The 288,358-nt window shown below is 38.9% G+C and overlaps 6 protein-coding genes and 1 pseudogene across 16 annotated transcripts in view; 2 read left to right on the forward strand and 5 right to left on the reverse strand.

Moving 5' to 3' along the window:
• Positions 1-858: 858 nt before the first annotated feature.
• Positions 859-5,020, reverse strand: plk2a (polo-like kinase 2a (Drosophila)). The gene is made up of 14 exons (XM_058411942.1): positions 4,781-5,020; positions 4,441-4,548; positions 4,243-4,359; positions 4,028-4,157; positions 3,753-3,936; positions 3,464-3,662; positions 3,204-3,351; positions 2,994-3,088; positions 2,752-2,887; positions 2,525-2,605; positions 2,233-2,392; positions 2,003-2,132; positions 1,800-1,910; positions 859-1,690 (listed from the first exon to the last, which is right to left on the reverse strand). The coding sequence occupies exons 1-14, from the start codon at positions 4,970-4,972 to the stop codon at positions 1,499-1,501; spliced, it is 1,983 nt and encodes a 660-aa protein (XP_058267925.1). The 5' UTR covers positions 4,973-5,020; the 3' UTR covers positions 859-1,498.
• Positions 5,021-5,354: 334 nt separating this feature from the next.
• LOC131366921 (ATP synthase subunit C lysine N-methyltransferase-like) lies at positions 5,355-12,053 on the reverse strand (annotated as a pseudogene).
• On the forward strand, positions 11,952-37,669 carry LOC131366920 (ras-related protein Rab-3C-like). Its single transcript, XM_058411943.1, has 5 exons — positions 11,952-12,111; positions 13,145-13,354; positions 31,763-31,881; positions 33,697-33,821; positions 35,025-37,669. The coding sequence occupies exons 1-5, from the start codon at positions 12,088-12,090 to the stop codon at positions 35,216-35,218; spliced, it is 672 nt and encodes a 223-aa protein (XP_058267926.1). The 5' UTR covers positions 11,952-12,087; the 3' UTR covers positions 35,219-37,669.
• An 11,292-nt stretch (positions 37,670-48,961) lies between these two features.
• Positions 48,962-201,220, reverse strand: LOC131366804 (cAMP-specific 3',5'-cyclic phosphodiesterase 4D-like). Of its 11 annotated transcripts, XM_058411612.1 has the most exons (18): positions 201,073-201,218; positions 195,290-195,375; positions 172,074-172,294; positions 77,776-77,967; positions 76,414-76,476; positions 70,422-70,458; positions 69,806-69,882; positions 69,554-69,603; positions 65,636-65,748; positions 57,193-57,286; positions 56,854-57,029; positions 56,564-56,662; positions 56,311-56,475; positions 56,052-56,151; positions 54,936-55,090; positions 54,730-54,852; positions 53,288-53,470; positions 48,962-52,334 (listed from the first exon to the last, which is right to left on the reverse strand). In XM_058411612.1, exons 2-18 carry the CDS (start codon positions 195,332-195,334, stop codon positions 51,858-51,860), a joined length of 2,370 nt encoding a protein of 789 aa, XP_058267595.1. In that variant the 5' UTR covers positions 195,335-195,375; positions 201,073-201,218; the 3' UTR covers positions 48,962-51,857. The 11 variants fall into 11 exon arrangements, with proteins under 11 accessions (XP_058267595.1, XP_058267597.1, XP_058267600.1 ...); XM_058411614.1 differs by lacking the exon at positions 76,414-76,476 and having other exon boundaries at positions 201,073-201,220; XM_058411617.1 differs by lacking the exons at positions 172,074-172,294; positions 195,290-195,375; positions 201,073-201,218 and adding an exon at positions 166,434-166,678.
• Positions 201,221-243,237: 42,017 nt separating this feature from the next.
• Positions 243,238-244,745, reverse strand: LOC131367276 (choline transporter-like protein 4). The gene is made up of 4 exons (XM_058412602.1): positions 244,691-244,745; positions 244,490-244,584; positions 244,285-244,369; positions 243,238-244,110 (listed from the first exon to the last, which is right to left on the reverse strand). Exons 1-4 carry the CDS (start codon positions 244,692-244,694, stop codon positions 244,001-244,003), a joined length of 294 nt encoding a protein of 97 aa, XP_058268585.1. The 5' UTR covers positions 244,695-244,745; the 3' UTR covers positions 243,238-244,000.
• A 24,059-nt stretch (positions 244,746-268,804) lies between these two features.
• On the forward strand, positions 268,805-275,371 carry LOC131367133 (choline transporter-like protein 4). The gene is made up of 24 exons (XM_058412390.1): positions 268,805-268,844; positions 269,559-269,607; positions 269,787-269,860; positions 269,987-270,065; positions 270,301-270,400; positions 270,683-270,766; positions 270,867-270,927; positions 271,013-271,124; positions 271,226-271,309; positions 271,392-271,504; positions 271,631-271,753; positions 271,966-272,068; positions 272,203-272,295; positions 272,440-272,530; positions 272,678-272,849; positions 272,906-272,924; positions 273,002-273,096; positions 273,373-273,395; positions 273,533-273,606; positions 273,705-273,775; positions 273,882-273,976; positions 274,097-274,128; positions 275,067-275,119; positions 275,274-275,371. Exons 1-24 carry the CDS (start codon positions 268,805-268,807, stop codon positions 275,369-275,371), a joined length of 1,938 nt encoding a protein of 645 aa, XP_058268373.1.
• A 2,674-nt stretch (positions 275,372-278,045) lies between these two features.
• depdc1b (DEP domain containing 1B) overlaps positions 278,046-288,358 on the reverse strand; it is a 10,680-nt gene continuing 367 nt past the window's right edge. Inside the window, exons 2-11 of the mRNA XM_058412559.1 lie at positions 285,456-285,721; positions 285,232-285,373; positions 285,028-285,155; positions 284,581-284,711; positions 284,445-284,492; positions 284,211-284,351; positions 283,403-283,569; positions 282,409-282,585; positions 281,348-281,539; positions 278,046-279,359 (exon numbers count right to left, since the gene is read on the reverse strand). Coding sequence (XP_058268542.1) covers positions 279,192-279,359; positions 281,348-281,539; positions 282,409-282,585; positions 283,403-283,569; positions 284,211-284,351; positions 284,445-284,492; positions 284,581-284,711; positions 285,028-285,155; positions 285,232-285,373; positions 285,456-285,721 — 1,560 coding nt within the window. The 3' untranslated portion in view covers positions 278,046-279,191. The remainder of the gene's footprint in view (positions 279,360-281,347; positions 281,540-282,408; positions 282,586-283,402; positions 283,570-284,210; positions 284,352-284,444; positions 284,493-284,580; positions 284,712-285,027; positions 285,156-285,231; positions 285,374-285,455; positions 285,722-288,358) is intronic.

A 288,358-nucleotide genomic window follows, 5' to 3' on the forward strand; every position in this document is an offset into this window, starting at 1 on the left:
CTTTTCTTCTCAAAGCCAAAAGAAGTGATATTACTATGGTCACTTAAAGGAAGCATTTTTTTCAAATGGAGAAAAAAAAGCTTGAATGAATGGCATACAAGTGAATCAAATATTTTACCATACTGCCATAGTTCTTTAATTTACTCTGGTTGCTTGTAACTAAACAGTGACTGGTTTCCAAATTGTTCATTTGTTTGAACATCATTGGGCATTTATGGTTCTAATGCTGCTGTAGTTATGCATGTGGAATGAACAGAAACAAAAGCCCATAAATTATTGATAGACTGCTGATAAAACAAGCAAATATAAAGCTTGTGCATCCACTTCCGCATGTTTTAATCACTGTCTTAGCAAGTTCTCATGATTGTTATCTGCAGGATATAGAAAACAATTTTCAGTTTCCATTGCAGCAAATGAGGACCACACTTTAGATACTTTCACTTATGACCTGAATCTCAAACTATTACCAGAGAAGACTGTGCATGTTTAAAGTGGATAACTTTCTTTTTTCTACTGTACCTGAAAGCATTAACATAACCACAGCCTGGGTCATGTTTGCTTGCCAGAATTAGATTGCTGGGGCTCTTTTCTAATTCCTGTTGGAAATCTATCAGTTTGTTTTGTCACTTACTGGACCACAGAGGTTTTATAATAGGTGGTGTCATTTGTAGCAGCTGCCATTTAGATATGAAAATAGGAGACACAGCAGTGCAACATCACTGCTACAACAGCAACTGTTCTTGTTTTCTTTGGTGTGGTTGAATGCACTTTAATGCATCTGCTTCCTGTCATTCTGACGATTTATATTACACAACTACCACAACTCCAGAGAAGATCCCAAAACTTAAACACCACAAGTCATTTTAAGGTTGTCTTTATTAAATAAATAAATACCGTGTTGTGACAAATAAGTTATATCCATGGCGCACTAGTGTATATCTTTCCAGTCAACATTAGAGACATGCCCTGGATCCTTATCCTTTCCCCAAACTGTGATTATGATGTGGGAGGTTGGAGCCACCCACAAACAACTATAGCATTGGTTAAAAGACATTTCACCATGCAGTCCCATTCTGTTGTGGAATGTATTCACAGTTTTGCACAGGTCTGCTCTATACAGAGCTACACAACATCACCCTGCCCCGCTGAAGCCACTTCAATGTCCATAACAAATGGCAGCATCGCTGTTAAGCTTCAGCGCAACAAGATTGCTGCATATTTTTATAATAAACTCAAATACGTTATTTAAAACGCAAGTCCATCACATGTTATCTTTTTCTGGTTCCAGCCCAGCTCTCTGTCATTTTTCCAAGTCCGAATTCAGCAGTTCCTGTGGACAGGATCAGTGCTTGTACCTCAAATCCATTGCCACAATCATGTAGCTTGGGCACTTGGCTCATGGCCAGCAGAACAAAAGTTCCAGTCAATGTAGGTCCATGAAATCAATCAAAAAAAAGGGCCAAGCCATGAAAAACTTCAGCCTGCAGTTTCATGATGTTCAGTTGCACCTCTGGAGCAGCATGTTGAGCGCGTACTCCATGCGGCTCCGCAGGTCCGAGGAGCATCCACAGCAAAGTAGGGTGCTGAGACGTAGCGTGGTGGACACACGCTCCTCGTTGATGTACGTCAGCAGGTACTCCTCATTCTGGCTGCACAAGATGATCTTGGTGTGATCGTGGTAGAAGTTCACCTGTCAGGTTGAAAATATACAGTAAGTCACCAAAATTCTTTCAGAGAAGAAGGTATAAAAAGGGGAATGTAGCAGATCCACAGCAAGATCAAGCATATAGAAACTGTACCTGAAAAGTGCCATCATTGAAGAGCATCATGAGTGCACGATCTGACTTGAGCCACTGTAGGAGATACAGCCTTGGTTTGCTGACATCAAGCACGTTGGGCAAATCACCACCCTGTACAGACAGAAGAACATTGGCATTGTGAGATAAAGTAAGAAAGATACGCATCTAGAGTGTTCGGTTTTGCACCAAGTGTAGATACTCACATCCATAAGATTTTCTTCCATGTAATGTGCAAAGTACTTGAGGACAGTGACCTGGCTGACAAACTGCTCTGGGGCCTCACTGGTAGAGAAGACTGTACACTGACCCAGCTCTGCATAGTAATGAACAGTCCTGCAAGCATAATGGTGACGTTAGCTGCAAGTCATCAGGGTTTACAAACTCCATCATTTCCAGAATTCATTGTGCGTTGACTTTTTTTTTGGCTACTTACTTCTTATCGGACAGCAGGCTCATATGGGTGCCGTTGTTGAAAAGGACACCGACTGTGTGGTCAGACAGCTGATAACCAAAGCCATACTTATTGGAGTAGTCTACCCATTTAGTCACCCACTGGAAGCTGCAGTTTAGGCTCTCTTTTGAAATGTCATTAGCTGTAAGAGTAAAACAAACACACAAAACAATCAGGATGTTTGACAATCAGGATCACAAAAAAACCAGCTTGTCTGTGGGACAATGCTAAAACATGAGCAGCTGAAATAGATGTTAAAAGTATAAATACATACCTTCTGGCATGTTCTCCAGACAGCCTCGGAGTACTCTGGCAACAGTGTCTGCTACAGTACCCATCGTGCTGTCCTCCAAGCCTGCCATTAAAACAAAGCAGAGAAAGCCATTAGCCTTCACGTTACAACATCCATTAACATCTAGCTCACAAAGAAAACAGCCTCTCAGAGAATCACGATGCAGCAAATGGAGGGCATGACATAAAAAGCACAAGCAAAACACATACATTCACTGCTACTGCTGCAGCTGCCCAGCGTGCCTCGGACAATCATTCGGATGGTGTCACGGATCTGCTGCTTGTTGCCTCCTTCCTTGGCAGTGACGACTGGCTTCCCAGTAGATGGTAATGGTGGCTTACTGTCCTAAGAGGAACATGAGGAAAAGGGGTCAGTCACAGACAACAGGGATGGAGTGTCCTTGTGTTATGGCAGGAAGCTTGAGTAATTTTGGATTGTGATAGCAGCTCACCTCAGCAGCTTGCCTGCAAGGCTGATTGCTGATTGAGGCCTTCCTGAGGTCATTCCGCAGTCTGTGGATGTCCTCTTCCTCTTTTGTCAGTTTATCTGAACATAAGAGACACCAATTAGAGATCACACAATCACCATAATCACACAAAAGAATGCAATAGCATTTGCATAAATGACACTCAAAACTAAGTAAGATTTATTTAAAACTTACTTAGTGTTTCAAAGTACTTGGCTTTGTCCTTCTTGCCACCAAACAGAGCGGCTGCAGCCTTCTTGAAGAAGCTTCTGGCAGGGCTGGTGTGCTGGAGGTCTGGAGCTGTGTGACAGCAGCTGACAGACAATCTTTCTGGGGTGAAACCCTAGAAGAAGACAGAACAACAACAATTCTTAAAAGGAGGCTGCAAAACATCATGGAATCACCAAAGCCCAATAAAATCTTTTTTTTTTCCTCCAGGAGCCAATGACACGCACCTGGCTGAAGAAGTCGTGGTGTAGGATATCATCCAGCCTTGGCCTGTCCTCAGGGCTCTTGGCAAGCATGATGCTAATGAGATGTTTGGCTTGTGGAGACAGCGTAGAAGGCATGGTGTATCTCGCTTCCCTTATGCATCGGTATGTCTCTTTCAGATTGGTGGTTTCAAATGGCGGTCTGCCCAACAGCATTGTGTACCTGTAGGGACATGGCATATGTAGTTGAAGACAGTTCCAGTCAAAACGGCATGTGGTGTATTTCTGTTTAAATCCAGGAGTCAAAACTTACATGACACAGCCAAGAGCCCAAACATCTGATTCACAGCCGTGGCCTTGCTTGTTAAGGACTTCAGGAGACAGGTAGTTTGGGGTTCCGCATATTGTTCTTCTCCGGTTTTCAACTGGTTCTAGCTTAGCTGCCAGACCAAAGTCCCCTATCTTCAACTCCATTGCCTCATTAATGAAGAAGTTACCTGTAGAGGTCAGTAAAAACATTTATATTGCTTGTACTTGAAGTTATATTGGCTATATTTTGGTGAAACAGTCATTGCTTTAATGGCCCACCTAATTTAAGGTCTCTGTGGAGGATATCCTGTTCATGGAGGTACTTCAATCCTGAGATGATCTGTCTTAGGTAGTACCTAACCTCTGGCTCTGTGAGCACCTTGCGGGCTTTCAGAATATGTGCCAATGACTAAAGAGAAGAGTACAGCGTCATTATAGAGACAGAATCACCTAGACCATTGGTGTCTGTGTAGGAATGTCGTGTTGAGACTCACTCGTCTGCTGCAGTGCTCGAGAAGGATGTAGATATTGTCCTTGTCTTCGAAGTGGTAGTAAAACTGGACAATGTGTTTGTGGTGAAGGGCTCTGTGCAGTTCAATTTCTCTGTCAATCTGTAAAACAGGATACAAGTAACTTAGTACTCTTAAAGGTGTGAGTCAGCAAGTGAGTGAGTGAGTGCGACAGAAACACACCTTTTCTCTTTGGTGAGGTTTGGAGACGCGCGTGTGTGGAATAATTTTCACAGCATACACTTTGCCTGTACTCAGATCTGTAAATTCATAACATTTGGCAAAGCCACCCTGTGGACACAAACATATCACACAGTCAACACATAGGCTTGAAGGTGAACTTCCAACATCAGAATGTCAAAATTTGTGACAGATGTCATATCATAAGATCTCTCTCACTCTCTTTTTCAAACACAGTGCTTTGACACACAAGCAAGTTGGTTTAAGCAGCTCCACAAATGCAAAACAGTATATGCCCTCCCCCCGCGGATTTCGGCATATCTGTGTTTTAAGGCATGCATACCTTGCCGAGAACTTTTCCTCTACAATAGCATTTTCCTGTCGTGCAGTCAGAGATGATCCGCGACATCTCCTGCGTCGCGTGCGCACTGTCCTCCACTTTCCCACGCCTCGTCTCAGTCGGTTTGTTATGTGTGTGCTCGCACATTTTGTTGTTGCTTACAGGTTGATGAGCTATAGTCCTGAGAATGTCCATGCTCAGCCTTAAAAAAATCTCCCAACTGAGAGGGACGCTGTGCGCGTTGCCGTTTTATAAACTAACAGACCGGCCCCTTTACTTCCACCGCCTACGTCACGCCTCTCGCGCAGTCAATGGCTGCATTTAAACCAGCACGGTGGCGTCCACTAACCAGCCCACTGTGTGAAAAATGGACCAAACACAAGCTGCCATATTTGTTTGAAGTAGCATTTAGTAACAAATGAATGCAGGTTAAAACATAACCAAAGATATAAAGCAAGAAAAAAAATATTTAATACATTTCATTCATGAGGGGAACTTGTTGAAACCCCACCCTTTCTGTATCAAACAGAGCATTCTTTGCGCTTTGGATAGTATTAAAAGTCATTATATATATATATATATATATATATATATATATACACACACACACACACACACACATATATATATATATATATACTGTATCAGACAGCAGCATTTCCTGCTATTGCGAGCATGTCTCACATTTCAATTATGTTATACAGTATAAACGAACCAAGCCGGAGTTTCAGAGGACCTCTCAAGTTGCCGTGGTGGGTTGAAAGCCCTTTAGCGCCACCATGTGGTATATTGACGACTCTACAGCTAAACCCCATGGCTGAATTTTTTTTAACTCGTTCCCATTAAACCCTCTACCCCATCCCCCCAATACATCTGATCCAATTAATCAGCTCATTAACAACACTTCCTGAGTTGAATTGGGTGTGTTAGACCGTGGAAAACACTAAAATATGCAGGAAAGGATGTATTCCAGGACCAAATGGGAACCTGTGGTGTAAACCTTGGGTAACACGAAGTAAGACACACAAGAACAGAACTGCTGAATGATTTGATGGCCAGAGACAGTGCCATGTCTTACAGAAGAAATGGCTGTGATGCCAATGTAAGATAACATATTTTACATTTACAGCACTGACGCTCTTATCTAGAGCGACTTACGAAACGAAATTATATTTCATTTATACAAGTGACCTGTTGAGGATTAAGGGTTGTTCAAAAGTCCAGCAGTGGAAGCTTAGCAGTGCTGCCATTTGAACTCACAACAACCCCATGATGGCAAGCCTATAGCAGTGGCTCTCAAACTCTGTAACTCTTGTTTAACTGTTAAACAAATACCAGAACCCCGAGAGCACAGATTTATTTTATAACCTTGATTGAACTATTAAAATATTAGCCTGTTATTTTTATATTCTGCACTTTTTATTCACAGAATAGTTTTATACTATTATATACTTAAATTATTTATACTAGTTTATTAAGATTAGGATTAAATGGTTTTAATTCAACTGATTAGTCAGACATGCCATTATTTATGATGATGATACTACTACTACTACTACTACTACTACTACTACTACTAATAATAATGATAGAAGAGGGGCATTTTGACTACACTTCATGGACCCCTGGGGGTGCCTAATTAAGAACCCATTTTAGAACCAGTGGCCTATAAAATAAAATTTCAAAAAACATTTTGTATAAAAAATAAAAAAAAACATTTTTTTTTACATAATGCAATGTACAGCACTATATACTGCTCTAATGTATGTAGCCCTAAATTATATCAAAAATCAATGTAATATTATCAGATGAGATTGATACAGAACACACTAGCAATGCAGACATTGTAGAAATCATAGTCCTGTTTTGTCAGATCATAATAAATGATGTTCTATAATAAAATAAGAAACTACCCTATTATTGAAAAAACTTTCAGTCCAAGTCAAGTACTGCACTACAAATGTTCAGCTACTGTCTGCTACACTGACAAATATTTTGCTGTAGATGATTCACATTATACATTGCAGACTATTTCCTATGGCATAGTTTTTCATGTGAGCGAAATGCTTAGCTTTGAGCTAAACTGTCACTACAATCACAACAGCAACATTTTGAAGAATTAAAAACAGCACACCACCAAGTGCTGCTTTATGTTCAATCTCTATTTTTGTCTGCTGTTGAAATCACTGAGGCATCAGCAGCCAGGATAAACACTGCTGAGGCTTCTTCAGCTGACTGTAAATGGGTAAACTATGGGATTGAGGAATCACATTTATAACATATGACTGTAACATGAGTCTGTGTTAGTCACCAGAAAGGTTAAAATTCCAGGATTGTTAAAACCTCTGCTGAGCTCAAACCAAAACCTCAAAAAATATACATAAGCAGGAGGAAAACTGTATGCCTGTGAGTGTGTTTTTTTATGAGCCAATCTTTATATATCATGTAATATGTCCTGAGTCATTAGATAAGTGTGTTTATGTCAATTAATGACTCTTGCAGTCATAGCAAGTCACTGAGATGATCTCAGCTGAGCTTTTGTCTAAACCCTGGCTCAAAAGGATGTAAGCTCTTCTGATCTAATTTTCAATAAAAAAAAAAATCACATTCAATGCAAGAAGCACTCTGTTTGTTCATTATGAACGTCATTATGAAGACAATATTACTAAACAAACAACTTTAAATCAGTCTGCTGGCTCAGGGATGTGTTTTCAAAGAGGAGTCTGTGTCTCTTGTCTTTGAGACATTATAAGCCCAGACTTGGTCCAGTCCAGAGCCACCAGTGCAACTCTGGGGCCAGTGTGGAAATGGGAAGCGACACACCACCACCCGGGCATCGACAGGAAGCTCCTTCAGCAGTTTCACCTCCAGATCAGCCATCTGACAAGATATTAGAATAAAATTGGTTTGGACAGCTTAATGGATCCCTGCACAGTACACAGTGCAACAGTACACTGATTGCATACTAGAGAACAGAACAAGTGGATTATCGATAGATAGATTCTTTAACGAAATTAAGTGTCTCTCCTCATGATGTAAAAAAAGAGAATAATAATAATAGAAATTATAAAATATATATATATTAAAATATATTAAAAATAGATGAAAAATAAATAAAAAGGAGTACAAATATTGAACTATCTGAATAGATGGGATTGTTCACTTGAGATATAAAGAAACATTTAGTAGAGTATAAATATAAAGAACACTAGTCCAGTGCCTGGATTAAGTAGATTATGTGTCTTGGTCATTAGCAGGTGGATCAACTATACATGTTGCAGTGGCCTATGACTCAGGTGGGCCCAGACATGTATGCCTTTGCGTGTCTAATTGCTTACTCTGAACTGTTGCAGCGCGGATAATGGCCACTATCCAATGACTCCATTTACAATACTCACTCCAGCTTTCTACCTTTTCAAACAGGACGACAAAAGCCAAATAAATCTACCTTGTGTTTTGAAATTTACTAGTAACTAATAAATGACAAATAACATACAGCTAAGACTATTTCCTTCTGAAATATGACATTTATTACATTTTTATGTGAATGGTCTGGAATTTGAAAGATAATCAAAAGTGATTTTGAAGAATGTGAAATGTTCAGTAGGTCATTAATCATCTAAATCAGGTGATTTAGAGGACTCTAATTGTCAGGCTACAAATCAGAATGATTATGAGCAAAAAGTGAAGCTTAAAAGCAAAAAGAGAAAATTAAAACAAAACAAACCAACAAACAAAAAAAAACTTAACTGGACAAAACAAGGACCTTTACATCTACCCCTTCTAGTACGTCCTTCCTCAAGTGGTAAACTATTGCAAAGATTTTGGTATTTTAATGCACCTAATGGAACCAATTTCCAGAATCTGGTCATCTACTGCAAATTTAATCAACACAAAAGCACCACTGCATACTGGACAAATAGACTTTTTGTGTTTTCTTGTTTGAATGTCAATTACTTATCAATTACATATCAATTTAAAATCAATTTTATTCATTTGTAATTTTTGCAATGGACATTGTCTCAAAGCAGCTTTACAAAAGTAGAGAAACAGAGAAAGGAGAAAAAAATTATTAAATTAAATTATTAAACTATTTTATCCCTATTTTATTTTCAATCGTTCCAATCGTTGTAATGCAATAATGAGGAAATGATGAAATCGTATATGACACTGCACTGCCCCCATGTGGACCAAACAGTGCAATGCATAAGTCCTCTGTAATACACTCCTGACACAGACATGTTTAGAAACAGCTTTAAAAGTGCTATTTAGCATGGACTTACCACAGCAGGGGTCAGGAAGGCAACCACGTTTGTATATTTAGACAGGTCAGTCTGCATCAAAACAGAACGAAGAGTAATTATTGCACTGCAAAAAAAAATTTAATCAAACAAATCCACAAAAATCACCAACACCTTCCAAAAATCCTGCTTAACAAATGTGGCATGTGTGTGTGGTATCCCCCTCCACCATGCTTGGCCTCGAAAATAGGCTAACAGCATGGAGTTGATCTCGAAGCCTGTGCACTGAAATCCTGCAGAGCATGCTGCAAACACCTGCAACCAGAACAGTGTGGATGTAAACAATCGAGTAAACTGTGCAGGGAATCTTAACAAATGTCTGGAAATAATATTATGCGGTGTCTTATACACCAGTGTAGAAGAGCTTTAATGATGAAAAAATTTCTGTGAAATGTTGCTCTGACTCACCAGTTGTCCATCTCCTGAGCCCAGATCAGCCAGCCGACCTTGTCTCCCTTCAAGCAATTTCATCACATTCTCAGTCTGTTCTTTTGTGGAGGGCAAGAATGGTACCTTAAGCCGAAATGGCACTTTCATCCCAGGCAGGCAGAACATGGCCCAGAGGCCGTAGATCCCAGAGAAGATGGCTCCTGCAGCGAATGCAAGGACTCGGTTGTCCCGATAACGAGAGAGTAATTTAGAGTTCTGCTCCTGGAGCATGACCTCGATTGAGTCCTCCATACTGGCTCAAGTTTCTAAAGCACTGCCTGAAAGTACAGACTGGACATATACCAGATATTAGAAAGATTATTTTATACGAACACACATTTATGCAGACATTTCTAACAATTCTCATCATTTACTCAATTCAATAATAAAGGCTATGTATTATTATTATTGCTTGATCATAAATACACTTTACAACCTGTTAATCTTTCTATGATCTTTAAATATGAAATATTTGAATATTTAATTTTCTTCATCATCGTCATCGTCATCATCAAAAATAAAACAGAAAGAAAAGTGAACACACTGAAAAGAAAAAAAAAAGTACAGCTCAATTAAACAGCTATGGAAAAATTTAGGAGTAATGTGTTGGGCACAGCTCCATCTTCAAAACACTAATTGAGGGAATATGTTCTGAAATAACAGCGATCATCCGTATAGCTCAGTTCCAGAGTCTTGTAGAAAGATTGTTGTGGTGAACCAGCAGCTTGTGGTTTCAATATATTTGATCACTGTTGGTTACCATGTTGTTTAACACATCTAGATGTAAGTACCAGTAAATGAAGCTGAAATTTTAATCTGTCGCCTCATATTTATTGTCTGATTGCAAACCCAAAGGTCTTCAGTGTATAGCAAAACAATAGAATTGGCTTTGCTGTTCCAGTACTTGCAGAGGGGACTGTAGTAATGCATTTAAAAAACTTATTATAAATTAAAATACGCTTGTTTACTATTTACTCACTTTCAGTAACCACTTTATGTTGGTCAGAGTCAGAGTAAACCCCAAGCTTGTTCTAGAAACACTGGACGCTGGTCAATATGTGCATTAATAATAATAATAATGATAATAATAATAATAATAAATCTAAAATGTATTTATTATTAATAAACAAATTCATTATGCATTTATTCTTATTTAGTTTTTAAGAACCAAAATCAAATAAAATTATTTCCAAATCTGCAAAGTACCATAAATGTAAATATTTAACACTAAAAAAGGTTTTTTTCTATATCTGTTAAAAAAAGACATTTTACAATTTAAAAAAAATTAACATTAACAATTTACAATTTTAAAAATTAAAGACAAAATTTGAACACCACACCAGCTGCTTCAAAGTGTCTGTAAGTATTTCTGAGAGGTATTTTCTCGCAATGTTCATGATATTTCAGAGAAGTGACATTGATATTATATACCGTCATAACGCCACCAGGGACAATGGAGGATCTGCAGGGATTGTTTATTGGTTGTTTTAAATGCGATGGTGCCAATAATTGACACGTTTTTTTAAATACAATATATTTTTGATAAGGGATATAATCTCTCTTTTTAACACGCGGTGCCAGTAATTCCGGTGCTGACGGTACGCGCGGGCGCGGGCGCGCCAAAGGACGCACAGTGTCAGGTGTTCAAAAGCTCCGTCAAAATGTGCCGTTACAGTAGAACAGAAAGGAGTTTAGTAGCGAACTTCGGGACTGAACACAAATAAACTCTTCTTTTGCTGACATGAAGGCCATAGGCCTATTTGTAGATATTATACTGACATACGGTATACAAACTCTCCTGCAGCTCACCTGCTGTTACTGGCTTCTTCTTAAATATGCGACCTGTAAGATGGGCAGGATTAAAACGAAGTCAAATAGTCTGCAAACATTGCTTTTTAGCGTTTTATGGATGAGGCTCTTTATCACAGCCTGCTCTCCATAGCCTCCTGATTGAATTTAGCCTACCTTAACAGCAGACTGCTTTAGAATAAGAGAGGTGCTGGCTGCGTCACGCGCCTGTTATCCAGTATTATTATATATTTGTTTACCTTCTTTTGCAGGTTGCACGAGATTGACAGCTCGCACAAACCAATTAAAAACAGAAGAACTGACACGTCCGCTTCCTCGATCTACTGTTATATCAAAGTTTCTGTGTCACAGCCAAATATTTATTCGACTCTAGTATGACTGTACTGCTTCATTAAGAGTTACATAACAGAAAAGCAGGGTCACGCGAGCCGGTGTCATGAAAGCTGAGCCGATGAACCCACCATTCGCCCCCGAAGCTGTTTACAGATTTATGAATAAACCATGCTGATTCAGTAACATAATGGCGTTTGGTTTGCGCAGCCTGAAGAAAAAGACTGCACCTCCCAGCGTGCTGCGTGCGCAGGAAGTGACGCAGGCGATAATCGCAAAGCCGCTCGGTCGCGTGCCACGCGCGTGCTCGCCTGTGCGCGTTCTCTCGAGCCTGTAGGAGGTGGAGGAGAGCGCGAGCGCGGCCGCTCCTCACAGGGCTCACATCTCCGGCAGGCATCCCTCCTCATCCGTTCAACCCCTGTACCAAAATACACTGTAGCAATGCGGCAGGACGGATCCATGCAGGTTTGAGCGTTTTCATTTTTTAACTTAGTTTTCCCTCGTTTTGGGTTTAAGCTGCAGTTTTGTCAGACGTTTCCGTTCTGAATAGAGATTAAAAGAAGACGGGGAGAGGACGCGTTAACGTTCCCGTTTTACACGATGCAAAAAAAACAACAACAACAGCCTCTGAGTAAGGAAAGGAAAATAAAATGATAACACAGTTAGTTTTAATTATAATACACAAGTGTTAACAGAAACCACCCATCTGTAGGGTAAGGTGGGGGTTGGGGAATGTTCATGTCACCTTCGCTTCTTATGTGCATGTGAACGTTTTCCTCACAGCAGTATGTAGCATTTAACTATTTATAAATAGCTATCTATTAATACAATGTTACAGTAAAAATGTGACATTCCGGTTACAGATAGAGCATGTACATAGGTTCAGCTTGTCTACAATGTGTGTGTGTGTGTGTGTGTGTCTGTCTATATACATGGTTTTAAACCATGTTATAATACAAGGAGTAGTTCTGCAAGCTCTGTCTTGTGCATTGTGGACAGTACTTTTTATATGATGATAAAAGTGCAAATATATATAGTAATTGTTGAGAGAGGGGGGTATGAAAAGTATGATTTTTTTAAACTACTAATTTCCATGCTTGGAAAAATATTCTATTGTCACATTTATACCCAAGACAGCAAGAATATCAATTTACTGCTGAATTTTTTCATGATTTACATACATATTCAGGTTTTTTCTTTTTAAATATAAACATGGAAAAGAATTGGTCAAGATCTCTGATATATGTTTAGTATATTAGGTTTATCTGAAAAAAGTTGACAAGGTCAATAAAGATAGCTTTAACATTTAATATTGTGATTGTCCATGAAGCAAAAGTTTATCTCTAATTAATGTCAATCTGGTCTTGGCAGCAGTCTGCACGGTGTTCACTAACTGCTGTAAATGGAAGTTCAGTACAATTAGATGCAGATGAAATGGCGCAGATAAAATGTTCATTTGAAAGTGAATGAAGCACTGAAGTCTGTCTTCCTGGCACAGATGGCTGCGCCACAGAAAGAGAACGCCGATCAGAACTTTGACTACATGTTCAAACTGCTGATCATTGGAAACAGCAGCGTGGGCAAAACATCGTTCCTCTTCCGCTACGCTGACGACTCGTTTACGTCGGCATTCGTCAGCACGGTTGGCATCGATTTCAAAGTCAAGACCGTGTATAAGAATGACAAGAGAATCAAGCTGCAGATCTGGGTAAGCGGTGACCTTGTTTGAATCCCTTATGAGTAATAGTACATGGCTTTCACAATGTCTCTTCTGTTCATTTTATATGTGTATCAAAATAATGAAAGCTGATCACGCCTTGAGTCACATGGTGGAAGAAGCTGATCACACTTTCATGGTACACAGAGGAAGAGGCAGAGCATGCATTTTGGTCATGTGGAGGAAGAAAGAGATCAAACCTTTAGGTCACATGGAGGAAGAGGCAGGTCACACTTTTAGGTCAACTGCCTAGATAAGACAGGATACGAGGAATCCTGCGTATTCATAATCTGACGTTTCACACTATACATTCCTAAACCCTGTGTTTACATTCTTATTTGCATATTTGCCATGTTAGCAGGCATGATTGGATAAATGCAGCACAACTTTCTCATCAGTGAGAAAAAAGCGTCAGGTGTGCTGTTTTGCGCCTGAGCAGGTATTGTCGTCTTTCACAGCTTTTTTGCCAATTTTAGTATTGTTGCATCCCTGACCAAGGATTCACTGATTTGCTCCCTGATGCTGCTGAGCCATTTTGTGAAATGATTCCATGTCCTGGTTTTCACATGATATGAGGCATGTGCTGTTTGGTTTCTGAATGGGGGTCTGATGCTAAGCATCTAGCCCTGACACAGCATTGTTTCACATTGTTCATGTTTGGAACAGATTTAACACCACAGAAGAGTAAGGGCAAGGTTTCATACCCCTGGGTAAAAAGCGACACTAGTCCTGCTTTTAAATTGCAGGTGTGAAACATTCCTCTACCAGGTGTTAAACGTAGGTTTAAAATGACAATAAACTGGGGTTACGTGCAGTGTAAAAAGCCCTAAAAATAGCACGACTGAGCTAAGTATTATCTTAGCTTTATAGCTGTTTTCACACATACTGCCGTTTTCATATGAAACATGCTGATCAAAGCATTGGTCATAACTGCTGCTCTAAAATGCACTTGAGAGCATCCCAAAAGAATCTCAGAATTTCAAAAGCACAGTTTCACTGTATATTTTGTAGGATTACTATTAAAAAGAGAAGCTGAGCACTTCAAGAAAAGACGTTACATGTGAGCACATCTTTATGCAGCTTTATATGAAATGTGTATGTGTTTGAACATGTTTATTCTTTGTCTAAAGGTAAATATATTTTTAATTAAACCTCAAATATGTTACTTGGTCAAAAGAATAGACGGTTGACTAGAAGTGTTGCCAGGAACCCAGACAGCACTTAAGTCCTCTAAAGCTCTAGGGAGAATCCTGTAATAGACAACAAACCATGAGGATGTGCTCAAGTTAAAGGTTTAATGATGAAGTACTTGGTGATGAGGATGAGATACCGAATTACTTTTTCAGTACAGACTGTCACTTCAAAAATCATTGTTTTGCTTAGCAGTATGGCTTAGCAGTGTGTTCATAATATCAAACATACTGTTTGATGTGGATGTGCTCTCTTGGGTGATGGCGTCCTCTGTCTGCTCTGTCAATCACAGTGACACTAGCCTATCACGGGTGTCTGTAAGGTCATGTATGCACAAGAAGGGAGATAACGGCTTTCCTCTGTGTATGCTATGCTGACCTGTGACGCAGCATGCTTAGCAGCTACAAAAGATGCAGTCAGCTGGTTTTGGAGAAAGCCTTTATTTTCCCTGATTATTAGCTGCTGTATGACAGCAGAGAGCTCACTGGTGGGTGGGAATTGGCAAAGATGATGATACTGTATTAGGGTTGAAATTGGGGAAAAGCAATTGTACCGTGTGTGTCGTCAACGCTTTTATAACAGTGATGTGAGATTACTGATCTGATGTAGCCTTCATAGAAAACAGTTTATAAACTGTATGTAACCAGCTTGAAAAATGAGAAGAACTGGTTGTTACACTGGGGAAAAATGCTCATTGGATTTAAATGTGTACAACAGTTCTATGTGATTCACATTAATGTCAATATTTTTCATATTTTCTAAGCCCTGATTAAAATCAACAAAAAAAACAAAGATTTTTGCACCTAAGCCGCATGTTTTAGTTGCCTAAATTTTATACTGTAGTTATATAGTCAGTGCTGACTTCCTCATGGGATTTTTGCAGTGTAACTGGTTTAAGTTAATACTACGTGAATTAATCAGGCTCACTCTACATCATTCAATCTAGTCATTAGAAACTGTTTAAATTAGCATAAGCAATGAAATCTTGTCCCTGGTGGTCCAGCATCCACCGAGACCTGGTTCGGTTCCCGGGCAGGGGGAGCTCTCGGTGCCTGTCCTAAACCTGGGTAAAAATGAGAGTGCAGCATCATTTAGGGCCTACAGCATAAAACCTGTGCCAAATCAAAGTATGTGGAACGGATGTTCTGCTGTGGTGACCCCAAACAGGGAGCAGCCAAAACACAACAATAATATAAGCAATAAATTCACACTCTGTTAAGAAACATATTTATTTAACATTTATATAATACGTAAAATTTGTCTGACCACATATTCAGTGCATGCAATTTATTACTTAGTTAGTATTCATATTAGAATTTTGTTTTATTACAGCTGTTCATTTGCTGACTATAAAATGACAGGGCTGCTAATTGTGCAACAAGTCGAATAGACTTGAATTAATTAATGAATTAAAATCAGCTGTATGACAGAAAATCTTGTCAACAAGTGTTATTTGCATTCAAGCAGTCGCGTCGTTGGAAATTCATTCCTTTCGTAACGTCATTCTCCTGTAGACGTCATAGAGCAGGCCTTGATTTACAACATGCCTCGCTGCACACAAGCACGAGCTGATATTGCAGAACCAATTCTGTGTCTTTTCCCACCAGCCTCACTAATCCATATGGAAAGGGTTGTGGCCTGAGCTCAGCGCGAATCACTAAATGGATTCTGGGAAATGACTTGCTGTAACATCATTTGTCGAGACATAAAACTGATTGGATGTCCAGAACACTTTTAATCAAGAGCGTGTCCTGCTTTGAGGCTTATTATCAGAGATTATCCATGCACTTCATTTTCACCCGTCTTCAGTTTTATGGTTGTTAATGAAAACCTGATTGGAAACACCAATAAGAAATTGTTCAATAAATGTCACCGGTTAAAAAAAAGTTAACTTAATTTAGTTACATTAAGTTTGATTTCTATTCGAAACTGTAAAAAAAAATTCTATCACTAGACAAAAGACAAAATCCTCTTCAACAGTGCATGATTAGTAGCAGCTCTGTGCCACATAAGTGCCTTTTGGGCAGGTTTTCTCAGCCAGTTACAGTCAGACTGACCTCAGCACATGGAGATATGTCTATTTCTTTACAAAGAAAGATATTTAGCTGTGATTGATTTTTGGGGGCAAGACCATAACGATAACTACATTTTTTTTTTTTACATGCAGCTTAGATACGGCTGCATTATTTTTTGGGTAAATGTTATTAGCTGGTCTGATGACAAAAATCTGAAAAGCAACATACCAGCTAGAGACTTTTCTTTTTTCTATTTTGTTGTTTTTATGTCTGAATGATGATCCAGCTGTAGAAAATAGAATTTGCATTAGTTTTAAGTTGGGCTAATAATGAGTGGTAAATGAAACATTACTGCCACATCTGCTACAACCAGCTGTTCTTTTCCCCAATATTATTTTCTCCCTAATTTGGTAACCTGCCAATTTCAGCTACCAACCCAAAAGAAGGTGAGCGCTAACATGTTCTTTTCCTAGAACGACGTGAAGCGAACCAAGTGCGTCTTTTCCAACCGCTGCTTATCAAAGCGCTATCAGCCCTCTTCCACATATCTGAGCTCATAATCACCCGTGATTGGCTACCACTGTGATTTACTGTCTTTTTTGCTAGTGGCTAAGCACTTTGTTTTACTTTCTTAGACACCTGTCCACCAGTTGCTGGGCATTAGCGAGATTGCAGATGCTAGGCCAAATTTTTCAATAATGCACCACAAATCATGTTGGTATTTTTCTTTAACACCCTCCATCATTTAATCAGTTAACAGTTAATGACTACTAGTGGTCAGTTAACTCGTAAAAGAGCTTATAAAATTTTTAATCCATTGTTGAATCAATCTAGGGAATACAGATTTCAAGTTAAAAGTATGATTGTGTTATGCAGTGTTTTACAATATACTGATACCGCACAGGCTCAAGGTTCATTATTTTTGCAGTGATCCTTCACACAGCAGCAGATATTAATGATTCATTTTAACACATACTGCCCTTGAATTGGGTATGGGTGTGTGAGAAATGTCATGCTGTGTCCCTTTCAATACGTGGTCATAGCAGACAGCTTTATGAACTGTGTATTTGAGCCTGTCTCATATATCATTGTTTCAGCCAGATGTGCGTATCACCGCCTTGCATCTGAGAGGAACAGCTGCTCCACGTCTTTCGTTCCAACATATCAAGCACGCATTCGGCTTGATTTGTGCTAAAATAATGTTTGGAGATGTTCGCTTGTTTAGTGACGTGCGGCTTCATTTCTCTCTGATTCAAAAACATTCTCTTAATGAGGCACCATTTGCAGGCCATCTGTCTAGATCTGACATTTAACAACATGCCTTCTTCTGCAACATGAATCAAGAATGCTGAGTTATTGCTCTGGGCTACCAGAACTTCAGCCTGTGCACTAGTCACTGTTTGGGGGTTAGGGATATTGTTTTGTAGACATGTTAAGAAAGAACTTTCATTAATAGCATAGATCTTCATGTTCGTCACCGCACGTTATTGCTGACATGATGGACAATTCCTACTTATTAATAAAATACTGTAAGTGTGAGGAAAAGGTCAACACTCTTTAATAGTACTCAGCATCTTTATTGATTGAATCACGATATGCTGTTTAAAATCATTCTGCTTTTTAACAATATGCACCTTGCTTGAGTATGCTCTCCATCTGAATCACACTGAGCTGTCGGGCACTGTTCGTTTCTCTGAATCAAATTAGAATTTTCAGAGAAGTGGAATAAATATCCACATTTGAATGTTTAAGCCAGTTTCCAAAAGCCACTATTTTTAAATGGACAGATCTGGAAAATATGTTTAAATGTTATACCAGTACTTACTTAGAGAAAGTTCTTTGTATTCAGAGTTGACTTACACAGATTTTTAAGTTGATTTAGGTTTACATTATAAAAATTGGTTCTCAATTCTGAGTTAGAATTTTTACAGGAGTAAAAGTATCCGTGCATTTGCCTCTCTGATGGCCCAGGACAGTTTTGCCCTTTCCTTTTTTCTTTAAGGCCAACTTGTCACCTGATCTAAAGGTGGAGTCTCTGGTCTTCAGCTGCACATGCACCTTTGGAGCATGTGGTGACGGTCTTGGAGATAGTAATCAATGCACTTGCTGATTTAGCCTGTCACTGATGGTGTGTATTTGTACAAGGTGAAGTCGCCATTGGTTGCAGCCTCCCTGCACATGTTGCCAACTAGTGTCTTCAAAACAGTCCAGAGCTGGCTCTGTGACTGCATAGCTTCTGCAGCAGATCATCATGCAGGTTAGCTGTTGCATAAGTTTTGTTTTGTATTAGTGTCTGCCAATCGCAGACATGAACACTGGTTCCTCAATGTGCCTGTGAAAAGTCATGCTGAAGACAAAAATAGCACCATTTTGGATCCGAAGTGGCTGCTGCTTGCTACTGCTGCACCATCATCCTGACCTTGATTTTATATCAAGATGCAAGAGGAAAATATAAACTAGTCAGAGGAGAGATTATAAAGACACTGATGTCACAAAAAAAGCTACTTATCAGGTTGTGTTTCTATTGGAACAGAGATCTGCATTTACATGTTTAAAGAAAGAAGTGGGCAGTTAATGTTTTGAAGCTTGTACTTTTGTGTGATATGTAAGTAAAACTGAAGAGCTATATAGATAAAGCAACGGTCTGCAGAGATAAAAAAAAAACAAAAAAAAACTGATGCGGACAGATGAGTCATCCTTCAGCATATTCTCGACAAATAGGCGAATGCATGTTTGGTGTGCACCAAGAGATGACGCATTTTAATCATACACACATGAATAGGGCATAAGGAGTCACTGAACAGTGTGATGAGTATGGAGATGGTGTACATCATATGCTAGCATGACTAAATCATACGTCCCAAGATCTCCAACCCCAACTGCCCCTCTCTCCCACTAGAAAAAAATTCACTCACCCAACCGTGTGCTTTGTGGCTTGAAGCAGTGCCACGACTGATGACCTGACTATTCATCTTGAGCTATTTTTACTCTGTCTCCTTCAACCAGCAGGCCTGCTGGGAGAAATGGAAGAGGTAAGAGAGGGGAGCAGAGGGGAAAGAGCTGAGCTTGGCAATTTGTTCTCTGTCAATTCTTCCTCTTTTTATTTTGTGAGATTTTAGTCTGGTTTTCCCACCATAGTTCTGTAATTTTCTCTGTAAAAATATGGTTTTGAAACTGGTATCCAACGAGCTTGGATGCTGTCTGGTTTAAAGTACAGGCAGTGAATACAAGTGCAGCCATTTATTTACAAAGTGCGGCAGGAACAATCAGGCCGTGGAACATAAACCGAAATAGCAAAACATACAGGCTAGAGATGAGGCAGAGCAACAAACAGCACGTGACATGACGCTAAATAAAGAAACATGCGACTTACTTCAGCTTACTCCTGTTTACTAAACTCAACTCCTCCTGGGCAAGTCATAATTACAATTTGATAAGTTGCAATTACAGTGTCCAGTGCGTTCATTTCTTCACTTTAGTTTAAGCAAGTTGAATGTGTAATGCAACTAAATACAGCAATTTTTTAAACTTTTCCCCACTTCTGGAAAATGAAGAACTAAGAATGTGCATCATTTTGCAGTATGTTTTAAGAAGGCTCTGTAAACTTTGTTACACATTATACACTATATTGCCAGAAGTATTCGCTCACCTGCCTTGACTCGCATATGAACTTAAGTGACATCCCATTCCTAATCCATAGGGTTCAATATGACGTCGGTCCACCCTTTGCAGCTATAACAGCTTCAACTCTTCTGGGAAGGCTGTCCACAAGGTTTAGGAGTGTGTTTATGGGAATTTTTGACCATTCTTCCAGAAGCGCATTTGTGAGGTCACACACTGATGTTGGACGAGAAGGCCTGGCTCTCAGTCTCCGCTCTAATTCATCCCAAAGGTGTTCTATCAGGTTGAGGTCAGGACTCTGTGCAGGCCAGTCAAGTTCATCCACACCAGACTCTGTCATCCATGTCTTTATGGACCTTGCTTTGTGCACTGGTGCACAGTCATGTTGGAAGAGGAAGGGGCCAGCTCCAAACTGTTCCCACAAAGTTGGGAGCATGGAATTGTCCAAAATGTCTTGGTATGCTGAAGCATTCAGAGTTCCTTTCACTGGAACTAAGGGGCCAAGCCCAGCTCCTGAAAAACAACCCCACACCATAATCCCCCCTCCACCAAACTTTACACTTGGCACAATGCAGTCAGACAAGTACCGTTCTCCTGGCAACCGCCAAACCCAGACTCGTCCATCAGATTGCCAGATGGAGAAGCGCGATTCGTCACTCCAGAGAACGCGTCTCCACTGCTCTAGAGTCCAGTGGCGGCGTGCTTTACACCACTGCATCCGACGCTTTGCATTGCACTTGGTGATGTATGGCTTGGATGCAGCTGCTCGGCCATGGAAACCCATTCCATGAAGCTCTCTGCGCACTGTTCTTGAGCTAATCTGAAGGCCACACGAAGTTTGGAGGTCTGTAGCGATTGACTCTGCAGAAAGTTGGCGACCTCTTCACACTATGCGCCTCAGCATCCGCTGACCCCGCTCCGTCAGTTTACGTGGCCTACCACTTCGTGGCTGAGTTGCTGTTGTTCCCAAACACTTCCACGTTCTTATAATACAGCTGACAGTTGACTGTGGAATATTTAGGAGCGAGGAAATTTCACGACTGGATTTGTTGCACAGGTGGCATCCTATCACAGTTCCACGCTGGAATTCACTGAGCTCCTGAGAGCGACCCATTCTTTCACAAATGTTTGTAAAAACAGTCTGCATGCCTAGGTGCTTGATTTTATACACCTGTGGCCATGGAAGTGATTGGAACACCTGATTCTGATTATTTGGATGGGTGAGCGAATACTTTTGGCAATATAGTGTATATCGGAATTGTACAATGCTGTCGTATTTTTGTGCAGGCAATGATCTTGTTTTATTGTGAATAAATATCATTAATTTCAGAAACTCTACCAGCACCTACGGGCAGTGCATCTATTGATTCCACCATGTTTTCTTACTGATAACTTACTCATAATTACAATCATCAGGGTGAAATGGGGCACAGGTGAAGGTGTGTAGGGCATGTGTTGCATGTGTTGTGATCATGTGACTTGTGGGGCCTGATGGATAAAGTAGTCCAGTGCTGACTAGCCCTGAGGGACAAATGGCATTTTAAACACTCTTCTTGTAAAAAACTGTGTAGTAAAAAAGTGTAGTTTTTGTACAAAGTATTTACATTCATGCTTCACTATTTGGCAAATCATGATTCAGCTGATTGTGATTAAAGTCTTTTTATTTTTATTTCTCTCTCTCTCTCTCACTCGCTCACACACACACACACACACTTCTTTAAGAGACTTTAAGGTTTTGATACACTGTTCTGTAGTTATTACAGTAACTGAAGCAATGTAATGAAAGTAAATGGGCCAAACTAAGACAGCTATCTTTTATCATTTTAAGGAAGGAAGGGTTCTTATTGTATGCAGCTCCATGTACTGCAGTCACAACATGACATTTTGTCTGTATTGTGCAGTTTCTTCTAGATTTGTTTTCTTCAGCACTGAGGAATTATTGACTCTGATTATTCAGAAAGTTCTGATGAATCTTTGTGTAATTAAAAACCAAGATTTATTTTAATGTGATCATTTAGTGTTGTGTTTTTACCAGGACCCATATTTCTGACGAAGGTGTTAATATGATTAAGGAGACATTTATGAGTTAAGGATGGAGTCACTAGTACTAGCACATCATGGGCAATTCTTCAGAACGGAGGACTTTAAGTGCTCTCTCAAAGAGAGAGAGAGAGAGACAGAAAAAATGGGTTAGTAAGAGAGCTACTAACTACTAGGGTAACTACTGTATGAATGCACGCTGTGATATCACGTGACACGTCTTGGTCAAAACCTGTGTAAAATCTGCTGTAATTTTTAAAAATTGAAGGCTTGATTGTGTGTTAATTTCTGCGATTATGAAATAAGATATTTATAAGGGCCAAGATTCCCACTTTACCATTTGAGCCAGTTTACATGATGTTGTTAGAGCTCTTAAACTACTCCCAATGTAGACGTCTATGAGGGTTTAGTCAATTCTGTAACAGACAGACTGGGAAGTGTGCAGACTTCTGCTCTCTGGATTACTCTGTAGCTGCATTGGATTTGCTAGAAGATTTGATATGATCCAGTTTGTTTTTTTTTTTTGGTCACAGTTGTTGCTAGTACAAATCCATAAGCTCAAACACAGGTAAACAAGATGTCATGGATTTAGAGGTGTTTTCTCTAAAGAACATCTGTCCTAGCCGTGGTTGCTTTGTTCCTACTCCATTAAAGTAGACATAAGAAGAAGAGCACTGTAGTAAAATTTTAAACATTTTGTTTTGGAAAGTGTTCAGTTTGCTTATAGAATGGTTCTGTTTGAATTGGGATGGAATTGTGCTCTATTTGTGTCTTGTGTTTTAACAACAGTGCAGCCCCAGAAAAATTCACACCACGTTTTCTGTTACTACTGATACTTGTAGTAGATTGAGCAACGCATATTTATTTGTATAATTAAATTTTTACACTTTATTTGCACCTGTTTATTTATCTATATGGGCAAAATATTGGCATTAGAAATTAAAGAAATCATAATTCTTGATGTGATGCAAGATTAGGCCAGTGATACAGTGGATATAAAACTACTATAAACAGTGCATTGATCTAAGTGATTCAATTCAATTTTATTTGTATAGCACTTTTAACAATGAACATCGTCTCAAAGCAGCTTTACAGAACATAGAAAATAAAAACATAGTGTAAAAAGTGAGCAAGCCTGTGGAGACTATGGCAAGGAAAAACTCCCTTAGATGGTATGAGGTAGAAACCTTGAGAGGAACCAGACTCAAAAGGAAGCCCATCATCATTTGGGTGAGAGTGGGATTATAAATTATTCTAAACACCAAAGAGTGTGATATGAACAATGTCCTTTCTGCAGTTATGTACAGTCTACAGTGTGATGTAGAATGTTAGTGTGTGTATTAATTAGGAGTTGTTGTTGTCATCCTCGAAGTCCACATAGGGCTGGTAGCATTGCTTTGATATACCCAAATCATCACGAAGCAGAATCCAGCTGAAGCTGGCCCATCTCTGGATGCTTCAGGATCCTCGCAGGGTTGACCTCTGTCTACTGGATCACCAGATGCCTCGGGATGGGTAGAAAAAGGTGGAAAGGAATTAGCGTAGCTGCTGTTCATAATATTAGCAGGACTAGATGATAATGTGCATTTGATCAGATTTACTGGAGTACAAGGTTATAGGATGAATTATGTGTATGCCAGGCTAAAGAGATATGTCTTTAATCTACTTTTAAACTGGGAGACTGTGTCTTGGAATAGTCTTCTTTGGAAGGCTGTTCCCAAATTTAGGAGTGAAATATGAAAACACTTTACCCCTTTTTGTAGACTTTAATATTCTAGGAACTACCAGAAGTCCAGAGTTTTGTGATTTTAAAGAGCATGGTGGATTGTAGCGTGTCAGAAGACTGGTTGGTGGATACGTGGGAGCTAAACCATTTAGAGCCTTGTATGTAAGTAGTGCTAGTTTGTAATCAGTTTTAAACATAACAGGTAGCCAGTGCAGGGATGCTAATATTGGGGTTATATGATCATATTTTCTTGATCTGTTAAGAACTCTGGCGGCTGCATTCTGGACTAACTGTAGCTTGTTTATTGAAGATGCAGGACAACCACCTAGTAATGCATTACAATAGTCCAATCTATAGGTCATGAATGCATGAACTAGCTTTTCTGCATCAGCTACAGATAAAATGTTCCCAAGCTTGGCAATATTTCTAAGGTGGAAGAAGGCTGTTTTTGTAATATTGGAAATATGACAAATTCAAAGGACAAGTTGCTGTCTAATATTACGCACTGGTCTTTCACTGTCCAGCTAGTAGTAATAGTACATCCTCCTAAATGCAAGCTGAATTGTGAGAGCTTTTGTATACTGGTTTTTGGACCAATAAGTAATATCTCTGTCTTACATGGATTTAGTAAAATTACCGGTCATCCAAACTTTTATATCTTTGACACACTCACACTCTGGACAATATATATATAATATATTTAGGTATCATTGGCATAAGAATGGAAACTAATCCCATGTCTTCTAATGATGTTACCCAAGGGAAGCATGTATATTGAGAACAGCAGAGGTCCTAAAACTGACCCTTGTGGAACCCCGTATTTCACTGGCATTACACTGGACAGTTCTCCATTTAAATCTACAAATTGGTATTGATCAAACAGGTAGGATCTAAACCATTTTAATGCCTGACCCTGAGCACCTGTGTGATTTTGTAAGCGATCTACAAGAATATTATGATCTATAGTGTCGAATGCAGCAATAAAATTAAGTAAGACTAAAAATGCAGCCTTGGTCTGAAGCTAAAAACAAGTCATTGGTAATTTTTACTAGTGCAGTTTCTGTACTATGATGGGACCTGAAACCTGACTGAAATTCTTCGAAGATGTTGTTATCCTGTAAGAAGGAGCATATTTGAGCTGACACCACCTTTTTTAATATTTTGGATATAATTGATGTAATTGATATAATTGATGCCGTAGCATTGTGCTTTATGTATCGCTGTTCTTACAAGCTATTCTTGTGCTATTCTTAATGCTGAGTATCAGTATATCAGTTATGTCACACATGTGCTTGTATGACTCAGTGAACACGTTAGAAATGATCGCAATTAGCAGGTTTGGCAAAAGTGGTTAAACAAAATCTTTTTTCAGAGGCATGAAGACATTTGAAATTTTATAATGTTGTAATGGTGCAATGCATGTCTACATTGTTTAGATACAATTTTACTGCTCTTTCTGTGTCTGTTGCAAATATGTTTTCTATATTGCTACCAAAGCATCAGCTGCTACTTTTCCTTTCCTCTTGTCTTCATTTTTTTTTAGCAGTGACCTATAATTCTGCCCTTTTGTTTCTTTTTTTTCATAGCTGTGCTGTGCTCAGATGCTTTAATGCTTCTGTGTTGTTCCATATCCATGATCCTTAAAGAGCTGTCCATGGTGCTGCTCCATTTTTCTCGTCACTACAGCAGCTCTCAAACAATCAATTTGTTGTGCTAGATTTAATCATCACAGATTATTTACACATGTGATGTTTATTGAATCATGAAGAATATTATGAATATTATAAATAGAACTGAGCTGCCATTATGCCGCTTTATTTTCTGAGGCATCCTGAATGCAGCCATGTTTAAACTGGGAAGTCGAAAGACCCTCATTTGCTCATTAAAAAATATTTCCTTGTTTCATCATTACTGTGAACTATTCAGAGTTGCTTGGGAAGATTCAGCCTGTCACAATGATGTGCATTTGCATCGTCCAACTGTAATTTATTGGCCCAATGAAAGGAGAAAGGGTGAGGGATCAATAAAACCACGTGGGGGTTGGGATTGTGGGGGTTGGATGAAGGCTGAGGTTGGTACCAGGCACATGAATCTCACAGGATGGACTGCAAGCTGACTGGGTCTCTTAGGCTAGGGCCACATGTTAATTAATTCAGTTTTCATTACCTTAATTACTGCACTGCATTACTGCCAAACAGGAAATGAATATCACATACATCTTCCTGTTTTCTCCTACGCAGCTGAGACAGAGAGAATCCACCATCTGTCACATGAACGCTGTTAAAAAAAAGGAAAATAATGGTTCATTAGGTATAAACAATTTAATCAACAGTTTAATGAATAAATGATTGGACGGCACCATGTAATCACCATAAATGTAATCACACAGACAAAAGAAATGGTTATATGGATGCATAGAGGAAGATTTTTAATGATAGGGAAGCAAAAATTTTATTACAGAAACCACTCCAAGAAACGGATAAATCCATACATTTAAACTTTTACATCCTGAATTTATATATTTCTGTAAAGCCTCTGTGACATCGTCCATTGATAAAAGTGCTGTATTAATAAAATTGAATTGAATTGATTACCATTCAGACAGGGCTTTCATGTGCTTTTCATTAGCTTCTCACTTGGGGAAACAGCATTGCTCTTTCCTGTTTAAAGATTTCAGTGGGGTTCCACTGTATTCTGGTTGGACTGTTTTTTTTTTTTTTCTAGGTGTGACATCAGCTCAGTGAAAGAACCAATCAGAATTAGCCAGTTCTCTACTCCTTCCACAGAAACTACAATGACCTCTTTTAGTGTTTTTACCTCAGTCTCTGAGAAACAAAAACTCCCATCAATTTAGGTACAAAAACATTTTTATACTGTATACTCACCATGCTTCTTTATAACACACAAAATCACATCCTGAGGTTTACATTTATCAACAACTTATTTGACCTCCCCGTGTCTTCATAATACATAGAGCATTCAGATTGCTATCACTGATCACCAAATGCATATGAATTTTCACACATCACTTTTTCCCCTGAACATTTCATTATATATTAATGTAACAGCAATTATATTGTTACAGGAAATGATGAACAGGTCAATACAAAACGTTTTTAATAACCCTCACAATGAATATAAGTCTTTTTAATTCCTATCCCAAACCAAACAGCTTCCACATAACAATAAATTCCAAAAGTTTGCTTAAAGTTATCTATATTTAAAACTATTTAAAGGTTTAGTTTTTATTTTAAATATAAAATCTATTTATATTCTACTTAAAAGTGATTTTTTAGTGTGCTTAAATTCACTACAAATGTAATTGTGTTATAAAATGCAACACAATCTGAAAGTAAATTTTTAATGAAAGTACAGTATTTGGCCAGAAGTGTTTGAACACCTGACCATCACATCTATATGTGTTTGTTGATTATCCCTTTCCAGATTTATTCCCTTTGCTCTTATAATAACCTCCTCTCTTCTGGGAAGACTTTCCACTATGTTTTGGAGTGTGGCTGTGGAGATTTAGACCCATGCAACAATAACAGATTCAGAGAGGTCAGACTGTGTGTGTGTGTGTGTGTGTGTGTTTCTATCTGTCTGTTTGTCTGCCTGTGTGTCGGTAGACACATGTTTGCTGTGTGTGGTGGTTGGTGGTTACATTGTGGTGTGTGTGCTTGTGTGTGTGCCCTTGCTGACAGTTTGAGATAAGGAGCACTCCTCTGTGGCTTGACTGAAAAAATTGTTACTTTGGCATGGTCTGCTGCATCTTACAGGACACTGTTAGTAGTCCGACAGCAAGCTGCTTTAGAAGCATTTTTTTCATCATTTGACCTGTTACTGAGGGTTTTTTTTGTTTGATTGTTTTACCAGAATTCCTATCCATTGTTATTAAAGTCTATTTTTATTGTAATTTTTTTCTATATACATTATATGGCCAAAAGTATGTGGACAACTGGCTATAACCCCTATATGAGGCTCTTCCTGAAACTGCTGCCACAAAGTTCTATAGGATCTGATTGTATGCAAGACACTGACACTAGGGCCTAAGCCTGTTCCAGCATAACATTGCCCTGGTGCACAAAGTGAAGTCCAGTGGCATGTCAACACTTCTTTATCCTCAGACTGATCTGCTCTTTAACTAATAGTGAAGAGAGGCTTGGGGGTGGATGTGGCTGGCTCTGCTGTTTATCAGAAGATCTAGAACAAGATCTATTTATTTACTGATAAATTTGCAATCATGATTTCTTTTGGCAATAGGTTTATATTTGGAACCTCACCTAGATAATATCATATTTAAACTGAGAGAGAGCGAGAGAGAGAGAATGGGAGAGAGAAAGAGTATATTTGAACTGACACAGATGATAAGACACTAATTTTAAGCAAAAAGTACAGCTGCCTACTCTTATTGGGTATCAGTGCTATCAGATCATAACATCTGATACAACATAACACATTGTGAAGTAAATTTAATATACAGGTATGTTGCTGCACAAATAAATAGGCAGCATGAAATGAGAGCCATCTAGAAGTATTTCACTATCATTAATCAAAGCAAACTGTGCTCTGTGGAAGTATCATGAAGAAGTTCAGCATGCATCGTCTTACAAGAAACCAGACGAAACATCTCTCTGTGTTTAAACAGTAACTTTAATGGAGAGTGTTGTGGGCAGGCAACATGAGCATGCAGAGCAGTAATGGTGAGTCTGCTCATTAAAAAGGAGCACAAGACGGTGGAATATGTGATACACAGCTAGATCGGCTATTCTGTAAGACATTAGAGTGGCTGTGTGGGATAATAAGCTCAATTCAGCATGACTGGTAAAGACAAAAAAAATTTACAAAAAAATTACCAAGGCAGTCTTTTAAAATTAATTTACAGGGTTTTTTTTCTGTTGTTGTCTTTAAAGTTGAGTCAGATAGTAAGAACTAACATGAGCAGGTGACCATTTAAATGTAGCCTCAGAAAGCAGTGACCATATGGCATTATTTTACTGCTAGAAGTCAAGAGTACAATGGTTTGGTCCATGAGTCCAACTGTGCTGCTCTCATGCAAATATGTTTTTGTGTATCTGCCCAAGTTTCTTCTGCTTGCTTGCTGACTTTTCTTGCTTATTTCTTCAAATTTTGTATCCAGACAACCTCGATTTTCAATGCAACAACACATCAACCAATCAGAACAAGGTACAGACTTTTACCAATTAAAAATCTAAATAAAAATGAATGATATAACTGAAATGAATGTAGCTTTCATAGCTAATGATACCATTAAAGAGGGAGACTTTATTCAGTGTTTTGAAATCGTATACAAAAACACAATTTAATTAAACAGCTGTTCATATAAAAACCTTTAGGTCAAACAACCACCATGAGACAGAGGGCAATTGTTTCCAAATTCCTCTGCTTTTTTCCGGCATATCAGATGTTCACATTTGTGTTGATGTCACAGGAAACATTTCCTGGTGACTCTTCCATACTTGTGAACAGATGAACTGTTTTGTAGTGTTTTTTTTAAACTGGGTACAGCACATGTGTTACGTAGCAGCATGTTGAGCATTTATTTTAAAGTTTGTTAATCCAGGGAGACATTTTTTCATTTTCAGGTGGCAAGCAACAGATACAATCCAAGCAAAAAAGATGCTTCAAATATCATGCGCTTACCTTTTTGCAGTAATATAATGTTATAGAATTTAATAGAATTTCTTTCATAAGAAACATATTGCATATTGCTTTTTTATAGCCAGTTCTATTTGATTCTCTGTTTCTGAGAACTCTGAGAGTAAGAGGGTGTATTAATGCGTGTGAGTGTGTATTGGTAACATACCAAGGTCAATAATTCTGACTCCCACATCCGCGTCACCTTTTTCTGTCCAGCTCTTTTGCTACTTCCTGTTGCTATGTCCAGTATTTCCATGGTAACACAGAGTGTATTTCTACGTCTTATGCTTCTGTCTGAGTGCAATCAGTGGGAGGAGTACTCCGTCACTCTGGCTCATATGTCCCTTTTGTTTATTCACTCACTCACTCATTCATTTGTGTCTTTTTTTTTTTTTTTTAAACACTTTACACTGTTTATTGTCTATAGTGAGTTTTCATGCGGTTTCCTCAAGGCATGAGTAAACTGCAGAGTTTATTAGTGCACAAAACAGCTGTGTGTCATTGTAATTTTACATTTAATAGGTTTACTTGGACATTTTTTGGTATTTTTTTTATTACCGTCACAGACAAATGTTTGTAGTATGGTTTTGCAAATACTGAGATTGTCACTGTATACACATTTGATAAGTTGTCTGTCTATAATATCTCTTTATCTTTGTAATACTGCTGTGCTATATATATATATATATATATATATATATATATATATATATATATATATATATATATATATATATATATATATATATATATATATATTTGTGGGGACTTTATATTAAACAGATTTCCGGGAGCCAGAAAATGGGCTTGTTCCATCCACTCTATTCATCGACCTGGTATTGCAATACTTCCAGGAATGGGGAACTGGTGGCTAAGGGAAGTGGTTAAGGCTCTGGGTTGTTGATCGTAGGTTGGGGTTCAAGACCCAGCACTGCCAAGCTGCCGCTGTTGGGCCTCTTAACCCTCACTGCTCAAAGGGTGCTGTATCATGGCTGACCCTCTGCTCTGACCCCAACCTCCAAAGCTGAGATGTATGAGAAAAGGATTTCACTGTGCTGTAATGTTTCTTCTTCTTTTTCTTCACTCTGAGTAGTGGCAGATACCTCATTCTAATCTGACGCTGACATCGTCATAGTAACTAAACCTCTTTTACAGCAGGTTGGGTCTATTTACGTGTAAGAACTGCCATGTCGGCCAACGTCACGGACATTCATAATCTATAATACATGAATTGCATTGGAAAATATATTCAACAAATTCAATCCAATATTGCTTCTATTATTTCTGGCAGTTCTATATCATCATACCCTCATTAGGAACAACATCCTAATACTGGGTAGGTTGAACCGTTCTGGCCATTCTCCTGTGACCTTTTTTATCAGCAAGGTATTTCCACATGCAAAATTACTTCTCACTGGACTTTTTTTTTTGTATTCTGCACTACTTTCTCTCTGTAAACTGTAGAGACTGTGTGAAAATCCCAGGAAATTTCTGAAAAACTCAAAACTCATACTGTTGTTGGTCAGAGTCACAGCAATCACTTTTGTTTTTTTTTTTACCTATTCTGATGTTTGATGTGAATTAATCTGAAGCTGTTGACCTGTATCTGCATGAGTTTATGCATTTTGCTGCCTCTGTGTTGATAATTGAGCAGTAATTGTATATTATCTCAAGCTTATATATATATATATATATATATATATATATATATTATTTATATATATATATATATATATATATATATATATATATATATATATATATATATATATATATATATATTATTTATATATATATATTATTTATATATATATATATATATATATATATTATTTATTTATTTATATATATATATATATATATATATATATATATATATATATATATTATTTATTTATATATATATATATATATATATATATATATATATATATATATATATATATATTATTTATTTATATATATATAATTTATATATATATATATATTATTTATATATATATATATATATTATTTATATATATATATTATTTATATATATATATATATATATATATATATATATATATATATATATATATATATTATTTATATATATATATATGTTTTTTTGTTTGTTTGTTTTTTTTATGTGTGTGTGTATTGTAGGATACAGCAGGACAGGAGCGCTATAGGACCATCACAACAGCCTACTACCGTGGAGCCATGGGCTTCATCCTCATGTATGACATTACCAATGAGGAGTCATTCGGAGCAGTGCAGGACTGGTGAGTCTCAGGTCCCGTTCCTTCTCTAACAGACTCTGTGTGTGTGTCAGGAAGAAAAGTGCTGTGTATTTTGTGGAGGTAAGTGAGTCATCGTCTGCTGAGAACAAACCTTTTTCCTAATATCAATGCCAGTGACAGCACTGAGAAAGATGAATAAAAACCTTCCTCTTATTCTCAGCAGTGGGGAAAAAACATAATTAGTACAAGTGATAAGAAGTGTAAATATTAGCTGGTAATGTATGTAGAAAAAGGACTGATAGTATCAGCTTCATAAAACCCTGAGATCAGCAGTTAAAGAAGATTTGAAATGACTTCCTGAACAGGAAGCTAAATGAAGGTATGTGAATGCAGAAGTCCTTCTTTCATGATCTTTTATCACTGACACATGTGACATTTACCTGAAGGGAATAAAGGTAGGTACACTGTTTTGAAGAGCAGGTAGGGTGTTAATATTTGATGGACTTCATTTACATTTCTTTAAGGAGAAAGTACTTGGGACCCAGACAGACCCATCCGGTCGGTACATTCTGAAGGAGTCATGCAAAGCTTTATTGATCTGCCATGATGGGTAATTTGGCTGAGGTTAGGGACGAGATCGTGATTTAATTGGATAGCAGAGAGGCTAAAGAGGGGCATGATAATATGCTGAGGAAGTAGAAGTGACAGATTGCAACAGAATTGCAATGAGCACTGTTTGCTCTACAAACAGATATTGATATAGATCAAGGTTGGACAAATCATGAATCCTTTAGTCAGCTCATTTCTGTCCCATGTTTTATTTTGCCAAAGAAACCATATTGACAAAGCTAAAAAGTGGTATCTAACATAATGAAATGAGGTATGGTAAGCGGCACCATATATGGCCAAAAGTTTTTAACTCCAATCCAGATTTAGTCTCCCTTATAATAACCTCCACACTTCAGGGAAGGCCACTTGTGTTCTTCCATATCATGTTTTATGAACCTTGCTTTGTGCACATGGGCATTGTCATGAAGCAACAGTTTCCAGTGAAGGCAATTCTTAATGCTCCATTATACAAAGGCATTCTAGACAATTGTGTGTCTTAGACGAAAATGTGTGGATGGTCCACATGTGGGTGTGATGAGGATGTGGGTCAACAGGTGGGATTCAGAAAAAAAATACAGCGTTAATGTACGTCACAACACAGTGAAGTGCATTTATTTTGTGAAATGTCAATATAATGTTAATAAAAATCAAAAGCCTGGACATGAAATATTTTATTGTGATTTGTAGAACATAAAGATAATATTACTGAAGAACTTATTGCTTTTCAGTGTGTGTGTATGTGTTTTCAGCCAGCTTGTGTGTGTGTTGTGTGTGTATTGTGTGTGTGTGTGTGTGTTTTCCTTATGCAGGCAATGCTGAAACAACATTGTATGGTGCAAAAAGTCTTTTCAATATTGCCTGCATAAGGAAAACACACACACACACACACTAGCTGGCTCCAGACTGTTGCTATGGCACCAGTTACTGAAGCGAGCAGCCTTTTAAAGCTAGACATGAGGAAGGTGTGTACAAAATGTTCTTTAGAGCATGTTTATCTGAAAAGGATTCTCCAGAGAGGATTGTTGTTGTAAAGAGTTTTCATTTCCATTGCTGTTTATATAATCTAATATTTCTTTCAAATGAATACATTTCATGTCCTCATATGAGGTCACCTGGTGACTGCCTTCATACAGCATGATTTCATTGGCTCTCGTGAGGATCTCCTGATGTTCAGCTCTCAGTGTCTGTGTCTGTAACATCAGTTTATGACGAATGGAATAAAACACACACTGTTATATTTGTTTCCAGGTCAACCCAGATAAAGACTTACTCCTGGGACAATGCACAAGTCATCCTGGCTGGTAATAAGTGTGATATGGAGGAGGAGAGAGTTGTGTCTGTGGAGAGTGGCAGACTGCTGGCCGAACAGCTCGGTAAGTCCATTCCTCCGGTCATCTGTGTTCGTCTCACCCAGGAAACAAATTAGATGATTTATTTTTCCTTTGGGATCATTCAACTAAAAGGTGCTAGGAGACATAAAGTAGCAGTAATTAAATAAATAACACAGTCATTCAATTAGGATTATGAAGCACATTAGTCTTTGTGTATGTGAAGTAAAACACCCAAATTGTGTGGTAGAGGACAGTAACTGAACATAATATACTGAAGTGCAGCTCATAAACATTTTACTTAGGCAGAAAAATGCTTTAGGAGAACGTTGCATACCTTCGCTGTGAATAAATTAAAGCAGATGAAGCATTTGCTTTCAGCTCACAGCTCAGGCGATAATTAAACACATCTGATTAGATGACACCAAGCACTCATTAACAGCTCCTCACATAGCCTTTGCCATCAGTGTGGAGAAAAACGATATTAAATTCATTGTCTAAAGGCAAGAAACATCTAATGGTGTCGGTTTCATCCTTTTGTAGTTATGTATAATTTTATCAAATGTCAATGTTGCTCAAGTTACAATTATTTTGCTGTAAATGTTACATAGCAAAATGTATTCAGGAACGAGGTACTATATTTAATCTACTCTGTAGAATGTTGTGAGGCTGAGAGAGTGAGAGACTAAGAGAAAGAGGCTGAGAGAGAGACTGAGAAAGAGACTGAGAGAGTTACTGGGAGAGACTGGAAGAAAGAATGAACAGGCTTTTATTAGTGATGAAGTTGCACCTGATATGATCTGGTTATAGAAACAGAGAAAGAACAGAGTTCATGTAAACACTGCTTTTGTGTGGATTTCAGTGGCATTGTCGTATACTGTAATGGTGATGTGGTGGCTTTTATAGTCTTCAAGGTGAACACTCCAGACATAGAGAATTAAGTAGAACAAAAACACACAGTTGGTTTGTTTTTGTTTGAGCTGATGTTTGCTAATAAAAGAAGTAGACATTGTGTTCTGCAGCATTGTATCACTGTCAGCTTGTCTAACAGCTCTGTGCGGCTCTTGAACTGGATAAGCAGCTTCGGATTAAAACATCTTTCAGATGAATAAATGTGAGAGACTGAAAGACATGGCCTCACTTTACTTCATTATTCTTGAATTAGCTTGTGTACTTGTGTGTTTACACTCATCCGCTGCCTCTCTGTGAATTAACACCTCTAATGTTTATGGTTTTTGTGTCTCCAAGGCTTCGAGTTCTTCGAGACAAGCGCAAAGGATAACATCAACGTGAAGCAAACATTCGAGCGCCTTGTTGATATTATCTGTGACAAAATGTCCGAGAGCCTAGAGACTGATCCTGCGGTTACCACGGGAACGCAGGGCAACGCCAGGCTAACAGACAACCCGCCACCATTACAACAACCCAACTGTGCATGTTAGTGCATAAGAGTCCTGTGTGTACCTCTGTGTGTGTGCGCGCGTGTGTGTGTGTGTGTGTGTGTGTGTGTGCGTGCGTGTGTGTGTGTTTCCAATACATGGGCTTCTATAGGTCGAGGCATAAAACCTTTAACATTGCAGCTCCTGGATAGAGCAAGCTGAATCTCATTGTTCAGAGACAGCATGTTGAGGGTCATGTGACACTCAGCTCAACGCTCCTCCCAACATCCCAGATTGCAATAGAATGAAACTCATTTATGAAAAAAGGTGAGGAAAAGGGGGTTGAAATGCCTCAACACTTTAGTGACAGAAAGCTCTGTATATATTAGCATTAGCAATCCAGTTAGCATTAAAGCTCATTGTGCATCAGTCCTGAGCCTCTACTAGACCTGGATCTGACTGTCGACCTACACTGTTCATAACGAGTTCAGTGTGAAGCCTGCTGCAGCGTAGTGCTAAAGCTGCTCAGATCACCACATCTGAAACACTACCATGTATATTACCATGGTGTATATATATTAGCTTTACTAATAAAGTGTCGGGTAAAAAGTAGTGATGCTTAGGAAAAAATCTCTAATAAAATAATTTAAAAACAGCGGATTAAATTCTATTTTTTATTAGTTAGCTGCAAAATTAAATGATTAAACTTAATAGAAGATGAGGGAAAAGCAAGCCTGTAGTACAGATTTAGATTTTAGTGTCCAATCAGGACTCGTGTTATAAAAGAACTGTTGATTAATGAAATATCTGAAGAAAAAAATGTATGGTGTTGTAATTTAATTAAAATATATCAGAATTCTTCTGCCAGAAAAGCTGCATCTTTGTTGTGGTAGCTCCTCACAACTATTGTACACACTTCTAGTTGTTTAGAATTGCATTGCAGCTTTAGGAGCACATAACCTGAGTCATATAAAATCAGGTGTGGAGCAGAGCTCTAAAAAAACAACACAACCTTAGTGCTTTAGCGATGTACCTTCCTCCTGTAACCTGTTTATTCAGTGCTTTTCCCCAGACATTCTGCTATAAGACTTTTGAGTGTTCATCTATTGACGCAGACACTTGGAGCAGGAAGTGGTGCCTTGTATCATTTCCCAGCTCTCCTCCCATCTTATTTCATCCTTCTATCATGAGTGGCTTGTTTTTTTTAGTTTTTTTTTTAACATATAAAATAATTGGATTCTGCAAAAGCAAGTCTCATTGAAAACTGAGCTGTGTGAAAGAGCAGGAAGCTATTTCCACACAGTCACTCATACAATCAATATTTCATGCAGCAAATTTTCAGAATTATAAATAACAGTATGACATTTCTTCCGCTTGTAATTCTCCAAATATTTCAGTTCCCATTGATTGCGTGTGGTCCAGCATCGTCCTGCACTTCCTCTCTTTATAGAACCATCTGATGAATAGAAACGTAGCCCTGGTGTTAGATTTGTGTTGAATATGCTTTGAGTCTCCTGTCATTTGTGAGTGTGTGATGTGAACTAATAGAAAAATGCAGCAAATCAGTTCTATTTATTGTATCTGAAGCGAGTAGGCCAGTGTGTGTAATGTTAAACAGTCCTTATGCACCACTGATGTGGAATCAGTGCAGCTGTTTTTCTGCAGCGTTTAGCATTACACTTGCATGAAATTGTGACATCTATATTTAGAGATTGGTATCTTATAGTCGTTTAAATTCTGCATCCTGCACACATGTGGGCTGCAATGGGCCAGTAAGTGCAATATTTTAAATCCTGTTTCCTGTACATACTGTAGATGTGTAATCTGAGGAATGTGTATATCTGTGTGTGTGTGTTAGAAAGAGAGAGAAATAATTCATGCATATAAAATCTATTTGAATGAGAAATCAGTGTGAATCATACTGTGTGTGTGTGTGTGTTAGGATAAAGCTTGAATGTTGAAATGGGAAATGCTGTTTTTAGACACTCCACTCCCACTCATTCACCATCTTTTTCATACTGATGTGTTCACTGAAAATAGGAGAGTAATAAGTGTGTGTGTGCGCGCATTTGAAATGAAACACTAGTTTCTTGCCTAAGCAAGTGGTAATATGTGTATGTGTACATCCCTGTGAGAGCCGGAGCATGTTTGATGTCATTGTACTGACAGTAGAAGATTCTTCATTTGCAAATGAGCCAGTTTAACCAAGATTAGACTCTAGTAGGATGAATGTTAATGGATTTTTTTATTACTCAAGCCCTATAAGAGACAAATGAATTATGGACTGATGATGATAATGATGATGATTGTTATTTGATTGAAAAACAATTCATTGTCTACAGAAATCAAACCCATCATGACATGACATTTGATTTTGCCGTGCTGTGTGTAGGAATTCCTGTTAAACTGGTTGTTTTGTTTATATGTGATGAGTGTATGACCAAATGTTACTGTTGAAAATACAGATAAACCTACAGACTGTATTCATACTTAAATAAAGTTATTAATGAAGCATTTATTTAGTTTTGGAAATTATTAATTACTGTGATATTGTTCTTGAACAGTTTAGTGTTTAAGTGTTGTTTATTGTGTGGGGGTGTGAGAGAGAGAGAGAGAGAGAGAGCGAGAGAGAGAGAGAGAGACAGACAGACAGAGAGAGAGAGAGACAGACAGACAGACAGAGAGAGAGAGAGAGAGAGAGAGAGAGATATGATGCTGCCCTCTGCTGGCTGGTTGATAATATCACAAGGATGACAAAGGATGAGGTGGGTTTGAATGTCGCTAAATCTAGCTAGCTCTACTGATGCTATGTTCATTAGAAGCTGCACCAGGTGATTAACGAACTAGCTAGCCAAGTGTGTATAACTATTTCTTATCTCACCCTCTGTCACTCAAACATTTCATCACCTAAACAATGCTCAAAGCGGCCACCTCCACGTTATTCATGACCGGAAAGGACATCAAAGTCAGCAACTACCAGAACGGTCCCACATGGTGTTAAGAGCTTCACGCTGTGTGAGATGATTAATGTGGCCACTAGATGGCAGCATTACACTGCTGTAAATTCCATCACCGTCTACACAAAGATGAACAGCTTTTTTTCTACGTCTGCACATTTCTAACAGACATGCCGATGTTCGTGTGTGTATATATATATATAATGATGTAAATCGTATATATAAATTTGTTATGCATATTTGTATTTTTTATATTTATATATCACTAGCAGTATAAGATATGACATTTTGGAATTGAATACACCATATTTAATGTGAAAGTAAAGGCAGAGTACCAAACAGTCATCAGTCCATCAGCCATGAGCTGAATCAATCCTAATATTCCGAGCTGTTTTAACAGCATAGTGTACCTTATTCATATTTATTTATGAATGGTGTTGACTCGTGGAGTTCGTGCAGTCACCACTAGGAGGTTGTGTGTGCGCGACTGTGTGTGTGTGACAGAGAGAGAGTGAGTGAGTGATTGAGTTAATGAGTTAGAGAGTGTACTGTAGAGTGAGTTAATGAGTGAGAGAGTGTACTGTAGAGTGAGTTAATGAGAGTGAGAGAGTGTACTGTAGAGTGAGTTAATGAGAGTGAGAGAGTGTACTGTAGAGTGAGAATGAGAGTGAGAGAGTGTACTGTAGAGTGAGTTAATGAGTGAGACAGTGTACTGTAGAGTGAGTTAATGAGAGTGAGAGAGTGTACTGTAGAGTGAGTTAGAGTGAGAGAGTGTACTGTAGAGTGAGTTAATGAGTGAGACAGTGTACTGTAGAGTGAGTTAATGAGAGTGAGAGAGTGTACTGTAGAGTGAGTTAATGAGTCAGACAGTGTACTGTAGAGTGAGTTAGAGTGAGAGAGTGTACTGTAGAGTGAGTTAATGAGAGTGAGAGAGTGTACTGTAGAGTGAGTTAATGAGAGTGAGAGAGTGTACTGTAGAGTGAGTTAATGAGTGAGACAGTGTACTGTAGAGTGAGTTAATGAGAGTGAGAGAGTGTACTGTAGAGTGAGTTAATGAGTGAGAGAGTGTACTGTAGAGTGAGTTAATGAGTGAGACAGTGTACTGTAGAGTGAGTTAATGAGTGAGACAGTGTACTGTAGAGTGAGTTAATGAGTGAGAGAGTGTACTGTAGAGTGAGTTAATGAGTGAGAGAGTGTACTGTAGAGTGAGTTAATGAGAGTGAGAGAGTGTACTGTAGAGTGAGTTAATGAGTGAGACAGTGTACTGTAGAGTGAGTTAATGAGAGTGAGAGAGTGTACTGTAGAGTGAGTTAATGAGTGAGAGAGTGTACTGTAGAGTGAGTTAATGAGTGAGACAGTGTACTGTAGAGTGAGTTAATGAGTGAGAGAGTGTACTGTAGAGTGAGTTAATGAGTGAGAGAGTGTACTGTAGAGTGAGTTAATGAGAGTGAGAGAGTGTACTGTAGAGTGAGTCAATGAGTGAGAGAGTGTACTGTAGAGTGAGTTAATGAGTGAGAGAGTGTACTGTAGTGAGTTAATGAGTGAGAGAGTGTACTGTAGAGTGAGTTAATGAGTGAGAGAGTGTACTGTAGAGTGAGTTAATGAGAGTGAGAGAGTGTACTGTAGAGTGAGTTAATGAGTGAGAGAGTGTGTTAATGAGTGAGAGAGTGTACTGTAGAGTGAGTGAGTTAATGAGAGTTAGAGAGTGTACTGTAGAGTGAGTTAATGAGAGTGAGAGAGTGTACTGTAGAGTGAGTTAATGAGAGTTAGAGAGTGTACTGTAGAGTGAGTTAATGAGAGTGAGAGAGTGTACTGTAGAGTGAGTTAATGAGAGAGAGAGTGTACTGTTGAGTGAGTGAGTTAATGAGAGTTAGAGAGTGTACTGTTGAGTGAGTTAATGAGTTAGAGTGTACTGTAGAGTGAGTTAATGAGAGTTAGAGAGTGTACTGTAGTGAGTGAGTTAATGAGAGTTAGAGAGTGTACTGTAGAGTGAGTTAATGAGAGTTAGAGAGTGTACTGTAGAGTGAGTTAATGAGTTAGAGAGTGTACTGTAGAGTGAGTTAATGAGTTAGAGAGTGTACTGTAGAGTGAGTTAATGAGTTAGAGAGTGTACTGTTGAGTGAGTTAATGAGAGTGAGAGAGTGTACTGTAGAGTGAGTTAATGAGAGTGAGAGAGTGTACTGTAAAGTGAGTTAATGAGTGAGAGAGTGTACTGTAGAGTGAGTTAATGAGAGTGAGAGAGTGTACTGTAGTGAGTTAATGAGAGTGAGACAGTGTACTGTAGAGTGAGTTAATGAGAGTGAGACAGTGTACTGTAGAGTGAGTTAATGAGAGTGAGAGAGTGTACTGTAGAGTGAGTTAATGAGAGTGAGTGTACTGTAGAGTGAGTTAATGAGAGTGAGTGTACTGTAGAGTGAGTGAGTTAATGAGTGAGAGAGTGTACTGTAGAGTGAGTTAATGAGAGTGAGAGTGTACTGTAGAGTGAGTTAATGAGAGTTAGAGAGTGTACTGTAGAGTGAGTGAGTTAATGAGAGTGAGAGAGTGTACTGTAGAGTGAGTTAATGAGAGAGTGTACTGTAGAGTGAGTTAATGAGAGTTAGAGAGTGTACTGTAGAGTGAGTTAATGAGAGTGAGAGAGTGTACTGTAGAGTGAGTTAATGAGAGTTAGAGAGTGTACTGTAGAGTGAGTGAGTTAATGAGAGTGAGAGAGTGTACTGTTGAGTGAGTTAATGAGAGTGAGAGAGTGTACTGTAGAGTGAGTTAATGAGAGTGAGAGAGTGTACTGTAAAGTGAGTTAATGAGTGAGAGAGTGTACTGTAGAGTGAGTTAATGAGTGTGAGAGAGTGTACTGTAGAGTGAGTTAATGAGAGAGTGTACTGTAGAGTGAGTTAATGAGAGTGAGTGTACTGTAGAGTGAGTGAGTTAATGAGTGAGAGAGTGTACTGTAGAGTGAGTTAATGAGAGTGAGAGTGTACTGTAGAGTGAGTTAATGAGAGTTAGAGAGTGTACTGTAGAGTGAGTGAGTTAATGAGAGTGAGAGAGTGTACTGTAGAGTGAGTTAATGAGAGAGTGTACTGTAGAGTGAGTTAATGAGAGTTAGAGAGTGTACTGTAGAGTGAGTTAATGAGAGTGAGAGAGTGTACTGTAGAGTGAGTTAATGAGAGTTAGAGAGTGTACTGTAGAGTGAGTGAGTTAATGAGAGTGAGAGAGTGTACTGTAGAGTGAGTTAATGAGAGTGAGAGAGTGTACTGTAGAGTGAGTTAATGAGAGTGAGAGAGTGTACTGTAGAGTGAGTTAATGAGAGTGAGAGAGTGTACTGTAGAGTGAGTTAATGAGAGAGTGTACTGTAGAGTGAGTTAATGAGAGTTAGAGAGTGTACTGTAGAGTGAGTTAATGAGTGAGAGAGTGTACTGTAGAGTGGGTTAATGAGAGTTAGAGAGTGTACTGTAGAGTGAGTGAGTTAATGAGAGTTAGAGAGTGTACTGTAGAGTGAGTTAATGAGAGAGAGAGTGTACTGTAGAGTGAGTTAATGAGAGTTAGAGAGTGTACTGTAGAGTGAGTTAATGAGAGTGAGAGAGTGTACTGTAGAGTGAGTTAATGAGAGTTAGAGAGTGTACTGTAGAGTGAGTTAATGAGAGTTAGAGAGTGTACTGTAGAGTGAGTTAATGAGAGTGAGAGAGTGTACTGTAGAGTGAGTTAATGAGAGTGAGAGAGTGTACTGTAGAGTGAGTTAATGAGAGTGAGAGAGTGTACTGTAGAGTGAGTTAATGAGAGTGAGAGAGTGTACTGTAGAGTGAGTTAATGAGAGTGAGAGAGTGTACTGTAGAGTGAGTTAATGAGTGAGACAGTGTACTGTAGAGTGAGTTAATGAGAGTGAGAGAGTGTACTGTAGAGTGAGTTAATGAGTGAGAGAGTGTACTGTAGAGTGAGTTAATGAGAGTGAGACAGTGTTCTGTAGAGTGAGTTAATGAGAGTGAGTGTACTGTAGAGTGAGTGAGTTAATGAGTGAGAGAGTGTACTGTAGAGTGAGTTAATGAGAGTGAGAGTGTACTGTAGAGTGAGTTAATGAGAGTTAGAGTGTACTGTAGAGTGAGTGAGTTAATGAGAGTGAGAGAGTGTACTGTAGAGTGAGTTAATGAGAGTGAGAGAGTGTACTGTAGAGTGAGTTAATGAGAGTGAGAGAGTGTACTGTAGAGTGAGTTAATGAGAGTGAGAGAGTGTACTGTAGAGTGAGTTAATGAGAGTTAGAGAGTGTACTGTAGAGTGAGTTAATGAGAGTTAGAGAGTGTACTGTAGAGTGAGTTAATGAGAGAGAGAGTGTACTGTTGAGTGAGTGAGTTAATGAGAGTGAGAGAGTGTACTGTAGAGTGAGTTAATGAGAGTTAGAGAGTGTACTGTAGAGTGAGTTAATGAGAGTGAGAGAGTGCACTGTAGAGTGAGTTAATGAGAGTGAGAGAGTGTACTGTAGAGTGAGTTAATGAGTGAGACAGTGTACTGTGGAGTGAGTTAATGAGAGTGAGAGAGTGTACTGTAGAGTGAGTTAATGAGTGAGAGAGTGTACTGTAGAGTGAGTTAATGAGTGAGAGAGTGTACTGTAGAGTGAGTTAATGAGTGAGAGAGTGTACTGTAGAGTGAGTTAATGAGTGAGAGAGTGTACTGTAGAGTGAGTTAATGAGAGTGAGAGAGTGTACTGTAGAGTGAGTTAATGAGAGTGAGAGAGTGTACTGTAGAGTGAGTTAATGAGAGTGAGAGAGTGTACTGTAGAGTGAGTTAATGAGAGTGAGAGAGTGTACTGTAGAGTGAGTTAATGGGAGTGAGACAGTGTACTGTGGAGTGAGTTAATGAGAGTGAGAGAGTGTACTGTAGAGTGAGTTAATGAGAGTGAGAGAGTGTACTGTAGAGTGAGTTAATGAGAGTGAGTACTGTAGAGTGAGTTAATGAGAGTGAGACAGTGTTCTGTAGAGTGAGTTAATGAGAGTGAGACAGTGTTCTGTAGAGTGAGTTAATGAGAGTGAGTGTACTGTAGAGTGAGTGAGTTAATGAGTGAGAGTGTACTGTAGAGTGAGTTAATGAGAGTGAGAGTGTACTGTAGAGTGAGTTAATGAGAGTTAGAGAGTGTACTGTAGAGTGAGTTAATGAGAGTTAGAGAGTGTACTGTAGAGTGAGTGAGTTAATGAGAGTGAGAGAGTGTACTGTAGAGTGAGTTAATGAGAGAGTGTACTGTAGAGTGAGTTAATGAGAGTGGGAGAGTGTACTGTAGAGTGGGTTAATGAGAGTTAGAGAGTGTACTGTAGAGTGAGTGAGTTAATGAGAGTTAGAAAGTGTACTGTAGAGTGAGTTAATGAGAGAGAGAGTATACTGTTGAGTGAGTGAGTTAATGAGAGTTAGAGAGTGTACTGTAGAGTGAGTTAATGAGAGTTAGAGAGTGTACTGTAGAGTGAGTTAATGAGAGTTAGAGAGTGTACTGTAGTGAGTGAGTTAATGAGAGTTAGAGAGTGTACTGTAGAGTGAGTTAATGAGAGTTAGAGAGTGTACTGTAGTGAGTGAGTTAATGAGAGTGAGAGAGTGTACTGTAGAGTGAGTTAATGAGAGTTAGAGAGTGTACTGTAGAGTGAGTGAGTTAATGAGAGTGAGAGAGTGTACTGTAGAGTGAGTTAATGAGAGTGAGAGAGTGTACTGTAGAGTGAGTTAATGAGAGAGAGAGTGTACTGTAGAGTGAGTTAATGAGAGAGAGTGTACTGTAGTGAGTGAGTTAATGAGAGTGAGAGAGTGTACTGTAGAGTGAGTTAATGAGAGTGAGAGAGTGTACTGTTGAGTGAGTTAATGAGAGTGAGAGAGTGTACTGTAGAGTGAGTTAATGAGAGAGAGAGTGTACTGTTGAGTGAGTGAGTTAGAGTTAGAGAGTGTACTGTTGAGTGAGTGAGTTAATGAGAGTTAGAGAGTGTACTGTAGAGTGCGTTAATGAGAGTGAGAGAGTGTACTGTAGAGTGAGTGAGTTAATGAGAGTGAGGGAGTGTACTGTAGAGTGAGTGAGTTAATGAGAGTGAGAGAGTGTACTGTAGAGTGAGTGAGTTAATGAGTGAGAAAGTGTACTGTAGAGTGAGTGAGTTAATGAGAGTGAGAGAGTGTACTGTAGAGTGAGTGAGTTAATGAGAGTGAGAGGGTGTACTGTAGAGTGAGTTAATGAGAGTGAGAGGGTGTACTGTAGAGTGAGTGAGTTAATGAGAGTGAGGGAGTGTACTGTAGAGTGAGTGAGTTAATGAGAGTGAGAGAGTGTACTGTAGAGTGAGTGAGTTAATGAGTGAGAAAGTGTACTGTAGAGTGCGTTAATGAGAGTGAGAGGGTGTACTGTAGAGTGAGTGAGTTAATGAGAGTGAGGGAGTGTACTGTAGAGTGCGTTAATGAGAGTGAGAGGGTGTACTGTAGAGTGAGTGAGTTAATGAGAGTGAGAGAGTGTACTGTAGAGTGAGTGAGTTAATGAGTGAGAAAGTGTACTGTAGAGTGAGTGAGTTAATGAGAGTGAGAGAGTGTACTGTAGAGTGAGTTAGAGCGTGAGAGAGTGTACTGTAGAGTGAGTTAATGAGAGTTAGAGAGTGTACTGTAGAGTGAGTGAGTTAATGAGAGTGAGAGAGTGTACTGTGAGTGAGTGAGTTAATGAGAGTGAGAGAGTGTACTGTAGAGTGAGTTAATGAGAGTTAGAGAGTGTACTGTAGAGTGAGTTAATGAGAGTGAGAGAGTTAATGATTGAGAGCGTGTACTGTGAAGTGAGTTAATGAGAGTGAGAGAGTGTACTGTAGAGTAAGCGAGTGAGTTAATGAGAGTGAGAGAGTGTACTGTAGAGTGAGTGAGTTAATGAGAGTGAGAGAGTGTACTGTAGAGTGAGTGAGTTAATGAGAGTGAGAGAGTGTACTGTAGAGTGAGTGAGTTAATGAGAGTGAGAGAGTGTACTGTAGAGTGCGTGAGTGAGTTAGAGTGAGAGAGTGTACTGTAGAGTGAGTGAGTGAGTTAATGGGAGTGAGAGAGTGTACTGTAGAGTGAGTGATTGAGTTAATGAGAGTGAGAGAGTGTACTGTAGAGTGCGTGAGTGAGTTAATGAGAGTGAGAGAGTGTACTGTAGAGTGAGTTAATGAGAGTGAGAGAGTGTACTGTAGAGTGAGTGAGTTAATGAGAGTGAGAGAGTGTACTGTAGAGTGAGTTAATGAGAGTGAGAGAGTGTACTGTAGAGTGAGTGAGTGATTTAATGAGTGAGAGAGTGTACTGTAGAGTGAGTGAGTGAGTTAGAGAGTGAGAGATTGTACTGTAGAGTGAGTGAGTGAGTTAATGAGAGTGAGAGAGTGTACTGTAGAGTGCGTGAGTGAGTTAATGAGAGTGAGAGAGTGTACTGTAGAGTGAGTGAGTGAGTTAATGAGAGTGAGAGAGTGTACTGTAGAGTGAGTGATTGAGTTAATGAGAGTGAGAGAGTGTACTGTAGAGTGCGTGAGTGAGTTAATGAGAGTGAGAGAGTGTACTGTAGAGTGAGTTAATGAGTGAGACAGTGTACTGTAGAGTGAGTTAATGAGTGAGAGAGTGTACTGTAGAGTGAGTTAATGAGAGTGAGAGAGTGTACTGTAGAGTGAGTTAATGAGAGTGAGAGAGTGTACTGTAGAGTGAGTTAATGAGAGTGAGAGAGTGTACTGTAGAGTGAGTTAATGAGAGTGAGACAGTGTACTGTGGAGTGAGTTAATGAGAGTGAGAGAGTGTACTGTAGAGTGAGTTAATGAGAGTGAGAGAGTGTACTGTAGAGTGAGTTAATGAGTGAGTACTGTAGAGTGAGTTAATGAGAGTGAGACAGTGTTCTGTAGAGTGAGTTAATGAGAGTGAGACAGTGTTCTGTAGAGTGAGTTAATGAGAGTGAGTGTACTGTAGAGTGAGTGAGATAATGAGTGAGAGAGTGTACTGTAGAGTGAGTTAATGAGAGTGAGTGTACTGTAGAGTGAGTTAATGAGAGTTAGAGAGTGTACTGTAGAGTGAGTTAATGAGAGTTAGAGAGTGTACTGTAGAGTGAGTTAATGAGAGTTAGAGAGTGTACTGTAGAGTGAGTGAGTTAATGAGAGTGAGAGAGTGTACTGTAGAGTGAGTTAATGAGAGAGTGTACTGTAGAGTGAGTTAATGAGAGTGGGAGAGTGTACTGTAGAGTGGGTTAATGAGAGTTAGAGAGTGTACTGTAGAGTGAGTGAGTTAATGAGAGTTAGAAAGTGTACTGTAGAGTGAGTTAATGAGAGAGAGAGTATACTGTTGAGTGAGTGAGTTAATGAGAGTGAGAGAGTGTACTGTAGAGTGAGTTAATGAGAGTTAGAGAGTGTACTGTAGAGTGAGTGAGTTAATGAGAGTGAGAGAGTGTACTGTAGAGTGAGTTAATGAGAGTGAGAGAGTGTACTGTAGAGTGAGTTAATGAGAGAGAGAGTGTACTGTAGAGTGAGTTAATGAGAGTTAGAGAGTGTACTGTAGTGAGTGAGTTAATGAGAGTGAGAGAGTGTACTGTAGAGTGAGTTAATGAGAGTGAGAGAGTGTACTGTTGAGTGAGTTAATGAGAGTGAGAGAGTGTACTGTAGAGTGAGTTAATGAGAGAGAGAGTGTACTGTTGAGTGAGTGAGTTAATGAGTTAGAGAGTGTACTGTTGAGTGAGTGAGTTAATGAGAGTTAGAGAGTGTACTGTAGAGTGCGTTAATGAGAGTGAGAGAGTGTACTGTAGAGTGAGTGAGTTAATGAGAGTGAGGGAGTGTACTGTAGAGTGAGTGAGTTAATGAGAGTGAGAGAGTGTACTGTAGAGTGAGTGAGTTAATGAGTGAGAAAGTGTACTGTAGAGTGAGTGAGTTAATGAGAGTGAGAGAGTGTACTGTAGAGTGAGTGAGTTAATGAGAGTGAGAGGGTGTACTGTAGAGTGAGTTAATGAGAGTGAGAGGGTGTACTGTAGAGTGAGTGAGTTAATGAGAGTGAGGGAGTGTACTGTAGAGTGAGTGAGTTAATGAGAGTGAGAGAGTGTACTGTAGAGTGAGTGAGTTAATGAGTGAGAAAGTGTACTGTAGAGTGCGTTAATGAGAGTGAGAGGGTGTACTGTAGAGTGAGTGAGTTAATGAGAGTGAGGGAGTGTACTGTAGAGTGCGTTAATGAGAGTGAGAGGGTGTACTGTAGAGTGAGTGAGTTAATGAGAGTGAGGGAGTGTACTGTAGAGTGAGTGAGTTAATGAGAGTGAGAGAGTGTACTGTAGAGTGAGTTAGAGCGTGAGAGAGTGTACTGTAGAGTGATTTAATGAGAGTTAGAGAGTGTACTGTAGAGTGAGTGAGTTAATGAGAGTGAGAGAGTGTACTGTGAGTGAGTTAATGAGAGTTAGAGAGTGTACTGTAGAGTGAGTTAATGAGAGTGAGAGAGTTAATGATTGAGAGCGTGTACTGTGAAGTGAGTTAATGAGAGTGAGAGAGTGTACTGTAGAGTAAGCGAGTGAGTTAATGAGAGTGAGAGAGTGTACTGTAGAGTGAGTGAGTTAATGAGTTAATGAGAGTGAGAGAGTGTACTGTAGAGTGAGTGAGTTAATGAGAGTGAGAGAGTGCACTGTAGAGTGAGTTAATGAGAGTGAGAGAGTGTACTGTAGTGTGAGTGATTGAGTTAATGAGAGTGAGAGAGTGTACTGTAGAGTGAGTTAATGAGAGTGAGAGAGTGTACTGTAGAGTGAGTTAATGAGAGTGAGAGAGTGTACTGTAGAGTGAGTGAGTGAGTTAATGAGAGTGAGAGAGTGTACTGTAGAGTGAGTGAGTGAGTTAATGAGAGTGAGAGAGTGTACTGTAGAGTGAGTGAGTGAGTTAATGAGAGTGAGAGAGTGTACTGTAGAGTGAGTGAGTGAGTTAATGAGAGTGAGAGAGTGTACTGTAGAGTGAGTGAGTGAGTTAATGAGAGTGAGAGAGTGTACTGTAGAGTGAGTGAGTGAGTTAATGAGAGTGAGAGAGTGTACTGTAGAGTGAGTTAATGAGAGTGAGAGAGTGTACTGTAGAGTGAGTGAGTTAATGAGAGTGAGAGAGTGTACTGTAGAGTGAGTTAATGAGAGTGAGAGAGTGTACTGTAGAGTGAGTGAGTGAGTTAATGAGAGTGAGAGAGTGTACTGTAGAGTGAGTGAGTGAGTTAGAGAGTGAGAGATTGTACTGTAGAGTGAGTGAGTGAGTTAATGAGAGTGAGAGAGTGTACTGTAGAGTGCGTGAGTGAGTTAATGAGAGTGAGAGAGTACTGTAGAGTGAGTGAGTGAGTTAATGAGAGTGAGAGAGTGTACTGTAGAGTGCGTGAGTGAGTTAATGAGAGTGAGAGAGTGTACTGTAGAGTGAGTGAGTGAGTTAATGAGAGTGAGTGTACTGTAGAGTGAGTGAGTGAGTTAATGAGAGTGAGAGAGTGTACTGTAGAGTGCGTGAGTGAGTTAATGAGAGTGAGAGAGTGTACTGTAGAGTGAGTTAATGAGAGTGAGAGAGTGTACTGTAGAGTGAGTGAGTGAGTTAATGAGAGTGAGAGAGTGTACTGTAGAGTGAGTGAGTTAATGAGAGTGAGAGAGTGTACTGTAGAGTGAGTGAGTGAGTTAATGAGAGTGAGAGAGTGTACTGTAGAGTGAGTGAGTTAATGAGAGTGAGAGAGTGTACTGTAGAGTGAGTGAGTGAGTTAATGAGAGTGAGAGAGTGTACTGTAGAGTGAGTTAATGAGAGTGAGAGAGTGACGCTGCAGACAGTGTGACTCAGATTCCCTGGATGAAGGAGGAGGTCGATTTACCACCATGAAGGAGATCTGAAAGGCAGCAGGTCAGCGTTCTTGCTTTAAATACACGTGACACAAACACTTAATGAACTCATGCTTTTATTTTTTTTTAATGTTGCATATAAAAATGTTTCCTCTCGTTTTAAATGTTCTTCAAACTGAGTGAAGCAGAATCTACAGTTCTGTCAAACAACAATGTATCCAGTGAAAGAAGTGTAAAAAGTTTAAGGTCATTGAAAGATGTAACCTAATGAAGTAAATTTTGAAGTACCAGTTTATGTACCTTTTAATGACACTGAAAAATACAAGTAATAATAATAATAATAATAATAATAATAATAATAATAATAATAATAGCCACGACTGGCTTTGGTCCAGGGCTGCTAAAATCTACAGTATGTGTGTCAGAAAAAAGGCTCTCAACATACAAACTCTAAAGTTTTGCTTAGTGCATGAGCACGTCTACAAGGCTGGATGAGACGACGGTAGCACACGGCACCTGAACACATTTCAGAACAGCATGAATACGCAACATAAGAGTGGATATATGCAGCCAGCAAGCCTCTGTTCTCCTCCTTGTGTGTCTATTGCATTGGGGTGCATTGCGTGTGGCATTCAAAGCCAGGCAATTTTTTTGAAGAATCTTCGCTTTTGTGCCAGTCTCAATGCAAAAAACAAACAAAATTAAAGTCTGCCGCAGCATACGGAACCAAAGCTTTACAATGTAGCACTTGCTCTGATAATCAGGTCGCAAAATGGGTGGAACTTCCCCATGTGCACTACTGCTCTCTCAGTCTCCCTAAAGAGAAATCTAGAGACGCTGAAGTTAAGGCACAGCCCTGGGGCCAAACACCAGTGGCGTCATATTGTTTGGCTTTCCCCTGGTTCTCCATTAAACAAGCTCGAAGGTGACTGCTTCCTTTTTTTTTTTTCTTTTTTTTTTCTTCCAAACAGAATCTTTACATTGTATAATAGCTATAATAAACATTCTCTCAACAAGAGTTTACTAAATACAGCAACACCATCGCCATTAGGGATGATAGAGTAAGAATCATTTACAATAAACATTACAATATATACAATGCAATAAATACATGTCTGTAAACAGAGACAAAAACAAAACCCATAACAGGTAAGGTCATTTTGGTGAGGCGAGAAAAAAAACAAACAAACAAACAAAAAAAAACATGGCACAAAAAAAAGTCTAACAAAAAGTCATTACTACTTAAAAGCCAGGATTCAAGTTTTGGTGAAGAATCTTCTCCTTAAAAAACGTTTGTTCTATGTACACACTCACCATGTGGAAAGAAAGAAAGAAAGTAACTTGCAAGTAACACGCCATTTATGCTACAATTCATGTTCTACAGTACTGCTTCGTATATACAGCAACTAAAACCAATAAATAAAACCACAAACACGTATAAATAGAGAGAAATGAAGAGCCACTTGGCTAAGTGCTGAGAGTCCTATAGTGCAAGAACAGTGCGCGAGTGTGGGTTTGGCATGAAGAGGGAGAGTCGAGTTGTATTCTAGCCCTAAGAAAGCTCTCGGTCTGATTTCAGCACAAAAACGCCGGTGCACAGCGTTGCGTCTATGATCAATGAGAATTACGTCAATGGTTTTAGCTTGTCCTTTAATCTAGGCAGTTCTATTCAAATGGAAAAACTTTCTGGCATGCACACAACATGTGGCATGTTTTTCTATGAGATCCAGTGGAGTTCAAATGTAGAAGGCATATCATAAGGAGCACGATTCAGGTGGGTTAGAAAAGCCCCGGCTTCTAACACACTGAAATGTACAGTTCACGTGTCTCAGAAATTGCTTGTCTTGTAGAAAAGTAAATGCTAAATGACATCTGACGCAAGAAAAACCCAACACAGGATGTTGGCAAGAAAAAAAAAACAGTCTAAATGTTTGCGTAAGAGGAAACAGAAAAAAAAAGTGTTTGATCTAATGGCCTCGTCTACGTTCCTGGCAACATATGGGTAATGTAACTGTGATATAATGAAGTTCATTTAAAATATGTGTCCAAAAGAAACAACGTACGTTCCGCTCTGTGGGAAAAAAATCATTTCTGGCTGAGGCTCACTAGAGGTAAGTGTTTAACTGTATTATATGAATGAAAGGAAAAGAACAGAAATAGGAATGAAACTTCACTGAAGAGATTGTGTGCAATTAATGAAACAGACCCAGCAGTGTTGAATGAAGTTATAAAGTAGCGTGCTAAACCTGCCGGCCAACATAAACACATACTTGCAAGTTACTCGTCACTAGAAGTTTTTCTTTGCTGTTGCTGATTTTGTAAGAAAACGAGCATTCGTGTTAAAAGAATATCAATTGTATGAACCATACAAACTAAAAAACTGCAAAGAGGCAATGACAGCACTGAGCTGTGTATGTGTGTGTGTCTGTGGGTTTAGTCAGGTTTTCAGGAAGACTTAAATGTAGAAAAAGCCAGAGAACACATTCCAATAAATTTCCCGTTTCCCCCGTGGCCGTAGCTGCTGCAGTCCATCTCTCTTCACTGCTCTGTGTGCGTGTGTGTGTGTGTGTGTGTCTTTACTTTCAGATCTTTCTTACTGCTGCCCACATGAAGGGGATGAAAGCACAGTGGTTTACATTCCAATGTGCCAGGGGGAGTGAACACAAACACACACAGACACACACACACACACACACACACAGAGAGCACCCTCGAATGAGGCCCAAGAAGCACAGACTTGGGAGGAAGCAGGGGGGTTAAGGGTAAACAAATAAGACAGCAAAGAAAAATCAAATGTTATTCCTGAGTGCAAAAAAGGACAATGTACCAGAGTGTGTGTGTGTGTGTCCTCGTGTGTCCAGGAGAGAGCAGCGGCCGAGGTTGTGGAGTGCAAGGTGCGCTTTGGAACTTCCCCCTCCCGCCGTTTATTAATCATCCCTCTGCCTGTGCGTTTCACTGAGACATGATTAGCAGTGAGTGAATGTGTCCTGCACTGCTACGTTCCTTCCTCTTCCTCTTCCTCCTCTTCCTCTACCATACTTGGTTCTACAGAAGCATCCTCACACACATGCCCTTCTTCCTCTCCCTCCTCTCCCTCTGCCTGCTCATCTAGCGGAAGCTCAGTACACTCAGAGTTCTGTGTGCAGAGTGTTTTGGAGTCCTCATCCTCCTCATCCTCCTCCTCTTCCTCCTCCTCCTCCTCCTCAGCCTGACTGCCGCTGTCCTTCTCCGTGTCGGTTTCTCCGTCCTCCTCCAGCGTCAGCTCGAACTGGAACTTGTCTGTGGTGTTCTGCGCAGCGGGCCGCCCGCTCTCGTCGTTCTGCTCCGGTGCAGGAGAAGGGCTCTGAGGGATGGTGCTCTGGTACCACTCTCGGTTGTCCTCCAGCGTGTCCAGGATGTCCTGAGCGTCCGGGTGCACCAGGTCAGCCCAGGTCTCCCACAGAGGGTGGACGATGTAATCAATAAAGCCCACCTACAGCAACAGCCAAGAAAAGATTCTCAGGATTGAGATTAACTTTCTAGCTCTTACAAAGAAACATACAACACAGAGCACTTCACAAATCCCAGTAATGAGACAGTACTAAGTATTTAATTATTAAAAAATTGCTTGCATCCAAGAGTGGCTTATTATAAAATATCAAAAAGCTGTTCACATGGACAAGTGTTCACATGGACAAATTAGCATTAAACTGTTTTGGTAGACTGTAAATGTTTATGTTTCATGTACAAGCAGAACACAGCACTGACATTCATACATTCCAGGAAACCACCATCGAGCACAGAGGGCCAAATCTGTGTGAGTCATGTTTGGCAGACATAAAGGAGCACTGTAAAATGACCAAGCCTCAATCCCAACCAAGAATAAGACACGAAATAAGATTTGCAACAATTTCTTTTCCTGCTGGTTCAAAATTCACTTCCTGTTTATCAGTTCACTTTTCACTTACTGAGCCAGATCCTTCTATAATTTGCAGACCGTTAAATCATCCGAGTGTTACAACATGCTTGTTAAACAAATCACACAAACACACACACATTTACACACTACAGTTGTGAAATATAGGATTGTCAGTGTCAGTGTTGTGTTCTGCCTGGACAAAAGGCAACCTTCACTTTCTGACATTCGTTGAGAAAGGTGTGATTCATTTTGTCCGGGAAGCTTGTCTGTGAATTTACTGGCTTACTGACAAGAGTCCAGGTTGAGATCTACTATATCTATCTGTCTTCCTACCCCTGCAGTTATAAACAACAAACAGATATACCACTGGCAAAACTGGCATTTCTTACAATTGGTGTAAATGGCTGCTTTGTGACAAAAAGTGTATTGGACATGTTGATGTGTTGGTCACCTGACAGGATGCTGACAGGAAGCACAGCCAGTTTATAGAGTCTGAAAGGAATGTTTGATGCATTTAAATGCAGTACCTGGGATTTCTCCACTGAGGCATTGTGTTTGTCACACATGGGACTGATCTCCATGCCTCGCTCCCTCTCACGGTCACCCTGGCTGAAGAACTCCTCCATGATGCGGTCTGTCCACTGGCGGTAGAGCTGCAGTGGTTTGGTGGGGTTACTCAGGTCTGCACAGTGCACCATGTTCTGCAGCACCTGTTACACATCAAATATATACAATGCACAGTTAAAGAATTGCTACTGTTACCCTTTATCATCATCATCATCATTATCAGGATGACTCTGGGTTACTGATCAGATGGTGATAAATTTAAGCTCTGGTTCAGTGAAGGTGCCACTGATGTTCTCTTCAGGATGCATTTAATCCTGCTTTCAACTCCAAAGGCAGTGTATTACGGAACTCCGACTTCCAACTTAATAACAAACCAATATGCAAAAAGAAAAGAATTTCACTGTAATATACTGAATATTTAAGAAATCACCATATCAGTGTATGCTGTTACAGGAAAATAATTAATGGCAGAGTAGTGTGATATGGCCAGATGCAAACATTATTAATATTTAAGTTTTAATCCTCGTAGACATTTGACAACAATGCATCCATTCTCTACCCCGCTTGTCCTGCTGGGTTACGAGGAACCAGGAACCTATCCCAGGAATCACAAGGCAGGGTACACTATGGATGGGATGCCAGGATGCCAGGGCACAATCGCACACACACTCACACTGTTTGCCAAAAATTTAAATCTTTATGTATTAAAGAGACAAATTGTATAATATATTGGTCTATACGTTAAAATACAAAAAAAAATCTATGCAACTTCTGCAAAAAAGTTAGTTCCTCTTATCACTTATGTTATAACAGCTTTAAACAGCTCATCTTTCTCTCACCAGCCTCTCATCAGCAAATACACACATTTTAATATATTTATGTGGAATATCTGACATATGTGTCCTAATACTGCAGAAAAAATAGCTTATTAGAATAAGAGCATTAATATAAACCTTGTACTCTATCTATACACCTCATAATCTATCAGAACTAAGAATTCAACAGTAAGAGTTGTAAGAGTGACAATAATCGCTTTGGAAGTTTCAAAGAAAATACTGATGACATCTTCCATATAAAGTGTATCTTATTTTATTCATTACTAATTACTACTCAATTTCTTTTACACAATTTGTCCATTTGTCTATCGAGAAAATCTCAATCACCACATCCGAACAAAGCCTTTGCTCATGTCTGACCTTGTTTTGGACACAATATATATAGCCAAAAGTATAGACACACTTGACCATTGCCCTATAATGTAGGCCTTTCCTCAAACTTCAAACATGGAAGCACGTAATTGTCTAAAAAGATGTTGTTGACAGTGTTTTACATAAACTGCTAAGACCATAATCTAATCATGCACAACAGCAACAGCATTCAGAGTAATGTGCAGTGATCTTACTTGTATCCTGTCTGAATAATTATCCAACAGCAGGACTCCAGAACTGGTCACCTTCTTTGTCTCGACCATCGTTTTCAAGTCAGCTAGTAGGTTCATGTGTTTAGACATATCAGTGGCTAATACCTACAGTTAAAAAAAAGCACAAAGGAATTAAGACTTTTTTCATTGTTTTTATTTCATGTTCATCTGCATACAGATGCACTTACAATGTCGATCACCATCTTCCGGAGCGATTGTCTCTGTTTTTTGGTAAGGTTCTGGAAGATGTCACAGTTCTCTTCCTGGAGCAGCTTAAAACCTACAGCCAGATGATGGTTCTCCAGCACTGATGAGTCATTGTACATGAGGGCCAACTCAGAGTCTAAAAACACACACACACGTTCATGGCCCTGACTCAGGTTGTGATATAATTTTGATGTTCAGTTACTCATGGGAATTTATGTACAACATTATGAAACTTAATTTAGATAATCGTGTGAAACCCAAAAGTTTCTCGAGAATAAATGTCTTTAAGGTTATACGATAAGTCCGCCCACCTTGACCTTCTGCTTCTAGACATTTCAGGGAATTGTCCTAGTCAGCTGGTCCATATATTACTATTTATGCAGGCTGGAATAGATAGATGACTGTGTGTATGTGTGTGTGTGTGTGTGTGTGTGTGGTAAATAGCTGTTTCAGTGGCAGCAGTTACTAGAGCTCTGCTCCAGCCTCCAATTATAAATAAACATGCAGCACTATGTGACAATAAAGACTCAATCTTGCTTATCTGCCATCTCAGCTCACATTACCACTTATGTCACACTTTTATGTAAGCAGGGGTAAATTCTCACATCAGGTCACATTATTTAGTGATTGGATTTATCTGCGGGGTCAGTGAACCTTTTCCCACACTACAGGGATGCATTTGTTATTGTTTAAAGGAGAAATACAGTGCATGTTTTTGCTATTGTCTGCTCCCACACCCACTGTATGACTAATGATCATGATAATAGTCATTAATGATACAGCATAAATGCCCCAGTTATAAGCATGCTTTGGGAATGTGCAACTGAGTTCGCTTTGTTAGAAAATCAGAAGCCAGATGGAACCTGCCTTTAACACAAGGTTTTCTTTTCACTGAAAGTCACTTCCTGTCTTGCATCTAGCCGTGTGTCTAAATGTGAAGTACAGCTTGTAGGTGGGAACATCTGAGGTGCGATGGACTTCAGATGCAAAAAAAAAACAACAAAAAAACACGGATGCCACAAAGCCTTGTCTCACGAAATAATGGAAGGCGTGGGAAGGGAACTATTTGTGTCCGTGATATGCAGAAAAATACTCACTGGTGTTAATGAGGAACTGGTTCGAGACACCCGGGTGGTCAACGTCATGAATAGCACTGGCAAAAATGGCAGCAAGAATTTCGAGGTCTGTGAAAACAGCCTGCGAGAAGATGAAAAGTGTAGATCCAAAATTAGAAAGACTGTTTCACCCAAGTCTTCAACAAGTTCTCACATGCATTGTATCTAATTCTGTTTTCATGGAACAGCAAAAACTACCCTATAATAATTTCTTGAAAAAGGCTGCTGCTGGCCACGTTACCTCTAAAGCAGGCGTGGAGAGCAGCACGTGTGTGGACTGCGTTACGTCAGCAGCATGAATATTGTTATGATATGCCACGTCTGCATGGTAATGGTCTTCTAAGGTCATCAGGTAGGTTATAAAAGTGTCTAATGGAATTTTAAATGTCTTCAGCAAGTCTCTCTCCTGGTGGTAGACAGATATCAGTAACATTAGCTTGTAGAGTTTGACAGGTAGTGTAAAGATATGGAGTGGATTTTCAAAAAAGTCTTACCTGAAAGATTGTGTACATCATCACCGTTAATGGCCTGTTTCCAGAAAACTCTGTGACTCGGAAAACATTAAGGCCCCATTTGTTTACGTCTTCCAGTTCCTGCAATGAAATGAAAATGTTTGTCATTTTATGTCTTATATGATGGAACAGCAACCTTCCTACAAGGCTCTTAGTTGTATATCCACATCCAATTAGGATTCAGTTAAAGAGATTTAAGGTTTGTCTCAGATTGGGAGACTATGAGTGTATTGATGAAGCACTCAAAAACTAACAAACTCCCTATATTTCACCTTGGCTAAGGAGTCTTCCGTATCTGTTTTGACCCCAAAGCGAGGGATGTTAGAGTTGGTGAGGCTGGTACTGTGCATTAGTTTCTTTACACCACTTATTTGCGACATTGGCTTTTTTTTCTTCTCCTTCTCCTTCTGAGAGTGAGGCGAGGGCATCTCCACGTCATGTTGCTTGTCTGTGAGTGAGAGCAGAGAGAGCAGTGCAATCAGTGTACCATTTCATACTGCTTCCGCTTTGTGAAAGTTTGCACAAAGGAAAGCTGTTTTCACAGACATTATTCTATTGTTAGTAAAGGTGTAGTGCTTTGGGACCTGATGCAATTAGATGGCACAAATTACCTAGGAAGGTGCTGGAGATGAACTCGGAGACCTGGTTTCCGGATCGGCTCATCTCGGACAGATGGGTGAGCTCCCTGTTCAGCATCCTCTTGAACTGGAGCAAAGAAATATAGACGGATATGTTAATCAGGGACGACTGGAAGATACAACATTAGATATCATTAGGATCTACAACATTAGATATCATTAGGATCTAAAACATATCTATCTATCTATCTATCTATCTATCTATCTATCTATCTATCTATCTATCTATCTATCTATCTATCTATCTATCTATCTATGTCTGTCTGTCTGTCTGTCTGTTCAGTTCTGTGTGAGTCTATGTAGAGTTTCACATGTTCTTCCCCTTCTTTGTGGGAGTCATCCGCTTTACTATCACCTCCCCCGAAAGGGCATGTATGTGTGTGTGTGTACGTGTACATCCAGGGTATACTCTCGCCTCACGCCTAGTGAGTCCACCTTTAAGTCCCCTTTCCCAGCAGAACATTGCCCAAAGCATGACACTGCCGGCTTGCCTTCTGCCCATCATGCATCCTAGTGCCATGTGTTCCCCAGGTAAGTGACGCACATACACTCGGCCATCCACGTGATGTAAAAGAAAATGTGATTCATCAGACCAGGCCACCTTCCTCCATTGCTCCGTGGTCCAGTTCTGATGCTCACGTGCCCATTTTTGGCACTTTCGGTGGTGCACAGGGGTCAGCAAGGGCACCCTGACTGGTCTGACTGGTGACTATGCAGCCCCAAACACAACAAACTGTGATGCACTGTGTATTCTGACACCTTTCTATCAGAACCAGCATTAACTTCTTCAGCAATTTGAGCAATGGTATCTCCTCTGTTTGATCGGATCACACGGGCCAGCATTCGCATGTGCATCAATGAGCCTTGGCCACCCATAACATTGTTGCCAGTTCACCACTGTTCCTTCCTTGGACCACTTTTGATAGATACTGACCACTGCAGATGGGGAACACCCCACAATACCTGCAGTTTTGGAGATGCTCTTATCCAGCTGTCTAGCCATCACAATTTGGCCCTTGTCAAACTCACTCAAATCCTTACACTTGTCCATTTTTCCTGCTTCAAACACAACAAATTTGAGGACAAAATGTTCACTTGCTGTCTAATATATCCCACCCACTAACTAGCTAACTAGGTGCCATAATGAGGATATCATCAGTGTTATTCACTTTGCCTCGTAATGTTATGGCTGATCGGTATATATATGTATATATATATATATATATATATATATACACACACACAACATAACTGTTTCAACAGAACTTAATGAACAATTATGAATAAAAATGCAATGCAGTATAATCTCCTTTCCCTTTTATCTGTATATCTTTTTAAAAATATTTTTCTTTATTAGGTTTTCTATATGCTCTATTCACATGAAGAGGAATATCTAAGAAAAATGTCAGGAAATGCTTCAGGCCACATATCAGGCAGATATCAGGCCACACAAAATTCAGTCCTTTTTAAATGACCGGTAATATTCTTTCACCTGATAGTTAACAAATTAAATTCTTCTCTTTTAAGACCACTGAGAAAAGAAAGTAAAAGAAATCATTCTGACTGAAACACTATAAATAAATTGAAGTATAAGAATTTCCTTTTCAATATATTATAGATTTAAACTGGATAATTTACAGATTTGTTATTCACAGGTTGTCAAACCTGTGTAGAGCACCATCGCAAAGGACAACACCACATACTGGCTTTTTTTTTAGATTATTTTTTAGAGACAAAATGTGATTTTCATGCAAGATAAACCCAAAACCAGGAAGACAGGTGGTAATACAGATCTCTAGCAAGAATCAATATGCCATACCTTTATATATCCCAATGAGACAGAGAGCAAATAATTTGCTTCAGGCATTTTCGCAACCAGCCAGCTCACATATAAAGAATAAAAAAAATCTGTAGATCAGCTTATGTTCATTATCTAACCCGAGTCCAAAAAATAGTCACCAAAAAGGCATCAGCTGACTTTCGATAAGACAGAAACATCAAAAAAAACTGCTAGCTGTGAGCAGGTCGATCATATTTTCTTGCTTGTGCTGTGAAAAAATGGCAGGAGAGGGAGGATGGTGTGCTTGTGGGGAAAAAAGCATCAGTCCTGTCGACACCTTCCAAATAAGGGATTGTGCTCGTATTGGATGCAGACCGAGCCCACCGACCAGCCAATCACCACTGATTACAGCAAGAGGAGAGGGGATGGAGTGGTTAAGGCATGCTAATGGGGGGGTACAAGCCTTATGTATTAAATACAGGCATTGCCATTATCTCCTATCCTGTCTCTTAACTCATAACACATATACCAGCATTTATTCGTAACCACAATATGAACTGATTCACAAATATTCTGCAGACTATAAAATCTAAAACTTCTTTTTGTTTGCCTTGGCTTGTATGTATGTGCTACTTAATCACTTGATGATAATCTCAATTGCAGATGAAATTCTACTCATGACATATCAAAGCTGAATTAACAGAATACAACGTCCTCTCATTCACTATTAGAGCCCAACGTAATGAAAGCAAACCAACAACAACGACAACAACAGTGGTACATTCATATGGAGATTGGAAAGACCCCACCTAGTATTCGTTTAACCTGGCCACGAATCTTTCATGTGCACATCACCAATGAGTTCATTTGGAAAACAAATGAAGCTATCACAAGGCCCTTTATTAAGTCGCTGGCCAACAGCTAGCTTTATTGTATCATCTTTAGCCAATTTGAATATGTGGTTGAACACTGGATGGTATAGCATGGCCACTACTTGACTGAAGAACACACCTGTACACACCTTAACACTAAGCTTTACAGTCAGTTGTTGTTTTCTTATGCAAAAAAGAATGCATGTTGTTTTACTGTAGCACTCTAGTGCCACACTGTTATCAGACACACATGTAGATATACAATTATTATCTGCATGCCATCTGTTGCAATGCACAAAGGACCACTACAGGATTCTGCACAGGGATTTTGGATCATTTGATCATCATGAGGCATGGTAATGATTGGAACCTGAAAAATGTGTGCACGAAAAAAATCTTCTCTACCTGAATACCTACCAAATGTAGCAAGTCTAATAAAGTGGCTAGTAAACGTAGATTCTAGAAATAAATAACGGATAAACTCACTTTATGATAAAACCCTGAAATGTGCAGCACATGCCGCTTTTATCTTGAAAGTTTCACTACACACGGTAAGACACACACCCATACACATCTGGCTCTTTTTATGTGAATATTGTAAACAGACTAGTAGTTGTGTATTATAATGACATGTTTTACTTCCACAGAACTGAGTGGAATCAGATCAGTCAGCGTTTTGCTGACTCCAGAGTGAGTAGTGATCATTAATTAAACGCAAATCAGATGCCAATATCAGTCCAGCATGATCAGCATGAAGGAATTTTCTGAAATAAAAGCTAAATGCCTCCTGTCATGGTTACATTTGATCTGTTTTCCTACATTTTCCTAATCGCCTGCACCCAGTACATTTCAGTGAAGCTACCAGCAATACAATCCAAGTGCTGCACATTGGTCCTGCTGTAGCTGTTTTTGAGTGGGCACCAGGCTTCTGTGGTGTTTTCTGGAGCAGGCTGAGGCTCTGGACTCATCTGGAACTCGGGTGGCTTTGATTAAAGCCATCGGCGGCGTCTTTGAGAACTCCATGGCTTGGCTTTTCCTTCCTTGTGGTTAAGGCTCTGAAGTGAAGCAGCATAGTGGCAGTGGCTCCTGCACCACAGCGTGTGTGTGCAGAACCCGAATGCCTCTCAACACTCAGCCACAGTCCTGGAAGGAGGAGTGGTCTGCGGTCATCTCTCTCTCTCTCTCTGCTTTACCCTATACTTCTCCTTGCTCAACTTTGCTTTTCTTTAGCTTTGGGTTTGTATCCAGGCACAAAGAACCCACCAGCTTCATAATCTGTAGGGTGTGGCATGTGGTGAAATAGAGGTAGAGGGGAACGCTAACAGCAAAACAGCACTGCTGACAAATAATGAACTCAAGTTTTCATACTTTTTTTTAAAACTAGAATTGTATTAATAATGCCTTTTCAATATGACAATACAATTTCTCTGATGATTCATGTGCATGATTCTTATGTCTGAAAGATTCTTTCGATGTCATTTTGACTTGAGAGAAACAATGATAAGTAAAAGTGTGAAAAAAAGTAAAAATATGAATGAAAAAAATAGATTTCGTTTCTTCTTTTAAAAAAAAAAAATCCTGATACATTTATATATAGTGTAAATATAGAATAGCCCTTATGTGTTACTTCCACTGATAGCTATAAGTAGTTAGACCAAGGTAGCTTGGGAAGTTTTTGTTTTCTGTTATGTGATATCTGCAGTTGTGAAAATCAATATGAAAACAAGTTTGTGATAATGCAGTGGCTGAATATAGTCCACTACTTGGTGATAACAGCTTTTCACCTGACCTCAGAGCAGAGGAGAAGGACATTTTAGGTTTGCTCATAGACTTAATCACCCGTTATGTTTATCTCTCATGAGACACTTCCCTTCCAGACTTCTTTGTAAAGGTGGATGCAACACACAAACACTAGCCTAACATCAGATATAATATACAAGTAAACCAAAATATGCAAGGATATATATAAATATATATATATATATATATATATATATATATATATATATATATATATATATATATATAAGAGAAGTGTGTGTAAATAGCATGTAAATCTTTTACAACTTTACACTTGGCTTAAAACTCCCACTTATAGGAAATAACACTCCTTTAACTTATCAGGCAAGTAACAAACAAAAAGGACAGTGCTTATATAAAGCTGTTCCTACAATAAATAATGACTGAGTCTGAAAAAAGCTTTTGGATTATACTCCTCTGGAAGAGTCAGACTTGTTTACGGTTTGCTCTAAAATAGTGAAATGGTGAACAACTAAGATGTTATCAAATATCTTTCCTGGCAAAGGTGGTCTACTGGAGCCCCAGCATCACTGAAAAGGGATATCCGCATATGTGTCTTACTTCTGAGTCATACATTCCCTGAATCATCACACCAAAAACCGCCCCCTGCTCTCTCCTGAATCTTATTATAACCCTTTTATTGTAAATCATACTCATTTATTGCTAATGTATGTGAATATATGTGTAGGAAGGAGAGACAGAAGACCTAGACCTCACTCTCTCTCTAGCACTATCTTCGTTTTCTCTCTGTCTGGCCCACTACTCTACCGGTGGCTCGGTTTGTTGTGTTTCCATAGCAACTGTGAGCATGTAGGATCATGCTTAGGCCTCCTCTGTAACAGAACGGGTGTGTTTGTTGCAGTTTATGTGGGTGTTTTTGTGTGTGTGTGTGTGTGTGTGTATGTGTGTGTAGGTATTCAGTTAATCAGCATGCAGTGCGCTTGGCTGATTCCAGCATTTCAGAAGCATGCTTGATGTGCTTAAGGACAGATATGAAACAGGCTGGAGAGGGAGAGGGGCCAAGGAGCAGCCATGCTTTTGATTGGTGCAGAGCTGCTGTGCTACAGTAAGAATGAAAATGTTTTACGCAACAGTGCTTAGATCACTGTTAATTGAAATAGACTAAATCATCAGGTATCAAAACTGGAATAACAAACACAAGTACTGATTCATAAGCACCTTAATTCTTTGCAAATAAGTGTGTGTGTTTTTTGTGATAAAATCATGGATGACGCAATACCCTATATTTCTGTTACATACAAACTGATTTTCTATAATACACACTTATGTTAATACATTTGCAGGTCCTTTGCTTAGAGCTTGTTCTGGCAGGGGACTAAAATCAACTTTTCCCTCTTGTTTATTAAGATCATTTCAACAGAACATTATCAGTGTGATATAACACCTGGTTCATAATCCCAGAAATGTAAACATGACACCTGATCATAATCTTTATGTTAATTAGAGCCATTGTATGGTCTAACATATCTAAAGTAAGGGCAAAAATGTTATATTCCAAGCACCGTAAAAAGTTTTAAAACGTGTTTGTTTAATACAAAACAGGAAATGATGCTTACAGTCATTGCCAACCATCTCCTAGGCTACACCATGTAAACACCATTTAAAGTGCATAACTTTTCCATAATGTAAACAACGTGATGCCTACGGAACATTCTAATACTACAGAATGTTAATAAATGTAAGTCAAACAACATTCAACACAATGTGGATAGACCATGAAAATGGGATAAAAGTGTTTGCTATATATCAAAACTAAAAAACAATCATATGGGACAGCATATATTTAATAAGAAACATACATTTGTTAGAAACCAATGAGTGTAAATTATGGGAACTAGGAAGCACAAATTAATTGAGTTAGGAAATGTAAACTAAGGTAACTAGGAAGTGTAAGTTATGGGAACTAAGAAGCATAGATTTGGGGATTCTAGGTACCATAAACTAGGGGAAGTAAAATATTAAGTATAAAATCTGGAAAGTAAAAAATAAAAACTTGGCAGTAAAATGTAGAGGAAGTAGGAAGTGTAAATTATGGAAATTAGGGAGTATGATCTAGGGACGCTAGAAAGTATTAATTTGGGGCTCTAGGAAGTGTAACTTAAATTCCTGGAGCCCTAACGTTTAAGTGTAAACTAGAGGAACTAGGGAGTATAAAACTAAGGGAACCACAAAGTGTAAATAAGTGGAACTATTTAGTGGAAAATAGGTGAACTAGGAAGTGGAAAATAGAGGAATTAATGTACATTTTGGCCACTTGGAAGTGAGAATTCGGGGAGCAAGGATGTGAAATGTAGGGGAAATAGGAAGTATAACTTAAGTGGGTGTGTGTGTGTGTGTGTGTGTGTGTGTGTGTAAGAGCAAGAGCTAGAGAGAGAGAGAGAGAGAGAGAGAGAGAGGGAGAGAAAGAGAGAGAGAGAGATTGGACAATGTAAAATGATTGGACATTTCTGTGTGCATTTTAGCAGCAGAGGCTCTAAGAAGCCCTAGGTTCCTGGGAATTAGTGTATTGTGTATGTCCCAATGATGCCTTAATCACATGCTATAGTTCCTAGAATGAAACTGGCTTAGGGAGTATAAACCAGCTTATCGGTTCCTAGAAAGATTTTGCTCTCCTTCTGTTCAGAAATACAAGGCAATTGTGTTAAAAGAAGACTTAGATAACCAGGCATGAGTAAGATTACCAGGCATGGCTGCTCTGCTCCATCATTCTGTTATTGGTGATGAGGTCACCAATAACGCTGAGCTATAGGAGAGATATGTCATATGAAAGTGGCTTGCACTTATGGGATATCACATACAGCATTGTTTTTTTCTACACTAATAATATTTTAGGCTAATTTCTGCCAAAGCCACTCTAATTAAGCATCTAAAACTGAACCCAATTCACACTGTGGTCAGAAAGCAGATTATGATTGCATGACCTTCAGCATAATAGATGGGAATTCTTCTTTCTTTTACACATCTAACACCCCCCAATCCCCCCACAACCCCAGCTCCACTTTTCAAGGCATTAACAACAGTAAACAAATCACATTTGTATTACATATATATCCATCTATCCAGGTATCCATCTACTATCACAACACTGAGCACAATGCAACACTCAAGTCCAGTGTAACCACAGTCAAAGCAGAAAGCTGCATCACAGCCAATGCACAGTAAACATCCACACACTCCACTGCAATCTGACTTCCACAGAAGCCACTATCAGAGATATGATGCAAATGACAAATGAGAATGCAAGAATCTTCCGTGTGTACACCAGCACACACACACAGAGGTCCACATGATGAACAGCCAGTCAGCTATACTCACATAGCATCACAATCATCCTGTCCCGTTTTGATCTGAGACACCGGTGCATTTAACAGAGCAGAGAGAGAGACAGTTCTCAAATGAGAGTGTCATGTCAGCTGATGAGGACGATGACCCCTGGAGCACTGTGATGGAGAATTTTAACCATGCCTGACACATGTCTTCGTCTTGCATGTAACATGTGGTTTGTGTACATTTCCCAGACAGACAGCGCATCCCTTGGGTGGCCATCTTGGCTCTGGCTCTCATAAGCCTCAGCCACTGCTAAACCTACATTACCTGCTTGTTTGGACCAGTGAAAACAGTAACTCATAAAAATAAGTCATATGTGCCCTTAATTCATATATTTATAAATTGCTGTATCTTAAAAGTTTTTTTTTTTATATCTCACTGCAATTAAAAATGAGCTCTTAATAAGAAAGTCATGATACTCTCAGATTGTATATGGATGGTCTGTCATCATACAGCATGGCACTGGAGTCTCTATATTTGTGTTGCATATGTAAGGGATGACAATATGAACTGATGTGACTTGACCCTTCAGGGGTACATGAGCAATTTTTGGGAAAACCTTAAAATAAGTGAATGATGTGCAGCATCAACAGTGGAAGCTGGAAGGCTGACTCACCTTGTTTGAGGCCATCTCGCTGACAGAGTGGCGGGTCTGCAGCGTCTCCAGCTGGTCCAGGCACCAGTCAAGCTCCTCCAGTGTCTCGGTGGCCAGCTTCTGGTAGGCCTCCTCTGGGGGAAGACAGGAGGGGAGGGGGTGGTCAGTTTTGAGGCGTTTCACGGGGCTAGCCGAGGTCTCGTACCCGGCCATGCCGCGCTGTCCAGATTTCACACGCGGGTGACTCTTCATGCTGCAATGAATAAAGATGTCTCCTACAAGTAAGAGGAGGGCTGAAGGATCAAATCTAAACTCCTGGGCCTGGGAAACCCTTCCATTTAGTCCAGAGGAGTGCAGAAAAGTCCAGATGAATGAGAGAAAAAGGATTTACGCTGGTGAGAGTCCAGCAGTGCACAGATCTAGGCCTACAGAGCAATGGAACACCATGCTCTAACTATGCAAAATCACACAGCTCGCATGCACAAAATTCTGAGCCAGATGCGTCACTGACTAAGACAACAAATCTGCATCCCAACACATGACTAGCGCCAGGCTCCAGTAGTGGTCCATCAGGTGAGGGGGGTGATCTGGAGGAGAGGGAGAAATTCAGCAGGACAGCTCTTGCCTTTCAGTCTTGCACTTATTTCTAAAAAATAAATAAATAAATAAAAGGAGCAGATTGGAAAGCAGAGCCCACTCCTCTTGCACCTCCTCTACAGCTCCCTCTGGCCATAGACCAGACCTCCATATGAAGCTGTAGGAGCACAGTGATGAGCGTCCCTCCTCTGTTAGGGAGTTAGCTCAACAAGCTGATATCCAAGCTGATTAAAAAAACAAAAACAAAAAGAGGAAATAGTAATCTAGTAAGAGCTGAGCAGCACCTCAACGTGGCGGCATGACTTAAGAGGCTTTGCTTTACACAAAACACAATCGGTTTCCTGTGAAAGCCCAAGCCTAAAGAGCCGGAGAGCACGACACAGGAAGAAAAAGAAAAGCTGGGCTGGATTTTTGGATTGGAGTCGTGTAATACTGTAATCTGAGCAGCTGTCAGCAGGAAAGGAGACTTCTCTCTGCTAGTTAGTAGAAAGCTGTAATACAAATGTAAACATATAAACACCAAAGCACTAAATATATTACTCCCTAAACAAGAAGACTCCAAAAGGGATTTACATATGCATGTGCTTTACATATACACTGGTTGTACAAACAAAAAAAGCAACAAAAACAGCAAAAACAACCCTGCTCTGAGTGTGTACACTCTGTCATGTGAGTATCAAATTGTGCTAAAATAAAAATCATTCAGTAGGTGCATGACCGATATCTAATATAAGACCTGACACAATTACCTCTGTGTAAAAAAAAAAAGAAATAATTGGCACTGAGGGGCTGGACTAACCAAGAATGAAAGACAAAGGTACAATGAGAGCCATGTTAAGGGTCTATCTGTGCTATGTGTCACTTTCACCCCTATTCTCAGTCTGTCCCCCCTTTCAAAGGCTGTGCAATCGCTCAGGAGAGTTTGCAAGCACAGGGGACCACTGTCCTTGCTGACGGCGTCTCCTCTGACGTCAATGGCATTCTTCTCATGTTTAGTGCAACACTCTGAGGCTGCTCCGACTAAGCTCTAAACTCTGGACTGGATTCTCCGGGATTGGATGAGAGAAGAGAAAAACCTCTGAAACATGGTTTTCTTGTAATAAAAGGTTAATGCAACAACCCACGTCACGGCTGTTGGGTCAGATTTGGCACAAGTGTGTCATCATGCCACAACTTTCGGCAGGAAAATATCGTCCTGCGAATGTACTGCTGCTTTAAAAAAATAATAATAAAAAAATAAAAAAATTAGAGCGCACTGCGACTGGAAATATTTTATTGAGGCATTATAATCCATGGGTGGCACAGTGGTGCAGCAGGTAGTGTCAGTGCCTCAACGCTCCAGATTTCCCAGTTTGATTCGGAGCTCAGGTTGCTGTGTCTGGTTTCTGGTGTGTGAGAATGTGCAATGGACTTGTGTCCCCATTTGCCACCACTAAAATGTTTATTAAAAAACAACACACTGTACATTTGATCTATTTATCATTATGTTTATTGATGTGGCGCATCTGCAAAACAAGTCAGCGGCTGTTATTTCTTTTGTTAAAACAGTCGTTCCATAACCAGGCTCTCTTTTGTTCTCTTGAAGTTAATCAGACTAAACCATGCGGCTTCGAGCGAAGCACAAACCCCTCCCTCCCGAAGACTCTCCTGTGACGCTAAGACTCCTTCCAAAAATCCTAATCCCATCGTCACAGAAAACCTTACCAATTCAATACCAATAAACAATTCTTTGAAAAAGGATTTTATAAATGTTTATGTGAGTATTAACCATTCAAGTGAATCCGTGTGAATTCATTAACGCCTCCTGACCAATCAGATTTGAGAAGTTTAAATGGAAACACCTTGCAGGTTTTTCCAACTTCCTGTATAATCCTGTGATCTCATCCTGCTTTCTCTCACAGCGAGACACTTAAAAGCCGGTAGCAATGCCAGATACATCTTTAACTAAGAGCTGTAGTGCTGTGTTCATGAAATCATGCCCCACAGTAGGTCTTAAAGTCATAAGGTAGGATGGCAATATTTCACGGTGTGAAATTCCATGACTCAGGAAACACATGGAATCTGTGCCCATTGTGCCAGCCGGATGGCACGTCCTCACACCATCCCACAGCACGTCACCTCAATCCGTGGCACACATACACACACATAAACCACTTCCAAGAAAGCAGTGGGGAAGAAACGGCATCGTGGAAACTGGCTTCTCTGAGTCCCTGGAGGATGCTGATGAGTGACGTCAGAGTTCAGATGACATCATTCTCCACAGTCTAATCCGCCTCTCTCTCTCGCTCTCTCTCTCTCTCTCGCTATGTCTCAACCATTGCCTCATCTCCTCTAGTTCTTATTCCATTCACCTTCCCAGTGCAGCGTTGCCAAGCAGGGGGCAGAACCTTGCTATTTTTAGCACTTGCTATTTAAAGCACAGCTCATAATATAACAGATCAATCAGTATCGGCAGGGGCCACCAAGTACAGCCGAGTGCTGATTGAGCAAGGGTGTGTGAACAGTGCCATTATACCTTTCTAAAATCCAATCTAGTATAAAAGCCTCTAAACAGCCTTAGGCTTAACAAATGCATGCTATCACATGCTGAATTCTGCAATTCCTAGTTCAGTGATAAATAAAATACCACTGATCATTTGAAAAGGAAGCAGAAAGCAAAGATTGCTTTGATTGACAGGTTCATCATGTGAGTCGTGGCATGGTGCTAACATGCTTTCATCCAATAAAAATCTATCTCTTGCTGAGGTGGCATGCAAGAAAACAAAGTGTGCACATCAGGGCTTATTTTCTTCTATTACAGAACAACCAGCAGCCTTACACCAAGTACTTAATCTTAACCACCAGTTTGATGCTGTAAAATGCAGTAGATTTAAGCCAATTAGATTTACCTACCTAAGCAAATTTTGAATCACTCCAATACTACATTCTTCACATACACTACAGGAAACTATGAAATCACTGAATTTATTAATGGCACTTTCCATGACCCAGTGATGGAACCTCCGCTGCTCAAGGAATTAGCAATGTGAGCCACAATGCGGTAGTTTGTCTCCCTCTACAGGTGAAACTGCATAGTTTCCTCACAATGGAATCTCATAAGCTCAAACAACATGGTTCCAGAGCAAGTTTGGCACTCTCAAATAGTATTAGAACATTTAGTGGTTTAATTTATTTAGGTTTTTTTGTTTGTTTGTTTGTTTTTTTGTTGAGATGAACACATTTCGAGATGTCTAATATTTATGCTACAATCAAATGACAATCTGTCCTACCACATTTGATACACCATTAACTGAGTAAGTCATTCATAATTCATAACACAATACAAAATGAATATAATCTTACCTGTGAAGGAGGCTTTTGGGAGAGAAGGCGGGTTACACATGGGAGCCCTTCTGCAAAATGACCATATAAGGAGAAAGCATTTTATGCATAATATTGTTGAATTTATTACATACATAAGACCATATATCTCTAAACATATCTCCAAACCAGTACAATGGATCCTATAAATAGTTTGACCCGTAATCAGTACACACAACATACTTACCCATCATGTTGTAATAAATATTGAAACACTGTTAGAATTGCACTCACTTATTTGTGGATCTTTCTTGCTGCAAGTTGGTTAATGCTGCAAAATTGTTCCGTACAGTTCTCAAACTGGCCAGTACCTACCGAAAGAGAAAACCAGACCGATGTAAACAGGTTTGTGTTTGATAAGTATGACATGATCAGCTTTTAATGAAAAAGCAATAGGGGATAAATGTCACCAAAGCACAAACAAACTAATAAAAACATACTTTAAAAAAAAGTCTTAATTTCATCAAACACAACTAGTTTTACTTCAATTATACTCCACACAATTATAAGACCAAGATCACTAAGTGATTTGAAATTAGATTTTTTAAATTTACTATATTAGGTATATATTTACCCATAAATCTGAATGCATAGTGTATTTTATTCCACAATTCTAGATTCTGATTGGTTGATTGATTTTCTCTAACAGCAGCTAGACATAATTATAAATGTGTCCTTCATGAATAAATGAATACATTGTGATTGTTGCAAACTGCTGTGGGACATGCTGTTATAGAAAAATAATCAATTTCAGGGTGATATCAGAGACATTGCCTTACTTGGGCACTTTGTTATTAATGTTATTTTCCTATAACACCATATCTCATCTTTTTTATCCTGCTGCACTAACCTGGGCAAACGGTGTTACAATCAGGTCATCCCCATGACTGCAAGAGAGTGGATACAGGAAGTCAGTTAGCAGTCTGGTACACAGACATCGTCTCAGCTCTTTTACAGTGACCTTGAGGAGGAGGTATTCATGTTCCTCTTGTATGGTGTTTACATGTCTGAAATGTTGCATGCATTTTTTGCCACCACAAAAGAACCATATCATTAAAAGCAAAAGTTTGTTTTTTTCGGAACAGGGAAAAGAAAGCACTGGATAAGAGTGTGAAGGCAAGCGTGATGTAGTATTTCATCTTGCTTTGATGATATGGTTTATCTGTGGGACAAGTCCAAGGGAGGAGGAATGGGGTGCTTGTCAGGCATTTCTGGATATGAATGTGTTTATTGCTGGTGAATGTTAATTAGTTGGATGTAGAGAGGAGGGAAATCATGGATTCATTTCATGGATGGTCCCACTGAGGGACTCAAATATTCATTTTCCTGCCACATCATCATTTTGTGCATCATTTATCTCTTTACATGTATTCTGTTTTTATTTGAATCGGATTCACAAGTTAATACAGTGATTTATTGGAATCCTTCTTAAAATGAGCAATGAGAATACATCACATGCAATACATGATCATTTAAGCTCAAACACAAACAGCAAACACTGGTTTCAGAATTATTGGCACCTTTACACTGAGTATTTTGGAGCACTTGCCCCAGAGAGAACACCATCACTGATTTTCTAGCTGTAATGTCTAACAGGGTTGAGAGTTATCTTCAACCTCTTCACCATGTACATATCAAGCATTATTATATTCTTAGGCTGTCCTCTTCAATTTGGACCACAAAAAATCATTAAATCAGCATACTGAGATGGTCATTATAAAGCATCATATTTGGTTTGTTATCTTTTAAAAAAAAATTATTACACTATTATTACTATTCTATTACATATGACATCTGAACCTCATGGCAGAGGAAACCAGGTTTTAGGCTAAAATCTACAGATACTTGAAGAATTCATGAAGCCATCATCATTCATAAGAGCTCCTCTAAAGCCACGAAACAGCCCCAAAGCATGCATACACCACCTCCAGACTTTACAGTGCAGCATCAGGTGCTTTTTCGTGCAAAAAAATAAGAGACGAATGACCAAGTGATTTTGCATTTGAGCAACATTATTGATACCCTTATATTTATAAGAAAACGGGCATGGAGACTGTAGTACTTTAACAGTACTTTGGTTGACAGAAAGTACTATTGTTAAAAAAAAGAGCAAACGAAGGAATTTTTAATTATTGTGTGCAACGTTTCTTTGCTCATTTACATGAAGAGAACCAATAATTGTGGAGGCCTCTGTATGTATATTTAATCTTTGTAAACCTGACAATTTGATTGTCAGATTCCCTCCATCTCAGTGAAGTGGTTGTGTGTGTTTCCTTAGAATGTTAATGACTGAAATGAAGATACGTTGCGTGTTTTAAAGCAAACTTTTAAAGAGATTATCTGGCTTGAATGCTGTGGATTTCCAAAGACGGACTGACATCTTGACTGCAGGGTGTATAGAAAATGAATCATAGTGTAGAACACCATGTGTATACCATGTGCTTGTAACTGTGCACGCTGCTTCAGTGTCCCTCTGCCCTGGCATGGCTCAGACTGTTCCTAATGCAGTCATGCCTGAGACGTTTACACTTAGAAAGGTCAGGGCTAAATCCATCCACTAACAAGTCAAAAAAAAAAAAGAACAGTGTTTTCCCTGCTGCTTTCTGCACCTCTCATTCTCATACCATATAACCCTTCTTTTTACACAATGCCTCTCACCACTTCTCTCCTTTGAACCGAGCCAATAGAAAACATATTTATAGTCTAGTAGTCTACAGCTATCCACAGGAATACATAAATTTACCAACTGCCACACACAGCACTCACAAAGTGTGTGATTAGTGATTGTTAAATACATAGTAGTGTCTAAAAGGCTAAGTCCACTACCAATTAACAAAAAGTAATACAGCACTTTAATCCAGTGATATTTATTGTTTTAGAATGTGTAAAGGAAATCCAATGTTGAGAGAAATCAATGATTTTGAGTCATTTAGGAAATATGACATTAAACTATATATCTAAATATCTACATATGCCAGAGTCTTTATTTATTTATTTATTTTTGTGTTTTGCCACATATAGTTATCATCATAGGTTTGGGCATTCTTGACCAAATTACATTTTGTTGAACGCCTAAAAACTAGAACTCTTCTGCAAGGAAGAATGAAAATTTCCTAGCTGCCTGTAAAAGCATTTGCAAGCTGCAGTATCTGCTGATAGGTACTTACTTAGTAGGGTGTTCAAACTTCATTTTGTACACTAGTTTTTACAGAAAAAATTGGGAATTTTTAAAAAAATAATTTGCCTTGTTTATTTCTTTCATGTGGGTTCTCAAACTTTTGCATACAATTCAATTCCATTATAATGTGTGTTCAATCCAGAGTGTGATAAAAGGCTGTCAGTGTCTAATACATAACATTAGACTAAATCAGTGTAGTGTTCTATTTATTTATTTTTTTCTAGTTACTTTTAATAAAGAAAATAAGAAAATTTCTACTTTGTATGTTATTGTGAATGCACTTTTGGACCTGACACTAGTATAAGATCTGTTTAATTCTGTAAATGAATATGCAAAATGTATTTTTTTTATATTACAAACAAACAACATGTTATTTATTGACAATGTGTGGCATGCTCAGATCAAAGGCAGGGCACTGAAGTATTCATGAAGCCGATCGCACCTTCGTAATAGATCAGCCAGCATGCATTGAGGTCCAAACTGAGCCTGAGACTTAGTAGCATGCAGGAGAGAGGGGAGGAGTGCAGGAAAAAAGGAGGGGGATAAACAGCTCTGCTGTGTTTGCGAACAAAGCGAGAGACAACTGGAACAACAGCAAAACATACCGGCGTCTGTCATTGGGCTCGCTGAAAAAACGGCATATGACCCGCATGGCTGGAGTTCCTTGTTTGGAGGTTACTACAAGTAGTCCTTTGATTCGACCTACTGCCGTGGTCATGTGTATGTGTGTGGACTTGATAAGCTTGCTCAACTCTATATCGTCATGCACTGGCAAAGTGAAAGGTCACTGGAAGGAGTGTGGAGAGTGTCACATACTTTCAGACGACTCTGAACATGATGAGGTGAATAAAATATCTTCTTCTCATCTTGTTACAGTGGTTCCTGTCTGGGGGTGGGATATATTAGGCAGCAAGTGTACACTCAGCTCTTAAAGTTCATTGGCAGGAAAATAGGCAAGTGCAAGGTTCTGAGTGACTCTGTGATAGCTAGACGACTAGGTCAGAGCATCTCTAATGGCAGGTCTTGTGGTATTCTTAGTGTGCAGTGGTTAGTACCTAAGAAAATTGGTCCGAGGAAGAACCGGTGAACCGGAGACAGTGTCATGAGAACCCAAGGATCACTGATGTGTGTGGGGAGCGAAGGCTACTGTAGTGTTAACTGTTGAAAGGTGATAGAAAGATGTTAGAATACACTGTGAATCTCTGGATGGCTGCATACAGGGTTGTGTAGCCTCAGACTGGTCAGAGATCCCATGCTGATTCCTGTCCACCACCAACAGTGCCTACAATAGGCAAGTGAGCATCAGAACTGGACCATGATGGAAGTGATGGAGTGATGGAAGAAGGCAGCCCTTTTTAACGAATTACTTTTCTTTTTCTAAGGCAAACCAGTAGAGGCAGTGTGATACTCTGGGCAAAGTTCAGCTGGGAAATCTCAAGCCCTGGCATTCATGTGGATGTGACTTTGACACACACCATACCTACCAAAACATTACTGCATTACCCCTTCATAGTAACAGCATTCGCTAATGACAGTGGCCTCTTTCAGGAGGACTGTGCATCCTGTCACACTGCAAAAACTGTTCAGGAATGATTTGAGGAACATGACAATGAGTTCAAGATGTTGACATGGCCTTTAAATTCCTCAGATCTCCATCTGATCAAGCATCTGTAGGATGTGCTGGACAAACAAGTTCGATCCATGGAGGCTTAGAGGTCTTGTGGAGTCAGAGAGCAGTTTCCATGGTACAAGGGGGACCTACACAATAGGACCTACACAATAGTGGTTTTAATGCTATGGATAATCAATATATATATATAGACTGTAAGCATGCACTGTACATAGCAACACCAGGTCAGATTTTTAATTGGATTCAGGTCTGGGATCTGGCTTGGACATTCAAAAACCATTTCTTTGTTGATTTGGATGATTCTCTCCATCATGATAAAAATTTGCCCTAATTATGGCTGAAAAAAAAGCAGCTATAAAGCATGGTGCTACCATCACTGTGCTGAAACGCTTTTTTTGTTCCCTAAAATGTTTCTGAATTTTACTTAATTGTTCATGTAATTTTACAATGAGGGTAAAAAAGCTCTGATATGATGTATCTTGGTGGCTATCTTGGCCATTTTGAAAAGGGTGTGCAGACATTTTATGTACATATACATAATCAGTACCAGGAAATAACATAAACAGGAATTAGCACAGGAATTAGCACAGGAAATGCAGTATTATTTTGTGTAATTCCTCATGGGCTGTCTGTCAAATGTGATTAAATAAAAAACGTTTGTCTACTTTGATGTATATATATATATCTGCATTATGCATATAGCGGGACAGAGTTACATGCAGAACTTGCAAAGGCTGGCGAAACAGGAAGGAGGGACAGCGGAGGGATGAATGCAATCCATCAGAACATGTCTGTTTTATATCGGTGCACTCATCAGGGCTTAAACAACACCAGATTTAATGCAACTTGCCATCACTGTCATGCAAGTAACACATAAGTAATGTGGCAATGATGACAGTTTGCTTTAAAAAGATGTTTCTCCATCTGGTTTTTAAGGTCTTGATATGGAGACTCCATCTACTGTTGAACAAAATGTAGTGCACTGAAATGGAAATCCTGGTCCCAATAATAAAATAGCACAAATTTACACAGTGTCTGTATTTAGTACCTTTGCAGTACATTATATTACATTATATGACTCCCTTCTGGTTGGTTATTGTGCAACTTCGTGTATAACATATTATCTGTTGTGTTAATACCATTATCTGTGGCCATCCTAATTACCTTATGATTAATATTGTAATTTCTTTCATCTTCTCTTCTATTGATTTCCTTCCATCTTTCATTATTATGGTCTATTAGATGTGATCCCTACTCCAGCTCTTCCCTAATTTGAAGCCACTGTTGTAAAACATGTAAACATAAAAAGAAGAGGAAAGTAGGCGTCCACATCAGAAGTTTCCTTTGTCCTAAATTTTACACAGAATCCAACATTCTTGTCATTCCAACTTTTTTCTTTGAAATAGCATTAAGTGTTCAGCACATAATATAAAAACATATGTTGTTATTAATTTGTTTATATCACTTTGTATTTTTTTTATGTGAAATGCTCAGCAGTGCACTCCGTGCTCATTTCTACACACATTTTGTCAAAAAAGACGTTTTGTCTCTTCAAAAGATGTATAGCAAGAGGAAGAACATTCATATTACTTGGAGGAATTTGTACATCTGTGATGTTACATGCAGAGCAGGGACAATGCAAAAAAGAAAGAAAAAAGAGAGAGGATAGAAAGAAATAAGAATGGATACTGTCGCATAAACATGTACAGATAATCATCCATCCAGACACGCACACACTTTCATGCCATGAGTGAGAATCCCAGGCTTGAGCTCAAACCAAACTCGTCTCCTCCATGCAATTTCCCTCTCAACCTGTGCATCCAATGCGTTTTAATGCCCAGAATCTCAGTGTGATATCGACAGTTTGAGTGTTTGCACTGATTCGGTAGCCATTCTGTGCATTAAAGGTGAGGGAGGGAGAGTGGGAGGTGGGGGTTCTCGGTGCATGTGAGACCATGATGCTCGTGTCTAAGAGTGAAAGCAAGCCGATGCAGTTCGTAGGAGAGCATTCGTTCTGGGAGCACCAGCACTTACGTTCCACTAATAACCGGCTCAGAGCGCCGAGACACCAGGCCTGGCCTCTGCAGATGGTTATTCCTATCGATAAGGACACAGGTCGTGAATCATACACACATTCATACGCACTCAACACACATTAACCCACAGATACACACACACAGAATCACAACAGACAGACTTTGTATAGCTTTGTGACTTTTGTTGGCTTGTGGTATGTCAAGTTGACTGTGAGAAGGGCAGAGTCACGCTGATAAAGTGACATGATGAGCAGACAGAAAGGTCATTTACAACGGCATATAACATTATTACATTCTGAGATGAGATGCCACAAATTATAATTGCTCTGATGCTGTACTTACATTTGGTTCCTCTTTCACCTAATACTTTTGAAAAATCTTTACTTGTTTATTTTCATTTATGTTCAAACACTACATCACTTACATAGATATCTCTAGAATCATTATATTCTAAGTCCTAAGCTGACTTTTTTTTAGACAGCTTTAAAGAACTGGACAAAATTCCTAACGAATTTTATCAGAAGTGAGAGATGCTTTCCCACATTGCTTGGTTAAAGAAGGACTAGAATACCGTCAGGCGTCTTTTTTTCTTTTGTGAAGTTAAAATATGAGTTTGTACTCATATATGAGTTTGTACCCATATCAACTGGACTAAGACTACACCATGACCGTTAAACAGCCTGATGTCGTTAAAATCGTTTCACATAATCAAAATACTCCTTGAAGTTGTTTAGTTGTTCTAAGACTCCTTTCTTAGATCAACTAATCACATCTGATTTATATCCACAGCTGTATAATAATGGTTGGTGTGTGCCAACCTTCCTGTGTATATGCGTGGTTGTGTTGCACGTGTATGCGAGTGCAGCATAGAAAGACCGACAGAGAGAGAGTCATGTGATATGTCATGCATCACACTTTGGGTTAGGTGGCGAACAGCTTACACATGTCCTCACAATTGAACACATATGTGTATGTACACACACACACACACACACACACAGGATGGTTTGAATCATTGGTCTGTTTGAGCTATTGTCATATTTCAATCTTTCAATACTAGTTATTTAAATTAGTCCGAATTGCAAGGCAATAAATGCTGGCTTTTATATTTGCCGTTCACATGTGCCATGAGTGAGACATGTGAATGAATCCAAATTCCTCTTTCATGCTTTTATCTTGCCTGTGCATGAATGCTGCAAAGGTTAAGCATTAAAGACATACTAATCTTCTTGAGGAAGCATTTAACTTCAGGAAATAGCTCGTTTTCATGAAGGGAACAAAGGAATTGCTTTAGGCGACATGGTCAGCTGACTGGAAGAGGAAAATGAGTGTTTTAGCTTCCCTGTGCCTGAGTACTCACATGTCACTGGCGATGGACGAGTTGCGAGACATGGACTTGGGCGACAGGTCATAGTCGCTGTCCGATCGGTAGAGGAAGGACTCCCTCCTCTGGCTGTGTGGAAAGTTGGCCTGGAGGATGAGGCCAGAGCCTGGACTGGTCATGGGATCCAGGGGATTCCTTCCTGAAGACGTGCCATTGTCCACGTCAAAACTGCAGATAGAGAGAAAGCGAAAAAAAAACAGTGAACATTACAAAAAGAATATTTAATTCAAACATATCCAGTGGATTTTCAGCATTGTGGATGCTGAACAAACGTTACATGAGGCTCAAAACTATGCATGACATTAAAATTTGATTGGATTTAACTGAAATGCCATGATGAGCTGTAATATTAAAACAGTTCTAAAAAACTTTAATATTAAAAACAGTTCTAGTCTCCTTTCCTATGCTGCCATTGGTTTGTTATTCAGTTGTGTTCACCTGTTTTGTGTTAGTTTTGATTAGTAACACTTGTTTCATTTGCTTTTTTCTTAAGCCTTGCTTTTGAAATCATGCTTTTGTTTTGTTATGCCTGAGCCTTGATTTCTTTCTTTCCATATTCAATTGCATATTCTCCAGGTTAAAGCTGTTTTCCAGTGGTATGATTATGGATTACTGATGTTTTACTGTTTCACTGGACCATGATTCCTAAGGGAGGTAAAAATTAAATGAATGAACGAATGATTGGAAAGATCTGAATTGATTTAAAATCTAAACTCTGGAAAACTGGAGGCAAAGATATTAATCTATGTGTGACTTAGATACTCCGAAAAGCCTCCCTTGTTGAAGACATCCAGTCCTCCTGAGACCACAAACACAAAGATACACACTTCCCCTTCTGTCTGGGGATATTTTCCAGAAGAACATGTAGAGCCAAAGAAGATGTGTGTGGTGCTCTAGACAAAGAATTCCGACTCTGATAAATTATAATCTCTGCAGAAAACATGCTTGCATTCCTCACCTAAAAAGGATAAAGCAAGACACCTTAGCACAATTTTGTAATCCAGCCAGACATTTTGAACCACTGTTATTTCAGGTATTATAAGGTATACAAGTTGTACAACAAATGTTTATATTCTACAAAACGTTTCCTCTAGAATATTAACTCCATTATTTCAAACCTAGCACTGCTGAATTCTTCATTCTGATTTGTCAGAAGGTTGTACCGACTTAGACAGGGACTTGATGTGGTGAAGTGGCTTCTCCAGTCTCAGTGCTTTCAGGGAGGAAAAGCTCTTCTTTTTTGTTTTTCATTTGAAATATAAGGAAAGGAAATTTGAAATATAAATGTGTGACAAATGACATGTGACCAAGTGCTGACAGAAAGTCTTGCCTACATTCCTTCGTTCTGTAGCTAAATGCCAGTGGCTTTTGAAGCTAGAGACAAAGTTGAACTCTTGTCCTTCTCTTCTCCCTGTTGGCTATAAAGCCCTCATCCCTTTCAAGTGCAGGCCTGAGATATGTCGAATAGCTCCCTAATGACATCCTCTCTAGTGAGGACTTACACACAAATGCTGGGCTCTAGAGTTACAAACCCATAGGTCAGCCCAAAACAAAGCCAATGGTCTCCAGTTCAGTTCAGATTCCTGTTCAATGCAGCGACCAAACATCTGAGAGGGTCTATTGTGTGTATATTATTTGTATAGAATGTGTTACTGACAATTGAGAGGAAGGTACTGTGTCTGATCGTTTTCTATACATTTAATAAACAAGGCCCAGGTCTAATGAGGAGAACAACAAGCTTAAGATACATTTGATTGGAACCTGTGCATATATTCATCATCACAAATCACACTTCCAGTTTAATTTCTTTAGAGCATGCGGCATTCTCCATAAGAGTGTGAACTTCTGACTGTGTATGTGTCGACATATGAGCCCTGCACAGTTCTGTTTGGCGAGGTGTATTATGATACCTCCTGCAGGGCAGTTACACAGAGAAGAAGGAAGCAGCGCAAATGTATCGTTTCACAGCTAGTCCTTTCTAACAGCAAGAGGCTGAATCTGTTTCACATGTGTTACACTTGAATAATTACAATAGGGGAAAAAAGTTGAAGCTGAATATTGTAGCTTTGACCCTTCTACGTGCAAGAAGTGCTGCTGTAATGATACACACTGTCAAGGACTCTTATTTACAATATGCTCATACTGAACATCCTTTTCAACATGCTGCAGTATAAAGTATTATAGTAGAGTAATGAATTGTATGAATTGTATTTCCAGTATCACACAGTTCTGTTTTGTGCCTGGTTCCACTCAAGGCTTCTTCCTTGTGTTGTCTCAGGGGAGTTTGTAGCTGCCTCTGGCTTGCTCATTAGGGAACTAAATTTATATTTACAGCCAGATCGCTTTAAAAGCTGCTACGTTTATTAACATTAATACTTCTAATAGAAATAAAAATAAAATGAAATTCAGCGAGAGGTTTCTAAGGTTTAATACATTTCATTCACAATCCTTGTGTCAGCTCACTGCTCTCACTAAGACACCTTCATCCAGCAGTCAAAACCCTAGACATTTAATCTACCTCATAAGACGTCATCCCCAGACCTTAACGTCACACGTGACCCACATTGCAACACAGGCGTGCTTTTTCCTCTCATGCGTGCTAAGTTTGGAAGCTTAACATAGTAGAAAGGGGCCCAGGTGAGTGACTGACGCACTACAGGGGCCTCTAGCTCCTACTGGGGCTTGTCTAATTGGGCTGCGAGTGGCCCTGGCTCTCAGACGGATAAAAAGGCACCAGAGATGTGTAGAGATGAGAAGAGTTAGAGAGGAAAAAACAGAAGAGAAAGAAGGGCGCCCTTGGCCTATTTTGGCAGAGGTCGTCCCCAGATAGATTGCTGGCAAGAGGGGAGGTTGAGCTTCCAGAAACCCAAAAGAGAAACTCAGGGAAAAAGAGAGAGAGAGAGAGAGAGGTTGTTTCGGTGATGACGTGTTCGAGTGTGACGCCACACACTTACATGTTTCCAGGTCAAAGCTGTGAGCTGATTGCACACCAACAGTGCAGAGAGAGAGGGCACTGAAGCGTGAAGCAGCATCTGCTTTAGAATCTGCTCTCCATAAGCATGCGTTCATGGTGAGGCAAAGCCGGCTGATAAAGGACTTCACTTCCTTTCCTCATTATCAGCCTTCCCTTCTGATCTTCCCTGATCACACATACAGACATATCTAGGGTTTAACAATTCCAGCAATGTTATGCTACCAAAGTAATAGGAGTTGTAATAGGATAGGGAACTTAATCAATTCTGAGGTTGTGTTTTAGACGTTAAAATGGATGAGCATCCTGGTGTGTTGTAATCCTCTTACACCGCAGCAGTTTGCCATTTTTATTGATTAAAGAGTTTATTAATATGTTATTACTATGTTTCTCTCTAAAAGCTTATAAGACGACAAACGCAGCTTGTTACTGTGATACGACAAAACGCAAAGCCCTCTGAACTTAGATTAACACTAAATAAACATCTCCTGAAAACTTCACCTTATTAATTATGTTTAATATATGTGAAGTATGTGAAGGTTTTAAAGTATATGGAGTATCCACCATGCAAGTCCATCTGAATTAGGTACAGTGTAGAAAAGATAATTAGTGCATTAATATCACCCTGAAGTACTGCTGAAGTACTGCCTGAGCCGTGTGCTGTTACAGACCAACTAGATTCAAGAATTCACCTGTACGTTTGTCAGAATACGAAATCAACAAACAATCTGAATCTGAGTTCAGTGGTCAGGCCAGATATTAAGAGATTGAGATCAGTGATATATTTAGCCTGATTTATCCTGTACAATGCTGTGTTCCCGCCATGTATATGTATACACACACACACACACAATGAGATATTATAAACAGACTGTGTACTGCCTCATGGCACACAGCAAGAAACTTGACTCCAGGCTTTGTGCAGGATTATACAGAGTGAGAGACGTGCCAAGGCCAACTCTGGAAAGGAGGCTGACATCTCGCAGTGATGAAAGATACAAATATGATGACAAATATACATCAGTGCAGCTAGAGAAGGAGACACAGGCAATATCCATGTTTTCACATAAAGAGCTGCCGTGATAACTAGCATTAAAACAGACCAGTTTTTACAACCGCAAGCCTTTTAGCCACACATCACGATCAGAGAAAATGACTGACATTCATGAAAAAGAAAAAAGGAACGGAGGAACTTTACCATATGCCCTCTGAATGTCTGAGAGAGCTGGTGGAGCGGGAGCGTGGTTTCATCACAATGCTCATTGTTGAAACTCACTTTTTCCTCTTCGCCAATTCTTTTCCGTTTCACACCTCCTTGAGTGTGTTCTACTCTCTCGGCATGCTCCCAGGAGCTCACACTTTACTCCGCCTTTTTGTGTACAAACCCACACGGAACGTTGTGCGCTGTTGCACTCTTTCTTTCTGCTTGACTTCTTCCTCTCTGTGTCTCTTTCTCTGACTCTCTTGATCACAGACTGCAGGTTGTGTAAGCACTGGCTCGTGTTTCCAATCTCTCCTCTCTTCTTCTCTTCTCTTGTCTTCTCAGGGTAAAGTGGCCTAGGAGAGAGGAGGGACAGGCAGGGGAGGTGCTGTCCTAGGGGCAACGTGTATGTGCGTGTGTGTGTGCGTGCGTGTGTGTATGTGTGTTTGGGCTGTATCTCAGAGAGGGAGTCAGAGTGGCTTTAGGGAATGGAGAATGTGTAGCATTAGTGTATGTGTGTGTTGGGGGGATGGGGATGTCAACTGGCGACAACAATCAAAAGTCACTTTCTTAGAGATATATGCAACGGACACTAATGCAATGACACAGGAGCAAAGAGCGCCAGAACAGAAGTAAAAAGGGGAAGTAAAAGTTGCATAGAAGAGCGAGAACCTCAGCTCAACAGGGTCCTGGGTCACTTGCTTATAAATGTCTAATAGTGGGGAAAAAAAGACAAAAAAATCCAACTCAATTCCTTTACAGTCTGATATTCAGGTCAGTGTGTGTGCTTGGGTGAGTGTATGTGTGTGTGTGTGTGTGTGTGTGTGTATAACGCTGTCCAGCAGACCGTATCTGATCTAATAAAAAGGGAGCGTGACATGAATAAAGTAGCCAGTAACGTCAGACGCTCTCTGCGCTTACATCTGATTTTAAACTTTTCAAGCCTTATCTGAGTGCTGACTGGCCTCAGGCTGTGCTATACTGAGCTATCGACTACACCCCCCTCTACACACACACACACACACACACGCACACTGCATTTGGACTTGTCCTTCAATTTTTATCACAAATTTCCATACCGGCCAGACTCATCTGAAGTAATTAGAGAAAAAGAGATATGATGCCTTGGCTTCATCTTAATATATTCAATGTCATTTATTATAGAAATAAACAGATGCATATTACACACAGTATGTTTAAAACATTTTAAAAAAAAACAAGAAATGTATATGCACTGTTATGGAAGAGCATTAGCTCAGTTAAACATGGACATTAAGTCATAAAGGCTCAACTTGATAGCCCTGGACAAAAACCTTTTATTACTAGCTGTAACTGTTGTGGAGAAACTGAGTCAACAGAAGAAGCATGAATTATGAAATAAAATGCAAAAAAAAAAAAAAATCAACAAATGCTGTAATGTAATGAGGTCTACAGTGCAGCTCTGAATGATCCAAAGTGCTGACATGGAGACTCCTTTTTTTATTTTTATAAACACAAAACAAACTCGCAACCCATAGATAAGATGGAAGAAGGATGTTGAGATACAAATCCATCATGGCTGCCATGTTTGCACTCGCTCTGGCTATTGATAGCAGGGAGCTTCCAAAACACTTCTGAAAGTCACGGCAGCTGTTCCGCTCGTACGTATGCGGCATAGTTCGGATTCCACTTCACATTTCCATGATTAAGTTAGCGTGCTGAGTTTCAGGAGGCTTTTAAATTAAATGCTTGAGACCAGTTCTAAACAACTGCCTCATCATCTGGACAAACATCATGTCCATCAATGTCAGAGTGCTAATCAGACTGAGAGGTACACGCTATAGCAGATGTGGTCTGAAGCATAAACCAAATCTTTTCTTGTCGATTTCTTGTGGGGGAGGGATTTAAACAGTGTGCAGTAAAAATGTTTACTGACTAATACACGTACTGCATGTGCCATCGCTTTAGGACATGTGAGCACTGACACTCACTGTGGTCTCAGCTGGGTCGCAAAATATGAAGCATGAATGTTGGAGGTTTCTAAATATATTTCAGTGTATGTTCCACCGAGTAGTGCATGTTAAATATCAGAAAGCACAATGCTACTCTACACATACAGAGAAACATAATCTTGCTGAATGAAAATGGGGGCCTCTGGTGGTGAGAACCAACACCTTCCAGCTGTATGATCTTATTTTCACCTGAATGTGAATTCCAGCAAAAAACACATGGATGTTGCATTACAGTAAGGAATAAAACACAACCTGGAACAGGAAAAGTAGAGTTACTGCTAACACCGCGAATTAGATTTATTCTTCCATGGTACATCTTGAAGCTACTTTATACAACACCAGTTTGCATAACGCTGTGGAACATCCCATGTAACAAGTGACTTCCTGTTATCACTTAATAAAAGCTGCACACAGTTGTTCTCTCACTAATTCATTCAATTGTTCTCTAATTAATTCATTAATAAGGCTTGTTATAAAATCAAGAAAGCAGACTGTTACAAAGCCCTGACACTGGAGTCTTCTTCACTAAAGATTACATAAACATCTCTAGACAAAAACCTTTACCATATCAAGGATTATATGTTCTATTTTTTTTTTAATGGTTTATTCACACGGTTTATTGTCAGTGTTAGATGACATGGAAGCACATACAAGACACACAAGTGCTCTAATGAAACATGAATAAAAAACAAAGCTGGCTCCCAGAGACTTAAACAAATTGCACAATTAAAACAACAGACTTGTGAAACGTCGAATTCACTCCATGCAGCATGCTAAATATTAATGCATACAACAGCATACTGATGAGTTTTATCACTTACACATCAAATGTGTGGTGATTGAGGTTTATTTAACAGATATGCCAAGCTGTACTCATTGTAACTCCGATGCAACATCCTCTTTTCAAAATAATCATTATGTTGCAAAATTTCAGAAACGGCTCTGCAGTCGAGACTTTGCGTTTCTTTTTTATTTTGTATTCATCTGGATGAGTAGTGCTCTGTGTCTTTCAAACCATCATCAAGCTCTCTTCCTGCTCAGATAACAGATTGCAGTGTGGATAATAATATAAGGAGCTCTAGTAACAGATATGTGTGCACAGCCATATAAGTGCCTTTAAAGAGGCTCTATTATAATTAGGATAGAAAAATACAGAAAAGAGTGAGAGATTTATTTACTTCTTAGCGCACCTCTTTAAGCTACTGAGAGCTTAGAGACATGGAACTGGAGGTTCAATCTGTTAACATTACTTCCCTGTCACTTTGCGCTTAAGACACTTAAGACATGACAATTTAAACAAAGAGTAACAGTGTTAGGTTACAGTGTGTACAGTACCTATAGGATCGAAGCAGATGCTTCCTCTTCATGCCTTTATACACACTGAAGCTGCAGGCAATAAATTTGCCAGTGGGTTCCCTGTGCCAGTCCATTCTCACCACGGCTCGTTATTTCCTGTGAGAGGAGCTTGAGATTGAGCCTCGTTCCCAGCCGCTTCCTTGACTTCTTCTACTCTCTAGCCTCCCGTCTTTTTGAACAGCCAACCCCGCTCCCTTTCGGCCTCCGTTCAACCCGCTGTCTCTTTTCTCACCCTAATCTCATTAAGCCTTGGACACACAGAGTGCAGCCTTGGGCTGCTCCTCAGCTCAGGGCCTCCCCCTCCCTCCCCTTTCTTTTCAGCCACAAACTTAGTCACAGTTACACACTTCCTCAGATCAGAATCAACTTTCAGTTTTACTACGCTTCACTGAGAATGCTCCTTCACTGGTTTTAATGCCGACTAGCTCATAGACAGCTGAGGTGAGGGCTGTGTGTGTGTATGTGTGTCTGTGTGTGTGTGTGTAAACAGCTTTATGTCTGAAACACTGATGTTTGTTATCATTTCAACCCAGAGCTGCTGAGGTGACACATAGTGGTTATTTTTTAAAGAAGTGGGGCAGTGAATTAATAAAAGGAAGCTGAGAGATAATATACTGAGGCCACAAACTGAACAAATTAATATATGTTAAGTCAAGGACATGAGCTTGTGTAGTTTGCGCTGTTGTAGAAATGTTTGCTGTTGGAGGGAACAGATGAAAATAGTCTCATAAATATAACTTCTGGCTCATTTGTGGCCATGAGAAACATTCAGTTTACATATATATTTTAATTCTTGGCCAGAGTTTATAAAAAAAAATAAAAATAAATACAATTCCTATCATGTCACCTGTACAGTGATGGTAAAAGGTATATGTTTGCCAAATGCATGCAGAAATTTAAAAATGTAAAAAAAAAAAACTAATACTAAAACTAGTTTAATTATATAAAAACTATACTTAAACAGTTTATGTATTGCATCCTTATCTCCTTTTCTCTTTTATGTAGCTCTACAGATCAGTCTTTTGGCTCAATCTGGCAGCTCTGATTTATAAAAATCCACAGTTGGTTTGCTTCTATTTTTTATCAGTTGCATAGACTGTAAATACAAAAGATACACACTAGTGTAAAAATCATTATATGATATCAGCATGTAACATCACAATTGTATAATAATATAGAGCTCTTGCATAATTGTATAATAATATAGTGTTTTTCTGAAGATTTTACAGTGAGGCACAACAAACACTAGTGCAGTGTGCACGGAGGAAAAAAAGGTTAAGCCCTCAAACAGCTCAACCGGCTTAACAGGGGTTTTTACCTACATCCATGGCCAGCGCACTGCTAAACAGCCACCACAGCGTCAGGACTATAATGAGTATCCAGCACCTGAATATAAATAGACCCATCCGAGCAATAATCCCCGAACGAAATGCTACGTGAGTCTCATTTGGATGTGGAAGTTTTGCCTGAATGTTTGCATATGCAGTTCTGAGGAGGAAGCTGACATGGCAAACTCTCTGGTTTTAAGCTGCTTTGCACAGTGAGATTCCACATGGTGTTTACAAGCATCTTAATGTTTGCTGACAGATGCTTCCCGTTTATTTCGATTTCTGAGGGAAAGTCTCCTCGTGTCTGAGGTATGCAAGACACAGCATAGGGATAAAAATATGGAGAGACAGAATAAAAATTATACTAAATAATACACGTCATGGAGGAGAAACCAGAGAAGCTGCACATCTGCTGATCTGCACATCATATAGAGGCATCATATAATGCTTTAAACGTGTAAGTGAACTTCCTTATTAAGGTTTAGCTTGCATTCAGTAGGAGGACTGATGGAAGATTATTAAACAGATTTGTAGAAACCTGACCCTCACACCCGTATATGCTTTTTGAGCATACCATTCCAGATTTATTCCCCCTTTTGTTGTTCTAATAACCTTAGATCCTGTTCTGGGAAGGATTTTCACTAGATTTTGGAGAGTGGCTGTGGAGATTTGTGCTCATTCAGACAAAAGAGCATTAGTGCATTAGTGAGGGCGAGGAGGCACACGAATATGCAGTCTGAAGCCCACTTTGAACTGGACTGGAATGAATTTATTACTTTAGTACTATCTCTGTTGTGATTTTTACCCACGTCTGGACATTTTATATATTACTATACACTGAGCTGTAGTAATAAATAAACCCAGTAAATATATATTCTGTCCAAATAGGCATGGAGAAAATGGGTATGATAATGCCTTTCTGTTTTTAGAACAGTTCTGACTATTCTTGTGATCTTCACTAGTTTATCATTATTGTAACTTGCATGAAAACATTATATTCAGCTTCATTACTATGCATATTTTCCTAATATACATATACTGACATATCAGGATAATTTGCTGATAGAATCTATTAATAATCTCATATAGATTGTTACTGCTCTATAATCTACACAACTAAACCCCTTCAAATACCCTTTCCTTCCACAAGAGGGCAGTAATCTCTCATTTCTTCTCTTGTTTTGAAGGACAACTAGGGCAATTCCTTTTGAATCAATATGCAAGGACAAAACACAGGTGCCTAATGCATACCCCATTTTTAGCTGTGTTAATAGAGAATTTGGTTTAAATAGTATCCTGATAATCATTCAGTTTCTATAAACATGTTGCAGAAGTAGTGTTTAAGAAGGCAGAGCAAACACAGAGACAGAGATACAGGGCGCATGCTGCATTTTGGAAATGATGAATATTAGTGTGGTGCAAAAAAAAAGCCTTATGACGCACTTGGCAAGACAAATGGACATGTGACATGGCACAGCTATTTTGTTTGCATTAGCATGAAAAATGATTTGCTAGGTGTAAAATGTTATCTCCTCGGCCTGTCAGAAGGTTTCGCAAACTTTCCAGCTTGATTCATTTCATGTCAACACATTAGCTTCTTTTTATATGGGGGTCATTGCGTTGTATATTTGCAGAACTTTGAAATATTTTTCAGGGCAAAGCGACTTGAAACACAATAACTTCTAACACTCTGCTATTTTAAATGTCTAATGATTGTCTTGCTTGAACTGCATGTAAAGAGCTCAAAATTACTAAAATTGGTTTGTGACAAAGGATACTACAAAATTAATCATTTAAATATAAGCAACTTGAAGATATTTTAGGAGACAACTTTAAAGCCCCCAGGCACAGAGAATGGCCTTTCCCAGGACATGGCTCTCTGACTTTTTTCCATATCATAAATCATATAATCTAGTGCTGAGTGATTTAATTATATAATTCCATATTGTTACAATATGTTTTTCTCATCTTTTTTTTTTTGACTGTCAGCAATCAATATGGTATCTATCCAGCTACTTCCTACATAATCAAACGTATTAACACAGTGTCAAGGTTAAATTAGGTGAAACAGAGCAAGTGGAAATAAAGTAACAGCAGAGATGTGAGTGCTACAATGCCTGCTGCTCTTCCATAATTCTTCTTTCTCTTTACATAGCACTTTCTCACACTTCAAGTCAAAAAAAGAGTGAATGTTAGGGAGGTAGGTAGGGAGTGTCACCCGGTCTATTGATTACTTTAATTTGATGGCCGAGGGCCAATTGCCTCTCCTGCCACCTTTTATTTAGCCCAATGTGCCCTGCCACCTGTGCCCCATCATGTTGCCATGGTGCTCGCATTCTTCTGCCTGTGTTACTTGATAGCTCATCCCAGACATTGGGAAAGAAAATAGATTTCCATGGATGGTGATGGAAAAGTGAAAAAAAAAAAAAAAGTGAGCTGGTAGGTCCCGTCTTTAAAGGAGACAGTTGAGAGGATGTTTGAATGCAATTAGCTCCAGTGAGAGGATACGGTGAAAATGTGTAATTTCCTGGAATACTACTGGACAAATAATTTTGTGAGTCATCCAGTGGCATCAGTAAGTTTAATGGAATAGCTTCATAGAAGTAAAGATGGATTTTTGGTTTTAATTACCATCAGCAAAGAATACACCAGTCAATAAAACACACATATATATTTGGGTACATGGCTGTCCTGTCAGGGTGGGAGGAAAGGAACTATGGTCTCTTCCCTGTCAATCACACTGACAATCCTAGGCATCTGGGAGCTCATGTACAATAGATACACACCCATTTGCCATTGTATATGGAAGAGGGCTGGCCCTGCTTTACTTTTAGTGTGTTATGTGTATAGTATTGTAGTGAGAAAATGAAAAAAAAAAGGATATATTTCAAGTCTTACCAAAAATGCAAGATAAAAACAGGCCACTTCATCCTCAGAGGGATGATACTGTTTTACTCACACTCAGGTCTCTGAGAGTAAAAACTTAACTGTGAGCCTGATTTTCAGAAGAGCGAAAAAACCCAAACGGCAAAAAAACAAGCAGCTCTCATAAAATATGTATCCAGGATCTTTAACCACTTAGAGAGTTTAAAATCATGTTCTGATAGCCCTCAATACCTATTTCCACTGAGACAAAAACACAATCCAGCCTTGCTGAGAGTCTCAGGCTCTATTATCGAGAACTAAACCATTGCATGAGAATGAAGGAAACAGGAAGTGCAAACGTGTGAAGAGAACCACAGCCACAGGCTACTATAATATACATACTAAAAAAAAATAAATAAAAATGTCACAAATGTGCCTTTTCTCAAGTAGATAAAAGAAAGAAGACATAAATATGGAAAAGAAACATTTTGTCTGGATCTGAAATTCAGCTATTAACAGGTGGTTTTCCATTTTTAATGCACTTGTATTAGCCTTCTGGTCATTATATTCACTTATCTGTAGAAGCAGCTTCTCAGTCTAGCTGGTTCATTAATATTCTAGTTAATCTCACTATCCAGATTTCTAAAACCATCTAAGTCTGGGTTCTGAACGTCTTCATTTTTAATTTTATTTTACTCGATGCACACTATGTCTTTGATGTTTTGTAGATTTCTAGAAGTGCCTCGTGATTGTCTCCACTTAAGCGCTTTCCAGGATATATGATCAAATTATATATATATATCTGAATTGGATAAGTCAGATAAGCATATAATCTGTGATTCAAACACAGAGGTATGTGTGTATGGATAACTAGATAATCGTTTTATTTTCTTTAAGCTAAGTATCTAGAGGAAATTATTACAGATGAGCTTTCAGTTCCATTTCAAGCCCACGTGCCTTTAAACACATACAAACAAACACAGAAACTTTCTATAATACAACGTTAGTGCTCATAATGTTATACCTGATCAGTGTATGTAGTGGCAATCATGATAGAAGTCATCCACATTATTTGGGCTGCCTGGCTATAAAACACCATATGATTCCAAAGCAGTAAAAAAACTGCTTTGATGGACGAGGAGGAAAAAATCACGTCAGACAAGAAAAGCATCATAGAATGTCTCAAAGCGTAACGATTCTCAATTCTCCGTGCCACTGGACCCTGACTTCTCTGGGTAAAAGAATAGGAATGTCTCTGTGCAGAGTCTTCTCACTTCACGCACAGGTTACCTTTTGCACGTCATCAGTCTAATGTACGTGAGCTTATGCACGGAAACCAAAACCAAAACAAAAGAGATTTAAAGACAAAAAAAGCCCTAACTGCAGATTCCTGAGGAAATTCTGGCTCATCCTGACCAGACAAGCAACTGCCAAACCTGACAAGATCACCAACCACACCTCTCAACCACACATGCTCCTGCCTTGGCGTTCTTCATCCTCACCAGCGGCCTCCGCAGCCACGCACATGTTCATGGATGAGCACACAGTGCATCGTCATTCTTAGATTGAGAGACAACCAAGAATAAAGAAGTAGGCCAAATGTAAAGAGGTATTTTTTTCTCTAAGAAATAAACCAGATCTCTGTATTTGTACATTCCTGTTGTTTACTGAAGCTTGTAAATCTTAGGGAAGGATAAAATATGTCCAATTAAACGTCTTTCACCCATTTACAAATAGGATATGAAATGAAAGTGCAGTCTGACGTTGACCTTGCTGAAAACCGGTACAGTAGTAAACACAAAAACATGCCCAAATAGCAAGATGGAGCTTCGTGAGTGGCTGCCTGTTACAGCAGCTCTGGTTCACTTTTGAGTTTCGTTTCTACTTGACATAACTTTGCATTATGAAGACCAATACAGTGATGTTTATATATCTTGTCTTATCTTATCTTAAAAAAGGAGTTGGCTTGCTTAGAGTGTGTACAATTTCTGATATGATTCTAATTTGTTAATTAATCAAACTGAATGAAGCTTTAACAGAATTTCCACTCATTATACTTGAAGTACAAAGATTAAAAAAATAACACATTTACAGTACATATTTTTTTAGTTTTTGTAGTCTGAACATGCCCTAAATACCAGCAAAAAAAAAAAAATTCCAAATGCCTAAGGCCTGGTGACCTAAGCAGCTTTGGAGGGAACTGTGGAATGTTTTTGTTAAGATCATGTTTAATGCTGGAATGCGTCCTCTCGTCTCAAGCTAACTTCTCTGCAGTCTAAAACACCATATAAGGAAAGCTGTTCTTCAATTATGTGGAGCCTTTAATGAGGGCACGTGATCCCAAAAAAAAAAGAAAAAAAAAAGTGTGCTCTCAGGTGGGTATAGCCGCAAGACAGGCTTCTTGTGAGTGCTGCACCACCGACGTCACCCGGCAAATGATGTTTGCTTTAATCTGAATAAGCTAATTAACCTTTCATTTCTTCCATCTGGTACAGTGCTTTGAAGCAAAGCTGTTCTGCAACTATTCCTCCCAAAGATGAAAGCAGACGATAATGGCGATTGCACGGGCACTGGATGAGTTCAGGATGAGGTTTCCTTAAATTCATTCGAAAAAGACACGTTGTGTTGGTGTGCTCTCTTAAACAATGACTTGTACTACAAGTACGTGTATAATGTAAGTATTCCTGAATCTGTTCTTGTCAACCCAGATGCATCCGTCTCCAACAGTTCGCTCCAGAGCTTACTTTTTTGTATCATATGGAGTGCAACTGGCAAACACTGGCCAATTAAAGGCCAATTAAATTACTTTCTCCTCACGCAACTTCTGGCTTTCCTCAGATTCTGGTCGGTGTTTTTGCTTGAGGTAGTGGAACAAATTAGATGTGTTTTGACACACTTTACAAATCACAGACATTTGATTCACATCTGATCTTCAGTATACGAACCACTTCCATATTACCAAGGAAGCTCCTTTTCAGGGGATTAATTTATCTTCCTCATCTTGGGTTTGAACTCTGCCTTCCACCATACACACCAAACACACTTCATCAAAAATATCGTCAATAACGTGGGAAACTGCAGCGGAATATCATGGGTTGCATATGAAACAGCCCTAATGTAAAAGGCATTGAAATTAATATAAAATGCACCAGCAATGGAGGATTTATTTATTTATGTGTCTCCATAACCAGAGCTACGGTAGGAATAAACAGTTTGCACACTGTTTTGCCCCCATTCTGGGAAGAACACTGTTAAAATTGCAGTTTTAATCACCAACAAAATTCTAGTGAGAACAAAATGTTTTATGAAAAGGAGAAAAAAGTATAAACTGTGCACACCCTTAACAATCTTGTGACACTCACAATATAGTGTATGTATATGTGGTTAATTTTTCAGTTAAAAACATCTGTTATCTACAGGCACCTTAAATAAGAGGTGTTGAAGTAGTGAATGAACGATGGGAACTATGGGGGCTTGTTCAGGTTTCTAAGTGTCATGAAAATTCTTCTCTGACTTCTTTTTTCTTTAGACATAACATGAGGCTGGTAGTACAAAGTATTTGAAAAGAAGAAGGTTAAAATCTTAGTCCATTTTTAAAGGAAAATGACAAATTTAAGGTAAATCGAACAAATATTTTACTAAGGTGTTGGGTCATCACAAACCGACCAGAGCAACAGGGAGAGATGAACACCATTCATTTGGAGTTTTGATGATGATAATGATGATGATGGACTTGCTCCCAAATCTCCAGTTCAACTGGGCTAAGATCGGTTGACTTGATTGTGAAGGTCACAGCGATTGATTTAATCATTTTTATATCCTTGGACATGAGCAAAGAAACAGATCACTTTATGGATTCTTCCACGTAACGACAAGTGGACCCAAATGCAACCACAATATCCCCAGTGCATCACAGTGCTACTTTAATATCCCCCCCCCAGTGTATTTCCACACATTTAAAAAGATGCTTATTGGTAAACAAAAGCTTTCTTTATGGTAGACTGTTATAGCCAAAGCAGAAAGCTGCCACCAGTGTCAACACACACATGCGGGAAGTTTTCCCATCCAGTTGCAGATTTAATTAGTCCATGCCATGTGGATGATCCCCTGGGAGTGTATTGATGTGGTAGGGGTAGTTGGTGGCACCGACAGCTTCTGTGCCAGCGACTTCAGTAATAATCACCACCACAGGCAACTGTTAGATCTTCCAAGTCTGCCTACTGAGTGCACATACACTATATTGCCAAAAGTATTCGCTCACCTGCCTTGACTCGCATATGAACTTAAGTGACATCCCATTCCTAATCCATAGGGTTCAATATGACGTCGGTCCACCCTTTGCAGCTAAAACAGCTTCAACTCTTCTGGGAAGGCTGTCCACAAGGTTTAGGAGTGTGTTTATGGGAATTTTTGACCATTCTTCCAGAAGCGCATTTGTGAGGTCACACACTGATGTTGGACGAGAAGGCCTGGCTCTCAGTCTCCGCTCTAATTCATCCCAAAGGTGTTCTATCGGGTTGAGGTCAGGACTCTGTGCAGGCCAGTCAAGTTCATCCACACCAGACTCTGTCATCCATGTCTTTATGGACCTTGCTTTGTGCACTGGTGCACAGTCATGTTGGAAGAGGAAGGGGCCAGCTCCAAACTGTTCCCACAAAGTTGGGAGCATGGAATTGTCCAAAATGTCTTGGTATGCTGAAGCATTCAGAGTTCCTTTCACTGGAACTAAGGGGCCAAGCCCAGCTCCTGAAAAACAACCCCACATCATAATCCCCCCTCCACCAAACTTTACACTTGGCACAATGCAGTCAGACAAGTACCGTTCTCCTGGCAACCGCCAAACCCAGACTCGTCCATCAGATTGCCAGATGGAGAAGCGTGATTCGTCACTCCAGAGAACACGTCTCCACTGCTCTAGAGTCCAGTGGCGGCGTGCTTTACACCACTGCATCCGACGCTTTGCATTGCACTTGGTGATGTATGGCTTGGATGCAGCTGCTCAGCCATGGAAACCCATTCCATGAAGCTCTCTGCGCACTGTTCTTGAGCTAATCTGAAGGCCACATGAAGTTTGGAGGTCTGTAGTGATTGACTCTGCAGAAAGTTGGCGACCTCTTCGCACTATGTGCCTCAGCATCCACTGACCCCGCTCCGTCAGTTTACGTGGCCTACCACTTCGTGGCTGAGTTGCTGTCATTCCCAAACACTTCCACGTTCTTATAATACAGCTGACAGTTGACTGTGGAATATTTAGGAGCGAGGAAATTTCACGACTGGATTTGTTGCACAGGTGGCATCCTATCACAGTTCCACACTGGAATTCACTGAGCTCCTGAGAGCGACCCATTCTTTCACAAATGTTTGTAAAAACAGTCTGCATGCCTAGGTGCTTGATTTTATACACCTGTGGCCATGGAAGTGATTGGAACACCTGATTCTGATTATTTGGATGGGTGAGCGAATACTTTTGGCAATATAGTGTAGCTCAAAGCTTAAAGCTTCCGCTGTATTTACCACAGATGAAGAAGGTTTCTTTGTCAGAAAGAAAGATCAGTGAAAATTTGGAGAGAAAAAGCAAAGAAATTCAAGGCGAATGTTCTCAGAGGTGAGTATGTGTAAAGAGGATTTTTTTTTTTTTTTTTACATCTGGTCGATATACAGATAAACAGAATAAAATCAGATTCTACAGTACTTCAGACTGTCAATCTAAAATTCGTTCAGCTCTGCATGTGTACCAGCTCTAGTGCAGTGTAGTGCAGTGCAATCTACCACCATCACTTCCTGTCACCCGAGCTGCATCTGGGAACATGTATTCTTTAAACAACTTTCCCAGATGGAAACATTTGTGCAGTTCCCCAAGGGCTTTATCTTCTCCAACAAATAGAGACACAATGGCCCCCATTCTGGGAAGAAAAAGAGGTAACAATGGGCCAAAAGAGTATTTAGATCTCAAATATAAACAGACTCAGTGTCTCATCAAGAGACACAGACAACAATTTTCCCCCTGTAATGGGAGTGAATTAGAGAGCTGTAGTGGGAATGTGGGTTCTTCACTTACATTGACAAAAAAAAAAATTATAAAGTAGATACAAGGAATTGAATCCATATCCATGAGAAAATTAATGTGTTTTCCGTGACAGTGTTTTTTTTTCCAGAAGAAAAGCTGTTTATTAAGGTTTTTTTTGACAACAGAAAGTGTTCAGGACAGACAAACTTGTGCTACAGGAAAGAAAATGAAAACAGGAACAGCATTAAATGTAGAAATGGATACAAAATGACTTGATGTGGTGTAAAAAGAATAAAACACTTTGGAACAGACTGGAAAACAAACAGAAATTCTACATCCTAATGTTTATTTCTTTGGGCTATTGGTCTCTTGCATTGTGCATTTCAGCATGGCTCTGACGCAAAAGCTCACAAGGGTGTTTCCATCAGCACTGTAGTGACTAACCGGGAGTGGCCGATTAAAAAAGCCCCTGCACGTGGCTGAGGTAATGGGTTTAGACTTATTTTTTTTATAAAGGGAAAGGAAAGTGCATCACAGTGATGCTAAATCTAATCTGTGACATCACTGATCCAGGACTGGTGGATTACTGGGACAGCCTTGTCTTAGCACACAAGGATCCCACTAGTGATGTCATAGGAAGTTCCCTGACTTAGCGCTCCTCAAGTCCTCAGGCATGGCGGATACATGTCACAGAGCCTTGTGGTTTCCTTTATACTCAACAGAAAGAGTATCATGGAATATCAGCTGTAAAAAAGGAAGAAAAAAAACCCAACCCTGCTGTACAGCATACCTCAGCAGTGTGTGTGCATTCTTTCCGTAATGTAAGATGTGCTCTCAAAAACACTGCATCAAAGGGAAAAAAAACAGATATTAACGTCAATGATTCGTTCAGGACTTTGATGTGCCATTCATAGCTTTCTCCATTCTCCAAAACAAACAAGAGCCTTGCCTTCCACATATTCCTCAAGTTCAGACAGTCTTATTCCAGACATGTAAGCCTGGGAATTTCAGGGAATTTTTTTCTTCAAGGTTCTTCAGGACTAAACAGCATTGTTAACACATTGCAAGGAATAAGAAACAGAATTTCTGCCTGCAATGTATTAGCAAGGAAAGGTCTAACAGACATAAAAGCACTGCTAAACTCATTAAGGCTACAATGTTTTGGAGAGGTCTTTGAGAATTTAACACAGTAATGATTTATTCCATTACCTGGGACTGGAAACAATGCTGACGTCATACGGAAATCAAGCCTGCGAAATTCTCCACAATATAGTTGTGAAAAAAAAAAAAAATCCACAAAACACGTATCTGAACCCGGCTGACAAAAACTGTCCTTCAAGAGAAGGACATGTGCAATTTAAGTCTTCTGTGAAATGAACTGAGTGCATTCCTCAAAAAAAAAAAGGCTTGCTATTGCAAAAAAAGAACAGGATCCTCCTCATTGGGCTGTAATGCAGGCACACGGAGGACATTTCAGCCTGGCTGAACAGTCAATGTCAGGGTGTCGGGTGCAAACAGTCAGTCAGTCCTAGAGGGCCACAGCATGACCGTTTCCATTCTCTCTGCTCGGATTTAACGCCTAAGGCCTTAACAGTTACACAGTTGGCAAGTCAGAATCAGGCTTTTTACATTAGGAACTATTATAGAATTTCAAGTCTATTATGTAGTAAACTAATAAGGCTAGTGCTAAATATTCACATATACTCTACACCAGTGGTTCCCAAAGTGGGGGCCGTGGCAACCTGGGGTGCCTTGACAACTGGCTAAGGGTGCCACAGAATCTCAGCTTTTTCCAATAACTATCATTCCATATAATAACCTTTTACAGCATATATTTAAAAAAATATATCAAAACACCAACATATGAGCATGTGCAAATGAAAAAAAAAAGCAAAAAAACACTAATATATTTCATACGTATTTAAAGTTTAAATATTTATTTAATGCCAATTAGCCCTTTCAAGAATAGCTCCACCCGCTCTGCTCAGCTCCTCCCTTTGTACTGGTGTGTGCCAAATTTTATATTTCACTCAGTGATTGACACGATAGGGCAAAGATGGATAAATTTATATGTTTAAACAAAAGGAAAGTAGAAATGTCACAGCCAAGAAGACCGACGGACATCAACTCGGAACCACTACCACCGAAAGAAAAGGCTTACGGTTTTACATGGTTTGGAGATTCTAGCTGTCCCACACCTGAATGCCTCATCTGCAGGGGAAAGCTATCAAATGCAGCTGAAAAGACATTTAGACATCATGGTTTATCCAGCAAAGAAATATCTCTTTATTTATACAGCAGTATATAGAGTGTATAATACACAAATCTGCACATAAATGTGTTCCAGATTCATACACATTATTACTATTTATTGTTAAGTCTTACTATTTATATGTTTACTGTTCTCATTCCAGATATGTATGTATGTATGAACCAAGAGCATCTTAAAAAAACACAACAAATTCCTTGTGTCTGCGCACACTTGGTGAATAAAGCGGATTCTGGTTCTGACTCTGATGTACATTTAGTTTAATTGGGTTGGGGTGCTGTGGAAAAAAACACCAGAGGGGGGTGCCATGCTTTCGAAAAGTTTGGGAACCACTGCTCTACACATAAGTGTAAAACTTTATTATATTCAGTCCAATTTAAAATGGTGTACATGGTAAGTTAGAAGGCAACAAGTAAACTAAAAACCTTTTATTAAAGAAATAAATAGGTTAATAGAAATGCATTTACTTTTAGCTGTTATTTAGGGCACACCCATGCAACTCTGTGGCCAAGAGTACCGGAGAGAGTAAGAGGGAATTCTCTCATCATTAGGTAAGTTGCATTGAAATGCACTTTCATGCTGCATACACAAACCCAGAATTGAACATTTGCTGATTCAGGTTGTGTGTGCACTTTAAAGTAAAAGAATAGCTTTTTTTTTCGATGGACTTCAGCCTAGTTCCAAAGTACTCAAGCTCAGCACGTGAGATAGTCAGCGTTCAGGAGGGCAATGAGCCACCACAGTGATGTGGCACTACTAACCAACCACAACACCCTCCTCTCTCCCCTCCACTTCCACCCAAAAGTCAAGCTATAAAACTACCCAAAGGCCAACACTGACGCACACACAAGCCGCAGGACAACGTGCTTCAAGACCGCCAACCAACCTTGGATGGGATCAAGCTGGAGACTGTTTTTTTTGTTTTAATAACAGTTTTGTGTGTTTCAGTGGCTTTGCAGATTGGAGGGTGTACATGTTTGGAAAGGGCAGCTTTGCAACTGAATTCGAAACATTTACAGATCCACGTACAAATACAGAACTGGCTGAATTCTGGAATCTGATTTGTTTGGTGGTGCTAAAATCATTTTGTTTAACAGCAACTCTAAGACAAATCAGATGTGACTTTTACAGCAGACGCTCAACACAATCAGAGTCAAGTATTAAATTATTTCACTTTATGCAAGGCGTTTCCAGTGTCAGCACTTCGTAACAACCAGTCAGTATTTCAACGTGGAAATAAGTCTAAAGACATTTATATGTATTTATCTGTAATACCGTAAAAAATATAAATATACATTGTTAACTTGATCTGATGAAAATGTTTCAATTTGATCCTCAGACAATAATAGTATAAGGTCCAGTTCAGTCCAGTACAGTCCTGTCAGCAAACATCAGATGAAACACAGTCACCATGACTCTGCAGAGCTGAAGAGAGCCAAGCAAATCTGAGAAATGATGAGATCGACTGACTAAAATTTTATACTGTAGCCGTTTTAGCTTTGACTGACCAAGAGACAGCCCAACAGTTCATTACAGGAATATTTTAAACAACATTATCGGCATGAGATTATGATTAGTATTAAAGTACCATTAATTACGTCTTTCCGGTCTGATGTCATACTGGTCACATTCTGGCAGCTATTTTGGGTAAAACTGGGGAAATATTGAGTTAGGAATTTAACAAGATCAGATCATGGTGTTGGATTTTGTCTTTCATACTTACAAGCAAAGGCGAGGTTACTTTACAGAAATGCCTGTAAACTGGTTTTATGTATAAGCTTTAAAGCTGTCTATACTTGCCAGCTTCCTGTAAAGAATGAAGTGTGAAGTATGCCTTACTACACATGAGGAATAATATATAGACAGGTGACAAATTAGAGGAAAGAAAAAAAAGCATGTCTGTCTTGCTTTGTGGCCTTGATTCTATTTCTTTAGGGCCTTAGAAAAAAGATTCTTCTAATTGATCACTTTATCCTATGATGAAACCTTTTAATCATGATGGGAGTGGTCTCTTCCAGACCCTGACTCTGCCCCCGACTACTGGACATGGAGAGATGGCTTTCTCCACCATCTAAGCAGCAACTGAAAACTGTGATATCGTTTTGAAATTTGATTCATCACATACATAACCTTACACAGTATGAGACAATACTTTTTGACTTGTTTTTGACATAAAATAAAAAAAGCAAAAAACAAAAACAGAATTGGAATTATTATATATATACCAGTGTATATATATATATATATATATATATATATATATATATATATATATATATATATGAATCAGTGGCAGAAGAGTATTACTATTGTGAATAAAGTGCAGATGTGTGCAATTAGTTAGCAAACAGAATGCTGTTTATTCTTCAGTTCGGTTTCAGAGACTCAGCCCTAAAGCTGTTCTGGTGGCTCTTTATGGCCTAACACCTGCTTACTAAAACTCCTTGGGGCTTTTATTTTTCCACCCATCTGTAAATCTTGCACATATTTACTGTGTGCAAGTGTCAACACTGAAACTGTTTCATTTAAAAACAGAGCTGGTGTCATCGTGTTAATGGCAGAATCGCAATAAATATGTTTGTCTATTTCCTTAATCCTTAAGGTTTTGTGTTTTTTATTTTTTGCTTTACAGTTAAAGCTCAATAAAAAAATATGGATTTGTGAAAATTAGTGCTCATAATCGCGTAATGAGCGTAACCCACAATTCTCCCATGCTGCACTGGTGTGATATGAAGGAGTGCATGTTGAAGGTTGCTGCATAAAAATGCCTGCCTCTCACTCTCGCTGCTGTGCATGATTTGAGGCCCGGACTAGCACACATGCTCATGATGGGAGGGGAAATAAAAACCCAAGCATACAGACCTCCAGCTATAGAATGACTCATTTTCCTACACTGTAGCAAGACTATGAGCAAATAAAAATGAGCCTAGGTAAGGATGTGTCATGTTCAGTTAGCTGTGTCACGATATATCTCTTGAAGGATGAGAAAATATGAAAGCTATCTTTGTTTTTACAATAAAAAAAGGTTTATTGTTCCTAAGCCGAGTATATTCTGGCTGGCTTACCAGCAAAACCTCATACTGTAACTGTCATACATAAACACATACCCACACCCATCAGCAACACACACACACACACACACACACACACCTGTTTTGGCTGCCTCCAGGCCAATTTTCAATACTAGTTCTTGCATGCTGTGTTTTGTGTCACAGCCCTTTAACAGTGTGTACAGAATGACGTTGTAATGAAGAACAGAGTCCGTTCCTGCACTGTGTGTTCCTTAATCCGTCATTATTTCCCCACAAACCTTACAGTTGCACTATTTGATGAGGCCTATTAATGTAGTCGGACGGCATTCAGAGAATACGAATATAGCTAAAACGAGGTACGCTGACATATTAATGTATTAAGGGACACGGTAAAACAGGCGGCATAAAATCAAAACATTAGGGGATGAGCTGAAAAACGCTTGTCCTCTTGATCGGGTTCTATTGATTTCTCATTATAGCATCTCACCTGCCGCACAAATCATATTAATAACATTTATTTCTCCTGCGCTTTACTGCAATTCACTTGAAAGCTTTTCTGAGCACTCGTGTACATTCTTCAGCACTAAAAACCTGCATGTTGTTGTAGAAAAGCCTTAAAGAAGAAGGGGCCTTTATTACAGCACATCTTCGCATATCCCAGCTGAGGAAGAGAGCAGGGGCAGCTATGATACAGCACCACTGGTGCAGCGAGGGTTAAGGGCCTTGCTCAATTGCCCAACAGTGGAGCCTGATGGTGCTGAGGCTTGAACCTCGATCCTCAGATCAACAACCCAGAGCCTTAACCACTTGAGCCACCATTGCCCCTCCACCACTGCTTCTACACAGAACCATTTCAATTCAATTAATTATTATCAATAAAGATCAAATCGTATAAATGAAGGGCAGAATTTCCACTTAAAGTAAAGCATATTGTGTTCACATATTGATATAATATTCACTTTTCTATGCAACTATTTCTTTTTAATCATTTTAACATAAACATCAATTATTTACTTTTTGTAAACATAGTTTACCCAAGTAGAAATTCCATCTATATATACTTGTAAATACATTGATCCATGATTTCTAAAGCAGCTTTACAGAAATCCAAATATTTTTTTTCATAGTTACTCCATGATTTTAATATTTTGCAATCACAGAAATGAACACAAAGTCAAGCAAACTCACTGATATTTAGAGGAAATTTCTCAACACCACAGATTTTACACAGAGACGTGCCATGTGACGTCACAGCAACACACAATCAGCCAAAACTCTCTTTGATCCAAGTGTGAACATGAGTAGAGGTAAGAGTTTAACAGAAGAATTATGTGCTTGTAATTTCACCAATTCACTTAACACAATCAAGCAACAATCACAAAAAACTCCATGAAATGCTGGTGGGATGGAATAATAAGCGAGTCTGAGGTGACTGTGGTGAGGAAAAACTCCCTGAGACAACATGAGGAAGAAACCTCGAGAGGAAACACGGTGGCACTGGATAGTGTGATTATGAGCTATTACTCATCCTCAGCTCTTTACTACACCATTAGAAATTTAACTCTAAGTCTATAGTGTCAGTTATCCACTGTTCACTGATCTGAACAACAAGACTGAGGTTTGTTCCTGCTTCCGAAGGCTAGTACCTCTAGAAGAACTATCCAGAAGAACACATTCTCTCTACTTCAAATTTAAATCAGCAGGACTTTGCTAAACAACCAATACAAATGACTACTTTAGGATTTATTCATGACGGATGAACAAAGAACAAATATTTCATAGTGTACATGAGCTGGGATTATTCTACCATCTTCGCCAGTGCATTGCTATAAATCCTAGCGCTCAGCCTTGTGTGCAGGCATGTGCTCTCAATTATTCAACAAAAGCATGCTATTAAAATTCTTTTCTGACCACTATTTGACTAATATAACTGATTACAAGCACTAAACCATGTTACAGTCCTCTAAAACACTTATGGGCTTGTTTGAAACTTTAAACTCTTGTAACCATTATGCTAATACATACAACTGCATTCCCATAATACTTTTCAGGATCAAAATGAAAGAACGGATTGAGGTCACCTGAAAACTAGAAATGAAATGAACTGTTGTAATTAAAGACGTTAGTTCGGTACGATTTACTAACAGCAAGAAAACGTGCTTAAAGTGAAACTGTAGACGATGAGAAAATAAGTGATAAATTCATAGACAGATTAACAAGGGGGGAAAAAACTACTTCTTATAGACTTTCACACAAAAATTTAATATGTACATTGCTGTTTGAACTCAGAGTGGTGCTTTAACCTTGACGACGCGACCTATAACCGGTCGCATCCTATATTTCCGGAAGTTTTGCTACAGCCGTGCTGATATTCAGTATATCCACAAAATTATGAAGACAAAATATGAAAATAACATTCCAAAGAAGCCAAATTCACTTCATTTCACCTCTGCCAGCTCACTAGCTAGCTCACACTGATCTGAACAAGGTGCTTCTGGCAAAACTGGTGTCCTTTCTTTATTTTCATCTTCGCCTGATGCTGATGTCACTAACTCTACTGTAGTAACCATTTCGAACTAGGAAGTGGAAATGCACTGTATGTGGTGGACGTAGATGAGCAGAGTGATACACATGGTGTGGTTGTAGGAAATATCAGCACTCTTGGAACTTGACCAGTCAAATGTTGTGTGTTAATACACTAACTATTTCACTAGTAAAGTATTACATTATGCAGAACATGAAGCCGAAATGTTAATTACATGTACTTAATCATTTAGCAAACTGATCTTTCCAGGGAAAAACACACACACAAAGGCTAAAACTTGATACCTATTGTACATCTTTTTTTTTCAAACCACCAATAATCCACCTGCTTTCGTATGAAACCTCAGACTGAGTCTGACGCAACGAAGATATTTGATCCGACCCTCCTGGCCTCGAAGAACCGGGTGAAGACAAGGGCTGTAACTGCAAGCTATAGCTCGTTATATTAAAGCAGCAGGATGTGGATGCACCAGTCCTGAGAGAGAGGTTGGTTAACTCCACCCTGCAGTGTGTAAATAGTGTCTACCCTAACAGCAGCTTCACACAAGCTGTGAATTATTGACGAAGCACGGTTAATCTTATGTTTAGATCTGATTATAACGGATTACTGGATGACAGTTATATTACTGCAAATGACCTAAAGTGACTTGTCTTGCTAGAGATTGTTTGGAAAGTGCTTGAGGTGATGGGTGGAAATGTGTAATTATAACACATGAAGTGCATTTTGTTTTAGGCTGTGTTTCATTTGGCTTGACTCTGGTGTTGCCTCCCTTAGTCTGTTTGTCTAGTCTTAAAGAAAGCAAACATGACAGATCCTTCAACATGTGTATAAGGTTTTGTCATACTGAATGCACACCTGGGCAGCCCCGACACCGTACATCACACCCATATGTCCATCTCACAACCTTAGCAGGCACTCCCGTCATCTGTGATTCAGTGTACATTTTCTGTAATGATGTCAAAATGATGACAAGAGTGCTTTGCTGCTCGTATAAGGTCACCGTGTAAGTTAGAATCTCATTTAACACAAGTCCTGGAGCATAGTGTGTATGACTAGTGTCTGTGTGGTGTATTTCTGTAACTCCAGCGTCATTTCAAAGCAGACAATACGTTTCAGACTACCAAGTAATGTTCATTCTTCTAAATATTTAATGCAAATCTTCTTTTTCTGGAACAGGCCTTTCAGCAATAGTATTAGTGAAGCTTTGTGAATCAACACCGCCTGTGCTGGAGGTTGGATGTGATGAGAACAGACACGTAACCTCATTTCATGTCAACTAATATAGGCAGCTAGGGTCTTCCCCTGACTCTGATTCCCAATTCCAGATGAGTGGGATGTCTAGACAGGGTATTGTGGTGTTTTGATGTGAATCGCATCGCTTAATTTTCATTTTTGACCCTTTTTTCTTAGTCAGTTTTTTTTTCACAAGTAAAAAGTTGCACTTACCATATCCACGAGTGCCTCCTGAGTGGGAAATTATTGACTTGCATCATTTTCTGTTCCCGTCCTGTGTAGGAACAGCCAGTCTTCATTTATGCCAAGGAAAAATCTTAATGCCTCTTTTTTATTTAAAAAAAAAAACCTCAAACGGTTTAAAGAATGTCATCATTCCCACTCCTTACATACTTTCTCTTAAAATCCTTTTCAAAGACATGGTGTTTGTTCTAAGCATTTGTTCTAATCCATAGCAGAGTCCTGAAAAAAGTCCATAAGAAAGTTATAAGGCAATAAAATAAGCATGTCCACAGAAGGAAAAGGGATGCTCAAAGAAAACCAGCCAGGATACCCACATAAGAGTGAGTCCAAACAGAAACCAAAGCGTGCTGAAGGAGTCATCACTTTTCCGCTTTTTTGCACGGAATTCTCCCAGAAATGACGTCCGACTCATCCTGTGGTGAAGTCCCAGCACTGCCCTTCATTATTCCGGTACGCTACCATATTTCTGCCGTTGTCTAGAAAGGAAGGTGTCATTTTAGACAGGAGGCTGCATACTTGTGCATCCGGGAAGCCTCGGGAGGCACAAAGTTCCTTGGTCTCTGCTGTCCTGCAATGCGCTCAGATGCCATAGAGCAAAACAACAGGGCAGGTCCCACTCATACACACACACTCGCGATCCTTAAACCATCCTGTAGAAACGCATCAAGAGTAAACTGGGGTCTGCCTTCTGCTCCTCTCGTGTACAGCACAGCGTAAGCTATTGATCCTCTTAGCGCAGACAGCTCTGATTAATTCAGCCCTGTTTGCTAAAGGATGGGAGCCTTAGGGAAGACAGAGGAAACAGTGCAGCAGCAGGACCAGAAGAACAGAATAATAAAAAAAATAAAATAAATGTGTCATCTCCCAGCGTTGCCCTGTCCTCTTGGAAGCCCATGTGTTCCAGCTGTCATTCCCAGTGCGACTGAAGAGCCTGTCGGAGCAGGCACAACAAAGCGCTTTTTTTTCCTCTCTTACCTCCTAGCACGTGCTAATCCAGCATACTCGAACTCATCCTGTGAGGAACCTCCAAGCACTCTTCCAGTGCCCTTCTTTTATTCTTTACTAAACCGGGCAATCCTGACTCCACTCACTCTGCTCGAGCTGTGCTGCAGAGCCGGCTCTAGGCTGCAGTGTGTTTGGGTTTGTGTGTGTGTGTGTCAGTGTGTGTGTCTGGGAAAGACCGTGTGACTGGATGTCTGAGTGTAAACGTCAAGGGGCCCCACGAGGGAGGTTCTGGCAGGCCAACGTTACAAAGCAACTAACGGCTTAAACGGATCAAAAAAAGCCTGTTTTTGCCAGGAAATCTGGTTAAGACCCAAGACAAAGGACATGGGTCATAGAAGGCAGACATAACAAAAACGACTAATCCTCAGTTAAAGAATTCCCCTTACAAAACAAGGTGGAAAAAACACACTGCTGACTAAGCAGAAATGGAATATTCATAGCAGGGATACACAATTCCAGTGAGCAGATACACACTAATTCTATTAATACACAAATTTGTACTTGAATTTGTCTAAACCAGCAGACCCATGTGGAGCTTTGACATGCTTTTCTCATGCCAAAAGAGGACAAACAGACTTTACAGCAAAGCCCACATTTAATATTTTCGAGGGTGAAGAATATTTCAGTTGAACCTTGATGTTGTGACCGTGTTCACGCAGGCACGAACGCCCAACAACAATTAGATCCCGAGAGGTCGGGATCTAATAACGCATTAAGAAAAATCTGCATTGACTACAAGAAGGGAATCTTGTTCTAAGAGCATCATTTCTCAGATTACAAAACGATTTTTTTTTCTGATGAAAGAACCAAAGCGTCTTTCACCAACAAGTACGCTTTCATGGCTGTCCGTTCCCTACGTGCCCTTTGCCTAATCATTTTTGTTGTTGTCGTTTTCGTGCCCTGTGAAACCAAACTAATATTTGGAAACACCCGGTGTCCATGCTAAGTCAGTACAATGGATTTGAATGAGATTTTTAGGATTAAAAAAAAAAAGCCGTCAAAGCTTGCTTCGTGAAGGTGTGCCCTCTGACACGAGGCGTGTTGAGGCAATGGAAAGCAGCTTAAAATCGGGTTACAGTCAAATCCTTTGGCTTGGTTTGACGAACAACAGTTTGGCTCGACTGCTGAATACACATCACTTGATGACAGCGTGGAATTGTGGATATTGTGTTGGCAAGCCATAGTGATACAAATAGACAATTCACCCTAGATGAGGCATCAGCTGCTTTATATAGCGTGTTATATGAGTATCGGCACAGTCATGGCACTCGCATCAGGCACTTGAAGTATCTGCAAAAACTGTGATGTCGCCACAACAGAACAACAGGGGATGTCATCCCAACTGTTCTTCACACCTTGTTCACACTTTTCGACTGAAGAATGAAGCCATGGCACGTTCAAAACTGCACGGCTACATCCCTCATCTCTCATCTTGAAAATTCGAAATAATGTTAAGTCTGGGAGCTATGTAACAGTCATTAAGAGTGATGAGATTACAGAGAGGTAAAAAAAAAAAAAAAAAAAAAAGCAAGCAAATTTTTTGTAGAGATGATTATAGATCACATGATATCAGAGCTGGAGTGGAGATTATTACTAGATGAGTGAATTCAAATTCTACTCACCTAAGCAATAAAACACTTCAAGAAAATAATCAATGTGATACTTCATAATACTATATATACCATATAGCCCAAAGTTGATATATAATAATAAAGATAATATTAAACCAAGATGATTATCATTTTTGATAGTCAAACAACACATCATACTCATATTAATCACACATCATATTAATCTTAATGTTGTGGGACATCCCGAAGAAGAAGTGCACTTAAAGTACCCGGATGATGCACTTAATCAGAAGAGGGTTGGGGCTACCAGCCTCTGATATAGGATAAGAAAAAATTGATCAAGATGGCAGACATCTTAGAGATATCTTTGTTAGCTCAATTAGTGTGATTTAGTTTTCAGCATTTAAAAAAATATATTGTATTGTGCTAAAGCTTGCGGTCGTATCATGTGCATTTAATGTCATTTGCTATCGATTGAGGAACAGCCAATACTTCAGCTTCTAAAATTCACAGTGCACAGAGTGTAGTACGTCATTTGGGACACGGCTACAGCTTGTTATGTTACTAGTGGATGACTTTTCTGTATCAGAAATGATAAAGGTACTGCTTGACCATCTGTCTGCTAAAAAGTGCTGTAAAAAATAATCACCTCTCAAAAAATAAATAAATAAATAAATAAACCCTCATCATATAAACCATAGCACATTCACATAAAAACATCATATAAACATAGCACATACAATTAGTCCCTGTCAGTAAGCAGTTGCTACATCAGTCAGAGCTGATGTTAAAAAAAAAATTCTGACCAATCAGCTTCAAGAATGTATTAAAATGTACTAAAATTCTAAAGGGAAATTTGATAGTTGATGTTTACTTGATGTAAGCTAGTGGAGTGCTACAGGAAATGAACATTTGAATGCATCAACAAACTTTTACTTTAATTTTACTATAATTTTCTTTGGACACACTGGAAATCACACCCTTGATACATCTACATGAATAAAACAAATTAATGTTTTCCATCACTTTTAACTCACCAGTCTTTCAACATATTTTTTTTCATCATTACTTTTCCTCTAATATTCACACCTGTGTTAAAATATCTCGATTTAAACAGAATGAAACAAACTGTGCATGTGTGAATTTAACCCTAGGATAATGTCCTTGTGGAAGTCCCGCTGTTGGAGGTCCTTATCTAACATGTACCCGTGGGATCATGTTTACTTATGAACACCTCTGCACCGCTCAGCCACTGGGTGTACATGTTACAGTGGGGCTGGCTGCACATCAAGTGAGCATCTGATGCTGGGAGTCACGTCGTTTCAGCATGAACATAGTAACCGAACACTGAACATACTGCAGAGCAACAATCATTTACTCTACAGAATCTTACATGTATAAACATTTTGAAAGAAAAGAAAGAGATTTGCACGCAAGATTGCGAAAATGCCTGTAGGATAACCATTCCAAGAAATTGCTACAAACAGGTTTGGCACAAATGCACGGATGTTTGAGCAGGAAGTGAGCTTTCTTTATGTAAAGTACTTTTATGTCACATCAATCATCACTCATCCTTAACTTAAAAGTCTTGGCTTGATGTCTACTAGGGTTAGTCCCAGGCAATATCCCAAACTATAATATAATTTGGACTATAATGGCTTCTCAAGAAGCCTAATCACATTGACGTTATTCCTGTATATCTGTAAAACTGAATTGAGTTCTTTTGGTTGATTTTCCACAAATGCGGCATGAGAAGAACAACAAAAAAACTTTCAACACAAAAGCTTCTCAGGCTTTGAAAGTTTGACACCATCCTCCCGTGATCTTGTTCTAACACACTTGCTCAGGTTTCTCACACAGAAGTTAAGTCATGTAACATTAACATGACGTGTCAGGGTTACTGTATACGATCCCAAGCAGAAATTCAGTTAGGGAAGACGCTATCAGCAGCTCCTTCGTGTGCAGTCACTCTGGGGTGTAACGGAATAAGATAACAAGGACAGCACTTCCTCCCAAAGGCCCACAGGGCTCTATCTCCTCCTGTCCTGACCCTGGATGACTTCGACAAGGCTTCCCTATAACAGCATTCTTGGCAGCAAGTAACCGTGTTGATAACAAAGCCTAAACAAAGGCAGCAAATAAATGCTGAAATGTCTAATGCCTGTATTTGTTTCATTTCTTTTTTCCATCTATCCAAAAGCTTGCTAACAATCATTACAATAAACGAGAGCAACCCATACTTCCATTCAGCAGTGTTTAGAGTAAGTTCATAAAAACAAAGCACAAAGGATTCATTATTTTCTTTACATTTTTTTTATATGACACACACTCCATTTGGGTTACATTACATAAACTGAGTTAAAGACTTTTAATGAGCCTGTTTGTTCTACACATTGCAGGTCTTCATGGACTTATTTGCGTACATATTGTATGCTGTTGACACTTCAGGCTGTGTCCCAAATGGTGCCCTAAGCTCTGTGGACCTCCTTTAGCACTGTGGTGACCTCAACAAAGTGAGAAACAATGACGAGCTCTTGGGTTTTGGAGAATGGAGAATGGAATATTTGACTAGATTCATATCAAAAAAAAGGAAAAAAAAGAAAATATTCAGCATATGTTTTGGTGTCATCATGGGGAAAAAAAGATCACTGATGTAGTGGGGAGAGATATAGCTAATTGTGGAAATTACACAGAATTAATACAGTTTAGTCAGTGAGAGCTGCTGAATGTAAGAGAATTTCACCCTCTCTGCTATAGTAGCTATAGTAGGCTAATTACAAAATAAACTTTTAGAGATGTGGATTGTCCACTACACAGATAAATCTCACAGCTGTGAGTCAGAAAACTAAACACACACTGTTTCCTCAAGATGTTTTATAAGAATAAAAAATCCATTGAGCACATTATTATGACTCACACCAGCTGCAACACTGGAGATGGTTCAGAGAGCGCTAGAGCTGTCCCACTAACTCCAGCATAAAGTACAAAACTATCACCTCTGGTCCTTGCTCTTAGTCTTTTTTATGTGTTCGACATCTATTTTTTAATCTAATCTGTCCATTTTTGTTCTTTGTCAAATTAGCCTCAAGCCTGAGATGTGAGCAGACGAGCAGATGCACGCGACTTTAGGAACTTTAGAACTGGGTAAAGATACAAACTCATTCACTTGTTTCTCTTAACTTTGTTTAAACCCTCGCTGTTACTCCGTCATCTGGGTGGCTGCAGCTCCTGCCAATCAGCATGAACCCGGCCTTCTTTCATGACTAAAGTCTAAGCATGATGAGCTGAAAAAATCTGACCTGGTATATAATTTATGCGTATACATTTTAAACTTATTCTGACCCGACAGCCACAACATACTTCAGACTCCTTACTATTACATGACTGAGAGACTCACATCCACTATCCAGATTAAAAAAAGTATTTTCTTTTCTCCGATCACTTAAACAATGATTTACTACACAGTTAATGCGTACTATTTTACACTGTATATGTATGAAGTATGCAAGTGTGTAACATAGCTAGACAGCCAGAAACTCTATTAATCCTGTCTGTGTCATTAACTACAGTAGTAACTAGTAAGCATGCACTTGGTCTGATTTCATCAGCAAGAGATGCCATGCTGCTATCAAGCCACTAGGTGTTAGTATGGAGCTCCACACCACACCATCATATCAGTTGTTTCATAACCACAAGGAACACAACACTACACTTTTATTCCCAAAATTCATCTGTAAAGCTACACTCTAACATGGAAAGTATTTACTTTTAATACTTAATTAATTACTATTTAGGCATACTACTTATACACGCAAACACTAGTGTGTTTTATGCAGTTTGGGACACAGCCTTGATGAGTGATGTTTGAGTAAAATACAGCTTTATAATTTAAAGGTTTTAACTGCACAATGATCACCTTAGAAAGAGATAAATATCGATGAAGCACATGGGGTTGAATTTATTACAGATTAACAAGAACAATGGCAGCAGTCTGTAGTTATATAATAGAGCACAGAGGGTGGAAAGGCCAACGGAGTAGTGTGTGCCTGTGTGTATGTGTGGCCTTGTGTTAATATCTTGGTGGCGACAGTCTGATGAGAATAACTCTCAGTTTTCACTTTGTGGAGACATTTTGCTTATTCCCATGAGAAAAACTGATCTCTCTCTCTGACACTCTCTCTCTCCTCTCTCTTTTAGGGTTTCCTTTTGTTTAATGCAATGGAAAGTCCTCACAATAACAGTAAGACAAAATAATGTGTGTGTGTATGTGTGTGTGTGTGTGTGTGTCTGGGTAGGAGCTGTCACCCGCCATTCTGGCTCGCTGAAATGGGGAAATGTCAAGTGCTCCCAGCGCAGGAACGCAGGTAAACAGCGGAGCAGGAATAGAGGTCACGTCTCAGCTCATACTGAGTGCTCGAATCCTGACACACCAGACTCTTGCTGAGCTCACAAGTGATCACAATGCACTGCGACACGCAAGAGAATACACCACAGCAGCCTCGAAACCCACGTTAACAGCAACGGATTGTTAAAGTAAAGGCATGTTATGTTCTGGTTCGCTACTAAGCAGTGGCTTAATCTAAAGTTCTCTCAATTTTACAGCAATTTTTTTTTTTTTAAATATACCCAAGCAGACACACAAACATTTATGCTTTATGCCACAAGAAAATAAAAAGGCTGAAGATTTTAAATTTTGTAGTTTTGTCAGTGCAAGAGTAAAGCTACAGTAAGTGCTAAAAGGAATTAACCTGGGATTTTTTGGGAATTAAAAACTTGTTATATAACAATTAATGGTAAAAAAAAAAAAAAAGGCATGTGGTGTTTTTCAATAAATAAACATAGTAATGGTTACCAAAAAGAGATGATATAAGAGAAATAAAACACCTTGTGACATGTTAAACTATTTTTCACTAACTGTATGCCCTGTCATATCTTACACTGTACTTGACAAACTACAGTTCAATCAAATTTCTCATCAAAATTCTTCAGAACCAAAATCTCTTCTAAAATGCAATCATTTATCCCTCAGTATTCTGTTTCCTAATGCAGTGTATTCTGGTCTATATTTCTCGATATTCTCCTACTTCAGTCTGCTTGGCTTTAAATAACTATGCTGTGTAGGTTAGAAGCCTTTTCCATGCTAACAGTTTCACCCAAGACTCATTGGAATGACTCATTGGAATGTGAAGCGATATAGCAGTAGGATTTGGGTCATGAAGCAACCACAGATCACTCTTGTCATTAAGACCATTCAGAAATCCTCCTGTATGAAAATGACTATAATCTTTTTACATGGAATAATTCAATCTTACTATGATCACATGGTTATTAATACCTACTGACCCTCACAAAAGCAGCACAGTATAAACAATCCCTAATGTAAGACTAATAAACAAGACCAGCTCAACTTAACTTGAACAACTGAAGTTAAAATCAGATTAAAATATGTACTGCTTCAGTTCTGAAATCTGATCTGAATGTGAGTATTAAAATCCTTGATATAGGTACACCTGTGCATCAAAACAATTAAATAACTGAAATCTGGCTTACTTTAGGCAAATAATACCGTAATCCTACAGTTATTAGACTACAAGGATTACCAAGGATTAGAAATATCACTAGTAATTAACTAGGAGAGCTTCTTGAGCGATGCAATTGACAAGGTAACAGGTTATGCGACAGATATGGTGATAAGCCATGTCGCCAAGGAAACATAAACAAGTTTCATGACACCACGCAAGCAGATATACAGATAAATATGTAGATAAGCTTTAATGTAATATTATGTTTATAGTGTGAACTGTGCTACAAACTAATCCATATTTCTAACAGTCACAATCCAGGGAGGAATCGTCCAGACACTTGTTTCGAAACCATAATGCCCTTAGTTGAGAGACCCATCAGTGCTTCATTCACACTCCAGCTTAACTGGTCTCAGGCATTCGGGCCATGTTCAGACATGAGCTTTTGAAGCAGTTGTTTGGTTTCACCAAATACTGATCTGCATGAGAAGATTTCTGTGACATCAATGTTGTCAACAATGTAGACATTCTGGATAAAAAAGAACAACTGACTTCAGGAAGCAGCTTTGTGCAGCACATCATTTCTGCACCTGCTTGGACAACCAGCTAAATACCTGTATATTACTGGCATACCAAAAAAATTCTCCTATAAAAAAAATTCTCTTAAGTCACGGGTGGCAGATTGCAATTCCAGTACACAAACAAGACATGCACACTTTTGAAAGGATAAGCTGACCAAACACTCATTTGTTTTGCTTACAACTCACTTTAAGTAAGCGTTGCTCATAATTCACACAGGAGTCTCTAACGCTCACACAAAAAAGCATCCAATTTTGCAGGCAAAAGAGCCTTGTCAATCATAGGGGTCAAAGGACAAGGACAGGATAACCACTCTCTACCATTGTGGGGATCAGAAAAGCAGCTCAGATACAAGAACAGGCTAGATAATAAACTCTAAGGCTAGAATTGGAAGCTTGGAAACACTGCCTGGCTTGTGTCTTGCTTTCTGTTGTGACACGTAGGTATCAGGATCAGCATTTAACATCAACGGCATGAATCCATGTACAGTGAATCCAGTAGAGTAACTGTGTGTCATGGTGGACCCTCAAAGAATCATGGAGCAAGACATCTGAATTTGAATATTTGAGGAGGAAAAAATTTCATTATAGGAATTAAAAGAAAACTGACTGCAATGTTTTTGCATTTCATTATGTCCAAAGATGAATATGTGGGGAAAAGTCCTCCTCTACATGTTTACTTAGGAGCCTTTTTTTGCTGTGGTTTTGTCTGCTCCATGGGAATGAGTTTTAAACTGCATTACAGTAATCTTCAGAGAAAGTCCCTACACTGGGTCACTGTGCTGAGAAAGCCAACATCAAATCCAAAAGAACCATTAGGACTTTGACTTCTTGCCCTTGTGCAAGTCAACTTAGCATTACATAAAGCTGGATTCTAACACTCATAGCACTTTTAAATAATGTGATATCTACTATCAAAAGTAATCAGGTTATGCTTGTTGGACAAGGATATGTAAATAAGGAAAATGAATGGCCATTTCAGGAATGATGTTGTTGAGAATGCTAATGATGTGGTTCAGTAACTCTTAAACTGGCAGTGAACAGAAGAGTGTTCGCTGGATTTACAGCCTCAAGACAAATATTAACAAATCAAGAGCAAGCAGTCTCCCTGATGCATTGGCTTGCATTTACAACTTGGTTTACAAATCGCTTTGGGCTAAAACACACCACAGAGCATTCGGCTTCACACAAGGAACACCAGTTATAAACTGACCTAAGACACAACTCATTCACGCACTAGCCTTTACATTACATACACAGCCCAAGTAATAAGTGAGATAAATATACCTTTATGAATGTTTTGTTGTGAAAATTTAAGTTCTCTCGGCTATATGTGTACACATCATGTCGGCTCACTGTATTTACAGTTTTACCTTCAAGAGGAAAGCAGCAGAACAGAAGGCTATGTAGCCTAAAGCCTAATTCACACTGGCTGCCTTTCTGAAGGTGTGTTTCTTTAGTGTTTATTTAGGCATGTTGCATTTTTTCGCTTGCATACATAACTGATATGTAAACTTCATCGAAACCACACAATCATACTTTCTTTGTATAATGTGATATACTACAACTAGAAATGTATGATGACTGTGCAGCCTGTAACCTCTGCTCCCTCTGTGTAAGTATTTGTACAGTAGGACACTCATGATACCCGTATACACTGTTTGTTTAATTCCCCCGACTTTAGTTGTGTGTGTGTGTGTGTTTATTCATTGCAATTACATTGTAATCTGCCCAACTTCAATTGTCCATATCACCAGTGTCTTGCTGGGACAGTAAAATAAAGCTCACACACACACACACACACATATATATATAACATATGTATATATATATATATATATATATATATATATATATATATATATATATATATATATATATATATATATATATACATATGTATGTTAATTTAATATATTTAATTTTAATTTAATAAAATGATTTTAAAGTGATAAAATGAATGCCATTCACATTAACAAGCAAGAATTTATTGTTTTATATTTTATATTGTCAGTCATTATTACAAAATATTGAGGTCAGGGCTCTGTGCAGGACACTCAAATTCTTAGAAAGCCCTGTGCTCATGGGGTTTACTTTGTGCACAGAGGCATTGCCATTCTGGAACAGGTTTGGGCCTTTTAGATCCACTGAAGAGAAATTGTAATGCTACAACATAGAAGGATATTCTATATAATTGTGTATATATCCAAATTTGTGGCAACAGTTTGGAGAAGAAGCACATATGAGTGTGTGCTGGTCAGGTGTCCACAATCTTTCACTTCATATTCTGTAGTGATCCAGCTTTAAAACCACCACAACAAACAAGAAAATACTGTTTCCCCAATACAGCCCTTTAAAAGGGCAAAAGCTCTTTAGATATCTAGAATTTTAATCATCATATAATGTATGTATCATTACACTATAAACTGCCATATACATTATAAAGAAGGCAGAAGCTAAGTAATCAATTCAAAAATGATGCTATACTTTACCAAGTCTAACTGACACAACAGCATATCGATTCCTCCACATCAGTAACTTACCTAAAAGAGAAAAAACACAAAGAGGTTACGAATAATGTGAACTTTAAACTTTGTCATTGTATTTTTTTTTTTTTTTACAATGCAATAACAATCACACAGGTCGAAGTGGAGCTTTTAGCTCAATAGGAATGGCTCTGATTAACCCGCCTGCTTAAAGTGAGGTGCGCTAAAACTCTACACCTGCTCAGACTCTCCATGGAAAAAAGTGCTGAGTCACTGCGGACAGCTGGACTGTAGCCCCCCCACCAAAAAATACACACAATAATCATCACTCAGCAGTAATGTCTACTGATACATCTGCCCCCCCACAGTAAGCTCTATTTATAATGTGTTACTAGCAGCACTGGGTTCTACATCCAAATCTCTCTCTCTCTCTCTCGCTCTCTCTCTCTCACATACACACACACACACACAATGTGTAAAAGCAGTGGGAGGGTTTCTTTCATAAATAAATAGTTAGCTTTAGTGCTCTGGGTTTTATCAGTGTATATAAGAAGGTCACAAAAATGATGGTTATGAGCAAAAATAGCAACATTTCATAACCAGTAGATGGCACTGTTCTGAAACTCCGTGTGTACCCTAAGGTCATGGTTGTTATAAGACACACCATCTTGGTATAAATGCACAAAATTGTTGTGGAGATATTTTGGAGTGTCATATATGTTGAGGAATTATGGGGCAGTCAAGCTACAGTTTTTATTCCAATGATTTCCATTCATACCCATGTGAACACTGCACAGTGGAAACCATGTAAAAACAGAAAATTGACATGTCACAGCGTGATGTCTTCAGAGAAACCAAGATGGAAGAGGAAGAGGAAGTACAGTACTGATAGTAACCATGTCACACTGACCCTTTTTATATACCATATCTTTATACAATGGCATTGCAACAATACAAGCTTGTAAGAATCCATGATGTGTGGATTAAAAAAAACATTTGAATTTGAATAATTTTTAGACATCCTTGTCTGAAGATCACCTACGCAAAAATTTGGTGAAGTTTGGACAAATGTATAGAATGAGTTTGTCCAAAGCAAAAGTAGGCTTTTTTAAGAAAAAAATCATTAGCATTATAAGAATATTTTCTAACCACAAGGGGGTGCTGCCCTAGTGTGAATACAATCCTCATGGATTCATTCATCCATCCAATTATTTATTCATCCTCACTAAGCACTAAGGTCAGGGTCAGGGTCATGATTGAACCAGAACCCCGGTATCCTAGAGCCACTAGGCATGATGCGGGGTTACATCTTCAATGCTGACAATTTCAAACCATTAAACAACCTACTAGGTTATTTCTGAGAATTGTGAAAAAAGCATAGAATTCCAAGTGGACTTGAACCACAGACCCTTGAGCTGTGAGATGACACAGCAACCTGTTGCTCTGATCTTTGCTAATCTTAAATGAAACCCACCTCCACACATGAAACATATTTAACTGCTTGCATATTCACACTAAAGCGTTATGTTTCGGTAAAAGCACATCCTAAATAATTCAAGGCAGGAGACATGGCACATTAAGGATGAATGCACAGGCAGCACTCTAAGCTTTCATAACCTTGTCATTGAGGCACACTAGAATTGGTGACATCTTTTCAGAACCATTTTAATCGAAATATCAAAGGTTAGGACCGGTTTCTTGAATTGGTTACAGCTGTATAACTGACTTATAAATTATTTGGATACAAGGAAATATTTCAGATGAGTGGAAAACACCTTTATCACAAGGGCTTTGTGTAATGATTGTACTGCTCGATAAACAAAATAAAGCCAGCTTTCACAAACACACAAAGAATGTTTTCCCCACATTTGGAGTTTTAAACAATTTTTTTCTTGCAGCAGCATGGAAGCTCCTCGAATGTGGCTTTTCTAGCAAACAGTGATTGTGGTGTTACAGAGAGACAGACACAGGCTTAAAGCATAAGATGATCTGGCTTGGGTTTTACCTAAAATTAAGAGAAGATTTTATATTATGCAAAGAACCGTTGTGTTTCCTTTCTCATGATGAAAATCTGTTGGAGACCAGAAATCACTAAAATCAGAGAAGCTTATACCTTAGATGCCTTCTCATTACTTTGATGCTTATACAGTACAATATATATATATATATATATATATATATATATATATATATATATATATATATATATATATATATGTATGTATCAGGAATATATTTAGATATGACGTTACACTGTTAGTAGAGATTCTCAATTTGAAACTGAATATTTAGAATATAAATATATTACTTCTATAATTTCAATAAGTATTATGATTGTTTGATTCTTTGATCTGGTCTTTTTGCTTTCACATACTAAAAAACAAACCAAATATGCATAGTTTCATTTATTGTATATTATTAGGTATACAGACAGACAGACAAACAGAACTGAGTAAAAGTTTCACCCTATTACTTTTAATATAAATTTGGATAAATGTTTTATGACTTCTGAATTACAGCAAGATTAATAATGTCTGGAAAGATTAATTTCCAGACATTATTTTTCCAAAAATATTACATGTTAAAGAAAATGATGCTGCTGCTGCTGATTATTATTATTATTATTATTATTATTATTATTATTATTATTATTAGTGTTGTTGTTGTTGATAATAATAATGGTTTCTTCACATTTGAATAATAATACTCAAATATTTGTTTACATATTTACTTATATTACACTTGTATTTTACAAGCACAAGAGATTTACTTTAATTTAAAATTAATATTAATATTTAATATTACAGCTGTTCCTATTAAAGTGGACAAGAGGGTATTGTGTTGTAATAGGGGCCTAAGCAATAAATGTTAATTTAATTGATTATACTGTTTGCCATCATTATTATTCTTTTTATAATTATTATTATTAATAAAACTATTACTTGTCCATTCACACAATGCTTAATTTGCATATAGCCCCCTTGTGCATTCCTGACAAAATGTATACACATTCAACCGAATTTCAGTGAACACTTATCAGATTTCAGCACACACATACTTGCGCTCACACACACACACACACACACACACACACACACACACACACACCTGTGCAATGCCACCTGGATCTCTTAGTCACGCACTGAAGCTTCTGTCATGTTTGCTACTGATGGCTCCTCATGGAATTCCTCTATGAACCTTTGTCACCTTTTCTTATCAGCATTTAAAAAAAGAAAAATATTCAGAGCAATTTCTGCTGCCCTTGAGTTACAAAGAATCGAGCTGATCCTTAATTAATTTTTTGTAGTAAATCTTTGAAGCTCTATCTGTCTATCATAGTGTTAAGAGTAAAATAAATCTGCAGTAATTCTCTGTGAAATGATTCTTTAACACATCAAGTAAAGGCTGAACAGCACATGATGTACATAAAATTATTTGGCTTCTCTGCCCACATCATCATTCCGCTCCATCACAGCACCTCTGTATTTTTCCCTTGTTCAGACTGCAGTGTTTGACCTCGCTCTCTTCTCACTACCCTCCATGATAAGGCAAACAATAAGCTTTGGGATTCATTAATGGGCCTTTCATGCTCTGCTAGGAGTAATTAAGAAATCACATGCAATAAAATGGGCACAGAGAGCTGTGAATACTGCGACGGACCGAAACGATGAGCTATAAAGAAAGTGCCAAGCGCAGCAGAATATTTCTTTTCACAGCAACCTAATCGTCCGAGCCATGCTGATATAGCAGACTGTAAAAACAGTCATCAGATAGCTGCAGAGTTTCCAGAAATTAACACTGGGTTTGTTGTAAAACTGAAGCTTATTTTGAGCATAATATATAACGTATAAACATATGTCTTATGTTGTCCAAATTTTTTAAATTATCAATAATTTTAGTGAAGAATGGAAAATGAAGCAAATTTAACAGGGTGATAATGTTAGTGATCATAGCTACGTACTCAACAAGCTAACTAGTTGGCCTTTTATTTAAATGTTTAAACAATATAGAATGGTATTTAAATAATAATAGCATATTTTAAAAATAGTTTTCTTTGTAAAAATGAATATAGTGTGCTTCTTCCTTTCTTTCTTTCTTTTCTTTTTTTTAAATATATATTATTCACCTGTGGTTCACTGATTCTACAATTTGCTCTCATTCATTTGGGCAATTTCTTATATCTATTCTTTTTCAGTTTTGCACTCAGTTTAAAAATGCAGTATGATGTGCAATTAGTGTGAAGAAACATCACCGTAAATATGTAACAAATGTCAAACTCTGTTCATGTACAATTATAAAACAAAATTCTTCAGGTACAATAATTTCAGTTGTTTCATATTCCATACAAAATTACACGTTTATTTATACTGCCATATTATTTAAAAAATATGTTAGAGGGGCTGTATTGTGTATTTTTGGTGGTAGCTTGTCACAGAGCGGTGTGAATGTAAAAAGGGATTGGATGTGATTGGATATAGTATTTGTGGTTAGGTCTGCTGCTGAGAGATTTCATCAAATCATCTCCTCTGGTTACTTTTAGGAAAGAGAGAGCACATATAATGACATTTTCAGATTTCAGACACATGATTGGATTTCACTGACAGATTACATGTCGAATTTAAGTGGTGGAATTTAGAGCAGATGGGGATTCGTTCTTCTGTCTCACTAGGTATCAGGCTTATGCACATCAAAAGGCATGGAAGTAAATGTAGAGTACAACAGGATGACAGAGAGTAAACCTTAGACACACAAAGAAAGTTAGCAGCAAACCGACTAGACTTGGAGTAGTGGTGTTTCATTTGTGAACAAATCATTTAGGTGAACAAATCTTTTAGATGAACAACTCTTTTAGGTGCATGAATGGTTCAGGTGAACAAATCTTTTAAGTGAATGAATCTTTTAAGTGAACAAATCTTTTAAGTGAACAAATCTTTTAAGTGAATGAATCTTTTAAGTGAATGAATCTTTTAAGTGAACAAATCTTTTAAGTGAACAAATCTTTTAAGTGAATTCTAGGTTAAAAAATCTTTCAAGTGAAATCATTTAAGTGAACAAATCATTTAAGAAACAAATCTTTTAAGAAAGGAATGTTTTATGTGAACAAATTTTAAGTTAAAAAATCTTTTACATGAATGAATCTTTTAAGAAACAACTCTTTTAAGTGTATCCATGTATCGTTCCCACCCATATAAAACACATGACTCCTTTGGCAGCTTTTCTCTGCTTTTTAAAAACTGCATTAGAGTGGGATAATGTCATTGGTTGGATCTACTGAAGGAATACGCCCATTTCTTTGCATCTAAATGAGAGTATTTGACCTACTGATTCAGCTTCCAGTAGTTCTGCTAGGTACTGATTCAAATGCAGTAGGAACTGATTGGAAAGCAGGAGATACTGATTCGAATGCAGCAGGTACGGTCACAGTACATCATTTCAGAGACATGCAAATCATTATATCTTAAAAGACATTCCCTGGAGAAGAGCAATGATGTGCTGTACGGAAGGGAATACAGTGAACAAAATCAAAAGATTTGAGTGCCTGGGATGAATATGTAACAGCTGGTGTGGTTTTACTCTGCTAATAAAAAAATGAAATGAAATGAAATTAAAAAAGTCAGAACCCCTTCCCACCAGCAGAGGTCACAATCAGGAGGCTCACCAAAGAGGTTTTAAAATGCCATTCAGGCATTTCAAGGTCATTCAGGTTTCCATCATCATCCAGTCTGTGTTATTATTGTGTGATTATTATTTAAGTGCCTGTCCAATTAGTATGCAGTTAGTCCTTTCAAACTGTTCAGTGTAGAAGAATCAGTTACTGACTAACTGTTCTGTACATTTCTCATACTACAAAATACCACCTGCAACTAACACAATCTTCTAGGCTGATTACATCAGAGTTTAAAAGGTCTGCTCATGTCATCTATTAAAGCTTTATATATGAGATTTTATTGAGATTTTTTATTGAGGCTCTTTAGCCAGAGAATGAGCCCACGCATGACTTCATCTCTGCTGATGCATAGAAATTCTGTTTCATGTCCCAATAACTTTGTTCTCAGAAGGTACAGCGTAGACAGAAAAAGCACATTAATACAACACGATAATGAAGATGAACTGGAAAGAGACTTTTAGAAAAGAAATTATGTTCAGGATAAAAAGGACAGTGACAAAGCTTTTTAATCTTAAGACCAGACAGCTTCTCTAAGCACAGCTAAAACTTAAGGTTAATCATTTTAGATTACCCTGTTACTTTAACGACAAGGTAATCGTGTGTGATCATGGGAATAATTTGACCTGGGATTAAATGGAAGTAACTCAGTGTAAAATTAACCACCATGAGAATGTGAATAAAAGTCAAGCTTGTTACTGAGTGAACTGCAGGTAGCTCTCTGAGCCGGTATAATGGATTGAGTCCCTCTAGTGGTCACAAGACAGCAAGTATCACTTGTTTAAAATATAAATAAATAAAATTTGAAAGCAGAAATTAAAGAGAGAGCATGAAAAAAGCAATCTAAACTAAACATGCCCTATCTATATCTATATATTGCTTATTGCAATTTAGTGCAAAGTGATTACTTTAAAGCCGAAACCCTTTCTCACTTTTCCTTCCATGTTCCTGTTTACACAACACACCTACACAATTATACTGTTTGCTTTTCAGGACTAAGTGGAACAAGCCCTGTCTCTATACAGTGTTCTCTGAAAACTTTACCGAAAATTGTTGCAGTTCACATAAATACGAATGAGTCTTTTAAGCTAGTAATGAATAACCTGCAGTTAGTTACAGATCAGCGCCTGACTTTATCAACCACATCATCGTGTCACATTCACCACTGATTTGGAAGCTAATCCTGTCTCTAGGCAAATTGCCCCTCTCAGATTTTAATGATTATATGTTGTAGTACAGAGCTTGGATAAAAAGTACAATAAAAAAAATTGCTGTGGTTTTAGATCAAAATTGATTTTGTGTTTACTGCATGAATTTATAGAAATAAAAAAGGATTTCTATCTCAGGAGAGCAAACTAGCTTATATTTTAAGACTCCACTTCATATTTTGAATCATGTCCTCCTCCTCCCACGTCTGATCAATTTTACAATTTACATTTTCACAAGCTGGTGGTTTGTGCCATAAAACTGGACCACCTTGAGCAAAATACCACGGCCTAAAAGGATTTCCTGGAAAACTAGGTTACCTGGGATGTAAATGTCACTACAAAGCAGGGGGCAGTAGCATGTTTTTAGTAAGAGAATACAAGCGTTTGCAGTTTATTGGCCCAGCCTCAGCTTGCCGGAGGGCCGGCTGTAAATGCAAACTGTAAAATCGATTGGCCCTGAGAGGCGGAGATGTTTGTGAAAACACAGAAACGAAGAACTGGTGCTTGAATAAGCTTTTATAACTCTCATGAGATAAATCTTTGTTCCTTGCTTGTGGATCCCTGCTTTACGCCAGGATTGGCCTAAGATCCTTCATGAGCCTGACTGGGAATTAAAGACAACAGCAAGAGAACTCTGAATGTTTCATGATCTCTATGTGCTAAACATTTACATTTTCATCACGTATACTGCTGTCACCCACCCCATACCCCACCCTTCTTTTTTTAATGTTAATCCTATTACTATGCCTCTGGAAAACCCTAAACACATGACTGCAGCAAAAATCATTTATCATTCACAAATTATAATAACTGGCAATTAGCACAACTTCATTTTTCACTCTATTTCACTCTAACGTCCTGCATAACTTTATTCAACTCCTCAATCAAAAACACCCTTTCTTAAACTTTCTGGGTATGTCAAATACAAGGTCAAATATAACAACTGCAAAACTAATGACCATAAGAAAAATACACAGAACAATGAATAAGTGATGCTGGGGCTGATTTCTTTTTATCCTAGGGTATCCCATTAGTAGCCTAGTCCAGAATATTCCACATCCTCCATGTTCACATGAGCTACAAAGTTGTAAAACAGTCACAGCATATTTGTCTGGTCATATATGCAGGCTAGATTACTAGATTGTTTAGCATCACTGAGCCACTGACAGACTATAAGACATAAGAACCTTCTAGAGTCATGAGGAAAAGAAAGTACACCCGCCCTCTATCAGTTCAATGGGTTTATTAACAGTGCCTAAATAACAAATGTGTGAGCCACACCAGAGGAAAAAAAATTGCCTTGTCTTTTAATGGTGAACCATATTAATATGTGAATGGCATTTTGACTAAAACAAATTTGATTCTTAAAAAAGATCCTTGATTCTAGAATCTTCCATTGGATTATAGAACTAGAGTCAGGTGGCAGCTACTTGGTCTATTTGCCAGGAGGTTGAACACGCATATCTTTTTGGTTAAAATCACAGTGGTCAATAATTTGCCCTACAACAGTCTTATTATTCCACTGAGATCCGAGATAATAGTTTCATCTACTAAACAGCTACTAATAGAGATTACGTTTTAACCCATGCATCTAATACCACCAACGTACAAAAGATTGACTTAAACCTAGCTGTTGATGTTCACTCATCTATATATTGGTCTACATGCATATTCATGTTGTGGCCAATAAATAAATAAATAAATAACAAAAACACATGCTTAACCCTGTGTCCTGCACCCTTAGCAACCCCATCCTCATGCCCTTGCTAAACAAAAAATGGCCAGCAAGGGCCAGGGTGCTAACAAATAAACCCCAGCGAGATTGAGAATGCAGAATGTTAATGAGGCGCACTGCTGAGAGAGAGCACCTGAGACGTGGATGAATGAGGCAATGCCTTGTGAAGGGAATGACACCATTCAGCCTGGCTGTGAGATGGGAGATGGAATATTTCTCCGGCTGCAGCTGGCCACTTTCATATTGAAATGAGCTTGTCTGGAGTGTGATTTGACAAAAAAAGACAGCCTTTCACACTCTCTCATGGAGATTTAAAACTAATACGAGCCCCCCAGTCTTGGCATGCTGTGTTCCCTCTTATAGCCTCCACAATCTACAGCAGCTCAAGTTTTATTATCATGCTGCGTTTTATTATTACTATATTTTTTAAGGTCCACGCGTGACATCTTGCACAAATCATTGATAATTACGCAATAGGACATTAGGATATCAAGCTCTCTGCTCACAGCATGATCATTTCAGAGAGAAGGATATTACATTATATGGCATATAGGCTAACCTTGCAGTGGTAGTTATATATTAAATCTTTATAAATATTAAACCTGTTGTGATTAGTGTTGGGGATTTTTTTGGAACATCTATTGTGAACGCACAATTTCAAATGCTGTATTATTTCTGATAATAATTCTTAACCACCAGCAATTCCACGTAAACCAAACTTCTTCTCTGGAGTTGCAACCCTGTAACAATGGAGAGAAACAGTCTGTCCAAGTCTATCACGAGGATCACGTGGATTATCGTGTCTGCAAATAGCTCAGCAAATATTCTAGAGCACAAAGAGCCCTGGCCAATTCAGAAAGACCTGTCGGCATGATTTATTGCCAATTTCAGGCAGCCAATGAATATAGGCACTCAAACAGGCTGTTATTAAAAATCCAAGATCAACAGCGATGGCTCTTCCCACACAAACAAACATCACAGCCGGCTCTGGAAGAACCTCAAAACTCATGCTAGCCTCAAACACCCATCCAGGACCCTGTTTGTTGGAAATATCTTGAAAGTGAAGTTTGTGGGATGAAATGTGATATACGAATCAGCAGAATTGGTTCATTAATGCGTGTTTTGGAGAGGATTTTCAGAGAAAGCTGCAAGCACCAGATGCCTCGTGCGATGACTACAAGCCATGTGTCGGGGCTGTCTCAATCCAGGATTGAGTCATGCACACTAAGTCAACCAAATGTCTTACACAAATACATACAAACCTTTTTTTTCCTCTCTCTCTCTATCTATCTGTGTGTGTGCAAAATGTGTTCTAACTGCAGTGCAATGTTCCCTAGTCAGGGGTGTTACCTGTGCAGGATGGGAGGAGAGTAATATAGAAGTGGATTTTATGACAGAACAGGACAGATGAAACGAGGGGGTGGTTGTCAAACAGTAGCGGTGAACCCTCTCCCTCCAGCTGGCAGCACTGTTTGCTTCTCATTACTGCTCTGTTTACTCACACTGACTAAAGCAGTCACCTTCATCCTCTGACCATCCACAGTGCAGTGCATTAGTAGCAGCAAAATAGCAGAAAATGCCTGTATTATTACCTTTACTGTATTGTGGTGTACCAAATCACATATACCCAGCTCTCACTTCATTTCAAAGACGTGCTCTGTGAATCTGACAAGCAGTAAGATCGCTAATTTGTGTTTGTTCTGTGACGTTAGTGTTTCTCTGAGCATGAGGTCAGTAAATAGTACTTCAGTCAAACATATGTGCTTTTCCTTCAAGGACTCTTCTGCCCCATGCAGCCTTTAGAGGTTAAGATCTTGCAAGGTTGTAAAAAATATATATATATTTCATGCAAATAAAAGATCTTCCACACTGCACAAATGGCAAACAATTCTATCGTCCATCAGAAAAAAAAAAAAAAAAACAGGATTCCAAAAATTCTGTCGATATCATCTGCATATCAAACAATTTCCTAAGTGCAAACAAAAGACTGATTTCCAGTCACGCGCTCTACCCTTGAGAGCAAATTCAAGTTAGGAGCCACTCTAGGGCATCATATTAACATTTCGCCTGCTCATTAGGAGACGACAATCAGTTTCTCATTAAACAGTACCAATAAAAAAAGCATTCTGTAAAATGTCAAGTGTGTTTGTCTAATGGGTTGGTCATATGTTTATAATTTAGCTTTAGCTTCATTCACATCTCATATCCTACTAAATGTTCAGATAACAGATGGATTTGTGCACAAAAGTATTGCAAAATATCCTGACAAACCAGAATCGTTAAATTCTAAATCTATAGTAACAGTATGTAGCTGGAAGTACTGAAACAGAATATGTGTAGATTTTGATCTAAGTATGAGCATCATCCAAGAGTCTCAATATCCACTACAATACCTCATGCTCTGTGACAGCTCATAAGCGATAATCCTGGTGATGATGGGTCAAACAAATAATACTTATTTAAATAACACAAAGACTAAGAAGGCAAGCAGAGATGTTTAAATACAGGACAAGTGGGTGAACTTGTGATTTAAAAAGAATTAAAGTTTCCAATACTTTACCATGTGTGGGCTACTGTGAAACGCCGCTGTTTGTGGATGTTATTGTTTATTAACATGCGCCTCAACAGTCGAGGAGAGTTGCGTGGTGACAGAGTAGTAGGGGACAGACGTGGAGACATCGAAGATGGGGACTTCCTTTCCCGGGGCCGTCGAGGGCGCTCCTGTTGTAGCAGGTTTTCCCTTAGTATCCGCACTAGGTCTTCGTTAAGTCCTGCCTGGTCACCTTGGTGGAGCTGCTTAACAGGCACAGCCAGTGTGTCCTGACTGCCTCCTGGTTGAGCCATCCCAGAGTTGGACAGTGATAAGCAAATCACCCCACCAAGTCTTGAAGAAATAAAAACAGTCCAGTCCCGTAATAGAACAAGGAATCTGGAGTCCGACACTGACTTTATCTAGTCAGCAGTTGCATGCTTTCCTCCTTCTATCAGCATACTGGCAAAATGTTCTGCTCAAGGATTACACAGTCAAAGCTCCAGCACCAAACATATGAACTGAAGGGCTAGTGAGAGTATCCACAATGTGCAAGCGGAGAAAGCAAAGGAGGAGGCTTTTCGATCGGAGAGGAGAAGAGAGGAGGGGGCTGGAGGAAATCACTTGTCAGCTGTACCGACAATAAATAAAGCCAAAGGCATATTATGCTGGTTATTCAATAAACCAGCCTCACCCATGCAGCAGTGGAAGGCTTCCACTTGTAAATATGTTGGAGGCGATGTGCCAACAGCAGAGAAGGTAACTTTCATCACTGGTCTTTATTTATCCGTCCAGTTGAGCTACAGCAAATAAGCAGGGCAAACAGAAACCTGAGCTGCTGAAAAAAGGAATGAACAGCCAACTAATTTTGGTGAGAGCTGCTGTCCACAAATGCGTGTCGCGCTAAATGAAAACCATAATAGATAAGGTTATTTGCACAGCGAATAGCATTGATCAAACAAAGGTAACTGACACTGCAGGACAGCTGTGTTACACAAACAGAGCAGTCCTCAACTACAAATGAAAACATCTTGTTTTCAAATTTCATCACCTTAATCACACATCACGGCAAAGAGTACTGTAATAGATAGAAGTCCCACTATGGTAAATTTACTTACCTCTGTTTACTCATGTCATCATCCATGACTTATTGTTTTTAATAGCAGATGTAGTAACATTAGCCTCTTTACTTATTAAGATAGCATTTGCCTGATTAGGACCAATGAAACATTACCTAAACTGAATCAGGCAAGACACGCTGAAGAGCAGATGGTGCTACAACGCAGGGTATGTTGTTACATAAGAGAGGTTTGCTTTGGTGAAAATGTTGCTTCCAGCATATCTTATGTTTTGGTTAGACGTGTTTGATTAACTAGTTTCCATGTTCAACTACTTTCATTGTGCTTCTGTTTTTTTTTCTGAAATAACGGTTTAAACCCTAAATATTAGTAACTACTAACTAGTAACTTTAAGCACAGTACTTAGAAAGCCAGTACACAACTGTTGTACATTATGTATACCTCAGGCGGATCTTCAAATTGGTTGAAACAATGGTGTATTTTTATGCTGAAGATATCTGTTTCAATTATTTTTTGAGTAATTTTGTTTAAAAAACATACAATTTGAACAACAGATTTGCTATTCAAGGACACATTCAGGAACAATGCTGAAATTAAAACCAGTCACCTCAGCAGAGACTACGAGAGCTACTAACACCACAGCTGAAACAATTCCAGACTCTTAAGCAAATCTCCATAATCTCACAGCAAGCAGCAACCAAGTAGTGCGAGACAAGTGTGCAACATTGCCTGTGTTCACTAGATGGAAAGGATGTCTGTCTCTCTCTCTCTTTCTCTCTCTCACCATCATGGCTGCCATCATGGTGAGCTCATGTATGCGGAGGAGGGCAGACAGCACTATTTTCAGTGTGAGTACCTCAGGTTCTCAAGCTAGGGCTCATGGCCCCACATGGAATTGCTTGATTTGGAATAAATGGGGTTGTCTCTGTCTTTCATTCATTTTAGCAGACGTAACTGGATGTCTTCACACGTCTCAGAGAAAGCACACTGAAGCACACAGAACTGGCAGGTGGGTGAGATTACAACATTACAGCTAGCTAGCTAATAATAACATTATTCAGCACTTGGAATAATGTTATTGGGTTATACAGGCAGAGGTGCACTGTATGTGTAGTGAGGATTGAATACCAAAATTGTTCATATCAGTATCAAGATTTAACTTCACTTAACTAAACTTAAGCAGGATTTAGCATTTGAGTGGGAATTGAGTACATGGGGAAGAGGTTGTCTAAAACAGGGGTTTGTCTGAGCTGAACATGAACGTTTTTCTTGTTGGACTTTGACTCAAGTAAGGAGCAGTATTAAGTCTAGCTGAAATGACTGTTTTAGCAACATGGAATGCTATTTAAGCAGATAAAGATGAAGGATCACTAATGAATATTATCACCCAAACAAAATGTGCAGGGGACAATTTGACCCTTAAAACTAATATTGTACATGGAACAATATAGTGACTATATACTAGACACCTTTAGATGTTTGTTTCAATGCATAATGCACTAATGCTACATATAATCATGAAATTGATTTTTTTTTTAAATCTGTCACAGCTAATCCCTTCTTCAGTGTCATGTGACCGAGTCGGAGGTGAATGCCGATGCCGTTGAAAGATTTTACTAAAACACTAACACAAAACAAAAACAATCTAAAGCAAGAATCACACACTGAGACAGGCCAGAATTCAGGCAATCAGTAGACAACACCATGAGAGCAAATAAAAAAATCTAAAAGCATAGCAAGATCACAAGCGGAATCACAACATATAAGGCTTGACAAATTCAGCTGTAAGCACACAGAGTGTTACTTCACACAGAACAAAGAAACACGAGGACTCACACTGCCTTCATGTGATATTGGAATGATCTTCCTTCTCACTTCTGAAGTGGTTATTAGGAGAATGTATGTGTTCACGTGCTTTGTTGTTGCAAAGAACACGAAACATGGGCGAGCTTCGTTCATACACATTTCTTTTTCTAATTTTAATTTTACTTTTATGTTGACACAATAACACACATTACACAGTTATCTAGTTTATTGATGACAATGGAATTTCAGTAAAATAGCTATTTCCACCGTGTACACACTCAATTTTAGTAACTACTAACTAGAAACTACTTTAAGCACAGTGCTTAGAAAGCCGGTACACAACTGTTGTACATTATGTACACCTCAGGAGGATCTTCAAATTGGTTGAAACAATGGTTTATTTTGATGCTGAAGATATCTGTTTCAATTATTTTTTGCGTAATTTTTTTTAGAAAACATACAATTTGAGCAGAGACTACCAGAGCTACTAACACCACAGCTGAAACAGTTCCAGACTCTTAAGCAACTCTCCAGAATCTCACAGCAGGCAGCAACCAAGTAGTTCATTCATACACATTTCTTTTTCTAATTTTATTTTTTATTTTTATGTTGACACTATAACACACATTACATAGTTATCTAGTTTACTGAAGACAATGGAATTTCAGTAAAATAGCTATTTTCACAGTGTAAAAATGTTCAACATGCACAAAATGGTTGCTGATATACAAAAAAGAAGATGGACAAAATGGCAAGCACTAACAATTAACTGAAATTAGAAAAAATAAACAAAACTTTTTGTACAGAAACTCCACCATGTTGAAAGTTTGAAAGGACTCTCTGTGTTTTCCAGTCATAATTACGACTTGATCAGCAACTTCCTAGTTTACAAAAATTCCGACAGCAGGTAAAGGCAGCAATAAACACAGATTAATCAAGGAGCAAACTGAGCACAGGTGAACGTAATGCTAACACACTTGGGAGGCAATGACAAAACATTGTAGGGGGCGAGACAAGAACCCAAACAAAATGTGCATTCCAAAGTAAACAATCATGACAACAACAAATTTTCTTGTTCATACAGGTACGTGTTTATGTTCAATAAAGATGGTGGTCTAGTTGTTATTTAAAAACACTGTCTGAGATCTGGGAGGTGTGATCTACACACAGGTGATTTACAACCTGAAAATCAACTCATAACTGTCCACACAAATATCACTGTAACTTTTGGACTTTGACTCTGAATACAGCTGTGTGTGTGTGTGTGTGTTTCCATTGAATAGACCTATCCAATAACCATTAGCTTCTGCAATATTACTCTCAATAACATGTCTCTTTAAAACATCACTAACATGAAGCAGTTATACTGATATGCCTGAAAGACCACACACACACACACACATTCAGCCCCTATGCTGATCTATTAAAAACCATTATGTCACACTTTTATACTTGGCCACCCCCACCCCCTACTTAAAACATCCCGCATGCTTGGAATCTCTTTTCATCTAAAAATCACACACACGTTAATATTCATCTGGAGAATTTCCTGACAAACATCTGCTGGTGCCTCAGGAATAAGTATCCAGGCATTGAGGTAGAAATGCAGCACTGTTCATAAGCTCATTAGTGTGGTATGTGTGGTCTTTAACAAACCTGAGATAGACAGCATTGTTTGCAATCACTGGGTTCGTTCATGGCAACCAGTCACTAAACACAATTCTGCTCAAAGTTTAAACAACAGAGAGAGAGAGAGAGAGATAGAGATATAGATATATAAGCTTGTAATAAGTAGCTGAGATACACAGGGTGTGCTTCTGTAACCATTACCTACAGGAAAGAAATACCGGAGATCCAGAGATACCAGTGATTCTGACCCCTTCTGCTCCCCGGACTTGCCTAATGCACCCATGATGCTACTTCTGGTTGGTGTCTCCTCACTTGGAGGCTGCTACTGAGGATGAGCCCACAAGTACAGCCTGGAGATACATGAGATTACTGTGGATGGATCCACTTAGATACAATGAAGCTGGTTGCAATTGATATAAACAGATTTGCACTCAAGTCTCCAAGATAGAATGAATCTCCTGGTTGCACAGCTGATTACACCATACAGTACACCAATACTAAAGGGAAATATTTTATACCCACACTATCTAGTGTCAGCCAGCTGAGGATGTGTTCTCTTTTTGAGTTTTTCTCACCACCTTTTGCCTCTGGCTTGCTCATTAGGGACAAATTGAAAATCTCATTTATATCCTGAATTTATATATTTCTATAAAGCTTTGTGATAAAGACATTTTTGAAAGCACTATCCAGATAGAAGTGAATTTAATTGAATTGAGTTGAAATAGGTTCCATCAAAAAAAAAAAAAATCTCAAAAACAGTACAAAGGTCCTGAAAGCAGCCCAAGATTGAGCACATTGAGCATATTAATCATATGGGGCCATTGGAAATAGAGGCATTGTTAAACAAACCCAACCTACCCCAGACTATCCCAGAGCAAAAGGCTGAGCGAGTGTGTGGTGAGATTAAAACATTTACATCTGTGATGTAATTTTAAAAGCTTGTTGCCATTAAATTGTTCACAATATCTTGACTGCGAAGTGTTCTTTTGCATTTGGCCTTGAATTGTACTGCCAATGACAATTAATTTTAAGAGCTTTTGCTACATGGCCCCTGGAGTACCATCATCATGCACTGACACCATTACAAGATTGACGAGTTGTAATAATTTGTTTGTGATTTCATAAATGAATTATTACAACATTCATTTCACTGTCATATTTAATAGTTTCTTTTAATTTGGCAATATGAAATGGCCATGTTATTGTCATCACACATTTTAAAAACATGCTGTTTGATGAACTGGCTACTCTAAATTGTCCCTAGGTGTGAACTACCTACTAACTAACATCCTATCCATCAGCACCCTGACCAGGATAACATGGCTACTGAAGATCCATCCTCTTAAAAGAATAATTATCACATTCCATTTTATTTACAGTTTAATTAACAGATTTAAAGAAAGAACTCAATAGTATTCACTCCACTTGGTAAGATCTTACTTTAATATGAATTCATTCATAAAGAAAAAATGGTTTTCTCTAATCTGGATCCCGCTCAAAAGAAGAAAGCATTAGGCCTGAAGACAAGCGTATCATATTAACATAGACAAGTCATCACACAATACAATACTTCCAGAGAGCCAACGTCAGCGTGTTTTGTTTCAGCTAAATCAAATATGTTAATTAGAGTCTTGTAGATGATGATTAGTGGGATTATAAGTGATACACTCTGACCGCAGCACTGGTGTTAAAAATAGAACAGAAAGATGATGAAATGCAAACGTACCAATCCTAGCAAGAACCTGTCCACAATTCAGCATTGCAGCTACCAGACAAAATAAAGGACTGGTTTAGCAAATAAAGGGAAATATTTACATTTAAAGAAGCTGTGTATTCATATCAGATTAGAATTCCAAAGCTAAACTACATTAATCATGAATTGCACAGAAAGGGACACTAATAAGAAAGACATGTAGTTTGTATTAAATAACATATAGATTCTAATTCTGAAAAAAATAATTAAATTAAAAAACAGAAATTCAACAATTCTGAAAATTCTCCAGAAAGATCCCCTGGATCTTTGTGAGCAATATCTACTAATTATCTAAAAAAATGGTAATTACTTCCCACTGTGATGAGAAGACGAGTGGCCTGACATTGGAAACAATATCAAAATATCAAACAATAATATCTGTGAAACATTTTCAACATTACAGAAAGCAGAAGGGTAAAATTTGCTTCTGTGTTTATTTCTTTGTATTTCTGACAACACGCCTCATCTCCTAACTCTGAAAATGCTGATGTTACAAATAACAAAGTTATCTAGAAAGCAGTGCAAATGAAGCAGACTTGCTTATGCAAGCAATCGAGGGAACATTTATGCATGTCATTTCAATTCATAAGCATATTGCAGATACAGATGAATCATGAATCATGTCATGACAAGCCTGCGAAGGATCCTGGAAGAGAAAGACCAGTAAAAAGAGGGACATCACAACTGACATAATGCTTTGAAGATGCAAAGCCGGGTGATCACAAACAGGAAAGAGGTTGCTTTATATAGATATATATATCAAGGAAAATAAAAGGGAAGTTTATAATGTAAGATAATATAATGTGGATTTACTCTGCTTGCAAAGCTGCAAATAGAAAAAAAAATCACTTCATTAAAGTAGGTCTGTGTCTCCACCTAGTGACTGAAACATACAATTAACTTCACCCCAGAACAGAAACATGGTAATGTTTTGTATTCTAAAATAATTCAAATTATTTCTCTATGTAATCAAATGCCATGCTTCTTTTTTGGTGCAAACATAAGGCTCATTGATACACACAAAAAAAACAGGCTGCAGTTCCCTGCATGACCAATAGGGAACAGGAAAAGATCAGGAATGTCCACATGCACTTCATGTAGTAATTTACTGGTAGAACACACATTACCTGCTGCTATCCCTGGTTGAAAGGGCTCAGTCAGTGCTACTTGTACAGTAACTTTTCCTCCACTGGTAGGTGGTGTGGGTGATGATGTGGGTGGTGTTTCTTCTCTGAGTGTGGGAATGTAAGTGCGATGGTTCAGCTACTGATTGACTCAGCATACTCAAACACCTTGTTGTGCTCGGTTCATTATAGTTTCCATTAGATAAAGCAGATAGACAGATAGACAGACAGACAGACAGACAGACAGACAGATAGATAGATAGATAGATAGATAGATAGATAGATAGATAGATAGATAGATACTGTACAAATCAGTCAGCACTACCAATTCTCTTCTCAGGAAAGAGCGAATGATGTGGATGACTCACATCCAAGATTCCAGAAATTGCTGTGCACTTCAAAGCAGGGCGTCGTTTTATTTGAAAAGAGACTGATTGAATCACAGAAGACATAAAAGCCTTGGCAGTTTGTTCATAATTATTAAGTGCTATTCTGCAAGTAGGCTTTGTGGCTGGGTTATACACCAAGTGTGCAATTAGACTGACAAAGCACATTTCTTTTGGTAGATTCGCAAAACAACGTTACAGTAAATGTTGAGTAGAACAATTTGTTAAAAAAAATCATTTTAATAAGCGTGCTTCAAGTCATTGTCATATACTATAAATGCTGGTCATTGTAAGATGAGGTTTCTCAGTACTAGCTTCCAAAATAGCTAAGCTTCAGATTTTTTTGAATTTTTTTTGAAGTTTTAGTGTCTTTAAATTGAACCTAAATGGATCTGATTTCAAGTGGTCATGTTTTTTGCAACAAGAGCAAAATCTGCATGCACAGAATATGAAAGGAGAGTTGACTAAAAACTCCAGAAAGCATTATCTGGTGCCTTTATTATTATTTAGGTATAGAACAGAACTGTGTTCAACACCAGCACATGAATATGTGATATGTGACAAGTGCAATGATCTAGTGTTGATTTGTCACTATATCTATCAATCTTGTTTTGCATTAATGACATAGTCTAATGTACAGATAAGGCAAGAACGGTTTCCATGAAACATGGTCACTTGTTTGTTGCGCAGGCACGTCCTTGGGGATGGAAATAAATATGAAGCATTGGGAGCTTGGTGAAATTTTGTCTCAAGAGAGATGTAATAGAAAAGTAGGCTTAGCTATCTAGGGTGTTACAGATCAGATTTGTCAGCAGGAAGCTTAATGTAGTGAAATAAACCTATGGGATAAAAGGGAATTGAACAGAATAGACCAATTACAAAGATTAGGCTTTGTGCTAAGCTGTTTACATCCATTTTCAGATATTCAGTCATTTTAGACTGTGAACAATGCTTTAGTAACCACATAAAAATAGCATGTGATGGAAAACCACGCAAAAAATGTGAAGCCATCCATCCATCTGCCCAACCATCTATTTTTTGTACTGTTTATCCTAAACAGGGTTTTAGGGAACCTGGAGCCTATCCCAGGGGACTCGGAGCACAAGGTGAGGAAATCCTGGATGAGGTGCCAGTTAATCACAGGGCACAATCATGCACACTCACACACCCATTCATACACTGCAGACAATTTACAGATGACAATTAGCCCAGCTTTTGGACACGGGGAAGAGAGGAAACCCAGAGGAAACCCCCAAAGCACAATGTAGAACATGCAAACTTTCAGATCTCCTTGTTTATTTCTTTATATTGTTTTTTTTTTTACATGGTTTACTTCTTCTGTTTCTTCCTACAAGCCTGTTGTAAATTAGTAAATTAGTAGGAAGTATAGCCAGATGCATACTTTACCCAATAAATCAGGTTTGCTTTATCCATGTAAATAGATTTTTTTAATTTTGCGGCATGATGCATAGTAATGAGTCCAACCTAAGAACTATTTAGGGAAACTATGTTTTTTAATAATGCTTGTGACTCAGAGTGCTTTTGTCACACAGACCTTTGTCTACACAGATCCATACATCAGTGCTGTGTCGAAGGGAGGCCCACCCACGATAGCCATTTGTAGAGTCATTCTAAAGTGAAGTGACAAAAAGCTTTTAGTTTTTTCGAAAGGAACATTAATGGACATGTCGAGCTTGAGTTTCTTTGCACTGTTTTGAAGTGGAATTAAATAATGTCCAACTGCTTAAATGTATATTCTAAATATACAATGAACGTTGTATTTATTAATATTAAATTGATGAAATGAATAAAACAGCTGAAAGCATATATGCTCTTTGGTGTTTTCTCTTGCTTTATCAGCTAAAAGCTAAGAGCTCTGGTATTTTATTTGTTTCTCTATGCATATGTACAAAATCAGTCAACAGCAGCTCCAAAGCAAACTGGGTGGCACCTTAGGATAGTTCAATTTTCTTTTGTTATAAATTGGAGTATTCCAGTTTGCTCTTTTCCTTGCCTTGTCGTGAACCCTTGAGGCACGGGTTCTATTCCCAGGCAGGAAACCAACCCACCCACTGATTGCTGGTTAACTCTCAGTGCAGATCCCAAGCCTGGATAAAATGGGAGGGTTGTGTCATGAAGGGCATCCAGTGTAAAACCCATGCCAAATCAAAATATGATGATCCAATGTCGTGACCCATAACTTTGGTTTGCAGCCGAAGGACAACAACTCTTTTCCTTGCCTAGTAGTGATAGCAAAGTTGTTACTTCATGATTATTACCCTAAATGGGAAATGTAAGTCTAAATGTCTAAATGTCCCCATTATGTCACACTAGTCATCTTTCCCATTCCGCCTTTTGTTCAGGAGCTGATGAAGAGAATTCAAAGACAGTGTGGATAGCGCTCTAATCCTTTGTTCTAATCCTTTGCTAATGATAATAAGCCGTCTGTTTTCGCCAAGGTTGATACTATTACAGGCTTAGTGTTTGAAATGTGAACACACAGTGACGTTTTTTATTGTCTTCATAAATTCTTATCTTCAAAATTCGCATCTTATCTTTTAAGGGGAGGGGGGCAAAAAGTTTGTTCTGCCTAGTCATGACAGAAAATAGACGATGAACATGATCGATGGCCAAATTGTTTGAGACAGAAGCATTTTGGACAAGCACTCACATAGCCATGGCCTACAGTAAATGACAACAGTGAAGCATGCTTCACAGGCTATGTGAATACTACTGACTATTCATTACATTCCTCAGTGAGTGCCTTTACTGCATTGGAATACAGAGCAGAGTTGCTGGCAGCAGGCATGGGCCAAATGCAAGAGAGCTTTCAGTAGCACTCCAATAGCCAATAAAAGTGCACAGCTCAGGGGAGCTTGATAAAGCTACAGCTGCCTCACAGATAGAGACAGAGAATGACTGCATCTCATTATTTAAACTTGAGACCCACTTTAGTGCAGAGTCCTGATGATCAGAGTGCAATAAAGGAATGTGGCTCAGCAGCAAATGCACTACAGGCTGGTATAAACACTGTGCAACTTGATGTGGCTCTTTCACCTGACACACATAACCATCACATACTATATAATTTGGAAGATGCTTTTGCCCACAGAGATTTATAACTGAGCTGATCAGATGAGGATTAAGGGCTTGGTTCAAACAGTCCACATCCCAAACCACTGAGCTATGACTTCTATGTGCATTCCAAAGCGCACTGAAGCTGTGACCTGAAAACATGGTACCGCATACTGACTGCAATGGCAGATGCAGAAGGTTAAGATTAATGCCTGCGGTATAGACATTGATAGTCTCGCTTGTGGTCCAGGCCGATGAAGCCCTACAGTCGAATGTAAAGATGCAATAGATCACTAGAACTGTTATACAGATGAGAGGGCAGGCTGGCTCGAACGTCATTGCCGAAGACTTGTAAAAACACACAGTGCTTTCATATCTTCTCTAGTATCTGTCAGGTCTCTGACACACAGGAATGGGGGTGAGGGGTGGGGGGTGCGGGGTGGGGGGGGGGGGTGTTACAATGTCACTTCTTTCTATCTGAAAACACAGAACGGACATTTTTAGATGCCTTTAATGCCATGAAGTTCATTTCACTGAATTAAATCGAGTTAATCAATTTAATTCAGTGAAATAATTCAGTATAAATAGTGCAGCCTAACTATACAGGCTGAAACATTGGAAATCTTCAGCACAGACCAAATGAACCCGAACAAATGACGACTCATTGGACTAGTGCAAGGCAATGGCAAATACTGATTGATTCACCTTAGTGACTCGCCCAGAAAAACTAAGTCATTTATGAATACAGCACATCGAGCCAACACACTGTTCCCCTGAGGTTGTGTTTAGGTGAGAAACTGCAGCAATGAAGGAGGCTAGCATTATGCCAGAGATGGCTAATAAAGAAATTCAGCACGTCAAACAGGACCTTTGTGAGATTACTAGTTTTCCAAATGTTCACGAAGCCTCAGTTTACAGCATAATTGCACACTTTCATAATAAGTAACCTAGTACACAGCAGCCTTTTCATTAAATCCAACAACAAATTTGAGCAAACACATGGCTGTATTATCACCATACTTAATCAGACACAAAGATCATTGTTTAATATGAACTTCCATTTATTAACACTGCACATTAGTTTCTTTACTAAACTTGTATTTTCTAAGCTTTCTATCACTTGGCCATGTGCACCACTGCACAGCATCTTTTCAACTGTAATTTACACCTCACACACTTAGTAGGCGGTGCCAGGTGCGGTTTGCATGAAGGGCTACAGCCTTGAATGTTAATTTTAGATACATTGCAAGCTTGTTTTGTGCCCATGGCTGCACATCATGACGTAGGTTCATCTGTCCTATAATGTTCAATAAAAGAAACCCTCAATGTGATCTTTTTAAATTGCTCTCAATTAAAGGATTCTTTCTATTTTAAAAAAGGTTGTCTTTTACTGTATTAACTTTTTGTGGTGTATTAATGTGATGGCCACATGCATCAGCACTTCTGTAGTCAAAGAAATGCCATTCATGGATGTGTTATATATGTCAAACATTTCCAATGTTGTAACCTTTACAGGTCAGACTATTTCTAGTCTACATCTAGCAAAGTGATGATAAGCATCTGCCTATCTGCATAACTCCGTCTTTCCCTAGCTCTCTCATTCTGCCTTCTTTCTCTCTCTCCTTCTCTGTCTCTGTCTCTCTCCCTCTCCAGTGAATGTGGTGGCTGACCTTCAGCACTGAGAAAAGAGCACCCCAGGCCTTTATTAGGCAATGCAGATAAAGGAGATCCAGCTGGAGACATTGACTTCTTCCCAGCATGCCCTCTGCTTACACTGCCCTCCCCTGGGAGTAATACCTAACAAACAGCCTAAATAATACAACCTACCCAGCCACTGTCCATATATATATATATATATATATATATATATATATATAGGGTTTCAGTCATAATCAGATATATCATATATACACATATAGGGTTTCAGTCATAATCAGAATCAGAATCAGAATAATAATCAGTGAGATGAAAAACATAAGTATTCCTGCACAAATTAATTCAATACAGCAGATTAAAATTAGGTATCAATACAGTCCCCTAGAGTAAATTTATTTATTATTATAAGAACTTAGATAAACCTACATATTTCCAGACATCTTTGACCATTTTTAAGCTTTACATTTTCTTGTTCTTTCAGAAAAGCAAATTTAAATCTTAAAAATAGTCAATTAGACAAAATTTTCTTAGATTTGGTTTATTGTATAATAAGAAATAGCAGATATATTCAACTAGATGCAAGATATTGCTAAGATTCATTTATTGCACTGTACAAAATTAGCAGTGAACAAAAATATGTCCATAAATAATTACAAGACCATTATATACAGCTTCTACATCTTACATCTTGTGACCAAAGGGAATAGCTGGAATATGTATACATATTATGTCGTACATAATGGTACATATAGTACTTAAAACAAAATGCTATAAGTAAATGGTCAATTTCACACAGTTATAGTCACAAACTTAGATATGATTTGGAGTAAATTTGCATAAAGTTACTGGAACAAGAATGGCAGAAAGCATGACTGCCGTGGCTTCAGTGTGCACACAACTAAATCACGTTTCTCATTAAGGATGCCATTTATTTCTAGTACTACTCCGTGTTTGTGCAACTCGTCAAAGCCAACACTGTCACAGAACCTTTCATTGACCTCTGTCCATCTTGGTCATGAGCCAACAATTGTGAGCAGAGTGCACAGAGCAGTATCAGGAAGGATGCAGAAGGAACCGACCCTTGTGTGAATGTGGCACATTCAATGGCACCTTGTGCTTATTTTTAATGACCATGCTCTGCGTTACTCCTAATTTAAAATAACTGCTTAAACATCATTGAATGTTTTATTAGGTGACATTTATTGTAGGAAGACCCAGTATTGCTACTCGCTGCCATTTAGTGTCATCTGTCTTATAACACTGTTTGGTCTTGGAGTAATGTTGATCTCATGACCTAGCCAAGAGATCTAGCCAACCTTTGCAGAACATCAGAAGAGACGGGACCTGCCTTTGGCACATATCACACCTACCACACGTTATATTCACCTGGACAGTTGGCTCCTAATGTTGGTCCCCACTGTATGTTTGATGAACGCTGTTTGTGTCACACTGACAATTTATAGCATTAGGCAGAATCCATGTGGCTCTATAGAGACAGATTTCCCTGCTGGGCGGTGTGGTGACTACATTTGACTACATGGGATCAGCAGTGAGATAATAATAATTAATTTCTTTACTAATTAAGCATTAAAATCAGATCCTGTTCAATTTGTCTGCCATTTTAACGTTCACATCCGCTGGCCAGATATATCTATTCTGGAAGCTCTACTGACAAACAGTATGTGATCCACCTTTCTTTCATATCCTCTTCCAGTTCTAAGCTCTTATTATGTTCACAGCTTATGTATTGTTTGTACAGCAGCTGACTGTATACTTCAGATGTTTGTTTGTTTGGTAAGGAGACCACTTAGGTAAGGAGGCCTCTAGAATTTGTTTAGCAGACCTCAGTGCCTTGACTATTTTTTTTAAGCTGTCAGTTCTCTGATCCTTGATCCTTCTGAACATCGATAGACACTGCAGACTACAAGTTTATGTAGGGGGTTTGACCCAACAAAGATAACAATTTCAATCACAATTCATCAGGATAACATTTGGACAACATGTCCCATCCAGGGTTTTCCAGTGTGTGTTTTTATATATTGTAAGGTATAACACAACAGCAACATAGAGCAATAAATATACCCACAGACATGAGTGACTTGCATCTCTAAATTGTAGTGTAGGAATAAGTGTGTGTGATTTTGCCCTGTGATGAGTTGGCATGAGTCCCCTGCCTCCCCTGGACAGGCCCCAGGCCCTGTAACTGATAAGCTGTACAGAAAATGGATGCTAAAATGATCCACATCAAATTATCAATTTGTCATTTCATTTAAAAAATATTGCCAGCTGAAATGGCATATCAAATTAGACTACTATAACAATGCCATTGTTGTTCTGGGTGCCAGTGTATTAATAAGACCATCAACAAAAATGTTCTTTAAGCATGGTAATTCCTTTGTAAACCTACACTAGATACAGTCCATAGCCTGAAACTGTGAGATGAATTAGAAGGCTGTCTGTGTCACAGGCCTCCTCGCCTAACATCAGAGTCTGATCTCACTAATGCACTTGAGGATAAATGAGCACAAATCCCCACAGCCATGCTTTAAAATGTAGTGGAAAGCATTCCCATAAGAATGGAAGTTATTATAACTGCAATGGGAGACTGGAATGGGATTTTTAACATGCACATTTGAATGTTATAGTCAGGTGTCCACAAACATTTAGTCTATGCTGGATTATAGCCAACACTATGGCATGAACATTAGTGCTATCAAAAATAAATGAATAAATAAATAAATAAAATTAAAAGAACATGAGAATGCTCTAATTAATGGACACAGGTATTATTTAACTAGATATATATTGCAGAATAAATCATTAAAGACTTTAAGATTTTTTTTTACTTCTGGTCTACTTCATCATGTCATAATGTACTTTCCCATATCCAATTTAACTCTGTATTTAAAGAAGTTAAACCGTTCCAGAACTTTTAAACAAGTATACAACTATGAAAAGTAGGTCAAGTTCATTAAAAGTTCCCTTAGGTTATATCCTGAAGTTCTGATCATCTCCTGGAATTAAAAAAAATGGACAGTTAAACAGCCTGAATGTCAGAGTGATTAGTACTGGCAAGACATTTAACTCAGGGTCCTAATAAGCCCCAATACAGTCAGGAATGTAAAATAAGGGAATAATTCAGCTATTTTTGGAAAGCTGCATTTATAGAAGGGTCTAGTCATATTCATCAGGACTCAGTAAGTTGTGGAGGAACACAGACCCTATCCAAGGAACATCAGGCATGAGGCAGGAATGCTACACACCCTGGATCGTATGGCAGTCTGTTGCAAAGCACTATGCACACACACACACACACACCTAGGGGCAATCTAGAACAGTCAGTCCTCCTACCAGCATGTTTTTGGGAAGTGGGAGGAAACTGGAGAGGAGGAAAACCCACACAAACACAGGGAGAACTCTGCACAGATCTCAACCTGAGCTCAGGATCAAACCAGGAGCTGTGAGGAAGCAACACTATCATGAAGATTCATGAAGATTCTATCATGAAGCTACTTTTGATACAGCATACAGAAAGTGCAAAATAGGTGTTATAACCAGCAGGAGTGGTTTTGTGAGACATTAAATAAACTGTAAGCAAACACCAAGTTGGAAAGAAGCACCCCAAGTACTAACAGTCCTTTATCTAATGCTAACCTTATGCTTTTTTATGTGAATCTGTGAATCCTTATAAGCTCATGCGCTGTCTGGGATTACATGTGTGACTAAAGCCTTTAATTGGTGTATTTTCTGCCTCTCCATTCCCCACATGCTTTTGCTCAAAACTAATGTACTGTGGCTGGACGCAACTGTGTGTGTCTCAGTGGAGACTGCGCTAAAGCAAACTCCTGTGAGGTAATGGTGACCATTAGAGCCATTCAAGCTGTTAGATGAATGTCTGTGTGCAGAACATGCAGAGAGAATCAAAATTATCGAGAAGCTCTCTGTGTAGTGGCACATTTACATAAAGCCTATGGTGTTTTTCTGCTGAACAAGCTGAGTTTTAATGAACTATTGGAATGTTCCATAGAACTGCTGAAATATTTATTCAGTTGGAAAGATACCTGACTCCATGTACATGTGAAAGTATTCAGTAAAAACATTAACAAAACTGTTATTCTTCATAAGTATCAACTGAGCAAGTTTGGTATTAAACTAAAGAGTGATTCTTCATCAAGTGTAAATAAGCGATTTATGGTGATAAGACTGCCACGACATTTGGATGAGGTAACACCGCATGCTGGCAACTGCACTTACTCAGAGATGAAGAAATGATATAGCCTACCCACACAATCTGTGCTGAGGGAGGAATATTGCTGGGGGATGTGGTGATTTCTGGATTGCACAGTGAAACATTGCATTCATAAGACAGCATTGGGCTTAATCAATCTTCATTCCATAAAAAAATTTCTTTGCTTTTGGTATTTATTCTAACTAGAATATACAGGCACAGGACTGTTCAACAGTCATAAAAAAACCTTTAAAAAAGCATAAGAACCAATAAGGTCAGCACTTTTTTTCACATTTTTTCCATAGCACCCTTTCACATTTCCAAATTATCTTGGCATCAATGGTAGTTTGGGTGTAGCATGGGGGGTTAGGGGTGGGGGGTGTCACAGTGGATTAATGGTTAGCATATTTGCCTCACACCTCCAGGGGTGGGGGTTTGACTCCTGCCTTCACCCTGTGTGCACAGAGTTTGCATGTTCTCCCTGTGCTTCAGGGGTTTACTATGGGTTTTCCAGTTTCCTCCCTCAGTTTAAGACATGTTGTAGGATTGTAATAACTAAATCATCCATATAGTGTTTGGTGTGTGTGTGTGGTTGCGCCCTGTGATTGGTTGTCAATATATATTTGAAGCTCTTTGTGTAGAGAGCCTGTGCATAAATGGTACAAAAAATGGATGGATGGATGGATGGATGGATGGATGGATGGATCAATGTTGGTGACTCTGATCTCCTTGCAAATTTGAAGTCTACTGTGTAATGTGTGCATTACATGAGACAAGCAACAGATTTTTTTCCCATAGGGTCATTTTTCAGAAGCACAAAAACGGAGCCTGAAATCCACTGAAGAAAAGAGATACTGAGAAAATCTCCAAAAGTGCTCAGGAAGGTCTATTCATCATAGTTATTAACAAACTGTAGCGGCAGCTTCTCCCAGGAGCTCAAATATCAATGCTTTTCTTGTTCTTTGTTCACTTGTTTACTAGGAAATAGCTGACCAGAAGGCATTGGAACAAATACCCAATACATAGCTGATCACAATTTTAGGGGAAAAAACAATCCAAAAGGCCACAAAGAAACAGGATGCACAGCACATTTCCCATTAAGGAGATTTCCTTAAGCAATTGAATATCAAATAGCTCCCACACCACTGACCAATTACTTCTTGACTGCAAGAACCAGTCTCAAAGTGGCCTGGATCTGTGGAAAATTCACACATGTGGAGAATTTTTGCCAATTTAAACCAAATGGTGCAGAATGCACACTGGAAATTCATGAGTATGCTTTAACCATGTTAGATAAGTCAATAATTACTAAAAACTTTTTATTCTCTATAACAGATTCTTCTTTGTCTAGAGCAGTGGTTCTAAAAGTGAAGTCCAGGCGCCTGTGAAGGATAACAACTAGGTTGATCCAGAACAACTTACAGAAGTGAAAATATAAAAAATAAAAATGTTAATATATCCTAGCGGTAATGCAACCTGGTAAGGATTAATATTAAGGTTAGCTTCAAGTGTACCATAACCAGATGTACTTCCATGTGCTGGTTTCAAGCAAGAAGACAAACATTTAAATGGTCCAATGAGCCTTTCAGTTGAAGAGATTGTCATGGGATTTAAAAGGTTTACAGACTATTTTCATTGGAATAATCAGTAATGTAGTTATTTATAATAACATTTAGTGAAAGATTGTTACTGGCAGGTCAGCATGTAGTTGCGTTGTAGAAAAAGATCAGTGGAAGCCAATCAGTGTACTATAACCCTACCCTGATTCTGAAGCCTGTGGGCAGAAAAGTGTATAAAAAACAAGCCTCTACTGTCTATAGCCAATTACTAAAAAAGATATCAAGCCTGTTAGCCAAAGGGGTTTGGGAATCATCCCTGATACAAGTAAAAAAAAAACTAAAAAATTAACTAAAACTAAATTAACCTGCTCATATGTACAGAATAAGCTGTCATACCTGACAAGCATGCTGCACTTGCCCAAAAACTAAAAGTTAATTAGTTAACTTTTATAGTCCTTCAGAGATTCAGGGAGGTCCAAACTGAAATAAGAACAGTAAGGTCAAATGCACTGATCTGAAATAGTATACTGAACCTGACCTTCGTATCAAAATCCTCAATGGCATCTCTGGGGCTGTGCTGGCATTCTGGGAATCCCTCAGGACAGGTATAGAGTGCAAAGCAAAGAGTCTGTGACCCCAAGAAAGTTCAAGAGGATGTACAGATGGCTGGTGAGAAAGACGCATTTTATAACGTCACATATCTGCAATTCCAACGTCTGTCATTTTGCCCTATTCTGTTCTCTTTTCTGAATACTTATGCAATCGCAATTTCTTTTTGCAAACAAAATTGATTTCCACTTTAATATTATATGGTGCTCTATCATCCGAAGGCTCGAATACTGATGATCCCACAACCATCCAACACAGCATCATTTGGTGGGAAATATGGCATTGCTGTCTCCGCCCGTCAGTTTGAGTGTCACTGGCATCTATGAGCTCATGAATATATAGGAGGCCAGTTCATGCTTTCATTTCAGCGTGTTCAGCTGCCCTTTGACGTCGCATTAGCAGCAGGAAAAGGATAGAAAATCCATCAGTGGATCAAATCGGAAAATATGTCAAATCCGATATGATGCTAAATCAGCGTTTCTGGTCAGTATCAACCCTCTTACCTGTGCTACCACAATGATGACCTGCCAGAAACAAGCAATCTCGCACTTAATGCTATTATGAATAATTGTATTCTTGGTTCTTGCACTGGATACTTGCATAATATTACAAATATTGTTATTATTATTGTTATTATTATTATTATTACTAGTATAGTAGTAGGGGGCAAGCACTGAATGTGCTTAGTCACCCTAATGTTTTATTACATTTTCTTCTTCTTGTTCTTCTTCTGGCAAGGTTGTCTGTGGCTGTCCATAGACCCGTCTAGTAAAAAATTTGGCACAATGGCTGGGAAGGGTCTAATGAACTTTCTGACAAAATTTTGGCAAAGTGTTGGCAACACTCTAGCGCCACCAATGGGTCAAATGTGGGCCTAATTCAGAAGTGTTTTTTAGGGAAGTCTAAAATATAAAAGGCAGGCATCCAACTGTGGCTTAAAACAAATTTCCTGCCAGCGCCACCTACTGTTTAAAAGTTATAAGAACATGCTAAAAATGCTTACATTTTTTTATTTATTATCGGGTATTTTATTTAACCAGCTAAATATTATTATTTTAAATAAACAACTACTATTTATTAAATATATGATATATTAATATTGTCATTACTGTCAATACAGTATATATATATTTTTTATTATTTGCTTGTTTGTTATTATTTATATCACATCTGAATATAAAGAAATAAATCTGCATTCAAAAGTAACAGTAATGTGCTGTCACGGTATTAACTGACTATTTATGAACAAAACAATTTATTAATTACAAAATCACTGATCAGAAGCACATTCTTATATATGTTTTGTGCATTCTAAAATGCTTTCCTGTCCAACATGGTTGCAATGTGAGTCACTATTTGAGCAACCTTCCGTTGAGATTTGACCAGTCTAACCATTCTCATCTGACCTCTCTCTTTTTTGTTTGTGGAATACTCAACTCACCACTGGGAAACTCTTCATTTCTGTTGTGCTGGAGTTCACTGCTAACCAACAAACTACAGAGAGCACTGCTCTTCACCTGCAAAATCAAATGCATTTTTTTTTTTAAATAATTGCTTTTCCATTTAAATGAGACAAAATGAATCATCTCCAACATGCTGCCAAGAAGAACAAAGCTCTTTGTCAAATTAGAGCCATGATTCATCAAATGTGGTGACCTTAGAGGACATTTATCAGACACCAGAGTGAATTCGAAAGGTCGCACAGTAGCTTCTGAGAACTGTAAGACTTCACAGCGGTTAATTTTATTTCATAATATGCTTAGGAGCTGTCAGGGCATACGTTAATCTAAGCGGTTCAGCAGCGAGATCTTAGTAGCACTATGCCATACTAACACCACTCTTTTCCCCTTAACACATTCTGGACACATTCCGGGGCTGGTATTATTATTATTTTTTTAAATCCATAAACAATTCTTGTTTTCTCCTATGGAGGAGAATGCATTTTCATCAAATGTTGAATCTGTGTGACTCATTAACAGTCAGACCAGAGATGTGGCTCTGGACAGGAATAGCTCTAGTCAAAGCGGGTATTTTGTCTGCTGAGCCCCAGTCAGGCAGTGCAGCTCAGTGAACAAGAACATACAATCTAATCTAACTTGTCAGCAGGGAGGAATGAGGTTCCCTGAAAGACGGGATCATGATACTAACATACAATCTTGTAGTCTTATGCAACAGTACTACTCATTGACATGGATAAAAAAAATGTAAATAAAATCATATAAAAACTACCTCATAAGTCATATTAAAAAGGAATCAATATTTCAAAATAACAACAATTATTTCTGTTTTTATTGTTGATGTTTACACTTTAGTGATGGCAGAAATGTGAAATTACATATTAGCTAATTTTAAATGTAGGAGCCTCAGTGGTTCCAGATGCAGATGTAGGGAATATCATGTTATAATTAGTCACTCAATCTCAGAGCGCATCATACTCTAGCCGCAAGACTATATATGGAAACAATGACGTCAAACCAGGGCTTTGCAAATTAAAAAAATAGGAGAAAGAGAGAGAGAGAGAGAGAGAGAGAGAGAGAGAGAGCAAAAAGAGTAACCAGGTTTTCATGAAGAGCAAGTTAATTTACCGTGATCTGTTACATCAACCCTAGTTATTATCTTTTTGGCTTCCCACAACATACACTTTACTCTTTTCCTTTACTTGTTACCTAAAGTATGCAGACTGTAATTAGCTTTAGCTTTCTAATTCCATCTACTTGTTTGTCTGAGTGTGCATACAGATGTGTATGTTTTATAACTTCTCATATTTCTACCTAGCACACAGATATACTATAAAACATTTTTGTACTTTAGGACAAAAAGTTTGCTTGCTGTATAGTTCTGTACATTCTATTATTTAATCTGCGTTGTATTTCTCCATTGACCACTATAGTTGACTATGTCTATTATATTTTATTCTATTCTATTTTTTTTTAATTACGTGTGAGTATGTCCTTAGTTCATTGCTGGTTCTGTTCGTTGTTGTGCTGTGGGATGAGTAAGTAAGGAAAAATATTTCACTACATCATATGTTTGTGACAAATAAAGATTATTGAAGCTTTAACTGTGATCCTTTGTTTGCCTTTTCTGTGATCCCAGCCTCAAATTTAGACATTGCTTCTGGAAAAAAAGAGCTTCATAAGTTTTTCCTGGGAGCTTTCCTTATAATTAAGAACCAACAAAAACTCCATGGCATTGCTTGGCATGTTACTCACAATATTTCTTTCCTAAAAGTGATAAATGAAAATTCATAATCATGTAAGACGTGTAAACAAGTAACACTTTTTCAATCTCTGAAATTCACTGTTTGGAAAATGTGTTACCGTCACATTGTCAGATTTCTCTGTATGAGAATCTAGCAGAATCTAGTGTTTTCTCAGTTCTCCCAAAAGAACTCCCATGTTGTACTCCATATCTCCGGTACTGAAACCTCTCTTTAAAGCCAGTGTGTAAAAACTGTGAATGAGAAATAAAAGTAGCTTGAAATTCTATGCCTAAATAACATCAGTGATTGAGGCTGTGAAAAGGGAAACATGGTTTGGCACTCCTTACTGAGAAACGTATACACCAGGTCAGGTTTGAGTGGTAAGTTGGTACAGAAAATTTCAAAGGAATCCGTAGTGCTACATTTGTAGTTTAAAAAAAAGCAAGCACAAGCGAGGTTCTGCAAAAGACTCTGCAAAAATCATGCGTAAACCTCTGTAGCACTATCAACACCTACAGCTCTCGAGAGCAATGATTTGAGCCTAATGGATAATCCTGCTTCCCACACAGAGAGCTCTACCAGCAGAGAGGAGTCTTTATCAGGACCAGACTTAATGGACTTCTCTTCTAATGTGATTAATATCAGCTCGAAAAACCAAGCAGCAATCGCTCAACGTCAGCTGAGGCTAATTCCTCATTGAGATGCAAAGTGTAAACAGTAAACGTATGCCCTGATCCTCAGATTAGTTCAATTTCTTTCTTTAGTGCTTCATTTCAAACAAAGTGCAAGGGAACTAAAACTGTACGATTTTCTAGGTGCTTGGCTTCTCTCAAACAAACAAGCCAGAAAAGCAAGATGTCATATTTGCAGTGACAAAAGCCTGGCACTGTACAACATAAAAAAGGAAAAAAAGCTAATCCTTTCGGATTCCCTTAATCACACTCGCTTATGAGATTAATCATCACACAAGTGTTACATGCCATATTGTGTTTTATGCAATATCACAGTACAGGTGCTGCTTACAGTACATCTGATCAAAGTTAGGTGCAGCAAAGCCTGGAGTGTTATATAAGTGTTACTGTGAGTGTTGCATTTTGCAGCAAAGACTACGCAACAACATTTTGGCTGCAAGCATGACAATTCCCAGGCCTAGTGAACTAGTGGTAAGTGCTGGGACTGTGAAAGTAGACTGTCATAACCTTACTCAGGGCTAGCAGGTCTAAGCCTTACCTCTCTTTCAAGAAAAAAAAACACCTAACAATATGACTCAGTCTATATGGTATCCACATCAACTTATCTGTTGTTGGCTGAAAGTGGATTATTTTAAACCAAGAACAACAGCGGCACTATGAAATAGAGGCTGGAGCTGATTTTCCCTCTAGCTCTGACTGTAGATTCAAGCAGATAGTAGAGACAGTCAAGTCGAGTTGATAGACACACCCCTTGATTTTGTGTTTGCATTTAAGCCTGTGTTGTTGAGACATCATCAGCCGTAACATGTCACCAGCAGTGTTTGAAGAAGCGCACACGAAATACAGTAGCAGACAGTAGTCTACAAATAGAAATAGTGAATAGTTTTTGGACTACATGGTCCAAAAAGCCAGTAAAACGAGGCAATGAAATGTTTCCCGGTGTGAAACTAAAAGCACAGGATTCTTCTTTTCTCTATAACAGGTAAATGAGAGCTGAACTCATGTTCAATGCACATGAAGGAAAGAGGCTTTTGGCTAAATGCGTGTTTTGATGACGTTTCATGGCGTGTCTTGGCCCAAATCTATAGAAAATTGGTCATTTTGAAAAACTGAAAGCTCCTCAGAATATCGTGAAGTTTGCTTGATTTGCAATTTCAAAAACACAATTCTGAAGACACTGTCTCTGAAGCAGAAAACTCATAACTAACTGTCAATCACTGAAACATCGATCTCGACAGTGTGCTCGGAACTGCAGTAGTGGTCACTGACCTTAACAGTTCCATAATCCATAACAGTTTAACTTGCTGCAGCTAGTACAGCTTGCTATTACACTATATCTTTGTAACTTGTAAATACTTTATTTGTGTTATTTATTGTTGTTGTTTATTTATACGTCTAGCTATACTTATGCATATGAGCTATAAACTATAAAGATTTTTTTAAGCCCTCACATTCAATATCCTTCACTGGACTTAAGTCAGTGGAGTATAATCACAAATTCCTCACTTTACACATATTTAGATAAATATCAAAAATACAACTTTTGTATAACGTATATGGTCTCGTTCATTTATATAAACACATCCAAAGGCAGTTCAGAAGTCTTGAAAAAATAAATAAATAAATAAATAAATGAATGAATGAATGAATGAATAAAAATAAAACCAAGTGAAATATAATAACAGCTTTGTTGTGCACAGGAGGAAGGACAGAAATCCTGCCTCCCTGAATCTTCACCACAGTATTCAATATGGTTCATTACATGAGGACCTGTCCTTCTTCATAAATAGAAGCTGGTCTGGTTTCAGCAGCCATCCTGGAATGCTGACTTTAGTTCACAAAAGAAGCTGTCGATTTAGCATGTTAAGAGTGATGCAGCCTGCTTTACCTCGGTAATGGGAAGCTTCAAAAGACAAAAAAGATGAGCTGTACAAATATTGCATTTTTTACAACATACATTAACTTCAATTATGCAGCACTACCCTGGCAGTAAGTTATAATATTTGGTGAATTATGCCTAAGGTTTAGGACGTACATTGGATCTAATATTCCCTTACGTTTTACGTTTCCAGATAAAGCGTAGATTTTTCTCCACAGCCTCGACACAGCTAAGGTGAACGAATGCTGAGGAGGGTCCCTAGAGATCATGAAGCTATGGCATAAGCAGTTCATATTTCCCTACTCTCACAGATCCAACAAAAAAAAATCATGTGTGAGTGAAGCTGTGAATCGAGCCAAGCTTTGAGGTGGAAAGACTGGGCTGAAGACTTAAATAAATAAAAAAAAATAAAAAGTACCAGATTTTATTATTACCACCGAAGTCCCTGCAGATGTGTTTCTATAGTTATGATAATATATTCGATGAGCACATTATTCTAAAACCACAACCAGCATGTTAATCAACACCTTCTGACTAATCAGGTTTCGAAAATTTAACAGGACTGTAATCTAAACCTTTCATGATGTCTCCTGCACTGTTCGGCTCAGGATTATGAGCTAGAATTTGTGCATCAACTTTATCCAGCACCCAGTGTTCAGCATGTTCACAAATACAGCATCTCTCGATAATTGTATTACAATTACTCTTATTCCTGAAATAATTTGAATGATTCAAATGCCATCTCGAGTGTCATTGTAATTTGATTAAACAAGGGAGAAAGGGAGGGGAAGTCAACATGTGCTGTACCTCTCCAAGCATAAGTGGCAAAGCCATTAGGAAGATAATGATGTGAGATTAAATTATAACTGTAATGTCTGGAAGGGCAAACAGTGGGGCAGTGGAGGAAGAATAAAAGATGTGACCAAATCCGGGCCTTATTTTACAGGTCACGCTTGTTTGAGCATCCTAAATCGTATTACATGCATTTATAAGTGAGGATAAGGAGCGTAACACTTATTGTGATTGGTGATGATGCGCACAAAAATAGCTTAATGGTTCCTAAAAACAAGAAAGAAGATACTAGGGAAATAATGCTGAAGGGGAAGTGAAGTCAAATCCTTTTCTGTATAAAAAAAAAATAAAAAATTTAAACTAACAGGAAAGCCTCTTGACCAACTAGGAAATAGTGTATGAGCTGAGCTTCGAAGCTTTTACAAAAATAAAGAAAAAATAATACATTTATTATTATTAGTAGTAGTAGTAGTAGTAGTAGTAGTAGTAGTATTTTGTTATTATAATTTTTTTATTTTTATTATTACTATTATTATTAATAATAATAATAAGAAGAAGAATCATAAAAAAGCTTAGACTGTCTGAACAAAAGAAGATGTATAGACAAAATATTACAAAAGAAATGTTTGGTGATGTTAATTAGAATGGACTTTTACAGTTATGTCCACTATTAGAATTTTTTCAATTTACATTAATTGTCTCCTGAATGACTATTACGGTGTGCAAATATTTAAAAGCGAGAAAGCCAGGGCCAAATTACACAAATCAGTCCAGTGCTTTTTCTCAGATACACAGACCTAGATGAAATCTCCATAAGCCTTATATGAATGAAAAAGGTTTTTCATTTTGATAGCACATATTTAAACATACGTCATGAAATGTGAAAGCCTGCCAAAGGTAAAGATGTGAGAAGACTCACAGAAGTCTGTGAGCACTAGGAAAGAGCATTCTTTTAATATACACTCACTGAGCACTTTATAAGGAACACCAGTACACATACATGTTTATGCAATCAGCATAATTAAGCATCATCAGCCAATCGTGTGTGAAATTTGTAAATTAAGCAGGTATGAACCAGGAGCTTTAGGTAATGCTCACACTGACCATCAGAACAGGAGATGTGGAGATGTGATCTCAGTGATTTTGACCTTAGCATTATTGTTGGTGCCAGACTGGTTGGTGTGAGTATTTCTATAATTGCTGAGCTCTTGGGATTTTCACACAAAACAATAACTAGCATATAGTCAGACTGGTGCAATAAAGAAAAAACATCCAGTGAGCTACAGTTCTGAGCATAAAAACATCCTCAGAGGATAAAATCAGTGATTTTAGCTCACTCAAAGGCTACACTAACTCAGATAACTACTCTGTAATGTGGCAAGCAGAAAAGTATCTCAGAATGCACAACGTGTCAGGGAGATGGAATATAAATTGAGAATACAACAGTAGGGTTTTATTTCTGTCAGCCAAGAACAGAAAGGTCTGCCTTGGTTACAGGTTCACCAAAACTGGACAGTTGGAGACTGAAAATATGTAGCCTGGTCTAATGAATCTAGATTTCAGGTAGGGTCAGAATTTGGGGCAACAGCACAACCCTTCCTACCTTTTCATGATCATGACAAAGTGTTCTTCCCAGTCACTGGATCTAAATCCAATAGATATATACCAAATCCAATAGAACACCTTGGGGATGTTGTAGAAAGATAGATTCACTATATACAAGTTCACCTTTTACTGTCATGTCACCACCAACATGGACCAGAATGTCAAAGGAATGTTTACAACATCTTGTGGAAGAACTGAGGATGTTTAAGAGCCTTTCCCAGTATTAGTATTAGGGTTTCTATTAAGTGTTCAGTGTGCGTACACTGGCTCTATTCAGATGCTGTAAATGCTATAAACAGCCATTAACAGTAATAAATAAATGCATAAGGATACTGAACTCTGAAGTCTGATTTAACAAGCTTCTCCAAAACAGCTCACATTAATTCTAATTACAGCAGACTAAGCAACAGACTTCACTCCTGCTTAATAAGCTGAAAAACTCAAGACTGCATGAAGTAATCTGTGCTTGTACAAAAATTTAAATCAAATATTTTCCTAAACTCTCCAGTAATGTAATGTTGGGTGGACAAATCAGTAGACCACATCCATAGATTGTCCAGAACAAGCAGATTTAATTTCTAAGATATTAGTTTTTTAGTTACCTCTGCTATGGCTTCATTTGATTTGTAGCAATGTTTAAACTTCATGCAACACTTCAAGGTTTTGCGATGACTTTGATGCTGTAAGTGTCTGTATGAGAGAGAGTCCAAATGACAGACAATATTTTATGAAGCAGGTATGTGGAAACACTGATGAAACCAAAAGAGGTGGGAAAAGTTTGATCAAAGCTGTCACATTGGTTAACTCACCTGCAACAAGTAACACTGACCTCACAGTCAAACATCAATCCATCTGTACATTTTCAGTATCTCTTATCCTACACAGGGTTGTAGGGTAACCAGCAAAAACAAATCATCGCAGCTTACAGCCGAATTGTTAAGTGGATAAGAAACCTAACCTTGCTCTTTCTCACACCTCTGTATATTATATGTATATCTGAAGGATTAAATGCGACTCACTTGAACGAATGTCGGAGACAAATTTGTCCCTGTCAGTCTGGATTCCAAGTCAAACCATTAAACATGCTGACAAGCTCTCAGAAAACTTTCTGCTGTCCTTGTGACTGCTGTCATGAGCTGGGTCTCAAATCTTGAGTCTCACAAACTCTGACCTTACAGTCAAAAGTGTTTACTAATATCAAATAAAAAAAATACAGGTTCTCAAGTCAGACCTTTCAGTCTCCTTTTAAAGGTGACATGGGAGGATTTTTTAATTCAAACAGTAACCCATAATAGGAAAATTGGCTTTGCCTTTGCAAGTCTACAAATAGTATGCGATAATATGATATCTGAGACACAGCACTTTAGAATTTTTTTAGTTCAGTCACCTTAGGATTTTGTTTTTTTCGATCGCAGAAATTAACACAAACTCAAGCAAACTCCACTATATTATATTAGGAGCTAGAATTTTTTTTTTTTTTTTTAAATAATGCAGATTTTTAGCAGATTTGGGTCAAGACATGCCAGGTGATGTCATCACAACACAAATTCAGCCTTCTTCCATTCATCAGCATGAGTAAAGCCCTCATGTAAAGTACTGAGGGGAGTTTAAAAGAAGAATCCTGTGCTTACAAGTTTGTCAATTCAAGTAGTTTTCTGCAAAAGTTGCATCACATCAAAGTTGCAGCAATATCCAGGATTTTGGGCTGTAACAATCACAGACAAATCTCACAAACACTTACTGGACTATAAATTTAATATTTTTTAATTAAGCTTAGTCTACACTGAATTAGTTCAGCTCAAAATAAGTGAAAAAATAAATTCAAACAAAAGAGCAGATTGTGAGTTTCTCTCAATCCCACTTGTAAATCTAACTGTGACCCTTGTTAAGGACCCAGTGCTTTAATCTGTATAAATTCACTTTACCCAGATAACACTGTTGGAGCATTTTGCATGCCTGGGCTAGCTAATGAATTTACCATTTGTCCACTGCTGTCCTATAATCTTATTGCGCGCATGTTAGAGTATTCCCCTGAGCCTTTTAGTGCAAACTTTGTGCTTTTGAGAGAAACCTGTCCTAATTTAGGATAAAGACAAGGAAGGAAGATTCCTACAATAGAAGTCTGTTAGAAAAACAAATTTCATGAATGACTAAAAAACATGAAACAGATCACTTGGACCACTATCCCGATGACTGTACTCCCTAAAGTGTGTAGTTCAGACAGAGCTATAAGAAATCAAGCTAGTACAGAGAAGTGACTGAGTGTGATTTACTGCCATGTTCAGCTCAGTAATGTGACAAGCATTTCAACTCAAGCTCAATTCAATTCATTCCACAGTGAAATCTACAGAAAAATCCAGATGTCATGGTGTAATTCATAAGGACACATACTGTACTACTGAGTAGCTGAGTGGTCAGAATTGCCTTCTATGCATCCCACGCTACAGAAGCTGACAGACTGTCCTTTTAATCTTTGATGAGCTCTGCGCCTCAAGGAATGGCAAAGCATTCAATCTAACGTGACAGCTATCTAAAACATGCTACCCCAGAGCTCTGAGTGGAATCAGCAGCTTGAGCAGAGAGACAGAGTAGCTCAGGAGGTCACAAATCTGCTAAACCGTTGCCTTTAGTCAGTGTCAGTCAATGCTTCCCAGAGCCATTTCGGCATGATGACTAAGCTCATGTCCTAAGGGGAAGAGCGGAGATAATGAATATTAAGAGAGCATGTGCTGCTTAATGAATCTTATCACTGACAATAACAACACAATCCATAAGTACCAGACGCTCCCCAACTTTTAGCTAATAGGTCTTTGAGGACTACGGCCAATTCTGACTAATGAGACACGCGCTAGAAATAAACAACAGCATCCCAAAGCATCCGTATCCGTGTAGTAAATTACACTAATATGTGATGTGACAGTTTTGTTAGAAATCATTCTGCTGGGAAAATTACAGATAATAAATAATGCGGCAAAAACAGTTCTGCTGTATGCTTCAGGCTACCCATGAGACATTCTTAAAAACCATGGTAACAATAATACAGCAGTTTCAAAATGAGAAGTAAACTTTCTTAAAAGCAATTTTTAAATCTCATCTTTTTAAACCTACCTGAGTCGAAGAATAGTTGTGATTTTCTTTTTGTGCTGCTTTTCATGTGTTCGGCTGTTTTATGAGGTTATTTGTTACAAGTCCTTGTTTGAAAGTTCTATTTCTTGTTCCATTTTATTCCAAACCTAACACTTTAGTCTGCATGAGTGGTCTCAATGTGTTTTTAATTGCTTAATATATTTTATAGAGGTTAAGAAGTGTATGGTGTTTATTGATACATAAGCGTCACATACATTATCCCTTATATACTGAAAAAAAACCCAGTAAAGATCCTTCTCCACAAAACCCATAATTTCCATTCCGAGTGTCATCATTTCCATTCTGAGGAAAGAGTATGAAGATGAACTGTCATAGCACAAAAGATTATTTTCTCATAATGGCGATGGATCAGAATCAATTCTTCTTACATGGCATGCTGTACATGCTAGGGGAAAAAAAGGATGTGCAGACGGTTGTGTCAGAAGCAGTCATATTACAAGCATACAAGAGGCACGATACACAGAACAATTACGGAAAACCAAATGGGAAATAGAATCTGTTCCGAAACACTCAAAAAATGTAATTCTAAACTAATAGGCAAAAGCACTTGACCCCTAGGGAATAGCATATGAGCTTCGGTTCCACCAAAATAAAAGGGGGTGGAGAGCTTGTCATCAACACAACAAAAGAAAATGAACAGAAGAAGACATTTTAGACAGAATCCAAGTACACTTATGATTGAAAATCATTTAAAGGGAATAACCACTGAGGGAATATTCTGTAACAACAGAAATGATACAACTAAATAAAAAGCAAACTGGTGCTATAACATGCTCAAGAAATACCTGCATTTGAAATAATCCATAAATAAATAAATGAACAAACAAACAAACAGATAAATAAAAGCCCAAATGATTCCCTAAGGTACTATCATGAGCTAATTTAATTCTAGTTACCCTAATGTAGCCTGTACACTCCTTTATTCCACATGGGAGACTGTGATATGAATGCAGAAATATTAGTATATAGTTTTGAGGGTTCGCTTTAAACCCAGATTCAATTAGAAATTAATAGGTTTCTCGTTCAAACCAAATTAGGATAATTAGCCACAGGCGGGCAAAAAACTGGGGCGTCCCATAACTGAAACGCATTAACATGTGAAATGCCAGATCTGGAGGGGGAAAAGATGCCATTCTATTGGGAAAAGCACAAATGTCAAGGAAGTGATGCAGCTCTCAGGCTGTATTTATATCAGGGTTTCGATAAATCATTCGTTTCTGGAATGATTTTTATAGGAAGTATCCTGAAGGATTGTCTTTTCTGTCAATTATTGATGACAGACCATCAATAAATCAATCCCAGTGATTAGAATGATGCTTTAGTTCTATTCAAGCTATTTCATAATATTTCATAATATGATAATATATACAGCATGGTACTTTTTTTGCTGTTTCATATTTGCCATAGCTCTCCAGGAGCGTGGCTTTCCTGCAATGTGTCACAGCGCAAATGGGATTATCACAAAGGCATGAAAATGACACGCATTTCTGCTTATCTTATAGGGTTGCACAGTGCTGGACTTCAATCTCTACAGATCTCAAACATCCTGACAAGCGCACATGAATCTGCTCTGCGTGTCTGTAGATGCAGGTTCATTCTAGAAAAGTCAGCATGCGAATTTCAGTGAACTTAATTATCTCATGAGCCTCATGCTGGTAGACCGCATCACAGTTTAAAAGTCGATCATTTTGAATCTAATATCCTGATCTTTTTTTCCTACCCGGCTGTACTGGATAGTTGAGTTTTGTCCAAAACTCTTCAATAATAATATTATTCTTGTTCATATTTTAATTAACTACAAGATTGAATTTGAAAATGTACTTATAATATTAATTTGCCTTGTTCTACTGCTACAGAGGGAAGAGTTATTAGGAGAACACTAAGCACTTGTATCATATAAACCATTGAAGGTGAAAATTGTGTTGATTTTATAAACAGGAAAAAAAAAAGATGAGAACTTTTTCGGATTCTTTAGCCGTTTGCTGTTCTCTTGTCTTCTATATTTAACTAAATGCCAGTGATATTCTGTATTTAACTTTTACCTGCTTCTATTGCTCCATTGTGCATTTCGGTAGTGGGGCAGTCAACCAAACAAAATGTGTGTTCTGACACCTTCCTCAGCGATCCTCGGGTACACATAACCCTGTCTGCGGTTCACTGGTTGTCCTTTCTACTGGACTACTGTTAGTATGTACTAACCACTGCATACCAGGAACTGATATTTTATATGGCTCTGAGCCCGTCCTCTAGTCATCACAATTTATTCCTTGTCAAAGTCGCTCAAATCCTTACACTTGCTTATTTTTACTTCTTCCTACAAATCAACGTCACGTACTAACTGTTCAATTGCTAACTTATACATCCCACCCCTTGACTGGTGCCATTACCACTGCGAGTTGTTCATGTCACTTGTCTATGCTTTTAATGTTATATCTGATCAGTGTTAGTTTACTAACCAGCAGACCAAAATGCACTAATCCCTCAAAAAAGGGCCTCCAATACAATGATTACAGCTATTGCAGTCCCATATGTTCTGATATGTTCTGTAATCTGGTGGAAATCTAGTTAAGGACAGTCAGCCAAATGTTATGAAATTTGTATTGGTACACAGTTCTGGAGTTGTTTAGCTAGACAACTAGCGAGTAACAGAAGGTATTTGTGTGCTTTTCTGTATTTTTATGTTTTAACCTCAAGTGAGAAATCAAGTGAGAGTGAGTCATTTAGGACTTCTGTTTGCCTCTGTGAGTCTAAAAAATGTTTTCTTATAATCTAGCATGCTAACACTATCTGGTTCATTGTTGACAGGTCAGAGAACAAAACAAAGAGTTCAGAATTTAAACTACTAGCAAAATCAGAATAAAATACACCCACCGGAAGTAACTAGAGGTGATAGATTTGTTCTGTATTTTAAATAGTATCATCAGTACTCCAGAGAACCTGATTTTCATGTTCACCTTGTAGTCAAGCATTGTGCTAAAAAATTAGTTGTATATTCCAAATACATAATACTGAGAAAAACGTAAGCAAATTATTATATCCTGAGGGTCACAAATCATTTAACATCCCGAACTACATTCTAACGTATTCCACCACTGATGTGATATATTCGTGTGTTTTGTGTTTACTTGGCCAACTCACCAGTGAAACGGACATGAGTAACAGGGAGCATGTAACAGCATAAGTTCAAGTGAGGATAAAAAAAAACTTTTATGTGCTTTCAACAGTGATATATGACAATCCTAACAGACACCAATTTAATCGTGGTTTCAACAATTACTAACCCCTTGAAAGCATTCGCATCAAATGCACGTTCTAAATAACTTAGAAGTCAAATAAGTCCTATAATGTGTAAAAAATAAATGTAAAAAATAGACACACAATAATAATAGTAAGCTTCCTCATCAGATAACATTCACACACAAAAAAATAATAATAATCATCAGAGAGATAATAATAATCAGAGAGAGAGGGGGGGTGAATTTGCATTGCAAGATGAAGGCTATGATTGTAACAGATAATAATCTCAAGATCTCAAATTTATATGGGTATGGATTAGAGAACCTGTCAATGCCTGAGGCTAAAGCCATTTTTCTTGGCTTCAAAGGCACCAACTAACACATATCTGCAATGAAGAAAACAAAAAAAATAAGCAATAATAATACATTCATGGAGAAAAATAAGAACAGGGCCTAAACACGCTGCTAAATTATTCAATAGCCTCAACTCCTTACCCAATCATTCCACATTCACTGCTCTCCATTCTGATTTATTATTTACTTTATAGGCCAAAGGTCTCTAAGCAGCACTTACTTTGTGAGACAGCTTAAATAAGATTTAAACATATTAACTAGACTAGGTAGCTATTGCAGTATATTATAGGAAATTTGTCTTCCCAGTTTATTCCGGGTTTACTAACTTGATTGGAAAAGCGATGATCCAAGAGTGTGTATAGTTCCTATAACCTCACCAGATGTTTCACTGTGTATATCACTCCACTCCCCTGTGTAGTAACTGTTACTACAGTAACATTAGTGACATCATCACTGGACACGGCTTGGATATCAGATAAAGATGAAAAGGAGGAAAAGACATCACTTTTACCGGAAGGACCTTTAACATGAGTGTACAAATCACTGTGAGTATGGCTTTTTCGGGACCAAAAATGAAAAAGATTTGGCTGTATTGCGTCAAAATGTCACTTATGCAATATTGGTTTCTTGGTTATGGATATTGTTGCATAAAAGCACAAGCAAGAGTGGAGTTATACTGGAATACAGCATGGCTGTGATTACCTGTCACTCGCCCTGCGTCGATCATGCTGATAATCTGTATATCTGTTATTCTGAAACATTCTAAACTAAGGTTACTTCATTAGAGAGAATACTACATGGCATTTAGAACTCACATGTAATGTGAGAGCGTCAAGTATTTAGTATTACTATCATTTAGTCATACTTATTTCGAGTGTCTTAAGGCAAACTGCAATTATGTGCTTTTGGAATGAGTACAGTTGGGGCTGATCATCGAAATTTCCCAAAATATTTAATTCGGTTGAAATACAGTACAATGCATTCTTTCCAGATGCCTGTCTAAAAGGAAGACACAAAGTCATATTTTCAAATTAAATAAAGAGTACTGAAGCAGCGAGGTCTCAATTAAGTTCACTGAAGAATAAAAGCACTCTCCTGAAGATCTGCATTCTGAGTGGGTCTCATTCAAGCATGCTCAGGATTACAATTAACACTTCAGAGGGGAGTAGCACTCAAAGTGAAGAAGAAGCCTGACTACTGTGAAGCATCAAGCAACTCCCACTTTGACAAAAGCTTCTGGGTGTTATTAGGAGCATGTCACAGACACTTGCCACGCACTGAGATTAAACAAATAAAATAGAAATGTGGCTTTATTCTTTGAGGATCACTTGGATTTTTCACAAATATTGTCAATCTGACCTAGAAAAACTGACCTATGTGACCAAGCTATCCTGTAATCCAACTGCTGCTCTTTCTCTTTCTCTTGAGGCATCATTCCCAGGCTTGTGCAGTGCGCCTGTGGCTAAATCTCTGCAGTGATTTTAACACAATCTTATACACCCTTAAGGGAACATGATGTAAGGAATAAGACACCAGTGTTACAGGAAATAATCAATGACATATAAATCGCCTTGTCTGCACTATACTCTCAGAGCCATGCTGTTTCAGAAAATAATTCAACACCTTCTGAATACTCAGATTTGAGAATGCTTCAGTGCTGTAATATAAGCATTAATAATTCAGAATTCTGTATCAATGACACAAAACAATTTCCAGAAATGTTTTTAGTCTACAAAATATATGTGAAATACAAGCATGACAAAATGTTGAGTGCGAAAACATTTTAAGATCTGCATGGACAAGAAGCCTCACTTCTATGAAATAATCACAGAAATATTTATTGCCTTATTGCCTTCTTACTCTATAGGGAAATTATACCAATATAATATGATAGAAATTCAACTAAGTGTAAATCATTATAAAATCTCATTAAAAGTAATGAACTAGATGAAAACTAACACTAGCATAACATTAGTTATTTGTTCCCCTGTTAGTTGCAACATGAATTAAGAGTTTTGCATGTATTAAGATTTTCAACAAGACAGCACAATGACAAACAATACTGTATGATTTTCCCCTAAACTAAATACAAATAAAGAAAGCTATGGATTTTTTTTTTTCATTTATATGTAATTAGACATTCACACTGTACTTGTACCCAGGTTTTTTATTTAATTCACCATTATCTCCACCACAGGAGAAGCCACAAACACCAGCTTGATCATTTACTTGTTTTGTGTCTATCCTGGCACTGCCTCATTAATATCCACATCTGTTCCTTACTCATGGTCTCATTAAGATTTACTGTACTATACTGTAATCTCAGCGGTTTGCATTTACTGGCAGAAAAGCTCAATCAGAATGTTGCCTTCGCAGTCTGTTCACCACATTGCTCCACCAAAGATGCATCAGGAAAGCCTGGGCTGTAGATTTGCAACTTTGCATACAACTGTGAGTTTGCCCGGTACAGTGTAACAATAAATTAGGTGAGTATACATCATCTGCACCACTCTAGGTCGTATAGAATACCAGTGACCCGCTCTGGCCTCCAGCAATAAATGATCCTGTTAGTCCCCTTTACAACCTTTGTCAAGGTTGACCTGCCTCCATTTCTCGGTGAACACAGTGGACAGAACTCCTGGTGAATGGAGTGAACCTCTTAGCTTACTCACTTCCTGAAGAAAATAAAGTAACTAGCAGCATGTGAGCAGTATAGCAAGTAGAGCTGGTGAAAGAGATATCATTCTATTTAAAAAAAAGGAGTATCAGGATAGGAGGATGATTTACAGGTATTTATTTCTGCCTAGTTCTGTCAAATAGCAAATTGGTTGTCACATAGGACATCTGTGAGCCAATTTAGAGTGACGTTTTGATGTGCTAGTTGGGAAAACAAAAGGTGGCACCAGTAGCACTGTAGATGTTTACCTATTGATCCATGATATGCTTCTGTCTTGTTTGTTCCAGTTCCTCCACTGCCTCTGGGCCTGATTGAGTCTTGTCCATGCCACAGTCCAAATGAAGCTGTATGACACTGGATGCCAAATGTTTGAGGACACCTGATCATCATATCTATAGTTGGGTCTTTACCAAAATGCTGCCAATTGTCTAGAATGTCTTTGTATGCTGTAACATTACTATTTCCCTTCATTAGAACTAAGGTCCCCAAACATGTTCCTGCATGTGCACTAAGTGTACCTGCAAAAAAAAAGGGACACCGGGTGCTTTTTTGAGAAAGCAAATTCTCTTCTTTTGCTTTGCTTTCTTGAGAAATCTATCTGTGCTCATGCTGTTCCAGTGAGAACTACTAGTAGAGCTGAGAATTCCACTTATTTCCCTTAGGGTTCTGTTTCACCACCACTGACCCATTAGCCAGTATCACCAGTGCCATAAGGAAATACTCAGATTAAGATGGATCAGTTAATTTAGTCTACACGTTATTTTTTTACTTTTTATTAAGTTGTTACAGCTCAGAGGAATTTGCAGTCTGTTACTTACTGTAGCAATGGAAAATGCTTTGCTAAAAACTGCTAATTTCAGCTAAATTGCTAATAATTACAACCAATTGACAACAATTTACAAATGTTGTAAAGGTGGTGAACAATAATTGCAACTACTCTGAAATACTTATAGTCAACTAACCATAAGCCTCACTGTGCAATGATAATTGCTTGACCGAGTGCATACTTTCTGCAATTGAATTCTCTATACCTAGGAAAGCACAGGTGGCTTCTAGTGGAACATAATGCTGCAAAATGGATCATATTCATTATACTATCAGGACAGATGAAGTAAGATCATTAAACCTCTTGAATAAGAACAGCAAGATGGCTGAAATGACCACAGACTATTTTCCGAAAATGAGAAGTGATGGGACTAGTTTCAGAAAAGGATGAAGATCCTCTCTGCCACCACATCGAAAAAATTCTTTAGCACAAAGTTTTCAACGCTTCTGAGGATTATTCTCAAAAGTCGACATGGAACATTGCTAAACTAAGTAAATTCAAGAACATCCTAATCAACATATTTTGGCTCTTAGGCATGTTGTGTCATCAAATAAACATGTGACTCAAAAGCAAGCTCGAGTGTAATTGGGAATTGATCTACGTAGGAGTCGTTACTGAGGATAAATAAGAGATTCTTGAGAGAATCATTTTGTGGGAATATCGTCTATGCATGGAAATGAATGAAGGCAGAGCATCAGGCAAAAAAGACACCTTGGTGCATTAATTATGTGTCCAAGTGGCAAGCCTAGTCTCAGTGAGGACGATTCAAGGTGGAAAAACAGCCCTGATTTATAATCAGCAAACAGAGAATTAAGGTCAACTTCAAAAAAAAAAAATTACAAAATGACTAAGAGATCATCAGATTAATTAAATACAGCACTTTAATTAAAAATATGAACATATTATGTTTTCCAAAAATGGCAACTCCTGTGAGTACAATTAGCTAAAAAGGGGGGATATCTGTTAAAGGGGGTTGAAATTACTTTATCATATCAATTATTATAGGATAAATTTGTTGATAATAAGCTACTAAAATCTCCTGTTCATGTATTCACATCCATATATTCTCTTCAGAGCAATTTGTCTCCAAAAAATAAAAAAATTAAAAAAAAAGGCTCATAAAATATTTAGTTATTACCTGAGGCACAATTGTTTTTTCCATTTCTTAATAAATATATAATCCAATGGCACTTTGTGTAGTAGATTTTAAGAAAAAATATCTTTATCAAGGGAGGTGAGGACACATTACATCTGATTAGCAGCCGTGAAATGCGCCAAACAAACCATGCTATACACATTGTGTTTGTTTGTTTGTTTTTTTTTGCACCTTTAAAGCAGGTGTACATCTACTTGTCCCTACACTGCTCACTGTGTGCGCTCAGAGCCCTGCTGTGAAATCCCTTGTAACTGCGGCAAGTCTGACAGTCCTGCCTTATTATAATACAAAACCGTGTGGGCTTCATGATACTGACACACCACTAACCAAATGTGCACTGAAGTCATGAAAGCGTTAAAGAATGATCCTAAACACTACTCAATGCAGAAAGTAACTCAAAAGGAGATGGAACTCAATTTGTGCTGCTAATCTTACAGATAAAAAAACAGATAAAAAATTAAACTTTCCAAACTACAAAAAATAGACAGCGTTATTGTGTCCGAGGGATAAATATTCATTCGTGTAAAGAATGGAGTCGTCCACTTTACAGCCCTAACATCCCAGCAGATTTTTTTTTCCCAGGCTTTAGTCGATATGATGAGAAAGATAAAGTAGCATTATCTAGCACCCTTCTAAAACTATTAATACGACTTTCTAATTTATGTGTGTGTGTTTTTTAAAGACACAACACACATCTTTCTTTATTTTTCCCCGCAATCCTCCGAGCAAACAAAGTGCGCTTGACAAAGCCCGCTCGAAGCCACTACACACCCATCCATCCCTCTCCTCTTTTACACGCACACAAACAATAACGGCTCCTTACCGTCGAAATCCCTGAAACGAGGACGGCCACGACATCCGCGATTTTTTGAGCCCCGGTCGGTGGCCCGTGTCCACCGCGAAGCTTCGGTCCATTTCCGCGTCGGTCCGGTTTCACTTTGCCCTCGGTATCGGATCGGCCTCGTGTTCACCTCTTTGCGCTGTGGCTCTTGCTCTGCGCGCATTGAAGTGGCTGCTGATGCTGCTATTGCTGCTGCTATTGCTGCTGCTGCTGCTGCTGCAACTGCCTCCACTAACGCTGAACACGGCTCGCATTTCCACTCGCCTCTCATCGAGCTTCCTTGTGACAAGTTTAACAACGAGTCCGCGTCGACACGCGCCGCTCAACCCACATATTCCTGGCATCGTTTATAGCACATTTAATTCCCTGTCTAACGTGTGTGTGCGTGTGTGTTTGTCTGTGTATGTGTGTGTGTGTGTGTATGTGTGTGTGTGTGTGTCCGTACAGGGTAACAGCACGCAACTTCTGAAACTTTGGTATGTGTGACAATGATCTTCAGTTAGGTGTGTGTGTGTGTGTGTGTGTGTGTGTGTGTATTATATATACATAAATAAATACAAATTTAAATCATTGATCAAATGCGTTATGGAATAAGAGGAAAAACAATACATTAAAAACTGTACATTAAAATTAATATACTATTATATATTTAAAGTGTCCCTAAAACTGCCACACACAAACTGCCAACTGTACATAAATGCCATAAGGCTAAAACTGGACTCTTTTAATTCCAAAAAATGTCCAAAAGTTTGTGGATACCTGGCTATCCACCACACACGTGGTTCTTTCCCATACTCTTGCCACAAACTCTGACGAGCACAGTTCTCTATATCATCTCTGCACAGCAGCATTACAATTCACTGGGACTACAACGCCCAAACTTGTTCCATCATGACAATGCCCCTGTGCACAAAGTGAGGACCATAAAGTCTTGGTTTGTCAGTTTTGGAATGAATTCTATTGACCTACACAAAGCCCTCAGGGTTTCAACCTCTGGGATGAACGGGAACTCTTACTACATGCCCGGCTTTCTCGCCTGACATCAGAATCTGACCTCAGAGCCTGACCTCAATAATATTCTTGTGACTGAATGAGCACAAATCCCCACAGCCCTGCTCTAAAATCTACTGGAAAGTCTTCCCAGAATAGTGGACGTTATTATAACAGAAACAGGCACTAATCTGAAATGGTATGTTTAAAAAGTACATTATGAATGTGACAGTCGGGTGTTTAATAATATTTAGCCATGCAGTGTATGTGAAGCCTTCAACTTTGAAAGAACCGCATGATTATACAGAAACCACTTCTTTACAGCTCAATTTAGAAGGATGCATGCTCATGCAGAAAATAAATTATGCTTGGCAGTAAATTCCTTGACTGTAACACAGCCCATACAATAAAGGCACAGGAAGATAGAGAAGGAGACGAGAAAAATGCATAGCTCCCACCCATTTGCCCTCAGAGTCCAGTGGGAAGGCTCTCTCCACATTATCTTCAAACATGGATTGCATATCATCTTTTTCACCTCTAAACCTGAATATAACCTTAGATATCATAACACTGTTACATCAACTTATAATCGAATTGTTTTATACTAATTAGTCATTACAGCAGTTCATAATTAAGTACCTAAAATTGTTAGTATATTTGCAACACACTTAGGTCAGTATAATTTATATATAATTTCATTTAATTTTTTAAGAGGGTACAAATAAAATACAGCCTGTATTACAGAATGGATCATAAATTGATACAGCCAGTTACTTGGCAACATTTCTGTCAGGGATGATCTCCTCAACCTTTTACCAGATTTGCTGCCCAGGCCACCAAACATCATCATTTCCATCATAACCTGACTTTCTTGGAGATGTTTGATTGTTAGTGCATTCAGCTTGGAAAGCTGTAAGTGATTATGATATTTCTAACTTAAATGTGTGCTGGAAATATAAGTAACCCTTGGTGGCATATGCTACATGGAGTATACATGTGTCCAACAATGTGAAACCCAAATGATTTAAAAACATAGTATATTCTGGATGTTCCAATTATGATCTATCTGTGTTTATAATTGTTGGATAGTGGCGGCTCAATAGTTAAGGCTCTGATTTCATGGTCAGGGGTTCAAGCCATGTTGGGCCCTTGATCAAGGCAATGTATCTTGGCTGCCCATGTGATCTAACCCCAGCTTCCTAAGAAGCTAGGGCATGGGAAGCAAAGAATTTCACTGTGCTGTATTGTATATAGTATGTAACACAGTGGTGGCTCAAGTGGATTATTGATCAGAAGGTTGGGGTTCAAGCCCCAGCACCACCAAGCTGCAACTTTTGAGCCTTTGGGCAAGGTCTGACCCCCAACTTTCAGAGCTGGGAGACGTGAAGAAAATGTGCTGAAATGTAATGTGTGGCAACAATAAAGGCTGCTTCTTCTTCTATAAAGGCTTCTGATGTAATATAACACATGTTTATTACAACTGGAAATTCATGAAATATGGAAAATGTGACTCACCAAACACACTAAAACACCCACCCCCTGTCCAATACTCAGGCCAGACTACTAATAGTAATCACATGGTGTCTCATTTTGTGCTGGTGTCACTCAATCACAATCAGTGAAATTGAGTTATGCAAGCTCATTTGTTTAATTTAATTCATCAAGCCAATGTGCTTTACTAAAAATGAAAGCTTGTATTCGAGTGAATAGTCTCAGATATTCTCGTTGTTATTTTCTTTCTTTTCTTTCAATTGTCCTGACTAATAACAATTAGTCAGTCACAAAGCAGCTTTTGGGATGAAAATCTGGATGTGGGTTTAGATTTAGATCCCTAATGAACAAAGCTGGAGGTAACAGTGGCATGGAATAATTCCCTGAGACAACAAGAGGAAGAAACCATGAGAGGAACCACACTCAAAAGGGAATCTGGGAATATCAGTCAATACTATGCTTCAATTGTATGCAACAAAAAAGGATGATTATGTGTGTCAAGGTTTTAGGATTACAGTAGAGGTTTTTAGGTACAAGTCTACAGCATCCACAAAATGTTATCCACTGAGGTTTGACTTTTGTGAGTCTTTGGCAAAAATCATTCATTTGGTAAGGGCAATCTGTAGGTTTATTTATTTATGTGGTACCATCCATGGCAGCAGAGAGTGAGTCACATGTTCAGAAAGCTCCAAGCAGTACAACATGGGTCAGGCACAAGATGAAGAAAAATGCCAATTGCTCCCCTTCACATAAAGCATGATAATGACATGTCCACATTTCCCATGATCCCCAGTCTGTTACAACGTCACATGATACTCGATCATATGCACCAATGTTAGTTGAAGCCAGTTACCTTACAAGTTGTTTGTTTGCTGTTCTGATTCTTGTTAAGTCCTTTTGATTTGTTCAGCTCACTCCTGCAGAAATCTTGACCAGTCCCACCCACTCCTACAATTATTATTTGTATCTAAACACAATATAAAAATTAGTGATTTAAACTATCATAAACTTTACCAGTGTAAAGCAGTTAAAGAAGATAAATGAATGAATGCACTAAATGTCTAAGGCAGTGCAGCTTGAGTACCCAATACACTCCCAAGTTAATGAACATGGTCTTAATTTGTCCAGCGAGCTTCATATCTCCCACTCCCACGCTCCCACTCCTACATACATGACAACCACACTTATTTGTTGGGTTATCGTGGGATCCAGGTCCTTGATGTACACTTATATTCTGGTTGCTACAGCCTGCACTGCATTCTTCTATCTGCCTTTAAGCCATGTATTTATAGATTCTTTTTTTTTCATGCCAAAAGAAATAGAATAAAGCAGGTATTGAAGAGCAACTATAATGACAGCAATTTAGGGTTGAATTGAATGTATAATGTTATGCCAATATGTGCTATCAGCAATACTGATGCTGAAAGCAGCCAAGAGTGCTGTGTTTTCCATCAACTGGGAGAGCGACGGACCAGAGCGAGACACTGCGTTAATGAAATCAGAGATTTGGCAAAAGCATATGTGTCGTTGCACTTAAATAATTCAGTAGGAATTTGGCTCTTCTGCTAAATGAATACCAAAGCACAATTATAGGTCAGATGAACTATGTTGGGAATGATTCTAAATCTTCCCTGTCACATCGGCATAGCTGAGATGAAACAAGCGAAAATAATGAATTAAATCTACAGATAAGTGACAATTGAAAGAAAATTCAAGGGTATATTTTTTAGAAGAATAGTGCTATTCTTTCCCTCCAGTGTCTGAATGAATTCAATCCAATTGCAGATTCTGAAAGTACTATTTATATGTGCCCTAAACACTGCAGTCTGATCAACAGTCTGATTAAATTATTCATTTACATGTGCACTGTACAAGGTAATTTTTTATCGGATTGAGAAAATAGATCGATTCATGCATTCACATGGCTAATTTATTTATTCTATCCCTTTCAATCCGATCTAAATGTCATTCAAATCGAGCTGAATCAGACCAACTGATGTTCACATGAAGGCTTTTCAATCCAAATGAGCTATCAACCCGATACCTAACGGATTGTTTGGTTGCATGTGAACGTATTGACTGAAGCTGTACTGGTGGTTTGTGACAGCTCAGCACATTACTAAAACACTTTATGGTGTTTTTTTCCTTTAATTTTTTTTTTTTTTACTTTCCTTTAATTGAAGAATGTTGACCTAAGCAGTTTCATAGAGTATAATCAATATAAACAACATAGCATAGCTATGGCAGAGTACAGATATAAATACTGCCAAAACAATTTGTTAGAATGGGAATAAAAGAGCTTTTCAGCAAATAGCTGCGAAGAATGATGACTGTCAGCAGTAGGGTTTCATCAGGTTTCATTCTGTCGTGTATTCTATGCAAAAGCATAGGTTGACTAAGAGATAACTAGTGAAATCTTCAGATAGAAAGAGAGCTAGAATGACAGAGACAGAGTGTCTGTATGTGAATGCTGAAGGTTTTGTGTTTGTTTGTGTGTGTGTGTGTGTGTGTGCGTGAGTTTTCAGGATTCTATGGCACAATATTCTTCAGCAAGGGTACGGTAATGAAAAAAATAGAATATGGTTTGCAGCTTTTCAAAGCCATTACAGCCTAATCAAGCCACAGTGACCCAGTTCAGGGATCAGTTGTTATAGAGAGCGTTCAAGGTGAAAGCTCAAAAGAGGTAGATTGATCAAGGCTGCTTGTTTCATTTTATGCAAATTAAATGAGATGGCCTTTCTTTGATGTTTGTAAGAATTAGTCATTCTCCGAATACGATGACAAACCTGTTCCTTTAACTTAGCTGTCATAGCTTAAATTATTTAAAAACTCACCATACGTCGTATATAAAGGTTGCTAAGCAATGAAAGAATACGGTTTGAAATGGAAATGAAAAGACCATTAAAAATAGTTCTGAAAATGGTCTACTGAAATGTCCACACAAATATAAAATGATGTGTTATTGTGTTTAATTATGTTTAAATATTCCAAAAATGTGTCATGCCGGTATGCTTGGTATGCATAAACCGAAATGTGACGTCTTTGCTTTTTCCTTGTGTGTTAAGAAGAAGCTGAAGAATGTAATACCAAATTCCAGTGTGACTCAACAATTCAGAGCTGTGATGTAATTCACTTTCTGACCTGTTTGAGTCAGCCAAGGTGATGGCGATCAGAGGAGGCATGCTGGGAGCTAGTGTGGCGGGTCGAGATGTTTGCTCAGACTCCTTCCAGTCAAACTGCTCGGCTTGCCTGAAGGCCAGAGGAGGTAGCTGCAGGGTTCTGCTGGATAGTCTGCGTACCTGAAAGCACTCTGGGACTGGATTATCCTCGGCTTCTGAGGATTCCACGGAACTATCGCTTACCTGGTACAAAACACACGCACAGACACACACATTGGCATTGCTTCACATTTCATTTAAAATGTGGATTTTAAAAATGAGGATTAAAAAAACATATGCACAAGCTTTAACATCTTGAGTCTGGAATATTTAGCATGATGCCATTCATGTTTTTGAGGTTGTTCACTCTAACTTACTTTGTGTAATATTTTAATTATATAGATACGAGATATAAGGTCTGATCACTTTTGACCATCAGAGCATGCAATCATGTAGAAGCATGTATGCAGGAAAGACAAACCAGAGCTATTTTTCCCTTCTCCTACACCATGAAAGGTTTGAACTAGGTCAAATTAAATCAAATAGGGGATTAATTCCCTCAGAAAAAAAATATTTGTCAGCATCTTTTCATTGCAGCAACACATTCATCCGAGAACCCAAAGAATTTAATTTGCTTCACTGAAAATCTCAAGGGATCCAATACTACTAGCAAGCCAATACTGACATGCATCTGATATCGGCTATTTCATTATGCATAGAGAACTTAAATAGCTGCAGATACTCCACATCAAATCTAGATTATACCCCTTTACAAATAGAAACTCAGGTGGAAGAAAAGAAGTAGGACAGTGCTGTGCACTGATATGCAATTTTATTCAGCCGCTCAAGCGCATGACTGCCACATAATTTGAGGATTTAGTAGGCCTACATTGTGTTTACTTTTTCTAGATCATGTGCCATGAGGGACGCTGATGTTTGTGCAGCACATCTCTTAGACTGGCTCCCACAGGGCCGGTTTTATGTTGCAGAGAGACGAGGTGAAGCTGCTTGAGAGCAGGATAACCAAATCGCTGTGCTGAACATCCAAACATTTCATCTCATTATGGTACAGACAAAGAGAAACCTATCAACTTCTAACACGTATGAAGACAAATGTGCTAAAGGCACAGCGTGTACAAGGATAGTCTTTCCCATCCTAATAGAACGTTTAGGCTTTGTGCCTTGTCTAATTGTGCGTTTCATCAATCAGTATGCACAAAATTCACCAAAAAAAGTCAGTAACTTTGCAATGGTATCATCTTTCTTTCCATTTCGCAAAGAGTCTCTAATGCACAATTCATTATTTATATGATGAGACTGAGTCATGCTTTGAAAGCTTAGGGACATAATGCACTAAGGGGGTCATTTGTAGTCTGCGCACACTCTCACACCCAGGGAACATAAAATGTGGCCATGTGACTACAATGAAGGAAAAAAAAGGGGAAGCACAGTCAGCTGGTACTGATATAACATAATAAATAGATAATAGTACAAGATTCAGTGTTTGATTAGGGAAGGGTGAAGCAAGCTTAAAAAATTGAAATCATTTTCTTACACAAACTTAATTTTAGTGGTGCTTTGACAAAGCTTGAATACACCATGTTTTCCTCATTAATTCCAGTTAATGATCAGAAATTCCCAAGCAATATTCATAACATCAGTAGAGCTTGCATGAACCTTATACATTGATTCTGTGGATAACTAAATTACTGTCACAGTGTGACTTCATCTCAGCATGTGTTCTGTTCAAGTTCCACCTTGTTCTTTGATTATTCATTGCCACGTGTCTCTGTTCACTGTCTCCGCCCCGTTACGTCACTTCCTGTTTTCCACGTGTGTTCTTATTAAACTCTCCTACTTTCAGTGCCGTTCTTAATTTTTGTTCTCATTTAAACCTATATGTGTGTGTGTCATAGTCTTTGTGACGTGTACGTTCCGTGTGTGTTTGTCCACGATGTCACTTAACCTCCCATATATCAGATATTTGTACCAGCATCCTGCCCATTTCCTGTCATTGCTTTGTATAGTAGCAGCTTAGTCATAGTTGTGTTTACCCATTTAGAATCACAAGCATGTTCTTTTCCTGACCTGCCTTTTGCCATGGTTTGTATTTTTTTTTTTTTGTTAATAAAGAAAAACCTCCTGCATTTGTGTCCTCATGACCTGCATCTGTTATACAGATCCCCACATGACAATAACAGTACCACTCCACTGGATAGACCCTCAGGTGAGAAACTACTGTAGGCAGACATCTCTGACAACACACGCAAGTCTAGTTATCTGGCCTTGAATACAGTCTGTAGAAAACACTGTCAGAACACTGAAATATGCAGACTATAGGGGCTGAAGTGCTAGTACTTTCTACTGCCTTAGCCAGTTATTTTTAGATATACTATTATAGATGGCAATAATACTGCACTGTGTATTACAGTGACCTTCCAGAGGTGAAAGAACTTGGATGGTAAATATAATACTTGGTAAAATAGTTTCATACATCACATGTATGTTACACTCTTCATATTGTGAAATATGAACCATCACTCAGTCAATTAGGTGTTATCTGTTCTGAAGACACTCCTGTAATGGAAAACCTAAAAGAACATATTTACTGACACTGACTGTCAGAAAGCACTGAAACTCAACATAAATTCTTATGAAAAAAATGATGCTGTACGAGTTGTTACTACAGAAATGATCATGTAAATGATAAGATTAGGAGGCAACATTGAATGAGTGAATAAGTGAAAGACAAACTAACAAAAACATGATAAGACAAGAACCATAATACATGAATGCAAGGCAAAAACAAAGACTATGAGCAAGGCTTTTAGCACACATGACAAACATGAAAACAACAATGAATCTTAATAATGAAACATACAAAAATGAGAACTTGAGTAGGGGTGCTTAGGGATAATAAGATTAAAGTGATCATACTGATCATGACACGTGACATACTGAGGCTGATTGGTAATGTATTTCAGTGTTGATTTCAGCAATCAAAAATAAGTCACCAATTTCACAAAAAAAGTAAATTTTTCTGATCAGAGAACATTTCATTTCCTAAATACATGTTCAGAATATAATCTTTGTTATCTAAATATTGTTGTAAAAAACAATATTTTTATTATATTTATTTTTATTATAATATTTATTATTATTTTGTTATTGTAAAATTTGTTATCTTAACTAGACAACTTGACATATTTCTCTATTAAGCGTTTGGTATATTATCTATATTATCTGTATTTCTTCTTTTTTGCTGTTGTTTTATTGTCTATTGTTAATAACTTCTGTTTGATAGAAATGCCTAATGAAGATAATCTCTAAAGCATCAACAAATGCTAGCATATTACAGTGAGGGAAAAAATTATTTGATCCCCTGCTGATTTTGTACGTTTGCCCACTGACAAAGAAATGATCAGTCTGTAATTTTAATGGTAGGTTTATCTGAACAGTGAGAGACAGAAAATCAACAACAAAAAATCCAGAAAAACGCATTTCAAAAAAGTTATACATTGATTTGCATTTTATTAAGTGAAATAAGTATTTGACCCCTTTGCAAAACATGACTTAGTACTTGGTGGCAAACCCTTGTTGGCAATCACAGACGTCAGACATTTCTTGTAGTTGGCCACCAGGTTTGCACACATCTCACATCTCAAGGAATTTGGGCCCACTCCTCTTTGCAGATCCTCTCCAAGTCATTAAGGTTTTGTGGCTGACCCTTCAGCTCCCTCCACAGATTTTCTATGGGATTAAGGTCTGGAGACTGGCTAGGCCACTACAGGACCTTAACGTGCTTCTTTTTGAACAACTCCTTTGTTGCCTTGGCCGTGTGTTTTGGGTCATTCTCAGGCTGGAATATCCATCCACGACCCATTTTCAATGATCATTGAAACTCCATGAGGTGAGATCTTGCATGGAGCCCCAGACCGAGGAAGACCAACTGTTGTCACCTTCTCACCAAGCTGCTTGGCGATGGTCTTGTAGCTCATTCCAGCCTTGTGTAGGTCTACAATCTTGTCCCTGACATCGATGGACAGCTCTTTGGTCTTGGCCATGATGGAGAGTTTGGAATCTGATTGATTGCTTCCTTCTGTGGACAGGTGTCTTTCATACAGGTAACGAGCTGAGATTAAGAGCACTCCCCGAGAGTGCTCCTACTGTAATCTCAGCTCATTACCTGTATAAAAGACACCTGGGAGCCAGAAATCTTTCTGACTGATAGGGGATCAAATACTTATTTCACTCATTAAAATGCAAATCAATGTAGAACTTTTCTGAAATGCATTTTTCTGGATTTTTTTGTTGTTATTCTGCCTCTCACTGTTCAAATACACCTGCCATTAAAATTACAGACTGATCATTTCTTTGTCAGTGGGCAAACGTACAAAATCAGCAGGGGATCAAATATTTTTTCCCTCACTGTATCTAGAATGATAGAATATTAAAACTCCAATAAATTATCAAAAGTCATTTATTTACTTCTTGACCATTTAATCTTCAAACTGTAATCAGTCAAGCAGTAGGAAACTGCACCCCATTTTCTATCAGTAAACCTAGTTCATTTTACATGAACCTGGCTTCTTATTATAAGTGTACAATAACAGTCTGGCTGTTTATTGGAGCCTTTTGGCTTTGCCTTATTAAAATTTGCATTCAATTAGAAGGGATCACTAAAAACATACAATAACAGATAACAGATTTCCAGCACTGTAATAATAATAATAATAATAATAATAATAATAATAATAATAATAATAAATTACACACCCCTGGCAATGCTTCACAGATCCCTGGTTCCTGGACCCCATTATGTGAACCACTGCACTAGACCATATTTATATTCTAATAACAAATGTTTCCTGAGGCTTCTTTCAAATGGATGTATTACTGCAGCTCACAATGTGCAATATATGACCAAAAGTATGTGGACTTCCCTTTCTAGATTTAGGTAGGCTTTGCAGTAGATATTGAAGCATGGTGCTGCATGCAAATCTGTGGATTTGCACATTCAGCCAGATGAATAGTAAGGTGATGCAGTGATGTCATGCAAGAAGGCCTGGCTCGTTGCTGACTTTCTAGTTCATACCAATGGCATTCAGGGCTCTGTGCAGGCCACTCAAGTTCTTCCACACCAACCTTGGCAAGACACATCTTGTGAGTATGCTACAGTATTCAAAGAAATTCAGTCTTATCCGCAAAGCTAGGTTTTTTTTAATTCCTACCCTGTTCTAGTGCTTTCACTCTTTGTGGGAACATTTTTTCTGGTAAGGACTAAATAAGCATGTGATGGTCAGGTGTCCACATTCTTTTGGCCTTATAGTGTATAGGTGAAAAACCATGCTGAATTCTTCATGGTTCATTTGGATTTTGGTATGAAATAAATTGACTTTGCTGAAAAAACATGTAAGCTTTCCTGAAATTTTGGTTTTGATTTGGTTCCCTTTCCATCTATGCAGATTGTAATAATAACTATTATTATGTATAATCTACATGACAAAGATGTGACTCTATTTTCCTCCCCCTGAAAGTCAGACTATCCATTACAGAAAAATAGGAAAGGATAGTCCTCACACATGCTGTAGTGCTGTTCTTCTCTGGACACTATGAACAAAATGAGGAGAAATATGCTGACATCGGCAGCAGAGATATTTGTTTGTGGAGTGTACACTGACTGAATTTACACAATTAATTTTCATATATCCAACATGAATTAAGCATCTATTTTCAAAGCTTGGAACAAAATTAAACACTGAGCTCATAACTGAGCATCGAACAATCAATACTGGTGTTTTGCAACAGACACATTACTATGCACTGTTCTGCTACATGTATTTTATTCATGTAACTTAATAGCATTGTCAATATAGTTAACTCAATCTAGTCATTAACAACTTAAATATAATATATAATCTATAATATATAATCACTAACAACTTAAATATAATATATAATCTATTTTTCATAATTTCTGATTTACCACATATTTCTTTTTCAGTGTATAAGGCTTTACATGGTTTAGAGATGTATTTTCTTTGACTAGCCTTTGGAGCAAAAAAAAAAGAAAAAAATCTTTCTTTGAAGAATGTTTGCACTCTTTTAGACAATTAAGTCTATAGCCAGTAAACAGACAGACTGTATGGACAAGTGGTAGGTTTTGTGGACTGGTATTTCTAGTGCTACTTTAACATCATTGCCTTTCTTTTCTTTCCATTTCCTTTTCAGCTAATATAAAAAGCATTCCTGTCAGATATCTTTAAATAATGTGTGCAAACACAGTATCAGAAAAACATTCTTACAGCTAGCCTTGCAATTAATAAATATACATAAACATTTAAACGTCCCTATTTATAGTATAAATACCAGTCTTATATGAATCCACTTCATAATGTGTACAGCAAACAGAAGGTACATGTAAATAATTTGTCTCCTACAGAGTTTTGTTTACAAGCACAGAAATGGGTGATGTCATGTTTTGCTAGGTCATGACAAACGTTTCATGTAAATAAGCACAGTTTACACACTATGTTTTATGTATGTGTCATCTTGCTGATATATTTACCCATGTAAAACTAAATTGATGTGTTTAATTCATTATTTATTTCACTTATTTCATTACACTCATTCATAGGGGAATTTAATTGATTTTGCTCATCACTATTTCTATAGGTGTTGTGATTTTTCTTAATGTTTATTCACATCGCAGATGCCTTTACACAAAAAGTTCACAAGCCTATAGATCTGTACAAAGAGTCAACATACATATAATAGCAAGTCTGACATTCCATCAACAACAACCTGCTAGGCATATACAAACACACACACAGAGGGTTTTGGTTGTTTCAGTATCAATGTTTCTTAAAGCTTTGTCAGGAGTGAATGAGCCTGTGCAGTTTGCTTTACAAGCAAACTGACCATTGATGAGCTTATGCTTTAAGCTACAATATTTTATCTTGTAACATTGTTCCCTGTGGTCACTCTTAATCTTTTTTTCATTTATCATTAGTGTACAGCTGGTTATAATGGAGTCATGGACATGAGCATGAAACTGTGAAACACTGTCCAGTGATCTGTGTTTTTCATCCCAAGAGCCAGAATAGTCCAGTGTTATTGTGTTTCCAAGTGCATTCTCCCAAAAAAAACCCTTGTTGCAAGACCCATCTACTATATCCTTTTTAAGTGAATCCCTCCCTTGACCATTTGTACTTGACAACACTATCCATTATCAAACTCTCAGTGGGTGAACGTTATAACATACCTCTGCTGTACAATGTTCCTTTAATGACAGACTCTGACTAATGCCTTTGCTTCCTATTGATTTAGCAGCCGTTTCCCTGCTACAGAAAGCTCTATTGTGCCTATTATATATTGCTAAAGGAAATCAGTTTCTTTTACAAAACACCTTAATATCTAATGTCCAGAAATAGTTCATTTATTGTCCAGAATCCTATCGATTAAAAAAAAACATATAATAGTTGGATAAGAAACATTAAGTCACCTTATGTTTTTATGTCCAATTCCTTGTCATGAAAAACATAGCTAGAATTATTTTCATGTACACAAGGATAAACATAATTTGGCTTTGAATCACGAAGCACACACACACACACACATGTGTATGAATAAGTGATAAGACATAATTAAAAAGGAGAATGAATATAATGCTGCACCTGCTGCCCTAGTGGTGATTATTGATACTCTGAGCTAGGGTCATTCGATCTGGCAGATTCAGCTAAGTCGAATTTATGGGAGCTCTTAAATAGGTTGTGCTTGTCGTCTCCCTCAGCTATGTAACGGTGTTATTTCTCCTTAGGGACACAGAAGTATTGGTTTGTTCTTTACAGTGCAGGTCAGTGAGAAAATGAGAAATCATTTTCAGAGCAACTGAAAAGTAAATTAAAAAACACTGCAAACTTATTCACATAGAAGCCAAGAAACATGGAAATTCATCCATTCAGTTTCTGCATGCAGTATTTGTCCTGATGAAGGTAACAGATGATATAGAGCCTATTCTGGCAATCACAGGGTGTGATCACACACACACACACACTCTGTCACACTCAGTCACTCTTTTAACATACATCATTTGAGTGTATACAGAGAGGCTTCATATCTGTAGTTCCGATGTTTAGATAGTGTGATAAAAAGGTTTCATAAAAGTTACATGCAAAAACATTTTATAGACCATGTAATCTCCCAAAGAGCTGGAGGATGTAGCACAAAAACATTGCCTATCCTCTGCCTCTGGATCCATCAGCACAATAATTGTGTGTCACAAAATTTATGAATGGGTGGCTTAGTGGTTAGCATGTTTGCCTCACACCTCCAGCATCCTTGGTTCAAGTCTTGTTCTTGCTCACTGTGTGTGTGGCGTTTTCAAGTTCTCCCTGTGCTTGGTGGGTTTGCACCAGTTTCCTCCCACAGTCCAAAGACATGCTACTAGGCTGATTGGAGTCTCTATATTGCCCGTAGTGTGAATGAATGAGTGTGTGTGTGTGCCCTGCAATGGGTTGGCACTCTGTCCAGGGTGTATCCTGCCTTGATGCCCGATGATGCCTGAGATAGGCACAGGCTCCCTGTGACCCGAGATCGGATAAGTGGTACAGACAATGAAATGAAAAAAAAAAAAGATTTATGAAATAAGTTTCCATGGTCAAGGAGCTGGACACAAGACTAAGATCATTATGCACATTGCCAAATTTCAGTTAGAGTGGTGTAAAGCATGTTGCCACTGGACTGGAGCTGTAGAAATATATTTCCTGAAGTGAGGAATTATGCTTTACTATCTAGCAGTTGATGGCAAATCTAGAGTTTGTGGAGGGACAATTAACTACGACATTTTTTACAGATTGCCTAGGCTTATTAGTTCCAGTGAAGAGTAAACTCTTGAGCTAAACTCAAATTTACTGAATACCTTCAGGATAAACTGGAACATTAATCGCCTGATATTAGTCCCTGACATCACTAAAGCTCTTTCGATGAAGTGGGCATAAATTCCCAGAGACATACTCCAAAATCCTGTAGAAAGCCTTCCCAGAAGAGTGGCGGCTGTTATAGCCACAGAAGTGTACCAGTGATTGTGTGCTTCCAAATTTCTGGCAACAGTTCAAGGAAGGCCATATATGGGTATGATAGTCAGATGTCCACAAATCTTAGGCCATACAGTATATCATGCTTGTATGAGAACTGTAACCTCCTGAGGCACCCACTCATCACACTTTAGTTTCATCATGCATTAAGTTCTTAAAATAATAAATGGTGCAAGAATTCACAGCCATCTGAAGGCAAAAGCTTTATGATGAGTCAAATACAGACACTAATACTGTCCAAACAATTCTACTTTAATTGTCCAGTTCAGGTTCCTGTTGTTGGCTGACAGGAGTGGAATCTGATGTGATCTTCTGTTGTTGTAGCCCATATGCCTCAAGGTTTGATGTGATGTGTCTCCTAATGCTCACCACAATTGTAAAAAGTGGTTATTTGAGCTATTGTAGAGTGAGAGAACACATAAATGTATATGAATGAATGGGGCTCAGGTGTGCTGATATTCATTAACCCTCCAGTCTCCAAACACCTCCCTACCAGTGCAGACCTATGCTAAACAATGCTGCCAGCTGCTATATACCCCTACTGCCAAACCGAGGACAAAGATACGTCCTTATCAGAGGAAAAAGTCTGTGTACCACTGTGACATAAAATACATGAGATACCAACAAGTTTCCTGTTGGCATCCTTCACATGGTGAATCTGCAGGAAAGTGTGTCCAAACAGAGAGTTAAAGTGTGTCCCCTTTTGAAGTATTATGGGATTATAAGCTTTTTTGTCTTATGTTGCAGACAGCCCACAATCACACTTGACATTTTGGAGACACACCTACCTCTGACCAAAGTACCATTAAATTTTATAAGGTCCACTATGAGTCTAGCTTGTCTCCATGACTTTAGGACTGCCCTTTCATGCTGAGTATGGTATTGCTAATCATCACTAAAGGATATCATTTTACATGAATAACTAACATAACTAACAACATATGCACCCTGGGGTCAGTACCACTCTGACCTTTAGCCATTGCAATAGCCAGTGTCAAAAAAAGTCAAAAGACAGGCACAACAAGGGAACATGCTTGTACACATGGGTAAATTCAGGGTCGAATGAGGCATTAGGCAGGTATCAAATATTTAAACTGCATTCACCTTGCAAAAGTTCACACAGATATTAACTGCTATGACTGCCTTGAACATAAGCATGATGGAACAATGACTTCTTTATTATACCTTGTTATCTCTTGCATTTTCCTTGATTTGTCCTTTTGAACCACTTTTTTTTGAGTTCGATGAGTCATATGGCTGGCTGCTTACAAACACACCGGGGGGAGCTTCTATGTAGTGTTCTATGAGGTTGGTGGTCCTGGGCAGGGAAGAAAATGTTTGAAAATTTGGCTTGTAACTTCTTAGAATGCCACCTCTGCATTCTGAAATGTTAAGAGATGTTCTCCCAGAGTGATCAGAGTGATATATGGACTTTTTGAACATTTTGGTCCTGACCCACTCTTTTTGCCGACAGCAGGAATCACCTGTACCCACTGTGTCAGATAGTCATTTTCTATGTTGCCCCTGTCCATTCCAGATACCTGATAGTCCCCAACCCGCCACGTGACCTCAAATGACCTTTGCCACATGGTGAGTAATTCTGAGAGAATAATGTTATGACTAATAAGTGTCCCAGTGTGCAGAGTTTTGCTTTTTTATGTAGGTTCTGCACCACCATCCAGCTTTGTTTAAATTACGTTCCAGCAAAAACTTGGGCTTTCACCCACATAAAAACCCTGTTGACGCATGGGGCAGGGCTTGTGGTCCCTGGACTTGCAAATGCAGACAGCTCGACAGCTGGACAGCATCTGCCAGAAAGTGGGACTGATGGCACTGAAAGGCTAGCACACTTCATCCAGCTTTCACAGATACCACAGCAGACAAAGGGTAAAGACACATGAAAGTTGTTTTATTTGTGCTTGTGCCCACCTTTATTTAGCAATGCAAATCAGCTGAGTGGCATTTCAGATGAAGTCACAGATTTCTGCTTGAAATATAGAAAGAGAAATCAGACTGAACACTTGTTCAATAGAAAGCCATACCCATAGAATGCATGTTACCATTAATATTTTACCTTTTTTATTCATTTGAGTGTTTAGGAGACCATCCATGGTTTGCTTTTTCATTATTTATATGACATGACTTATGAGTCATTCATTAAGAGTACACAAGTCTATTTTCCTCCTCACTGTTTGGTTAGAGAGGCAGCTCCAACTGTGATCTATTTTACTAAGGATCACAGTTGGAGACTTGAAGCATTTAGGGAGCCATCAATACTCCAAATTTCTCCAACAAATTATCTGGGGTGTTGCATTATATACTACTAAGTCTAAATATGAAAATGTGGCTTTCTCTGACAAGAAGCTACACTGGGTCATGGTTGGATCTTCCAGGCAAAGAAGTGCAGTCAACTCAACATTACTCAAACAACTTAGTTAAAATATTTATTTTTGGATTTTTTTTTTGTCTTCAAATAAATATCAATTAAGTTTCAATTAAAGATTAGATTTCCCTCATATTTTCAATGTAAGATTAACACATTTCGCGTCACCTTTTTACACATATTTTATTTTGTGTGCTAACAATTCTGATGCCTACGGTATAAATAAGAGTGAGATAACCAACTATATCAAGTTACATATTCTGTCCATCATGTCCCTCATAAGGGGGTTATGACAGTGTGATCTCAATACTGAGTTAAATTTGAACTCCAAATAACTCCAAGTAACTTCATATTACTATATTCTGTATTTGTATTTTAAGCAGTGGTGGCTGGTGCTAAAAAATTTTGGAGGGTGCAAACAAACTTAAAATCAAACTGTTAGTAATGCAGGACTGTGATTAGCCATTTATCAGGAGATTATGTATCATTACTGCTAAGATAAAATATTGAAAATGTTACCGTTAAAGCCAAACTTAATTTAATTTTTTTTATTTAAATAAATGATAATATGACTAACAGTGGAATAGTATGACTAAATGATTTTATTTCGTTATTAAAATATATAATTATTGTTAACATGTTAAAGAAGCATTCTTCTCTGGCTAACTTTAAGGGGACAGCACCCCAGGGCCAACTATTGACCGGCCGCCACTGAATATATGTATATTCTATTTTATTGTTGGAGCATCAGGGAGTTGTGTGTGTCTCATCAGTGTTATGAGCTCATTATAAAAGAAAGGGGTGAATCACTGGTAAACCTTAGTGGTCAAGGTGTAACTTGATTGTTATTTGAGAGAACATTAACAATGTTAGCCTATTATCCGGTAAGGGCCAGGCTGGGTGCAAATTTTCATTCCAATCCAGCAGAAGCCACACCTGAGTCCACTGAAAGTCCAAATCAACTTAGTAAAGATAGAATCAGGTGTGGCTTCTGCTTGATTAAAATAAACACCCATGATCAAAATAAAAACAAACAGCTTACTCCATAATTAAATGTAATGGTAGTAATACATAATACGCTATACAGATTATAAGTATGTGCCAATGGATTAGAGAAGTAAACTTCTATATTTTACATGATAGAACTCTCCCTCAGTCTGTTTTGTATTGCATTTGAAAGTATGGGGAATTAAAACAGGAAACCGGCATGACTATTCTATATTGCATTAAACCATATAACCCTAAGTATGCTGAATGGCAGTACAATTCCTCATACAGAGTGGCACACAAAAAACAGACATGAGCATAAACTGATAATGGTTTTCCATCTGTGTACTAATATGAAAATTGCATGGCTCCTCTGAATGAACAGGGAGAACAATGCTGCTTTCAGTGCTACATTACATGTTGTTGCTGCAATGATGATGCTATTGTATGTTGTTTTTGCATTTAATGATATCACAATATTAGCCTTTTACCCTGACACTCGTATCAGTTTAAGTACTATTGACTAATACTATTTGTATATTATTATAACTATTTGTTACATTCATCTGATGTTATGTATTTGGAGAAGGAAGTGAAGCAAATATCAGCTGGTGAGCACTAAGAAGAAAAACCTCCATCGTCCACGACAAGTTAATGACCATATTACCACTGCATGATTTACTGAAGCTCCCTAGCATACAAGCATCATATATGAAAATATAACTTTGACGGTGGGCTAGATTTTCCGTCTGCAGCACTGGAGCTTGATAACATCTGACCAGTGGCTACACACTGTATACAGTGTTATATGTCCAGATGGAATGACCAAATAGTGACCTAAGGCAGTCAAAGCTTTTGATCTTACATGAGTGTTTCACTTGACTCCTATGCAGACTATGCAGTTCAGAGACATCACATTCTATGCAAAAACATCTCCACTATGGATGCAGTCAAGGGTAGACAAACTTTCTTCATGTATCTAGGATGTTAGAAGCTGTAGTTAAACTGGGAATGTTTCACTTGTTAGTCTTCACAAAGGCTTCTCCATACAAATAAGCTGATTTTAATGCCAAATGACTCAGCAAAACTTGAGTGTAAAAGAAAGAGGAAAATGAGGCTCAATAACAGCAAATCATTAATAACATCCTTGAAATGAAAGCTAAGTGAACGCTTTAATATTTGCCTATATTGAACAATTAAAGGTTTTTATATACTGGTTTGATCTGACAACACTAGATGCATTTACATCAACCACTGCAAGTATTTACAACTTTTTTGCTTAAGTTTGAGTTATTTGCTGGCCGTCACCATGAAACTTTGGACACTGTAGCTGAACTCAGAATTTCTACCAATAGAATTGGTGCCACTGCATATTAAGAAATCTATCAACTTTGATGCTTTTGCAGTTGAGAATGTACACAGGCCAGCCCTGTGTCTAGCGAGAGTTCTCAAGTACTATGTATGTGTGATTGCCAGCTGTTTGAGTGCTTTGGGGAGCACCACGGTAAAGGAAGAAATTGCACAGGCATACCTGAAAGGAGGTCAAGAGGCCCTTCTTCCATTAAGTGTTATTTGCTAAGAACTATGGCTACCTCCTGTGTCAAATAGTGGTCTCCTGGGTAAAACTAGTAGTGTCTGTTTCAGCATATGTCTCGCTTCATTTGAATATTGTTTAAAGGCACATCATGTGCTCTGTGGTGTTTGATTGTTTGTGATTGATTTTGTTATTTGTTCTGTACAAGATCCAATGGAAACCACCATGGGTCATTTAGGATAACCAGTATGGATGCAAAGCAGGTAAGGGCTTCTGTAGGTTATTTTGCACAAAGCAAACTAAAGGTCCTTCACTCTGCTACTAAACCACACTTAAGATGTATAACATTCCCATTTATTTACCCATCCTTGAAAAGTTTGATAACCTTTACTATGACAACAAACCAATACATCTAGGAAAGGTTTAAGGAGATAACCACCATGCTCATGCCATTAGGAGGGGGCAATGTGAACCCTGTAGGACCTGGGTAAAGTGCATAGTGATGCCTAGGAAGCTGCAAAGTAGACTTCCTGAATTGGCAGACCCCCAAGTCCTCATATAGCGGCATTTCATTGCAGAGGCTGGACATTCAGCTAGCCTATAGGGCATGGTGGCAAAATTTGTGTTGAAAATGAAAATGCATGCTTCAACCTCAAATGTGTGTAGCCATCAAAAGCACAGCTCCCAAATGCCTAGAGCATGCTCTACTACAATGCATGCCCTCTGGTGTGCTGTTAAATTTTCTAAACCACAGAAATGATACATGCCATCACTTTATAAACACCCTACAGCAAACACAATATTCTTTGCCAACTGATACACTGCCAATTTTACCCAGAGGTATGCATCATATGGCCACTCTCAGAACACTTGGCCAGAATCACTGGTGGATGAATGTCACCAGTACATTTACTTTGGAGAACACTTTACAGCAGTTGTAGATGGGATTCAAGAGTCTGTGAGTGTCCCTAGAAATGAGCATTCCATCCAGTCATTCTTCAATCTCGGGAATTTTCACAGAATTTGATTGCAGAATGTAATGGTTCACAAAATGAGGTCCAGAAATCCCCAGTGGTCCATAAAACATAGCCAGACATCTGTGATGTTTTCATTTCTAATGACAACAGTGATTTGTCTGTGGAAAGTTCAGGAGCAAAAAGTACTATGTCTCCACTAAATAGGCAGAATATTAATGAACAGATCTGAATAATGACCATATTAAGGAATTGTTCATAAAATAGATTTACTGAGAGGGTCTGTGTTCCAATGGTTTCAGATAGTTTCAGAAAGTGGGTCACTGGCCTCAAAAGTTTGAGAACACCTGCTATAAAGGGTATCCTCACTCACTGGAATTTTTATATGTGAATGGAAAGGCATTATTGTGTTCACTGAAAGTACAGATTGGAGACTAAAAAAAAACAAAAACAAAATCAAAGTGACACTTTCCACAAAGTGGGCCTTATACCAAATCATTTAAGAACCATTGACTAGGGGATTGATATTTTACCATGCATAAGCATCAAATTTTTTTAATAGTACAGTTACCTTTAATTTATGAATGATATTCTCTGGACTTATTTTGTGGTTCTCTGGAGATCACTTTCCATTAATGGATGGGATACAGTGGTAGGCTAATTGTGCATACAAACTAAGTATTCTTAGTAACTGTATACTTACAAATAGGACTGCCATCTTTGAAACTTTGTTTTGTTAGCATTCATGTTCTTTAATCCTCAGACATCTATTCAAACATCCCACAATTGTGAGATGCGTTCGTCAACAATTATATGATTCTAGATTGGATTATATGAATGAGAAAGCCTGACAGACAGATGCAATAAAACATCCCTCTGATATTACATACATTGTCAGAGCATTCATTCTGCACCTGAAACATCAGGCTTTGGCCTTTTCATTTAACAAAAACATACTGGAAATGCAGAAAGGCTTTTAACAGGGATGTGAGAGAACATGGCTAATTAGGAAAAGTAATGGTAAGCTGCTCTAATGCTTGATGCTTTCAACAAAGCAAACGTTAAGCACAAAATAAGTGCAATGGAAACAATCAAGCAAGCAGACGCAACAGCTTCAAGTCTGCTAATGAGTTGTGATTGTTGCTCACAGACACAAACTTCTGCATTTACAATAAGCAATCTGAAACATGCTCGTCTCCTAATCTTTCAGAAATTACATTTCACATGCTTAATTACAAAAGCTTTTAATGACATCATATATAACCATATATACATATGTTCTATGTGTCATTATAGTCTACTATCATTAAGACTGAACAAATTTGCTGCTGAACAAATTTGCTTAAAACGTCTGCTGTATACAGTATACAGTATCTAAGCAATCTGTAACTAAGCTAAACTGGTTGGGGGCTCAAAAATGAACAATAATTGCTCTGACAAATAAGATCTGGTACCCCCTAAATTATGGCATGTATGAGTAGCATATTATGTTCCTTAATATTTCCATGCAACAGTCATTTTTGCCCTTTGTCATTCTATTCCGCAATCAGGATTATGATTTCTCTGTTTGGTTCTCTGTTTCGCATATCATGTTCCCTTTCGAGGGAACACTGTGTCATGACTGACGCTATGGGAACACTGTCGAGGAAGTGTGTCTGAAGCTCCGTGTGCACACACGCCAATGGGATAGGACACGTGACGGAGGAATACGCGCCAGCATGTCCATATAAGGGCATCTACGTCACATCCATTCAGCTATTTTTTGTCTTCAGGAAGCGCTCTGCTGTATGTATTTCGATTATCTGTCCGGAGATATGGCATTTAAGAATTTAAGAGGTGAGGAAGACACACGCTGTTTGCGTGGTTTGGTTGGGTGAGGAGCATGCCCAGTTGGCTCTCGAGTGATCCGGCTGCGTGCATTGCGGGAGATTTCCTCCTTGCAAACTCTGATCCCATGGCTTTACCGGCCACGCTTCTGCACTTCGCAGATGGAGTTAGCAGAAGCTCTTGTCCGCTCTCCTGACTCCGATGTCTGCATTTCGGCTCCGGGAGCTCGCATAACGATTTCTCCCTGAGTGACATCCGAGGAGCTCCTCGATGTAATAACGCATGCTGAGTTAAGTTTAAATGGAAAAATTTACATTTAAATTTAAACTGGCTGGAGCATTGCCGTCCATTCTAAGCTTGATGACCGCTTCCTGACTTCGGGCCTGCTGAGGGAGCCTGACTGCAGCGATGGACTGAGCGCTGATGCAGTCTCTAAACTGTGTCGAATCACAGATCTTGCACTCCATGCCACAGAGCACACGGCCCACGTCATAGCCCATTCAATGGTTGCACTAGTCACCATGGAGAGGCACCTGGGGCTTAATCTTATAAGGAATAAAAGACACACAGCAGCGAAAATTCTGCACTTGGGCCCTGGCCCATCAGATCTGTCATCTTGGCCAGGCGGGCCATGAAGGAATCCTGATGCCCAAGAGCTAGGGTTCCTGGGAGCATCCTCCTTAGTGAGGCTTTTTCTACCTTCTACCTCACCGCCACTGGTGTTTTGAGGGGTCGGTAGGGCTCATGGTTTTCCCCTCATAAATCTATTCCCTCCTGTTTGTGCCTGCTAGTTCACTGTTTCGGGATGCCAGTGTTGGACATCACGAGGTTTACACATCTTTCAGACAGCCTGGCAGCATGGACATTTCTGCCAGGTGTCTCTCAAGGGGTCCTAGATACCATAGGATAAGGGTACAGGATCCTTCCTCTTCCATTTCTGGCAGTGTTGCCCACAATCGTTGGCACACACCAAACTACGTTCGTCCAAGAGGAACTTCTCTCATCTGAGAAAAAGGGACCATGGAACATTTTCCCCTTCCAGATCGCGACTCAGGCATTTACAGAAGTCCCAAGAGAGATGGAGGCCTGCGTCCAATATTGGACCTGCGAGCTCTGAACTCACCATGCTCATTATGAACTGATCACATCATAGATCAGGTCCGAGGACTGTGAGGTTTGTAATGGTAGACCTTAAGGATGCCAATTTTCATATAGGTATTTGGCCAGAACACAGGAAGTTCCTCAGGATCGCTTTCGGGGGCGAAGCTTACCAGTATCGGGTTGTTCATTTCGGTCTAGCCTTGTCGCCACACACTTTAACAAAGTGCATGGATGCTACCCTGGTGCGACTGCGTCTCCAGGACAGCCATGTACTGAATTTCCTATACGACTGGCTCGTCCTGGCCCAGTCATAGGCCATGGCAGCCAGTTATCGGGATGCTGTGCTTGCCTATATTAGGCTCTACGTCTCAGGTTGAACCCACTCACGGGACTCCTTCGACGAACACCTCACTTTCGGGCAGGGGAGCGGTCTTGGATGCTCTAAAGTGGAGGCTTCTCAGTCTCTAGTCCTCTACTTTATAGGTGTACGTGGCTGCCATTGTTGTGAACCACGTCCTTGTCCTCGGTGCCTCCCTAGGTAGGAACCCTTCAGTCTCTCGCTTTCTGCACGGTGCCAGGTGTCTAAGACCTTCCTGCAGACCACGCCTCCCCTCCTGGGACCTCTCGGTGGTCCTGGACGGGTTGATGGAAGCCCCCTTTGAGCCCATGGAGTCAGCCTCAGAGAAGTTTCTGACCCTTAAAGCGGCTTTGCTTTTAGCCTTGGCCTTCCTTAGACGGGTAGGGGATCTGCAGGCTCTATCGGTTGCCCCCACCTGCCTGTAGTTTGCCCCTGGCATGTCCAAGGCTATCTTGCACCCCAGGGCTGGATATGTCCCAAAGGTTCCCAGAATGGATGGTCGTCTGGTCATCCTGCAGGCCTTCTGTCTTCCGCGCCATGACTCGGCTGAACAAGAGAGAATGCACTTGCTCTGCCCAATCAGAGCCTTTAAGACTTCTGCCCACCGCTCCAGCTTGTGGCGTAAGTCCCCCTCCTTATTCATCTGCTTTTGGAGCCGGAACAAGAGTATTCCGGTGTCCAAGTAGTGCTTGGCACACTAGGTGGTAAAGGCCATTACCAAGGCCTATGAGGCTTGTGGTATTACCTCACCTCTAGGGGTTAGGGCTCACTCCACTAGGGGTGTCGCCTCATCCAGTGCCCTGCAGCACTTTTTTCTGCTGCAGCAGCCTGGTCCTCTCCGCACACTCTTATCAGGATTTATAACCAGGACCTGGGCCCCACTCCTGGGTCTCAGGTCCTTCAGGGCTAATGGGTGTTCTGTTCCTGGTCTACTCGTGCTCTCTTATGGCCCCTGGGACAGACATCGACTGGTGTGTGGCAGCATGGGTATTGATGTTCTCATAGCTTCAGTTATGACGCAGCTTCAAGTTCCCTCGAAAGGGAACTACAACAGGTTACGTATTTAACCCGGTTCCCTAAGAAGGGAACAAGATGCTGCGTCGCTGGCCACACCCGGAGCATCCTCTCGCTCTTCCTTCAGACAAAAGGCAAGCTGAATGGATGTGACATAGATGCCCTTATATGGACATGCGTCCATGCATCTCCGTCATGTGTCCTATCTAAGCCAATGAATTGGGGTGTGTACACAGAGCTTCAGACACACTTCCTCAACAAAGTGTCCCTATAGCGTCAGTCATGACGCAGCATCTTGTTCCCTTCTCAGGGAACCGGGTTACATACATAACCTGTTGTAGTTTGGTATGCAGAGGAAACATGGTATAACCCCGGTGGAGTACTAGAGACTTCATCATTCTCATCATGTCATCAATAAAAGTTTCCTTATGGTTTCTCACCATGGCTTACTCACTCCCTCACATTCAGTAATTGATTAACCCTGATCTGGGTAGCAGTGGATCTGAAACCTATCCTAGGAAACCTAGGCATGAGGCAGGAATAATACATCACAGTGCAATATGCACACTTCGGGAGAATTTATCCTAGCAAATCCACCTACTTGCATATTTTGGGAAGTGGGAGGTAATCAGAGAACCCAGAGAATACCCATGCAAGCACAGGGAGAACATGCACAGAAACTCCACACAATCAGTCACTCAAGTTCAGGATCAAACCTATGGCCCTGAAGCTGTGAGGTGGGAAAGATACCCTGCACCACTGCACCACACCATTTTCAAGCCACCTAATATTATGGTTAGTCATTACTGCTGGCTACAATACACCCATGTTCAGCCTCAAATGTAGTCTTAGCAGGAACACACCATTTTTAGACTAGTGCAAGCATTTCACTACATGTCGTACTGTGTATGATTTCGTATGTGATGAATAAAATTTGAATTTGAATTTGAATTTCTACAATTCTGTTAACATCAGGTGAGATTTATTAATTCCCCAATAATGAAAATTCCAGGAAATTCAGATTGTTCTGCAAGTTTTGCAGGAGGTAGCAGATATTTCTCAGCTAAGAATGAAGATTTGGGAACTGACACCATGCAGCAATGTCCTCATGTCCTTTAACCTTGCTTATAAACCAATGGCAGTTTTCCTGCCTGTTCCCCAAGAACTGCCATGTCTGCAGCTGCTTCCAGTAGGTCTTTCCAGGCTGATCATGTCCCAGCAGTTTTTTATGGCCATGCCTAATTCCAGACTCAGTAGTATTTGGTTCAGCCTCTGTCAACTTGCATGCACCACTGACTGGCTTTAAACTAGCCAACAGCCTCCTTAAAAATGGCAAAATGGATTTTATCAAGAATTTAAAGTGGCATGCACTCTAGCTAATATGAGCAGGTCTGCAACCTTTTTTGCCAGGAAACACTGATGAATGTAAAAGCGTATTATTCAAGCTTACAAGTATACATGCCTTGTATACCCTTGGGTGGAATCTTCTGAAACCACAGAATCCACAAAGTTTTCATTGTTATACCCTAGTATGAGCACTGTGGCACTACTTGAGCCATCCATTTCTCAGGCAAAGAGTTTCTCTGTCATAGAGGAAAGATGTAATGGCTCCATTGTATAAACAGAGATTAGTCCACAGGGTAGTGGACGTCATCACCATGGTACGCCATAGGTTATTATTTTATTTTTACTCTCAAGAGTTAAAACAGACATATGGAGTAAGCCATGGAAGCTGTATATACATATCATGAAGAGTAACGTTAATTTATTAATATTTGTTATCATTAGCAGGAAACAACTCTTTACATTCCAACAGCTTTCAAACATATCCAGGACACGGCAACTTTCTGCCTCATGTTTGACATATGAGAACGAAACAGAGAGTTTGACAAAAAATAAAAAATAAATAAATAATGCCACATCATCAGATATAAGCCAGTAAGCAAAAGTGTCAGAACAATGTTGACCATTCTAAAATGCTCAGATTGTCTAATGATCTACTCTGGTGTTCTTTACACCTGAAAGATTGATAAATTCCCCTGATAGCACACACACACACACACACAAACACACACAAGAGCCTTCAAGAGATTCAAGAGGCTGCAAGTGTGCACAGAAATGCCCTATTATGGATTAGGGTTAAATTAGACAGTTTGGTTTATTTTCATCAATTATCAATCTGCTATTCAATTCAATTCAATTTATTTGTGTAGCACTTTTAACAATGGATATTGTCTAAAAGCAGCTTTACAGAAGGATAGAATAGCATATCTCATCTTATTCTATTGCTGTTCTATTTCCTAGGCAGAAGAAATGGATCTGATCAATTTTACTGATATTGGAATTAACAAGAAAAATTATGAATTAATTCCCATCTTACTTAAACAGGATCAGTCTTTGTCCAGAATTTTTCTGCCACTGATCTACAGGATTATGTATTTTGCATAATCCAGTAATGCAGTTACTTCACATGTGACTTTTTGTGAAGGAGCGGAGTTTTGTAATCACTGGTTATTGTTTGCTGATGAGCCCTCTAACTAAAAAATCTTCATAACTGTGACACTCAGTTTGAAGCGTAAGTAGTGTGTGAATGACAAATAGAAGATGATTTGTGTTTTGTAACCATACTAACAATTTTGAGTCATTTGTATTTGCATATTTCTATAATATACACATTATCTTTTACATTTCATCTTTCTATCTTAATATTATTTCCATCACAAAAAACTCACAAACTGTTAAATACAATTTCTTTCTAGAGAGGCATTGGACTGGATAATATCAGATTTAGTAAGTTATTATCCATCCATCCATCTATCCATCCATGCATCCATCCATTCTCTACACTGCTTGTTCTAAGTCTATTACAGGAGACTCGAGGCACATGGCAGGGTTACAGTTTACACAAATTGCACACACACTCACACACTGCAGACAATTTAGAGATGCCAATCTGCCTTCTATTGCATTGGGAGGAAACCAGAGAACATGGAGGAAACCCCAGAGGCATGGGGATTAAATGAGGGCTTTTAAAAAAAGGATCTTAAACTGGATCCTGTATTAGAGAGGGAGTCACTTTTCCTAGCAACAGAACGTAATATAGCATTTGAATTCTGTAATAACTGTACTAATGCTAAAGAGCACCTATATAAAGCATTGCAGTTGTTCAGACATGATGGTAAAAAGGTTTGTATACCTTGTATATCAAAAGCTGTTCTTGGCAATAGAGTTGATCTGAGGCCCAGCTAGACAAATTGCCTCCAATCGCTTAACATAACATTGAACATATTCATATTCAATAATCCTGGGTTATTTATTATACTGTGTGTAGATTTGATTGGACCACAAAGAGTTTTGTTTTCATCATCAGGCTTTTTGATAGCTTCAAGACACACATTGAAACTTTGACTGAGCACAAATCATCAGGCGTCAAAGGAAGCTAAGACGAGAACCAGACCTCTTATTGATCTTTGGGGTAGACCACGGCCAAAATTAATAAAGTACTAATAATACTACCCCTTAAGTGTATGTATGTGCTGTAGGCACTCAATAAAGTTCTTGTGATTCACAGTGTTAAAAGGGAGCGCTGAGATCTAACATGATTAGATCACAGTTACCAGACAACTCGAGCAACAGATCATTTGTCACCTTAAATAGGGTATATAAATCAGACTGAAAAATTCCAATCAAAAAAACATTTTTTCCAGCACAGGATCAATTTTACTGATGAAGCATTAACAAAAGCTCTTAGAAGTTTGAAAGGAAATATATATTTATATTAATTGTATTAAAAACCCCTCTAGGTCTGTGAAACTTAATTGTAGCATTAGTTTTATTTTAGCACCTTGATCCCTTACATCTACTGTATAACATAAGCAAGTTCATACTTTATACAGATAAGATAAATGGAGCTGAAATTTACTCACTGTCTCTTGTCTGTCCTCCATACCAAAGTCACTACTTTTCATCATAAGGACACTTCCAGTTTGTACTGACTTAAATGGCTACAGCACTGAAAGAGAAAGAATAAAACATGTCAAAAAGACCTGGGAACAATTTACAGTTTGGTTTAGGTATTAATTTTAAGGTCCTTAATGCCTCATGATGAAAGAAAACCAGTGTAAAGCTTAAGCATAAAAAAGATTATACTCAAGCCTTCTCTGAACTGAATAAGCTGTGAACATACACACACACACACACACACATATAATAAAAAAAAACACACAGATTTAATCCAAGGCCAGTAGACAAAAGAGTCTGAACTGTAGAGATCTGCCTATTCACAGATCTTACTAACAACTTCTAATGTTCTCCTCTGGTGTTCTTGACACCTGACCAAGTGATAAATCCCCATGACAGCACACACACAAATACGCACACAAAAACACACGCACAGATACACGCACACACACATGCAAATTATGCTGTGCAACAAGAGGTTAGTTGTGTTTAAAAAAAATTCCTGCCCCTTTTCATCAGCATGCCTTTGACAAATAGTTTCCATTTTCACACGGCCTTTAAAATATGAATATATTTCTACTATGTAATATCATCAAAGTCTAAATATAACCCTATTTTTCATCCTGTCTGTTAGAAGTTGACACAATTTGATATAGAGCATTTTTAAATTTTTTATAGAACATGATTTTTAAAAAATGGTGGGGAAAAACATCATGATGTCACTTATACTCATGATGAACTCTTACTGCTGGCTCAGCGCTTCATCCATTTCTACACTAAATACTAACATGCTTAAGACTTGCTTGAGAGAATAACCAACATGATATTTTTCCTAATGTGTTGACATGGAGAAATCTTCTTCTATAGTAGGCTCTTTTCGAAGAAATGTAGCTCATAGAACCTCAACAGATTCAATTGGCTGGAACAAAAGCTGGAAGTTAATGTAATAATGTGCTGATATATTAAGATAAATGAAAGCGAGCTGAAATTTCAGAAGGCACGCAGCTGCTTGTCATTTCATACTACAATGTCAGAATGCAACATCAGAGAGCTTTGTGACATCATCGTTCATCATTTAGGCATCGTGACCCTGTCCTTGTAAAGTCTGTAATAAATGTTTCATGTACCTGTCCTAGAAGAAAGCAGTCCATGAGAAAGATATAACAAAACATAAATATAACATTGTAATGTAAAGTGCAATAGTTCAATCAGCGATAGCTGATGTTACCTTGGGTAAAAGCTCCTTCGGTAAAATATATTACCAGGGATTGTCTTTGGCATTTCTATTTCCAAATATTCTGAGACAAAAATGAAACTCCGCACATACCAATATCAAGTTAACTTCTTTTTAGCAGTTTCACATAGTCATTGTATTTTTAAATTAGAGGATGTGTTTTAAATTCTCACTGATTTCCAGCTTGTAGTGTGTAGTAACTGCTAATGCAAACACAAACAAATTCCTCCCCAGTCCAAAGACATGCTGTATAGACTGACTGGCATCTCTAAATTGTGAATGTCTGTGTGTAATTGTGCCCTTGTGATGGCTTGTCAACCCCTCAAGGGTGTCTCCCACCTTGCACCCTGAGTCCCCTGGAATAGGCTCCAGGTTCCCTGTGACCCTGTGTAGGATAAGCAATGGGTACAGAAAATCAATAGATGGATGAAAGGCCTCCATAACCATTCAAGCCATTCAAAAGAATGTTATTGATTTTGTTCATGGATGCAACTTATTTGATGTTGAATCAGACTGACATAAAGAATGATCTCATAGAAAATATTACCACGTGAAGCCAGTTTGTATTAAAACCAATAAATGAATTAGTGTTCTTCTGTCTAATAGATTTATCATCAGCAGATCCCTCTTTGAAGCACAGTATATAACCCTATTTACTTATATCTTTTCCAGAGATGCTCATATAGGCTTTAGTTACTGTTCCTGCTGAAATACAGCCGGATGTTTCTTCTATCAGTGAAACCTTTTTCAAAATCTCTTAAATCTTTTATCAGCTGGATCCATAAAGTCAACTAGGCCAGCATGTCAACAGAAATGGATATGATTGGGGTGTAGTTCATTGTTTACACATTTCTGTGTAACTGCTTATTTCACTTTATTTAGTTTTAATCTTAGTCTGACAGTGGGTTATGAAATCTTGAGTGCTGCACCTGCCTGGGGACAATTAGTGGTGGTTCCATTAACTTTCTACCTGGGATATTTGAGGTATTTGTTATGGCTCTCTAGTTTGTTTTTCATTTGAATATCATTGTCCTGGAGAAATATAGTAAATTGCATCTAACCATTGCTATTTCTTGGATGAAATCTTCCCAACCAGTAGCAATGTCCATTATACTGACACCAGGTATACTGCATATAAATATTTGTGAAGCATTATATATTTTAATAAATATTTCCAAAAAAAATACAATACAAGAATTATGAACACTACAGTGACTATGGTAACTTCTGCCTGACGTTAGCCTCAGCTTCTGAATCCCTGGCAAGAAATGCACTTTTAATTATCACAATTGCTATCAACCTTTAAAGGCAAGATAAGTGGGCTATGTGTACTTTGTAAGAGTAAGCCAGAGCTTTCAGCAGATATTGGCCATTTAAAAGATAAAACTTTGGATCTGGCCAATGAACGCAGATGTCTGCAATGCTCTTAAGTGATTTGAAAAGACTGATCTTAAGAGTAATTATGTTATGCACTTGATCCCAGAGCTCTGGCTCTGGGATAGAACAAGTGAAACATGGAGCATATAAAAGGAGGCTACTGGCAATGTTCTAAATTTACATACAGTTTTTCCTTTCCAAAATGCAGTCACTCTCTTTAAACCCATGTAAAATACTCTATTTAAAAGTATAGACAGTAATATGAAAGACATGATCAAATCCAGACAAAAGACCAGAGCAAAAGCCAGCACTTTGAACGAGGTGTTCTACAGGGCACTATTGCTTAAGGCACAATTATCATATGCAGTCAGAGCAGCTCTACACTAGTTTATTATTTTATGTAAACAGAAAATTGAAACAGAAACTTTTTCCATTACATTGTACACTGTAAGCCTGTAAGATTCAATACAAGCCAAATTACACACACCCATATAAGATTATTGTTGAAATTTGAAATAGAAATCCTATTACTCTAAATAATCAAGGAATCCAGCAAGCAACTGAGTAATCAAGAAAGAAAGTTAGTGAACAAGCAAGTGTGCACAGTTAAGATGAAAAGTTCATATACACTCAGGCTAAAGACACACATTTTGAGTTACTTTACAAATCCTGTGTTAAGTCAGTTAGGGTATGTAAGAAACATGTGAGTAAACATGGAAGTAAGAAAGTAAGCCTGTGGTAAGTAAGTAAGCAAAAAAGTAATTAACCATGACAGTAAGCAAGTAATTACATGCATGAATGAATAAGGGGATGATAGAATAAATGAATGAATGAATGAATGAATGAATGAATGAATGAATGAATGACTCATAGGTCTGGCCTAACTTGTGCAGTGCTCTTTGCTTCTGACTGCAGACCCTAATAAATTTTCCTTTGCTTTCTTAATGCGTTCTGGAAGCAAAGGTGGGAGTTTGGCCAAAACACATTGTAATAGGTCAGAGATTTAATTAATTTGAGGCTATAACATAAGCTTGTGCTTTTGTGCATCAAAGTGAATAAAAAGTAATGATTAACATTAAACATTTAAGTCAGCAAATTAAGCATCTTAAGCTAAGTGCCACAATATTGCAAATAATTATATTCAAGAATTCTCCTAGCTTCTTTATTTGCTGGGATTTCTTTATGTGCACATAATTGAGGAACAGAAAATGCCAAGTGCACATTACCTAGCCTCTTAGTTTATTTATGTGAGAATAAAAAGCCTATATTAATATGCTAATATGCTAAAGTAATATACTGATTTTTCATGCCTACTAGCACAAACACCACAAGACTCCTTTTGCAATTGTCTGTGGAGAATTTCAGGCATCTAAGTCAGTGATTCTCAAAGTGGGGTCCAGGCCCCCTGAGGACTGTGTGAAGCATAATTTTTTTCACATTTTTTTTACAGTAGTAAAATTCAAATCCCATTATTATCACAAAAAATTAATTATAGAAGTAATTATCTTGTTTGGCTGGTCGTCTGAATTAGATTGGTTTAATTCAAACCTGAACAACTAAAAAACAAATAACCTATAAATAATATCAACTTGGACCTTATGTGCTCTGTCAATTCATAGTTGGGAAATAAAATCTTTAAATAGCCAGATACATCATACACTCTGAAATACTTAGCCTTACATTTGACTAGTAGGATTGAATTAATTTAAAAAAAAAAAATCTGGACTGATGGGTCTGTGGAATTTATTTATGCATTTAAAAAAGACAAAAATAGTTGAGAAGCTCTGATCTAGGTCATGTTAAATTGTATGTAGTAGGATGTTTTGAACTGTGTGACAATCCTAAAATGGCTTCAATAGTTGTACAGAATTGGAGACAAACAACTGCTTTCACGCCTATGGAACCCGGTGTGATCTTGTGATGTTACATGTGTGAATCGCACTATATAAATAGTGAGTATTTTCGATGTGCGGTAAAACTAATGAAGCACCTCAGACTAGTGGCAAAATGTCCATGAATGCTTGATTCGTCATTTTAGACGATCTGATTACTGAGAGACTTCTAAGAGGTTGTGAGTAGAATACTTCTGATTTGTGGATGTTTTATAATCTATACTATTAACATCCGATTAGACAAATTGCAAATGAGCTTCAGGAAAACTCGAAAGAGCTGACACTGCAAATACATCTGTACAACAATGACATGGTGTCATTATTAAAACTCAGCAACACGTGCTGAAGGTGAACTAGCAGGGTTTTTTTTTATCTTATTTGACCTTATTTCACATCTCAAACAGAACTGCCATTATCCTTTGCCTTTTACATGTGACCATGAAGCCCTGACAAATTTGTGGTTCACAAAACATATTCATTAAAAAAAAATCCAGGCCATCTAAAGATATAGCAATCACAATGCAAATTTTATACACATTAATAATTTTCATGTTTCATATTAAACCTTTCTCAACACACAGTATTGAGTTTATGTCAAACATTAACAGCCAATGTTTACAATTCAAATGAATAGAGAGACGTCAAAGGCAAAGATAATGTGGTGAGTCTGGAGTCATTTTAGATTGTTTCAGATACTGAGGACACACCAAAAAAATGAAAATATAATGAATAATGAAAAATGAATCTATCTATCTATCCATCCATCCATCCATCCATCCATCCATCCATCCATCCATCTATCTATCTATCTATCTATCTATCTATCTTAAAAAACTCCTCAACAAGTCACAGTGTAATCTATGGGTGGTGCTGTAACTTAATTCTGCATCTCACACCACTGGCTCATTCTCCACTACAATAATAATAACAATAATAACAATATTAATAACAATATTAACAATAAAAAAAAGTTTCAAACTATATCTGGCTAAATCTATGTTCCTGATGCAAAATAAACAAAAATAAAGGCCTAAAGAAGGTTTTTACAGAGGTAAAAGATTTATATCAGAATTACCACAGAATGAGTTTCACAACACTGAGAAAACAACACAACACCCTGCATACTGAGATCATAAAGAAAATGATCCTTATATACCTCTTATACAAACCTGCTTCACAGTAACAACGTGTCTTTTTAAGCAGTAATTGAAACAGAGAAAGTATGGGGGAAAAACAAACAGCTTACCTGTCTTACTTATCCTTGTGCGACTCTAACAACTCTAAAGAGCAAAACAGTCTGCCCTGTTACTCTAACACTAAGGACATGCCTACAGAAATCCTGGCCTTTGCTTGTATAGCTCCGAGCCGTATGCTCTTACGCACAGTCATGAAGTGATGATGGTGTGTAACCACCCACTCCAAACCAGCTGAGCTGGCTTTGACTAACAGAACTCGGGCAATGGAACACAAACACTGTATATTGAATGGCTCATTCAGGCTCTAATAGTCTGTAATCCCACATGCTACTCACTCACGCTACTGTTTGCGTAATTACATCAGTGCCACGCCTTACTCGGGTTTAAACATACTTGCCTTTCAGCAGGACTTGTTTAGACTAGTTTAGGCACAAGTCTATTACAATGCCATATCAAAGTAAAAAAGACTATTTGGGATACACTTTACACCTTTACAGCATTATGGAAAAAGCTGAGCTCTAAAAGGCAACTGGTCTGAACATGACACTGGCTGTTTGAATGAACATCTCCATATAATCAAAAGTTATGCAAATCTTACAGAGCAGTAAAAAAGGAAAACAGGATGAGAAGAGCAGAAACATACAGGCACACATAGCAGAAAGATAATACACTACCTACATGTCTGTTTTAATTCATGTTTGTTTATGGTTTAAAATTTGTTTCCTGCATTTCTCAGACTGAATTCTGTATACAATCATAAATATATATTATTAATCATAGACTCAAGAAACTTGCTGCAATGTTTCATATACATTCATATATAACTAGTGGGTTACATAGGACAAGAATAAAATAAAAATGACAAAAGTAGTCAGCTCTTTAACCCATAAAAAATATGATAAACCTCAGTGTGGGTTATTTTCCAGCTTCATTCACCCCCACAGCAGACACTGATGAACTACTGTACAATGTGAGCCATTTAAAGTTACAGAAGAATGTTGGAAAAGCGAAGGGCTGGAAGCTTAATTTATATTAGTTTAAGTGTAACACCTCTTGCTGGTAAACAAATGAAACTTGTGTTTATAAAGTTATTGTAAACATGCTACCCCAGTCATAAACAACATTTGATTAGTTTTATACCAGACTTGCTACTTAAACTAATCAAATTGACAGACTTTCAGAAATGTTCTAAGACTAAGAAGCTTGAGATGTTCTTCTACTGACTCTCGTAGTTTGGCCTAAACTTCAGCATTTGTAATATTTTGGTGACAAACTGTGGAAGCTACCTGAGCTGCATGTCTGGGCCTGATCTTTTCAACCAGATGACCACAGAGAATCACACACACACACCAGCTCCAAAATAAAGACCACTTTAGACTTTCTAGCTAAGGGAGTTTGATGTGCATGGCTTAAATAGAATTTAAGCTAGATGGGACTGTATTTGTTCACATCAATGCTATCAATGTACCAAAAAAGATGTGTCCATCTGCTTTGCATATTTACATTATATAGCCATTCCATATTCATGGAATCTTTGTGATTGGGTTCCGATGAATTAATAAGAGGTATGGTTAAGCTCAGGGCTGCGCTAATCAATCAAATCAGCTCCTTTCATTCACTTTAAACATGAGCAGTGTAACAAAGTGGCATTTTCATACTGATATACTATAATCAGACACTCATGAATCAAGCATCACAGACCATATACTGGACATATGTGCCACCCTGATGGCTGAACTGACAATTACAATGTTGTCTGACCAGACCAGAAAAAAACCAAACCAAACCAGCAAGATCTTGATGTACCATCTGCAATTCCTTCGAATCTGACCTAACATCAGAAGGCTGCATGCTCCTATGACTTCTTTGGTTGACTCCAGCATGCAAAGCAGACTCTGTAAAAGGTGTAAAATTGATGTACATAAAATAAATAATATGCAGTTAAGACAGCTAAAACAATAATTATAAAGTTCATTGTGGTACAGTTCATAAGGTGTAAAAGTTAAAATAAGACACCCCAATATTTTTTTATTTATTTTCTTATGTATTCTTAAATTATAAATGTCAAATTCATTGTGCTTTGTGCTCAACTGTGAACACTGTCAGGGTAAATACTCAAAGAGGTCGCTAGATGGCGTTTATCCATAGGGAGGATCCTAAAACCCCATAGAGGCCAGTGCTGCAGATTAAATCCTGCAGCCAAGGTAAACACAAGCGTTGTGCCTCTTTGTTTTTTTAACTACAGGTGGGTTAATATTCATATTTACATGAGATGTAAATACTCTTGAGTAAGGCATAAGAGTGTTGGGAATCTGTGATAATAACATGAAAAGCACGCAGTTATGTAGTTTTACTGTAATGTAGTGAGAAAGATACACACTGTTATGCTAGGCTAATCGACCTGTTGCCAGTGAATACAGTAGCATACGGAGCAATAGTGAGGCTAGAACCATAGGGGTTGTTGTCATAGTAAGTGCCAGAAAGGGCTTATACACATATTGTTTTGCTTTAGGGCACTGCATTTTATTATTGAATATACAGTATGTACTAAGGTAGTCGGCATGTGAAACATATCATTTGATAATTTTGCTAGGTTATTTACTGTTTTAATTGCTGTGTTTATTTTGTTTCATATGGAGAAAAATATGTGTGTTGTAATACTGGAACTGTTGTTGAACTGAGTTGAGCCAAATGTGGAAAATGTATGTTTTTTTCATCATTTGTGCTTGTTTGAAAAGGGATATTTCAATTAATTCAATGTACTATGCTGAAATTATTGATGTATTTACACATGCTAGAGTCACAGTTCTCTGAAGATGCTGTAATATTGGTAACACTTGAAAATATGGTAAATTAACTGTAACCTGAAAATGCTGAGTTGTCCTTCTTAATGATACATAACCTGATGTTACATGGGACTTATTGTTAACTCTGGAATCAATGTTCTTCTTTTCTGGTTATGGGAAGGCAGGTTAAATCCTGCAGCCAAGCTAAACACAAGCTAAAGTTTTGTGCCTCTTTATTTCTAACTACAGACCCACCTACAGGGTTTCAACATACCTCTCCCTTACCCCCACCAGGCCTGGGAGGGTAACAATTTTGGGGGCTTGTCCAGGATTAGCCCCAATTCCTGAAGGGAGCTAATCATCCATAACAGAACCTGACTTCAAGTTTCTGGGCTAATGTGCTACGCCACAGATTCCAGAGTTGAGGCGATGTCTGCTCTACTAGCACTATGACGAGGAATCCAAAGACAGTTCCATCAGCTGATCAGCTCCACCAAGACTTGTCTTCCATAAACGATGTGCTCCACAAACTTGCAGCTCCCATTCAAAATGAGGTCGACGAAGACTTGCCAGGGGATGATGCAACAGAGGTGGAACTGTATGACTTCATTGTGGACTCTTTGAAAAGTGACAAGCTGGCAAGTAAAGAGGATCAAGGCATGTTCCATAAAAGATGTGCTCCACAAACTTGCAGCTCCCATCCAAAATGAGGTCAACAAAGACTTGCCAGGGGATGATGCAACAGAGGTGAAACTGTATGACTTCATTGTGGACTTTTTGAAAAGTGACAAGCTGGCAAGTGAAGAGGATCAAGGCATGACCCACCTGTTAGTCTTCAGTGATCTCATCACAGCACTTCAAGGACCTCCAGTGGCTATGGACGAGGAATGTGAGTTGGTGGCAGAGACTGAATCAGCAGCAGCTTCTTCAGTAGCGAATGTTAGGGCAGACAGATCACCTGTTGAAGGATGGATTGAAATACTAGTGGAAGTGGAAAGTTAGAGCTGTGTTAATAGGCTATTGCTAGTGTTCAATGTAATTGAGGAAATCATCTTAGAGAGTTTTGAAAAGCCAGGGAGTATTAATTTAAGTTACCTACTAGCAGAGGCATTAAAGTTTAATCGAGACACAGCTGAAACCATAGTCTCTGTAATCAGTGAGACTCCAGGAGTAGGACAGAGTAGGAACAAGGGGTCTCATGGTTCCAAGTGGCCAAATATGTGAGGTTAAGTGTTAGATCCTGGCCAGAGGGAGGGACAATGTTATTTGAACCAACCTTAAAGGGTGACTTACCAGAGGGGTGAGAACTGTTCCCTGCCCTAGTTGATGTGCCAGTACGTGCCTCAAATGCTGTAAAAATCCCAGTCTGCAACTCCACCAAACATGACATTTTTCTGCCACGAAGAACATTATTAGGCTCCATAGAAGAAATTTTTGACAATAGGCCAGTAAATTTGAGTTCACCTTCTCAGCAACCAGCAACGTCAAACAGTAACATCTACCTGTGCACCACGCCAACCAAGCCAACACAACCAGCAGGAGTGTAAATAGCCTCCCAGAGTTTCACACACAAGAAAGATGGCATCCCCCTGTAGATTTATAACATCTTGACCAGCAGCAGAAGGACATTGTGCGCCAGATGCTATTTGAGAAGTCAGATGTGTTTGCACAAGAGGAAGGAGACATAGGTTGTGTACCCAACTTACAACTGAAGATCAATGTAGTGGATAACAACTCTGTCCAAAAGTGCTATAACTCCATCCCCAAGCCTTTGTATAGGGAGGTTAAAGAGTATGTGCAGAACCTCCTGGACTGTGGTTGGATCCGCAAGTCTGTTTCTCCATATTCCTCACCAGTCGTTTAAGTCCGCAAAAAGGACCAGAGTCTACGGCTGTGTGTGGATTTCCGAGGGCTGAACAGAAAGACCATCCAAGATCGCCATCCCCTGCCTCGAATCCAAGACTTGCTTGACAGTTTGGGGGCAGCACATGGTTCTCCATACTGGACCAAGGAAGTGCATACCACCAATGGTTTGTGAGTGAGGAATCCAGACACCTCACAGCCTCTATATGAATGGATAAAGATTTCATTTGGTTTAACAAATGCACACGCAGCATTTCAGAGGTGCATAGAGACTGTGCTGGAAGGTATTAGAGATAAATGCTGTGCTCCATATCTTGATGATGTATTGTGTTACTCAGTGTCCTTTGAGGATCATGTAAACCATCTCAGACAAGTCCTCAGTTGCATCACGGCATCAAATTAAGACCCACCTAGTGCAAGTTGTTTAAAAGAGAGGTTTGCTACCTTGGCTGACTGGTGTCTTTAGAGGGAGTTAAGATCGACCCACAGGACCTGGAAGCAGTGCTGGCGTCTGAAAGCCAAAAAGTCTCACTCAGTTGGAGATATCAAGTCCCTGCTGGGGTTTCTTGGATATTACCGCTTCTTCATCCAAGACTTCTCTCAGCTGACCAGGCCACTGTTTGAACTGCTGCAGAAACCAGCTGGTAAGTCCGAGCTAGGAAGGGAGATAAAGGACATCATAGGTGTCATCAAAGACACCTACTGCATGGACAGCAGAGCATAAGGGTGTTGTAGCCCAGCTAGTGGACATGCTAATTAATCGCCCTATCCTAGCCTACCCAAACTTTGACCTCCCATTCATACTGCACACTGATGTGTCCAATGATGTTTTAGGGCAGTGCTATACCAACGTCAGGACAACAAGCTACATGTCATTGGGTACGGCTCAAGAACTCTGACACCTGCTGAGAATTACCTGCAGAATTACCATTCTGGTAAACTCGAGTTCTTGGCTCTCAAGTGTGCTATCTGTGACAAGTTTCGAGATTACTTGTACTATGCTCCAACATTTACAGTATACACAGATAACAACCCATTGACTTATGTCCTTAGCACTGCATGACTAAATGCTGTCAGACACAGGGGGTTGGCTAACTGGCTGACTTTCACTTTGATATTAAGTACTGGCCAGGGAAGATGAACACAGATGCAGATACACTGTCAAGGTACCTTGTGAAGCTTCAGGACAGAATGAAAGAACACACAGAGAGCATGTCACCAGAGGTTGTATCTGCATTATGGCAAGGGAGCAGAGCAGTTCACAAGAATGATGTTCCTTGGGTGGCAGCTTTACAGCTGGATTGTGAGAATGCAGATGCTGTGCCCCTTAACAGTATCTCCAGTGTCACGCCAGAAAACATCAGGGCAGCACAACAAGAAGATCCAGCCACCAAAAAAGTTGTCTATTTGAAACTTCAAAACCGGACTCCTAATGAAAGAGAAAAGAGAACCATGAGGAAAGAGACAAAGAGACTTCTATATTAGTGGAAGAAGCTGGAGGTGGATAATGGGATTCTTTATCGACAGACTGAACAACACAGGCAGCTTGTCCTCCCTGAAAAGCTGAAACCCATGGTACTCAAAACCCTGCACAATGACATGGGCCATGTTGGAGCCAAGAAAGTCTTGCCTGAGAGAGGTTTTTTATTGGCCCAACATGCAGCAGGAGATAGAGGACTATGTGAACAAAAGATGTGCCTGTGTTAAACAGAAACATCCCAATCTTCCACAGAGAGCTCCTATAGGACACATCTACACAAGCAGCCCATTCAAGCTGATATGCATTGACTACCTCCACCGTGAGCAAAGTCAGGGTAATGAGTACATTCTTGTTCTTATCGACCACTTCACACGCTTTGCTCAAGTGTATCCAACAAGGAACAAATCAGGGAAGACAGCTGCTGATAAGATATTCCAGGACCCCATTCTGGATATCTTGAAAAACGCCACCACAATCAGGGAAAAGAGTTTGAGAACAGTCTGTTCAACAGGTTGCAGCAGCTGGCTGGTATAGGTCACTCACAGACCATGCCGTACCACGGATGCTCCTGTTTGCCATGTGCACTCGCACACCATAGATGTACAGACCCAAGTGCAGGATTCACTGAAGCACTGCTTTATTAACATGAACACAAGACATGGAGTAGACAAACCTTACACTAGACATGACACAATGTAAAACTAAAACTAAACCGAAACCTAAATCTAAAACATGGCCAATACATGGACATGGCAAAAACATCACAAGACATGGAACGTACTGCAACCAACAATGACCGATGCGGACATGTACACAAGGATCCTTATTTATAGGGCTAAACATTATGGCTTAATGGGAAACCGGTGACACAATAAGAATCAGAACAATAGCCAGGGTATAGCACAAAACGCATACGAAAAAGCAGGCTTCCGAGATTTACCTGCCAGCGCCCTCTCCATGCCTGGCAGGGAACTGTCCAGCTGTTCCTGACAGTAGTTTTGCTGTAATGCGGTGAGAAAGATGTTTAGCTATACACTGCTAAGCTAGGCAAATCGACCTGTTGCCAGTGAATACGGTAGCATACGGAGCCATAGTGAGGCTAGAACCATAGGGGTTGTTGTAATAATAAGTGCCAGAAACATTAAAGGGCTAATACTCATATTGTTTTGCTTTATGGCACTGCATTTTTGTATGTTTATGCAGTTATTGAATATATGTACTAATGTAGTTGGCATGTGAAACATATCATTTGATAATTTTGCTAGGTTATTTACTGTTTTAATTGCTGTGTTGAAGTGTAAAATGGTAATCATATACCTTTCTGACAACAAAGCTAGATACTCTTTCTTTCAAACCAGCAAGGCTTCCCATGAAAAAACAATTTACTTGTTTTTGCATGACAACCACTATTATGGGGTTAAAAGCATCACCGGCATCACCAGTTGTAGTTATATCTGTCAGTTCTGTCACTCGGGGTATGAGGATGCACTGGCTCATCGTTGTGAATTTAGCTGTAACATTTGTTGTGATGCAGATTGCTACAAACAACGTCAAATTATAACTAAATGTCCTGATTGTTCGAGGTTATGCAAGTCAAAATATTGTTTTGACATACATAAAACAAAACTGCAGTCGGAAAAAGGTGAATATTCTTTGTGTGAAACGGGTTTCTACTGTTGTATCTGGTGGACGAAGTACACAACTTCCTTACTTGAGTGAAAGTACAAATACTACTGGTCAAACATTACTCCATTACAAGTAAAAGTTGTAAAGACAGATTTTTACTTAAGTAAAAGTACAGAAGTATTTGTTTTTAAAAGTACTTAAGTATCAAAAGTAAATGTCAACGCATTGTTTTATTATTGTTGCATTGTTGTATGCAATACTCTCTGTGGAATTAAGAGCTTTTAGAATGTTACAAAACCTATAGAAATTAAACAACTGAGTTGACAAAAAAGACAGGTATAATCATTTTCATTTTTTTATTTAACACTCCTACCACCCCCAACAAAAAAGTACAGGTACATCTCAAGAATTAGAATATCATGAAAAAGGTCACTATTTTGTCACTCAGTTCAGAATGTGAAACCCATATATTATATAGATTCCTCACACAGTGAAATATTTCAAGCCTTTATTTCTTGAAATTGTGATGATTATGGCTTACAGATAAGGAAAACCCAAAATTCTGTGTCTCAGAAAATTAGAATATTACATAAGATCAATAAAAAAGGATATTTCAAAGAGAAATGTCAGACTTCTGAAAAGTATGTTCATTTCTATGCACTCAATACTTGGTTGGACCTCCTTTTGCATCAATGCAGCATGGCATGGAAGCAATCAGCCTGTGGCACTGCTCAGGTGTAATGGAAGCCCAGGTTGCTTTGATAGTGGCCTTCAGGTCATCTGCATTGTTGGGTCTGGTGTCTCATCTTCCTCTTGACAATACCCCATAAACTCTCTATGGGGTTCAGGTCAGGCGAATTTGCTGGCCAATCAAGCACAGTAACCCCATGGTCATTGAACCAGCTTATGGTACCTTTAGCAGTGTGGGCAGGTGCCAAGTCCTGCTGGAAAATGAACTCAGCATCTCCATAAAGCTTGTCAGCAGAAGGAAGCATGAAGTGCTCTAAGATTTCCTGGTAGATGGCTGCGTTGACTGTGGTCTTCAGAAAACACAGTGGACCAACACCAGCAGATAACATGGCAGCCCAAATCATCACTGACTGTGGAAACTTCACACTGGACTTCAAGCAACATGGATTCTGTGCCTCTCCCCTCTTACTCCAGACTCTGGGACCTTGATTTCCAAATGAAATGCAAAACTTACTTTCATCTGAAAAGAGGACTTTGGACCACTGAGCAATAGTCCAGTTCTTTTTCTCCACAGCCCAGGTAAGATGCTTCTGACGTTGTCTCTGGTTCAGGAGTGGCTTGACATGAGGAATGCGACATTTGTAGGCCATGTCTAGGATTCATCTGAAGCTCCCCCAAATTCTTGAATGGATTTTGCCTGACAATCCTCTCAAGGCTGCGGTTATCCCTTTTGCTGGTGCACCTTCTCCTACCACACTTTTTCCTTCCACTCAACTTTCTATGAATATGCTTGGATACAGCACTCTGTGAACAACCAGCTTCTTTAGCAATTACCTTTTGTGGCTTACCCTCCTTGTGGAGGGTGTCATTGACTGTCTTCTGGATAACTGTCAAGTCAGCAGTCTTCCCCATGATTGTGTAGCCTACTGATTCAGACTGAGAGACCATTTAAAAGCTCAGGAAACCTTTGCAGGTGTTTTGAGGTAATTAGCTGATTAGGGTGCGACACCATGACTTTCCAATATTGAACTTCTAATTCTCTGAGAGACAGAATTTTGGGTTTTCTTAATCTGTAAGCCATAATCATCACAATTTCAAGAAATAAATGCTTGAAATATTTCACTCTATGTGTAATGAATCTATATATGGGTTTCACTTTCTGAACTGAGTGACAAAAAATATTGACCTTTTTCATTATATTCTAAATTTTGAGATGTACCTGTACACATCTATGTGTATCCACTCATGCACATTTCAATCAAATGGTCTGTAAATGAAGACTGGTCAGAAAAAAAATCTAACCTGCTTTAAAACCCAGCTACACAACTGTAGCTATACAACCACCCAACAGCAACACTGCTTTAACAAAGAGTTATATATATTTCCACAATTCATTGACACCGTTTTAATATGCATTTACACCATTGTCCAGGATCCTTCCTCCTGTGTGCAATGCGTTGTGGGCAATATTACCCATTAGAGTGTGCATTGTTCTGCACTTTGAATTTCTACCGGAAGTAGTAGAACATCCAGGAATTTTTGGAATACTCTTTTCAGTATACGATTTGGGGCATACTAATTCTATTTTTGAATACCATTTAGGACACATCGTATGAGAATTTGGACACAGCATACGTTTTTGTGTGTTAACTAACATCATTACCAATGCGTTGGTGGTGTATAATATACAAAGCATATATTCGTCCATTTTGTCAGCAATTGAGTTCAAAAAATTATGGAAAACCACTGAACTTTACAACACATGACGCTACAAGAGTGAAAAAAAAAATCATCCTATTATAAATGTAACTACTTTCTACTCAATGACATTGACAGAAATGTAGTGGAGTAAAAAGTAGAGTATTTGTCTTTCAAATGTAGTGAAGTTAAAGTAAAAAGTATCCAGAAAAAATAATACTCAAGTAAAGTACAGATACTCAAAAAGTGTACTTAAGTACAGTACTCAAGTAAATGTACTTCTTTACTGTCCACCTCTGTGTATCTGTAATATCGTGGAGTATCAGAACCTCTTTAACCATAAAGAACATGTGTGCCGTGAGAGGGTGTGTAATCTCTGCGGTGAAAAACTGGATTCAGATCCTGAGCATAACTGTTTTATACAACCAGTAAAGAAATATAATATGAAATACATCTTTTGTGATTTCGAGACTAGGCCTGAAACAGGAACTCATATTGCTAATTTCTTATATTGTATGAATTATCGTGGTAAGGCGTGAGTGTTCAAAGGGGAGGGGTGTGTCGCTGCATTTTTTACAAAGGCTACACTTTTATCGCGCATAATGCTAGAGGGTTTGATTCGTACCTTTTGTTAAATCATTTAGTGAAAGAAGGAATTACGCCTGATATTGTGCAAGGTGGAAAAATTCTCTTTCAACGAAAGATTGTTGTTATTGATTGTTTGATTATTGACAGAACTATATTGATAGTCTGTCTTTCTTACCCATGAAGCTTAGCAGCTTTCCTAAAGCCACAGGATTCTCAGAAAAAAAGAAATGTTATTTTCCTAATTTCTGGAACACATTAGAACACCAAAACTACATAGGTCCATATCCTGAGCCTAAGTTTTACGGTGTGGAAGGCATGAGGCCTAAAAGGGAAGATTTTTTCAAGTGGTATGCAAAAGTGCGTGACAAAGTTTTTAATTTTAAGAAAGAGATGTATGAATACTGAGCGTGAGTGTAGTGAAATGAAGAAAAGCAACAACTGTGTGATAAACTTTCTAAAAGAGTTTGAGAGTTTCCAGAGTGTTTAAACCCTCAAGACACCCTTTACGGTGGCTGAACAAATGTGCTACATTTACACTATGTAGCGCAACCCAGGGAGAAAATAGATTATTATGACTTCACCTCCCTTTATCCCTTTATAAACAAGACAGAGACAGCGAGGCAATCATTCAGACCAGGCCGGAGCCCTTACAGGGACCTGGGCCTCTTTCAAAATAGCAAAGGCTATTGAAAATGCAAATTCATTTTAACGGCACTAATTTTATTAATGCACGATTAATGCAGCGTGCATTTTCTGTTTGAACCTTGGCCTTGCCCGTAGTTTGCGAAATGGGAGATGCAGCAGCAAACGGAAATTGAGAAAGAAAAATGTCTTCTTTATATATAAAACGATGTCTGATGGTTCCATCGACAAGACAAAAGTCTGCATTTATTGTCGATGTGAATTAAGTTATCACCGCAGCACGTCGAGTTTAAAATATCACTTGATGGTGAAGCATACAACTGATGCAGAGAGCTCTCCTGCCCCTCGCCAAAGGCAGACAACACTAGATTCTTTTCAGCGGAGACATAATGTGAACCTGTGTTTTTTCTATGTTCTTTTTTTCATGTGTTTAACAGTCATGAACAAGTTATTTGAAAAACATGTCTATGTACTTTATGCTCTATATTTAAGGTGGTTTCAGTAATAAATGTACACTTTAGTCTTCATGCTCTACGTTGAGTATAGTTTCTCTAATAATAAACAACATACATTTCAATATTTGTCCATGCCCATGTTGATTAGAGTATTAAAAACTAAAAAAGTATTAATTTAAGGTACATTTAGAACAGATAAAAATGTGCAGTTAAGTTGTGATTAATCATGAGTTAACTCATGACAATCATGCAATTAATCGCGATTAAATATTTTAATCTATTGACAGCCCTAGTTACAAAATTTTGAAAGTGTTTGAAGTCTGGCACTTTCCTAATATGTCTGACAGTCTCTTTACTGACTACATTAAAATGTTCCTCAAAACCGAACAGGAAAGTTCAGGTTACCCCTCCTGGGTGGTCGATGAAAACACAAAAGATACATACATTATAAATTATGAGTACAACGAGGGGATCAATTTGGATCCAAATCACATCAATGTCAACCCTGCAAAAGATCTGTGGCTAAACTAGCATTAAATTCGTTTTGGGGCAAGATTAAATTCATTGTGTCAATTTTGTGTCATTGTGTCAATTTAACAACTTAGGCGATGGAATACGATAGATTTTGTCAAGGACGGATCTGAACGAATATGAGAAGGCAAAACTCTACACGATGACCCTGCAAAAGTTTTTAAACTTGGTTAAACTAGGAGATCAGGAAACAATTCAGGTGACTCTGTCCCTACCTAAAATACCGGGAAGTAAAACTGAAGCAACAGCGACTGAAGTTTCGCAACCTACCGAAGATGAAATCGTACAAGAGGTGCTTGCTAACGTTTCTGCAAGGAGCAAAAGAAATGCTTCATATATTATGGAGAAAATCTTAAAATCCGGTGATGTTGCTTCATGGAATGATGATGGTGAATTTATTTTTAACGGAAACTCAATCAAAGGATCTCACATGGTGGACCTTCTTAGAAATGTCACGGCCCCTGTTTCTGATGACCGGAGGCCTTTAGGTTGGACAGAATTATTACATACTGTAGCTATACCCTTTCCAATGATACCTAATGGGGTTGTTTGACGCAAAATAGCCGACATAAAAAGATCTAAAGATCTGTATCCTTCTCGCTCATCTCCCCTTTTTCTTCACCCCCAAAAAGCAGAGACTATTGACCCCCGACCGAGTTTTTAAGCCTCCTGTTCTTATCCACTCTGTCTGCTTCGATTTTTGAAATGACTTCAGAGGGACTACGATTGTTTCAATTTATTTTGTTACATTTTATTTTAATAAAATAACTTTGCATTAAGAAATATCTTGTGATGCATCATGATATACTCCACTACACGTGTGAATGAATCATTGCCAAAGAGTTAACACATTGCACACAACTAAATGATTGCTTTTTATTTACTCTAGGGTATATTTTTTTAACAAGACACAACCGCTTTATCGTTTCTTTTTAAATCATTGCTATACATAGACATAATATGGTTAAACGAAAAACCTTTAGCTCTGTGACACAGAAAAAATACACGGTGTTGTCTACAGCAAACCGAAGTAAAGTCTTGTACTGCATTGCCGGACTGGAAATCAGTTTGAAATGGTTTTGCAGAATATTGAGTACCGTCTACTTACAATGCTACAAACTCTGTATCGTAATGTTTAAAATTAAAAGGGTTTTTATTGTACATCCCTCTGAAGGAGTCGTTGTCTACCATTCCAAAGATGATGGTTTTAGGTAATGGTCCGAGGAATATGTTTTCTTGAGAACAATGGCAACTCCCCGCTGCTAGGCTGAAAGTCTTCATGCAAACTCTCTCAATAGGGTACTTGCCGGTGGCTGTAAGTAGCACTTGAGCATGTCCGAGCTTTACCGGTGGTGAAACAGAAACTTTCTTGACAAAAAGGGAAACGTGAAATTAACATTGCCTTGTTGCATCAAGCAAAATTCATCTTTACTATGAATAATTTTAATTCTTAAATCTATGCCATTCAGTAACAGTTTATCTTGAAAAAATATATCAGAGTGAATGTGATATATTCAGGTCAAATGTGTTGCTTTCAGCACTGAATCGGGCCCTTCGTTTAAGACCCTTGTTTTGACCATCAGGATCGTGGTTAATAAGTGTAATAAGTATTGATAAGTGTACTTTTCAATATTCATTTGGGTATAAGGTAATGTGAAATAGACTTTGTGCACTCTGGGGATAGTCCGTGTAAGAAAGCCATGGTGTTAGAAAATGTTCAGCTGCTTTCTTTTGTGCGAGATGGGAGGACGCTTATTGCCTCTCTGCTTGGTCTTTTTCACACTGGTTTTGATTTTAGTTACCCTGCGTCTTTTATTAGGAATCATGTGTCACTGCCCAGGGGGTCCTTTTCAGCGCAAGACCTGACCCTTCCTGATTCTGAGTTCACGTCTTGTTCATAATATTGCTCACTACATCGCTTACAATACCCTTGGCCGATGTTTTTAAATGAGGTTTTGCAATTGCCAACCCCCTCTTGAGGAACAGGACCACCATTCTAAACAGACCCTTGAACAGACCACCATGAAAACCGGGGAGACCATTTCCGGCCTGATTGACATAATTATCCACGTAGGTCTGTGGATAAGCGTACCCCATATCTATCATTTTACAGGCAGAACAAGTGTTTATCAGGTCTGAAGTGTAGTTTAACTATACACTTTCCGTAACTAAATGGCATATGTTTGTTCTGATCTGCTTGTTCTATATGATGTAGTGTTGCTTATCGTATGTTATACTAAATAATTTCTTGTTTTCACCCATTATATGTATCTCAGTAACAGGGCAAAGCTGTCACCGACTCATTGATACTCAATAATATCTGTATATAAATACATAGTGTAAAATCCCGCATGAATATCAGCAGGGTTGGGTACTTCCGGGTTCACGTGGTGTTAATGGTCTCTCAGGATTAATACAAGCATATGTGCTAATTTTCCACCGGTTTTGAAGATGTGTGTTTTTGAGGTTTCCATTCAGATTTTATTTTTCACATGGTTTTAGGATAACTCTATGTCGAGTCTGGCTGATTTAAAATATTTGTTGATTTCTGCAACCAGTTCATCGAAACTTTTATAATAGCCTTGATTTATATTAAATTGCCAGAGACACATCCACATTCGTCATACCGGATTTTGGTGCTTTATAGTCCGTTATTGTCCTTAGTCCCTGCCACAGGCTCCTAGAGTCACTGTATTGGAGCAATGACTCTAGTTTCCTCCCGTAGCGCTGCTTGGCCTCCTTCACTGCCTTCCGCACATTGTATGATGCAGCCTTGAATGAGTTCATGTCACCCGATGAAAGTCCCACGTTGTAGCCAGTGGTGTGAGATCTCAGAGCTTCGCGGATGGTCTTATCCACCCATGGCTTCTGACTGGGAAATGTTCTGATGGTGGTTTTCTGCACAGTATCATCTGCTAGTTTCCCGATGAATCCCACAACCACTTCCGTAAACACATTGATGTCATCAGAGCTGCGCCAGAACATGTCCCAGTCTGTGTCATCCAGAGCGTCCTGTAGAGCGGCCACCGATTGGTCTGTCCAGCATGCAACCTCCCTCTGAGCCGGAACTTCCTGCTTGAGCCTTTGTTTATATTTTAGCATGAGGAAGATGGTGGCATGGTCAGATTTCCCAAACGGGGAGTGAGATTGTGCCTTGTAGCCACCTTTAACTATTGTGTAACAATGGTCCAGTGTCCTTTCACCCCTGGTGGGGCAGGTGATGTGCTGATAAAAGTTCAGTGCTGCGTGTTTGAGGTTGTTGAGCATCCCAGTGAAACTGGTGCTGAGTGAGAGCTCATCCGCCTGAGGGGGAATATAAACGTCCCTGACTATGACTGATGGTAAACTCCTGAGGAAGGTAAAAAGGACGACATTTGATGGTCAGTAGTTCCAGGTTGGGTGTGCAGGAGCGTGTGAGAGGAACAATGCACCAGCTGCTGTTTACCATTAAACACACGCCACCTCCCCTTGACTTCCCCGATTCCAGTGTTCTATCCATGCGGTGAACCGAAAAGAACTCGGCCGGCTGGATGACGTGGTCAGGCACCACTGGGTTCAGCCATGTCTCAGTGAAGCAGAGGAGATTGCAGTCCTGAATGTCTCTCTGGAACTTTAGCCTGGCCCTGAGGTCATCGAGCTTGTTTTCCAGCAACTGGACGTTGGTGAGCAGGATGCTAGGCAGAGGTGTGCAGTGTGCACAGGCTCTCAGCCTGTTCCTGATGCTGGCTCGTTTCCCCTGGGACCTCCACTTTGGGTTGCGTCCTTTGTTCTCCCTCAGGATCTCACTCGGCCAGCTTGGATCCAGGGTTAAAAACATTGAATTGTGATTACATTGTACACCAATAGAAATGAGTATCTCTATCGTACTTAATGCACTCCATTTTGAAGAATTTGTTTCTGTACTGCTGGTTTTACTGTACTGAAAGTTAACTTAAAAAACAAAGAAAAAGGGGTCAGAGCAGTCGTGACAGCAGCCAACCTCACTAGTGCCATCTTAGATGTTGATTCACCAATGTTTTCATCGTCTTTACATCCAGAACAGAACGCATCTTTATCCACAGAAGCGGCCGAGCTGTAAAAGAAGGGGCTGAATTCCTGAGACATTTCACTCCCAGATGTTCAGAAGGTTTTAACCCAAAAATGTAGTCGGTCTCATATATACAGCGTTAGGGTGGAGTCGGTAAAAGGTGTGGTTTCTGATCAGTCTTGAAAGATTAGTGAATCAGAAAAGTTCCTCTAGTTTTACTCTCATTTCATATTTCATTTCTTTGATTTTCTCCACTTTTTGGAATAATTTGTCAATTTGATTAAAGTACTGTTTTGGATTGTACCAGTTGGTATGATCGTACCTCACTTCGCAGTTCTCTTTGTTATAAGATGCGCAGGCATCGGTAGTAGTGGTAGAAATGTGTAGAAATAGTGAAACCTGTTCCTTGGAGAAATTTGTTGAAAGCCGGGTGTACAGCCTGTACAGCCATAATATTTTCATGTACTTTCTGAAAATAAACCAATCTGATTGGATGGGGGGGCTTTGTGTCATAGACAAATCTGATTGGATGAAAAGGGACGGGACCTTGTCACGTAGACGAATCTGATTGGATGACAGACCTGTCAAAACATAGTTTGATGGAATATACCAACCATTACTCTCTCTATCCTCACCAGAGAGTCAATGATGCATTTTCAATTAGACAAACCCCACCTGCTTGTTATTTATCATATGGATGGCTGATTTCAGCTGAGCCATGTTTGTTGCCAAATCATGGACTCATTTACATAGTAACTCAGAATGTCTTCCTGTTTTTATTTATAACTATACTTGAGACTTAAAAGTTAAACCTCTAAAGAGTTCAGAAATGACTCACACTCAAGCTCTCCAGTCTCTATTGTATAGAGTTATAGACAAAAAATGTTTTCTAATCATCAGTGTCACCCATAAGAGAATAAGTTCCGTGAGATGGCCAGTGAGATGCCAGCTTCCGTGAGATGGCCAAACCCAGAAAGCACATAGCTGGTGCCTGTCTTTTGCTTTCAGAGATGCAGACACTGGAAGCATGAACACAAGACTGGATGCAAGTTTTTTTAATTCATTAATGAGCATATGCTATAGCAGGAACTATGGGAGAAATCTGACCCTAGAATACAGGGAAACTTATATTTTGCATAGAGGGAAATCCAACTCTAACCAAAAGGTTTATTAGCATATATCCACATTGTTTTAAGGTCTCAGGCCTCTTATACTACGAGAACAATCACAGATTTATGCCAAAGCCACTTCAGCTTCATTTTGGCTTGTGTTTCAGGTTGTTTTAGTGTTAGAAATTAAAAATGCATGTTATACTGTCCTAAATGTCCTAAATATCTTAAATGTTGAGTTAGAGAGGCAGAGAGGTGTGTTCTCAGTTCTGGGTTGTTGTTGTTTTTAAATCAAGCTCTAAATCTTGCTTCCAATTAATGTAGCGCTATAATGAACACAAAGCATCTGAAGAAACATTTATGTGTAATGAGATAAAAGAGAGAAAGAGAATCGGGAATAGAGTTTGCAGCTACAGTTCTTCACTTGCCCAAAATGCACACTATTGTATGTAGAAATTTGACTTTAAGTGTTATATATATATATATATATATATATATATATATATATATATACACTATATTGCCAAAAGTATTTGCTCACCCATCCAAATAATCAGAATCGGTGTTCCAATCACTTCCATGGCCACAGGTGTATAAAATCAAGCACCTAGGCATGCAGACTGTTTTTACAAACATTTGTGAAAGAATGGGTCGCTCTCAGGAGCTCAGTGAATTCCAGCGTGGAACTGTGATAGGATGCCACCTGTGCAACAAATCCAGTCGTGAAATTTCCTCGCTCCTAAATATTCCACAGTCAACTGTCAGCTGTATTATAAGAACGTGGAAGTGTTTGGGAACGACAGCAACTCAGCCACGAAGTGGTAGGCCACGTAAACTGACGGAGCAGGGTCAGCGGATGCTGAGGCGCATAGTGCGAAGAGGTCGCCAACTTTCTGCAGAGTCAATCGCTACAGACCTCCAAACTTCATGTGGCCTTCAGATTAGCTCAAGAACAGTGCGCAGAGAGCTTCATGGAATGGGTTTCCATGGCCGAGCAGCTGCATCCAAGCCATACATCACCAAGTGCAATGCAAAGCGTCGGATGCAGTGGTGTAAAGCACGCCGCCACTGGACTCTAGAGCAGTGGAGACGCGTTCTCTGTAGTGACGAATCGCGCTTCTCCATCTGGCAATCTGATGGACGAGTCTGGGTTTGGCGGTTGCCAGGAGAACGGTACTTGTCTGACTGCATTGTGCCAAGTGTAAAGTTTGGTGGAGGGGGGATTATGGTGTGGGGTTGTTTTTCAGGAGCTGGGCTTGGCCCCTTAGTTCCAGTGAAAGGAACTCTGAATGCTTCAGCATACCAAGACATTTTGGACAATTCCATGCTCCCAACTTTGTGGGAACAGTTTGGAGCTGGCCCCTTCCTCTTCCAACATGACTGTGCACCAGTGCACAAAGCAAGGTCCATAAAGACATGGATGACAGAGTCTGGTGTGGATGAACTTGACTGGCCTGCACAGAGTTCTGACCTCAACCCGATAGAACACCTTTGGGATGAATTAGAGCAGAGACTGAGAGCCAGGCCTTCTCGTCCAACATCAGTGTGTGACCTCACAAATATGCTTTTGGAAGAATGGTCAAAAATTCCATAAACACACCCCTAAACCTTGTGGACAGCCTTCCCAGAGGAGTTGAAGCTGTTATAGCAGCAAAGGGTGGACCGACGTCATATTGAACCCTATGGATTAGGAATGGGATGTCACTTAAGTTCATATGCGAGTCAAGGCAGGTGAGCGAATACTTTTGGCAATATAGTGTATATATATATATATATATATATATATATATATATATATATATATATATATATATATATATATATATATATATATATAAATAAATAACACTAAAATCTAGCTCAGCATAATAAATTGACAAAGACAGTATGTAGTATAGGCATATAGTATAATATATATTTTCCGTTTACAGTTTTGGGTTTCAGAAAATCAGAAAAATCCAAAGCTGAGGGCTGAGCTTAGTCAAGGACCATGATGTTAGCTCATCCAGGGAGTGAGGCTTTATTACGATGCTGTCAAAAAAGATTTGTGCTGATCAATCCCACACAAACACACTCATCTTTCTAAGTCTAAGTAAGAGATCACCAAAACACAAACCTTGTAAATGTAGGTTTTATTGATTTTCTGCTTCTTTCATCCATTCTGCAATAAAACACAAGAAATTCGTTTATTTTTTTTTATTTTTTGCTCTTCAATGGATGAAAGCACATTTCAATGGATGAAAGACATACAGTAACTGTCATGTACAACAGTGGATATGGAAAATATCCAAATTTGGATTATTTTATTTTTTCTATAATAAATTTGACAGTAAAACACCTCTAGATATGTGAACCCATAAATACATCAGTGTTTATTTACATCTTCAATCTTGACTAGGCTTAAGAAGCCACTGATTAAAAACATAATAAAAATTGTAAAAAATAGTTTAAAAAAAACAAAAAACAAAAAAACAGCCAAAATACCATTCTGCCAAAAGATGTCTAAAACCTGGCTAAATAGGACAGCTTTCCTTTTTGATGAAGCAGTTGGATATAAATGTGCATAATCAATTCTGTTTGTAATGATAAATCAGCTGCCAAAATGTCAGTGATGCACCCATTCTGTCTGTCATCATCATCATAAAAACAAAGAAAAGTTTTTAAACAATCTGTTCAAGTGAGACATTCACCATGTTTGATTGACCTCATTATAATTTGAGATGTTTAGAAAAAAGTATGGAATTAATCAGAAATTATTTCAGCACCAGTGTAACTGGTGGACAGTTGTCAGAAGAGTATATGATGATGATGGGGCTTGTGTTTAAAATTCCTTGAGTGACAATTTCATCAGATTTAGTGGCTTTCTCATTGTACCTGTGACATTTATTAATATGTTAAAGTCATACTTTCTATTAAGTCAGATTTTAAAAAAACGTGCACTGACCACCTAGCACGTTGCAAGTGTCTGTTCAGACCGGTGCTCGTTTCCATCCATGTCACCTAAAAATCTGTCTGTTGCTGAAAAAGAATGCACCTTAACCCATTACATTGCAAGTGTATTTTCTTATTTGGTGACTTTTTCTGAAAAATGGAAGCTTTTCAAATTCAAATTTTATTTAATTTTACTTAACATTTTTTTTAATTTTATTTAACAGTACAACATGTAGTGAAATGCTTTTTTCGACTGTCCTTGTTCCAAGAGAAAGATAAATAAGATTTAAAGAAAAATTGAAATATAATAACTAACAAGTAGTAGAAATATTTAAAAATTTGATAATATTAAAAAACGTAAAAATATTTGTAAAAAATATTTAAAAATATGATAACAAAAAACCAATGAGATATAGGATATTGTATATTGTGAAGACTCACCAGCAGCAGGCGGGGTTCCATTAGCAGAACAGCAAGGGTAAATCCGAACTCGAAACCATAAACAGACAATAATCTAATAACATGATAAATCCATAATGCACAGCAACAGGTCCAAAACGCAAAGCCAAACTCAGAAACCAAGAGTCCATAAACCACAGTACGAAACACATATAATCCCAAATGAGTAGAAGCAAATCCCTCCGGTGGCCTGACGCCAGTGGTGATGTTACAGAGCTCCCTTCTAGGAACACCTCCAGGTGTCCTGCACCGTGGTCATCCCTGAGGTCGTGGAGTAGCCCAATTTGGATAATACCGGTGGAACTCTTCCGTCAATGAGGGGACCAAGATGTCCTCTTCGTCAACCCACGATTGCTCCTCTGGGCCGTATCCCTCCCAGTCCACTAGATACTGCAAACACTGACGAAGGCATCGGGAGTTCAAGAGGGTGCTCACTCAGTAGGCCGGGTAACCGTCTATTTCAAGTGGTGGCGGCAGTTCACTGCTTGACTGCTAGGACACGTGGAAGGTCGGCGAGATACGATATGTCGGAGGCAGTTCCAATCTGTACGCAACCGGGTTAATCTGACGCACAATCTTGAACGGGTCGATGAAGCGAGGGCAGTCCCAATCTTAAGTTCTTAGTGGACAGCCAGGCTCGTTGCCATCTTATTGCCCTCTGGAGCCAGACATGGGCGCTCTTCCACACCTCCTGAATGTGTTGAATCCAATCGTTCACAGCTGGTACTTCAGATGACTTGCCTGACCATGGGAACAAAGGCGGCTGGTAGCCCAAGACACACTGAAAGGGGGTGAGTCCTGTCAATATTCTGCTCATGGAAGGAACTCAGTCCACTGTTGTTGTTCCCTGCTGCAATATGACTGCCGATCTCTTGGTTAAGCTGTTCAGTCTGGCTGCTCGACTGCGGGTGGTAACTCGAGATGAGACTGACTTTAATTCCCAAGAGAGAGCAGAATGCTCTGCACACTCTGGAGGTGAATATTGTCCCTTGGTCAGATACAATGTCTTCTGGTAGGCCATAGATTCGGAACACCTGGTGGGAAAGGATTATAGAGGTTTCCATCGCCGTGGGGAGTCCCTTCGGTGGAACCAGGCGGCAGGTCTTGAAGAAACGGTCAATTGCACACCAGCACAGTGTTGTATCTTTCCGACTCCACCTGTGACAAAATCTATGGCGATGTGGGACCACGGGCGCTATGGGATCAGCAGAGGCTCTGAGAGTCCTGTAGAAAGTTGGTGGCTTGTTCATGATTGGGCACAGATGGTGCACATCTCCACGTATTCCGTCACATACCAAGTGATTGAGGGCCACCAAAACTGGTTCCGTATCAGAGAGAGGGTACGTCGTATGCCCGGGTGGCCCTAACCTGGTGCCTCATGCACCCACTGCATCACCCGGCAGTGTAGTGATGTAGGCACAAACAGCTTGTTCGCCGGACAGGCTGGTGGAGGAGGTTCATCAGTCTGTGCTTGCTGGATTTCCTCCACTAAGTCCCACCGTACTGGGGCGATCAGCACAGAGGATGGTAATATGGGCTCAGGGCATGTGGGAGTATTTGTATCCATCTCGACCCCCCTCGGCAAAATCACATAGCCCAAAAATATAATGGTCACCAGATGAAATTCACATTTCTCTGCTTTCACGAATAGTCAATGCTGGAGCAAGCAATTCAACACTGTAGGCATATGCCTCACGTGGTCGTCATAGGATGCTGAATAGATCAGGATATCGTCAATGTATGCAATGACATAGTGCCCAATCATGTCCTTGAGGGCTTTGTTAATGAAAGATTGGAAGATGGCTGGGTTGTTGGTCAGGCCATAGGGCATGTCAAGGTATTCATAATGCCCTTTTGTGGTGTGAAAAGCGGTCTTCCATTCATCTCCCTCGCGAATCCAGACCAGATTGTAGGCACTGTGCATGTCTAGTTTTGTGAAGATTCTAGCCTCCTGTAGCTGCTCTAGTGCCGTCGAGACTAGCGGAAGTGAGTATGGGTACCTTACAGTGATCGCATTAAGTGCATCATTCTGCCATCCTTCTTTTCCACAAAGAAGAAGCCTGCGGCAGCCGGCGAGGTTGAAGGACGAATGTAACCTGCAGCGAAGGCTTCTTTTATGTAGTCTATGTTGCCTTAAAGGAGTGGAAATGTTTCCCTGACTGCAACAGAGAGAAGAGTCCATTGTTGGTATGGCTGAGGTCCTTCATTATCCTCCTGGCCTTGGTCCGATAGCGCTTGCTGTATATAGTCTCCAGGTCAGGAAGCTCGGTGTGGATGGTATGCTCAGCTGATCGCACCACCCTCTGAAGAGCATGTCTGTACTGCTTGGTGCTGTTTCCAAATCAGGCTGTGATACTTCCCGTCAAGATGCTCTCAGTGGTGCAGGTGTAGAATGTCTTTACCACCTTTGGGGGCAGTTTAAAATGGTAAAGACGCTGCCGGGCCTTGTTCACCAGGGTGTTAACATGACAAGACCATGACAGGTCCTGCGTGATGTGAACACCTAGGTACCGGAAACTGTCCACTCTCTCCACTGGGGTCCCATTTATAGTGAGGGGCTGTTAATTCCTATCCTGTTTTGTGCTGAAGTCCACTATCAGCTCCTTAGTCTTGCTGATGTTCAGGAGGAGATTGTTGTCCTGGCACCATGTCTCCAGGTTTCCAATCTCCTCTAGGTAGGCTGTCTCATCATTGTTGGAGATCAGACCCACCATCACAGTATCGCCGGCAAACTTGATGTTGGTGGAGCTGGAAGTGGCCACACAGTTGTAGGTGTACAGTGAGTATAGCAGGGGGCTCAGAACACAACCCTGGGGGGCTCCAGTGCTTAGGGTGAGTGAGGGTGAGTCATGGTTGCCCACCTGTACTGCCTGTGGTCTGTCTGTCAGGAAGTTGGAGATCCATCGACACAGGGACGGGCTGAGGCCAAGGATCTCCAACTTAGTGTTGAGTATGGAGGGAATTATGGTGTTAAATGCTGAACTATAGTCAACAAAAAGCATTTTAACATAATTCCCCTTTCTGCTGTCCAGGTGGCTCAGGGCTGTGTGATGGAGGTATGCGATGGTGTTCTCAGTAGATTGGTTGGGCCGGTACACAAACTGTAGAGGGTCCAGGGTGTCAGGTAGGGAAGAAGTGATGAAGTCTCTGATTAGTCTTTCAAAGCACTTCATCACTACTGAGGTCAGGGTTACTGGGCGGTAGTCGTTGAGGCAGGCAGCCTGGGGTTTATAGACTGTTTCAAGGAGAGGTTGAATATTACAGTGAACACAGGTGCAAGCTGGTCAACACAGGCCTTCAGGACCCGACCCATGATGCCATTTGGTACTGCTGCCATTTGGTACTGAGATGATTCTCCATGTGCGCACTGCTTATCGCACTGTTAGCACTAAGAGCTGCAGCCTCAAAGTGAGCGAAAAAGGTGTTTAGCTCGTCTGCCAGAGAAGCGTCTGCATTCACCATTTTGGAAGATGCTGTAGTCCGTTATTGTTCTTAGTCCCTGCCACAGACTCCTAGAACCACTTTGATGAAAATGTGACTCTAGTTTCTTTCTGTAGCCCCGCTTCGCCTCCTTCACCACTCTGCGCACACTGTAGGTTGCAGCTTTATATGTGTCCATGTTTCCACTGGTGAGCCCCATGTTGTACGCGGCAGAGTGGGATCTCAGGGCATCGTGGATGGATTTATCCACCCACAGCTTCTGATAGGGAAACGTTCTGATTATAGTTTTGTGAACTGTGTCATCCTCTAGTCTCTGATAAATCCCACAACCACTTCTGTAAACACGATGATGTCATCAGAGCTGTGCCTAAACATGTCCCAGTCTGCGTCATCTAAAGTGTCTTGTAGAGCGGCCACTGATTGGTCCGTCCAGCACGTGACCTCCCGCTGAACCGGGTCTTCCTGCTTTAGACTTTGTTTATATTTAGGCATGAGGAAGATGGCAGCGCGGTCTGATTTCCCAAATGGTGGACGTGACTGTGCTTTGTAGCTGTCTTTGAACTGTGTGTAGTAGTGGTCCAGTGTTCTTCCACCTCTGCTGGGGCAGGTGATGTGTTGAAAGTTTGGCGTTTTCTGGGGAAAGATGGTCTGTCTGGGGATTTTCAGAGGGATTTGTGACTCTGGTTACAACCTGTATGCATGCTGTGTTGACACATAATTAAGCAGTTAATCTGTTAGCTAGCAGGTTGCACAACATATTCATTGCAAATTAAACATTCTGAACAATAGGTAGCTGGATGTAAAGGCCTTTAGTTGTGTAAACTTTTTGCCAGTTTGTTAACAAACACCACTCACCACAACATATTCTGTTCTCAGTGGGTTATTTCTTTTGCTTGGCTTAAAACAATCCAAAAGGTTCTAGCTAGTAGTCTAAGCTGTCTTGAATGAGCTAGCTAGCTAGGTTGGTAACAATACTATAAGATACAGTAACTTTCACTCTAATTCATTTGAGATAATGTATGCTCTGTTCACACTATGGTGTAGTAATGAATGAGGGGGAGGGACGAAGGAAAAACATTATTAATATTTTCAAACAATTCGCTCTGTTGTTTAACAACTAAAAGTTAAGGATACCAAAGGAACAAAGGTCCATTGCACGTGCAGGGAGGCTGTTGTTTGGAATGTCATATGCAGATCAGCCATAACATTATGACCACCTGTCTAATATTGTATTGATCCCCCTTTTGCTGCCAAAGGAAAATGTTTAAAGGAAAACATGATTCATCAGACCAGGTCACCTTCTTTGATTGCTCTGTGGTCAAGATCTGATGCTCACATGCCCATTGTTGGCGCTTTCTGTGGTGCACAGGGGTCAGTATGGGCATCCTGACTGGTCTGCGGCTATGCAGCCCCAACTGTGATGCACTGTGTATTCTGACACCCCACAAGAGCTGCAGTTTTGGAGGTGCTCTGATCCAGTTTTCTAGCCATCACAATATGGCCCTTGTCAAACTCGCTCAAATTCAACCCTTGCCCATTTTTCTGCTTCTAACACATCACCTTTGAGGACAAAATGTTCACTTGCTGCTTAATATATCATATCTGTAATGACGCTCTGGAGGCAGGTGACAGGCAATATGTGATTGGATTAACTTGACAGACAATATGGAAAGGGCCTATGAACCGAGGGCTTAGCTTGCAACATGGTAACTTCAGTCTCAGGTTTTGCATAGATAGCCAGACCTGCTAGCCCACCTGGAATCTGGGGTGTGGGCACCTGCAGCAGTCTGCTTGAAGAGATTTACCAATAGTCTCCCAGAATTATCTCGCATGATTGGTTCGCCGTCTGACCCCACAGAACTTGATCAGGCGACCAATTACCTGGAGTCAATGTTTCGGAACACCCTAGACACTGTAGCTCCACTTAAATGGAAAATAATTAAAGAGAAGAAACTAGCACCCTGGTACAATGACCACACACGAGCTTTAAAACAATCAGCTAGGAAACTAGAATGTAAATGGTGTCAAACTAAATTAGCAATATTTCAGTTAGCGTGGAAGGAAAGCCTTCTGAGATACAAAAATTCTCTTAGTACTGCTAGTTCAGCGTATCTCTCTGCCCTATTCGAAAATAACAAAAACAATCCTAAATTTTTATTTAGTACTGTAGCAAAACTAACTAGGAGTAAAAACCACTGTAGAAAAGTGCATATAGATATTTCTGAGCAGAGCTTAGAATGCTTCACTCCACTTCAAGAGCCTGATCTAATTTCACTAATTTCCTCTTCAAAACTCTCTACCTGCATCCTAGATCCTTTACCCACATCTTTCCTTAAACAGATACTACCAGTAGCTACTGAACCCCTTCTAAAAATCATTAATTCTTCCCTAAGCACTGGCTATGTGCCTAAATCCTAAGCTAGCAGTTATAAAACCCTTGATTAAAAAACTGGACCTCAACCCCTGTCAGCTGTCTAACTATAGACCAATATCAAACCTGCCCTTTATCTCCAAGATCCTAGAAAAGACGGTAGCACAGCAGTTATGTTCATACCTGCATAGAAATAACATTTATGAAATGTTTCAGTCAGAATTTAGGCCTCATCATAGCACAGAGACAGCACTGGTTAAAGTGGTAAATGACCTGTTGGCTTCTGATTAGGGTTGTGTCTCCTTAATGGTGCTATTGGATCTTAGTGCAGCTTTTGACACCATTGACCACACTGTTCTACTTGATAGGTTAGAACATGTTGTTGGAGTTAATGGAACAGCCCTCTCCTGGCTCAGATCTTATTTGACTGACCGATATCAGTTTGTAGATCTAGATGGTGACTTCTCTATGCATACCAAGGTTATGTTCAGTGTTCCACAAGGTTCTGCTTTTCTCCCTGTATATGCTACCCCTTGGTGCAATTATTCATAATTATTCATGCGCCGCAGTACTTGAGCGATCTTTTAGTCTTTTATGATCCACCACACCTACTCTGATCAAAGGGTGCTGGTTACTTGGTAGTACCTCAAGTAGCAAAGGCTACAGCAGGGGGCAGAGCTTTCTCTTTCAAAGCCCCAGAGTTATGGAACAGCCTTCCAATTAGTGTTCGGGATTCAGACTCAGTCTCAATGTTTAAGTCTAGGCTGTTTAGTCAAGCTTTTAATATATAGTTCTTAGGTAAAGGAGCAGATCTGGAAGGTTCATGGGCATAGAGTGTTTGGTGTACTGGGATGTTTGGATGCTGTCATCTTACCACCCTCGCAAGTTGCTCAGGTTTGCTGACTGTGAAGTGGTTGGACGCCTTATGTCCCGGGAAGCCTTCATGTCTGTCACCTTCTGGCTCTCTCCCTTTTAGTTATGCTGTCATAGCTAGTCTTGCCGGAGTCCCTGCCTGCACTTTACACATAATCTACATTGTCTTAAACATCACATGATCAGAATCATACTTAATATCTTTCTCTTTCTGTCTTTCTCTGTCGAGCTATACACCCCACTCCTGAGCTCCCACTGTTTGCCAGTTCCAGTGTGACCACTGCCCTACCCCTGGTCGGAGTCTCGTCGCTTGTTGGTGCCCATTGATGCCCATTGATCTGTGTGGACCAGGAGACAACCATGGACAGAGCCACTTCGGTACTTTCATACAGTCACAGATCTGCCATTACATCTGTCAGCTTGTGACAACAAAGAATTAGTGTCTATAATGACCTTAGAAACTACACTGACCTAATAGTTCCTCATGGGCCATTGATTCCTGTTGTAGAAAGGACATTAATCAGTTACAGTTACATTATTTACTGTTTAGTGTCACCCAAATGAGGATGGGTTCCCTTCTGAGCCTGGTTCCTCTCAAGGTTTCTTCCTTATTCCATCCCAGGGAGTTTTTCCTTGCCACCGTTGCCACAGGGATAAAATAGTTTAATTATTAAATTTAATGATTTACTCTTATTTCTAGTTATTTAGTTATTTTTATTTTTTATTTTCATTTTTCCCCTCCCCTTTCTCTGTTTTTCTTCTTTTGTAAAGCTGCTTTGAGACAATGTTCATTGTAAAAGGCGCTATACAAAATAAATTGAAATTGAAATTGAAGTCTGCACGACATGGCAGCGAACACAGCACTACAGCGAGAAAAGTTACGCCTTCTTTGTTTGTGTATACAATTGGGCAGAGTTATTCATACCTTCTCATGAACTGACAGATTTGTGGGGGCATGTTTGAATGAAGCATTTCAGGCAGGTCTGGATGAACCTCCACTTTCAAACAGAACATATCTTTTGGTTTGAGACTTTAATTTTTGCAATTTTAACAACCTGCAACACTCCAAAAATACAAGAAAACATGAAATCGCGTAATAAACACACTTAATAAACATACAAGTACTTAGTAAAATTACATATACCACAATTCATACACAAATATGTTCTGCTTGAAAATAGATAAAAATAACATGTTGTATAATATGTCTACATGCTAGTATTTTCAATACTGTTGGTTTAAATAATACATCAGTAATTCAGTGATTACCAGCAATATTTGACAATATATATATGGATGAAAAGGGCCTCCACACAATGTCTTTGCATAGGGACCAGGATTTTGCGCTACACCCCTGCTTATAAAATCACAGACATTCTTAATATTAGTAGTTACATTTCCTGGTTAGTTACTGAAATAATTGTAACCAAATCTAATTACATTTAATATTTACATCTTATGTTTTTTCAATTGATTTAACACCTATTCAGGCATAGTACATATAATGAGCTGCCAAGTTATCTGGTGCCTAACTTGTAGATCGAACTCCTATCTTTCAGTGCATTTCATATCCACAGTTTGTCCCCATTTATCCCATCCATCATCGGACTACCACTGATCACTTTTTATTTATGTTAAAAAAATAACATGAAGGTCATGTGGGGGCAGTGTTTGTTTACATCTTCAAATTGCACCTATACTGTAGGTGGGAAGGACAAAAACAGCTACAAAAAGAGTGTAGGTAAAAGGTTGTTTCACCAGCAAGGCTTGGCATCCCATTAAACATTATTTATTACATATACATATGAAAATCAATCATTTAAAAGCATTGTATGTTTACCTAGAGTGGAGCATTGTGCACATTTAAATATAAAACAGTGTTCTTCATAATATAACCATTCACTACTCATATTAGTTGAATATTCTTTTATCAAAGAAAGAATATAAACACAGTTTCATTTGCACCATATTGTTTTAGTTACAGCCAGGAATGGAGACTGAAATATTACTATAATTCAGCAGGAGCACCAGCAACTACTGATGAGGTACTTAATATTACAAGTGTGCAGTGACTAATACCTTATTTTAAAAAAAAATGCATAAAATGAAGCTGAAATACAGTGTTCAGTATGTAAATGTAAAAATGAGAGAAGGAGAAATTTAGTGATTTACTGCAGGAGAAATGGTTAGACACCTCTGGTCATATAGCCCACACACATTTAGTGCTATGAGTGATTCATAATATAGGGGTAAATATCATTACCACCACCACCGCGGTCCAGGAATTGACGTCTGTGCCTGTCACCCCACTTCTGCCTCATCTGCTGTGAAAATTGCCCTCTTGCACACCACATATGGCGTCTCCATTAAGAAACCACAAAAATAAACGACAAAACCCAATAATTACATTACATACATAACTAAAGGAAGAACATGCATTATTTCAAATGTCAAAATACTTACGGATGGACTGACACATTGAATGAAGCAGAAATAGTTTAAATAGGGTTTCAGTTGTTGAGGCTTGACTTGTTTTTTGGTAGGTTAACAGGGTAAGCCAATGCCTGAACCCCAGCCACTATATGCGGTGCCGGTCCCAAGCCCAGATAAAATGGGAGGGTTGCGTCAGTTGGTCTGCTGTGGCGACCCCTCACACACAGGGAGCAGCCAAAAGATCAACAACAACAGGGTCTAAGGTAGTGCATACAAATGCGTCATTATGTCACAATAAACAATGTCATACTCATTTCTGCATTGAAGGATATTCATGGGTGCTTTAAAAAAAAGTTGAAGTAAAACTATTGAAGTAAAAGGTCCTGTTGAGAATGTGGTGTCTATCATAGCTTTCTACAGGCATATTACTCAAAAATATAAGTTAAATATTTCGTACAATGAAAAATAACAACAAAAAAAAACAGCTCATCCATCCTGAGCCCGGGTTCCTGTGTGCGTGTGGAAGTTCACATGTTCTCCTTGTGTCCATGTGGTTTTCTTCCCACCTCCCAGAAACATGCTGATATTTGGATTGGCGTGTGTGTGCATGGTATTCTGTAACAGACCTCAATCCTATCCAGGACATATTCCCAGCTTGTACTCAAGGTTCTGAGGATATGCTTTGACTCTACCACAACATTTGACCAGTAAAATGCAGTTACTTACTGAATGACTGACTGTAAAAAAAAACAGTCAAGCGAATTATGATGTTTAATAAAAGGCTTGACATGCCTCTTAAATCTGAAAATCTGATCAAAATCTTTCTCTTTATAAAACAAAAACAAAAACAAATAGATACATCATGAAGAAAATAAATGATAAAAAATGTGAGAGATGAAACTAAACAGTAAAAATGAGGCCAGGAAATAAACTTTCACAGAACTGAACATCCAAACATTCATCTGTCCTATAAGCAGTTGATTAAAAAAAAACTGGAATAATTCTTATTGTAAAATATCTTTAGTGTCAGACGATTCACAAGATATCTGATCCAGTGTTTAATCATAAATAGGATTTTATTTTATTTGATAAGTAGTTGCTTAGAGTAGAGGGGGAAAAAGCATTATATATGGAAGAGTGATAAAAGGTGAGTAAGACACACATGCAGGCTACAGATGATAAAATATGCAAAGCTGAATAGTGTTTACATACCTTTGTTTGAGCTGGTTAATATTTAACACTGACTAAACACTGCTCTCTGGTGGACATCCTGAAACACAACATGATGGAGTGTCAAAGGGCTAAATGAAAGTGATGAGATCTTGGGTTTAGTTTCAAAGTCATGACAGGTAATCAGTTCTGTGGTCTCAGCCTTAATGTGGGTCTGTGTTGGTGTCAGTAGATGATGAATAGCCTCCTGTCTATCGGGTGCTATTGTACAGGGTTGAAAGAAGTCAGTCTGAGCAGGGTGTTTGGTATGTTTGGTATAAATGGACCAGAAGAGCTAACCTTTTTTAAAACATACAAGTGTCATTTGGGGACATGGTGGCATTGATTTCTGGCTAGGGTTTTGATTTCTGGCTATTATTTTTCTTTACCAGTCCAAAGTCCCTGTATAGGCTTCAGGCTCCCAATAATCCTGTGTAGGATATGGTCTTTTAAATTAGGCCATGTTGTGTGATTTATTTTGACAACATTTTAAAAATTAACCATATTCTGCTAAAGTTATCAGTGTTGCATTACACACTTTTGTCGTTTGCCATCAACTGGAAAACGGCTTATACATTCGGTTTGTAAAAAAAGTTATTGAGATGATACAACCCTTTTAAAATTCATACACTAGACAATGGAGTACATAGTGCATAGTGTGCAGCATATCATTTAGCACAATCATTCTGTTTCTTTCAAAATGACTAACTAAAAGGAGTTAAATTAAGCACATAACTCAAAACGCTTTTATAAAAAAAAATAGAAAACATGGATGCAGCTTGCTTTCTGCCGTAACGTGTGTGCACGCTATATCATTCTAATTCTATTGTTGTATAGTCAAGCTATTTATAGATATTTTTATTACAGTCTTCCAACCTAATATCACCACTAGGCAATACTGCCTGGGAACATATAGGATTCATCAGATAGAGGCAAATGCAAAGGAGTTGCTCAGATTGACATGACAAGCTCATAAGTTATGGATAAGTTTGACAAGGGGAAAAAAATGGGGTACAGTCAAAGTGTTTCTTAGTAGAGGATGTTGTAGAAGTATACAGTATTAATACTTTTTTTCTAGCATGCAAATTACATTTTTAGAATGGAAATTAACAGCCACCACCTAGTAACATCAGTTGAAGGCAAGTTTGATTGTAAATCTGACTCTTTATGCTATTAACATTTATCTGAATATTTCCTCGCAGTTCTCTGGTTTCCCCTGCCTCATGCCCTATATAATTGTAATATATGCCTTTAAAATATTATTTTAGTCTAGCAGACTATGTTGGTTTAACATTAAAATCATGGGGGCTTAGTGGTGAGCACACTGGCCTCGCATCTTTGAGGGATTAGATTCGGTTCTGGATTCGATTACTTGCATGTTCTACACATGCTTCTGGGTTCTTCTGGGTTCTACAGTTTCCACCCCAGTCCAAAGACATGTGTTGTAGGCTGAATAGCATCTCTAAATTGGCACCCGGTCTGTGAATGGTGTCCTCCACCCTGTGCCCCGAGTACCCTGGGTTCCTTCAGGACCCTGTGCAGGACAAGATGGACCATAAAATCATTTCATAAATCCTGGGAGCTTAGTTCATAGCAAATATACAGTGAATCCCTGATTTATTATCAGTCAAGATTCTACACCGCAAACATGGAACATCATCGTTCATTAAATATCCCTTCTGGTTTGTTTGGTTTTTTTTGTTGTTTTTTTGTTAGCTCGTTAGTTTTTTTAACATTTAACACTTTATGTTGAAATTGTATTTCACCCAGAGGTGGACAGTAACAAAATACATTTACTTGAGTACTGTACTTAAGTACACTTTATGAGAATCTGTAATTTACTTGAGTATTATTATATAGTATAGTAAGAAAAAAATGAAAAGAAATAGGGCTAATTCTGCTCTACTGTGATTGTAAACTGCTACTGTATCCTATTGTAATAGTAAAGACTGAACAACAAGATTTTGTTTTCTCTCCATTCCTTGCCACCTGAGCTAGACAAAGTACATTTTCTATAAGGCATACAGACAATGAATTTAAAAAAAAAAGAAGAAGAAGAAGGGGAAAAAACCTACATAAGAAGAAATTGTGGTCAGGAAAAATACAAATACAATGATATATCAAGAGACTAACATTGTGATCAGGATTTGTTATGGTGAAAATGTCAGAACAGTAGTTGCCTGCTCTTATCTGATGCAGTTCAAAGATCTGACCATCACAAGCCAGAATCAGTTTCTGGCTTAAACTAAAACTAGAACATCTCTGTTTTTCTCCAGTTGGAGTTAATTTCCCCTGGGGATAAAAGCAGTGTTCTCAGCTGTTGCTGAGCAAACAGTGCAGGTCACTGTGGCCAATTTAATACATGAAAAGTCCCAGAGGACTTTTGGGCAGTCTGGGTACACAGTATGGATTTGCTTGCAGTCAGATGGTTTAAAGGTGCAATAGGTGAATTAGTTTTATTCCTTACTTTTACAAATAACCTAGAAGGTTTGTGGACCATGTTTATAAACTCAAAGTTTTTATGCATTAAAGCGAAAGTGTATTATATGCTGAAATAAAGATTTCTTCCATTCTGGAAAGCTTGTTTGTGTTTGGGTGTAATTTTAGTGAGAGACAATACTGTTTAGCAGTAAACTGTTAATAACCACATCAAAAGTAGTGAAAATAAATATATCTTGTATTGCAATCAATGAAAGATGGATTTTGGGATTCCCAAAACTTCTTCTCGCTCTTACGTTTTAACTTCTATAATGGTGAATTAAATAGGCTGATCTATAAATATCAACACATCTAAGTAGTTTAGCATGCTTTAAAATGAATACATATGTTCTTCTACACATCTACATCTAAATTGGGTTAAAAGAATATGGACCGATACTTGGGCACATTGTATAAAAAACCTTAATTTTGAAGGAGCTTATGTCAAAATTAAAAAAATGCTACACAAGTTATATGAAGTACTTGGGTTGATTTGGTGATTAGTGCTCTGGAATAATATTCACTCATGAATCATGTCCGAGGTGAAGTAATTTTCTCCATATGTTGCAATCTGTATAATAATGACAAATGCCCGTAAACAAATAATTAGTCGTTGAATATTATTCATCCATAATAAATATTACTAATACAGCATACAGCTATATTTTCATTCATAGAATACTTCACATGCCTAATGTAAACAATACATTTGCTACAATTAAATAATTAAAAAACCTTTTTAAAAATTAAGTACTCATCATTAAGTAGGTGTTACTGTTAAAGTAAATTAAGACTTTATGTAAGGTGCAAAAGCAGCATTTTAGCAGCATCTTCAGAGGGAAGCAACATCACTGTCCACCTATATAAATACACATCAGATCAAACATTTCTTTTCTGGCTGGCAAGGCTCATGGAACTGGCCCGGACAGTGATCTGGCCTGCTGCCTGGTGCCATTCCACAACTTAAACAATCATAGATATAATGTAAAAATCAAGCCAGGAGCAGCATATCAAGCTGTCACCATTTTGTCTTGTCATTCAAATTTCTTTTTGCTTCTCTGATTTTGCTCCTCTCATTGTTTTTTTCTAAAAGTAAAGTATTTCTATTGTTTTATTTTTAGGGTGATTGGATTTAATTTTTGTGCATTATTTGTCTTCTTTATCTTGCCTGACATTTTGAGTTCTGGTTTGTTTGTTTATTTGGGCTGCACACCTGCTGTTGGGGTTGTTGGTTGAGGTGTTTCCTCAACTGCATATGACTGGATTGGGTGTTTTTTGTTTGTTTGGGTTTTTTTTTTTTTCATTAAAAATGTATTTAATTTAATTGTATTTCTTTTGTTGATGGTACATGTTGTGCTAATTACTGTGTTTTCTTTTAATGAGAAATATTTGTAGAGACAGTGTGTATGACTGGGTGTTTGTCTGAATCTTAATTGTTTTTTATTTCCATTTAGAATTGGGGTGGGCAGCTTTTTGCTTGTTGGTGCTTCTGACAGTTTGCAGTGCTCACAGTGGTGTGTTGTGTGTGCTGTGGTGTGGTGTTGGGGTGCACATATGATTGGTGTCCTCTGGATTAGGGAGGCTGGCACCCAATTCTAGACAGGTTGTTTTTCTGAGACTGAAATAATTTCATGTGCTATCTGAAATAAACTATATTTTGTATTTAACCCTGGTCTGATACCTGACACTGTAAATGAACTTTTTGTGGCATGGGCGCATTAATGGCTTTCTCCTGGCAACTCAACCATGCAGGTATTTGTGTTCAAGTACCTCCTTATTGCCGAAACAACACCACCACTTTTTTCCAAAGCAGGCTGTATTTCTCTTGAAGTTGTTTGTGGGTTTTTCTTTGCATCCCAAACAATTCTTTTGGCATTAGTGTGTGAAACCTTTCTTGGTCTACCTGATCGTGGCTTAGTATCAACAGAACCTCTTTTTTCCACTCTATTTTCCACCTCTTTATCAGAGTTTAAACAGTACTGACTGGCATTTTCAAGTGTTGAGATATCTTTTCATATCCTTTTCCTGCTTTATAAAGTTCAACTACCTTATTACATTGGCAGTTCTTTTGTCTTCCCCATGGTGTAGTATCCAGCCAAGTCAGTGCATCACCTCATGAGCTGAGAAACTCACTGACTACTTATGCACAGGCACTAATTTCAAATACAATAAGTCACAGAGTGTGGAAACTTCCCTTTAATAGCCATTTAAACCTCTGTGTGTCAACCTGTGTATTTATAATTTGGCCAAACATTATATAATGATAATTAATGACTTCACGTGACCACTATCCTCAAATAAGAAAAAGTTTTTTGCATTATCAGTCATATTTTTCAAATGAATGGCAATGTTTAACAATGATTTTCAGAGTATGCAAACTTTTGTATGTGTGTATGTTTCACTCTTAGTTTACCCTAAGGTTTGACTTTATTGGTATTGACAAACAAAATATTTTCTACCACAAACTGTTCACGAACATGAGATATGTGCATGTGTATGTAAAAGGTCGAACATCTAAACAAAGGATGTTACTGTTGTATTGTGCAGGAGTAAAATAAAACTGACATTTAGTTTGTAAATCTGTTAATGGTGTTGGTCTATGATCAACTGAATTTTCTGGTCAGATTGTCTCTTCTAAACTTTATGGGAATGGCATACAAATTAAACCTTGATTATCCAAAGGAAATAAAATTGATATATTTTTTAAATAATATTATAATTTTTATGACATTATCCCACGCTTGTTCATTGGAGTCGGATCGGTGTCATGCACAAGATCGGTGTCATGCACAAGAGATCTGAAGTACATCTATTGTGTTAGAGTGACTCTGAAACACATTCAGAGATATTGGTTAGATGCTTTTGTGCCTTTAGAGATCTATTATGTTTTACATATTTACTTAGCAAATAGCAAAAAATCTCACCATTGTACATGAAATGTTAGTATTCTTGAAATGCCTTTGTGTGGTGAGTGTGAGGAGTGGTGATGTGTAAGATTGTGTGTCTGTGTGTGAGCAATGGTGTGCTGCAAGTGTAGTCATTTCTAAACCTTGTCATTCTCATCTCCAAGATTTTCCAAACTCCAGTTAAAGTGTTAGAACGGTAGTTTATTTCTTAGTTTTTTTCTTTATTTTGTACAGTGTATAAAGTGTGGCTCAATTTGATTCATTGGAGTTGCTGTTATTTTTTTACACTGCCGAAGGTTCTTTTCTGTGAAAATACACACACTATCATTTCCAAACACTGATGTCAACTATGTTATACACTATATTGCCAAAAGTATTCGCTCACCTGCCTTGACTCGCATATGAACTTAAGTGACATCCCATTCCTAATCCATAGGGTTCAATATGATGTCGGTCCACCCTTTGCAGCTATAACAGCTTCAACTCTTCTGGGAAGGCTGTCCACAAGGTTTAGGAGTGTGTTTATGGGAATTTTTGACCATTCTTCCAGAAGCGCATTTGTGAGGTCACACACTGATGTTGGACGAGAAGGCCTGGCTCTCAGTCTCCGCTCTAATTCATCCCAAAGGTGTTCTATCGGGTTGAGGTCAGGACTCTGTGCAGGCCAGTCAAGTTCATCCACACCAGACTCTGTCATCCATGTCTTTATGGACCTTGCTTTGTGCACTGGTGCACAGTCATGTTGGAAGAGGAAGGGGCCAGCTCCAAACTGTTCCCACAAAGTTGGGAGCATGGAATTGTCCAAAATGTCTTGGTATGCTGAAGCATTCAGAGTTCCATTCACTGGAACTAAGGGGCCAAGCCCAGCTCCTGAGAAACAACCCCACACCATAATCCCCCCTCCACCAAACTTTACACTTGGCACAATGCAGTCAGACAAGTACCGTTCTCCTGGCAACCGCCAAACCCAGACTCGTCCATCAGATTTCCAGATGGAGAAGCGCGATTCGTCACTCCAGAGAACGCGTCTCCACTGCTCTAGAGTCCAGTGGCGGCGTGCTTTACACCACTGCATCCGACGCTTTGCATTGCACTTGGTGATGTATGGCTTGGATGCAGCTGCTCGGCCATGGAAACCCATTCCATGAAGCTCTCTGCGCACTGTTCTTGAGCTAATCTGAAGGCCACATGAAGTTTGGAGGTCTGTAGCGATTGACTCTGCAGAAAGTTGGCGACCTCTTCACACTATGTGCCTCAGCATCCGCTGACCCCGCTCCGTCAGTTTACGTGGCCTACCACTTCGTGGCTGAGTTGCTGTTGTTCCCAAACACTTCCACGTTCTTATAATACAGCTGACAGTTGACTGCGGAATATTTAGGAGCGAGGAAATTTCACGACTGGATTTGTTGCACAGGTGGCATCCTATCACAGTTCCACGCTGGAATTCACTGAGCTCCTGAGAGCGACCCATTCTTTCACAAATGTTTGTAAAAACAGTCTGCATGCCTAGGTGCTTGATTTTATACACCTGTGGCCATGGAAGTGATTGGAACACCTGATTCTGATTATTTGGATGGGTGAGCAAATACTTTTGGCAATATAGTGTATGTTTGTTTATTCTGTATGGTAGAAATTAATACAAACACTTGAAAAAAATAGCTCAGAACAATAGCTCAGCTAGCTCAGTTAACTTGAATATCAATCTCTAATGCCCAGTAATTGATGCAGTAAGTTGTCTCAACATAGTGCATGTTATTTCAGCAACTACCTGTAAGTTGAAGTAGCTTAACACTTTTTGTCTCTTAAACTTAGTCAAAGCAACAAGACCACTTGACTAAGTCAAGTCAGTTTAAAATGTTTGTTTTTAGCCTTGGATGACATAGTGGAGCACATGAGCATGTTAGCAGCCTCATTTAAGCCCCTGAGCTCATATATTTGAGCCACATTGATACATTTTGTGTACTCGCTGTCCAAACTGTAGAGCTGACCTATCACAACAATAATAGAAGCATGATAAACAATTACAACAACGTTTTTTGAAGTATTTCTTAGCAGTAATATGTTATTTCTTACCCACAGTCACTCCACACTGACTTGAATTAAGTTTATTGGTCGGTTTTTCAAGTAGGTACTCATGCTTTAAATTGGACTTTGGTAATGAGGATGGTTTAAAAGCAAGCCATCACATCCTCTTGGCTATCAAACATCCTTCTTTAAAAACAGCGCTTAGACAAAATGAGAATAAAACAAAAAATACACATTCACCTACATAAACATTTGATTTTTATTAAACAGCAGACTCATTCTGTCGTTGCAGGACCTGCATCATGCTCCTTGACATGTAGGGTGTCACGGTATTCACAGGCCCAGACCGCCAGACGGAGCCCTCGCCCGAATATTGACTGTGTTCAGGTTGTTTCTGGTTTTCAGGGCTTTTAAGCAGTATGCTTTCTCTGGTCCAACACGAAGCATCGTTTCCCAGTGACTCGTGCAAAGCCTTGCTGTTTATAGCTTTCTGATTGATGTTTTGTGTATGATCCTTGCTTGTTTCCCTGTTTTAAGATTTACGGTTTCTGTTTTGGTTTTGATCACTAGTTTTTGCTTTTCCGGTTTTGACCTTTTGCCTTCTATCCCGTTTACGATTCTGCCTGCTGTTTTCAATAAACATCCACATATGGATTCTAACCCTCCCACGTCCAGCGAGTCCTTACAGGATGCTTCGCCGGATATGAGTCCAGTGGATATGCGAGCAGCTTTGTGGCGACAGCATGTCCTCATCCAAGCCTACCAAACGGAAGTAGATTCGCTGAAAGCCGCCAACCAACAGCTACAGCCAGCTAGCCAAGCCACGGATGCCACGCCGGCTGCGAGTTCTCGCAGTGAACTACCCCGCTTCGCTTTACTTTGAAATTCGATGGCTCAGCCGATAAATGCAGAGGATTTTTGCGCCAGTGTGACAACTTCTTCAGCCAGCAACCGGAGGCCTACGGCAGAGAAAGTACAAGGTGCGCTTTTATGCTCTCACTTCTCACGGGCAAGGCGCTGGATTGGGCGTCGGCGGTATGGGATTCCGACCCACAAATTAAAACATCAGCGGATTCATCGCCACTCCATCCAACCCAATCGTTCTAGGCCTTCCATGGCTACAGCTCCACAATCCACTTATCTCCTGGAGGGAAGGAGACATCTTGAAGTGGTCGCCTCACTGTCATGAGAACTGTTTTGTACTTCACCCTCCACGTCCTTGTTGTTCCACGTCCATTGAGAGCCCTATCACCACAACCTCCACCACTCTTCCCAGGGAATACTACGACTTCAAGGAGGTGTTTAGCAAAGAGAGAGCAGCCAAGCTTCCCAAACACCAGTCATGGGATTGCGCCATTGAGCTCCTACCTAACGCCATGCCGCCTAAGAGCAAAGTGTACCCTCTCTCTATACCTGAAAAGCGAGCTATGGAGAAGTATATTCAAGAAGCTCTCTCTGCGGGATACATCCGGCCGTCTACATCCCCCGCCAGCAGGTTTCTTCTTCTTGGAAAAGAAAGATGGTGGACTACAGCCATGTATTGATTATCGTGGACTAAACGCCATCATGGTTCCCTACCCCATCTTCTGCCACTCGTGCCCGCGGCCCTCGAACAGTTCCAGGGAGCCAAGATATTTACCAAGCTAGACCTGCACAGTGCCTACAATCTGATCAGGATCAGGAAGAATGGAAAACAGCCTTCCACACCACGCATGGGCACTACAAATACCAGGTCATGCCCTATGGTCTCACGAATGCTCCTGCCATGTTCCAGTCCCTGATTAATGAGGTCTTCAGAGATATGCTTAACAGCTATGTCATCGCCTACATCAACGACATCCTCATCTACTCCCCCAACCTGGAACAACACGTTCAGGCTGTCCTCCACCGTTTAGCAGAACATCACCTGTATGCTAAGCTGGAAAAGTGTGAGTGTCAACGACTGTCTGTGACACTTCTGGGTTACATCATCTCACACAGGGGGGTGGAGATGGATCTGAGCAAAGTGTCGGCGATCACAGCCTGGCCGGAGCCTTCTACTGTCAAAGACCTACAACGTTTTCTGGGTTTCACAAACTTTTACCGCCATTTCATTAAAAACTATAGCACCATTGCGAGCCCTATTAAAAGGGAAGCCATGTCGCCTACAATGGACTGATCCAGCCAAGAGAGCGTTCCAACTCTTAAAACAGAGCTTCACTTCCGCACCCATTCTCTCCCATCCTAGACCTGACTTACCTTTCATTGTGGAGGTGGATGCCTCTAGCAGTGGGATAGCAGCAGTCCTGTCGCAGCATCAACCAGGTTCCAGGAAGGTACACCCATGTGCTTTCTTCTCGAGAAAACTCACACCGGCGAAGGTGAATTATGACATGGGAGACATGACAGAGAGCTCTTGTCCATGAAGGTGGCCTTAGAAGAGTGGAGGCACTGGCTGGAAGGAGCCAATCACCCATTTTTGATCATCATCGATCATAAAAACCTGGCATACCTATGAGAAGCCAAGCGACTAAACCCCCGCCAAGCCGATGGGCGTTGTTCTTCTCCCGCTTCAAGTTCTCTGTCACGTACTGTCCGGGCTCTAAGAATGGTAAAGCTGATGTGTTCTCCAGACTCCATGACACCACAAACCAACCTACATCCCCCGAGCTTATCCTGCCTCCATGTTTTCTCATTGCCCCAGTCCAATGGGACATTCTAAGGGAGATAGAACAAGCCCAGCACTCAGAGCCACCTCCACCCAACTGCCCTCCTGCCAAGGTATTCGTTCCCACCACGCTACAGAACAGACTTCTTCAGTGGACTCATGAGAGCCCGAGCACAGGACACCCAGGTATCCACAGAACGACCCAGCTGATCCAGCAACGGTTCTGGTGGCCGTCCCTATGCCAAGACATCGAGGAGTTCATCAGGTTCTTGCATCAGGTGTACCCAGTCATGAACGAGCCGCCAGCTACCTGAGGGCCTTGTAGAGCCGTTACCCATTCCACAGCATCCCTGGTCTCACATATCTATTGACTTTCTCACTGACCTCCCAGTATCTCACGGATTCACCACGGTCATGGTCATCATAGACCACTTTTCGAAGGGCTGCAGACTGGTTCCTATGAAAGGGCTCCCCACTTCCATGGAGACTGCTCAGGCTGTGTTTCAACACGTGTTCCGCACCTACGGTCTACCTGAAGACATCGTGTCTGACCAGGGAACCCAATTCACGTCTCGTGTCTGGCTCGAGTTCTGCCGCCAGCTGGGCATCAACGTCAGCCTGAGTTCAGGTTACCACCTGCAGTCCAATGGCCAAGTAGAATGCCTCAACCAAGAACTGGGAAGATTCCTTCGGACCTACTGCAACCGCGAACAGCAAAGGTGGAGTGAGTTCCTACCCTGGGCCAAATATGCTCAGAACTCTCTACGTCATTCATCCACTGGGCTGACCCCATTTCAGTGCACTCTAGGTTACCAGCCACCATTATTCCCCTGGTCTGGGGAACAATCCTGTGTTCCAAGCATGGAGGACTGGTCTAGGAGAAGTCAGGAGGTCTGGGAACGGGCCCATGTAAGACTACAGCGTGCTGTGAGGAGGAAGGAGATCCAGGCGAACCGCCGGCGACGTCCTCATCAGGAATGCCAAGTGGGCCAGAAGGTATGGCTATCTACTAAAAATCTGAGACTCAAGTTGCCATGTAAAAAGCTCAGTCCACGATTTATAGGACCATCCAAAATCTTGCGGCAAATTAACCCTGTCTCCTACTGTCTAGAGTTACCCCCAGCATACCACATCTCTCCTACTTTCCACGTGTCCTTGCTCAAGCCCTATCACACACCCACCAGCTCCGCCCCTTTGCCTCTGGAACTGCCTCCGCCCCTGGACATTGATGGCGCGTTGGCCTACTAGGTTCGTACGCTACTGAACTCACACAGCCGAGGAGGACGGCTACAGTATCTAGTTGATTGGGAGGGGTATAGCCCGGAGGAGCGTTATTGGGTGAACGCTTCAGACATCCTGGACCCGGCCCTCACAGAGGAGTTCCATCTTAACTTTCCCAACAGACCTGCTCCTCGCCCTCACCCCCGTCATAGAACACCTGAGGTGTTCCTAGAGGGGGGGGTTCTGTCGCGGTGTTCACAGGCCCAGACCGCCAGAGGGAGGCCTCGCCCGAATATTGACTGTGTTCAGGTTGTTTCCGGTTTTCAGGGCTTTTAAGCAGTATGCTTCGTCTGGTCCAACGCGAAGCATCGTTTCCCAGTGACTCGTACCAAGCCTTGCTGTTTATAGGCTTCTGATTGATGTTTTGTGTAAGATCCTTGCTTGTTTCCCTGTTTCTACGATTTACGGTTTCTGTTTTGGTTTTGATCGCTAGTTTTTGCTTTTCCGGTTTCTGACCTTTTGCCTGCTATCCTGTTTACGGTTCTGAGTCCTTACATAGGGTCCCTGCAGCGTCCCATCATTGTGCTCCAGATCATCCACTAAAGAGAGAACAAAACATCAGAGACCACTCCACTGATCTAAAATTGACACTTTTTTTTCCAAAGTAAATTGCATGTCTTTTGTTGTTAGGCAAACAAATCAAACACAATAACGAACAAAAACGTGTGTGTGTTCAGTACTCAGATCATGTCTATGTGCTACATGTTACTTACTGAGGCAGAGGGTGAACGTGTTAACTCCCATGCTGTACACACTGAAGCAGCCCTGAGCAATGAAGTAGGCTCCCACCATCACCACCTGTAACACACAGTGAAAGTTTGTTCTACTGTAAAATCTACCTTTACTCTATTTCATGTGTTCATATGTTTGTGTGTTTAAATTTTAACAGTGCTTGGTTGTTATTGTTGTAGTACGTACAATAACAGGCAGCCACCAATAGTGCAGCAACTCCGCCTGGAAGACGTCAGGTGACACTCGAATGTCTCCACTGAAGAAATAGAAGGCCAAGACTCCTAAAAATACATAGGAACAAACTCTCAGAATGTTGATCATCTCCAGCAGAGGGTTATATTGTGTTATAAATGTGATTTTGCTGTAATGTGACATTGTGTTTCATACCCATTGCTCCGGCTACCAGCAGTCTCCCGAAGAACAGCAGCAAGTCCGTAACCTGGTCCACCACCAGCACTCTGTCAATCAATAAGCCGAAAACATGAAAAGCATTCGTCAAAAGGGAATTCAAGCTCTGATTTGCCACACAATGTCCACATTCTTTGTGACAGCTCACCGGTCCTTTTTCCTTCCAGTGTATGTATTCTTGGCCAACGTGAAGTAATTGTCTCCGTACGTTGCAATCTTTATAATAAACACAAGCGCCCGTAAACACATAATTAGTCATAGTATTTAAATAAATTATTAATAAATATAACTAATATAGCAAATAGCTATATAATGTTCTGGGTACAACCTTGGCAAAGGCACACTCACTTACAGTATTCATTATTTAGATTCATGAAATACAATTACTAAACTACATTTTTAGGTATTAATTACTCACCGTTACGTAGGTGTTTATGCAAAAGAACTTTATGACTTTATCCAAGGCACATAAGCAGCATTTTAGTATCATCTTCAGAGGGAAGCAACAGCAACTACATCTCTGTCCGCCTGGGAGAACAGTAGAGTATTATTTATTAGTATCATAAAACAGCAACAAGAACACTATACTTCCGCAAAGAATAAAGTGTGATAAAGGCGGAATAAGAAGAGGATTGTAAATAAACTGTAACCTTTGGTCATGTCTTCGAAAAATTCCACGACAAGCCAGACGACCTGGAACAAGTAATAAATTTGAAGATACTGCATGTGTCGTTGGTAAAAGCCTTCTTCCTCATCATACTTATCAAAGGCACAGTGCTCAGGACACTTGGGGTAGCCTGATGCTTTGAAAGTCTAAACAGGAAAAGAGAATGAGAGGCAAAATCAGGAAGAGAAAACAGGGTGCACAATGTGGAAGAAAAATCCAAATTAATCACTGGTACAAATTAGTCTAATACTGTCAAAAAAGAGCCTCAAAATGTAGCTTTTTATCTCACTAACCTCTGGGACACATGTTTCTTCCCCTGTGATGACATTACATTCGGGATTCGATGAATTGTTGTATACTGGCAATCCAGAAGTAGCCAGATTTCTAAGGCAATAGTCAAGGCCACAATTGATATATACTAGTGATAGAAACATATTTTTATAATTTTACTTTATCGTATTACTTCTTCACTGATCAGTCTTAAATCACAGAATGTTTAGGAAAAATGAGTGAGTACAGAAAGGATACATGCTAGTCACTATGCAGAAGGTCACACAGAGCGTGACCAACAGATTTGGGACCAATGGGTATGCCATTGTAGGCGATAGTACACCCATCGCCCTGCACACAGAACAAACCACAAAAGTAAACAAAGACCATAAAAAAACACTTCTTAATTGATTAGCTTGTACTTTTATTTTATTTATTGTATTTTCTGTCTTAAAAGTATACTTACTCGCTGCACTCCCTCATCATTGCCAGCGCTGCTGCGAGTCTTTTTCTCAAGCATGATACAAGCAGCACCAAAAAGAGAAACTCCAGCAGGGACACAGTCACCACTGTAACATACACATCAGATCAAACATTATTCTCTGCTCTAGAAAATGCAGTAAAGGCACAAATTGTTTCCATTTTACATTAAGTGCTAGTGAAAGAGGGTCGGTGCTACCAACCACTGATGTTGGATGAGAAAAATTTTTCGGACACAACTATTGCCTGTTTGACTCCAAGTCACTTCACAGTTTGGGATAAAGAAGCAGAAAGTACTCACAGCAAGCCAGCCAGATCTCCTTCACTTGAAAGTAGTCTGAGAGCTTGGACTGTAGACTGAGGTCACCAAGTGTGAGCTGAGAGTTCATGTGTTTCTCATACTCCTGGTAACACTGGTAAATACCTAAGACAGAGAGCACAGACATGTTATTAACTCAGTTATTGATTCACCCACAGGACTCACAAGCATGTGAGTAAATCAGCATCAGCAGTATGCCAGAATCAGTGTTGAGGAAAATTAGAAACCTACCATATGCTCCCAGTGACAGAAGACCAGCGATGATGAGTATGACAAACAGAGTCACAAAGCATCGCATCAACAGGAGAAACACCATACTGAATGCCAGCGCAATCACCAGACCTCTGAGAAAGAAAAATTTATAAATGCATACACATTTTTGTATTTTGTGAGATTGTCATGATGATTAATATGAAATTTACTTACAGTAATATCCAGTACCAGGAAATGGAGAGGTCCTCGATTATTCTGACCATCATGGATTTAGCATTAAACCCAGACTTGAGAGAGCTGCAAACACAACACATTTGTATTAACAAGCACAAGATATTTATATAAAAAAGATAGCAACAAAGTGTGTGTGTGTGTGTGTGTGTGTAGTAAAGTTACCTTGAAGCGTCTATTATGTCCTTTCCTGTTTCTTTATCCAAAGTTGATCCATGGACAGTGAAGTCCGATGGAACATCATTTGGCTCAAAACTGGGCAGACATTTTCCCTGAACTAGAGAAAGAGAGAAATCATTAAAGAACAAAGCACACAAACGGGTGAGTAATCATCATCTGTTTGGCATGTATGTGGTCTATACCTGGTTTGCTTGGCATATAATAATCCGGACACAGCCCTTTGTCCAGGATCTCTTGCACCGTCTGTGGTAGAAATTAGATTCTATTATGTAGCAGCACATACACAATTTCATGCAGAATATTTACCAAGACAGCAATATAGAGAGATTTACAAAGAGTAAGTGTTCAGCTTACAAATGTGGTCTGGGTGAGGTCCAAACTGGGGTCACAGAACTCCTGCTGAAAGACTTCACCCGGTTTTGCCCCTGCAGCGAAAGCCTGCGCGCACACACACACACACACACACACAGACAGAGCAATGGAAATGGTTAGACACCCTGTAGAGGAACAATTTGGTGGTTATATGTTATAATATCTACAGCAGAATATAAGAAGGACTCAAACTGCAAAACCTTGTGATAAATGTTAGTTTGCTGGGCAGAGCTGCATATCTAATACATACAGCTTATTAACCTTTGTCTTAAAAGGTGCAGAAACTTACTTGAGTCGTTGGACACTGAAGGCCTTTGAATGTTGCAGCCATTACATTGACTGCTGAGGCACACTTCAACACGTCAAAGTAAAACACATTGGGTTTATCACTGAGAAGGAAGACATACAGAAACCAGTCACTAAAAAGCATGACACAGTTAAAGTCACACTTTTTCCCCATTCTGACATTTGGATGTGAACATTAACTCTTAATCTGTATCTGCATGACTTTTGAAGATTGGCGGATTAGATATCTGTGCAGATGTGTGGATGCTCCTAATAAAATGGACAGTCAGTGTATATATGTCAAAATCTATAGGCTACTCATGTATCCGAGTGACTTACACATTGGGTCCAACTCCACAAAAAACTCCAGCAGAGTTTTGCTCCTTGATGATGTATTGTGGGTTTCCATAAAGCCAAGCTGTAGCACAAAACCAGTCAGGATAAAAGATTACAAACCATGAACATTTTTACTACAAATAAATCCTTAACACTTCAGTTCTGTTCAGAGTTTTGACAGAAAACAATAGTTATTATTTTATCATACCTGCACCACCAATGATTGCGTAGACGACCATAGTGGCGACGAAAATCAAACAACACAAGACATCAGTAAAAGACCTAAAAGAAAAAAATATAATAATAATAATACACATTAGTGCCCAAACCTGATTATAAGGGAGAACTATAACTAAAGATAATGATTTCTATCACCTTAATTTAACATTTTTCTAGAGATCTTACAGATTCTGACTAAAATAAAAATCATGTGAAATGGTAAGTCCAGGCTTTACCTTTTATAAACAGGGCCACTGAATGTCGGGTCATATGGGGCAGGTTCCCCTGAAAAAGAAAAATTCAATGATTCATTTAGCAGCTTTTTTTTTCATTTAGGGCTTCTAAAGCTCAGTGGTGGGCAAAATACACATCTCCTGTACTGGAGTGAAAGTAGGAAAGTATAACCCTAGTTATAATGTTACTCCAGTAAGCAGAAGTCTTTAATTACAAAAAATAGTTAATTTATCCTAGCTCTAATGTTGCCGTTTTTTTGTAATGAACTATTCATTTTATTTGTGTTAATAAAATTTATATTGTGTTAATAGTCTACTTTCTAGTTTCTATCATCATGAATTAACAAGGTCATTAATACACTACCTACTGATATGGAGGAGTATTTCCATTACTCTGCCAGTCACTACATTGTATGCACAGGCGTTCAACAATGGCAAATTATTTGTAGTAACTAAATAATCATTTTTTTGACCAATTAAGTGTAATTGGATAATTTCCCACGGCACACCAGACGATCTCTCATGGCACACTTGTGTGCCTAGGGTTAGAGTTTCCCCTTCCAGGGTGTTTCTCACCACACGTCTAATTCTCTTAGATTGCCAATAAAGAGGAGAAAACTTCCCTTCTTCTCCCATTAAACCAATTAATATTCCCCCTTGTGTGCCCCATCAGGGACATGTCCAAGGGAAGCATCACTGAAAACTATAAAGTTCAGAGCATCATTGTTTCCCAAATGCTGAAACCTTTTTCATCCACTTTTTTTTTTAGATCTTTTATATTTGACGCCAATCTGTCAGGTCTGGTTTGTTTAGCAACCCACAGTATCTGTCCTATTTTTGACCTGAGCTGCACATCTGGTAGAGATACACTTTTGACCTACATCAACAATTTCCTCAAACACATTGTTTTTGTATCAAATCATGATTTCATCCTGCTTGGCTGCATCAAATGTCTTTTGTTATGAGCACATCAGTCTCCCCATCCGTTGACTCAATATTAATTATCAACACATGACATATCCACTGGCACCTTTTGCCCATCACTGCCATCAGGTTCAACGTGTTGCAGATTAAACCAGCTCTTGTATTTTCCAGAGGCTTGGCCTGCTCTTCCTAATGTATAGACCACCTCCGTACTGTTTCATAAATGTTACGGTCTGTCCTTTTTTTAACTTACCACCAGCAGAAGAGACAAGATAACCACAAACATTGTGATCTGTTTCCGGTTGGGTTATACAGGGATTAACCACCTCTCCTGTATTTACCTCCCTGGTGCTGATATTTTCCTGTTCACTGTCTGTGTTTTCTTCACTATCTGAGCTTTCTATTACATTGTTTAACCTATCTTTTTAACTTGCTGTCTGACTGGTGTCTTGCACAGTTTGGTCATCCTGAAATTCCTGAACCTGTGTTTACAGAGCCTAGATTAATGTTCTCTAACAAGAGTCCCCCCCATGTCTTACAAACACAACAGCACCATCCTGACCAATAACTCAGGACAGTCTGCTCTTTTGTAGTATACCTTGTCTCCTATCACATATATGTCATCTGTTGGCTTGAACCGCTTACGTATTGTCCTTCTTATTCACTCAGAAGACTCTGCTTCTGTAAATGCTTTCCTAGGAGCATGTAAAGCAAAAATATGTTCCCCCACTCTTGCACTCATAGGTAGTTTATCGATAAGTGATCCATAATGTGAAGATACCACACACCAGGTTCTAACTCGTGAAGATTCACCACCACTGTCTCATTATATTCCGATGCTAAGGCTAGCCCCACAGGAGGCTTTGTCTTTGTCTTTTTGTACTTCTTGCACATTTTACAGTCATTTAATAATTGTTGTAAAATAGTAAAGCATTCTTTGTCCTTATTTCCTAAACTGTGAATGAGTCTCTGTAGCCTCTCTGCCGACACGTGACTAAACTGCTTATGGAGTTTCAGAAGGACTCTGCATTTCTCTTTGTCTGGGATATCTACACAGTAATGTCCAGAACTAGTAAATTCAAGAGAAATGGATTGTTTGAACATCACTGTCCTTTTCCATGTCCAAAATGGTCCCCGCCTTCTTGAGGGACGTATCACTCAGGAGGAGTGGAACGTCAACCTTGACAACTTGGGCATTTTGGCAGTCCTATTTTAGCTGGAAGTTTCACATTTCTTGTGGAATATACCAAATTCCCATCTCCACACCTGCAACCTGGAGTTTCTCTTTGATCATGGATGAGTCCATTAATATAGTTTTCCAGCCATTTCTCCCCACACACAGTACGGGTACAAGCCGTGTCCATAACTGCTGATCCCACTGTAAATGTAATTTGTTACTGTAATTAAGTACCTTTTCCCCACACACATCTTCGTTCCACATCAAAACATCCGCGCTCACCTTATAACCGCCCACGCATGCGCAAACCTTCCTTAACCTAGCACACAAAGTGCTGAGGTAAATAGTGCAGAAAGCGGATAACATGTTATCACTTTCTACTCCACTACATTATGCTACATCTATCGTTAATGATGTAAAAAACCCACAGAGCTGTCTAATTACAACACAGCAAGCAAACCGAGGTACAGCGCGCGCATTGTTTTTAACCTCCGTAGCTTTTAGTTTTCCTAAATACAGCGATCACAAACAGTAGAGTACAGTACAACTGCAGTGTCACAGCCTGAAATACTGCAGCCTACGATGGAAGAAAACCCTGACCCCATCCCGATACCCATGGCCTTACCTGCAGGATGTGTTTCAAGTTGTATAACAGATGAAAGGCTTTAATATGCAGATACCTGCTCTGCACACCTCCGTAAAAATGGCGCAAAGAGCGATTTTCTTTAATATGAAATGTAATGTTAGCTTGCTAGATTTTGCTGAGTATGTGAATAAATCTGTCATTATCTTAATTATGTCGTGAACGGCTAGTTACTCTTTAGTCTTACTCTTTAGTTAGCTAAGTAAGCTAACGTAATCGCTAACTCTTAAGCAGCAGTCTGTATTCAAGTTTCTAACTAGGCATTACTAACTAATTACTTTAGTATAGTCATTCTTAAAGCATTTTACAACTGAATTACATTTCCTTTGTTACTGCCCACCACTGCTAAAACTCACAAACATTATGTTTTCTTTTTGCCAGACTCAACATTTTGATACATTTCAACACTTACCGTGGTTTGTTTTATGGTTTCTTTTGTCCGTGTTCATTTTTTTTATTGTTCTATGAAATAGGGGGAAAAGTATCTGTAAAAGTTTTTGTTATAAATTACATACAATGTTATAACAGTAATACTTATGATAATAATAACAACAACAATAATAATTACTATAGTTCTGACCTACCAGATAGCGGATATAACAGTACAGTTTTCTTCAGTAAGTTGCTATGGTAACATCCAGGGTGACGCAATGAAAAAGAACAGAATTAGAGTCAGAATGTTTTTTTTGGGGGGGGGGGGTGAAGGGGGTCTGGGGAAGACAGAAGATTAAGTATAAACAGCTCAGACATATAAAGAGTACTCAGGAGCTATATACACTATGTGGTCAGAAGTATTGGGACACCTAACCATCACACTATTCCAGATTTAGTCTCTTACTCCTATAATAACCTCTATTCTCCTACTTTGGAGTATTTTTAGAGCATAGCTGTGTGTATTGTCCTATTTAGCCACAATTTACTAAGGAGGCATATACCTCTGGTCAAAAAATATTAGAGCACCTAACCATCACATCTATATGTCTTTTCATTTTCCATATTAAGTCTCACTACTATAATAACATCCACACTCCTGGAATGGGGTCTGGAATGCCACCAGCATTCTATTTATTATTATTATTATTATTATTATTATTATTATTATTATTATTTTCTTCTGCTGATGGCCAGGATGCCCCTTTGAGATATTCCACTGTGCTCCCTGTTTTTTTGCTATAGAACCACAGAGAACCTGCATCATTTATGACTAAACCCAATATTAGCATAGGAGTAATTTCATTCTTTATGACTCACAAGTCATTACATGGCTATACAGCTCTCCTCAACACAAAAAAGCCTTTCTGACAGCTTTCAGAAGTGAAATAACAAGGCATCCTGCTGAGGTCAATAATGCCATGCACATCAAATGTGTGATGGCTCACCTCCATTTGCGGCAGGACTCCACAGAGAAGTCTGAAGTAGCAGAAAAGCAAAATGGCAACCTTATGGACTTTGCTTGCTTAATATGAAGATACGAAAATATCACATTAGTTGTTAGAATAGTGGATGGGGTACATTATTTTTTCTCACAGCCTAAGAGAGAGAAGCTTGTTTTTCTCTCTATATGGTATCTTGTTACTACAATGACACAAAAAAAACCTATTAGAAATACCAGGATAGCATTTGCCTACAGGAATTTCCCATTCTGCATCTGTGGATTTCCCTGAGACTTCCCTGCTCCCAAAACCTGATCCATCCAGTGAATGGCAGGATTATTAACTGATCAGGGATGAGGCATGTGAAGAGCGAGGATCAGAGGACAAGTGTGTGTGATCAGGAAGATTCGTATTTGGCTTGTTCAGTACTCAAATGTTATACACATTTATGCAATACAGTGGAATGCTGCAATAAGTTTACCATCCTACCCTGTTAGTCAAACCTTTATTTTATTTTATTTATTTATTATATTGATTATACCCTCATTGGGGGCTGAGCCCCCCCTTAAATGAAAATCCTAGAATTGTCCGTGCACAAGACCTTAGAAAAAAAATTATTTCTTTACACAAGAAAGGTGAAGGCTACAAGAAGATCAGAAAAGCTTTACTTATCAGTCAGAATATTGTAGCAAAAGTGATACAAAAATTTAGCAAAGATGGAACTGCAACCTCACAGAGACAAAGATAAATGTTTTTGAAACTGATGGCTTCAAAACTGTATGGCATTGCAAAGTTGAGGACTACAAAAATGCATGGTGCCTATAGTGAAACATGGTGGTTGCAGTGTCCTTATGTGGGGCTGCATGAGTGCTGCTGGTGTCGGGGAGCTGCATTTCACTGATGGTATCATGAATTCACAGATATACTGCTCTATACTGAAAGAGAAGATGCTACCATCACTCCGTGCCCTTGGTTGTCGTGCACTTTTCCAACATGACAATGATCCAAAATGCAGATCTAAGGTCACTTGCATTTCTGAAGAAGAACCGGGTGAAAGTGATTCAGTGGCCAAATACGGTATGTCTCCTGATCTGAACCCAGTTGAACAACTATGGGGAATTCTGAAGAGACAAGTTGAGCATCATTCTCCATCCAGCATCCAAAATGATAGATGTTGCAATGTCACCAACTGGTTCATTCCTTGCGTAGAAGACTTATTGTCCTTAAAAATCATGATATAAAAAGGTAATGATATGAAAAATCATACAAAATACTAGATGTAGGTTTTGTTGTGGGGTGCATTCATTTTTGGATCAACTAATTTGAGCGAAACTGAAGATTTTGTTATCTAAGTTATATTATTAACCTTACTTCATGTTATATATAAATGTTCTATAAAATACAGATTTAATCTTTGAGATATTGATTAAAATCTTACATTTCAAAGGGGGTGTACTCATTTATGCTGAGCACTGTAGTTGACATCAGTGTCTTAGAAATGATATTGTGTGTACTAGAGATGCAACAATACAGTTAACCCACGGTTCAATACGTACCTCGGTTCTGATGGTTTGGCAAATTAAAGGTTTTTTTCATTATTCTTTGCTTAGGTGACAGGAACAGTAAGTTGTTAAGAAGGTTTTAGTTGCAATTCTCTTTATTTTACTTAAATGCAAAAATCAACTTGTACACATTGATAGTGTACTGAAAATAGTGAGATATAAAAAATAAAGAGATTTTAAAAAATGAACACTGACAGCTCACAGCTGCTGGTAGCCCATTAAAACTTGACTGGTAAGTCATACCTCAGTTTACGATTATAATAGCTACTATTCAACTCACCAGATTGATACAAGTGCACACATAACTCATCCTAAAGAAACTGTGTCTGTTCCCCAAATAAACCGGAAAAAGGCCAAATAAGTAAACAAAAACAATTTCTAAAGTTTGGGCTTCTCAATATTAGATCCCTTACACCAAAAGCACTTATTGTTGATGAAATGATCTCAGATTATAGTTTTGATGCACTCTGCCTTACCGAAACCTGGCTTAGACCAAATGACTACATTGGTCTGAATGTCTACTCCGTCAGGATATTCCTATAAGCATATCTTGCTCTGGCTACCGTGTATAGACCCCCGGTGCCCTATGTTGATTTCCTTAAAGGGTTTGTGCATTTAGTCTCAGACCTACTGATTAATTTTGTTGATTGGAGGAGACTTTAACATTTATGTAGACGACGCTAATGACGCCTTAGGACTCGCTTTTATGGACTTACTAAATTCCTTTGGGGTTAAACAAAACATTACTAGACCAACTCATCGTTTTAATCATACACTAGATTTAATTATATCACATGGAACAGATGTCGCTGATATAGATATTCTACCTCAAAGCGATGATATCACAGACCATCACCTCTTAGTGTACACTCTACCTGTAGAAATTATTAGCCATGTCTCTCCACATCATCAATTTGGTAGAAATGTTATTCTGACCACTAAAGAAAGATTCACAAGTAATCTGCCAGATCTGTCTCAATTTCTTATTAGACCCCTAAATGCTGATGATTTAGTTGAAGTAACAGTAGTAAAGACAGTATGTCCAGCTACAGACAGGCTCTAAAAGCTGCTAGGGCCGAGCATCTGAGCAAACTGATAGCAATAAACCAAAACAATCCCAGATTCTTATTTAGTACAGTGGCTAGACTAACAAAACAGATATCCGGAGAGAGTATTCCATCACAGTTTAGTAGCGAGGACTTTATGAATTTCTCAACATTATTAATTCCTCACTATATTTAGGTCACATCCCAAAACCTCTCAAGTTAGCAGTTATTAAGAATCTTCTTAAGAAACCTAATCTAGACCCTAATGAATTATCAAACTACAGACCGAATTTAAACCTTCCGTTTAGATCTAAAATATTAGAAAAGTTGGTGTCTGCTCATCTATGCTTCTTCTTACAAGAAAACAATATCTTTGAAGAATTTCAGTAGGGTTTCAGGCCCTTTTATAGTACAGAAACTGCACTAGTAAAAATCACAAATGACTTGTTTTTAGCTACAGACCAAGGCTGCATCTCCATATTAGTCTTACTTGATCTTAGTGCTGCATTCGACCCTATAGATCATAACACTCTAGTAGATCATTTACAAAATCATTCAGAGACAGGCATTAAATGGTTTAGATCCTACCTGTTTGATCTATACCTTTTTGTAGATTTAAATGGAGAACTGTCCAGTGTAATGCCAGTGAAATACGGAGTCCCACAAGGATCAGTTTTAGGACCTCTGCTGTTCTCAATATACATGCTTCCCTTGGGTAATATGATTAGAAGACATGGGATTTGTAAAAGTGCTATATAAATAAAATTTAATTGAATTGAATAGGATGTAAATATAAATTGAACATACACATACCCATACTTTAGTAAACAAATTAACAATCTAAATGAAACTTAACAGTACTGCAGTACAGTAGTCTTCATCTAGAATGTAAAGTGCAACATCACTTAGGTCAGCTATTTATTCCTGTATTTTGAGGTTCTTCTGTAAAAAGATAAGCTTGTCAACATTCTCTGCAGCAAGACAAGACCGGTTTGCACTTACAATATCTCCAACAGTGGAGAAAATTCTCTCACTTGCAACAGAGGTTCCTGGGACACAGATGATGTTGTGCAGCTCTTGCTACATAGGTGAACTTGCATTCATTTCTTTTCCAACACATGAATGGATCAGCATCCACATGAATATTATCTGCTAACTTGTATGTGGTAACTTCCTCCTCAGTTATCTGGGGAAAGGGCCTGGTCTGTTGTTCCTCTGTTTTAAAAAGCTCCCCAAATACCTCTGACATTGCTGTCTTCTTTGGAGGGGGAGAGGATGCATTTTCTTCCTCTGTGGATGTGGAGGGCACAGGATTCTGTACTAGACCCTGTGTATCAAAGAGAATGATCCTTATTGTAATTATTACTCCTCCCCCACACAGATGCATGCACAGCTCAGAACCACAATTATCTCTAGTATAACATATTGTACATTTAATTTTAATTATTAATTATTTTTATCTGTGAATTTGTAATAACCATCTAAACAGATATATAACAATTAAAATCACACACGGTTAAAAAAAAAACAAACTAATTAGTACCTGCTGTTCATGCTCCAAAATTTCTTGAATGATATTCCCATAGAGCGTTTCAGGAGAGTTGTCAGCAAAGTAAGGCAGGGATTTGAATCTAGGGTCTAGGACTGTGGCCATTTGGAGGTAATCCTGAAGATTAGGGTCAGTGTACCTCTTTGTCAGATCATTTGTAATGGCTGCTTTGGCTTCTTTGACTGTTGGACTGTCCTGGTCTGCTGGTGCCATGGATTTGAGGATCATCTCTTTCGGAGGAAGAATCATTGATATAATGGGTGTTGTTTCACTGCTCATGAGAGTTGTCATTGTTTTTAGTGGTTTGAGTACCTGAATCAGTTCTTCTGCCAGTTTCTGTTCATTGTCATTCAACATTGGTATGTTCTTGACAGATGCCTTCAGATTTCTGTCCAGTAAAGCAGAATAGATGGCAGGCTGCTGCTCTGTGTATCTTTCCAACATGTCATGTTGTATTCCAATGAGTTGTGACGTCATGGATTAACTTATGTCTGGGCAAGTTTAACATCTGCTTCACAGTGAAAACATGATGGGATGCAGTGCTTTTGTGAAAAAAAGTCACTATTTTTCTGACCCGCCCCAGGAGGCGGGACACTGTGTTGACTGACACTGCTTTCTTGGCTGCGAGGTTTACAACATGAACAAAGCAACTACCTGTAATTTGTGGCCCTAGCACCTCAGCTTCATGAATTGCATGGACAATATTTGCAGCATTATCTGTGGTTACTGGGAGTAACATGTTTGGCCTCCTCAACTTCCACGTATTCCTTGCATTTGTCAACTCTTATGCCAAATTAGCACTTGTATGACTTTTATAAAGGGGGTGGGTTTGGAGTACGGCACTTTTTATTTCCCAATCTGACATGTAACAATCACAGTGAGATACACTATATTGCCAAAAGTATTCGCTCACCCATCCAAATAATCAGAATCAGGTGTTCCAATCACTTCCATGGCCACAGGTGTATAAAATCAAGCACCTAGGCATGCAGACTGTTTTTACAAACATTTGTGAAAGAATGGGTCGCTCTCAGGAGCTCAGTGAATTCCAGCGTGGAACTATGATAGGATGCCACCTGTGCAACAAATCCAGTCGTGAAATTTCCTCGCTCCTAAATATTCCACAGTCAACTGTCAGCTGTATTATAAGAACATGGAAGTGTTTGGGAATGACAGCAACTCAGCCACGAAGTGGTAGGCCACGTAAACTGATGGAGCGGGGTCAGCGGATGCTGAGGCGCATAGTGCGAAGAGGTCGCCAACTTTCTGCAGAGTCGATCGCTACAGACCTCCAAACTTCATGTGGCCTTCAGATTAGCTCAAGAACAGTGCGCAGAGAGCTTCATGGAATGGGTTTCCATGGCCGAGCAGCTGCATCCAAGCCATACATCACCAAGTGCAATGCAAAGCGTCGGATGCAGTGGTGTAAAGCACGCCGCCACTGGACTCTAGAGCAGTGGAGACGCGTTCTCTGGAGTGACGAATCGCACTTCTCCATCTGGCAATCTGATGGACGAGTCTGGGTTTGGCGGTTGCCAGGAGAACGGTACTTGTCTGACTGCATTGTGCCAAGTGTAAAGTTTGGTGGAGGGGGGATTATGGTGTGGGGTTGTTTTTCAGGAGCTGGGCTTGGCCCCTTAGTCCCAGTGAAAGGAACTCTGAATGCTTCAGCATACCAAGACATTTTGGACAATTCCATGCTCCCAACTTTGTGGGAACAGTTTGGAGCTGGCCCCTTCCTCTTCCAACATGACTGTGCACCAGTGCACAAAGCAAGGTCCATAAAGACATGGATGACTGAGTCTGGTGTGGATGAACTTGACTGGCCTGCACAGAGTCCTGACCTCAACCCGATAGAACACCTTTGGGATGAATTAGAGTGGAGACTGAGAGCCAGGCCTTCTCGTCCAACATCAGTGTGTGACCTCACAAATGCGCTTCTGGAAGAATGGTCAAAAATTCCCATAAACATACTCCTAAACCTTGTGGACAGCCTTCCCAGAAGAGTTGAAGCTGTTATAGCTGCAAAGGGTGGACCGACGTCATATTGAACCCTATGGATTAGGAATGGGATGTCACTTAAGTTCATATGCGAGTCAAGGCAGGTGAGCGAATACTTTTGGCAATATAGTGTAACTCTCTGTTGCCCGCAAAGTCCAACTATCTGTTGTTAGAGCAAGGCTTTGTGCTTTAGCCAATTAGTTTTCGATTTTTTGATTTTGTTGTCTTTTCGTAGAGGTTGGGAATTACGTGGGTGCTAAAAAAAAGTATGTGACCATAGTGAGTAACACGGGTGGAGCACTTTTATAAGGTGTTGAAAGCCAACATCACAGATCACTGAAAACGGCTGCAAATCTTTAGCACTGCTTTCACACAGTGATATGGCGGGGTGATGGAGCTGCAGATGTGCAGTCATGTTGGAAGGATTTCCATATGAGTAGGTAATTCATGTGTAACAGTGCTTGCACACAGTCATTTTTTGTTTGCCGTTTTTGTTTCATCGGCATCATAGTCAACAGAAAATCTGATATGTCCCCACACCACAAATTTGAGAGATGGCGGTGCTTCCTTGTATTTCTGGCTCGTTTCACCGCTCGCTGTGTACCATATTTTCACACTGTCTGAGAAAGGTACAAGCCTTGGGTATAAGGAGGAAAAGAACCTTCGGCAGTGTAAAAAATAACAGCAACTACAGTGAATCAAATTGAGCCTCACTTTATACACTGTACAAAATAAAGAACAAACTAAGTAAACTACTGTTCTAACACTTTAACTGGAGTTTGTAAAAGATTGGAGATGAGAATGACAAGGTTTGGAAATGACTACACTTGCAGCACACTGTTGCATACACACACACACACACACACACACACAGGTTCTCTCCCTAACACACATCACCACTCCACACTCACCACACAAAGGCAAACAAAATTTCAAGAATGCTAACCTTTTACTGTACAACAGTGAGATTTAAAATTTTGCTATTTGCTAAGTAAATATATAAAACAAAAGATCTCCAAAAGCATCTAACCAATATCTCTGAACGTGTTTCAAAGTGTTTTCGGTGTTTATATTCATTTCTACAATGCAAAAGCTTTTGCAGGCACAAAATAACAAAAATACTTCTTTCTTTGCTTCAGTGTCTTATTGTCCATGCTTTGTACCATATTTTCACAGTATTAATGCCACAAAATGGTACAAGCCTACCTTTTGTAATAATGAAGAAAAAAGAACCATGATGGTTAAAAATGTCAAAAACAAACAAGTTGCTCTAACGTAATAGCTATGTTCCTGGTCTGCAGTAGTCAGCATCTATCAAAAGTGGTACAAGGAAGGAACAGTGGTGGACTGGCGTAAGAGTCACGGACGGCCAAGGCTTATTGATGCATGTGGGGAACAAAGGCTGGCCTGTGTGGTCCAATCCAACAGACGAGCTACTGTTGCTCAAATTGCTGAAGAATAATTATTGCTGGTTCTGATAGAAAGGTGTCAGAATACACAGTGCACCACTTTTGTTTGTTGCGTATGGGGCTACATTGCCACAGGCCAGTCAGGGTGCCCATGCTGACCCCTGTGCACTGCCAAAAGTGCCACTGATGGGCATGTGAGCATCATAACTGAACCACGAAGCAAAAGAAGAAGGTGGCCTGGTCTGATGAATCACGTTTTGGGGCCGGGTGTGTGTGCATCGTTTACCTTGGGAACACATGGCACCAGGATGCAAGCTGGCAGAGGCACTGTCATGCGTTGGGCAATGTTCCATGTGGATGTTACTTTGACACGTACCACCAACCTGAGCATTGCTGCAGAGCATGTACACCCTTTCATGGAAACAGTATTTCCTTATGGCTGTGGCCTCTTTCAGCACAATAATGTGCCATGCCACAAAGCAAAAATGTTTCAGGAATGGTTTGATGAGCAAAACAATAAGTTATAGGTGTTCACTTGGCCTCCAAATTTCCCCAGATCTCTATCCAATCGAGCATCTGTGGGATGTGCTGGACAAACATGTCAGATCCATGCAGGCCTCACCTCACAACTTACAGGACTTAAAGGGTCTGCTGCTAACATCTTGGTGCCAGATACCCAAGCACACCTTCAGGGATCTAGTGGAGTCCATGCCTCAACAGGTCAGGGCTGTTTTAGCAGCAAAAGGGGGACCAACACAATATTAAGCAGGTGGTCATAATGTTGTGGCTGATCGGTGTAGTTGTATTTCTGTGAACTTTCAACTTGAATATAACTGAAGCAGTTGCAGTGCTGAGTCTCACAAATGTGTACAGTCAAGTGCTGCATAATTAAGTGTATTTTAGTATAATCTCAGTGGGAGTTTCCATCAAAGGCTGTGATAAGGCAGCTTAAAAACTGGGAACAAACAGACCACTCGTTTATCAGCAACAGCATCTCGCGCCAGAGAAGCATGTGTGTGTGACATCATTAGAGTACGATGCAGAGTGTAAACATATAAACAGGATGGAACACTGCTCTCACAGGCTACAAGACTGAAAACGACAAGTGCTACTAGGTCAAGTTTCAGAAAACAGTGAGAAGTGACGAATAATTGTTACTGAAAAGGAGAGACATTTTTTGTTTGTTTTTTCCTTTTGCCAAGGCTAAAATTAAAAAAAAAAATCTTGGGTCATAAAAAAAGTCTTTTTATCCAATACCTCTGTCTCACATCCTGGTTATGTCCATATCAATGAGCCCTGAGGCATAGAGTGAGCAGAAACAACAGCTTGTTTTCTCTGATATTCTGACATCATGGCTACTAATCTTTACTCTTTCTTGGTCTCAGTTCCAGAGATCCTATCCTGACCTCTATCGCAGTCGCTTCCCGACACCCGAGAGCGAAGCTGCAGTCTTTCCAGAGAGAACTCAGAAGCTCAAACCCCAGCTGACATTCTTCACCCTGAAAAAGAAGTCTTTGCAGCCTTTCCAGAGGAGCTGGAGCTTCCGTGCTTGAACTAAAAATACAGTTCTCTCACCACAAATCTGACAAAAAACAACAGTCTACAGAGCCACGGTTATCAGCCTGTAGCTTCCAGGTTGTGTTGTATGTTTATAGAGCTGGAATTGTTCTGGTTTATCTTATCTCATTTGCATGATTTCGGGGATATTCCAGCTTTTTAATTACACTTGAACAAATGACACTGGGATATGTATTATTTAATTTAATTCATCTCATTCAGTCATCATGATTCCCAATGATTACTGCTTGAAGTCCTATTTATCCATATGACAAATGATGACATATCATTTGCCTTGATAAATGTAGGGGTGATTGTTTCAGTAGCATAATATTCAACAGTCGACCCTAGGGTAAGAGTATGTGTCAGGTTTTTTTTTGTTTCAAAAACAGCAACATAACACTCAAAGCTACATCAAGGGGGTAGCAATATATATGATTTCACTGTAGAATTTCATGTAAATTTTTTGTATATGTAAGTATATACTGTATGTTTTTTATACAGCGAATAAAATTCATATAACACTAATTCACCGAAGGGGAATTCGCTTTGCTCTGAATTTATCCCGGTAAAATCACAAGCCTCAGTCTTGTGCGGTAATCAGAAAAAAGAAAGCAGTGATGTGGTCTGTTGTGTTCTACAAATTATTTTATATCCTTATTCATTAGGCTAACAGTGATAACTTCAGTGATATGAAGAGCTCAGTTTAAGGACTTTATTTTATTAAAATCATGGAACGTACATTTTTGTTTTGTTTGTTTTTCTGCTATCGTTTTCTCTCTATATACTGCATCAGAACATTTTTGTATTGCGGTTGTACAGTTGTGGTTGAACAAATAATTTTGTACTTTTATGGAACGTTTAAAATATCATATGTCTGTATTTAAAAGATACACATTTCATTTTGGTTGTGTATTTTGCTACAGTGTTCATTTTTGTTTCTCAGCCAAGGTAATGATCGGTTATTTCTGATGATCTGTTTGTAAAGTGAACATTTATCATGAGTTAAGTTTTTTTTCTGTAAATGTTAAACTACATGTGGCCGTGTATAAAGCTGTATATTTGTAGTGTTTGAAATGCTGGAGTTACTGTTACTGTCTAAAATGTTTTATGTTGGTCACTGCTGTAATAAAACAAACCTGTATGATGAAAATAACTGTGGATGGTTTCACTTAGATCAGTAAACAGTTGAAAACTTCAGCATGATAGACTTCATGTTAGAACTAGAATGAATCTCCTTTTTATGCATTTGCACCTTTTGACCATGTAGTACACAGATATAGGAGGGAAATAATTTTATAGTCCCTTTTAAGTCTGTTTCCTCTCACAGTTTCTTCCTCATATTGTTACAAGAATTTTTTCTCACCACCATTGCCTCTGACCATTGCCTCATTAGGGATAAATTTACATTTTATAATGTATATGTATTTGTGTAAAGCTGCTTTGTGGCAATGTCAATTGTTAAATGCGCTATACAAATAAGCACATGAGATGAATTGATACAGTTGCATTAAGACTCAAGTTTCCACTGATTTATCAACAGTGAGAAGAACAGAGGGTTGGAACAAGTGCAAGAAGACACAAATGACCAAAATCCTCCAAATGTATTAAAGTTCAGTTCAATTCAATTTACTATATTTGTATAGCACTTGTCTCAAAGCAGCTTTACAGAAGTATAGAAACATAGAAAAAATGATAAAGTTTAAAGTTAATATTTGTCCCTAACATTTATCCCTAATGAGCAAACCTGAGGTGACGGTAGCAAGATAAAACTCTCTGAGAAGATATGAGGAAGAAACCTTGAGAGGAACCAGGCTCAGAAGGGAACCCATCCTCATTTATGTGCAAAGTGCAGGCAAGGACTCCAACAACACTAGCTATGACAACATAATTAAAAGGAAAAGCCAGAAGGTGACAGACATGAAGCGTCCAACCACTTCACGGTCAGCAAACCTGAGCGACTTGTGAGGGTGGTAAGGTGACAGCATCCAAACGTCCCACTACACCAAACACTCTATGCCCATGAACCTTCCACATCTGCTCCTTTACCTAAGAAAAACTATACACTGAAAGCTTGTCTAAAGAAATGTGTTTTCTAGCCTGGACTTAAACTTTGAGACTATGTCTGAGTCCTGAACACTAATTGGAAGGCTGTTCCATAACTGTGTAAGAAAAAGCTCTGCCCCCTGCTGTAGCCTTTATGGCTATGCTATGATCAAATAGCATGCACCTTTTGATTAAAGTAATCGTGTCGGATCACAGAAAACCAAAAGATCGCTTAGGTACTGTGACACGACACAATTTAGTGCTTTATAGGTCAGTATATAGCATTTTATAATCAATGAGAAATGTAGGAGCAAATGTAGTGTGGATAAGATAGTAGTAATGTGTTCATATCTTCTGGGTCTAGTTAGGACTCTAGCAGCGGTGTTCTGGACATACTGTAGTTTGTTTATGCTCCTACTCAAACATCCAGACAGTAAGCATTGATTATAAAATACTGTTACTAACCTTTAAAGCACTAAATGGTCTCGCGCCGCAGTACTTGAGCGATCTTTTCGTCTTTCATGATCCGCCACACCTACTCCGATCAAAGGGTGCTGGTTACTTGGTAGCTTTCTCTTTCAAAGCCCCAAAGTTATGGAACAGCCTTCCAATTAGTGTTCGGGATTCAGACTCAGTCTCAATGTTTAAGTCTAGACCGAAGACACATTTGTTTAGTCAAGCTTTTAATATATAGTTCTTAGGTAAAGGAGCAGATCTGGAAGGTTCATGGGCATAGAGTGTTTGGTGTACTGGGATGTTTGGATGCTGTCATCTTACCACCCTCACAAGTTGCTCAGGTTTGCTGACTGTGAAGTGGTTGGACACTTTATGTCCCGGGAAACCTTCATGTCTGTCACCTTCTGGCTCTCTCCCTTTCAGTTATGCTGTCATAGCTATGCTGTCTTGCCGGAGTCCCTGCCTGCACTTTACACATAATCTACATTGTCTTAAACATCACATGATCAGAATCATACTTAATATCTTTCTCTTTCTCTCTCTGTCTTTCTCTGTCGAGCTATACGCCCCACTCCTGAGGTCCCACTGTGTGCCAGTTCTATTGTGACCACTGCCCAACCCCTGGTCGGACTCTCGTCACTTGGTGGTGCCCATTGATGTTGTGGATGGATCTGTGTGGACCAGGAGACAACCATGGACAGAGCCACTTCTGGACTTTCATACAGTCACAGATCTGCCATTACATCTGTCAGCTTGTGACAACAAAGAATTAGTGTCTATAATGACCTTAGAAACTACACTGACCTAATAGTTCCTCATGGGCCATTGATTTCTGTTGTAGAAAGGACATCAAATAAAAGACCATAGTCAATAATCACACCAAAGTCTTTTACTGCTGAACATAAAGAAACAGAAAGACCATTCAGAGTTACTCTGTAATCAAAAAGCTTCTGGCTGCAAGTGGTCCAAGTACAAGCACTTCTGTCTTGTCAGAGTTAAGCAGGAGGAAGTGAGTGAGCATCCACTGTCACATTCTTCAATCTTGATAAGCTGGTGTCTCTCATCGGACTTAGTTGAAGCACAGAGCTGTGTGTTATTGGCATAACAGTGGAAGCTAATACCATGATTACGAATTGCTTGAAGGGCTAGCACATATAAGGAGAAAAGCAGTGGGCACAAAAAACAGACCCTTGAGGAACATCAAACATTACCTTGGTATGCATATAGAAGTCACCATATAGATCTACAAACTGATAATGATCAGTCAAATATGAGCCAGGAGAGGGCTGTTCCTTTAACACCAACATCATTTTCTAGTCTATCAAGTAGAATATAGTGTGATCAAGTAACACCAGGAGCCTGATCAGAGGCCAGTAACAGCTCATTTAACCAGTGCTGTCTCTGTGTTATGATGAGGCCTGAATCCTGACTGATACATTTCATACATGTTATTCCTATGTAGGTATGAACATAACTGCTGTGTTACAACCAAGTTAACTGATAATAACTAACTACTGCATATAAATATGCAGCTCCATCGATCACTTTATTCACTAGGGCGATTCTAGGATTTTCATTTAAGGGAGGCTCAGCCCCCAATGAGGGTATAATAGTAAAAAATGAATAAATAAATAAATAAATAAATAAATAAATAAAATAAAGGTTTGACTAACAGGGTAGGATGGTTTAAATTATTGCAGCATTCCACTGTACTGCATAGATGTGTATAACATTTGAGTACTGAACAAGCCAAATACGAGTCTTCCTGATCACACACACACACACACACACACACTGATCCTCGCTCTGCGACACAGCGGTCTGCGGATTGAAGAACGAGCTGAAAGGCGAGGAGGAGCCGAAGTCTGCCGCCATTTTCATATGAAATTTAAAGGGGACTGAGGCGATCACTTATTTGTGTACAGTTTACGGAGAATTGCAGATTTTTTAGGGGGGCTGAGTAGAAATGTTAGGGCCCATGTTATTCACTAAAACACAGAAGGAGAGAACACATCTTGACATGCTCTTGGAGGAAAGGGTCTGGGAGTTTTTTGAAGGTTTTGAGGAAATACAATTGCACCATAAAAATTTTAAATATGAATAGAAAATGATAACATAAATATGATCTAGATAAAGGGATATTAGTCATGGTCCTGGAGAAATCCTGCCCTTCACATCCCTGATCAGGTAGTAATCCTGCCATTCACGATGGATCAGGTTTTGGGAGTAGGGAAGCCTCAGGGAACTCCACAGATACAGAATGGGAAATTCCTGTAGGCAAATGCTATCCTGGTATTTCTAATAGGTTTTTTTGTGTGTCATTGTAGTAACAAGATACCATAGAGAGAGAAAAACAAAAATAATGTACCCCATCCACTATCCTAACAACTAATGTGACCTTTTCTTATCTTCTTATTAAGCAAGCAAAGTCCATAAGTTTTCTGTGTTGCTTTTCTTCTACTTCAGACTTCTCTGTGGAGTCCTGCCGCAAATGGAGGTGAGCCATCACACATTTGATGTGCATGGCATTATTGACCTCAGCAGGATGCCTTGTTATTTCACTTCTGAAAGCTGTCAGAAAGGCTTTTTTGTGTTGAGGAGCACTGTATAGCCATGTAATGACTTGTGAGTCATAAAGAATGAAATTACTCCTATGCTAATATTGGGTTTAGTCATAAATGATGCAGGTTCTATAGGGAGCACAACAGGGAAACAGGGAGCACAATGGAATTTCAAAGGGGCATCCTGGCCATCAGCAGAAGAAAATAATAATAATAATAATAATAATAATAATAATGAATAGAATGCTGGTGGCATTCCAGACCCCATTCCAGGAGTGTGGATGTTATTATAGTAGTATGAGTGAGACTTAATATGGAAAATAAAAAGACATATAGATGTGATGGTTAGGTGCTCTAATATTTTTTGACCACACCGTGTATATGCCTTCTTAGTAAATAATAATAATAATAATAATAATAATAATAATAAATAGAATGCTGGTGGCATTCCAGACTTCCCAACAGTAGCGCCTGAAATCACTAATACTATTGTGGCTAAATGGGAAAATAGCCACAAAATCTAGTGCAAAGCATTACCTGGAGTGTGGATTTTATTATAGTAGTAAGAGTTAGACTTAATATGGAAAATGAAAAGACATATAGATGTGATGGTTAGGTGCTCTAATACTTTTGACCACACCGTGTACATGCCTCCTTAGTAAATTGTGGCTAGATAGGACGAAACCCACAGCTACGCTATAAAAATACTTTGTCCAAAGTAGGAGAATAGAGGTTATTATAGGAGTAAGAGACTAAATCTGGAATAGCTTGATGGTTAGGTGTCCCAATACTTCTGACCACATAGTGTATATAGCTCCTGAGTACTCTTTATATGTCTGAGCTGTTTATACTTAATCTTCTGTCTTCCCCAGACCCCCTTCATCCCCCCCCCGCAACATTCTGCTTATAATTGTTCTTTTTCAATGCGTCACCCAGGATGTTACTGTAGCAACTTACTGAAGAAAATTTGTATCGTGTATTGTTATATCTGTTGTTGTTATAACATTGTATATAATTTATAACAAAAACTCCCTTTTCCCCCTATTTCATAGAACAATAAAAAAAATGAACACGGACAAAAGAAACCATAAAACAAACCAGTCTGGCAAAAAGAAAACATAATGTTTGTGAGTTTTAGCAGTGGTGGGCAGTAACAAAGGAAATGTAATTCAGTTGTAAAATGCTTTAAGAATGACTATACTAAAGTAATTAGTTAGTAATGCCTAGTTAGAAACTTGAATACAGACTGCTGCTTAAGAGTTAGCAATTACGTTAGCTTACTTAGCTAACTAAAGAGTAACTAGCCGTTCACGACATAATTAAGATAATGACAGATTTATTCACATACTCAGCAAAATCTAGCAAGCTAACATTACATTTCATATTAAAGAAAATCGCTCTTTGCGCCATTTTTACGGAGGTGTGCAGAGCAGGTATCTGCATATTAAAGCCTTTCATCTGTTATACAACTTGAAACACATCCTGCAGGTAAGGCCATGGGTATCGGGATGGGGTCAGGGTTTTCTTCCATCGTAGGCTGCAGTATTTCAGGCTGTGACACTGCAGTTGTACTGTACTCTACTGTTTGCGATCGCTGTATTTAGGAAAACAAAAAGCTACGGAGGTTAAAAACAATGCGCGCGCTGTACCTCGGTTTGCTTGCTGTGTTGTAATTAGACAGCTCTGTGGGTTTTTTACATCATTAACGATAGATGTAGCATAATGTAGTGGAGTAGAAAGTGATAACATGTTATCCGCTTTCTGCACTATTTACCTCAGCACTTTGTGTGCTAGGTTAAGGAAGGTTTGCGCATGCGTGGGCGGTTATAAGGTGAGCGCGGATGTTTTGATGTGGAACGAAGATGTGTGTGGGGAAAAGGTACTTAATTACAGTAACAAATTACATTTACAGTGGGATCAGCAGTTATGGACACGGCTTGTACCCGTACTGTGTGTGGGGAGAAATGGCTGGAAAACTATATTAATGGACTCATCCATGATCAAAGAGAAACTCCAGGTTGCAGGTGTGGAGATGGGAATTTGGTATATTCCACAAGAAATGTGAAACTTCCAGCTAAAATAGGACTGCCAAAATGCCCAAGTTGTCAAGGTTGACGTTCCACTCCTCCTGAGTGATACGTCCCTCAAGAAGGCGGGGACCATTTTGGACATGGAAAAGGACAGTTCAAACAATCCATTTCTCTTGAATTTACTAGTTCTGGACATTACTGTGTAGATATCCCAGACAAAGAACCTGACAAAGGCCAAGATGAAGAGGATGTCCTAATAGTGACAGAAAATATGTCTGCAGATGAGAAATTCAGAGTCCTTCTGAAACTCCATGAGCAGTTTGGTCACTCACACTGAGAGATTTTGTAAAATGTTTGGTTGGTGGTGTGCCCTGGGATTTTTTAATGTAAAAAATGTGCCATACCTCATAAAAGGTTGAAAAGCACTGCACTACTGAGTGACAGATTCCTCTCAAATAAATTGAATAGTTCATTACAAACAAACGACAACATTAGAGCTAGGATAAATTAACTATTTTTTACTTTGTCTTTTACTAAAGTAAATTCAATTTAAAGACTTCTGCTTACTGGAGTAACATTATAACTAGGGTATCTCCACTTTCACTCCAGTACAGGAGATGTGTATTTTGCCCACCACTGAGCTTTAGAAGCCCTAAATGATAAAAAAAAAAAAGCTGCTAAATGAATCATTGAATTTTTCTTTTTCAGGGGAACCTGCCCCATATGACCCGACATTCAGTGGCCCTGTTTATAAAAGGTAAAGCCTGGACTTACCAATTCACATCATTTTTATTTTAGTCAGAATCTGTAAGATCTCTAGAAAAATGTTAAATTAAGGTGATAGAAATCATTTGGATTATCTTTAGTTATAGTTCTCCCTTATAATCAGGTTTGGGCACTAATGTGTATTATTATTATTATATTTTTTTCTTTTAGGTCTTTTACTGATGTCTTGTGTTGTTTGATTTTCGTCGCCACTATGGTCATCTACGCAATCATTGGTGGTGCAGGTATGATAAAATAATAACTATTGTTTTCTGTCAAAACTCTGAACAGAACTGAAGTGTTAAGGATTTATTTGTAGTAAAAATGTTCATGGTTTGTAATCTTTTATCCTGACTGGTTTTGTGCTACAGCTTGGCTTTATGGAAACCCACAATACATCATCAAGGAGCAAAACTCTGCTGGAGTTTTTTGTGGAGTTGGACCCAACGTGTAAGTCACTCGGATACATGAGTAGCCTATAGATTTTGACATATATACACTGACTGTCCATTTTATTAGGAGCATCCACACAGCTGCACAGATATCTAATCCGCCAATCTTCAAAAGTCATGCAGAAACAGATTAAGAGTTAATGTTCACATCCAAATGTCAGAATGGGGAAAAAGTGTGACTTTAACTGTGGCATGCTTTTTAGTGACTGGTTTCTGTATATCTTCCTTCTCAGTGATAAACCCAATGTGTTTTACTTTGACGTGTTGAAGTGTGCCTCAGCAGTCAATGTAATGGCTGCAACATTCAAAGGCCTTCAGTGTCCAACGATTCAAGTAAGTTTCTGCACTTTTTTATGTTTTACCTAGATACAGACAAAGGTTAATAAGCTGTATGTATTAGATATGCAGCTCTGCCCAGCAAACTAACATTTATCACAAGGTTTTGCAGTTTGAGTCCTTCTTATCTGCTGTAGATATTATAACATATAACCACCACCATTGTTCATCTACAGGGTGTCTAACCATTTCCATTGCTCTGTGTGTGTGTGTGTGTGTGTGTGTGTGTAGATGTGTATTAAGAAGTGCCCCACAGCATTTTGGTTTTTGCCCCCGAAGGCTTTCGCTGCAGGGGCAAAACCGGCTGAAGTCTTTCAGCAGGAGTTCTGTGACCCCAGTTTGGACCTCAACCAGACCACATTTGTAAGCTGAACACAGCAGAAAATCTCTCTATATTGCTGTCTTCGTAAATACTCAGCATGAAATTGTGCTGCTACATAATAGAATCTAATTTCTACCACAGACGGTGCAAGAGATCCTGGACAAAGGGCTGTGTCCGGATTATTATATGCCAAGCAAACCAGGTATAGACCACATACATGCCAAACAGATGATGATTACTCACCCGTTTGTGTGCTTTGTTCTTTAATGATTTCTCTCTTTCTCTAGTTCAGGGAAAATGTCTGCCCAGTTTTGAGCCAAATGATGTTCCTTCGGACTTCACTGTCCATGGATCAACTTTGGATAAAGAAACAGTAAAGGACATAATAGATGCTTCAAAGTAACTTTACTACACACACACACACACACACACACACTTTGTTGCTATCTTTTTTATATAAATATCTTGTGCTTGTTAATACAAATGTGTTGTGTTTGCAGCTCTCTCAAGTCTGGGTTTAATGCTAAATCCATGACGGTCAGAATCATCGAAGACTTTGCCATTTCATGGTATTGGATATTGGTGTAAGTAAATTTCATATTAATCATCATGACAATCTCACAAAATACAAAAATGTGTATGCATTTACAAAGTTTTCTTTCTCAGAGGTCTGGTGATTGCGCTGGCATTCAGTATGGTGTTTCTCCTGTTGATGCGATGCTTTGTGACTCTGTTGGTCATACTCATCATCGCTGGTCTTCTGTCACTGGGAGCATATGGTAGGTTTCTAATTTTCCTCAACACTGATTCTGGCATACTGCTGATGCTGATTTACTCACATGCTTGTAAGTCCTGTGGGTGAATCAATAACTGAGTTAATAACATGTCTGTGCTCTCTGTCTTAGGTATTTACCAGTGTTACCAGGAGTATGAGAAACACATGAACTCTCAGCTCACACTTGGTGACCTCAGTCTACAGTCCAAGCTCTCAGACTACTTTCAAGTGAAGGAGATCTGGCTGGCTTGCTGTGAGTACTTTCTGCTTCTTTATCCCAAACTGTGAAGTGACTTGGAGTCAAACAGGCAATAGTTGTGTCCGAAAATTTTTTCTCATCCAACATCAGTGGCTGGTAGCACCGACCCTCTTTCACTAGCACTTAATGTAAAATGGAAACAAATTGTGCCTTTACTGCATTTTCTAGAGCAGAGAATAATGTTTGATCTGATGTGTATGTTACAGTGGTGACTGTGTCCCTGCTGGAGTTTCTCTTTTTGGTGCTGCTTGTATCATGCTTGAGAAAAAGACTCGCAGCAGCGCTGGCAATGATGAGGGAGTGCAGCGAGTAAGTATACTTTTAAGACAGAAAATACAATAAATAAAATAAAAGTACAAGCTAATCAATCAAGAAGTGTTTTTTGTGTTTAAGTCATGTATTTTTTGGTCTTTGTTTACTTTTGTGGTTTGTTCTGTGTGCAGGGCGATGGGTGTACTATCGCCTACAATGGCATACCCATTGGTCACATTTCTGCTGGTCACGCTCTGTGTAACCTTCTGCATAGTGACTAGCATGTATCCTTTATGTACTCACTCATTTTTCCTAAACATTCTGTGATTTAAGACTGATCAGTGAAGAAGTAATACGATAAAGTAAAATTATAAAAATATGTTTCTATCACTAGTATATATCACTTGTGGCCTTGACTATTGCCTTAGAAATCTGGCTACTTCTGGATTGCCAGTATACAACAATTCATCGAATCCCGAATGTAATGTCATCACAGGGGAAGAAACATGTGTCCCAGAGGTCAGTGAGATAAAAGGCTAAATTTTGAGGTTCTTTTTTGACAGTATTAGACTAATTTGTACCAGTGATTAATTTGGATTTTTCTCCCACATTGTGCACCCTGTTTTCTCTTCCTGATTTTGCCTCTCATTCTCTTTTCCTGTTTAGACTTTCAAATCATCAGACTACCCCAAGTGTCCTGTGCGCTGTGCCTTTGTTAAATATGATGAGGAAGAAGGCTTTTTCCAAAGACACACACAGTACTTTCAAATTTATTATTTTCTGGCATGTCTGTGGTGCCTTCATTTTATCATTACGCTGGGCCAGTGCACACTAGCGAGTACTATTGGTCATTGAGCAAACCACAGAACATCCGCCGCACTGATCTACCTAAAGCACTCTTCCAGACGTTACGGTAAAGTACGTTCCTCTCTGGTCTCATTTCCAATTTGCTCACATCCTGTTTTAACCCTGTACCCTTGCTTTTTGAAGGTACCATACTGGCTCCATGGCGTTTGGCGCCGTCTTCCTCAACATGTTCCAGGGTGTCCGGATCGTCCTGGAATTTGTCGAAGACGTGACCAAAGGTAACAGTATATTTACAATCCTCTTCTCATTCCACCTTTATCATACTTTATTCTTTGCGGAAGTATAGTGTTCTTGTTGCTGTTTTATTATACTAATAATTAATATTCTACTGTTCCCCCAGGCGGACAGAGATGTTGTTGCTGTTGTTTCCCTCTGAAGATGATGCTAAAATGCTGCTCATGTACCATAAAGTACTTTAGCAGAAACACCTACGTAACGGTGAGTAATTAATACCTAAAAATGTAGTTTAGTAATTGTATTTGTAATAATTGTAGGTGAGTGTGCCAACCTGTGCCAGGTTGTACCCAGAATATTATATAGCTATTTGCTATATTAGTTATATTTATTAATATAACAAAAATTTATTTAAATGTATATAACGAGTGTACAACTTGACTAATTATGTGTTTACGGGCGCTTGTGTTTATTATACAGATTGCAACGTACGGAGACAATTACTTCACGTCGGCCAAGAATGCATACACACTCTGTGGAAGGAACAAGGACCGGTGAGCTGTCACAAAGAATGTGGACATTGTGTGCCAAATCAGAGCTTGAATTCCCTTTTGACGAATGCCTTTCATGTATTCGGCTTATTGATTGACAGAGTGCTGGTGGTGGACCAGGTTACAGACTTGCTGCTGTTCTTCGGGAGACTGCTGGTAGCCGGAGCAATGGGTATGAAACACAATGTCACATTACAGCAAAATCACATTTATAACACAATATAACCCTCTGCTGGAGATGATCAACATTCTGAGAGTTTGTTCCTATGTATTTTTAGGAGTCTTGGCCTTCTATTTCTTCAGTGGAGACATTCGAGTGTCACCTGACGTCTTCCAGGCGGAGTTGCTGCACTATTGGTGGCTGCCTGTTATTGTACGTACTACAACAACAAGAACCAAGCACTGTTAAAATTTAAACACACAAACATATGAACACATGAAATAGAGTAAAGGTAGATTTTACAGTAGAACAAACTTTCACTGTGTGTTACAGGTGGTGATGGTGGGAGCCTACTTCATTGCTCAGGGCTGAAAATCAAACAGCTGGAGGAACGAGTCTGGCCAATCGGAATGCCCCATTCATTTAATCACGGTTGTGATTGGCTGTTGGCTATTCGTGCAGTTGCGGAAAGAGAAGCAGAATTCTCCAGCATTCTAGTTCTTCGTGTGTCGCTGTCCCGAGTGTTTGTACACTGTATTTTTATGCTTTTTCTGCAAGCCCTATTATGCCCCCAAACGCTCTGCACCTTCTAAGGCTTCTGGCAAGGAACATACATACATACAGTACTCACTATAAATGTGATATTTCTACGAATTTTCCCAAAATACATCTCGCTATATGGTTGCAAATGTTTTCTGTGTGTGCTTAAAGAGTGTGGGAGGGTCATTTACAGCTTAAACAATAAAAAAAGCATTTGGGGGTGGCGTCCATTTATAAACGGGGTACTGGTCTACTACAAATGTGGGCCATTGATTGCAAACAAGATTTGCTCATTTGCACACACAAAGAAGTAATTTTCCTAACAATTTCATTCAAGACCATGTTGGAAAAATGAGTACACCCCAATGAAAGTCTTAGGAGCAAAGATAAATTTTATACTGCAAAATTCTAAAAATTAACAATCGTTCAACCACAGGAGAGTCTTATTATTCATTAAACAGGTGTCCAGCAGACAGTTGACTATGTAAGGGCATTACTTAACAAAGAAAACCCCTTCCCATTTCATGCAGTCAGCAATGGTAACACATGGAAGAGAAATGTCACAAGACCATGGGCATCGCTAAGCCATTTTTAGGGGGGCTTTAGCTCATTTTTTTTTTTTTTACGTAATATTTTTCTGTCTCTCTCTCTTGGTGGTGCTCACTGCTACTCGGGATAGAGCTGTGTGGTCAGCCTGTGACCCAGGAGACTGCTGTGAGGCTTGGAGACTATCACACCATCTCTGAACTGCCATTGCCTCAGTCAGCTTTCTAAGTGTGTACAGCATGGGAGTTAACACGCTCACCCTCTGCGTCAGTAAGTAGCATGTAGCACATAGACATGATCTGAGTACTGAAAACACACACGTTTTTGTTCGTTATTGTGTTTGATTTGTTTGTCTAACAACAAAAGACATGCAATTTTCTTTGGAAAAAAAAGTGTCAATTTTCATGTTTTGTTCTCTCTTTAGTGAATGATCTGGAGCACAATGATGGGACGCTGCAGAGACCCTACATGTCAAGGAGCATGATGCAGATCCTGCAACGACAGAATGACTCTGCTGTTTAATAAAAATCAAATGTTTATGTAGGTGAATGTGTATTTTTTGTTTTATTCTTATTTTGTCTAAGCGCTGTTTTAAAGAATGTCTGATGTTTGATAGCCAAGAGGATGTGATGGCTTGCTTTTAAACCATCCTCATTACCAAAGTCCAATTTAAAGCATGAGTACCTACTTGAAAAACCGACCAATAAACTTAATTCGAGTCAGTGTGGAGTGACTGTGGGTAAGAAATAACATAATACTGCTAAGAAATACTTCAAAAAACGTTGTTGTAATTGTTTATCATGCTTCTATTATTGTTGTGATAGGTCAGCTCTACAGTTTGGACAGCGAGTACACAAAATGTATCAATGTGGCTCAAATATATGAGCTCAGGGGCTTAAATGAGGCTGCTAACATGCTCATGTGCTCCACTATGTCATCCAAGGCTTAAAACTAATATTTTTAACTTTTTCAACTGAGTCAAGTGGTCTTGTTGCTTTGACTCAGTTTAACAGACAAAATTATTGGGCATTAGAGATTTATCGTCAAGTTAACTGAAAAACTATTGTTAGAACTTATTTTTTCAAGTGTTCTACCATGCAGAAATAATAAATAACAAAATAACATTATATGCTCAGCATAAATGAGTACAACTCAACAGATTTGTCAACTTTCCTTTCAGAATCAACATTTTCTGTAGGATAATATACAGTAATCCCCCGATATATCGCGGTTCATTTATTGCGGTCCCGGTATATCACGAATTTTTATTTGGAACATAACTCATTTTTCTGCAGAATTTCCCGATATATCGCAGTATCCGCAAACCTTATAGTGAATTGTTTTTCTGTTGAAATATGTTAATAATATATAAAATACTGTACAGTGTATTTACTCAAGAGATAAAGAACACGTAGCGTTGTTTAGGAAAGCGTTGTGCAGGGATGCTGAAAATCAAACAGCTGGAGGAACGAGTCTGGCCAATCAGAATGCCCCATTCATTTAATCACGGTTGTGATTGGCTGTTGGCTATTCGTGCAGTTGCGGAAAGAGAAGCAGAATTCTCCAGCATTCTAGTTCTTCGTGTGTCGCTGTCCCGAGTGTTTGTACACTGTATTTTTATGCTTTTTCTGCAAGCCCTATTATGCCCCCAAACGCTCTGCACCTTCTAAGGCTTCTGGCAAGGAACATACATACATACAGTACTCACTATAAATGTGATATTTCTACGAATTTTCCCAAAATACATCTCGCTATATGGTTGCAAATGTTTTCTGTGTGTGCTTAAAGAGTGTGGGAGGGTCATTTACAGCTTAAACAATAAAAAAAGCATTTGGGGGTGGCGTCCATTTATAAACGGGGTACTGGTCTACTACAAATGTGGGCCATTGATTGCAAACAAGATTTGTTCATTTGCACACACAAAGAAGTAATTTTCCTAACAATTTCATTCAAGACCATGTTGGAAAAATGAGTACACCCCAATGAAAGTCTTAGGAGCAAAGATAAATTTTATACTGCAAAATTCTAAAAATTAACAATCGTTCAACCACAGGAGAGTCTTATTATTCATTAAACAGGTGTCCAGCAGACAGTTGACTATGTAAGGGCATTACTTAACAAAGAAAACCCCTTCCCATTTCATGCAGTCAGCAATGGTAACACATGGAAGAGAAATGTCACAAGACCATGGGCATCGCTAAGCCATTTTTAGGGGGGCTTTAGCTATTTTATTTTTTTTTTTACGTAATATTTTTCTGTCTCTCTCTCTTGGTGGTGCTCAATGCTACTCGGGATAGAGCTGTGTGGTCAGCCTGTGACCCAGGAGACTGCTGTGAGGCTTGGAAACTATCACACCATCTCTGAACTGCCATTGCCTCAGTCAGCTTTCTAAGTCTATAATGAACTCAGAAACTACACTGACCTATTAGTTCCTCATTAATTCTTGGTTGCTGTTGTAGAAAGGACATTATCAACATTTACATTATTTACTGTCCAGTGTCACCTAAATGAGGATGAGTTCCCGTCTGAGCCTGGTTCCTCTCAAGGTTCCTCATATCATCTCAGAGAGTTTTATCTTGCTACCGTCACCTCAGGCTTGCTCATTAGGGATAAATGTTATGGACAAATATTAACTTTAAACTTTATCATTAACTATCTATGTTTCTATACTTCTGTAAAGCTGCAATTGTCCATTGTTAAAAGTGCTATACAAATACAGTAAATTGAATTGAACCTTCATGCATTTGGAAGATTTTGGTCATTTGTTTCTTCTTGCACTTGCTCCAATCCTCTGAACTGTTGATTAATCAGTGGAAAGTCTTATTGCAACTGTATCAATTCATCTCATGTGCTTATTTGTATAGCGCATTAAAAAAAATTGACATTGTCACAAAGCAGCTTTACACAAATATGTAAATTCAGATATAAAATGTAAATTTATCCCTAATGAGGCAATGGTCAGAGGGAATGGTGGTGAGAAAAAATTCTTGTATCAATATGAGGAAAAAACTGTGAGAGGAAACAGACTTAAAAGGGACTATAAAATTATTTCCCTCCTATGTCTGTGTACTACATGGTCAAAAGGTGCAAATGCCTAACAAGGAGATTCATTCTAGTTCTAACATGAGGTCTATCATGCTGAAGTTTTCAACTGTTTACTGATCTAAGTGAAACCATCCACAGTTATTTTCATCATACAGGTTTGTTTTATTACAGCAGTGACCAACATAAAACATTTTAGACAGTAACAGTAACTCCAGCATTTCAAACACTACAAATATACAGCTTGATACACGGCCACATGTAGTTTAACATTTACAGAAAAAAAACTTAACTCATGATAAATGTTCACTTTACAAACAGATCATCAGAAATAACCGATCATTACCTTGGCTGAGAAACAAAAATGAACACTGTAGCAAAATACACAACCAAAATGAAATGTGTATCTTTTAAATACAGACATATGATATTTTAAACGTTCCATAAAAGTACAAAATTGTTTGTTCAACCACAACTGTACAACCGCAATACAAAAATGTTCTGATGCAGTATATAGAGAGAAAACGATAGCAGAAAAACAAACAAAACAAAAATGTACGTTCCATGATTTTAATAAAATAAAGTCCTTAAACTGAGCTCTTCATAGGTACAGACTGTAGCAGGTGCATGTGATTTAGCTTGTGTTTGTAACAAGAGGGTGATGTTTAGTGGATGAGATGAAAGGCAGTGACTGATGCAGCACAACTCTAGTTTTATTTCCTGGACCTGTGTCTAAGCAGTGAGCTGAAAAAAACACAAGCCTGGCAGCAGTGGACCTGGAGGTGACCTGAAACATTGCTAACAAGACAATCTAGCAGCCAGAGGGAAAAAAAAACAATGTTATCACTGTTAGCCTAATGAATAAGGATATAAAATAATTTGTAGAACGCAACAGACCACATCACTGCTTTCTTTTTTCTGATTACCGCACAAGACTGAGGCTTGTGATTTCACCTGGATAAATTCAGAGCAAAGTGAATTCCCCTCCGGTGAATTAGTGTTATATGAATTTTATTCGCTGTATAATTTAACACAGTATATACTTACATATAAAAAAAAAGGTAAATCCTACAGTGAAATGAGATGAATTAAATTAAATAATACATATCCCAGTGTCATTTGTTCAAGTGTAATTAAAAAGCTGGAATATCCCCGAAATCATGCAAATGAGATAAGATAAACCAGAACAATTCCAGCTCTATAAACATACAACACAACCTGGAAGCTACAGGCTGATAACCGTGGCTCTGTAGACTGTTGTTTTTTGTCAGATTTGTGGTGAGCGAACTGTATTTTTAGTTCAAGCACGGAAGCTCCAGCTCCTCTGGAAAGGCTGCAAAGACTTCTTTTTCAGGGTGAAGAATGTCAGCTGGGGTTTGAGCTTCTGAGTTCTCTCTGGAAAGACTGCAGCTTCGCTCTCGGGTGTCGGGAAGCGACTGCGATAGAGGTCAGGATAGGATCTCTGGAACTGAGACCAAGAAAGAGTAAAGATTAGTAGCCATGATGTCAGAATATCAGAGAAAACAAGCTGTTGTTTCTGCTGTTGATATGCACATAACCACAATGTGAGACAGGTATTGGATATAAAAAAGACTTTTTTTAAGACCCAATGTGCCTCATTGTCAGTGCATCAATGCAAAAGACCTTTTTTCAGCCTTGGCAAAAGGAAAAAACGAACAAAAAATGTCTCTCATTTTTAGTAACAATTATTTATCACTTCTCATTGTTTTCTGAAACTTGGCCTAGTAGCACTTGTCGTTTTCAGTCTTGTAGCCTGTGAGAGCAGTGTTCCATCCTGTTTATATGTTTACACTCTGCATCGTACTCTAATGATGTCACACACACATGCTTCTCTGGCGCGAGATGCTGTTGCTGATAAAGGAGTTTTAGTGGTCTGTTTGTTCCCAGTTTTTAAGCTGCCTTATCACAGCCTTTGATGGAAACTCCCACTGAGATTATACTAAAATACACTTAATTATGCAGCACTTGACTGTACACATTTGTGAGACTCAGATAACAATATTACTGTGTCAAGTGTGCAAAGACATGAGCTGATGACTCCTTTCCTTTACTTTTCAATAGTCCATAGAAATGTGGGTATACACTGAGGGGAAATAAGTATTTGTTCACTTCGGTTTTAACTTACTTTTTCTTATACTTTACTCTTTCTTCCAGTGCATATATCTGTTTCATATTCGACTTTGCAGTTAATGTGTGTATGTTCTAAGTACTTAAAGTTCCATATAAAATTCTAGATACTGTATAAATTTAGGGGGCAATTACTTTTTCATGTAGTGCCAGGCAGGTTTGGACCGCTTTTTTTCCCCTTAATAAATGAAATCATCATTTAAAATCTGCATTTTGTATTTACTTGCATTATCTTTGTGTAATATTAAAATTTTTTCGATGATCTGAATCTTTTAAGTGTGACAAATATGCAAAAAAATAAATAAATAAAAAAATAAAAACAGGAAGGGGGCAAAAACCTTTTCACAGCACTGTATATATACTGTATAAAAATCTTAAGGACACCACATCCTCAGTAAAGTACCGATTTGGGAGCCTTATGGGAAAATGCTGCTTTCCACTGTCCAGGGATTACAATAAAGGAATATGGGATATTTAATCTCATCAGCCAAGAAACCGAATCTTTGCAGAAGACAAGAAAACAAGCCCAATCATACTACCAAAATAAGTCAGGAAGGCTCTGAATACTAAGCATGTCTTTTTAAGGCTTATTTATACATATTTTTTGCACACCGAAATTCAGAAGATATCACATGTATAAAAAGTGGATCTATGCACAGGAAATATATTAGTGGACTTTTATACTGGCAGTTTAGCCTGAAAGAGAGCATGGCTCATGTGAAAGCTGTCACATGGATCAGGAAGCACACTGCTACCAAGCCCAAGGCTACCTGTGGGAGGTGGTATGAGTTCTGAATTTATTCAGACAGTAAAGCAACCTGCACGTGTTTTAAAAGATGATGAGATCATTAGTATCCACAACATACATGTACCATGAGTGGCAGGGGAACATTGTGGGACACAGAAGAAGTGAGATGCCTTATTCAGATATGGGAAGAAGAAAATATACAGAAGCAATTACAAACCTAACAAGAATGTAGCCGTGTAATAGCACCAAAATGCTAGAAAAATAAAAAATAAATAAATAAAATATGGTGAGTCACGCTGTGTTCTCCATTCATGTTCGTGAAAGTGTAAAATGAAAAGTTTGATACAATCAGATCAACTTTACAGGGGAAAAAGCTGTGAACATTCACATTCAGATTCATACCTCAGCAAATGTGTTCAGTGTGAAAACCACATTAATAACAAAGGGCAAAAAATATTTGCCCTAATTGTATATTGCTTAAGTCCTTACTTTCTTTCCAAATAGGTGGTGGTGGCCTGTTAAAAAATGAATCTCTAATAATTAAAAGAGAAAGCTCTAACCTGTTTCAGTTTCTTTTTCTTGTCCTTTATATGCATGGTCTTGTCATGAATGATCCCTTCCAGTAGCTCCACTATCGCTCCCTGGGAGCCTGTGACTCTCTGTTCCTCAAACTCCTGCTTGCTGATTTGTCTGCAGAAGGTGTGAGCTGGCGATTCCCGCGTGGAGTCTGTGTCTGCACCGGCGTACTTTATCTAATAAACACGTCAGAGTGTGAGGAAACTCACAGATTTAGTGAGATCAGTCACATTCCATGTGATTCCTCCACATATCTAACCAATTATGATTTCTCACCAAGGATCCATTTTAAGGATCCTTTTCTTTCATACTGGACAGGATACACATGCCTGAGTAGCAAATATTGATCAAAACCTGTTAATGGGCTGATGTGGGTGAATGTTCTGTTTGAAACAGATCCTAGGAGTTTGAGGGGTTACGTATTGATCAGTGATGTGTATTTTATAATCCACAGCTAAAAAATGGAGTAACGTCACAGTCAATAGCTGACTTAAATGCAAATAAACTATACTGTAGGTTTTTTTGGAATATGATGATGAGTCACAATTGTCTTAAAATGTTTTGAACTAGATTATGAAGGTCATGATTATGAACGCTATGAATGGGCAGAATATTGTGCAGTCAATTGCAGAATTACTGGCACCCTTCAGGAAAATAGACAGAGGTCATACTAAAGTAAATGAATAGTATTATTTGTATAGCACTTTTAACAGTGGACATTGTCACAAAGCAGCTTTACTGGAGAATAAAAATTCAGAATATAAATTTAATTTTTATCCCTATATATTTAGCAAAATATATATATATATATATATATATATATATATATATATATATATATATATATATATATATATATATATAAGTATTTGCTGGATTTACAAAAGTTGCTGGGGTTTTTTTGTACGTGCGCATACATGCTGAAGAATTCAGGCACAGCGCAGCTGATTTGCATACGGCAACACCAATACACCATAAATGGCAAACTACACATATGGATCTAAAATATGTGTGCATGTACAATATGGATGTATGAATGACTAACCTGTGCTCTACGTAGGTGGGATAGATGCTCTTGCACCGATCTCTGCAGCTCAGCAGGGACCTTTAGCACATTCTCGTGGTTGTCTATCATGAAGTTGACCAGTTTGGTGGCTAGCAGCTCGTCCAGGTCCACTTCATCTGATGAACATAAAATGCAGCGGGAGAAAGTCTGGACCATCTAGGAAGGAGGGAAAACACTCAGACACTCTAGTGGGGCACACATCAGTATTTTAACACTGGCCTTTGCAATACTGATATCACAGAAGCTAACGAGAAGCAAATGGGCACTCGAATACTGCCTTTTCACTGCTTCTGAAAAAAGACAATAAGTTATTCATTTTGAGTGTAGAGTCATAAAGTAGAGAGGTTATTGTGAATAAACCATGGAAGTTACACTAATGTGGAATTTCCTAAGCTAATTAAGAATGACCTGGAAAAAAAACACATATGCGGGCAGTGAGTTATGGTAATAATCAAACTGAATAAATCGACATGAATTGGTTCAGGTTATCAAAAAGCTTTGCATGCAAATAGCCAATGGTCTTTGCAAAGGTCTTTGTAAAACTCTTAAAACAATCAATACTTTTAATGTAACATCATAAGATATGATTACTGCAGAATATGGAAATTGTGCCTGTTTTTGGTTGTGTCCATGTTCAGTATTGAATTTCTTGTCACACTCCACAGTGATGCTTAATGTCTCACAAAACTCAAAGCTATAAGCATTTGCAATTTTTCATAAGAATTTCTGTTTTTGCCTAGCCTACTAAGAAAATATTGAAAATATTTTCATAAAAACAGTTAGTTGTTTTTTTTTTTTAAACAAATATCTCTTCAAAGTAATTGGTGATATCAAATCCATTTCTGCTCTCTGAGATGCCTCTTTCTCATAAGCTTTGAAGGTGTTATCAGGTTCAAGGTAAAACCATCTCACACTAAAAGCCAACAGTGTCCTGGCTAATTTGATATCAGACAGAAATAGGAATGTAAATAACCAGGGTGCGTGTTCCTATGGTATCGTTAAGGGGAGGGAGCTGCTTATTGTTGCAGGCTTTAGTCATCAGGCGCATTAACAGCTGCAGCTTTCGCCGGTTGGCTGGAGGCAGGAGGAGGCAGGAAACCTGCAGCGCTTCAACCGCAGTCTGTTGTTGTGGAAGAAGTCCTGAGTGAAAGAGATAGACAGACATGGAGAGAGAGAGAGAGAGAGAGAGAGAGAGAGAGAGAGAGAGAGAGAGAGAGAGAGAGAGTAAGAAAAAGTTCTATAATATTAATGCTTTTCACTTCCACCAATCAGTATAAGATTGAGCAATAATACTCAGTACAAGAATATTAAATAATACTGCCTTAACAGAATTAATTCAATATTAGGCTCAGTCAAATATGATGCTATTTTAAAACTCCAAAAATACCAGACTACTGAAACCAAATCAGCCCAAAAGTATTTTACAGATTTTCATGGTGATTGTTGCAGATAAAAGTGGTTGATTTAAAACTCCTAGAAGTGACACATATGTAATTACTTTCTATGATACCTCTGCTTATGTTCACAACTGAATGGAAGAGGGCTTTGGGTGAATTTGTGCCAAGACATGTGTTGGCCAAAATCTGTGGTAATTTTAAAAAAAATTGCAACCTTCTCAGAATATTGGCTTGATTGGCTGCATTTTATTTATTTCTTGATATTTATTTATTCATTTATTAAAATCCAATATTTATTTGTCTAAATATTGGTCAAATCTACTATTGGCAAATTATAATGTGTCCTGGAGTGTTTGCTCTCACTGTCCATTGTATTGCTCTTACCCAGAATGCTGACAAATATTTCATACAGATGGAATGTCAGCAGCGGCTCCTTTAATCTCTGGAAGTGTTCTGCTACCGTTCGGAAAACATCTCGCTCAAAGCCAGGATACATGGGCTGATTACTCTCATTTCCATTCGGCCCTGAAACAAAACAATATTTTGCTTAAAAAAAAAAAAAAAAACATTCAGAAATGTAAATATTAACTGCATTAACAAATCTGTTTTTTTACTTACAATTTGCCAAGCATTTCATTGCAGATAAAACCCAGTGAGGAAGATCCTCTGTAAAACAGCAGAGGGCACCAATATCAACCAAATATTTGTATGAATCAAGAGCATATTGAAATGTGAAGTTTAATTGCATTCTCACCTGCTTTGTTCTTCAGAACAACAATGCCTTGTTTGTTGACACTAAACACGTTGTAGACAGTATGCTTGGGGCTCAAGAGCTTGGCATCCAGAACGCCGTCTAAAGACTGGAGTCCCAAAACGCTCTGTAGGCTATTCAACAACAGTGTTCAAATATTTTGGGGGGAATTAAGAATCAAAAGGTGGACAAATCCATCAGCTGTGTTTATTAGCTAGACCAACAGCGAAGTAAAAGGACCAGTGTGCTGCCCAGTCCCCTGCATTCGGCCAAAGCCCTCTTTAATTCATGTGAGTGGAGTACAGATCTCACAAAAAGTAATTACAAATGTGCCTTCACTGGTAATAGTTTAAAAGAAGAATCCATACTGAATAGTGCTTGATTTGTCCTTCCCTGTTACGAACTATAGTTATGAAATCTAAATATTATCTTTTATATACTTAAACTTACTGCTTCAGAGTCATTGACTTCCATATCTGGTCCACATGCTTTGGCGTGATGTCTCTCCTCCGAATCAGTTTGCACTCATGAACTTCTCCTATCGCAATACTGTGTCTCTTGTTCCAGGTCTCAGAATTCTAATAAGAAGAGAACATGTTTCACAGGTTGTCCAACAAGAACATATTCCACATATTTCATCTCAAAATCCCTCACCAATACAAGCGGCTTCATGGGTATGTTTGAGGGTGCTGGTGTGTCTTCGCAGTCATCCCATCGGAGCATCTGTGGAACAAAGCCCATTTGCACCACCGGTATACGCTTAGGGACTGGCTTGAGGGGTGACTGTGGAGGAAATCTGATAACCCCCCAGTGTACAGAGTTAACTTACGCATATACCTCATAGTACAAAAGACACAAAACTAAGCACAAATCAGCACCTGTACAAACGTCCGTTGTCATCAAAGTCTTCTTTACCAAAGCGTCCTTTAACGTCTTCGATCACATGGTTCTTCAGGAACTTCCTGAGCAACTGTAGAGACTGATAGCGGGTCACCTCTGGCCCGAAGTTCTGGTTCCTCTTGAGCAGTTCGTGGAGATAATCAACAGCCTCTGATCCAGTGAAGCTGTTATCGTAACTCCGAAAGTGAGCCCAGTGTCTTCTTAGCGGCATCCCTCCACGGAAAAGCGTGATGGTTTCGTTCCACTGAAAGAGAAAAGGATGGGAAGGTTGGAAGGTATTTTCTTAAGTAACATGAATTTCTGTGAAAAATTTCATGAACAAAAACAAACAAAGCATAATTTTTTATTTGAGCTGTTATGCTGTCATATGGTGTGCAGTTCAGTGGTGTGTGATTGGATGGTTAACTTTCGTCAGAATATCATTCTTTACTCAAGTAATTGTCTTTTCTCCAAAACTTTTTATTTAACTTCTGCTATTTGGAAATCTACTATATAGACAGGAAACAAGTATCAGGTCACAGTATTAGGTCATAAGTTGTAGTACGTGATTTGTGACATGGTGCTAAACAAGCCTCTGATAAACTTGACAGCTATGCACACGGCATGTTGTTATCTTTGAAGAAACACGTCAGGTGCCAGACATGTTAAGATTCGAAAGTTTAGATAACCGCAAGCCTAAACAGACAGTACATTGTGTAACAATTAGCACTGTTTAGAGTTATGAATGGAGATTCATGACTTATGAATTCATTTATACAAATGCTGGTAACCAGCTGAATGACCATAATCATCCAACACTGACTATACAGAATTGCTTCACTAATCTTGGCTCCAAATACACTGAGGCTCGATCCTTTGTAATCAAAATCCTAAACTTTTTAACTGAAAGAATGTTCACTTTCATTAACCTTTTTTTTTTTTACATTACCTACAATATAATTTGAACAGTGATGCCTGTGGAATTTAACCTTTGTTTCACCTTTACCAAAAGAAAGTGATTGATGCAGGAGCACTTTATAAGTGGTAAGTTCCTGGTCGAAATTATGTCATTTATGACCTCAGCATATTTGACAGATGACCTGTGGGGAAAAAACATAGATGCCCCCATGTTTGTCAGCTATCTGGCTAGCCATTTGTGATGAGTGATTTAAATGTTTCTCCTCAAATAAGAACTGTGTACTAAACAAGACAGCAATGTTAATTGATCTGCATGTTAATTGATCTGAATGAAATCTGAGAATGAACTCAACCACAGTTGAGTCAAATGGAACAGTAGTCCTTTAGGCCTATCCTGGGTGAATCGAATGTATCTGAACAGTGCTAAGAACAAGAGGAAACCAGGCCAATTACTTGTCTTATGTGAACGCATCTCGGACAGCAACGAAGGACTGACTATTCAACTATATCATGTCATCGATCCATTTTCTGTACCTCACTAATTCTACATAAAGCCACTGGGAACATTGAGCCTATCCCAGGGGACGAAATCACACACTCATTCTTTCACTTATGGATGGCAATTTATATATTTCCAGTCAGTCTACAACACGTCTTTGGACTGGAAACCCCTGAAGCAAGAGGAGAACATACAAACTCCACACACACACGACAGAGACCAAGAAGCGAACCCACGTCCTCAGTGATGCAAGGCAAACATTTGAACCACCAAATTACTGTCGCCCATCACTGATCGCCGCAATCACAAATCTTTCTAACAAATCTGTACTTCTCGGGTTAACTCATAGCATTCTGTGGGGTCTTGTGGCAAAAACAACAGAAACAAAAGCAGTTGCTTTTAAAATTGGTTCCTTTGCATCACATGGGTCTTTCATTTCTAAGTTTGCGAGATGTTAGTGAGTGAAACATTTGAAACAGACCATACATGTACATAAAATAGGATTTGTCTGACATTTGTGCTTCAAAACAAATGCTGGCATAATAAACAGTAAAAGACCCTCCTCCAGCAGAACTCATGTATGATCCCAGTTGGTCACCAGGTGTTAATGGCTATGCATCTCTGCTGCCACTTGTAACCGGATCGTTCAACAATTGAGATGCTAACAGAAGGTGTGAACAGAGCCGTAATTTGTCCAGCTGAGTGACAAAATAAGCACTTTTGCGAGCTAGCAGCAAAACCTGACCGGTATCCGTCATATTTTGTTTATTAACTCCTATTAAAAGCCACTGTAACTGTGATGTCTCCCAGTGACGTCAGTGCAGCATACAAATACGGACATCTCACAAGAATAATACAAATACAGCAAAATTAACACCACAATCACGAAAACACATCACAAACATTACACTGTGAACTTGTTTAATGTGTTTCAGAAAGAAACTTTACGGCTACTACACCTGAACGTGACTGGGCTTTGAAGCGTTGCTGCTTTGGGAACACGGAGCTCCAAGAGCAAGTCGATTTATGAGCTATTGCTCGTACAACTTTACCGAAAATACAACTCAATTAGTGACACACATAGAGGGGGAAAACACCTCGGAACAGTTCAATAAACCACTTTTATCAATAAGAGGCCAGGTGGCTTATAACCTATGTACAACAGCATACCAAGTCAGACTGCTAGCTAATTAGCTACAGAAACTATTAAGACCGTGAACAGATAGATAGATATTTATTGTCATATGCACAGGTATACAGCACGTACAGGTACATAGCAACGAAATGCCTTTTAGCATCTACCAGAACTTCAAATACTAGAGATTTGTGCAAATGAACAAGTGCAGATAAATATGTACATCAACAAATAAGGCTAAGCTCTTACTCTAACTTTCTTCTGCTTAGTTACTGTTTAACTTTAGTAACAAGGATGTTTTCCCCAAAAACCTGGCGAAATGCTCGCCTATAACCATTTAAAAATTAAAA

This window comes from Hemibagrus wyckioides, linkage group LG16, assembly GCF_019097595.1.
Source record: "Hemibagrus wyckioides isolate EC202008001 linkage group LG16, SWU_Hwy_1.0, whole genome shotgun sequence".
In the NCBI taxonomy this organism is placed as follows: Eukaryota; Metazoa; Chordata; class Actinopteri; order Siluriformes; family Bagridae; genus Hemibagrus; species Hemibagrus wyckioides.

Coding starts and splice junctions, on each gene's coding strand:
- LOC131367276 (XM_058412602.1), bottom strand. Junction 244,370..244,489: donor ATTGGTGGCTGCCTGTTATT/GTACGTACTACA, acceptor TGTGTGTTACAG/GTGGTGATGGTGGGAGCCTA. Junction 244,111..244,284: donor CACGTTCACCCTCTGCCTCA/GTAAGTAACATG, acceptor TTCTCTCTTTAG/TGGATGATCTGGAGCACAAT.
- LOC131366804 (XM_058411611.1), bottom strand. CDS start 127,454: ATGGCTCAACCAGGAGGCAGTCAGGACACACTGGCTGTGCCTGTTAAG. Junction 65,749..69,553: donor CCCAAAAGCCTCCTTCACAG/GTAAGATTATAT, acceptor GTCTTCCCCCAG/AGGAGGCCTACCAGAAGCTG. Junction 56,152..56,310: donor TCTCCACGCCTGCTTTAGAG/GTAACGTGGCCA, acceptor ATCTTCTCGCAG/GCTGTTTTCACAGACCTCGA.
- LOC131367133 (XM_058412390.1), top strand. CDS start 268,805: ATGGACTCATCCATGATCAAAGAGAAACTCCAGGTTGCAG. Junction 271,754..271,965: donor GGAGATCTGGCTGGCTTGCT/GTGAGTACTTTC, acceptor TGTATGTTACAG/TGGTGACTGTGTCCCTGCTG. Junction 275,120..275,273: donor CACGCTCACCCTCTGCGTCA/GTAAGTAGCATG, acceptor TTCTCTCTTTAG/TGAATGATCTGGAGCACAAT.
- plk2a (XM_058411942.1), bottom strand. CDS start 4,972: ATGGACATTCTCAGGACTATAGCTCATCAACCTGTAAGCAACAACAAA. Junction 3,663..3,752: donor TGGGCTCTTGGCTGTGTCAT/GTAAGTTTTGAC, acceptor ATGTCCCTACAG/GTACACAATGCTGTTGGGCA. Junction 3,089..3,203: donor CAAGTACTTTGAAACACTAA/GTAAGTTTTAAA, acceptor TCTTATGTTCAG/ATAAACTGACAAAAGAGGAA.
- LOC131366920 (XM_058411943.1), top strand. CDS start 12,088: ATGCGGCAGGACGGATCCATGCAG. Junction 12,112..13,144: donor GGCAGGACGGATCCATGCAG/GTTTGAGCGTTT, acceptor TTCCTGGCACAG/ATGGCTGCGCCACAGAAAGA. Junction 13,355..31,762: donor GAATCAAGCTGCAGATCTGG/GTAAGCGGTGAC, acceptor TGTGTATTGTAG/GATACAGCAGGACAGGAGCG.